Source organism: Scleropages formosus, chromosome 23 (assembly GCF_900964775.1).
Source record: "Scleropages formosus chromosome 23, fSclFor1.1, whole genome shotgun sequence".
NCBI lineage: Eukaryota > Metazoa > Chordata > Actinopteri > Osteoglossiformes > Osteoglossidae > Scleropages > Scleropages formosus.
Genome location: NC_041828.1, coordinates 5,885,868 through 6,142,631, shown reverse-complemented (window position 1 = coordinate 6,142,631; position 256,764 = coordinate 5,885,868). Strand labels below are relative to the sequence as shown.

General features: G+C 44.4%; 22 protein-coding genes and 2 long non-coding RNA genes across 38 annotated transcripts in view; 6 read left to right on the top strand and 18 right to left on the bottom strand.

The window, feature by feature from the left end:
- Positions 1-7,910: 7,910 nt before the first annotated feature.
- Positions 7,911-13,808, bottom strand: LOC108935578 (sperm acrosome membrane-associated protein 4-like). Its single transcript, XM_018754318.2, has 3 exons — positions 13,667-13,808; positions 9,470-9,580; positions 7,911-9,289 (listed from the first exon to the last, which is right to left on the bottom strand). Exons 1-3 carry the CDS (start codon positions 13,716-13,718, stop codon positions 9,069-9,071), a joined length of 384 nt encoding a protein of 127 aa, XP_018609834.1. The 5' UTR covers positions 13,719-13,808; the 3' UTR covers positions 7,911-9,068.
- A 2,160-nt stretch (positions 13,809-15,968) lies between these two features.
- On the top strand, positions 15,969-19,351 carry LOC108935622 (uncharacterized). Its single transcript, XR_001966222.2, has 3 exons — positions 15,969-16,438; positions 17,419-17,554; positions 19,090-19,351. It is a non-coding gene; the product is annotated as an uncharacterized LOC108935622 (long non-coding RNA).
- Positions 19,352-22,979: 3,628 nt separating this feature from the next.
- On the bottom strand, positions 22,980-27,623 carry csnk2b (casein kinase 2, beta polypeptide). The gene is made up of 7 exons (XM_018754364.2): positions 27,500-27,623; positions 26,832-26,925; positions 25,869-25,971; positions 25,440-25,555; positions 25,245-25,320; positions 24,596-24,785; positions 22,980-24,128 (listed from the first exon to the last, which is right to left on the bottom strand). Exons 2-7 carry the CDS (start codon positions 26,901-26,903, stop codon positions 24,038-24,040), a joined length of 648 nt encoding a protein of 215 aa, XP_018609880.1. The 5' UTR covers positions 26,904-26,925; positions 27,500-27,623; the 3' UTR covers positions 22,980-24,037.
- Positions 27,624-29,328: 1,705 nt separating this feature from the next.
- prrc2a (proline-rich coiled-coil 2A) lies at positions 29,329-45,941 on the bottom strand. Of its 2 annotated transcripts, XM_029248164.1 has the most exons (17): positions 45,579-45,941; positions 43,438-43,589; positions 42,556-42,733; positions 39,650-39,746; positions 39,392-39,467; positions 39,064-39,207; positions 38,281-38,540; positions 37,847-37,929; positions 37,510-37,664; positions 37,319-37,421; positions 37,030-37,231; positions 36,701-36,793; positions 36,034-36,550; positions 35,572-35,801; positions 35,081-35,375; positions 34,644-34,872; positions 29,329-34,544 (listed from the first exon to the last, which is right to left on the bottom strand). In XM_029248164.1, the coding sequence occupies exons 2-17, from the start codon at positions 43,550-43,552 to the stop codon at positions 31,508-31,510; spliced, it is 5,814 nt and encodes a 1,937-aa protein (XP_029103997.1). In that variant the 5' UTR covers positions 43,553-43,589; positions 45,579-45,941; the 3' UTR covers positions 29,329-31,507. The 2 variants fall into 2 exon arrangements, with proteins under 2 accessions (XP_029103997.1, XP_029103998.1); XM_029248165.1 differs by lacking the exon at positions 36,701-36,793 and having other exon boundaries at positions 31,508-34,544.
- A 2,353-nt stretch (positions 45,942-48,294) lies between these two features.
- Positions 48,295-54,577, bottom strand: neu1 (neuraminidase 1). The gene is made up of 6 exons (XM_018754340.2): positions 54,348-54,577; positions 53,201-53,390; positions 52,830-53,092; positions 51,966-52,148; positions 51,596-51,815; positions 48,295-50,535 (listed from the first exon to the last, which is right to left on the bottom strand). The coding sequence occupies exons 1-6, from the start codon at positions 54,492-54,494 to the stop codon at positions 50,315-50,317; spliced, it is 1,224 nt and encodes a 407-aa protein (XP_018609856.2). The 5' UTR covers positions 54,495-54,577; the 3' UTR covers positions 48,295-50,314.
- Positions 54,578-54,706: 129 nt separating this feature from the next.
- Positions 54,707-64,659, top strand: tmem268 (transmembrane protein 268). 3 transcript variants are annotated; one of them, XM_029248083.1, is made up of 9 exons: positions 54,707-54,902; positions 60,048-60,200; positions 60,744-60,838; positions 61,470-61,577; positions 61,791-61,943; positions 62,316-62,426; positions 62,767-62,859; positions 63,790-64,008; positions 64,139-64,659. In XM_029248083.1, the coding sequence occupies exons 2-9, from the start codon at positions 60,080-60,082 to the stop codon at positions 64,304-64,306; spliced, it is 1,068 nt and encodes a 355-aa protein (XP_029103916.1). In that variant the 5' UTR covers positions 54,707-54,902; positions 60,048-60,079; the 3' UTR covers positions 64,307-64,659. The 3 variants fall into 3 exon arrangements, with proteins under 3 accessions (XP_029103916.1, XP_029103915.1, XP_029103917.1); XM_029248082.1 differs by lacking the exon at positions 54,707-54,902 and adding an exon at positions 56,572-56,715; XM_029248084.1 differs by lacking the exon at positions 54,707-54,902 and adding an exon at positions 59,489-59,812.
- Positions 64,660-66,741: 2,082 nt separating this feature from the next.
- On the bottom strand, positions 66,742-71,754 carry prrt1 (proline-rich transmembrane protein 1). 2 transcript variants are annotated; one of them, XM_018754377.2, is made up of 5 exons: positions 71,268-71,754; positions 70,785-70,796; positions 69,281-69,642; positions 68,496-68,687; positions 66,742-68,350 (listed from the first exon to the last, which is right to left on the bottom strand). In XM_018754377.2, exons 1-5 carry the CDS (start codon positions 71,284-71,286, stop codon positions 68,174-68,176), a joined length of 762 nt encoding a protein of 253 aa, XP_018609893.1. In that variant the 5' UTR covers positions 71,287-71,754; the 3' UTR covers positions 66,742-68,173. The 2 variants fall into 2 exon arrangements, with proteins under 2 accessions (XP_018609893.1, XP_018609894.1); XM_018754378.2 differs by lacking the exon at positions 70,785-70,796.
- Positions 71,755-72,621: 867 nt separating this feature from the next.
- skic2 (SKI2 subunit of superkiller complex) lies at positions 72,622-87,233 on the bottom strand. Its single transcript, XM_018754487.2, has 30 exons — positions 87,205-87,233; positions 86,965-87,081; positions 85,798-85,919; positions 85,561-85,682; positions 85,358-85,475; positions 85,037-85,151; positions 84,476-84,550; positions 83,869-83,922; positions 83,591-83,754; positions 83,068-83,238; positions 82,482-82,627; positions 82,185-82,331; positions 82,008-82,092; positions 81,677-81,783; positions 81,060-81,206; positions 80,042-80,138; positions 79,706-79,918; positions 79,174-79,284; positions 78,970-79,081; positions 78,668-78,786; positions 78,156-78,287; positions 77,331-77,468; positions 77,004-77,108; positions 76,548-76,686; positions 76,012-76,138; positions 75,689-75,899; positions 75,074-75,184; positions 74,402-74,620; positions 73,990-74,130; positions 72,622-73,144 (listed from the first exon to the last, which is right to left on the bottom strand). Exons 2-30 carry the CDS (start codon positions 86,975-86,977, stop codon positions 72,944-72,946), a joined length of 3,762 nt encoding a protein of 1,253 aa, XP_018610003.1. The 5' UTR covers positions 86,978-87,081; positions 87,205-87,233; the 3' UTR covers positions 72,622-72,943.
- Positions 87,234-87,317: 84 nt separating this feature from the next.
- nelfe (negative elongation factor complex member E) lies at positions 87,318-91,977 on the top strand. The gene is made up of 11 exons (XM_018754370.2): positions 87,318-87,392; positions 88,285-88,369; positions 88,928-88,997; positions 89,588-89,733; positions 89,845-89,919; positions 90,111-90,148; positions 90,241-90,569; positions 90,686-90,830; positions 91,259-91,313; positions 91,402-91,504; positions 91,713-91,977. The coding sequence occupies exons 2-11, from the start codon at positions 88,295-88,297 to the stop codon at positions 91,784-91,786; spliced, it is 1,110 nt and encodes a 369-aa protein (XP_018609886.1). The 5' UTR covers positions 87,318-87,392; positions 88,285-88,294; the 3' UTR covers positions 91,787-91,977.
- Positions 91,978-94,529: 2,552 nt separating this feature from the next.
- LOC108935590 (zinc finger and BTB domain-containing protein 12) lies at positions 94,530-100,617 on the bottom strand. Of its 3 annotated transcripts, none has more exons than XM_018754341.2 (5): positions 99,694-100,617; positions 98,460-98,703; positions 96,740-96,934; positions 96,293-96,490; positions 94,530-96,165 (listed from the first exon to the last, which is right to left on the bottom strand). In XM_018754341.2, exons 2-5 carry the CDS (start codon positions 98,661-98,663, stop codon positions 95,059-95,061), a joined length of 1,704 nt encoding a protein of 567 aa, XP_018609857.1. In that variant the 5' UTR covers positions 98,664-98,703; positions 99,694-100,617; the 3' UTR covers positions 94,530-95,058. The 3 variants fall into 3 exon arrangements, with proteins under 3 accessions (XP_018609857.1, XP_018609859.1, XP_018609858.1); XM_018754343.2 differs by having other exon boundaries at positions 96,299-96,490; XM_018754342.2 differs by having other exon boundaries at positions 98,460-98,667.
- Positions 100,618-100,809: 192 nt separating this feature from the next.
- On the top strand, positions 100,810-113,104 carry ehmt2 (euchromatic histone-lysine N-methyltransferase 2). Of its 3 annotated transcripts, XM_018754330.2 has the most exons (28): positions 100,810-100,877; positions 101,884-101,974; positions 102,572-102,706; positions 102,845-103,029; positions 103,198-103,276; positions 103,545-103,630; positions 104,095-104,244; positions 104,914-104,985; positions 105,385-105,502; positions 105,650-105,772; positions 105,868-106,004; positions 106,258-106,401; positions 106,742-107,052; positions 107,249-107,470; positions 107,597-107,679; positions 107,846-107,952; positions 108,212-108,334; positions 108,480-108,581; positions 108,680-108,784; positions 109,081-109,235; positions 109,353-109,520; positions 110,144-110,288; positions 110,591-110,668; positions 110,774-110,889; positions 111,146-111,232; positions 111,767-111,845; positions 111,955-112,130; positions 112,470-113,104. In XM_018754330.2, the coding sequence occupies exons 1-28, from the start codon at positions 100,851-100,853 to the stop codon at positions 112,648-112,650; spliced, it is 3,585 nt and encodes a 1,194-aa protein (XP_018609846.1). In that variant the 5' UTR covers positions 100,810-100,850; the 3' UTR covers positions 112,651-113,104. The 3 variants fall into 3 exon arrangements, with proteins under 3 accessions (XP_018609846.1, XP_018609845.2, XP_018609843.2); XM_018754329.2 differs by lacking the exon at positions 100,810-100,877 and having other exon boundaries at positions 101,647-101,974; positions 103,198-103,267; XM_018754327.2 differs by lacking the exon at positions 100,810-100,877 and having other exon boundaries at positions 101,647-101,974.
- A 57-nt stretch (positions 113,105-113,161) lies between these two features.
- LOC108935656 (choline transporter-like protein 4) lies at positions 113,162-126,949 on the top strand. Its single transcript, XM_018754437.2, has 23 exons — positions 113,162-113,382; positions 114,234-114,325; positions 118,910-118,958; positions 119,087-119,160; positions 119,640-119,718; positions 120,147-120,246; positions 120,595-120,726; positions 121,206-121,266; positions 121,589-121,703; positions 122,607-122,690; positions 123,087-123,199; positions 123,361-123,480; positions 123,623-123,722; positions 124,058-124,150; positions 124,276-124,375; positions 124,665-124,924; positions 125,036-125,130; positions 125,256-125,359; positions 125,701-125,774; positions 126,011-126,081; positions 126,207-126,301; positions 126,447-126,531; positions 126,840-126,949. The coding sequence occupies exons 2-23, from the start codon at positions 114,289-114,291 to the stop codon at positions 126,947-126,949; spliced, it is 2,151 nt and encodes a 716-aa protein (XP_018609953.2). The 5' UTR covers positions 113,162-113,382; positions 114,234-114,288.
- Positions 126,950-128,331: 1,382 nt separating this feature from the next.
- Positions 128,332-145,198, top strand: slc44a4 (solute carrier family 44 member 4). Of its 2 annotated transcripts, none has more exons than XM_018754436.2 (22): positions 128,332-128,411; positions 132,840-132,888; positions 133,036-133,109; positions 133,634-133,712; positions 134,181-134,280; positions 134,375-134,506; positions 135,027-135,087; positions 135,605-135,719; positions 136,962-137,045; positions 137,440-137,552; positions 138,847-138,969; positions 139,103-139,202; positions 139,484-139,576; positions 139,727-139,829; positions 140,266-140,525; positions 140,961-141,055; positions 141,174-141,277; positions 141,621-141,694; positions 142,193-142,263; positions 142,996-143,090; positions 143,390-143,474; positions 144,222-145,198. In XM_018754436.2, the coding sequence occupies exons 3-22, from the start codon at positions 133,070-133,072 to the stop codon at positions 144,329-144,331; spliced, it is 2,037 nt and encodes a 678-aa protein (XP_018609952.2). In that variant the 5' UTR covers positions 128,332-128,411; positions 132,840-132,888; positions 133,036-133,069; the 3' UTR covers positions 144,332-145,198. The 2 variants fall into 2 exon arrangements, with proteins under 2 accessions (XP_018609952.2, XP_018609951.2); XM_018754435.2 differs by lacking the exon at positions 128,332-128,411 and adding an exon at positions 129,025-129,238.
- A 3,495-nt stretch (positions 145,199-148,693) lies between these two features.
- rnf5 (ring finger protein 5) lies at positions 148,694-153,556 on the bottom strand. Its single transcript, XM_029248135.1, has 6 exons — positions 153,261-153,556; positions 149,888-149,906; positions 149,635-149,747; positions 149,400-149,454; positions 149,030-149,141; positions 148,694-148,874 (listed from the first exon to the last, which is right to left on the bottom strand). Exons 1-6 carry the CDS (start codon positions 153,476-153,478, stop codon positions 148,756-148,758), a joined length of 636 nt encoding a protein of 211 aa, XP_029103968.1. The 5' UTR covers positions 153,479-153,556; the 3' UTR covers positions 148,694-148,755.
- A 4,304-nt stretch (positions 153,557-157,860) lies between these two features.
- Positions 157,861-165,847, bottom strand: LOC108935644 (class I histocompatibility antigen, F10 alpha chain-like). 2 transcript variants are annotated; one of them, XM_018754411.2, is made up of 12 exons: positions 165,664-165,847; positions 164,242-164,514; positions 163,795-164,085; positions 161,688-162,008; positions 161,016-161,135; positions 160,707-160,745; positions 160,424-160,486; positions 160,210-160,266; positions 159,735-159,773; positions 159,453-159,515; positions 159,240-159,296; positions 157,861-158,598 (listed from the first exon to the last, which is right to left on the bottom strand). In XM_018754411.2, the coding sequence occupies exons 1-12, from the start codon at positions 165,719-165,721 to the stop codon at positions 158,552-158,554; spliced, it is 1,428 nt and encodes a 475-aa protein (XP_018609927.1). In that variant the 5' UTR covers positions 165,722-165,847; the 3' UTR covers positions 157,861-158,551. The 2 variants fall into 2 exon arrangements, with proteins under 2 accessions (XP_018609927.1, XP_018609928.1); XM_018754412.2 differs by lacking the exons at positions 160,210-160,266; positions 160,424-160,486 and having other exon boundaries at positions 159,735-159,756; positions 160,729-160,745.
- A 3,559-nt stretch (positions 165,848-169,406) lies between these two features.
- LOC108935645 (major histocompatibility complex class I-related gene protein-like) lies at positions 169,407-171,275 on the bottom strand. Its single transcript, XM_018754413.2, has 3 exons — positions 170,896-171,275; positions 170,457-170,747; positions 169,407-169,721 (listed from the first exon to the last, which is right to left on the bottom strand). The coding sequence occupies exons 1-3, from the start codon at positions 171,089-171,091 to the stop codon at positions 169,711-169,713; spliced, it is 498 nt and encodes a 165-aa protein (XP_018609929.2). The 5' UTR covers positions 171,092-171,275; the 3' UTR covers positions 169,407-169,710.
- Positions 171,276-173,476: 2,201 nt separating this feature from the next.
- LOC108935647 (H-2 class I histocompatibility antigen, Q10 alpha chain-like) lies at positions 173,477-182,847 on the bottom strand. Its single transcript, XM_018754414.2, has 12 exons — positions 182,713-182,847; positions 180,664-180,936; positions 180,217-180,507; positions 179,569-179,889; positions 178,870-178,995; positions 178,679-178,705; positions 178,336-178,386; positions 177,840-177,890; positions 176,074-176,124; positions 175,162-175,200; positions 174,884-174,946; positions 173,477-174,732 (listed from the first exon to the last, which is right to left on the bottom strand). The coding sequence occupies exons 1-12, from the start codon at positions 182,765-182,767 to the stop codon at positions 174,680-174,682; spliced, it is 1,401 nt and encodes a 466-aa protein (XP_018609930.2). The 5' UTR covers positions 182,768-182,847; the 3' UTR covers positions 173,477-174,679.
- Positions 182,848-185,165: 2,318 nt separating this feature from the next.
- LOC114909402 (uncharacterized) lies at positions 185,166-187,761 on the bottom strand. Its single transcript, XR_003797286.1, has 3 exons — positions 187,663-187,761; positions 187,155-187,205; positions 185,166-186,619 (listed from the first exon to the last, which is right to left on the bottom strand). It is a non-coding gene; the product is annotated as an uncharacterized LOC114909402 (long non-coding RNA).
- Positions 187,762-187,765: 4 nt separating this feature from the next.
- Positions 187,766-191,489, bottom strand: LOC108935681 (class I histocompatibility antigen, F10 alpha chain-like; the record flags this gene model as incomplete). Its single annotated transcript, XM_029248493.1, has 5 exons — positions 191,334-191,489; positions 189,181-189,462; positions 188,734-189,024; positions 188,171-188,491; positions 187,766-187,812 (listed from the first exon to the last, which is right to left on the bottom strand). Coding segments are annotated over exons 1-5 (999 nt in total), but the record flags the coding sequence as incomplete, so codon positions are not given.
- A 2,076-nt stretch (positions 191,490-193,565) lies between these two features.
- On the bottom strand, positions 193,566-197,057 carry LOC108935601 (LIM/homeobox protein Lhx9-like). Its single transcript, XM_029248492.1, has 7 exons — positions 196,932-197,057; positions 196,272-196,310; positions 195,760-195,959; positions 195,249-195,357; positions 194,774-194,909; positions 194,407-194,621; positions 193,566-193,928 (listed from the first exon to the last, which is right to left on the bottom strand). The coding sequence occupies exons 1-7, from the start codon at positions 197,055-197,057 to the stop codon at positions 193,566-193,568; spliced, it is 1,188 nt and encodes a 395-aa protein (XP_029104325.1).
- Positions 197,058-198,442: 1,385 nt separating this feature from the next.
- Positions 198,443-201,188, bottom strand: cenpa (histone H3-like centromeric protein A). Of its 2 annotated transcripts, none has more exons than XM_029248444.1 (5): positions 201,067-201,188; positions 199,932-200,082; positions 199,534-199,649; positions 199,205-199,279; positions 198,443-198,754 (listed from the first exon to the last, which is right to left on the bottom strand). In XM_029248444.1, the coding sequence occupies exons 2-5, from the start codon at positions 200,044-200,046 to the stop codon at positions 198,626-198,628; spliced, it is 435 nt and encodes a 144-aa protein (XP_029104277.1). In that variant the 5' UTR covers positions 200,047-200,082; positions 201,067-201,188; the 3' UTR covers positions 198,443-198,625. The 2 variants fall into 2 exon arrangements, with proteins under 2 accessions (XP_029104277.1, XP_018609895.2); XM_018754379.2 differs by having other exon boundaries at positions 199,932-200,069; positions 201,067-201,154.
- Positions 201,189-201,558: 370 nt separating this feature from the next.
- Positions 201,559-206,550, bottom strand: psmb10 (proteasome 20S subunit beta 10). The gene is made up of 8 exons (XM_018754359.2): positions 206,255-206,550; positions 205,210-205,303; positions 204,586-204,683; positions 204,309-204,449; positions 203,907-204,022; positions 203,055-203,113; positions 202,763-202,914; positions 201,559-201,899 (listed from the first exon to the last, which is right to left on the bottom strand). The coding sequence occupies exons 1-8, from the start codon at positions 206,320-206,322 to the stop codon at positions 201,788-201,790; spliced, it is 840 nt and encodes a 279-aa protein (XP_018609875.1). The 5' UTR covers positions 206,323-206,550; the 3' UTR covers positions 201,559-201,787.
- Positions 206,551-206,783: 233 nt separating this feature from the next.
- tnxbb (tenascin XBb) lies at positions 206,784-229,211 on the bottom strand. Of its 2 annotated transcripts, none has more exons than XM_018754464.2 (18): positions 229,125-229,211; positions 225,980-226,736; positions 223,767-225,395; positions 223,313-223,428; positions 219,180-219,333; positions 218,679-218,951; positions 215,194-217,545; positions 212,675-212,797; positions 212,331-212,474; positions 211,750-211,869; positions 211,440-211,589; positions 211,194-211,339; positions 210,947-211,079; positions 210,503-210,654; positions 210,187-210,283; positions 209,251-209,412; positions 208,768-208,931; positions 206,784-208,628 (listed from the first exon to the last, which is right to left on the bottom strand). In XM_018754464.2, the coding sequence occupies exons 2-18, from the start codon at positions 226,440-226,442 to the stop codon at positions 208,530-208,532; spliced, it is 6,477 nt and encodes a 2,158-aa protein (XP_018609980.2). In that variant the 5' UTR covers positions 226,443-226,736; positions 229,125-229,211; the 3' UTR covers positions 206,784-208,529. The 2 variants fall into 2 exon arrangements, with proteins under 2 accessions (XP_018609980.2, XP_018609981.2); XM_018754465.2 differs by having other exon boundaries at positions 211,194-211,336.
- Positions 229,212-244,480: 15,269 nt separating this feature from the next.
- The window catches only part of atf6b (activating transcription factor 6 beta), a 12,539-nt gene continuing 255 nt past the window's right edge, over positions 244,481-256,764 (bottom strand). Inside the window, exons 1-17 of one of the 3 annotated variants that reach the window (XM_018754488.2) lie at positions 256,561-256,764; positions 254,558-254,637; positions 254,070-254,151; positions 253,564-253,623; positions 252,915-252,997; positions 252,639-252,801; positions 252,320-252,484; positions 251,640-251,803; positions 251,069-251,248; positions 250,072-250,154; positions 249,725-249,937; positions 249,251-249,358; positions 249,059-249,158; positions 248,875-248,942; positions 248,585-248,684; positions 247,429-247,513; positions 244,481-247,272 (exon numbers count right to left, since the gene is read on the bottom strand). The exon at positions 256,561-256,764 is cut by the window's right edge and continues 255 nt beyond it. In XM_018754488.2, the coding sequence (XP_018610004.1) occupies positions 246,998-247,272; positions 247,429-247,513; positions 248,585-248,684; positions 248,875-248,942; positions 249,059-249,158; positions 249,251-249,358; positions 249,725-249,937; positions 250,072-250,154; positions 251,069-251,248; positions 251,640-251,803; positions 252,320-252,484; positions 252,639-252,801; positions 252,915-252,997; positions 253,564-253,623; positions 254,070-254,151; positions 254,558-254,637; positions 256,561-256,633 (2,082 nt within the window). In that variant the 5' untranslated portion in view covers positions 256,634-256,764 and the 3' untranslated portion in view covers positions 244,481-246,997. The remainder of the gene's footprint in view (positions 247,273-247,428; positions 247,514-248,584; positions 248,685-248,874; positions 248,943-249,058; positions 249,159-249,250; positions 249,359-249,724; positions 249,938-250,071; positions 250,155-251,068; positions 251,249-251,639; positions 251,804-252,319; positions 252,485-252,638; positions 252,802-252,914; positions 252,998-253,563; positions 253,624-254,069; positions 254,152-254,557; positions 254,638-256,560) is intronic. The other 2 variants (XM_018754489.2, XM_018754490.2) reach the window with 2 other exon arrangements.

The following is a 256,764-nucleotide window of genomic DNA, read 5'->3' as shown; positions in this document are numbered from 1 at the left end:
ACCGTATACCATGTTCAGCCTTCACTTGGAACCACTTTTCTGATGACTTTTATTTATAAGCCATTCTATTATAGCCTCTTGTTTGCACTAATAACTGAGACAATGCAACATACATGCGGAGCGCCACACACACTGTCTGAAACTGCTTGCCCCAAGTGGGGTCGCGGCAAACCGGAGCCTAATTCAGCAACAGAGGGTGCAAGGCTGGAGGGGAGGGGACACACCCTGGACAGGACGCCAGTCCATCACAAGGCGCCCCAAGCCGGACTCGAACCCCAGACCCACCAGAGAGCAGGCACAGGCCAAACCCACTGCACTACCACACCCCCTCTGGAGGTGCTATAATAAAATGTAAAAAATCATACACAACACAACTGACTTCAACCAGTTAACATGTCGACGTTTCCTCGTGCTCAAGACTCGAATCCGGACTTTGAGTCCTCGTACAGCTGTCCATCACTTCACACGTCACTCCTTTTAAACTGTTATACATATATATAGTAACTGTTTTTTCACATTCCCTCATTTCGCACGCTGCGTTTCAAAACGTTGAGCTTATCGGGATCTCTGGCACTTCAGGTCCCAGGAATGAGATACGTTCTTCTCCAAAGTTGGTCAACTTACCAAAAGCGAGGAGCAGCCCGAGTGCAAACACGCCGCACAGGATCTTCTTCATTTTGGCTCTTGGCTGATGGTGGTTCTTTTCCAACCTGAGAAGAAGGTCTACAGGAGAACGTGCAACCGTCCTTGGAACGGACGCTGAGGATGATGAGTGACGGACACCTGAGCTTGAGTCCTGTTTTATGGAGAGAGGCTGAGAGGGTGTGGTGGTGGCAGTCATGTGGAAAGTCGTTTACGTGACCTTCTAAGCGAAAGCATGAAAAGAATGAAGACGAACGGCAACTCGAGGACTAGAGGACTTGGGCGGACCATAACTCAGGAAACTCATGTTAAGCACAAGGACACATGGTAGGAACATGGGGCAGGAACACAAGAATGGTAAAGGTAGGGTAGAGTTACTCTCACAGGCAGGGGCAATGATGATCCTCACTGCTCCCAAATTCTCCCTTTCAAAGCCCAGGGTGATCCATCTATCCATCCATCTATCCATCCATCTATCCATCCATCCAGAATTCCTACAATCCCCACATGATTCATCTCCAGGTACTTTTACATATAGTTTCATTGCACTTACACACACACACACATTTTCAGAACCGCTCATCCCATGTTCCCACCCTGTTCATAAATTTTGTATATGAACTTATTGGTTGTTTATAATAGTTATCTGTTCAAGAAACAACAAAAGGAAACAACTGAATGGTACTGAATACCAGCAGTTGTTTATTCCCAAATAAGGACAGAAAGGTGTCAAACCAACCCATACATTTGACACTGATACATACTGTGTGTTTCAGTACTGATTTCCAATCAACAGTATTGATTAGTATTATTCCGTGTGCAACAATTTCATAGCATATTATGAGGATTTCTAAAATAAATTTTTTTCGTAAAACTATGATGATTCGCGGGATACTGCCGATCTTTAGTATTTGCCCTACTGTCTTCTGACAGACTGGACGCGCTTCTCAGATTCCATCCTGAAGTACAAACAAAGATGAAAAATAACACTTTGTTTGGCGTCTTTTCCATTCTACAGAACTATGGGGTATTTGCATATGATTTACGACTTGGTATTAGACAGTTGTGCTCAGTGTTCAGATGTGGAACCAAGCAGTTGTTTAAATGGAGTTAAGAGGCTGATGTCGTCGACGTTGTTGTCGACCGTAACGTTTGACCGAAACTGCATTCCTGATACGAGATCTCAGAAGGAAGCTGCGTGATGCCGGAATGGTCCCTGCGCTCTGCCAGTTTCATGGGGGATCCACTGGGGTGCAGCATACCTGGAAGGGCGCAACGTTTTTCTTTTTTTTTTTGTCTAAAAGAGACAATCTTGTCCTGGACTTGGAGAAATTTAAATAGTTTTTACTCAGCGTTCAGTTAAACTGACACAAGCTTCTATTTTAGACATGATGTGCGAGACAATTTATTCTCTGTGTGTCTTTCACAGCAACTGGGCAAAGTTATTTTCCCTCTGTTTACTTCCCGTCTTAGTGGGTGAGACGACTATGGAATAATACACTGATATTTCACCTTTGTGTAACTGACTACAGAATGACTTTGAAACAGAGTAAGCTAGAAGAACTGGAAAAACGAGTTTGTGCTGGGAGTGGACGACCGGTGGGAGGACGACGCTCGCACGGGACGTCAAAAAACAGCATTGGAATGGACGCATCCAGAGGTCTTCACATTTATTGAAAATTTTGACATAGCAAATCAGTGACATTAAAATGTTCATCTTACCACTTCCATTAAAATGTGGACATTTTTCATAAGCAGGAGAGTATCATACAGAAGAAATCAGTCACGCCATGTGCCACTCACAGCAAACATCATGTTAAGTATAAAAAGTCCCTGAAGTCTCTTCTTGCACGAGTTAAATTCCCGAAGACCTGAACACAGCAACCCGCCCAGAACAAAACCTCAATCCAACTAGATACACGCATCAGCAATTGTCTCGAGACGACGTGTGAACCGAAAGATCTTCTGGAAGGAATTGGGCAGAAAGCACCGATCCATATGGGCTGAACCCGTTTAGTTTAAATGTGCAGAAAATAAAAGGAGCCCCATGAAACCCGAAGACCAAGTCGCCCACTAGAATCTTACTATAGGTGATCAGGTCTATCAGATGTAACCAGGGGATCACTTGGTGTTCTTGGATTTCCGATTTCAAACACTCCCACTCAGGTGACCCAACCGCGGTTGACCGTCCCCCCGTCCGAATCCAGGTATCGCTGCCTCGAACCCACGGTTTGACTCTCCTGGTCCACAAGCATCGAGTCATCTTTTCCACAGCCACAGAACCATTCTATTGTTTTAAGTTTATTGTCATAGGTGCAAGTACCGTGTACAAGTGCCACAAAATTCTTCTTGAATGCTTCTCCAGAGACTATGAACAAAAACAATAGAAATACTGCACAAAACAAATCGATAACAATGGCGGTGAGTAATGCTAACAAACGGTAACAATAAATAACGGTAACAGCAATAACAATAATACCAGCTGACAGCCAGAGAACTCAGAACGAGAGAATGAGAATGAGAATGCTTAAGTGAAAACGTAATTTACCGATGTGCTTGGGTGGAGCCGACCAACTCTAGTTACTAAAGGTGCCGCATTGGTTAGTGTTGGGGTGAAAGCTGTTCCTGTTCCTAGCGGTGCGGGTTCGACTAGACCTGAGCCGTTTTGCAGGTGGCAGAGGATTGAAAAGTGCCCGTGCGGGGCGACTGCGATCTCTCACGATGCGCATCGTCTTTCTGAGGCAGCGTGTGACGTAGGCGTCTTGGCCTGCTGGTAGCCGTGAGCTCATCTCCTGAGCCGTTTTGACCACCCTCTGTAGGGCCTTCTTGTCCCGTACGGAGCAGCTGCCGCCCCGGGATGTAATACACCCCGTGAGGACGGACTCCACAGCGCACCTGTAGAAAGTGGCGAGGGCCGTAGCGGACATCCGGGCTTTCTTCTGCCCTTCCTCCGGCCACCTCGGACACCCGTCACGCTCCGGGCCCCGCTCGGCGATTTCCCTCCGAAACACCTGCCGTCTGCTCCAGCGCCGCACACCTTTCCCCGCGGCACTTCGAGCTGCGCTGCTCCACCTCTTCTGCACGCTGGCCATTTTCCAGCGAATACGGAGCATTCGGTTCGTATGTTGAAATCCCAAATGCCAGCAGGCGTTACAGAAAATGAACAGCTGTACCGAGAGGCACGCGCCCAGCGCTACTCGTCAACGGTAGGAAGTACAAGGCAAGAAAGAATTTCCGAAAGGCCCTGCATACGGCATCACCGTAAGACATAACAGTATAGTACTGGTAAGTAGTGTATATAGCAGCGTAAATCACCGCGGGGAATGAGGTGTGTCGGCCGGTAACGCTACATAGAGTTCGTTGGAAGTCGCTTTGGAGAAAAGTGTCTGTTGAATAAATAAACGAATTTGTAGTATAAAAAGTCCTACATGCAGTAGTATTTTTACTTACTATAGCTGTATGTTGGGTTTTTACAGAGCCTTAACCAGAAATGGGCTGGAATGCAGGGCCCAGGAGCACCCTGTTTATTAGTATTATTATTATTATTATTATTATTATTATTATACTGCACAATGACAACGCACGCACGCGAGTCGGAAGCTACGAAATGAGATGGAATGCAAACAACGGCGTTTTTCCGCCTGCCGTCCTCCCGCTTTCAGCACTTCTTACTGCGCCTGTCCCATCGCAGGATTCTTCCGTCCCACGCACGTCATCGCCGCTTCTTTCTTTAGCCAGCTGCTCTGAATCATCTGATGTCTTCCGCCGAGTTAAAAAGTTATTGGTTTTTATTTGCACCGCCGTATGTATTTATACTGCGTTTTCCGTCCACGTCTATGTTTGATGTGAGCTGTTTTGTGGTACAGTGAAAGGCGATCACTTCCGCCACTTCTTTTTATATGCAGTAAGTAGGACATAGAGAGTGGGATATTTTTAAAAACATTTTTAAAACCCATTTCATATATATATTTTAAAATAGAGAGGTGTGTGGTGGCGCAGCGGGTTTGGCCAGGGCCTAGTCGCCAGTGGGTCCGGGGTTCAAGTCCTGCTTGGGGTTCCCTTTGGTGGACTGGCGTCCTGTCCTGGGTGTGTCCTTTACGCCTTATGTTGCCGGGTTAGGCTCTGGCTCACCATGACCGTCCTTGGGACAGGGGGTTTCAGACAGCGTGTATGTATATTTCATATAGAAAAATTTTTTTTAAAAATGTTCTCAAAAAATATCCTACTGTCATTTTTGTTTCTGGTTAAACTGAATGAAAAATATGAAACATCTTGAAACATTTTCCAGGTATTTCATGGCTCTGTCAGGTGCTCAGCACAGACCCCGCAAGTCCCTCAATAAACACACAAACACCCTGGGGGACAAGGGCGACTCCCCGGGTCCTCGGGTCCTTATATGACAATGGTGGCCGACCAGCCCTCGGGCTTTCTTTGTGACGCAGCCCAGCACTCCCCTCGTGACAGCCTCTGGTTTCCTCCCACACCCGGGAACCGATCTCACCGAACGGCCCACGGTCCCCCCCCCCGCCACCCCGCTCCCGTTATCGATCTGCTGTCACCCTGCAGCTAAACAGGGTCAGCGAACGAAAGCAGCAAAGAACAGCCCCGACGCAAATAAGCGGCACAGGATCTTGTTCGTCCCGATTGATCAACTGGCATTGATCTAATGGGTAAGAAATGCAGAGAAGAACGTGCTTCTGGCGTCAGAAAGGGCGCTGACGGAGGCGAGTTACACATGGTTGCGTGGCGATAGGGAGAGTGCGTGGCTGGAGGCCGTCATGTGGGAATCTCTTCAGGTGCCTTTCCGAATCAAAAGATGGTGAGGATGGGGAATAACGGAAAATGTGCACATTTGATTGACTGGTATTATTATGCACTGTGGGGGGTGCGGTGGCGCAGCGGGTTGGACCGGGTCCTGCTCTCCGGTGGGTCTGGGGTTCAAGCCCTTCTTGGGGTGTGTTGCAATGGACTGGCGTCCTGTCCAGGGTGTGTCTCTTTGGCCTTCTGCCCTCAGTTGCCGGGTTAGGCTCCGGTTCCCCACGACCCCGTATGGGACAAGCGGTTCAGAAAGTGTGTGTGTGTCTGTGTGTATATATTATGCACTGTAAATAAACATTTCTTTTGTTGAATTGTCCCAGTTCATTTGTTACTTATTGATGTGATCACTCGTGGAAGGCTGCTGATCTCATCTTAGGTATTTAGCAAAGCAGATCACTTATCTGGGTGACACACGGGACGTGCTTGTCATTTTTCACCGTGACGTTCAAACAATGAGACAAACCGAAAGAAAACGCTGCTGGTACAAAATGCGTAGCGTTTCTTGAGTATTCATCTATATGTGACATATATCTCTCCGTCGTCAACAACCGCTCACCCCAAGCCGGGTCGCGGCGAGCCAGGACCTTATCCAGAAACACAGGGCGCAAGGCCAAAGAGACACACCCTGGACGGGACGCCAGTCCATTGCAAGACACCCCAAGAAGGGCTTGAACCCCCGATGCACCACACCTGCCGCTCCACTAATCTGACATAGAAATACCTGGTATTTGTGTATCATGTTGCGGTACAAATTTCACAGCCACAAAGACAGAAGACCTCATGTAGTAAAACCCAAAGCTTTATTCCTTCCCAACGACGGTGGGGAGAGCAACGCGCACTCACAGTGTCGCACCGTCTCCCTGGACATTCTTTACACAGCCTTTAAATACATTTTAGTCCAGAGTGCAGCCTCTTCTCCTTGGTTTGAGGTACCTTCTAGCAGCAGCATAGCATCTCAGAATTTTCTACCCAAGAACAGTGGCACCACCCTGGTGTGTGTAGCAGTGAGCGACACATCATGTTCCAAGTTGCTATAAAGTAAAGGGGGGGAGGCTTTGTATCAGTAGATACCTGTAGCCCTTCTGGCCGAGGCAACTCACCTCACCCTTGTGGATCCTATTTTTTCACACCCGCTTTCACTCGCACTGCTGTGCACACATCAGTTATGTCAACACTTCACCTTCTGCATATCACTATTATTGCATGCACACATATCAGCTTAAAACTCGATTTTTAAAAGTACTCTCATTTATTTAGTAGATGCTTTTCACCAAAGCAACTTCCAATGAACTCTACGTGGTGTTACCAGCCCACACCCCTTATTCACCGTGGTGACTTACACTGCTAGATACACTACTTGCACTGGGTCACTCATCCATACATCAATGGAACACACTGTGTCACTCACACACTATGGGGGAACCTAAATAGCATGTCTTTGGAGTGTGGGAGGAAACCAGAGCACCCCAAGAACATGCAAACTCCACGCAGACCGAGCATGGATCAAACCCACAGCCTCTGGCACCACCCAGGCGCTGTGAGTCAGCAGCACTACTCACCATGCCGCCCGCAATATATAACCTGGTATTACACAACCTGGTATTAAAAACAAAGCTGCGCTCAAGTGTCGAGCTGTAGATACCAGCAGTTGCTCACGTGGAATCAGAATCCTGACGTCGATCATGTTGTTTGGCTAATTGCGTCCTGATAACGGAACTTGTAAGAAAACCGAGCTACGCCACAGCTCCAGGGAACATCCCTGGGGTGACTTCACCTAAAAGGTCTCAATTTCTGAAAATTCTGGGGTTTTTTTGGGAAAAAGAAGCTGTTAATGGGGTACCAAGTCCTGGGCAGCCAACCATCCAGTGAAGAACCGAATGAAAGGTTGGACTCTGGGAGGCTCTGGTGTTGAGAAATTTACTATACGCTTGTGCTCAGTTTTGTTCACTTATTAATTTGTCTCACCTTTTGAGTGTTTGGGTAAATGGGATAAAGATGGCAGCACACACACAGAGACACACGTCATTGTTGTCTTATTTAATGCACCATGGATCAATACATCAACCTGCTCTCATCGGGGAATAATCCTGTCCTGGATGAGCTAGAATTTAATTTTTTTTTTCTACATGTCAACCAAGTTGAAGCTTGTCACAAACCCAGTGTGTCTTACAAACTCGTGTCACTGTCCTAAGCAGCATGTGGGAAAATGTCCTCGCTCTTGCAATGCATCATTTTTGATAGACTCTACATAAAAAGACGAATAAAACAAATGACAGCTACGATACAATAAAATGTTTTCGTTCCGCCCTGTTAAACTTTTTGAAAAACACTTCTTTGAAACCAAGTTCGCTAGAACAACTGGAAAAACGAGTTTGTGCTGGGAGTGGACGACCGATGGGAAGACAGCGCTCACCCGGGACGTCAAAAAACAGCATTGGAATGGACGCATCCAGAGGTCTTCACATTTATTGAAAATTTTGACATAGCAAATCAGTGACATTAAAATGTTCATCTTACCACTTCCATTAAAATGTGGACATTTTTCATAAGCAGGAGAGTATCATACAGAAGAAATCAGTCACGCCATGTGCCACTCACAGCAAACATCATGTTAAGTATAAAAAGTCCCTGAAGTCTCTTCTTGCACGAGTTAAATTCCCGAAGACCTGAACACAGCAACCTGCCCAGAACAAAACCTCAATCCAACTAGATACATGCACCAGCAACTGTCTCGAGACGACACGTGCACTGTCCTCAGAGGTGTCGTCTTGTCATCCAGTCACATTATTCAAGAGATATTCCTCACAAGTCTGTGTGGAATAAAACAAATAGCTTTTCGCCTCATTATTTAAGAAAGAACGTGAAACTGAATGAATCCACGAGTTCGGTGCTCAGTGCCGATATTTCGCCATTGCGCCCGCCGTTTGGGTGCGATCCTGAAACGGTGAAACATCTTCTGGAAGGAATTGGGCAGAAAGCACCGATCCATGTGGACTAAACCCGTTTAGTTTAAATGTGCACAAAAGAAAAGGAGCCCCAAGAAACCCGAAGACCAAGTCGTCCACTAGAATTTTATTATAGGTGATCAGGTCCAGCTTCTCGGTCCTATCTGTCTACCGATGCTGCAAAAGGCCACAGCCGTTGTCCACAAGGGACTTGCTTGGGACCCGTGTTGCTTTGTCTTTTATCTGCTATTCCTGACAGGGCGACACAAGAAGCTCAGTAGCAACCAACACGTAAAAGGAAAAATATTTATTCAGAGGTCCGGACCATACAAGTGACCATTGTGTGGCCTTTTTATTGTGAGCGAGGTGTCTACACTCTTGAAAGGACTCGAGTATGCACGGGTCAACAGAAGGGCATCGCACTTCAGTCATTTTTTGGACTGTACAGGAGGCCATAAATTTTTTATCGCCTTTAAACTTTACATTAAAAATCTAATTAAGTTGCCAGGGGTAGAACTGTTGAGAGTGAGTGGTAGAATAAATGCCTGCCAGGAATGAAACCCATCATTGGTGGAGGAGAGAGGGTGGTGGTGGTGGAGGGGGCGCAGAGAGAGGGAGGAGGGTACGTTTGGCAAGGGCGCGTAGACGGAGCTCTGGATGAGCTCACAGCAAAGTGCCAGTGACAAGGACTCCGGTGAGAGTGGCCAGGGTGAGGGACAGGAGGGCCGCCCTGGTCTGTCCAGGGGCTGCGTTGCACAGGTCAGTGTTGCAGCAGGTCTTGTTCATGCTGTAGATCACGCTGCTCGAGCCGAAGGTCACGTTAGACACCTGGTTGCACTGGGCAACGGAGAGACACCCCTTCGTCTTGATGTCAATTACTTGTGCTGAGGAGACAAAGGGCAGGTTACCTTGCAGAAAGGGAAGTCATTCTGCTGAACAGACTTGAAAATTGAGCACACGGTAGGATAAGAAAGACACAGATCCTTCATAAATAATCTGTACCTCCAGGGGCCTGGACTCTTAAGGCTAAATTCAGCACGAATGGTTACGAGGTCTTTGCTCACCGGCCTTCCCAACGCCGCTGAAACACTGCTCCCCACTGGCGCAAGTCATCGTTGAGGTGATGCAGAGGTTCCAGAATCCCAAGTCACACTTGTAGCACTGCAGAGCCTGGGCTGAAAGAAATACGCCGCCGTTACCGCGTTCACCCATCATTGCTGCGTCCGCGCCTCACTCGCCCGGAAAGCGACCTGCTGCGCTACGGAGCAAAGTCATAATAATGCACGATGCGCTCAACTCCGCTGCTTTGCGACCAAATCAACAGGGCTGCATCTGGACACATCACCGGCGATGTAATCGGACGCCGCGGGATCTTTTCCGTCTTTCCACTTCAAACACCTCCACGCAGCTGGCCCAACCAGGGTTGACCATTCCCCGGTTCTGCACGCCGGAGGTTATCCAGCGGACCCGTACCATTACGCTCGTGTGTGGAAATCCCAACGGAAGCAGGTTTGAGACAAAATGAACAGCAGCCCCGAGAAGCACAGACCCAGGGGTCAGTGACATGTAGGAACTACGTGGAAACAACTCATTTACTTTGGGCAGAAAAGTTCAACTTCGCAATGGCTGGGTGAGCACGTAAAATTACACCGCTGAAAAAAGAAGCGCTGTGTCTCAGTGAGGAGTTTCGGTCACACCCTCTATTGTGTATTTGCCCCAGGTTCCAGTGAGCTCAGCGCTGCTAAATGAACGGTACAAAAACAGGATTTCAAAGGCCGGCTCAGTGTTATGAGCATCGATGCAGTTAAAAGCTTTAAGAGTCGTTATCGGAATTCTTAAATGTTTGCCTTTTCAGGTTAGTGGAATGGGTGCAAGCGTGATAGATCGATCACTTCAACACATGGTCCTACTTCTTAGTAGCGAAAAGCGGACAAGCCGTACAGAGCGGCGTTTATTCCCTCCGGTCGGCGTTCGTGCGGGACGTTCTGTCGCGGCACAGTCGGGGTTTAGCTTTGGGGACGCTCACAACTTGCACAATGTAAATTATACTCTAGGGCATCATAGGGAGTAGAGCAGAGAACAAAGCAATGACATCTGTTTCAAAGAAAAGTGCCGTCCAACCGGTCATTTTCCACGTGAGCCTGGTGCTCTGCCGTTAAAGCTCAAAACAAAGGCGTCTTGCTGACGTCATGGTTGCGAGAGGCACTGAAGTTCGGTGGAAGCCTGATCCGTGCGAGTGACAAAAAGTAGACGTCACATGACAAGTGGGACAGGTGTGCGTGTCTGGTCATGTTCCTGATGCTCAGGAAGCAGGTTCGATGTGTCCGTGATGACAGTAATCAAACTACTGGTGATCAGGTGGTAGGAATGTGCACGACTGGTGCTCTAGTGAGATGGCGCTCGAGTAAATCTAGGTAGTCACTGAGTGATCACCCACAGGGTGATTTTTGTTGTGCCACGGGCACACGTGGTACAAAAGCCGTCTGCAAACACCTTTCACTGGCAACACCTAAACAAACCTGTCCGTGTGCTGGATTGGGTAATGAACATGGTGAGCTACCGCTTGATGGTGCTCCACTCAACAGTTGAAAATTGGGGGTGTGGGGGGGGGGCATCCCCCACACAGCTGGTAGTGCACATTTACGTTTCTTTATTTAGCAGACAACTTTTCTCCAAAGCAACTTCCAATGAACTCTATGTAGTGTTATGAGCCCACACCCCTTATTCACCGCGGTGACTTACACTGCTAGATACACTACTTACACTGGGTCACTCATCCATACATCAGTGGAACACACACACTCTCTCTGTCACTCACACACTATGGGTGAACTTGAACAACATGTCTTTGGACTGTGGGAGGAAACCAGAGCACCCGGAGGAAACAGACACGGGGAGAACGTGCAAACGCTACACAAACTGAGCGGGGATCGAACCCACATCCCCTCGCACCACCCAGGTGCTGTGAAACAACGTAGTGGGCAGAAAGGTTGTAGGGTCAAATACCACCTGCAGCTGTCGTACCCTTGAGCCATGTACTTACCCTATAACTGCTCCAGTAAACGTTAACCAGCTGTGTGAATGGGTTAATAATTCTAAGTGCCTTAAATTGTAAATTACTCTGGAGAAACGTGTCAGCTTAATGAATAAATGTGAATGTTCCACCGAAACAAAGAATCCCACCATGCCGTAACTTTCATAGTGGTTAGAGCTGCTGCCTGAAGAATCTCACCTCCGGCTCTCGTATCCTTGAGCAAGGTACTTACCCTAAATTGCTCCAGTAAAACTACCCACCTGTGTAAATGGGTAAATAATTGTTAAGTAGCTAAACAGTGCCAGTTGCTTTGGAGAAAAGAGTAAATGTAAACCGCTGTGTCTTGGGTTCAGGTGCCCGCAGTGAGTCAGTATGCAGACCCGCCACCGGGTGGCGCTACACCCACATAGAGCGACGTAGCGGTTCGCTGGACAGTGACGAGTCACTCTGTAAAGTACTGGAATGAGCTGTTAGACGAAAACCTAACTTTGCTTAACAAACACAACTGTACATTTGCATATGAACGAAAAAATACCTTTTCAATCAAAAACGCCCCTTCTGTGTATGTGTGTGTGAGACGGAGTGGCATCCCGTCCAGGGTCCATCCTGTGCTTCCGGGATAGGCTCCGGAGCACCGCGACTCTACCGTCTACGTCGAACAGCGCTAGTCAACAGCAGTAGTCGTAATAATAATAATAATAATAATAATAATAATAATAATAGTTGGTTGGCATTGTTTTGTGTGCTCTTTGTCTTAAAGATCTATTTATGATCGCACTCGTGTTTCGCGGACCAACAGCAACTAGGAGCAGGTAAACAGTGTAAATTTGTTTGAAGTTCAATTGAACTTGGAAAGAAAAAAAAAAAAAAACAGTTAATTCCGTTTCTCAACTGACAGATTTGGTACCAGAAAGACCTGGTTGAACTCTTTCTCTCTTTTTTATTATTAAACTGGTGAGAGTTAATGTTTAAGGGAATATTTGCATCGTTGTAAAAGGGCTTTCCGCGCGCCGCTTCCCCGCGGCGAAATCCCTCGAACTGGCGGCACGGGGCGCGCGCGCGCGAACAAGGCGGCGGGAGCGCCCGCTCAGACACAACCCGCCCGAATCGCCCCCACTTTTTAAGCAAGCGCGTGCGCAACTCTATTTAGTATTTTATTTTACCTGTTAAGGTACATAATAATAACAGTAAGAGTAGAAGGAGAAGGAAGAGAAACTGCGTTAAAGTGGAGTCATGATTAACAACAAATTTTTTAAAATTGCGGTACCTAAATTCTCGGTGTTGTAGGATTTACCTCAGGATTTACACACAGTTCTGCTGACAAGGAGAGTCGCGTTGTTTAAGGACTCGATACAGAAAACATTTCCGTGTCCCTTTTTTATCGCATTTGTTGAAATATTTACATTTAAAAACCGAACTAATGTTTTATCGACGATTTCTTAACAAAAGACGCAATTCCTTCTCGGCGGAGTGGAGAACAAAGTTCGCTGCGGGTGCATAGAACATCGCTAAATAATTTTTTAAAAGTTTTTTTTGTGAGGAGGAGCAACAAAAGTAGTGGATTTTTGGATGTGTTCCTGTTCCGCTATACACAGCGGTTCACACTGGCAGGACAGGTTTCACTGCCACCACACCCGCCGCGCCTGACTGATTTAAACATTTAAGGCGAGCAACAATACTACTACTAATATTAATAATAATAGAAATAGTAACAATAGCTACAAGAGTGAAGTCATTAAATTTTTTTTTTTTTTTTTAAATGCGGGACATAACTCCTCATTGTTGGATTTACCTCAGGACTGCTAAGTAGGTAGGAAAGAACGAGTCGCGTTATTGAAGTTGTGAAATGACTCGATACAGAAGGCAGGTCTTTGTATTTTTTTTTAATTTTATTTTATCCACGTCTGCTCAAATAGTCATATCTAAAAGAGCGCACAGAACAAAAGTAGTGGGTTTTTAATGATCATGCGTTCCTAGACTTGTTCCTCTCACTGTGAACACCGGCAGAACAGGTTTTCACTGCCACCACACCCGCCGCGCCAATTCAAACATTTTAATGATGACTTTTAATTATAATTAATAATAATAATGAGAAAAATAACAACAACAATAATAATAATAAAAATAATAAAAAATGATAAAAATAACAACAATAATAATAATACATGAGGCCATTAAATTCAAAATATAAGTCAGAAAAATATAAGAAAAAAATGTGCTAACTTACCAGCTGCAAAGAAAAGGCCAACTGCCAAAACGCCAAGAACAATTCTGTTCATGTCTGAGGGGTTTTTAAAATCTCGCTGAAAAGATTCCCAAGCTCTAAAGGTCTTTGCGGACGTGGAACAGCTAGGAAATCCAGTAGAAAAACACCACGGTATTTATATCCACACCCAGGGCAGAGAGGCATCTCTAGCCAATGGAGAAGTCAGTGGAAACGCCCTCCTCCTCTGGAACACCTAACACAGCTGACAGAGGTGGGCCATGTCTGATAGGGGAGGGTCATGTTTGAAAGGGAGTTGGGGGACCATGTCCGACAGACTGTGTTGGAGCGGGGAGAAAAAAGTTTGAGACGGGGGACCATGTCGAAGAAGTGGGACCATCCATGCTAGAGGAGGACCATGTGGGACAGAGGGGGTCCTTATGTATGATAGCGGGGGACCATGCATGATGGAGACCATATGTAACAGAGGGGCACCATGTGATGTGGGATAGAGGGGTATCATATTTAATAGAGGACAATGTCACCGTGGGGGGCGGCATATATAATAGAGGAGATGCGGTTGCCAACCGTCCCGTATTAAAATCATACGGAACGCGGTTTGTCCCGTATTTTTAACCTTTCACACATTTAAAAGTATTTATTGCATATATTTACTGCATAAATGAACTTCGCAGTCGGGGGCGCGGTGGCACAGAGGGTTGGACCGGGTCCTGCTCTCTAGTGGGTCGGGGGTTCGAGTCCCGCTTGGAGTGCCTTGCGATGGACTGGCGTCCCGTCCTGGGTGTGTTCCCTCCCCCTCTAGCCCTACGCCCTGTTTTGCCGGGTTAGGCTCCGGCTCCCCGCGATCCCGTATGGGGCAAGCGGTACAGACAGCTGTGTTATGTGTGTGAGTCCGACTGTTATTTGGCGTTGCTACGTTACCTGGACTCTACATTTGACAGTGGGGAGAAGGGCAAGGGGAACCCTCCAGAGAGGGACAAGCCACAAGGCAGGTAGCTACTAACTAGATGACTAGATTTCATGGCTATTAGAATAGTCCAGCTCGTAAACGTTCCGTCCATGAATTTCCGTGGACGCATCCTGTTTTGCGTCGCATACTCCACCGTGGCTGAGAGAAAAAAAATCTCTCTTACAAAATTTAAATTACAGTTCGCCATAAACTCTTTCTCCTCCCTGACTTTGCTAAGCCATCGGTTCTGTCTCCCATTCTTTTTTATACTTTTTATACTTCTCTAATAGGGTTGTCAACCCCTGCAGAAGAAAATAAGGGACACTTTTGGATTCTTTATAGGAAAATAAGGGACACTCGGAATTTCCTTGTAGGTAATGTATGTGTAAAAAAGAAGTCTCTGCTTGACTGAATTAAATGCTAAAAAATGAATCTGATACATTCAATTTGCTGTTAGCTCACTCAAATCAAATGTAGTTTTATAAAATGTATTTTAACCAATGGATTATACATGATTTTGTGATTATTTTGAAAAGTAAAGGTAAATTGCTCCTCCTTGGGGGGGTCGTTCCGTCGATGAGGTTCCGTGGACGCATCTAGTTAGTGGCTACCTGCCTTGTCCCTCTCCGGCGGGGGGGTTCTCCTTGACCTTCTCCCCACTGTCAAATGTAGCGTCCAGGTAACGTAGCAACGCCCAAAAGCAGTCGGACTCACACACGCAACAGCTGTTTCACATCCATTTTTGCGATGTTTTCCTAATCTTCCTCAAACACTTTTATGCGAACTGCGAAGTTTATTTATGCATTAAATATATGTAATAAATACTTTTACATGTCTGGAAAGGTTAAAATACGCGACAACCCGCGGGCCGCGTTCCGTATAGTTTAAAATAGGCAACGCAGCTCTTATCCCTTAAATACGGAACAATTCCGAATTACGGGACGGGTGACAACCCTAGGAACGACCCCCCAAGGAGCAATTTCCAGTTTTTTGTTGCACCACTCAGCCCATGCTGATATATGGTAGCTATTGTTTTGTATATATGTATTACACAGACACATCTTTAAACTTACTTTTTCAAAATATATCACAAAATGTATAATCCATTGGTTAAAATACATTTCCAGTATAAAACTACATTTGATTTGAGTGAGCTAACAGCAAATTGAATGTCTCAGATTCATTTTAGCACTTAATTCAGTCAAGCAGAGACTTCTTTTTTACACATACATTAACTGCATGGAAATTCCGAGTGTCCTTTATTTTCCTATAAAGAACCCAAAAGCGTACCTTATTTTCTTCTGCAGGGGTTGGCAACCCTCAGAGGAGACCATATGCGACAGAGGGGGAGTAAGTGTGATAGAAGACCTTGTGGAACAGTGGGGACATGGAGGGACCATGCTGTCCACTTGGAATGTGTATAGCTAGACCTCTGTTCAATAAATGCCAAGTTTACAGGCTATTATCAGAGGAAGAATAAAAAGAACTGCATTCAGGCAATGTGGTACTTGGCACTTGGTTGTAATTCCATGGTTCACAGTTCCCGTTTTTCAAAATTTTCAGGAGGACACTGGGCATACTGTTTGAGTAGAAAAAAGTGTGATGTTTATCCATTTCCCTTCATAGGGTACAAAATAACAAAGTTACAATAAGAGACATTTCCTCTGTTTTCCAGTCTCCACAGCTTTAAGCAGAAACATTCTGGGTGTGGTTTGACTTCTGGAACCGGTGGCTCTTTGTGGGGCTTCACAAGGCCTACTGGGTGTGGCCAAGACATTTTCCCCTTAAAAACATATCAGAGTAAAAATTACCAACAGTTTCAGGAGGTAAGTGCTGTGGTACACAAATGTTAATATCAATTTTTTTTAGAAATCTATGAAAGCAAATAGCAATAGAAGCAGCAATTTCTTTCAAATAAACATATTTGGTGAGCAAAAAAAAAAAGTGTTTTTATTTTCATGAGCTACGTGTTTAAGTTTAATTACAATCCTTACTGCTAAAGGAATATTAAGGTGAAGAGGGATGAGAAATTCCATTTCAAAAGGATGGGGCACTACATGTTTGAACCTGTACAACCCTCCTTAGGCGACACAGCAATGGCTGTTTCTGCACAAGTGACACGTTTCATTCCAGTTAACTACTTCATTTTCTGCCATTTGATTTATTTTGCCGTCTTTTCTTAAGTGAGTGATGCTCGCAAATTGCACCAAAACAAATCTAATCTCACAACTTTTAGTAATACTACTCTGAAACTACATCTAATTTGTAGAAGTGTCAGAAGGTCTATTTCGGCCAAATGTAAATGAAGTTTTGCTAGGAAGTCAAAGCGTTTTCTTTGGAATAAATGCGGTGTCACCACAGTTAGAAACATTCAAAGACAGTGACACAATGTCACCCCTTGTTTAAAAAAACAGCTTCGAGAATAAGATTTGCATCTTATGGTTTAAAACGAGGCAATGGCACACGGTGGTGGAGGTTACGCTTCTGGGACATGAACAATCTTTTGAGGTCCACCTGTTGACAGCAGCCCGTGTGCAGCGTGGCTGAGCCGCTGAATCACCTCTCGCGTCATGTTTGTACACGTCTCTCCAAAACAGCAGCATATTTGTGGAGCCAGGCGCTCAGTATCTTGGGCAGAATGTGAGCGTGGGACTGTAGGGAATGTTCGTCGCCAGCTAATAAGTAACTAAATGGACTTGCTTGGAGTCATTGCACTAATGGGTGAAGGAAACAGAGTCATTTGGGTGCAGTTGCAGCAAAGTGTCCCCTGATTTGCACGCGCAAATGTGCTGTCTGTCCCACACAGATCCCTGGCCCAGCATTCAAGTGAGCAGGGTGCCGCTGTATCTATGTGGAAATCCAGGCAGCCGGGGAATGCGGGGGGAATCGAGTGCGGAGCCCGTGACTCAAGCCGGGACATGTGTGATCCTCTGAGCGGTGAGGTGAGTCCCGATGTGTGGGAGTGGTGCAAGACAGCCTTTGTGGAGAGAGTTACAGGAAAACAAGGGCTGGGGAGCCGAGGAGGGATGCAGAGTCGTGGCCAAGGCAGACAGACAGGGTGGAGGGAACACTTTGGGACAGAAGTGTGTTACATACATACATTTATTTAGCAGATGCTTTTCTCCAAAGTGACTTCCAATTGAAACTATGTAGCGTTACCAGCCCACACACCTTATTCACCATGGTGACTTACACTGCTAGATACACTCCTTACACTGGGTCACTCATCCATACATAAGTGGAACACACACACACACACACACACACACACACACACACACACACACACACACACACACACACAATGTGTGAATCAGATCAGCATGTCTTGGGACTGTGGGAGGAAACCAGAGCACCCCAAGACCATGCAAACTCCACACAGACTGAGCATGGATCAAACCCACAGCCTCTGGCACCACCCAGGCACTGTGAGACAGCAGCGCTACTCGCTGTGCCACCGTGCCACCCACACAGTCACACAGAGCTGGACAAGCTAGTATGCAAACTAGGAAAAGTCACAAACATACAGAAAGCAGTGAACCTGATTGCTCCTGGAAAAACACAAATGCAAAACTGTAATTAGTTCTGGACAGAAGCATCAGCTGAGTAACCTAATAAATGGGAACACTAACATAGTGTCACACGCAATTTGTCAATCACGCGTACACACACACTGCATTGGTTGGAATCAAAAATGTTTGCTTTATCAGCTTCCTTCTGAAAGGACTCGTGGAAACATTGAAAGTCAGTGAAGTTTTTCCGCAGAAGGGATTTTCCCGTGTTTGTACACGATACGCGACGCTGGAAAAAGTGCCGCGTATTTATTTACAGACTATTTTTATTGACATGCGTGTAATTAGGCTCATTAGCATGAATTTGGTTAATGTTTTAATGCTTATTTGCTTTAATGGGTGTGTTATTTTCCTCTTCCCTTCTCCGTGTGTGTGACGGTGAAGAACTTTGTTTTGTGAGATCCTTCTGTTTCGTGCTTTGCAGAAGCAAACACTGGGAAAGTTTTATAACATTATCCTTATGAGTGTTACTGTCTGCCGCACCCTGAGCGAAACACTGGACGGCACGGTGGCACAGCACCTGGGTGGTGTGAGAGAACATGGGTTCGATCTCCGCTCAGTCTATGTAGAGATTGCATGTTCTCCGTGTTTGCGTGGGTTTCCTCCCACAGTCCACGTGCATGCTGTTCAGGTTCCCCCGTAGTGTGTGAGTGACAGAGAGAGTGTGTTCCACTTATGTATGGATGAGTGACCCCTTGTAAGTAGTGTATCTAGCAGTGTAAGTCACCTTGGTGAATAAGGTGTGTGGGCTCATAACACTACATACATAGTATCCACTGGAAGTCACTTTGGAGAAAAACGTCTGCAAAATAAATGTAATGTGTGTTTCCCACATGGACAAAAGCTTGTGTGACTGGATTTTCCAGATGGGTCTGTGTAACATCTCCATTATGTGTGTTACTCAGAGGGTCATGTGAATCCCAGGCTGGACCGCCGCGCCCAGGGACACGGCACTCCTCCCTCCCGGCTGACGCTCAGCCCCTCCCTTCCTCAGTCCAGGCCTCGATCTTCAGGCTTTTTCTGGGGATACCCACTATTTATGTGGGCAGAGCGTTGCCATGGCTGCTAATAACAAACTTAACGTCTGCCGTTTCTGCAACCGCGGCCCGCGGCGGCCCGGCAGGACCAGGGACTCTGACTTCGGTTGTTGTCATCGTTTTTGCAGCTCTGCCCGTTCTAAAAAAGTGCATTTCACGGTCACATGCTGTTAACTTTGTTTATGAGTAAATTTGCCTGCTGACTCAGGGAACAATCCACATGTCATGGGAACAGATGACTGTGTTCTGACTCCGTCACATCTGTTCAAATGGATCCAGAACTTGACTCCCCTCAAAGTGTGGAGAAAAAATGTCCCTGTCATCAGACTAAAGTTCTACTGACATCAGTCGAACCAAAGCAGCTTGCATTTCAGGTACTGCACTAAAAACTGCTTTCTGCGAAAGACCAACTAAAAACACGGTGGAAAAAAGACGGCGTTCCCCGTCCCCTCGTAGGAACGTTGACGGTGGAGGATTGCCAGAATGCAGTATTTAATCACAGATAAGACTGCACTGTACCATGGTGACCAGGTAAAACTGACATTGCTGCACCTTGGTGGTTGATGAAGGGCATTCAAGCAGAAAGCTGGAACTGTTCATATTTACTCACAGTGATTGAAGTTGAAGGACCGGATGTGAAAAGAGGTCAAACTCAAAATACTCATTTAAAAAGCTTTAAATTATGGACAGTGGAAGGACGTCACACAGCCAAGATTTAATTGTACAGTAACTCTAGTTTTCATTCATATATATTTTTCTTTCTCATATATGGCTCGAAGGCTACTTTGGATACTGCATGTGGAAGAATGGCTTTGCCAGTGACTGAGGTGTGCAAAGTTGTGAAAATGCAATTATTGATGAAGATCATCGAGAATATTGGAGGTCTTCGTAGCTCGGCTCGATGGCTGAGGTGTTCGGTTGTTCGCCGAGCTTGGCATTTAAGTTACAAACGTTTCATCGCCAGTCGAGGTGACGTCATCAGTGCGCAAGTTCTGTGATTTGTGTTGGATGCTTCCTCCTTTATATGGACTTTGATGGGTGGGTTTGCCTGAAGCTTGGACGTGATTGGTTGGTTTCATGTGACCTTGAGCACGAGCGGTTCAATTATTGATCTCTAATTCCTAAAATGCATGAAAATGAATAAATTTAAATATTACATTTATCTGACGCTTTTCGCCAAAAGAGCCGACAACCTTAAGGTACTTACAATTATTTAAACATTTATGCAGGTGGGAAACCTTGACCGCAGTAATTTCAGGTAAATACCTTGTTCAAGGGTATTATAGTAGGAGGTAGGAATTGAACCTATGACATCGGGGGTCCAAGGCAACAGCTCTAGCCACTACACCCCTAGGTATGAAGTAGGAAATAACAAGGTAATAGAGAATAAGGATGCTGGATGGACTATGAAAAACATTTTAGAAGCTAATAAATGTAATTTGTGAGTATATGTGAGTTTTGAGTTCTGTTCTTTATTTATGACCTTCATGGGTCAGCTCAGGACATGGCGCAATGCGGTCTGCCTTGTCCGATGGTCGTCGATCCATTCGAAGGCCCCCGGGGTGAGCTGCGTGTCCCTTTCTCATGCGCCACGTTGCAGTCACAGGACCTAACGCAGCCAATAAACCGCATACAGGGATCTACCTGGCACTGCAAAATGAATAAACAAGGACACACCTGAACACAAACACACTGGCGATACGTGTGTGTTGACTCTACAGCCTTCTCCGTTCTGGATATTTCTTGCAAACTGACAATGGTACAGTATCTACTCCAGCTACACAAAACAAGCAGTGAGACACACAGGCCACTGGAACGAGCTCTTCAGCCCTTCCTGACTCTCCGTGGTGGATATACCATGGAAATAAAAACTTCCGTTTACAGGTGGTTCCGCACGTCCAAGTGGTGTTACGGGGGGGCGGAGACCCGGTCGAGCTGCTCCGCGCAGAAAGCTTCATCTAATCCTGGATCAGTTTGCCCTTCGATATTGCATATCTGCATGGTGTTCCTAGGGCTGCAGACCTGCAGAAACCGACAACAGTAAAACAGCTCTCTGCAGCCAGTGACGCCTGATCTCCTCAGAATAAAAAATGTCAACATCTTGGAGGACATCGCAGGAAAACAGAAATAGTGTGACAGGTCAGCAGGAATCGGTAAAAGCAGGGAATATACAGTATATTGCTACCATAATCCTCGTATATGTTGCTGCCGTATGACAAAACTATAGAACGAAAGGCTGGAGCAGAGCCTCAAAACCAGAGGTTTTAACATATGACACTTCTCATGTGACAAATGTGACAACTGAAAACTGAATATCTAAAAAAAAAATAATGAAATGACTTGTTCTATTATTAATTAAAATTCATTCTAACCTCAGCTCAAATTCATGTCTAATAAAAGGAAAAAAGCTGTGTAACACATTTAAGTAGAATAACAATTCTAACATAAAATAAATTAAAATATAATTTAAATTAGTTTATCGCGGTAGTGTGTGAAAACTAGCTTGAGGAAGACGAAGGAGCGGCATTTGGTGGGTGTCGGAGGAGGCTGATGGGGGGGTGACATTTTCAGTTCTTGCTTTGATTTAATCTCACAGAATAAATTGTTTGTGCTGTGCTTCCAGACAGACCTAATGCAAGAGAAATATGCCTTTCACCAAGAGTTAATACTTTCAACTTTTTCCCCAAACTGTGAGCCACTCACAGATGCCTTGCCTTCTCTGTCTCAGCAAACACATTAACTCCTTCTGCTGGGGCCGTTTTTCAGAAATAGAGGACTTCAATAAATAAATGAAGGATTCAGTAAAGAAACCACAATGGTACAACAGGAGATGTAAACACAAATAAGTGGATATGGTGGCAGACCATACAATGAAGACCAGACCACAACTGAGAGCATGGGTACCTTGTACCCAGAATGCAGTGCGTTTCACGGCATCTCTTCCTCGGCTGCTTGGCACAACTTTCAGATGCAGTCTTCATCACGTCGAGCTGAACGTTGAGACTCGGAGCACATGTTGTAAACTGGGCGAATGAAGACCTGGACCAATTAAAGGTAAGCGATAATAGCCGACCAGGAGAACAACTGTCTGGGAATGAGCGTATACACCTATTGCAGGGTATTCTCAGCACACCTCACAATGTCACCGTTTTCTCAGAATTCCAGTGTAATTTTCTACAGCTGTTGTCATACTGCCACCCACGTGAAGTTTTTCTCACTGCCTGGGAACCAGTAACACCTCATTTCCCTATGCTGCCAAGCCTACTCACATTCATTTGAAATATTAAGAGCCGGACCTACCCATTTCTGCGCCCTGTATTTAAACGTCATCGCCAGGGCGAAGGGTAGCATTGCTCAGGATCCTGTACAGCCATCCAGGCCACGGCTGGGCTGGGCTGCAGGGAATGTCACAGATGGGTGTCACAACTCAGAGCAACGGTCTGTAAGCCACTGCTTTTCCAAGCCGTAAACACTGAGCCAAGCCCGTGTACCTTTGAGAAAGGTATTCAGCCTGAATTGTTCCAGTGAAACACCCACCTAACAAAACATGGAAACTGATAGTTTCAGACTAAACAGGTATGCAGCAGAGAGTTTAGCTAGCAGACAATCAAATATGGTACTTGTCAAGGAGTAGAAATCTGAAGAATATCATAGACAGCTTGCCATGGAGTCCCAGCCCAAATCAAACTTGCCTTTGAGCAAAACAGGCACGCGAGAGGTGTGCCAAGTGGAAAATGTCATACAAAAGCAAACGGTCATATGAAAAGCAAGTTTATTGTGCATTCTGAATCCTGATCACTGCTGAACAACTGGAGAAGTTTTCTACCAATCATCCTCAGTACTGTACTAAAACCAAAGGTTGTCAAGCCATCTGTTCTAATTGAAAAACCAAAAAAAAATTGTATAGACACAGAATATAGTAGTTACACCAACAAACTTAAAATTCTATTTAACAGAAAGTGTCCTGAAAATCAGCTTCTCATAATATATATTCTTTACATAAATAATTTGACTACAAAATGCAGAACAGCACTGCTGTGCAAGGCTGCATTGTGGTGGAAAGGAATTGTGGTGAAGAGCCATGGAGCAGTAGAGTGTAGCTGAGGTCTATACTGTTCCAGTGGCAGGAAAACACACACAGACAGCATGGGGCTGGTTTCAACAGAATAAGACTTTTTTTTTCTTTTTTCTTTTTTAAAAAAAAAGAAAAAAAAAAGAACCTTTTGTGTCACTGAGTTAAAAGCAGAACAAGAGGACAAGTATCAGTTACACCTTGTAAACTTATTAGTCATATCAAAAACCTTATATAAACCAAAACATACAGCACTGTGCTTTTGAGTATTATGTGGTAAGGAGTAGTACTCTAGACGACATGAAATCTTAACTAGCTTATCCTTTGGCCCCTTTTTTACCCCCACCATAGATTTGACCACATACCCAAAATTAAGCACAGACAATACTTAAAGGCACAGGCTGAGCCCACATTTTGTGCCTTGGTTTAATTAAGGCTTGAGGATGATGAAAAAAGTGCTCTCAAAAGATGCAACCCTGCTGTCTCTGTGTGTTACAACCAGATACACACATTTTTGTGTGACCAGAGAGAGATGTGGAACAGAGACAGTAAGCAAAAGAAATATAAAGAACAAGAAGAAAGAGAAAACAGGTGCGGCATCTATGCGTTTATGCCCACCCGCACATGTCCATCATAAACATCCTTTTCAATAAACAGAACCTAAACCACATATAAACACTGTCTCTTCCACAATGCAGGCAATGGTGCAGAGCCTGGTTCTGATCCCTGCACCCTGCGACAGTCCTAACGAATGGCTTTCACAGGGCTCTTGAAGCTGGATGCTGCCTGCAGTTGGAGTTGGTAGGCCATCGGATGGATCTTGAAACCATAGAGCCTTGAAAGAGAGAACAAGAACTTGCCATGTGAACAGGAAGCAGGAAATCATGCAGGAACCAAACTTTAAAAATAGCATCCTGAAGAAGTTTCACTGATCAAATTAACACCCTCTACTCCTGGGGTAGCAGAAGATCAATACATTTACATTTATTTACTTACCTGATGCTTTTCCCAAGAACACATTGATTTAACTATTTACAAAGGTGTGTAATTTACACTGGCACAAGGCAGGTAAGTGGCTTACTCAAGGGCACTACAGCAGGAGGCAAGATCTGAATCTACCACATTTGGATCTGAAGATACTGCCTCTAATCATTATACTACCTGCTGCCCAAAATATTGCTACCTAACTCTTCACACGAGTTCACTTTTTTTTTATGCCATGCCATTTGCTTTCCACAGAAATTCAGTGCAAGATTCAGAAAATAATAGCTGCACATAAAGCTCAAAGAAAACAATACTGACCTGGGCACAAACTGGTTGGCTGGCCGCTTGGGCCTATACTCAGGGTGCACCATGAAGAGCATATGAGGGAAGCCAGTCCCAAAGTAGGCCCCGTCGGTGTGGTGGTGCCGTGACGACTTGGGGGTGTACACATCCATGCACTTGGGACAGTAGAGCTTTACCATAGCTTCTCCAGGAATATCAGACAAACCTGACAGGTGAAGTACACATGTTTTGACCTACTGGTGAATAAAACTCTGTTCTATACGAACAGATCATGACAAAGTAGACCATCCGATCAATAGCTCCACTTAATAGGTCAATACTGTGCATACCAAAGGTGAAGCATATGAATGTAAAAAAAGCAATACAACTGTGAAGTCGCAACATGTCACAGCAGAATCCGGTTTAGCTATAAAGTGATCATTGGGACAGCTATCAAAAGAACATTCCGGTAATTGAGCTCTGAGCCTCACCAAGAGTACAGACCAATTACTGGGGTGGGAACTCTCGGGAGAAATTATGACTCCTACCCTGGATCAGTTCCACCTTAGTTCCGGGTTGCTCCGGGTGGCAATTATAATAGCTTTGAAACATTGTGCAACTTAAACCGGATTTATGTATGATTTGTGTTATTCCTAAACACACCCACACACCCTTTCAGACTCACCAATAGGCAGCATGGGCTGGTTTTCACAGTAAACCCTGGGACAGTAGCCAAAATCTCCCTGCTGATATTTCTCCAACTGAAAGAGGGACAGTTGTTCTGCGTTAATGCAGAATCCATGAAAGATATTTATACCTTTGATAAAGCAAGAAACTGATGGCTTATATCAAAAAAGGCAAACAGTGAATGTGGCCATACCATCTGGGCAATGCCACGGTTGGTAAGGATGTACCGTGCGTGGATCAGACCATACAGCATCTCAGCCGCCTGCTCAATCAGGTCGCTCTGATTGGGGTTGTCCTCCAGCTCTTCATCTGTAGATAAGGGACAATGCAAGAGCATCAACAATGAACATCCCTTACAACTCAATTCACACACGCAGAGCACAGCCCCTGGTTCACTTCTTTAAAGTATTTTACAGATTACATGCAGTCCGTCATACACATTTTTCTTTCATACGAAAGCTACCTTGCATCAGCAACACCATTTCAAAAAGTGAGCATCACAGTGTTAACTGCACTAAAATGCCGGCAAACTCCAAAACACCATTTCTCTAAGTGGGAAAGAAAAAGGGTAGCACATAAACTAACACAACTTTATCTAGAAAGAGCGCATTACTGTGCCTACCTGGCTCGAGGTCCAGGATCATGTCAAGGGCTTGTCGATAGTGCGGGACCTGCTCATTGAGGCCTGTCAAGTTGAACTTGTCCTGGATGTAGTCCTCATCCACCTTACAGAGAAAGGGTGTACATCAGCAGAGGTGCTGTGGAAACACTGCTGCCTACACCACAGGATCAAACTGCATGCTTGTAACACGCTTCAAAAGTATAACCAAAACCACCGTCTCTGCTGCTAACCAGTACATTCACCAAAAAGGAGGGCAAACTCAAAGGGCAGCATCAAAATAACATGAAGGAATATTAGAGTAAAATACAAAACACTTTTATAAATACATTTCTTAAAATAACAGTTAAAACCCAGGCTATTTTATGGATTGTTTCCTAACACAAACCAGAGCCTACAGAGAATACCTTAGAGTTTAAAGCAGGGCTTCCAGGACTCATGAACCTCTTGTCCACGCAGTATAGAATTGCTTTGAAACTTCTACAGCGAGTACCACTTACATACAGCTTCCCTTTACATTAATTTGGTTACCTGACACTCTACTACGAAACAACTTAGTTTTAAGCTACTGTCAAGCCCAAAAATGCAGCTTTAACCACTATGCATTGCACTGCCCTGAAAATACTTGCTGCTTTAAAAATAACATTTTCTTACTCAATACAAGCTAAAAATTGAATAAAGATACTACTGTACTGTGCCTTTACACTTTCTAACAATTACATGTGAAGGTGATACATTTTCAGGGCAACACTAATATTTCTTCTGAATTTATTAGGGGGTCTGTGGCCTACAAAAACAACCCGTTTTAAACAGTTAGAAAGTTAACGGATAATTTCTTGAAATTTGCAGTGAGAGCACTAAGTGGTCACTCAGCATGACGTCAGAAAGCCAGGGACCGATAAGCGTTACCACAATTTAGAGACCACGAGACCGTGGTAGCAGGAGCAAGTGAGAAAGTGCACCGACCTCACAGAAGAACTCGTTTCCCCTGAGTCCACAGAACCAAGAGATCCAGGATACTTCCTCTGAACTGCTCATGCTGACGACCCCTAGAAACCACCTGTGTACACAGAAACACATAAAATATTTAATTTAAAAAATAATTTAAAAAAAAAAAAACCGCCCTCCATACAACGTTACCCACAATCCACCACGCCGGTACCCATAATTCATGAGTTATTTCAAAAGATGTGTGAAACTTTGAAGTGGGGGTTGCTTTATCATGAAATTAAACACAAGTGCTCTGGATAAATATAAGTAATACAGAGTTTTAGCCCCAAACTCCCAGCGAAAAGCCCGGGATGCCGAATGGTGTCAAATCAATACTGCACAACCAACGACACTTTGGAATTTCAGCTAACACATACAAACTAGGCTGTAGGGCTGTACACACGTTTTAAATAACCACACTGTACTTAATGACCTCAAATAGAGACAGTACAGCTTTTGAAGTCTCTAGGCTCATTCAATATTTCAAAAATGACAATAATATGGCAACGAGCCCCGGTCACTAGTAGCGAAGTCAACATGGCGCTTTCGAGCGTAGGCCGCACGAAACCTGACGGCCGTTTCAGGAGGAAATTCCTCCTCCACATCACGAATTAAACTAAAATATCACACGTCCAAAAACTTACCTCTATTACAGGTTAAATACACCGATGAATATGACAGTAGAGGCGTGTAAGGAGTATATACAGATACTCCTCTCGTACCGCCTAACACAATAGGCAGCAGCAGTATTGCAGCGCGAGCAGCTTCCCTGCCTCAGTGACCGAATGACGCATAAATTCCGGGACGAGGACGCGTTGAATTGTGGGACGTGTATTTTCTTAATGAAAAAAAATTATATTGAAACTAAATGTGCTTCTACCAGGTACCACTTCTATTTCTATATTCCCTACTTTATGTTGTAATTTAACTCAAGAAAATTTGGTTTCAATTTTCAATGAACTTGAACATTTGCCTTTTTTTCTGGATTTAAAACTAGAATTTGATTTAGTTCAGTGATATCTGAAATATATGTTTGTTTCAAATAAAATTTGGGCAATCCACAAACACACAGACTTTCTGAACCGCTTGTCCCACACAGGGTCGCGGGGAGCCGGAGCCTAACCCGGCAACTCAGGGCGTAAGGCTTGAGGGGGAGGGAAACACACCCAGGACGGGACACCAGTCCATCGCAAGACACCCCAAGCAGGACTTGAACCCCAGACCCACCGGAGAGCAGGACCCGGTCCAACTCACTGCCCCACCGCACCCCGCCTTGGGCAATCTAAATTGTCTAAATGAAAAATGTAATATTATAATAATTCCCCAAAGATGTTCCCAAAAAGCAAAGCCATGGATGGAGAGTAAGACTCTCTACCATATTGTGCTACCCGGGAAGTTCTTTTTTCTGCTAACACTGGATGTGTACATCTTTGTATTTGTGAAACTGTTTTAATAAAACACTGTCAAGCTTTTTTTCCCTCACCCCCTACTCTGTGTAGTTTGGGTTGTCTTCAGAGTTCAGCAGGAAAAGGGAATGTGTTAAGAGCCTTGTGCGGTTTTCCAGCAGTAAACCTCTATTTTCATAACCCTGGTGGTGTTTATTTCTTACTATTAGTCTGGTTATATTCATCAGAGCTAGCACAGTACCACAAGTTACAACTTCACAAAGCATTCAGTACATTTTAGAAGTAATACTAAGGGATCAGTACAATGTAATCAATTTGATAAATAACCAAAAGGCACAACTGTAAAGATTTTTTCTCCCTACTGTTCCCCCCGACATCAGAACTCTCTTAAGAACGAGAGAAACACACCAAGAAGTTGGTTATTAGCACTCTCAAGTCTCAGATGTTAACTGCCAAGGTAGCACATGTGCTGCGTGACCACTCAGTAAGACCGTCACCCCAAGAAACATTTGCACTCATGGCGGTAGATTTAAGAAATTTAGACAAAGCAAGTTCTTTTCCATTAAAACAAAAAATTTATTTTCCTCATCTGTATAATGTTTATTATAATAAGACACTTCTCTGCTTGTACATTGCTCCCTTGAACTTAAAAATGGCAACATTTGTTTATGGGAATGTAAGTTGGGGTAGCTGAACTTCGATACATACCAATATACAGACATATGTGTATATTATGGTTCAATTAATAAACCATGTTAAACAACTCCAGATACTTAAGTAATGCTGGAAATATGATACAATCTTTTGTGTATTTCAAAAGAGGAATCTACTTTTTATTATGGGTACATACAATATGAGCATGTCAAATTAAAGAGGTGCTGAGAAGTTGAGAGGATTAAAGGACTCTGCATGGAGCTGTTGCAGGGGAAGCTCTGGCTGTAGATCAGGGCTCGGCCTACAGCATCTGCACGAAGCATCAACAAGACGGCACAGGATGCACCCCATCATGCTTTGTTGAAAATCAATGGCGCAGAGGAACGCCCCACACTTCATCACTTTCTTCTGTGGTTTCTCGTTTGAAAATGTCATCTGATCTGTGTTCACGCCAGGCTCCTGGTGCAAACCAGTCATCTGCATATAACATGCACACACCTGAAGGTATATTAAATGAATGCATATAAAGAAAGATGGTAAAATTGTCCACATGTTCTCCTTACGCTTTCGAAAAGGATGTGTAGAAACACAGGTGAAAGTTAAATGCCCCTCCACCCAGCCCCCTCAAGAGATATTACAAAGACAACTGGAAACACGCACACACACAGACACACGCACACACACGCACGCGCATCCACATACAAATATGCTACTTCTCTTTGACCCTTTTCAGAACAAAAAAAACCCCAACCTACAGCCGTGGAACAAAGGTGCACATAAAAAATGGCCACACAATGATGATGTACTTCAGATTCCAAGAGCTACAAGTGTGTGCGCGCGCACGTGCAAGTCAGTAACATCTACTACAGCTTGTTTTGTAACTTTGCCTTTTTGTGGGTTGGATGGTTTTAAAGAGCCATATTTCGTTCCAGAGGTCTGTCTGGAAAATCTGTTGTAAATAAAGAATATGTAGAACTACAATTGCAATCTCTGCAGAGTAATTTTGAACAAGGACAACAGGCTGTTGCCATTAAACATCAGGAACACTGGTCTTATAAGCTTTGCAAAGTACTCATTCAAAGCAGAGCTCCTCATGCTATACCAGCTCAGTACATGAAGGTGCAAGAGCTGATGTACAAATGTCTGTTGCACAGTGCAGCTGCATTCTAGTGCACACCACTAAATTCACTATCACTTCTGCAGAGTACATATAGAAACAGTACAATATTAAGTCAAATGATTCATTTTGCCTTTAAAGGACCAGTGGGAGACATGGTGCACAAAGTAAGCTTGCTCAATATGTACAACAGACTTCCGGGCAGACAAAAAAAAAAAAAAAAAAAAAAAAAAAAAAAGAAAAAAAAATTTTCACTACAGGAGTGCTTACAGCAGAGTGGCCTACTCTACAAAGCAAAAAATTTCCTTCAAAGAAAAACATTCATTAGGATTATAGCTTTTCTTTCATGACTTTTTAAACATTTAAGAGAAAACATGACTCCCACTGTCACTCAAACAAAATTTTATGAAAAGTGGTAGCCAGATATTTCTAAAAAATAAGCAGTTAAAATTCAGCCCCAAGATTATTTTAATAAAGTCATGACACTTTTTCTTTTAAGAAAATTCTTATTTTGCAGCGCAGTCAAACTACTGCATATTCAATACAATACTCAAGAGCTGAGTCAAGAAATCAGATTAGTCTTGAATACACAACAAAGGGGAAAACAAGGCTTGAATAGAGCAGGTCAACACCTAACATTGGCCTACTTCTAGACAGGCACCAAAACACTGACGTTAGAGACCAAATCTACAAGTGTGGGTGGAATACAAATAAAAGTTTATAATCACAGCAACTTTAGGTTTCCTCCTCAGAGATCAGAAATGAAATGGGGGAGTAGTATAAAAGTTATTTTAATGACCTGTTTTAAGGGAAAAAAAAAAAAAAAAAAGGCTGCACACTGCTAATTTTGAGGGTGGTTGAAATGCAAATTAACAGAGGCAAAAATCAACACAAAAGATGAAACTTTTGTACAACTGTTTTCGTTAAAATATGCAACCCCCTCATAAAGGAAATACGCAGAACTTCCCATCTGAGTAACTCCCCACCCCTACTGTGGTATAAATATACAAGTACATAAATAGAAACATCGGCATTCTCTACAAGCGTCTGGATCAGACCCCTTATGCCAATACTTCCAACATGTGTCAATAGAACATGTCGCACTTCTACTGTTGGGTGTTAACGCGTTTGCATTTTTTGTATTGTGCTTGTATATAAAAAATTTCAGTCAAAGTTGCTTGCATTTAAAACAGGCAGGGAATCCATAAGAACCAATTACAAGGTTTATGAGGGGCAGATCAACAAGAGAGCCTAGATTGAGGGGAAGAAACAATTTACACAAATGCACGGAGACAGAAGCCAGGGAAATGGAGGTGCTTTTGAAAAGGGAGCCAAAGTGAGTAATGTATGTGTGCACATATTCTGTCTCCATATCATTGCAATATACAACAAATTATGGGAATGTAGGGGAATGAAGGACAGGACTAAACAAGGAGGGGGTAAGGGTGGATCTGAAATGTTTGAAATTTTAAATTTTACTTTCTATTTTTTGGAGAGGGAAAATTTCCACGCCTGTCACCTCTGTTACCACTTCCGTTACCGGGACCGCCGCCTCCACTTCCACCTGTTGGCCCCCGAGGGCCCCTTCCTCCTCCGCCTGCATTCACTCTTCGGTTCTGCCGCTCCATTCCGGGTCGTTGGCTGGAAAAGCTTCTCTTGTTTGCAGCAGACTCTTTCGCGCTCATCTCTCGCTCTGCACCTCCTCCTCCATTGCCTCCTCTTCCGGACGGGTGGTGGTGGTGATGGGAGGAATAGGATCTGCCACCCCCCCCAGCACCTCCTCCCTCTCTTTCCCGAAATTCGGCGAAGTCACTGCTCTCAGACGCAGTCTCCCATTCCTCATTGGCTTGGTCAGAATTCTGATTGGAAACATCAGGGGATTTGGCGCCACCTGCTGGATTATGGTTGTGGTGGTGCTGGGAAGCAGTGGCAGGGTTGTAGTGGTGGTGGTGGGGATGGTGGCTATTTAAATTTGAGTTGGTTCCCGCTTGGTGACTACTGCTGTTGCTACCAGCTGTTGAGTTGTGGTTTGCACTGGGAGCAGAGGTGGTTGTGATGGGAGCACCATCGACATCCTGTAAATTTATCTGGGAAGGTGAAATTGGTCTTTGCTGTGGTGCTCCTCCTCCAATTATGGCGGTGCTGCCATTGATTTGGGCTGCGTTCTCCCTTTCCTGCTTCAGCCGGCGAAATCTTGGAGGCTTGTCTTGCTGATGCTGTGAGCGGCCATGCCGGCGACGGCGGGGCGGACGCTCGAAGCCACGGGAAGAAAAGCCACGGCCCTCGGGGCCCGTGACAGAGGGCGGGAGTGTGGTGGAATCAGTGGAATTCTGAAGGGTGTTCGCTGACAAGACACCGGTTCCCGCATTTCCATTCTCAGAGGGGAGCTGGCTTGCTGAAGGTGCAGTGGGAGTTGAGGAAAGGATCACATTTGTGTTCTGATTTGGGGAGTGAACTGAATCTGCTACCTTATCCTTCTTCTCAGAACCACCTCCACGTCCCACATCTTTTGGAGGTAAGGACTGCAGAGTGACTTGTTTTCGCACAGAAGATTTGGAAGCCCATCCATGGGAGGTTGAGCTGGGTCCTGTTCGATGACTGTTGGATATTCCCCCACCACCACCGCCACCACTTCTGTAGACACTCCCACTGCCACCACCTCCACCTCGTCCTCGCCTTGATGGCACACCTCTAGGGGTGAAGACACGAGTCTGGGATGTTCGAGGTGGAATGGTGGAGTTTGTGCCACCACTGGTGGCAGTGGTGGGATTCTCTGCACCACCACTGCCATTCTTGGACTGCTGTTTCCTGTCTTCCTTGTCAGAATGGGCAAGGTCACTAGCAGCACTTTCGCTGCCCGTTTCAGACCCCCTCTGTCGTCTCCGCTTTGGGACCTCTTCATATTCAGACCCTTCACTCCTGGTCTCACTGCGGTTCCTCGCACGTCCAGGGTTCATCTGAGAACTTCCCTGCCTACCCCCGATCACAACCTCCCCCTTGAAAATGCTGGAATCCTGAGCAGAGGAGCCATGTGGATGAGCATGGTGGGAGGTGCTGCCTGCTGCTGACCGGTAGTCCCGACTGCTCCTTCCTCCTGCTCTACCACGACTGCTGCTGCCTCCGCCACCACCACCTCCTGAATAGGTGCCCCTGTAACCTCGACCCCTTCCATAAAACTCCCCACGACCTCGACCGGCTCTGCTCCCCCTTGGCGGAGCTCCGCCACCACTCCTTTCAAAGGAACGATCCATGTCCCGTCTGGAAGTAGGAATAGGGTAGCCTGAGGATGGATTTTGGGTGTCCCCTTCTTTGGGTCCTTTACCTACACCTCCTGTTCGCTCTTTTCCTCCATTTCTGGATTTGCTCATCTGTGCAGAATCGTCCTTCAAGGGTGCCGGTGATGCATGGGAGTTCATAGCTGCATCCTGCTTGGTTGTTGGTTGGTTACAGTCTTGTTCTTTGTCTTTTCCTGATCCACCAATTATCTTCTCTCCATCTCCTTCCACTCCTTCTCGCTTAATTTCTCGAAGCACAGGTCTCTTTATTGGCCCTGCCCTCTTGTTGGTGCCACTGCCCCCAGACTGATAAGAGGATTTTTCTGCCACAGAACTGACTGGCTCTTCTCCTGCATTACCACCCACTGTCGTGTTAGACTTCCGGTTGTGGGAAGAAATGTTACTGGCACTATTGCTTCCAGGACGTGGTCCCCACTGAGTCTCAGTCTTGTGCTCCCGCCCACGCTGATTAGATTTGGGATGGTGCTGCTGAAGAGAGTGATGAGAGGAAGGTGCAAGAGACGAATGTGTAGAATGAAGGTGGGCATTACTAACTTTTTCCTGCTTCCTGCCACTGCTAACCCCTATGTCATGTTCATGCTGGGGGGGCAGGGGCTGCTGAGAGAGCTTTCCGCTATTGTCATCACGAGCTGATGAAGATGAGGAAGAAGAGGAACAGGAGGAAGAAAGGCAGGGCTGGTGAAGTGGGGGCGAAGCATTGCTCTTCTTCGTCTCTGCTCCCCTTTCACGGTCTCTGCCATTTTCTGTCTTATGTGAGTGAAGGGGGAAATGGGAAGGGTGAGGGTGATGAGGATGATGGAGATGCAGGTGCGGGTTATTTTCCAGGGGGGACAGATCAGCACAGCCATTATGGTCATAGTGAGGGTGAGGGGCACCCCAAATCTGCCCCTGTTGGACCCCTCTGGAGCTCTCGTCCTGGTGGCTGAAGCTATGCATGGAACCTCCACTGTTACCCCTCTGCTGCTGGTGCGGAGGCCCCCTGGACCCATTGTCAGGGAAACTACTGTAGTTACCCCTCCCTCCAACAAAAGACTGGTGATGATGAGGAAGATGACTTCCACCTCCGCCAGCAACTCCTCCTGCAATGCCCCCCTGGGAGCCAAGAGATGGGGGTGGGGTTTGGTTTGAGGAGGCAGACGGAGAGCTGGGGGCAACATTGCCCTGTTGAATGGGACCTGTCCCTCCCTCTCTCAGTCGAGTTGGAGGGGTGTCACTCCTGGGTTAAGAGAAGAAATTCTGTTAAGTCCTGCTACACCCTGACTTGGCAATAAAGTCATCCTCAATTATTATTATTTATTTATTTATTTTTTTTTACCTCAGCCCTTTGCTGTTCTCATCATCCTCATGTTGCTGATTCTGCCTCAATGGGGAACCCAACCCTCTGGGCTCAGTGCCCCCAGGAAACACATCAGGTCCCCAGGCCAGCTTTGGGTCCATTGGGGGTGTGCCACGATGAGGGTGAGGAGGTCCTGGATGGGGCTGCTGTCGGTCAAAGGGGTCTGACCCAGAGCCACCCGAATCAGAACGCTCACGAGCCAAAAGTCCTGAAAGACAGCAGTTGGATCATAAAGCACAAAAGGTCGAATCTGTTTCCGGTGCCTTAAAATGCCATAAAATAACAATGACAATACAGAGAAATAAATTTTGTCCTAACGGTCAAACTACTGTCTGCTCAGTAGCTTATAACTAAAACATAATTGTTTCATAGTTACAGTACATATTGCAGCCACTTTAAAATGAATGGACAATTACCAGAAGGATGCATGCTGGGAGGATAATAGTCCATGGGTGGAGGACGACCCTGCATCATCCGTGGATCCATGTAGGGCATCATCATCCAACGAGGATCAAAGTTCATCGGCAGCGGAGGAGGTCGTCCCAGTGTGCCAGGGTACATGGGTGGCTGTTTGGGGGCTGGCTGAGGCGGCGCACCTGGGGCAGGACCCTGGGGTGGTGCAGGGGGAGGCTGGAGCTGGTTTTGGGCAGCCTGATTATGTTGCTGCTGCTGTTGCTGCTGCCACTGCTGCTGCTGCTTGAGTAGTTGCTCCTGAGAGAAAAATATGAAACTTAAACACGGAAGTACAGAAATAGTATGTTGCTGATGAAACTGATGGTGACAAAAATGTTATGGTTTAGTTAAACAGTGGACTGGAAAAAATCTGAAATAAACACTGGCCTTTAAAAGGTGTCAAGACACCATTATTAACACTGGAATGAACGTGAGACTGTTTGTCATTACTTGCCTGCTGCTGTCTCTGGAAGCGAGGCGGTAGAGACTTCTGGTACTTGGAATAGCCCTGACTGGGAAGGCTGCTTGGCTGGCGTCCAGACCCCCCTCCTAGACTTTCCACCTTTACCACATCTGAACCCCCACCACGGACACTGGGAGGGCCACTGGCTTCCTCCTTTCCTTCCCCAGCTGCTGTGGTGTCAAGAGTTTGGGGTGCTGGGGGTGGAGGGCATTGCTGTGGCTCTGGGGGAGAACATGAGGGAGGGAGAAATTGTAAGAACACATGCTGCAAAAAAAGGGGGTGAGGACAAAACTTCCATATCCAAAATACAGGATAATAGAAAATAAAAATCTAACAATGTAACAGTTCTTAAGTATACAACAAAGAGTAAGTTTCAAAGCACTGAAAATTACAATGGATGTAGCTTTGCATCACAAAAGGACCTCTTAAGACAGCCAATGGCTTTGCGCTCACCTGTGCTAGACTCATAGCTGCTGTTACTGCCAGCCCTCTGCCTGTTGCTTGTTCCAGCCCCAGCTGCAGCTGCAGTCCCTGCCTGGGGAACAGCAAGGGGAGGCTCCTCAGAGTCCACACAGGGGGAGGAGGGCTGGCTGGCCGTTGGGGAAGTGGCAGACAGAGTAGGCCCAGGGCTGCTGCCCTCCCTAGTGATGGCAGCAGGCTTTGCGCTTTGTTGCTGCTGCTTCTCATCAAGCTTCTTGAGCTTCTCGGCACAAGCTGCCCGTCGCTCCTCCTCCATCCTGCGCTCCTCCTCTTCACGACGCCTCCGGGCACGTTCCACTGCTGCGGAGATCTCCGAGTAGGACTGCTTCCGCCGCTGCCGCCACGTCTCGTCCTCATCCTCAGCTTGAGGTTGGGTGAGCAGGGATGGGGGGGCCGAGGGCTGCTGCTGGGACAGTGATGAGGGCTTCTGGGAGGATACGGGGCCAGAGCCTGAGGGACCAGCAGTGGAGCCAGGCTGTGCAGGACGGTCCTGGAAAGGGGAATAAGAAAAAAGGTCTTGCACAAAACCAAACTTAATACTAACTTCTTTGCATCACCTTTGTACCGGTTTCTAGCCTGATCACTGTGCTACTCGTCCGCTTCCTGCGGACAATCCCTAAGTTCAGCTCTCCATCAGTACCTGTCGATAGTAGGAGTAGGGCGCCTGGCCAAGGAGGGGGCCCGGTGGGGGCGAGGGCTGCTCCCTTGGACCACCCAGCCCAGACCTCCGCCCCTACAGATGAAGGGGAGCCAGTTACTACGCCAAAATCCACGCAGTACTGACTATACTTTCATAGATCCACTAAAGGACCATCATATACACTCAAGGGGGTAGAATGATGGTACTACAGTACTGCTTAATGTATAAACTGTGTACTTGCTTAAACGTCCGATGTCGCCATCGAACAATTCAAGAACAGATGACATTGATGGAAAACTACTCATCCTCCCCTCAACCATGTAAAGTACCTGATAAAGTGTTGCATGGCCCTGGGCTGCCCAGCTACCTGCCCCCTCCTCAGCCCAGCCTGACTTGGTAGAGGGGGGTTGGGATGCCTCTTCAGGGCCTGAGGGAGGGGTGCGACGATTCTCTCCTCCGCTATCAGGGCCTCGGGAGCGTGTAACAGAGGCTGGTCCTTCCTGGGTCCTTTGCTGCTGCTCTCTCTGCTCCCTGGGGAGAGAGATTACATCCATTAGAGCTTTTAAACTCAGTGTGGTCCTGTACTGCAAGCCACATTATGGGACAGATAATCCCTACCGATTGCAATTTTTGCCCTCAGTCCTCTCTTCCTCCCCTTCTTCCTCGCCTTCATCATCACTGAACTTCAGCTTGGCAGAATAGTCTATCTCCTCATGAGCTCCTGCAGATGGATACAAAGACAAGACATTGTCTCACGGGGAGGCTGAAGGTCATTCCACATCCTCCGTTGTTGCTCTGAATGCTCTTACCAGCCCAGCCTTCGTCCCCATCATGGTCCAGCTCATCCAGCTCCTTCAGGTCATCCTGCTTCAGGATGGAGGGACGCTTCACCACCTCCCCTCCTACAACCCTTGGGCCACCTGGGGGCCTCCCGTCACCTGCACCTCCCTGTGCACGAGCAAACCTGGGACAGGGTGGGGGAGAATTACAAAATTGTATACAGAAAAAAGAAGCCAGGTGAGGCAGGGTGACTGAGGTGATGAGCAAGGGGGAGAAGGAGAAAAAAAAAACCCACTATTGAGGACTAAACTCATCCCTGAAATAGATTTAAATTCCAAGCAACCCTTATACAATCTAGCACCTCACCTGGGAACATCGGCAGATGGCGGGTATCTGTATGGTGCCTGGGGGCCATAAGGTGGTGGGAAGGGGAGATATGGAGGGTACATCTGTTGGGAAGAAAATGAAAAAAGAAAAAAAAAAAAAAAAAAAAAAAAAACTTTGAATTCAACTAGCAACAATAAAAGTTGTCTGTAGTGGTTGTAACACCTGCTATGCCTATTGTACCAGCCTCTCCCATGACCTGAAAATTACAAAACATAAATGTTCTGCTATTTTGGCGAGTACACAAATATCCCTTCCTTCACGGACAGACTACCACCTCATATACTTCAGACATCCTAACAGCAGGTCAAAAACTGCTGACAGATTTATAGCCAGCAGTGAAGATGCTACACGTTATAGCAATTTAACAGTGCAGCCATTACCAACTTATTCACTTCCTACACACATGTACTTACAAAGGGCGGCATGATCCCGCGATAGGCAGGGAACTGGGGGCCAACAGGGGGCTGAGCCAAAGGGAGGCCAGGGCTGTTGGAAGGGGGGTTTCTAGGGGGTCCATGTGAAGGCAGGTTCTGCAGCTGGTGGGAAGCAGGTTGCCCAGCCCCAGATGCCCCCTCCATCATGGATGCTCCTCCAGCTCCACCCTCTGCAGCGCCCTCTCCAGGCAGCGCTGCATTCAGGGCACGGCCACCCCCATCCCGCCAACTTGTGACATCTGCATCGTGAAAGGGAAAGGGTAAAGAGAGAAGGCACAGAAAATGGCAGAACGTTATCGATGGGACAACGCCACTTAATGCCTTTACACATTCCATTCCGCACACAACAGTCTTGCAAAACCAAGTCAAAATGGTAAAGCTCAACATAGAGCATGTTTTCAACAGCAAGTTGTGGAGCTGTACGTCTTACTGACACTTAACACATTTCAGGAATAAACCTGTTACAGAAGTCTGTAGCAAGGCCGTCTGATTAGATTTGTAGCAAACTATTCAAATTCAAGGAATATAACAGAGAAGGCTACAATTACTAAAACCTACTACGACGGGAAGTAAGAGGAGGGAGAAAGAACAATATACACAATACTCCTATTTACAAGGAACGCTGCAGTATGCATTCATAGTCTAAAATGCAGAACAACAGTTAATGAATGCATGGGGTTCAAGCATTTCTTCCGCCACCAACAAAGAAGTTATTGACTGAGCGTCAGCTTCATGGGTGTTACCAACAGGCCTGGCACTCACTTTGGGGGCGGAGGCTTGGTCCGGGCCCATACCACTGATCTGCAGTGGCCGGTTCTCTGCCAGCTCTGTCCTGGTCTCCAGCCGCCTGCAGGGTGGGAAATTCCTCGCGAGAGAATGGCGACGGTTGGTTTAATCCCTTTCCACCTGTAGGCACACACCCATACAACTAAGATATCCTCAGTGTATCATGACAAGCAAGCATTTCTGGGATAAAGAAAACTTCCAGGAATGCGCTATCAAACAACATTCAAAATCCTGCCAAGGTAAGGACAACAATGTGACGAGCTGGATGGATACACAGAGAAAAATATCACGCAGACAGACGTACCATCCCCTTGCACTCCATGTGTAACACTGGCCTGTGCCCAGGACCTTACCCCTGCGGCCAGGGCTGAAGCTGGTGCCTGAAAAAAGAAAAGAGTCTATTTAGCCTAGCAGACATCCCTGGGAAGAGATACAGCATGGCAAGGTGCCAGTAAACTAGACATCTGTCATAATTCAGAAAGGGCATGCGCAAAAACAGGGCAGCGTCACTGGGAGCACGAGTAAAAGTATTCGTTAAGTGGAAGTGAATGGCTCAGTGTACCTCTGGTGCTGTCGGGGTTCTCGGCCGGGTCAACGCAGGCGTCTGTGAAGCCACAGGTGGCTGCGACTCCAGCTGCGGAGCTGACAATACATCGGTACTGCAAGGGAAGAGGAGCCAGCTAGTTTGAACGTGCCTTACAAATCACTGCGGAACAATCCACGTGGGATTAGGGCAAACGACACTTGTACTTTCTCCGAGTGACTGACATTCAAGAGCACAATAAACTGAATCTGCTTTTAAAATACAGGCTCCTGCCTTTTCAACAATTCTGAGCTAAAAACATGTAGTTTGTATCCAAAGATTTGGAGAATAGACCAAAATCTCAAAAAATCCCTTACAAGAGCAAAAATGTCCATTCAAAATATGGGCCTAGGTGAGGTGAACCACAAAATTAAAGAAGAAAAGGCCACCCACTCCCCACATGAGCCATCAACTGTATATGCACTAGTATTTCTCAAATCTTGTGACTACTTATGTATTATAATGAGCCACATAAAAAGGATTCAAATACCAAACAGTTTAAAATGCAAAGAAACACTTTACAATTAACTTTGATACATATGATACTTATTTAATTTAGCCACCGCACTGACTAATTCTTTGTTTACTAGTCTTAAAATTCACAATGTTCTCCAGATAAACAACTTTCAAATATGCTTGTTTTTCTCTCATTAAGAAATCTCCCTCCATTATGTTTTAACAATTGGTTTGTTTTGAATAGTAGTATTCATATATATTCCACCCAAACCTCATTCAACCTTAACGTTCCCTACTAGGGACAATTCTTCTAAGGATTCTAGGGCTGTCACAATTACTTGATTAATTTCGAGTACCCAGTTTAAAAAAATCCTCGAGTACAATTTGCTGTGTCGAGTACTCGGCAAAACGGCGGCGGTGCAGACGAGGGTCCGTGCAAAAAAATGGCAAAAAATGTCAACGGTGTGGGAACACTACACGTTAGAAGAAAAGAACAACATAGTTGTCCGCAGTCCGTACAAAAACCAACTTAAATGCAATAACAGCACATCTGCAATGCTACGGCACCTGAAAAGGCGACATCCAGGCGTAACAGATGCTCCGCCAGCACGGTAAGATCACTACTAGCTTTAATCATTTTGAACACTTTTAATTTGCACGCCGTTTTAAACACAAGACCGAACATGATATATGTATGATATATTTGCATTACAAAGAGTTTCACCACTTAAGCACCCGTCAGAGAGCACAATTTAGTGGAATGTAGACGATAATAAACTCTGACGAAATGTGAAGTTGAGGCGTGAATATATCCATGTTTCAAAATGTTCACATTACTTTTCATCGCGATTTCATAACAAACTCCTGCTTGGGTTAGCATGTTTGATGGTTACTAATCACACAAATCAACGAACTACAACCCTTACATAAATTAACCATGGCTTTATTTTCAATTTTGAAATGCAAAGCATGATGTTATTGTTCGCTTGATTCTATTTTTATTGTGAATAAAAAACAATTACTTGAGTACTTGTCAAAATTGTCTGATTACCAAAATAATCAATAGTGACAGCCCTAAAGGATTCCATGGTTCCCATGCATGGAACAATCAACCAGTCCATCTGAAATTCTCCATTTGTTATATTATTCAAGTAGGTAAATATGGAGCAGCACAATATCAAGGTTCACTTAGTATTGTGTTTAGTTCTTTTGATATTTATCATCCATTACTGTCATTCAGAGTCCTTCCACTTGCCTGTTTTCCAGAACTGACTGATGTAATTCCTTCTGATGAAATTCTCCTTTTGTGTAAATAAACTAAGTAAAATGGTTCTGCCTCTGTGGAACTATTTTCTGGTGTAGATGAAAGCCAACAAAGTTAACTGTCCTGTGTGAAAGTGGCTACGTTTTAGGTGTCATACACTAAGCTATCCCAATGTAAGAACCGTTGAGCAAATGCACATTTGTTAAAGAAATACCTCCGCATAATGAATAGAAAGTCAATTATACTGAGATAAAATATAGCAGAGGGCTGATGGAAAGTTTTCCATTTATTTAGCAGTCACTTTTCTCTAAAATTACTTGATGTACCTACTTACAGTGCTTTTCCATTTATACAGCTAGGTCATTTTTGCTGGAGCAATCTGATGTGAGCACGGTAGGAGGTCAGACTTGAACATGGGTCCTTTGAGTGCAAGGCAGTGTCCCTAACCACTAGGTTACTTGGTGCCTGGTTTTACAAGAAAGGAGCAACTGAGTTCAGGAGGGGGGACCCTAGAGGCCCTGATCATCTCAACCCTCATTTGATATGCATTGTACAGAACTGCTTCTTCCCACTATGAGTTGCAGGGCTTTAAAACATTCATGCTGTGCAATCAATCTGCACATTTCAATCATGTGCGACCAGCGTTACTACCACAAGTTAACCTGCACGGGGCAAGACTTGCCAACGTCAAGAACGTCCAAAGCTTCTCTTGGAGACTGGTGTCAGCCTTTAGCGAGTACTTCAAACCACAAAGACAAAATAAAGCAGTTCCTTATGGTAGAATACTAGCAATCATATTGTTGGCAAATGCAAACATCTCCCCATTTGTTTTCTTTTTTCAGGTCTTTTCCTAGGCCTGGAGAGTGAATGGTACAATTACCAGGAAATGTTGAAACCCTTTGTATTTTTTCCACAATGGTGAAAATGGAATTTTCCTATATCGACACGTAGACTCTTTTTGGAACTCTTAACAGGCAATTCAATTTGGAAATGAAAAAAAGATGCAATGAAAGTCAGACAATGGAATCTTCAAAATGCCACTTCTTCCCACAGAACTATTAGAATGTCAAGGGAGAAAACGTACAATAAATAGCTTCTATTGCCATCACAGCTGCCTATGAGGTTGCTGATTGAATTTCCTGTCTTAGCTGAGGCCTAATCTCACCTCTTTGGGTCTGCAGGTTCCTGTTTGCTTGCCCATCCTGTGCCGTCTTTGGGGACGAGCGAGATGTTGGGGTCGTTGCCTTTGTTTTCTGCCTTCAGACTGGGCAGGTTGGCTGGGGGGGGCATGCGCCGCGCTGAGGCAACTTTACCAAGAGACTGGAGGCCATGGCGGGGGGGGACTGATGGAGAGGCACACAGTGTAAATTGCATTCCCTTTAAAGTGCATTTCAACCATGCTAAGAAACAGGAATTTCTGCTATTTTGTGTTTTGAGAAAAAGTAATGACCTAAGGCCTTGGGGACAAAAAACAATGGCACTCACTTCTAAACTTCTAAGTCCATTTGACCATGTGTGGATTCTTAGTCTTAAGACTGCACATATAATTGTAGCAGATGGTTAATTTTAGTCATCCAATTCAAAATGCTTCACAAAACTAATGCTGTGACTTCATTTGGGTAAAATTAAGTTTTTGCAATAAGACAGCAACTTAACTGTAAAAACAACAAAGTGAAATTATAGGCATGTGAACCTCCCGTGTCCTCAATTACTGCTGAATTGCACTAAGACTACAGCAATCTACCACTTTCAAAAAAAAAAATGAATTACATGTTTTGGCAAACTGTTTGTACAAAGTTTATGCTGTGGCTAAGTGAGTTGAAGATATGAATGACTATCAATCTGGCCAAATGGAAGGTAGTTCATCCTGGTTTAATAACCCATTGAAACATAATGCCATGAATCAGGCTGAATAGAATGTTTCCAAGGAAACTATAAACAATGTTAAGTTAAAAATGCTTGAAAAAATGCTTTTGCCACATGCTCGGTTGTAATGATGGACCATCTGGCAACAAAAAACATGTGAAATACAAAGAAAGCCACTTACCAACAGGCTTCTGTGTTTCGAGGCTCTTTCCTTTGTAGGTATCAAACAGGTTGAGAGATGCATACTTGGTTTTGCCATCCTTCCCCTTTGCTGTTTGCCCAGAGCGCTCTGACATTGCGCTGTCCGCTCATTGAGTATGGTGAGACCTGAGACTGAAAAGAACACAGGCATACTTACAATGCGTCTCATCATACCAAGACAATGACTCTTTGCATCGCTTTACAAGTCTGATCCGAATCATAGAATATGATTGGTGAGGGCCACTATTTCAGGGAGGAGGATTACGAGGTGGTGACCACAGGAAAACTATACAGAGTAACAGGAAGAACTGGGGTTGCCATGGTGATGCATTATAAATGATGTCTCTCAGACTCTACCTTCAGAGGGGTTGCCTCCATGGCAACACCAATAGTGTTTCACAGATCACCAATAAACCCCAGTGCCTAACTGTTCTGATGCTCATCTCAATGGACATGCCTCCTTCTACGAGGTCAGGAAGTAGAAAAGCAAGTCCAAAAAGTACAGGAAAAGCTTCACTTTTGCATACACTGAAGATGAGCTACAAATGAATCTCATTACATATCCTGGAGCTGTAGTGTAAAAGCACCACAAGCCATAAACATGCAGATTTAACTCAAAACGCCAGGGATCAATATTGAGAGAGTTAGAAAGTAACCTGTCGGGAAAGTAATCAGCAAAGCACTGCTGAATAAAACCCATTACAGCACAAAACTTAACTGTCGCCACACTTAATAGGTGCAGCTCGGCGTCACGCGCTAAACGCTCAAATTAAACATCAACTGTATTGTAACAGTTACTGCGGTACCTTTCAACTGCATTTTCAACCAATCAAAGGGATCAACGCCCAGTTTTCCTACGTGGTCTATTCTCTGCTCCACATGCCGACTTGAGGGTGCAGTCTGGTGCACTTTGACTAACATCACTTTTGAGGCACATCATCTCTTCTCATTCTGCCCAAGTTCTGGTAGCGCACTGAGCCACGCGTGGGACCCAATCACGTTTCAACACTAACATTCCTCTCGCGTAACACTACTAGACTATCTTACTGTAGTGTTTTTTTTTTTTTTTTTTTTTTAAATAGTGTTTGTTTATATTAATAAAATATCCAGGCGTTGCGTCGTATTAGACCAACACGGCGCAGGGCAGCGATGCGACAGAGAGACACAGTAAGTTAGTTACGCATTTTCGGACTGACCGCGCAGCCCGTGGTCCGGAATCTCTTAGAGTCTCTCACACACACACGAGCCCGGAGGACGAACCGAACCACTCGAGCTCCTCCGTTAAGCTGTGGCAAAAGGCAGCAGAACAGAAGCGCCCCCCAACTCCACCACACACACACACAGTGGGAAAGTGGGTCGCTGGAAACGCGTTACGTAGCTGGCGAGCGATTAGCAACCGCGGCTAGTTAGCTGCGGCCGGGCGGAGGGAGCGCGAGGCCTTCGGACACCAAACCGCCGCCGTTCCTCCCCGTCTACCCGCAACCTGCCTCAGCCGCCTGCATTTCCGAGTCACACAAACGCGACTACAACGATTCATCCGGTAGTTCGGTGGCTTTTAGAAGGAACACACGGCGAGCGACCCCCACCCGCCACCCCGCACGAGCGCTACGGTGCACCAAAGGCAGCCAAAACGCGGCCTTTGGTTTCGTATTTCACTGCGCTTCTTATGTAGTTGCGGCGCAACAACACCGTGTTTCGGGAAACACAGCACACATTCGCGGGGTTCTGTGCGGTCAGCGCGCGGACACGCGACGGACCGGCTTTTTTTTCCGAAACCTCCGACATTTGTAAACGGTAAACCGAATTAGGGGAACAAAACAAAATGGCGGCAGCGGGGGTAGGCCGCGCTGCATGAACGACAACAACAAGCCGGCGGAGCCTCGCCGGAGCGTAACCGGGACGATAGACGGAAGAACATTTCGACACTACACAATTTCCTCACGATCAACCTCCACAAAGGCCGTTTTCCCCGCGCAGATTTTTCCCCACAAACCACACCGGAGAGCCCCGACTCCTCGGCTCGTCCTCCCAGCAGACTTAAATCACAAGCGGCGCCCAGAGTGTCAGACCGCGGCTCCGATCGGATCCATGTGAGGACTAAAAAGCCATATACATACTCACCTGGCCTTATCCCGACTCGTCTCGAGGTTGTTTCGCTAACGAATAAAACGAATAACTAAGGTTGCTAGCTAGCGGTAGCGCACGCTGGCCAGCTAGCTGAACCACCAATCCCGGTTAGGCTGTGCGGCTAGCAAATGTTAGCTTGCTAGCGATCCGAAAAGCCCGATTTAATTTTTAAAAAAAAAAAAAAAAAAAAAAAAAACTCTATATAAAATCGGACCGGGTGTATCGGAGACGGATGAGTGTAGTGCGGCTCGGCTGTGCACCTTTTTTTCACCCCACAAAACAAATGAAAAAAGAAAAAGAAAACAATCACAGACAGAGGTCGATCCGTCACTACTAGAGCCGTCAACGGCTACTGGCTACGGCAGCGCCGAATGAGGTGGGGAGGGAGCGCTCCGGGGGCGGAGCTTATTAGCATAATATTAGCGTGCCCCTCGTGGCCTATCGGCCGCACGCTCGACTTCGGTGCTAATTTGCATGCGTCTTCATCAAAGGTCCGCGTGCGTCTTCGCGAAGACTGTTTTATTTACGTAATACACGGTTTGTCCCACACCTGGTACATATCGTACAGTCTGCGTCTGGAGGATGTACGTAGTGAGCGCGAAGAAACTGAAAGCACAGCATCAGTAGGAATTTGGATTACTGATGTTCTAAATGAATTACAACTCACGCTTACTTTGAAGACATATATCATAGAGCTGGTTTATAATCAGGGCTACAAGGGGCGCAGGGAGCAGCGCTGCCGCCTCACAGTGGCGGAGTTGTTGGACGCAGGTCCAGGTTCGAATCCGGCTCAGTGTCTGGGGCGTGGCTTTCCTCTGGGTGCTCCGGTTTCCTCTCACAGTCCGAAGACGTTCAGGTATCTTGGCGACACTAAATTGCCCATAGTGTGCGTCGGGGAGAGGGGCGCTACCCTGCAATGGACTGGTATCCCATCCAGGGTGTCAACTCCCAGCCTTGTGCCCAGTGATTCCAGGATAGGCTCCGGACCCCCTCGATCCGGACCAGGACAAGCGGTAAATGAAGAGAGGTTTCTTTCTAGTGTATATAATACGGGACTATAATTTCCACAACAATGTTTGGAAAAGCAATAGAATTGCTAATATAAATAACCAGTCTTTTGAGAATATAGATTATGAAGATGGCTGTGAAGGTCAAAACTTGCAAAAGACTTAACTAAATGATAACTTTAGAGAAAAATAGTGCATTAACCTTATAAACATAAATGGAATCTCTCAATATCACATCTGTCTGATTAGTGAATTCCAGCATATCTCTGAAGTATATTTATGCATAAATAATAAAAAAAACCCAATGGTGAAGAATATGGGGTCACAATACACACACGGGGGCTCACAGTCCCTTGTCAGTAACAGCTGGTAGCATTTTTTATTAACATCAGAACCATTGACAAAGTGTCTCTGTGCTATTGATTAAAATGTTCCCAGCCGGACTGTTAAAAAACCTCTTATTAATCAATGAAACTGAGGACAACAGGGTTTAGGATCCTTTCATTTAGCATCACTAGATGGCAATGTTGTCTAAACCTCCAAACCGCAAAAGAAAGAAACCGCTTTTAGGCCTTTAAACAGCTACATTTCAAGCCCCTCTAGAATAATACACTTCAGCCATGGGAGCTTCCTGAAAAAGTCATTTTAGACATGCTGAAATAATTCTTGACATATATTTCACCAAAAATTTTTTTCTCCTGGCAAATTAAGGTGCGATGAGGAAAGAAGAGCTTTTAATGAAAAGTGCTGCACAAGCAGAAAGATTGCACCTAGAAACTGCTCTCCATTAGGGTTAGAGTTCATTTTCTGCCTAAAAAAAAAAAAAAAGTGTGTAATGTACAGATGTACTCTCTGCCCAGGCGTGAAGAGAACACGGGTGTGTATCTGTCTTTTACATCACTTCTCAACATGTTTGCCCAAGAAGTTGCGCAGCGCTCCGGCGCTGGGCTCCGAGCCGTTTCTCACTGACCCGCATTTGCTTTCAGTACAGTTTCCATGGTAACAGACTGACAGCATGGGCCCCTGCGTAGCTCTGGGATGTGCAGTGTGCATTATGGGAATACAGGGCACGCACACAAGCAGCTGATAAAAAGCAGACAGCCCCGGACCGAATTTTGCACAAGGTTCGCATGGTACAAAATACTATATAGTACCTTATAGTGTAGTACCTTTAGTGTCAGGCTTCACCTCTCTGTACTGCAGAATACAGTGATTTCATTATCTGGCATTGTTTATATTTCCAGTCACATTACATTACATGCATCTACGTTTATATTTATTCATTTAGCAGACACTTCTCCAAAGGGACTTATACTGTAAAGGGTACAGTTACTTACCCTTAGTACCTTATTAAATGCTTTATGAATAGTGGCTATAGAGGAACTGCACCACCGACATAATATGTTAATCTACTCATGGCTGTAAATTCAGTGGGACATTTAATGCTTTTTCCCCCCTAGCCATTTACAATTGTTTCATATCACAACTACAGTACGCTTCCTTCAGCTGTTCATGCAAACTGTTATTAGAACTAGATGAACATGCATATGAGATGATCCAAACATGTAAGAAACAAATTCTGGAACTGGGGGGGGAAAAAAAAAAAAAAAAAAAAAAAAAAAAAAAAAAAAAAAAAAAAAAAAAAAAAAAAAAAAAAAAAAGACAAAAATATAACTTATTACATCATTTTCAGTATGCAGATTTCTAAACTTCTTATTTACATGGAGTCTAAAATAATTATTGCAAAGTATGAAATTAACAGCTCATAATAGGGTATATCAATGTCCATTCTTCTGTAAGGGGAGGCCCCGTGACCACGGAGCATATATTTCCAAATGTTACTTTTATTGGAATTTTAGGATGTATAGTACTTCAGTTGTCAGTCAACTGGAACAACTGAAAGTTAAACCCCTCCACCTTCCCTTTGCTCAACCTGCAGAACCATTATGAGCAGAAGCTCACGTAAAACTCTGAAATATCTACAGTCAGATTCCATAATTTGTATAACTGCTTTGCAAGATTTTATTTTCTTCGTCTGTGGCTATGAAGATGCAGTCAAATGTAAAATCATAAATCAAGTTGGTCCATCAAAACAATCATTTACAGTAAAGGGAACAATGTTTCACAAATTATTCAAACCACATACTTTGAGGAAACAATCGCACAAAACTTGTATAAACATTATTGCTGTTATTGCTACATGTACCCCAAAATATCTTAATGGGGGAAAAAAAAAAAGGCAGTCTTTAAAAATTATTTCACACATGGCCAGCTATTTATAATATACAGTGGGTCCCATTCTTAAACGCAAGACCAACAGTTGGTTACTCAAAAAGTACATTATAATTTTGATGATCAGTGTATATATTTCTCTCCGCTTCCAAAATGCATTTTGGTTACCCAGCTGTACGTTGCTCGAGAAAAGTTTCTGCTAAATGAATCAATGTAATGTATGTGTCAGAAATATGACACCTCTCGTTCGGATGGGAACAGAGCAGCTCGCGGAGAGCAGCCTGGCAGGCTCCGGCACATTCCGGAGCATTCTGGCTCCCGGCACTGGGTAGCGATGACCTGTTGCAAATCGGAACATACAATAAAGAGAAGGCCAAGTAAGAGCAGAGTGTTGACAAACAAAGCAGTGTTTATGTGCTCAGCATCAGACAGCGAATCAGGTGTTTTGGCACATGATGCGAACACATGCGCAAGTTCTGTTTACTAAACATCTCTCAAAAAAGGTGAGAGTTTGCAAGTCCGCACGCAGTCACGTAGACTGTAAACCTGAGTGGAGATGGCAGCAGAACGGTAACCACCCTTGCCGTTTGCAACGAGCGAGGGCAAGAAGCTTTCCAACTCGATTCCAGAGCTCTGCTTTTCCTGAGAAACAACTGTGGGTTCAGTATGTTTGTTATCTATAATTATGCATGCCTCCAACAATTTCATTTAACAAACCCTCGCTGTATTAAAAAGAATCTGAGAAAACGGACCGGGTCCCAAGACAGGAACCCAGAAGAAACCGAAAGGCAACGGACCGCGGCTCCTCCACCCCCCCGATTTGCGCGGCCAAGCAGCATGACGCCACGCTCAAAGGTGAACTGCTTCCGCTACCCCCTCCACACCACCGCAGCCCGAAAGGCCACGGCCACATCCCTGTCCTTGTAAATTTGCAACACGGAGAGCGAAATCGTGTGTGTATTTCACATACATCCAAGGCTGCGTTTGGCCATCGATTCAAAAAAAAAAAAAAGGAAATTAGTTACGATTTATAAAAAAAAAAAAAAAAATGCTTTGCTACTGCCAACTTCAAGAATAAGTACAGCACACGTCCTCGAAAACAGAAGTGAGAACAAAGGCTGGAGGACTGCAAAAATAGACGGCTACAAGCAAATGGGTTAGAGTCGGGTGATCCGAGTGACGGACAGAACCGTATTCTCCCACCAGTTCTCCTCCATTCCAACCTCCTCACTTTGGCTGGGAATCCAAGGCTTCTTCCACCATCTCGCACTGAAAAAGTTCGAGTTTGTACTAATAACCAGCCAGAAACCCAACTAAGAGAATATTGCTCTTAATACTGGCAAAATATCCTGACGCAGCACTGCAGCTGCTGCTTAGATTTCAAGTCATTTTCATCCCAACGAGGGGCCACACGGACACCCCGCCCATCCTCGCGGCTGGGACCGCGGACACCCGGCCTCCTCTTTTCTCCTCAACGGCGCTGCTCGCAAACTAGATTCCTCCAAACAGGTGGATCTTCGCGAAGGAGATGGTCTCGTCGTAGTTCTTGTGGCCCTTTTCGTAGATGACGTAGATGTACTTCTTGTCCTCCGGGTGCTGTCCTTTCAGCGCAGTCATGGCGGAGTAGCCGCTGGGCCCGGCCCAGATCTGCACGGCCTCCTTTTCCCACGACGAGCCGTTGCTCAGAGACCAGCGCAGCGTCAGGTTGACCCCTGGAAAAGCAGGAGAGGTACAGAAATAAAACTCTCTGTGGACAGGTGCACCACAGCTGAACCGTTTACATCCATCATCACTGATGGATGTGCGGGTTGCGGTCACAGTGGTCCAGAGTCTATCCCGGAAAGCTGGCACACCAGGTAGACCATTAGACAACTTTTTATAACGTTAATTACAGTTCAGAACACAAGACTGCAGGTTAAAACACAACCACATGACTTTTACAACACCGATTGCTTCACTAAACATTAAGCTGTGTAAAAATTAACGTAAGAGGTAACTAAACTGTGGTGGTTGGGGCTGGTGGAGCAGTAAAGCGCGTTTTTATTTCACGGAGCCACCGCAGCACCCGATTCAAATACCCACAGTCGTCTCTAAACCTGATTTACTCCCCATCCAAAACGTCACAGTCGGCGTTTACAGGGAGGCTGAACGCATCAGCAGAGCAAACAACGCGCAGCGACACGTGAGGAGGTACCCTGTGTACCTGTGCGGTTTTTGGGCTTCCAGGAGGCACCGCCTGCATAAAGAAAGTTGTGGGAAAGAGGCGTAGCTGCCACGCCGCATCGAGCTCGATATTCACGGAGCACGCAGAAGCTGCACACACAGCTACATTGAAGGCACACCAGATGGAAAGGAGAAGACCGGACCAATCAAAGGGTTCAGTTATAGACATGGACACAGCCATCCACCCATTATTAAAAAAAAAAAACTTCATACACTATACAGGGTCATAATGGTCTGGAGCCAATGGCAAAAGCCCAGGGTGCAAGACCGGATACGCACTGGGTGGGATTCCGGTCCGTTAAAGGACAGAGAAATACCACTAGTGTGTGTGTGCTGTTATTTCAGCGATGGGCAAATTATGTTTTGTGCTGCAAAAGACACCCATGTAGAAAGCAAATATTTGCCAAGACTACTCATATTTAGAAAACTATGTTCAAGGGTTCAACAGGTGTCCTCGTGAAGTTTCCAGGATATTTACACAGCGACACACCCGTACCTCTCGACGTAGGACACCGAGTTCTCCTTTAACGCACCCCTCGGAGCGCTTACTGTGCTGCGTGTTTGCGGGGTTGGTGAAGTACATCACCCCCTCCTTCTGCAGGGCCCCCGCTGCCACGGCCGGGTCCACCAGCGTCTGGTCGAACACCAAGTTCTCCAAGGGCAGGGATTCGCCCCCGTCCGAGCTGCGCACCACCATGCGGCAGTGGCAGTGGTACTTGTTGTTGTTGCGCACGTTGATCACAATGCTGCCGTCCTCCATTTCCACTGGCTGGAAGCAGAAGGTGCGAAGAACGAGTCAATGCATACAAATGGAGGGATCTCAACAATCAGCGACAAGGGGTTTGAGCAATCGGACTCCGGAGAATAATTTTAAAAAACCATCCAATAACGATCCTGGTCACTCTTGTGAATCTCTTACCTGACACTCATCAGGATTGAAGTCCAGGTCCTGTTTGGGCTGGTTGTACGGGATGCTCTTCAGGGCCGCGCCGTATCGCCAGGTCTTCCCGTGATCGTCGCTCAGCACGCAGAACACGCCGTCCCCCTCCAGGGTGCCGTGGCCACAGACTACCAGCCTGCCCGCTGCCGGGGGGTAGCGCTTCTGTGGGGCGGCAGGAACACAGGTGTAGTACATGCAAACAGTGCAGATTATATCTATATACATCCCTTGAAGGAATATTTACATTCATTCATTTGATGAATTTCTCCAAAATGATTTACAATGTTAAGGTTATAATTGCTAACCCATTTATACAGCTGGGTAATTTTACTGCAGCAATTTAGGGTAAGTACCTTGCTGAAGGGTACTACAGATGGAGGCGGGAATCGAACCTACAGCCTTTGGTTCCAAAGGCAGTAGCTCTAGTCACTATACTACCAACTGTCCCTGATATGCAGCAATAATCATACCAACAATCCTGAACTTAGTCTCCTTTTATAGTGCTGTATAATAAAGATATGTGGGTTACAATTTAAAAGAAAAAAAAGTTTGATATCGTCATTTTAAAGATTAATAAAATGAAAGAAAACAGAGCGAAAACAATAAGATGGAAAGGGGACTAAAAAGAAGTCTGTAGACGTGTTGCATGTTAAGCAGTTTTGAACATGTGGCTTTAAGGCTGTATAAATACATAATGCATGACTTTTCCAACCACTTATTAATAAACTCCCTTCAGACACCCACATATGACGAATAGCTGGAGTTTATGAGTGTCTTGTATTAAAAGATAGAAGTAACACACACCGGGATGTGCAGGGTGCATTCCGTTCGAAGCACACGCACCTGAACTCCGTAGCCCGGCCCTGGGGCGAAGCTCTTGACGCCCAGCTGAACGGAGAGGTTGCGCGGTTTACTCCAGGAGAGCCCGTCATCCACGCTCTCCACCAGCATGGTGCTGGAGGGGCTGCAGCGGTAATGGTGGAAGCACAGCGAGTAGAGCAGGAGCAGAGAGCCCGTCTCCTCGTCCACCACCACCGAACCCAGGTTCAGGCCGTCCGCCAGGGAGCCGTCGTCCACGACGAAAGAGGTGGGGGACCAGGTGGCGCCTGCCCAAGGAGCGGGAGATCAGCGCTCTTCGGATAACGTTAACGGCAGCGATTCGGGAAGCACGTCCCTCGGCCTTCAGCCTGCGAATTTCATCGACGCACACACACCTCTGTCCGTGGAGCGCCGCACAGCGATGAACTTGGCCCCGACGTCGTTGGAGGAGCCCTTACGGGCCTCGGCGAAGGCCAGCAGGCTGCCCTTAGGCGTGAAGGTGAGGATGGGGATCCTGTAGGTGTTCACCTCCCCCGCGCTGCCTCCCACCCACAGCAGCTGCTCGTCGTACACCAACGGGCTAATCTGGAGGGAGAACGAGGAGGAAAGAGTCACACCTTCCGTTACGAGCGCTCCCGCGCTGCTGAAAAACGAACAGCCGAATGTTAAAGGCTGCATCGGGGGGGGTGTTGTTGAATCACACTTGTTCCGATTATGTTATTAGTTGCCCACAGATAAACATTATCGGTACAGTAAACAAAAAGGGGAGCAATGAAATGAGAAAAACACTAGGAGGCAGGGGGGGGGGGCAAAAAAAGGAGGGATATTAATCTCAGTGGACATTAACTCACTGCCCATGCTTCTGATACGGATTCACACACTTATTACTCTTTTTAACCCGGACCTGTGTCAGAAGCAGATTACGTTGCTTCTGGAACTACCTTCACCGTGATTTACAGAACAGGGATCGTCACTGCATTAATTTGGGGTACTACAGCCGGGCATGGGATTCGAACCAACAACCATCCGATCCCAAGTGGACAACCTTACCACTAGGCCACTAATATATAATATATAATTACATAGTATGTAAGACAGGACACAGAAAGTTAACTGAAAGTGCAACTGAACACTTGAGTGATACAATAGTTAATTCCTCCTTTAAAGAGCTGCCTGTGGGGGGGAAAATCAAACACTATATGGAAAACAGAGAGCATGACCACTTTGTGTTTAACACTCCGAGGGAGCGCAAAGACCAACTCATATCACACAGGCAGCTGGCCCTGCAGCATCAGTACAAACAGCGAGACTTAAAACCAAACATTTTCACCACCGGGAAAAAAAAACTTTTAATATTAAATTCATACAATATTTTTATCTGAGCTTCCGACAGCAGCACTTTCGCCGCGATCGCCAACGAGTCACAGCCACGTTTAATCGCATTTCCGAAGCACACATCAGTGCCCATGACAAGAATAATGCAGCATATTAAAATCATTAAGTACAGTTAATATAAGAAACGTTTCTGGAGAATTCCTCTACCTGGTCGTAGGGGAAACACAGACAGGGAACCAGCCACAGCGAAAACAACTTCAACCCGACACGGACAGTCCAAGAAACTGGAAGGTCGCAGATCTGGGTCGAAACGCTCATCTTCCCACCGCGCTTCATGAACTTAGGCTTATTCATCCAAACAAAAACCGAATGAGAAGAAAAGAAGAAAAAGGGAAGAAACAAGAACGACCGGTATAAATGTCTGCCACACCACCGAATGTGCGGTTTTAACACATGACTAGGGGGCCGATGATCACGTGACACGCGGAAGTCATGTGACGTCATGCCTGAAACTAGCGTCGCTCAGCACCGCGGGCCGCCATTTTGGCTCTAAACAGTAACGGATGTGCGTCCGAGCGGCTGTAGCGCTCCTTTAGCGCCACTGCGCATTTCCACTTGTTTGGCTTTTAAAAGAAATCAAGAACGAAATTTTTATCACTTCATTCATCTATGTGCTTCTGAAATTAAGTCTAACTGAAAGGGCGTTTACTGACAAGTAGGCCAAATCGACCAGTAGTCACAGGGATGATAATAAATATAAGTGTAAGTTTCCAATTTTTTTGTCCTTATATGCTTGTAAAAAAATTATCTATCTTCATCTTGGTAACGCAGGGAGTTCTTTAATTACTTTATAATAAAGTGGTTGTATAATAAAGTTTATTGTACAACCACTGTAACCATGTGAAGCTCTTCCAGTAAATGGGAGAAAATTGCAAGTTGGAGGCATTCAGTGACTGTGTTTTGTATTTCTTTAAAATTAAATTATCTGTTAACATATTTTATGCATAAAGTAACTCACTTTTAGTAAAACAACTTTTTTTTGCGGAATAGTGTTGGGGTTTTTACTCTGAGAGGGTCTTGACTCATGTAATGATATTAATCAGCTGTATTAAATGGGTAAATCATTGTGGGCAGATGAACAGTGTAATTCGCTTTGGAAAAAAAGCATCCGCTAAATAAATAAATGTAATTTTAATGTGCTGATATGATTGGGAGAATTTTCTCCTCTTTTTTGTAGACTTTGTAAGACATTTAAAAACAGGCCCCCCAAACTATTACTGTATTAACAGATGCTTTTCTCCAAAGCAACTTCCAATGAACTCTATGTAGTGTTATCCCCCACACACCTTATTCACCGCGGTGACTTACATTGCTAGATACACTGCTTACACTGGGTCACTCATCCATACATCAGTGGAACACACTCTCTCTGTCACTCACACTTTGGGTGAACCTGAACAGCATTTCTTTGGAGTGTGGGAGGAAACCAGAGCACCCGGAAGACTTACACTGCTAGATACACTTCTTACACTGGGTCACTCATCCATACATCAGTGGAACACACTCTCTCTATCACGCACTGTGGGTGAACCTGGACCTGCCTTTGGAGTGTGGGAGGAAACCAGAGCACCCAGAGGAAACCCACACAGACACAGGGTGAACATGCAATTTCTACGCAGACTGAGCAGGAATCAAACCCACATCCTCTCACACCACCCAGGCGCTGAGACAGCAGCGCTACTGGCTCTGCCACCATGCCTCCCCTTGCCTGCATGACACACCATTAAGAGGCCGTGTGATGCTGTTTCGCTGTATATTGCGGCCATAGTCCACTTTTATATGAGGTGCATAGTTTACAGATGAATATAAAGATAATTTCATCCTATCTGTGCTCTACCGTAATCCCGAGGATAACTTTACAAGTGTATGACAGGCAATAACAGGTCATAACAGGTACAACTGCATGCAATCTTCATACTGGTAGTGTTTTCAAATTTATGATGCTGAACTGAAACAACATCAGGATGCAGGTGTTCATGACTCAGGTGATATCGCCGTTTTACCGCGGTAAACGCAAACCTTCAACCCATTTAAGGCCAGGTTTTGAGTGCTTGGGACACTTTACTTTGTTTTCACTCCAGTTTGTGCCTCTTAACTGGTGGCTCATTTTTTCTTGGTGATGTGCCACATTTAGGCTGTGTTTTTATATTTTTTTAAATCTCATCCATAATGGCACGTGAAGTGATGTATTTCTCGGTCACGTTCTTTCCATTAAATGGATTTATGATTTATGATTTCTATTATCGTAAAAAAAAAATGGAATACTTTGGGGCGCAGCATAGCTGACCGAACTGAAAATGAAAAAGAGAGAGAGCTCCGCTCAGAGGTTTTGCACAGCTGAGACTCGTGTGTGTGTGTGTGTGTGTGTGTGTGTGTGTGTGTGTGCTCGCCTTATACTGGGGAGGTCTGTCTTCTTCTTTCTGCTGGAACGTTGGACCAGCCCCAGACCACGGCCAACACCGTTCAGAGCGCAGGGCCCACGGGAGCTCGCCGAGGATCCGTCTGCCCACAGCAGGTAAGTGTCAGGAGAGCTGCTGGGTAGTGTGTGTGTGTGTGTGTGTGTGTCTTTTTCAGGAATACACCCAGCGTTTAGGGTGTGTGATGTCTGATTGTGCAATTCTGCTTCTGCTACATCGCCACGGTTACCGCCCTAAGCAGAAAAAGTCGTGCACCGCCGCTCATTCCTTCACGTCGTGTGAGGATCTCGCTCTAGACTTCGGCGCTAGCAGAGACACGCGCTGTGGCAGAGATGGTCCCGAGAGACTCCGTCCGCGGTGGGACGAGCTCCCGCACGTTACGAGCTCTACGAGCCGCATTCCTTCGGTCATGCGGCCCCAGCTGATCCAAGTCACGAGCCTGGGAAAGAGAAAGAGGCGGCTGGAAATGGAATGCCAGTTTGATCAAAGTCTAACAGCCATAGATGTAGAGCTCCCGGGGGGGGGGGGGGGGGGGGGGGGGGTCATCGCGGACTTTTTCATGGCTTTCCAGCCGGACACTAAGAATTCTCTCTGGCTGATCATCTCCAGCATCTCAGATTTACCTCCAGTTTGCTTCCACACTCTCTCTCTCTGTCACTCACACACGATTGGGGAACCTGAACAGAATGTCTTTGGAGTGTGGGAGGAAACCAGAGCACTCAGAAGACTTACACTGCTAGATACACTAACTTAGACTGGGTCACTCATCCATACATCAGTGGAGCACACTCTCTCTGTCACTCACACACTATGGCGGAACCTGAACAGCATGTCTTTGGAGTGTGGGAGGAAACCAGAGCACCCCAAGAACACGCAAACTCCACACAGACCGATCGGGGATCGAACCCACGTCCTCTCGCACCACCCAGCCAATGTGAGACAGCAGCGCTACTCGCCCTTTAACCTCCTGCTTTTACGCCCCCTTAAGCGCAAACCTGTCACACTCACACCACATTGGACACGGTTAGTGAAATTTTTTGAAAATTATTTTTCATGACAGCAGAGCAGCGTCCGTTTCGTGCCCCCCCGCCCCACGTGCCGTACAACAACACAAATAGTCGCTGTCCTGCTGATGGGTAAACACACCCAAACGCATTCGCACCCAGCTAAACGGAGGTGTTAAACGGAGGTAGCATGTGACTCGGCAGCAGGATTTTCACACGTCTACAGTGTCACTGAGAGGCTGGGATAGAGACACCGTGTCCCTCTTGCTCGCGGAACACTTTTCCTACTGCGTTTAAAACAGAAAAGCAGCAAATCCTTTGGAAAATGAATACTGATGGAGTGTCGTCACTTTTTATTAGTTACTCTGTTATGTATGTTGGGCTTATTGGGGACGACTAGTAGTGTAGTGATTAGAGCTGCTGGCTTTGTTTGCAAAGGTTGTGAGTTCAAATCCCACCTCCAGCTGTATTACCCATAGGCAAGGTAGTCATCCTAAATTTTTCCGGTAAAATTACCCAGTTGTATAAACGGTTGTAAGTTGCTTTGGAGGAAACTATCAGCTACATGTAGATTTTCCTATTTTATTCGCTTCATTGCTTTTTATGGCCCTCTGTGGTTTTGCGTTTTGCGCATATCGCTGTTTTGTGCCATGTAGCACCACGCTGTACGGGACTGCAGAAAGTGCACGTTAACCATCCTTGTAACTTTCTGCTAGTGAACTGGTGAGAGAGCAGGGTTTACATGGTTTCACTGGGTTTCAGCAGGATGTTCCCGGAAAGTGACTTATAAGTAGAGCCAAGGGTGTTTGTCGGTGTAAGCTAGGAGCACATTTCTGTGCTGAAGAGGACCGAGCAGCTGCCTGACAGTAATGTGGTAGAATGATGGTACAGTGAGGAGTGCTGCTGACTCACAGCGCCTGGGTGGTGCAAGAGGACGTGGGTTCAATCCCCACTCAGTCTGTGTGGAGTTTGCATGTTCTTGGGGGTGCTCTGGTTTCCTCCCACAGTCCAAAGGCATGCTGCTCAGGTTCCCCCAGAGAGTGAGAGTGTGTTCTACTGATGTATGGATGAGTGACCCAGTGTTAGTGGTGTATCTAGTGGTGTAAGCCTTCTGGGCGCTCTGGTTTCCTCCCACACTACAAAGACATGCTGCTCAGGTTCCCCCGGAGAGTGGGAGCGTGTTCTACTGATCTATAGATGAGTGACCTAGTGTAAGTAGTGTATCTAGCAGTGTAAGTCACCATGGTGAATAAGGTGTGTGGGCTGATAACACTACATAGAGTTCATTAGACATTGCTTTGGAGAAAACCGTCTGCTAAGTAAATAAATGTAAATGTCTGGAGAGAAACTTTGCGCAAATGAAATATCTCAAAGCTGTGTGGGGCTTCAGCACTGAGTCTCCCCAGTATGAGGAAGCGCGTGGAACAGATTTGTGTGGGTTTCCTCCGGGTGCTCTGGTTGCCTCCCACACTCCAAAGACCTGTGTTCCAGGTGAACCGGTGACTCTAAATTACTGCGTGTGTGATTCCTCACGTACTGCGTTTGCAGTAGAGGCTCCAAACCACCCCGACCCCGCCCTGGACACTGATGACGGACAGCTCGTTTTACTTTTGAGAAGATCCCATTAATACAACGGAATATCCAGGTTACGGCTGCTGCTTGGTGTCAGTTCACACAGGCGAACGCAGTGACAGCTGGGGAGGCTGCCTCCCGTGCACAGGAAAGAAACGCAGTTGAAAAGAAGACCATCTAAGCCGCATGTAGGGCAGTAAATAGGCCACACGGCACTTCCTTCCTGTGTCAGTGACCCAGAGCAGCGCCGACATCCCGCTGAAACTCGGGTTTTCTGGGCGGTGGGTAGCAGAGAGGTTCCGTGTTCTCGGGCTCCGGCGTAAATGGACCGCGGCTTGCATGACACCGCCGCCCGTTACACTCTCCGAAAAACACACTTACACGGCCACGCAATGAGCGATTATGAGACTCCTGGACCTTTAAATTGTGCTGAGTCACAGTTTGGCTCCAGGGATGTTATTACTGCTGCCTCCTGAAGCCGTGTCTGGAAGGGATGAAAATAGCGAGCGGCCGATCAGACACGCGGCCGGTGGTTTGTCGCTCGTCCCTTACACCCCGGCTCTCGCACGCCTTCCGCGCCGGCTGAGACGGGCCTTCTGCCGCTGGAGCCGGTACCGCGGTAAAGCCGTTTCTGCTCTTCTCGCGTAAAGCGTAACGCGCAATGACACGATGCTTTGCACCGCTCGTACAACATGAATAATGTCTCCTTTTCCAGCGCGGCAGCCCGACATCGTTCCCTTCTTTCCCCGTTCCGCTTGCGTGAATAATGCAGGGCCGCGACGCGATGGGCCGTGCAGAGCTGTGCGACGGTACGGGAAATCCCACACGAAGAATCCTTTTCTTTTTTCATCCAGGATCTTTGTAAGAGTCCCAGACCTTCGGCGCGATGGAGGACGGGGGTGTGTATTCCGGCGGTGGAAATGAGTACGATATCATAGACATCGACGTCCATTCGGGGCAGTCAAGTATCCAGCTGGAAGGAAGTGGAATTTATCGACAGCCGAACGGTAATCGTTCCGCACACTGTGTGTGTGTGTGTGTGTGTGTCTTCTGTATTGGATGATGCGTAGGTTTTACCCCCCTGGAAAATCTCAAAGTAAATTAAAAAGAAAAGAAAGAAGCCGTCTGCAACGTCGCCTAAAGTGATGATGGTCACAGTGCCGCTCGAAAGTATGTGAACCCCTTGCGTCCCTTAGTTTTACCACGGAACGGTTATTGGATGAGGCACAGTGTTTCTCACGCGACACAGTAGGTGTGTAAGGACCAATCCCGTATGGTGCTTTAGAGGAAATCGCGCGTGTAGCAGAAACGCGGTAGAAGTGCAGGTGGGAAAATAAGTGAACCCATGTAGTACTGGTTCTCAACCAAGCGGGTAAGTAGAATCAGGTATGTAAATCACAGCCGTTTATTCATTTTAGAACTATTTTAATATTTTCTGCAAGGATAATGACCATCTCTAGGGTTCACATACTTTCAAGCACCACCGTACGTGCATCCCTCTCTCTCTTTGGGATGCGAGCTGATGCACTGACTTTCCACGCCTCTCGCAGGTCGGTGTGTGCTGGCACTGTCCAGTTCCTCCGTGTTCAGCCCGTCGTTTGACCTGGCGATCGGCCGGGCGCAGCTGGAGAGCCGTGGCTTCCAGGTGAGCCGGAGTTCCGCGTCGGCATCGGGTCCCCGTCCCACCTGCCCGCGCGACTCCGTTTCTCGCATCTGCATTTCACCGTCACCCGCTTGAGCGCCGCGGTCTTTCTTGTGACGCGGAATTTGCGGAACCGGATTTCCGGAATTTTCTGAAGTCTAAGCCAAGGTCGCAAACCGGTCTTTTTTTGCCTCCTTTTCATGTTAAAGTGAGGGGGGGTGCAGTGGCACAGCAGGTTTGACCAGGTCCTGCTCGCTGGTAGGTCTGGGGTTCGAGTCCCGCTTGGGATGCCTTGCGGCGGATTGGCGTCCCCTCCCGGAGGGATGTTGTTCAGGGACGGTCGCAGCAACGGATCTTTGGCGAGCAGACGCTGTCGCCCAGACAATAGCAGCGCACTTGAATATCCAGCTCCTTCTGCGCTTCCTGGTTTTTGTTCTCCTTCCCCCAGGTCTGCACTCGAATCGGTGGCCCTCGGGTTCACAGCCTGGCGCCCAAACCGAAACCAACCGGAGCCTCGTGACCATAGAGCAGTTTCACACATAACCACCTTCATGGGATTTGTTTGTTTGTTTGTTACCATGGTGACACTGGTGTTTGTGGTTTTTTTTTTTTTTCCGGTTCTATTTCATTGCAGATCCCAGTCTCAGACTTTGAAATCCCTCTGCAGGCGGCGCTTGGCCTCCCGTCCGTTCGCAGATACCTTTTATTCAGCTCCTCCCTGTCACATTTCATCATGGCCATGGTGAGAAAGGTCACACCTTCCCTGCCGCTCAGCCTCCCGTGTACCGTGTTCTTGCGCAATAGATAGGCCCAGGGTGGCAGGAAGAACAGGTACACGGCACAGATGCCGCTCTCCCAGCTGAGTGAGTGAGTGTGTGCGTGTGTGTGTATATACAGTAATATACGCTCAGCGATGGAAGGAGGCTCTAAGGTGGCATGTGCCGCTCCCCGACAGGCGGTGTACGTGGTGCTGTGGTGCGGCGTGTACTCCACGATCCACCTGTACCTCAGCCTCACGGACTTCTGGCTCCTCTGCTTCTCCGTGACCCTGGCGTCCGCGGCGCTGACGTCCGCCATCGCCCTCGTCCTCCGTCACAGCGGCAAGCAGGCAAAAATCCCGCCGTCCTCAAAAAGCGTCCCTTCGGTTCGCACGGCAGCCCTTTCGATGGGAAAGGGATTTGCAGCGTCTCCCACCGAAATTCACATGGGGTCAGCTGGTAGCGTACTGGTTAGCGCTGCTACCTTTGTGCCCAGAGGTTGCTGGTTTGAATCCCACCCCCAGCTGTAGTACCCTTGAGTGAGGTACTTACCCTAAATTACCCAGCTGTATAAATAGGTAAATAATTGTAACCTCAGCACTGTAAGTCACCTTGGAGAAAAGCATCACCTAAATGAATGGACGCAAATTTAAATACCTCGCTCAAGGTGGGGACAGCGGGGTCCGTGCCGGTAACGTCCCATCGGTGCGATCTCTCCGCAGATCAACGTCAGCACGGACATCAGGCTGGTCCAGGTCAACGAGAGGCTCATCAGGCACGAGGTGCTGGTCGGCGTGGCCGATTGCTCGCATCACTGCGTCGGCGTCCAGCAAGTATCCTGCGATGCGGCCCGGTCCTTTGGTCTCTGCAAACTGTCTGCTTCCACCCCGCTCTCCTCTCTCTCTGACCATCTGCATATTCCATGTGACGCCGTATAGATTTTCTCCCATCGCTTTAGTACATCTGTCGACTTCTCTCTCCCGGCTGCCGGGCCTCTGTGAATCATCATCCTGAGTGAGTGTGTGTGTGTGTGTGTGTGTGTGAGAGATCTTACTGTGGGCTGTAGGAGGCCACTCAAATCCTTCGGACTTGGGTGCGACCTCCTTGCTCACCCACCTGTTCGCGTGCGCTCCATGAGATGCGTGCCCTTAGCTGCCCTCACCCTGGACTCAGCTGTTCGCCGTTCACTGGGACCTGTCGCCCTGCCTCGGCTCCCTGACCGACGCCCTGGAGGAGATGAGCTCGCGCTGCCGAGATGAAGTGCGGGTACGCGGTGCGAGTCATCTCCCGCCGAGCCTTACCCGACCCGCTCCGAGCGTCAGCGATGACGCAGGATAAACGGCAGCGCGTAACGAGAGCAGGACCGAGAGTGATTTCGTTAATAAATAATAACAATTATGCATAGAGGGAGACCTGCGTCAGGAAGAGAGGGATGCGGTTCTTGTCGAGCTGCACTTTCAAGGAGTAAATGATTGTTTCGGACGAGATCGGACTGTTCCGTTTGGTTTCATTTACATTAATCCATCTAGCTCACACTTTTCTCCGCTAGTTAAGGTACTTACAGTTATTTACCCATGGTCCAACAGCTGGGCCATTTTTACTGGAGCAATTCAGGGTAAGTATAGCCAGAGGTGAGGGGGGCGTGGTGGCGCATTGGGTTGGACTGGGTCCTGCTTTCCGGTGGGTCTGGGGTTCGAGTCCTTCTTGGGGTGCCTTGTGATGGACTGGCGTCCTGTCCTGGGTGTGTCCCCTCCAGCCTTGTGCCCTGTGTTGTTGGGTTAGGCTCTGGCTCCCCGCAACCCTGTATGGGACAAGCGGTTCAGATGGTGTGTGTATGTGTGTATAGCCAGAGATGGGCCTTGAACCTGTGACCTTTGGGTGCAAAGGCAGTAGCACTGACCACTACTCGTGGTGGTTAGAGCTGCTGCTTTGGACCCAAAGGCTGCAAGCTTGAGTCTCACCTCTAGCTGCAGTACCCTCGAGTGAGGTACTTACCCTAAATTGCTCCAGCAAAATTACCCTGCTGTATAAATGGGTAAATAACTGTAACCTCAACACTGCAAGTCACTTTGGAGAAAAGCATCAGCTAAGCAAAGAAATGTAAATGTACTCTACCAGCTGTCCTACATTCAGGCCTCCAATGCGTCTTCAGTGTCCCTGTCTCCCCGCCATAAACACTCCCATAATCCTTTCCAGCGGAAGCTTCAGAAGAACATGTCTCATCTCCTCCTCATTGCTGAGGCCCCTGCCCCCGACCTCGAGGAGGGTCCTCACGGTGAGGACCCGGCCGAGGAAGAGCGCCCCCTGCTGGTGGACCGGGAGGCGAGGGCGCGCGCCACCCCAAGCAGCCGGAGGGACGAGACGAAAGTGACGAAGGACTACAGCCTGGTGCCGGACTGTCGGCTCCCAGCCCAGGTGTCCCGCCGTCGAGCTGCTCTCGCTTTGCTGCTATATGAAGAAGCTCTGTGTCTGTTTGTTTCTCTCTGCGACATCATATGCCGGAAGATGCAGAGGCTTTTTATTGATCCACGGCTGCTTTTTGCAGGCGATTGCCTACCGTCTCCTGCTCACCTACAGCGCGGCCTACGTGAAGCTGCTGGCGTCCAACAGGCTCCCCGGCTCGTCCCCGAGCCGCTCCGCCCCCGCGGGAGCTCACTGCATCGGGGCCTCCCAGTGTCTCTGTCAGCACGTCCGTGCCAAAGTCCTCACGTAGAGCGGAGCGGCGTCGGGGCACCGCAGCCGTACCCGTCGACACCAGCAAAGCGGGCAGGCGTGTGTTCTCAGTCGCCCGGTAGGAAATTATATGGGCGATGATGATAATTTCAATCAACGAGCAGAGCAGCGACAAGGGTAGCGCTGCTTTCGTCAGCACGTTTGGGAAGCGCCTGGAGGATGTCTGCCGCTGTGCCAAGAAGATGTTTGTCATATGCAGGAGAAAGTCTTTTGTTTGAATTTGCGCTGTCAGAATTAAAATGTAGCGAGGGTTATTATGTAATTATATGTATCGATAATTTATATTTACAGTGGAATCATATATACTGTATGTATTGTAACGACACCCCGTTACTGTTTTAGGAGGGAGTGTGTGCTTGATGTAAATAGTTGCATTATGGGAAATCTGTAAATAATGTTGGTAACCGCTGGGGGCACTTCGGGGGGAAATGGTGGGTTGACTGTGTCTGCCGATGTGTTAAAAGAGAACCTAGGAGTGCTAGGCAGACTGGCTGTAAGCACAGGTCCTGGAGGAAATGGGGTCCTTAGACCGAGAGCATCATTTCCCTTGTGCTGGTGTTTGAATAAATTGTTTGTTATGAACGCTGCCTCCATGTCCTTCTTTGCTCCATCCAAACCTACAGCACTGTGCACCACAATATGTATGGGGACAGCTGGCAGTGTAGCGGTTGCAGCTGCTGTCTTTGGACCCAAAGGCCACAGGTTTGGATCCCACCTCCAGCTGTTGTACTGTTGAGCGAGGTACTTACCCTAAATCACCCATACGCGCATTGTCCGAAGCCACTTGTCCCAAGTGGGGGGGTCGCGGTGGACCGGAGCCAACCCCGGCAACACAGGGCGCAAGGCCAGAGGGGGAGGGGACACATCCAGGACGGGACACCAGTCCATCGCAGGGCACCCCAAGTGGGACTCGAACCCCAGACCCACCGGAGAGCAGGACCCGGTCAAATCCGCTGTGCCGCCGCACCCCCCTACCCTAAATTACCTTACTGTATAAATGGGTAAATAACTGGAAGTTGCTTCGGAGAAAAGTGTCAGATAAATGTAAATATCAATATGTATTTAATAAAAGCCCTCATAAGAAGAAGTGAGAAATAGGCCTGTCACATACGAACGTATTGATATGAGTCCGGTAATGAGTTTAAAGCGCAGCGCTGATCACGCCCCGTTCGTAACGACGCCGCACGTGGTGGCCGAGCGCGGATGTGCGGCTGCTCTGGTTGACAAGTGGAACAAATCGACCCGCCCGGGAGAGCCTGCGCACGCAGAGACAGAGGGGCGAGACGGATGGGCGCAGAGGTGAGGACACGTGGCTGCAGATGGCGCCGCGCCGTGGGCGTCGAGAGTTAAACGATTAGAGGTGCTGAGTCTCTCTGGGAGACTAAATGACCATCTGGGATCCCAGCAGCACAGTCTGTTCCCTGTCCTCCGTCAACGGCACTCGCCGAACACTCGGTCAGAGCGCCGTTCCCGTCCTTGCGTTTCGCCGTCGACGCGCTCCAGCAACGACTTGATGCGCGCGCGGACGCTCTGCCCGCCGGCCTCTGGAGGCGGGCGCCCCAGTCGGCCGAGGGATGGGCTCGCGCGCTCTGCGGAAAAGGAAGCGCTGGCGAGAAACTGAAGTGGTGTCAATCGGAAGGCGACGATGATGAAGGGCAGGAGGAATTAGGAGGAATGAAGACAAGCAGATACGGACTGATGAACGGGGGAAAATGAGCTGGGAATGGAAGAGCACTGATTTGTGCAGTTAACTGTATGACATCATCTGTAAGACTGTTAATGTAACAGCGATGGAGGGAGGGAGGAAAGCGGGGCAACTATAAATAGCAGCGGGGAGGCAGGGGAATGGCCGAAGAGAGCAGCGAAGGCTCCTGCACAACCCACTTTTTTTTCTTTTTATTCAACTCGGACTGCTTGAATCCATTCACAGCAAATGCATCAGTTACATCAAGTAACATAATAAACGTAAAAAAAGAAGAAAAGGAAAGAAAAATGCACAGGCAAACTCGTGTCCCTAGGAGCCACGACGCGGGGGGCGTTCGATCGGAGAACGAGCCGCGTGCAACGAAGTCTCGCTGAGCGCCGTATGCAACGGTGGTGGTTTCGTCGGGCTCTTATTCTACCGACACCATCAAGGGCCACGTGTGTGTGTGTGTGTGTGTGTGTCTGCTCAAGAACGGCCCGACGCACACAGAGTTCATATCCTGATCGTATTCATTCAAACACATGGAAAATTAAAGCTGTCACCTGTCTCAATATCGCCCATTAAATCAGAGTGATTCCACTGAATAATAGTCATAAAAGCAATAATAACGGCAGTAATAACGATAACGTAAACAAAATGTCACGCAAGTCATGAAATTATCATACTGCAGTTATTCACATTTTTTCCCACACGCTTAAGCTTTTGCAGTAGATTCCTAATGTTTTTTTTTTTTTTTTTTTTTAAATAGCATCAATTAAAATCTTACCGTTTTGCGAGAGCCACTTGTAACAATAGAGATAAAAAGGAGGAGAGTGACAAACAACAGTAAAGAGTGGAGGACGAACGGAACGTGGAACCCAGGGCATCGGAGGGCTGGAAACACTAATGAAGGGAAGGATTTTTGTTTAACGTTTCCTTTGGTTGCTCCATCGTTCATCCGTTCGGAGTCGCTGCCCCGAAACAGGCCGCTCTTTGCCCCCGAGGACGACAGCAGTGAGCGGAGCCCAAACGGAACAGGAATGAATTTGACCCCGTTCATAAAGGGTTAAAAACGAACTCCCAGAAGGCCGTGCAACAAACGGACGGGCTGGAAATTATCGTTCGGCGCGAGTAACGACCCGCCGAGGCCGAAACCTTTCTCGATGCGAAAAATTGCGCAGTCGGAGCGAAAGCGCTTGTGGATTTATTCTTAGAGCGCCGTGGTCTAACCGGGGGGCCCGACGCTGACGCACGCGCATCTGGCGAGGTGTGTGTGAGCCAAAGTCAGCGTGTGTGCCGCGTGAATTTCGTGGTTGGTTGAGCAGCACTGACATGTGCCCGGTTGCTTGGTTCTCCCGCTAAACCACCCAGCTTCTACAACGAGGGCCGTAAGGGTTCGAGACCCCGAGGCCCAACGCCTCCAAGGCTGGCGGGCGCGAGCCGTTAATGCGGCGCTTCGCTAGACGCGCGCTGACACGGACGCGTTCCTCGTAGCGACTCGGCGGGGACGCGGATCCTGCGGGCGACGCGCCAGAGAGAGCGACCCGTCCGCCGGCCGCTTCTCGCACCCGCACGTCGACGCCACATCAGCTCTCTCGACATTTTTCTTCCCCCCATCTCTGCATCTACATGTGGTCCTCTCCCACTTCTGTCCATTTCACTTACCTACTATGTATTTCATGAAACGTCATTAGAGATCAATAAATACGTATTTATAGTCAAAATGTCATATGAGAACCATAATTACTCTAAGGTAACCCGAATATATGAAAAGGTACATGGCACGTATTTCCAAAGTAAATAAACACAAGTACGATCAATGACAGCAATACGGCTAATAAATTAACATTAACAGAAAAAACACATCGTACGGGTTTCTAGCTTGCAATAATTTCATATATAACATAAATATGATACTGCTCTGTAGGTAAGTTATGCATTATGATACATTTGGCAAACATGGAAATGCTTAGAGCGTAGACCTCGGATGGGGGGGTTAGGGAAGAGTGGTCCCACAGCTGAGGGAGGGGGTGAAACTCGGGGACAGAAAGGGTGTCCGCTAATGAGCGTGCGTCTTAATTAGCATCTCGGTACGTGATTGGCTGGTCCACTGCGCAGTATGTTTCACGGCTCCACCCACTCCGTCCGGCGCCCTCCTTGTGCTTAAGGCTCCCAGTCGTCGTCGTTGTGCTGGGAGGCGATGATGACCACCACGGTCAGGATGGTGCACAGGACCATGGAGGCGATGCCCACCGCGAGGCTGATGAAGGAAAAGTTTCTGGCCTCCCGCGAGGCGATCTCCGCCGACACCATGTCACCTCGGGCCACGGCCATGCGCACCTGAGGAGGCGGGAGCCGGGGATTGGGGTGAGAGAAATACACGGGCTCACACGGGACAGGCCAGACAAAGGGTCGCGGGTGATGGCCGGAAGGGGCCGGAAAGGTCCGGAAGGGGCGGGCAGGACCCGGGCGGGATCACACCCACCTGCACTGCTTTGATGATGGCAATGATCCCCGTGGGCCAGAAGCAGCAGACCGTGGTGAGGACGGCGATGGGCAGGTAGTCATGAGGGGGTCGGCGGGGCTCCATCAGGGCAACCCCTGGGGGCATCTGCATTGCCACCTGCCCTGGGGCAACACCTGGGGGAGCTGCATTCCCCTGCAGGTAGGTCTGCCCCTGTGGGTGGGACAGCATACGATGACTGGTGGCCTACCTGCGATCTCGGGGTGTATCGGGGGTCCCCCATCATGCACAAGAAAAGGAAAAAAGAATTCTCTCACACGCGCACACGCACACACACACGCACACACTGCACAGGCTGAAGAAAGCACGGTCGCTCCTCCTGGTCTGGTGTCTCCAGTCCTCTCAGTCCTCCTCGTGTCCCTCTTCATTCTGGCTAGCATTATTCAACCACGTGGAAAAATCGAGAACACATTTACATTTTCACGAATGCAAATAAATCGCTCCTGCAAACAGCACCGGAACGAAATGCGTTTAAGACAAACGCCGTCGCCGTAAACGCGAGAGCGTTTTGATGCAGGGGCTAAACAGAACAGTTTTCTGCTGGACAGAAGATCAGTTTGGCCTTTAAGAATAGGAGTGCATATTAACCCGAGACCCGATGCTATACATCACATAGAAATAAGAGGTCTCACAAGACTAGCGGCTACCTGTATCGGTATCCTAAATTAAGTTAAAAAAAAATCGTCTTGATGAAATAATGCTGTTTAAAAGTAGCGATAACAATGGAACGGGTCGATGCCACTCACTGATGCTCCAATGGGATACACCGGCAGATAGGCAGTGCAGGGCTGCAGCTGTAGCGGGTACCCAGGATGTAGGTACCCCGCTGGGGGTTGGGGTACTGTCCCTCCAGGCCCCTGTGTCTGCACCGTGTATCCCTGCGGGGCCCCTGGGGCCGGGGCTGGCAGGGTCCCGCAGTGGAACTGAGTCTCCTGCATGTAACCCTCTGAGCCAGGGGGCGGAGGTGGCGGCGGGTAGTTGGGCTGCGGGCCGCAGGCAGGTGGAGGGGGGTGGGGTGGCATCACGGGCTCTTGGGAAGGGTGATAGGGTGGGGGCAAGATCTGAGCCATGGGCTGAGCGATGGGCTGGCGCGCCGCCTCTTCCACACCTGGGAGGGTCGGGCAGAGGGAGAGGGTTATGCAAATCAGTGACGGGGGGGGGGTACCGCACAGGTACGGTACGCCGATGATCCACTACGGTCATGACACCTGCCCGAACACCGCGGTACATTAACGTTGCATGCAGAGAGAGAGAGTGAGAAAGACCAGTGCAATATGTACACACTTCGACTAAATACTACAGTAATCGTAGAAGATGCTGGTCGTAATGATAACAGGGTAAAACTGCAGGATCGAATGGGTTAATACTGCACGAACACGCCGTCTGCCGAGGGCATGATCACCCACAGATGATGAAGACGCGAGCAGAGATGAGCGGCGCTTGGGGACACGTTATATAACCTCTGACTCCACCAGGGCAGTACCATCGACACAGTAGTCGGGGAACGGTGCCGGAGGAGCGCGGTGCCGAGGTCGAAGGCCGCAGAGCCAGGGTGAAAGGTGCGAGGGAAAGGCTCCGTGACGTGTCACACAAGCGGGGGCGACCCTCCGCTCGAAGAAGGAGGCGGGATACGTGCTACAAGCAGCTGTCAACCCCTGAGGGGCAGCAGGTGATCAGGCTTTGCGCTAATTATTCTAACGATCTTCGCATTTTCATTTACTTTCCTCCCCCCTTTCGATCACGCAGATGAATCCGTGCGGCGAGACGTCCTGCGCCGGGACCCTTCGTCTCACATTTGCTTTTTTTGTTCACGCCGCAGGACAACGTTGAGTGTTGGCATCGTGGGCCATTAAGTGATGTAAAGCTGAACTCGGGGGAGGGACAGAGAGACAGACGGGAAACAGAGCAAATCTGGACGGTTTCTTTCCTACGCTTATTTTGTCTGGAGAGCATCCTGCACGTCAAGGGTGCTGCACCTGGGGTCGTGGTGCACAGCCCGGCGGTTAAGGAACTGCCCTGGCAGGTTCAGCCCCAGAAGAGGCCCTGCTGAATCCATACGATCGCCACAAAAAGGGATGAGCGTCGGATGGACGCGAGAGCCCGCATTTCCGCCTTGTTCACGCCGCTCTGCTATGTAGGTTATTAAAGCGTCTGCTGCTCCATTTATTCATGATCACATGAGCTGTGTGTGCAGTGTTCGATCACCATTGATGCTGGGGTTGTGGGGAATGCATCAGCGCGGCAGCTTACCTGGGTACCCTCCTTAGGAACAAGGGGTGCATGGGGGGAGGGGGGGGAGACAAGAATGACACATTGAAAATAACATTTGCCACTGAACTCCGACACTGTGCGCCCACACATGACAGACGTGTGTGTGTGTGTGTGGGTTGGGGGGGGTGATGGTGTTCGAACTGGGTTGGATGCTCAAGGGTGGGAGAAAGAGTGGTAGAGAGAGATATTAAAGAGCACAAGAAAGCGGACTGGACGCGGACACGCGCAGATGTGGGGAAACCGCAAAATGGGAGATGGGGGGGGTGCTGAGGGGGGATGATGCTGAGGAGGGATGATGCTGAGGAGGGATGCTGCGTCGCATTGGAGCAGCATCGGTGACGCTGCTTAACACTCTGGCGCGCGCGCGCGCGTACACAGGAGTGATGACCGAAAAGATTGCAAGAAAATGAAAGGGATCAACGGACAACGATGAATTAGCGAGGGAACCTAGAGAGACCTTACCGTGCTTCTCGGACGACATCGGCTCTCTTTGTTCAGCCTGCGCTGCCCGCTCGCGCGCTCACCGTCCCGATTCTGACCGCTGTTCCGCTTTGCGAGCCGCTTCCCTCGAGTCGTATCGCCGCGATGTCGTCGCTCCTCGCTCTGCGCTGCTCCGCCGCTCCTTCTCCTTATATTAGCATCTGCCGGCTCTTCCCCCCCACGACCTTTCAGATCATAACTCCACTGTTATTTATGTGTCATTGGAAACGAGTGCCGTTAAATGCCCGCTCGCGATCACGGCGTTATCTCCTCGCTGAAGGTGTCTCCATGTGCGCGAGAGCGGAGCGGAGAGGTGAGGAGCGCAGAAGCGGCGTCCACACAGAGCGCAGGAGGAGCGCAGATCGGTTTCACACGGGTTCGTCCGCACTGAGGGAGCAGTGAATTAGTCAGAGACACGGTGTCGGAGCCTTAAAGAGACAGCCGGATGGATGGGGGAGGAACACTGTGATTCCAGTGCATCCTCAGTTCTCCTGCATGTGAACACTGATCCAGTGCATCCTCAGTTCTCCTGCACACTGTGATTCCAGTGCATCCTCAGTTCTCCTGCACACTGTGATTCCAGTGCATCCTCAGTTCTCCTGCACGTGAACACTGATCCAGTGCATCCTCATTTCTTCTGCACGCTGTGATTCCAGTGCATCCTCAGTTCTCCTGCACACTGTGATTCCAATGCATCCTCAGTGCACCTGCCGAGTGAACACTGTTATTCCAGTGTTCATCATCAATGCTCCTGCAGGGTGAACTCTGTGATTCCAGCACACCCTCAGTTCTCCTGCAGAGTGATCATGTGATGCCACTGCATCCACAGTTCTCCTGCACACTGATTCCAGTGCATCCTCAGTGCTCCTGCTCCAGGTGAACACTGATTGCAGTGCATTCTAGGGAAGATTCTGCAACACAGGGCTGCAGATGTAGATTGACAAGTAAGTTTAAATGTGCCTATGTGTTGTGTTTTGGCATTTTAAAAACAAGCTTGACTCAACTATAACCTAAATATGGAAACAATGTGATTAATTTTCCTTTTGAAACCTTGGGTAACAAATTACTTGTTGTGGAAAAAATAAAAATGACCAAAATCTGCAAAACTTGTAAGATACACCATTGAACTGTGTTCAGCTGTGTGTGCAATCAAGCAATACACCGATTTACATCTCCTAAACACTCTGTAGGTTCCAGAAGATTCAACTGAAGTCCGTGAATGATGAAGAAGGTACTGGAGCGATGTCACCGTGGGAACAGAGTAGAGCCTTTCCTTCGGATCTGACACCCTTCGCCACAACATCTCCAGCAGCATAGCAGCTCATCAAACGCCTCCAACCTGCTCTGCTTTCACACTTCACAATCCCTGCTTATAGTGAATGAACACAAAATAAGAAAATACTTCTGAATCACAACATCTAATTCATTTGTTAAATAAACCAAGGGCCAAAACGGAGGTTAAATAAGAGCCTGATATCAGTGTTGCAATACGGTGGATTTTATTACAGCACAATAAATTACAGCCTTGCTGAACTGATCCGTTTCCAGCCGTCAAGGTACAGCCCTCAAGTTAGAGTCTGTCTGTGTCCTTGTCATGTGCAACTCTGTTCGTGCTGCTTCTCCATCCTCCGCCGTCCATCCCCCACGTCCCGTGTGTGTCAGTGAGTGTAGAGAGATGCCGTGAACACGATGTCCCGGCGGATGGCCAGCGAGGCCTTCTCCATCTTGCTTCCCAGGACGGAGTCACCCACGATGCGCGCAGCCTGCCTCACCTCTCGCAGCACTTCATCCAGCCGCTGGATACAGCGCACCACCGTGCCCTCCTGCACATCTGTCAGCTGGGCAATCTCACTGAAGGGCTGGGCACATACAAGGTAATAAAGTATATACACACAGAGGGGAATATATTGTACACCCATCCCTGATGTAACAGGTTAATATACAGCCTTTTTATGTAAGGGGCTTATTCGGTACAAAGGCATTTTTTTCCCCCGTTACCACTATTACTTTGACAACGGGTATTTTACTCTGTGACAACAGCATCAGTGCTTGTATCAGACTTTTTGGGGCAAAGATGCACACTTGGTATCTCAAACCCAAAAGGTTTTCTCCCTCAGTGGCATCAGTCTGGCTATTTTCTGACTAAATCCAGGGCAGTAATCTCTATGTTATCCTGGAAGCAAAGATCACTAGCGTAGAGAAAGCCTTGATATGCCATTAAATTAAGAATTTTGAATCAGTCATTTGTTGGTGCTACATGGCACCCATAAGGGCATAGCGTCTGTTATGTTTTGTAGCGTGAAAGACAGGCAGTGATTTTTGTGGCCTTTATTTCTTTATATCATAAACATTCATGAGCCAAATGCTATGAATAAAATGCCTCAAGTTGAAATGAAAAATGGCATTTTGAAAGGGTGGCAAGGCAGGAAATAAGTAAAATTAAAATCTAATAATTAAGAAAGAAATCATTTTTTCCTTTTGAAACTGATTACTTCCCCCCGCCATAAAAGATAATGGAAATCCAATCCCATCACAACAAGAACTTGCCTAATAGGGTGATGTTATGAATGAATTAAGCCCATTATGTGAGGGAGGAGAACATATACTCACTGACAACACGCTGCAACGAGCAGTGAGAAGAGTTAATACAGTATATGAATACACCTACACACACTCATATCATACTGGAACAAGCTGAACTCACCATCCCTCTGGCCCAGCAGTACACCACCTCTGTCAGGCCAAACTTGAACTGGGCCACAAAGTCTTCGGCCGACTGGGCCAGGCCACAGTCCCTCTGCAGCTCGCCTATTCGCTGGGCCACCGACAGCACTCGATCAATGGCCTTCCAGGAGAATAGGGAGAAAGGGAGCAGGTACTCCAGTGAGCCATTTGTAGATGGGGGGGCGAAATCATAACAGTGCCTGCTTTACAATCTTGAAAATATGCTGTCTCACATGCAGACACGTGGACACTCCACATGCATCCATCTGCCTGTGATCATCACTGTGCTCAGAGAGAAACTAAAAAAAAAAAAGCTCATAACGAAATAACCATTCAGTACTCCCACACAACTGCGCACACAGAAAGACCCAAACGCACAGCAGCATGTGTACCTCCTGCAGGGTGCTGGTGATGTGGGGGACGGTCTGTGTGTTCTGGGTGAACACCAGGCAGGACAGCAGGGCAGCACTCTCCTCGGGGGCTAGCGGACTCAGGGTGTTCTCAAACAGCAGCTCCGTGAGCAACAGCTCATGGCTGCTGATCTGACAGGCCACTCGACCCTTCAGCTGGACGGCGCCCTTGCAGTCCACATAATTTAGAGACTCCAGCACCTGGGTGGTGGGGCAGACAGGCACACAAGTGCTACTCTAAACCCCAAGAGAGGGTGGCAGCTGGACCCTGGAGGAAGGTGCTTAACCACATATGTTCCAGTAAACATCATATGGGAAAATGGATGAAACCTACAAAGCAGTTTGATATTTAAACTGCACTGGATAAAGTACAAATGACACATTACCATTTTTTTGCTGCTTATTATTTTTCCTACTTTAGAAAGCTAGGTAATTTACTGGAGCAATTAAGGGTCAGGAATCTGGATCAAGAGTACTAGAGCAGGGCTGTACGTCACCCAGTGCTCTGAGTGGAAAAATGTTCCACCTGTTCTCCACATGTGTGGTGCATTTTAGAATTATGCCATTTACTTAGAGCAAGGGGCAAAACTGCAGTGTTTGGGCACTGAGGGTGGCACATAGATAAGGTGGCTCAAAGGACCAAGAAACACACACCCGGATTCTCTGGTGGTATTCCGGCAAGAGCAAGAGCGACTGGTCTGAGACGAGGAAGAGCAGGGTGTCCAGCTCCTCCTGGATACTCATTCTCTCCTGCACCTGGGCAAACTAAAACAAGGAGGAGGGGGAGACAGGGGTGAAGGGCTTTAAATCAGCTGCATCTCACAGCAGTCACGTGGACAATGAACACAGCAGTAAAGCTTGTCACTGAGTAGCACACAATTTACTGTTATCTGTCATAAATATCTATAAATACACAATATGCACACAACCCATATGTAAACACATGTAGTGACTTGCAGAAAGAAAGAAAAAAAGTATGGCAAAGAGAAATAGTGCTTAGATTTCTAATCGAAATGGGTTACAGTTATGGCTGAATCCAGGATATGATCATATTTCCACCTCCATCTTGAATAGTACAGTAAGCAAATTTTAAACTTGATGGTAATGTGATACATGGCCTGAATTAAAGAGGCAGTGAAATTCATTGTGTTTACAAAGGCAGTGAGAGATGAATGACTCCTATAGACTTAAGAGGTAATACCATATTTCACATTGAACAAAAAGCCCATGGCTGGTAGTCAAATGTAACAGACCTGACTGGACCAGTACCTGTTCAGAGAAGGTTGGACAGTGGACGCAGTTAAACTCTCGCAGGCTCTCCTGCAGTGCTCGCATCCTAAGCGAGGCCTCGACCACCTCGATCCCCTTCAGCTGGAGGTCGTTCACAGGGTCAAGGGTGGCGATGCCTGTTGGGTTGGACTCCGCCAGACGCAGAAGCTCCTGTGTTGCTGTGGAAATGGCCTGACCAGGGGGATCCAGCCTGGAGTCCATGTAGGGGGAGTGATATCGTAAGAGGGAGGCCAGAGACAGTTAAGAATTATATGTATTATATATACACACACACACACACACACACACACACACACACACACCTGAAGCGTGGTTGTTGTCTCTTATTGTAATTGTCGATAATCCTCTCAGGAATCACTTTGAGGGTTTTTGTGGTGATGGCTGAGATGTCTTGGAGCTTCAGCTTCTGCACAGTGTGGCCACAGGGACCTGCCCCACACAAACACACCACACACTGGAGGGTCACTTGGGGTTAAATAATACAGAAAGAATACACTTAAAGGGACAGTTCCTACCTTGGAATTATCACAAAAGCCCATCTAAAAAAAGCTATGTATGGACTAGGATCAGTGTTACAGAGTTGGATTAATGGATCATGTCAGTGAAGATGTGTCTTGTTGTTTGTGCATCCCCCTGTCAGCCAGAGGGTTCCTTACTTTCAGGTATAAAAAGTGCAGTATTGCAAAGGAGTGTGAGGACAAAAGAGAATGGAAAAATAAGAGGGAAGAGAGAGAACGTTCCCAGTATCATGTACACAAAGCCCTGAGTTGCAGAGGCTTCTGTGTGCGCGCGCGTGTGGGTGTCTGCGTATGCGCGTGTGTGTGTGTCAGTTCCCCACCGTCCGGTATAAAAACAGCAGGGTTGTAGAGGTGCTGCAAGGTGGCAATGCTGCTCTGTGGCTCAGCCCCACCCTCCTCCTTGCCCTTTTCACACAGGATGAGTGCTGTGAAGGAGCGGTTTGTGGAGTCGTTGGACACCTGAGTGACCAAGAGGAACAGAGAGGCAGCATCACAGGAACATCAACACAGTGGCGATCAGCCCCAACACGACAAAAAAGCACAGAGTACAGGTATCCTAAACAGGACAACATTTGGACAAATAATGCATATGCACAACAAATAAAAATCTAATATAGGAAAGCAAAAAAAAAAAAAAAAAAAAACACACTTTAATCATGCAGTTTATACGACTCTTAATGGTACAGAGAACTCCACTCAAAAAATAACACAACAAAGGAAGTAGTAACCACACCGCATCAACAACAGATACCAATAATTGGTTCTCACACACAGACCTGCAGAATGACTCCCAGGGCGTTGCAATGCTGCGAGTTGTTGACCACCACCACACGGCCCACGGATAAGGCTTTCAGTCCATTGACGGACTCCATTACCGCCCTCTAACACCCACACAGAAGGGGAGGAGGTCAACAGCCTGTATAATCACTGTACACAAAGAAGGGTGAGCGGCTGCAGGCTCACTGAGGGACCAGCAGCTAGTGGGCCACCAGGGGCTGTTTTGGCTCGTGTGACAATCCCTACAGTGTGTGTGTGTGTGTGTGTGTGTGTGTGTGTGTGTGTGTGTGTGCGCGCGCTTGTTCTCATGGTAAGTGTGACAATACCTGCAGGTTCTCACTGGTGACTCGTAGCTCGGTTAATGTTTGGTAAAAAGGCACCAGGTCTGCCAGCTGGCCGTCCGTGTCCAGGGGAGGGAGGGAAGCCAGCTTCTTCCTGAGCTGTGCAATCCGCTTCTCCTGGCTCTGAAGCACACGTGAAACACACACACACAGTATGACGATGTGGAGAGAAACTGCTTTAAACTAAGTCTTTGTGGCAGACACAAGAATTTAACTCGAAGTAATATTGTGCAAGGAAGGGTACACTCTGGACCTGACACCAGTTCATCACAGGGAATTCTCTCACACACACACACACACACACACACACACACACACACACACACACACAAAATTTAGAGTCACCAGTCCACCTTAAACACATCTTTAGACTCAGAAAGCCTGGGATATCGGAGAACCTGGAGGAAACCCATCCAAATGCAGGCTGCAAGGCACCGATGCTACCTGGTATGCCATTATGCCGCCTCAACTGGAACTTTTATACAGCATGAAAATGCATAACATACTAAGACCAAAAATGACAATTGTAATTACAGAGCACCCTGAAGATTTAAAGGAAACTTTCTCCACCAGTGATAACCCTGCAGAATGACAATGATTCATCTGTCTAAAAGGAGTGAGGAAGGAATGAAGTTATGAAACAAGTAGGACAAAGGGAGCAGGAAGACTGTCTGTAGAAAACTGACATCCACACTAAAACTATCATCTTGAACCCCATATCCTGTACGGGTGTTACAGAGTGTGTGGACACTGAGCCTAGCTGGCCAAGCCTTGAAAGTAATTTCCAGCTCAATTGGTGTTGGCTGGTACCTGGGTGTCACGGTGGCTCTCGGAGAAGCTTCTCCTCATCATGTCGGTGACCTCCAGGGCTTCCACGCGCAGCAGGTTTAAGATCATAGTGTAGGTGAGCCGGAACTGGGACTGCAGAACCGTGGGCTTACCCTGGCATCGGCAGGTAAGAACACAGTGATAAATGTACTTTTGTCAGTTTTGGGGTTCTGTTTCTGCTGGATGTGTGGATTCACAACATCCACACACAAATGCATTTTCTCCACCTCAGGGCACGTAGCACTGCACTCAAGAATGTGGACCGATAAACAAGCAACTTCCTAGTTATGTTTCAGAAGGCTATACCTTTGATGAAAGTCCTTTACCTGAAATACTCCAGCAAAATATTTAACAGTATAAATGGATAAGGTGCGAAAATAGCTTTGGATTGAAGCATCGTGACACTATTGCAGAAGCTATTTTACGGAGCGTGGGCTAGCTAACCCGCCACTCACCCCGAGAGTGATGAGTGAGTGCGGAAGGCGTATACTGACCAGCATCATGGCATGCAGATCTCCCATGTCATGCACCCCAGCCTTGCACAGGATGATGACGGTTCCCGTGGCATCGAGACCCCGTCTGCCTGCCCTGCCTGCCATCTGAATGAACTCTCCTAAACAACAGGTGGACCATGTTAGACTCAGGCAACTTCCAATTTATAAACAATGCTGCATTTTGAACATATATAACAAAAATAACACATCTGTATCCTCTTATCACTGATTTCTGGCATTGTTTTTTTTTTTTTTTTTAACAAGTAAAGGCTCAGAGATGATACTGAGTGTGGAGTCTATACCAGGAAGCAGATTTCTGAAGCCGGTGCCGTCGTGTTTGCGGATGCTGTCGAACACCACTGTCCTGGCCGGCATGTTCACACCCATGGCAAATGTCTCGGTGGCGAACAGCACCTGGGACAAAGAGGCCCTGTGCGTTACTGCACAGCAGTGCCAGCACTATTACTGTGTGGTGTTGAGGATGTGGGCCAATCAATTATGCAAACCTTTACAAGTCCCCTGGAAAAGAGCATCTCAATGACCTCCTTCAGGATGGGCAGGATGCCGCTGTGATGCACGGCTATGCCTCTCTTCAACAGGTCCCTCATCAGAAGAATCTGGAAGATGGAGATAGAGAGAGGGAGGGAGTGAGAGGGTGAGCGAGGGAATTAAGTGGGTGGATTATTAAGACGCGCAACAGTGCAGTATCCATGTGCCGAGTCACAGAGAACTGAGGAACCCCTGGAGTACACGATGGACTGTTTATATGGGAGGAAGGTTTGAACAGAAAGTCATAACTACTCAAGACAGACTGTTCTCAAGCATTGTACTGCACCAGTTTTGAATCATCCACACTGAAAAGCAAAGGTACATGCTAAAAATAGACAGAGAAATCTGTTAAATGCGAACCAAACATGGTAGTCGTATCTCTGCAGTCCGTGTGCAGACTCTGCCTTTGATGATTTCAACACAGACAATCAATGAAGTGGTACAGAACCCATGACCCACAGCCCCCACACCCAATTCGGGATCCCCTACCTGCGGCAGCTGCCGATCGCCCCCCCGCAGGCGGCTGAGGCTCTTCTGGAAGAAGGAGTGGATCTCGCTCTTCTCCACAGAGCTGGTGAGGTCCATAGAGGAGAGTGCGCGGGCGTTGTCATCACAGCGTGTGCGGGAGAAAGTGAAGGCCACCACAGGGGTCAGCTGCTGCTGTGACAGGAAGTGGAGGAGGGCCAGCCACACAGCCCGGTCCTGGAGGTAGTGAAGAAGACAAGGAGAGGGACATAGAAAGCTATGGAAGAAACAGATGGGATGGTGAGAGAGCAACAGAGAGGCAGACAGATGGTAGCGGAACGTGAGTGTAGATGACAGTACCTGGGAGGCCGTGGTGTTCTGAGAAGAGCTCTTTGCCCCAAAGGACTGGGCATGTTTGCTGGTGCGCTCCTTCTTGGCCTCCACAGCAGCATAGTACCTGTGTAGGGGACATGATGGAGCCTGTGCTGTGACCACTACAATCCCACAGGCTCTTATTACACCAGTAAGATCTGAGGAAGGGGGCTCAAGGGCTGTGCTCAAAATGAGATGTTGAATCAGGAGGATCTAAAACCTGATTCAAGGACTGTGACCCAACAGAGCAAGAACTGAAAAGACCTGCATTACTGTCACTCTTGGTATCTATCATTATTACTGCAAAAGAGTCCATCCAAACCTTTGACTTCGGGTGGATCAAGAGGATCCCTGCTGACCCTCAGAACAAATTTACATTACTGTTAAAATAAGCCTGATCGGAGAAACAGGAAGAGTGAGTAAAATTATCAAATCGGATGCAGTCTTGTATTTCTCACTCTCTAAATAAAAGGTGCTTTTCACACTTCTCCGTTTTACATGCCGAACTTGCAGACACACTGAATTTAGCTTTGTTAATTAAGAAGACACATGATTAATTCAAGAAAGAAGTTTTTCAAATTGACATCACACCCACCAAGAGATGTTTATAAAAGAGACGAGACTAAGTTGCGCTTGATGCATCCATCTCACTTTCCCCAACTTCAAGTGTTCACATAGTCTGTAGTGCCTTCCCCAAAGTTAAACCTCTATTACATTTTCATGCCAGATTTGTATAGAGTTTATGTATTTATTTAGCTAACACATAAAAAATAAACTTGCAATGTCAAGCTAATTACAATTACCCATTTATATAGTAGGGTAACTACAGAAAAGATAAATACCTCGATCAAGGGTCCTGGAGCAGGAATGGGGATTCTAACTTAGCTTTCTGACTGTAAGGAAAAGGCTCTAACCACTGTGCCACATCCCTCTAAGTTTTTTGTGCAATTACAATTAATTAATAACTGGTCAAAACACTTGAAAAAAGATGTGTGAGGGGGGTTACCCTTTGGTGAGGAAGTTCCCAGCTGAATCCACCAAGAGGAAGAGCTCCTTCTGAGTCTTGGTGCTGTTGCCAGTGTAGAGGTAGTATTCCAGGGGAACAGGCCTTTTCAATGTGCTAATCACGTAGATCGATCGCTTCTTTATGCGCCTGTGACAGCCCAGAAGGATAGAGCCACGTGAGTTGTGATCAGCTGTGAACAACTGGACATCTTCAGCATGGCTGACAGTTTGAGTAAGAGCATGACTGTGACACGGGAGAGGCAAGATGCCTTAGTGGAGATGAAAAATGCACACTTCAGCAACCCTTTGCTGCTTGGCGGATGCATCTGCAGTCACGGCTCTTTAGGTAGGCTGCATTTATGCTGCTGCATCCCTTTACATCCTAAAGGAGCACAGGTTCAATGCCTCAGCTTCCAATGTTTCAGGACTAGCACCCCTCATTGGATCTCAATCAGCTGGCCACAAGTCCAGCTACTTTAAACATTCATCCACATGACATCATTTAAAATGCAGCATGGTAGAAAGGTTACAAAGGGTACAAAAGGGCACGATCCACAAGCATACAGGAATCTCTGCCACATACAAAGCAAGGGAATAGAGAGGGGGACTGGCACGCACCCGATCCACTCGCTGAACTCCACGGCATTGGGGACTGTGGCGCTCAGCAGGATGATGCTAACATGATCGGGCAGCATGATCAACACCTCCTCCCAGACGACCCCTCTCTGGTGGAGGGGGGGGAAGAGAGAACACAGCCACATGGATTCATGTACACGTGAGTCATATCCAACAGGATTGGCTTTCCCCTTCTCCCTTTCAACAATAGCAGCACTCACATCTGAAACTCTTAATGTCTGGATAAGAAATGTGTCTGGCAGAAGAAGTGTGGTCAAAAGTGGAAGAACAGCATATGCTGAAAGTAATAAATTATATGTCTGGTGCTCAGTACCTCTGCGTCATTAATGTAGTGCACTTCGTCAAAGATGACCCACTCGAGGTCTCGTATGACTTCAGAACCGTTATAAAGCATTGACCTGAAAATGGAGCGAGTCGGTGAACATTTAACATCTCTTATCTGAAAAAAGACAGGTTTAATGTGTCCAAGAATCGAGTGGTCTGTCTTTACCTCAATATTTCAGTGGTCATTATCAAACAAGAGGCCTCGGGGTTCAGCTGGACATCCCCAGTTAAAAGTCCCACATCTCCAAAAGTGTTCTTGAAGTCCCTGAACTTCTGATTGGACAGAGCCTTAATGGGGGAGGTGTAGATGGTCCTGCCAAAGAGACAACCAAAAACGGAGAGGATTAGGAAGCACAACTGATACCTGTATAACTGACGCTGTGATACTATGGAAGACGTGACAGGAATCATACCAAAATGAACATATGCAAACACACACATGTACAAGCACGCACATGTATACCTGGTCATGTGTTTCTGTGAGAGCGCAATGGCATACTCGGCTACCACAGTCTTGCCAGCAGATGTATGCGCGGCCACAAACACGGAGTCATGCACCTCTAGTCGGAGGATAGCTTGCTTCTGAAACACATCCAGCTCAAAAGGCCACTGTGGGGGGGGGGGAGACAAGAGTCAAAGCAGTCCAGGTTTTTGTTCTCACAGTCTACATGGGGTTTATTTTTAAGCATCACTGCACAACAATGTGCTGAATTTTTATTGACGTTTGAGAACTTGATTTTTTTTGAGCAGCTGTAGTATTTCAGCAGTTGAGAAGTTGCTTCAATCCATCTATCCATCAGGTGCTAGTATTATAACAACAGTACGCCTATTTTAACTGTCACCAGGGCAGGTACCAATTCTGAAGCTCACACTCTTCCACAGAGAGAACAATTCATTCGACTTTTATCTGAAGCCAAATCTGCCGTCGACCTTTCCTTACATTTTAGATTTTGTAGGGAGCAGAAGTCTACTGCAACCACGTGAAATGAGAAGATGACCCACATGAACGCCCACTCAGCCCACATGCATTACACATGTGCGGTCTGCACCTTGAAGGCTGGGTCAGGAATGCGCTTGTAGAAGTCTTCGCAAGGAGAGCTGATGTCCACTGGTATGGCCCACCTCTTCTTCTCTTCTACTGGTTCCCCCTCCTTCTCCACCCTTCCTTCTTTCTTGCCCTCAGAGGAGGTAGCGGACTGGGAAGGGGCAGACGTAGAGTCCTACAGAGAATTTTAAGAGCCATCCTACTGCATTATTTACTTATCAGACACAACCCAAAGCAATTTACTTCCATTTATTTATAGAGTAGAAGCAATTTAGGGCAGTACCCCACAGAAGGGTACAACATGAGTTCTCTTCATGAGATTTTCACAGTAACCTTTCAGTAACAAATTTCTAAACACCATCTGCTATGACATAAAATTATCAAATAAACTATTAAAACAAAAACAATATACTGCGTTTGTTATCTTAATACAATGAATTGGTCATTTTTTGGCAGTAAAATGCAGCATGCAAAGAATTAAATCCATTCGTGAAGCAGACTGACTGAAATATGTGACTCTTTCATACCTTGATCCCAAGGTCCTCAAGGCTGTTGGTCCTGGATATTTTAGGTGCTTCCCCTTCTCTTTGCTTCTCCTCGCCATCCTCTTCATTTAGCTGAGTGTCAATGATATCATTGAAGTTGGAAAGGAGTGACAGAAGGTTGACTTCTCCCCTTGAGGTTCTGGGCTCTGGAAAAGGCAAAGAAACAACCTAATGAAGGAGACAAATGCAGCTCTTCCTGTGGAGCAGCTGAAGACAGGCTGTGTGTGGAAACATGTGGAGATTATGAGATACCAGCAGACCTTTGGCAGCGAAGTCCATCCCGGCTTTAAGCCCTGGGGCTACGGTTAACAAACCTGGGGACACAGAACATGGATCATCACATGGATAGTATAAGGGGACAATTATCTACCTGATGTACTCTAGTACATTATGAAAGGACTGACCTTACAGTCATCATTTCTTCAAACTGCATACCTTTCACATTAGCAAATTGCTTTCTGTTTGTGTCTTTGGATTCATTTCACTGAGAGTTGTGTCAAGTAAACATACTTAATAGTTCACTTTGTTGAAGAGTTAAAAGCGTGTTAAATCAAATTCTATAAACAAGGACGTTATAAAAAAAAAAATAAAGAAGCAAACCATGATATAGATTCTTCCAAACTCTTTCATTAAGTATTGTTTCTGACAGGTTAATCATTGCATTTTAGTCACTTAGCAAAAAAGAACTGAGCACCCTTTAAAAAGTTTTGCCATTTATATTCAAAAATATAAATGACTGAATAAAATGGAAATATTCCTCAAGGTCACGTTACTTATTTGTGAAACTGTAGAACAAAAGTATGGATTAGGACTATAATCAAGTTTCTTATGTGTGATCACCCCTCTGGACCCAACACGTGAAAGCACCGTTTTCAAAATCAATTTCCTCTTCCTGCTCACTCTTCTTCTTAATCTGTTCCAGGGTGAGCTCCTCCATACCCCCTGAGAAAAAGAGAGCAGGGGAGGGGTGGTCAATGTCATGCATATAAGAAATACTTTTAGCTTTTATTTTATCTGAGACTGAGTTGTCCAACATGCCTCCAGAGGCCTTGCCCCATCAGATGCAGAGTGTGTGCTGGTCCAAGCTGACTGTTTCTTGCTGCTCTGGTAAACCCTCTGCCAGGCTGACTATGAAGCGTGCTCCAGGTCGAATGTACTGTTAGCATTGACTAAATGAGCCTGTGCGTCTGTCACTAGTGAATACTGGCAGCCAGTGGCAACTCACGGGTTTGCAGTGTGCATTCATGCACAAATTATGTGGCCTGCCAATTAAATGACTGCTCTGCAGCTCATTCTTGGAAAGCTGAGGAAGGATGTGTACCAATTACTGACCTCCATCTGCATTTCAATTTTAAAATTCTAAAATGATTCATAGAGGTTGTCCTTTGAATAGGTTGTTATCAGCAGTTATTATGTCAGCCATCTTACCGGGTAAAAAAGGGTAGTTGGTATTACTTCCACGTAGACTCTCAGAGGGGGGTCCAGGAGGCCGTAAGAGTGAAAGTGAGTTCTTTGAGGACAAGCCTGTGTCCTCTAGCAACACCTGGGAGACAGGAAGGAAACAAAGTTCAAAACCATTGGAAACCATTATGGAAATATTCAAGTTACAGTAGAAATTCAACATAATGTTATGGCTTGTCACTAAAAATAAAGGTTTATGAATTCACGCAAGGACATAAGTGCAAAAGGTTGCCTCTGTAGCTCAGAATCATTGAATAGCTCTCAAATACCAAAGACCAGGGCCGGTACCTCATTGAAGTCGAGGAGCATTCCGGTGGTTGGGTCTCGTACCACAGACAGGCCAGAGTGCATCGGGGAGACAGCGCAGTGGAGCAGAGACTCCACCTGCCGCTTCCTCTGAACCACTCTGAAGGCAGAAAGGCCAACAAGTGGTCACAGAATGTTCTATACAGTTAAAACGATGTCACATACAGATAGGCAGGTATTTGTACCGGAGGAACTTCTGGAAGGCAGAATCTGTGTCATGTATGGGAAGCCATTCTGGGTCACTCAAGAAGCGCGTTTCCACCTCCGCCCGCAGGTCAAGGCCAGTCGGGGGGAGGCCATGAGGCAACTGTGAGAGGCAGGAAGATTGTGGAACACAAAGAGAGAAGAAGGGAATGGAAAGAAATCTCCATGAGGGGCAGGGGAGCATGAAGAGGACTGATATACTGGCTCTAAGTACTCACAGTGCTAAGAGGATGTAAAGGCTGGTTGTCTGACAATCGTTGCGAGAGCAGCTCGAACCTCCCTGAGCAGCCTATCTCCAGCAGTGAAAGCTGGAGGTCCCCGGGGCCGAGGGAGGGAAGCGCTACAGGGAGAACACAGGTTTTACACCAGTCACATAACACACTGGCAGACAGAGACGAGAGTTCTGGAGAAAAGACAGACAACATCACCACACTCATATAAATGACTGAACACTGGTCATGGAGCAAGTAAGTACTGGAGTGCTCAGAGCAGCTGATTTCCACTGAAAGGACCCAGGTTTGAATCTCTGCTTCCACTGAAGTACTCCTGCATAAATATTTACCCTGAACTGCCCCTGTACAAAACACCCTCCTGTATAAATTGCTAAATTACAATATAAACCCAACATAGTAAACTTGGAGAAAGGTACTAGCTATTGTGTGTGTGTGTGTGTGTGTGTGTGTGTGTGTGTGAGTGCATGTATGGATGAGTCACCCATTGCAAGTAGTGTACCTAGCAGTGTAAGTCACCTTGCCGAATAAGGTGTGCGGGCTGATAACACTACATAGAGTTCATTGGGAGTCACTCTGTAGAAACCGTCATGCTAAATTAATAAATGTAAATTAATAATATATAATTTATAATTATTGTGATACTTCATCATACACTTGGAAAGTTGGCAGAAGTAATTTTGGGAACTCATCATAAAAACATAATCAAGATATGTATTTTTATATATATAAGAAATATCTATTCATCATGAACTGTAATCCTGGCCTGAACCTAGGTAGGTAGGTTCTGTCTTCTAACTGAGAAAAAGTGCCCAAGTGTCGGAGAGACCACTGGCTCACTACGCTGCTCGGCCAGTTAGTTAAATACTAACATGAAAAAGACGCAGTTGAGTTAGTGAAATAAGTCAGTGACATAATAAATAAGCATTTGTCACAACCTTTGCTTTGGCTCATCATGAACAGCACTAACTGACTGTCTGTCTGTCTGTCTGTCTGTCTGTCTGTCTGTCCACTGCTATGCTAATGTTAGCTGTATTCACCAACTTTGGACAACTTGCAGATGAAACCCATCGCGACTGTTCCGCTCTTTTACGAATTTCCATGATGTTTTGCGTAAAAGCAGCACATTGAACACCGCCTCAGAACACTCCTCACCTGTCTTGTCCATGACTGTCGGTGCTGTTGCTTTCTTCCTCACTGAGGCAAGTGAGGAGCCACAACTCGGCGCTGCCTCTGAGGGGCGGAAGTAGGGGGGCTGGACAGTTCGCGCAGCTGGTGAGGGGCGGAAGTCGCAGAAAAAAACCGTCAAGTCCGCGCTACCTCTTGTTGGCGGTTAGCCACGGAACAGTCAGCATCATCAAAAATGCATGTTCATAATATCAGGGCTTCGCTTACCTCGTTTTTTCTACAGATTCCTCCTTCTTTGAGAATAAAAACGAGAGGCAAAAAAGGAAGTGCCGCTGTTTCTCTATTCCGTCGCGAAGGGTTACGTCATATTCCTGCGTCAGTGTTGTGGAAGGAGGCAGAGCTACTGCTGCAGCGCCGTCCACAAAGAAAGAGGGGAAAAGTGTGATTTCCACTAGGTAATGCTTGCGGGGTGCAGGTAGTTTGAGCGCGATTTTCTGTTTTGAAATGATGCTCTCCGCAGATATGACAAGATCGCGACGGGATTGTGGTGTTTGAGAGGTGAAATGTGCGGCTTCCTGCCAGGACGTGACAGCTGCTGCTGGCGGGATGAGGGATGATGATGATGAGGCATAAACACAACAACACAGATTCAAAGGAAATGCAGTACTGGTTTACATCACTGCACCATGCAACAGGGCACACAGCATGGCATAGCACCCTGAAACAAACATCAAACAAACCAAGGAAGACAATGCTGGACTCATAAGTCATGTCATGGCTAGAACTTGCGTGACTAGATTGAATGAATGGTAGGCATCGTAAATGAATGGGTGCTGTGGTAAACATGGTACACTCCTACTGTACTCGTACTGTACTGCACTGCGAATAGAACTTGAGCTCGTGTTTCAGCCCGAATCAAATTGTCTTCATCAGAATTCAAAGTGAGCCATGTGTTTGGTCCAGTCTTGTTTATTATATTTTATTTTATATATATACACTTTATAGTTTATTTGCATTGTTGTATTTGGTTGGGGGTTAGGAAAAGGTACATAAATAAACACTATAGACTAGTTCATAAGATGAGTTTTATGCTATATTTTGTGGTTTTTTTTTTGTATTTGGAATTTTTTTCCATTTAATACACCATCATGTTGGTTCATGTAGTGGAAAGAAACAAAGTAACTACTTCATCTAAGTCTCTGTTTCTGCTAATGTAATGCACACATTGTGCTTTCTGTGAGCTGTATGTTGCTTTGGAGAAAAGTGTCTGCTAAATGAATAAATGTGAATGTTAAAAATGCACACAAATTTTCTTTTGATTTTTTTATTCCCCCCCCTATTTCACAGCCAGGCCAAGATGGTGGTGTTTCCCAGTTCTCTGACAGAAGAAGAAGAGTCTCTGCAAAAGAAATATGCAAAGCTGAAGAAAAAGGTCTGTCCAACACATATCCCTTCAGGTGGCCTCATACCTGGTTTACTTGCTGGCAGTGAAATTCTCTCTCTGCATTGAATGTATGCTTGAGATTCATGGTGAAATCTCTTCATTTTTCTATTCATGCTCTACCACACTGATACTTGTAAAATTCACTACACTGTAACTTGAAGAGAGAGAAAATAGAGTTCAGTGAGGATGTGTCGTGCATTACACACACACACACACACAATACAACTGCTTGTCCCAAGCGGGGTTTCGGTGAACTGGAGCCTAACCCGGCAACACAGGGCGCAAGACTGGAGGGGGAGGGGACACATCCAGGACGGGACGTCAGTCCGTCACAAGGCACCCCAAGCGGGACTCGAACCCCAGACCCGCCAGAGAGCAGGACCTGGCCAAACCCACTGCGTCACCGCGCCCCCTGCATTGTGCATTGCAATGATTTTCAAAAGAAGTCCTACAAATTCTCCTTATTTCTGTGTTCTTTAATAATTATAACACTGTTAGTAACAATAATCAACAACATGTCTTACTTCCTGGTCTCGTTCTTTAAAGAAAAAAGCTCTTCTGGCTTTGAAGAAGCAAAGTTCCACTAACCAGGCAAACCAAGGAGGACTCAAACGGAGTAAGAAACTGCTTTGCTTGTTTTTTTTTTCTGTTTCGGTGACTTACCTGTCTGCATTTTTCACTGTTGTCTTTGACATCCAGCCAGTATTTTAACTCTAACCCAAAACCCTAACACTGACCCTAACCTGTCTGTTACTTTCCGTAAATCTGATGTTAAACGAGTAAGAACATGAATAAGAGCAACTGTCATAGCTGGGACAGTCCATCTTGATTGGTTGTAGAACTCATACTGGGTGGCACAGTGGCACAGTGAGTAGCGCTCAGTCTGTGTGGAGTTTGCATGTTCTCCCCGTGTCTGCAAGGGTTTCCTCCTGCAGTCCAAAGACGTGCTGTTCAAGTTCACCTATAGTGTGTGAGTGACAGAGAGAGTGTGTTCCACTGATGTATGGATGAGTGACCCGTTGTGAATAGTGTATCTAGCAGTGTAAGTCACCTTGGGGAATAAGGTGTGTGGGCTCATAACACTACATAGTATCCACTGGAAGTTGCTTTGGAGAAAAGTGTCTGCTAAATAAATAAATGTTAATGATGGAAAGTGGTTATGGCTGCCATGTGGACCTCTGTGTCCTTTTTCTTCCTTTTCTTCAGCGCTGTCAGATCAGCCTGTACTGGACACAGCAACGGCCACAGAACAGGCCAAGATGCTCATTAAATCTGGAGCAATCAGTGCCATCAAGTCTGAGACAAAGAACTCTGGATTTAAACGGTCCCGTACACTGGAGGGAAAACTCAAGGTAACAAGCACCGCACATGGCACATTGACCCACTGAACACTGTGTAGATATACTGGGGAAATGTTGTCCAGAGTAGTACAGAGAGTCTGTCCCTCTCTCAATTGTCTCCAGGACCCAGAGAAAGGTCCTATCCCAGCCTTCCTGCCGTTCCAAAGGAGCATCTCCACTGACGAAGAACCTTCCGAGGTACACACTCGCAGGCAACAGTTACATCACTGCAGGGTGTGAGATGAGCGTCAACACCTCCTAGTGGAGTACAGCAGTGTTAGAAGTCAATCATGGAAGCAACTTTCTTCTTGTGATCATTCTAATCTAGTTATACGAAATTCGTTAAGGTTCAGTTCGCCCACCATTAACTGGTTCTGTTCTACTTCTAGTCTGGCAAAAGGACCCACAGAAAATCTCTCTATGAGAGGTGAGTGTCTGTTCGAAGCACATGATGACAGTGTGTGTGTTCGCTTTGTGTGCATGCGCTGTCCTGTACTGACCCGTCATTGTCTTTTACAGCTTTGTGAGCTCTGCTCATCGTTCGCGTGAAGATGAGGACGGAGGAAGTTCCTCTTTCTCCAGCCGTGACGCAGAGAGAGACCGTGACATGGACAGAGAGAAGGACAGGGACAAGGATCGTGAGCGCGACCATGACAGGAGCAGAGATAGGAGCCGGGAGAGGGGCAGAGACCGTGATCGAGACAGAGAGAGAGACAGAGACAGGGATAGGGATAGAGATAGAGATAGGGATAGAGACAGAGAAAGAGACCGAGACCGAGATAGGGACAGGGACAGAGACAGGGACAGGGACAGAGAACGGGATCGAGAACGAGACACCCCATTCCGACGTGAGTGCGCACTGCCTCCCACTTACTCCAGTCCATTCCTTCAAATGTGATTCTTGTGCTGAAATGTCAATTCTAGTTATGAAGAACACTCAGTAGTTATGCCTGTCCATGTACAGGGTCAGACTCGTACCCAGAGCGAAGGGGTGTAAGGAAGGGGAACACGGTGTATGTGTACGGCACCGGCCTGGTGGAGGACAGCCTACGTACTGCCTTCTCTAAGCACGGCACCATCATTGACCTGTCCATGGACTCTCCTCGCAAGTATGTCGGGAACCAGGAATTTATCTACAGGGCTGTGGTGCCAAAATCATATTACATTAATATCTAAACTTCTTTAATATTCCTTCTTATCAAAGTGTATTTTGCTGTAAACATATAGATTCATGTTTGTTTACCTTTAAAAATCTGAGATACTAATTGCTCACCCTGACTCTACCCAGGCCGACATTTTAAAACACTCTGCTCCGTTTCATTTCCTCATATGGTTTATCCACAGAAACCGAAGAACGTTTTTTTTTAAAGGAACTGTAGCAATGTCACACTGCCATGGAAATGGGATTCCAGTGCCCTGGCCCTCGGACAGGCACGTTGTGTGTCACGCAGAAGCCAGGAACATAGTAACACCAGGGTGTTTCTGTCTGCGCGATCCACTTTCTGCTGCTCCTCTTTCATTTCCCGTTTCTCTCCAGCTGTGCCTTCATTACCTTTGAGAAGATGGAGTCTGCAGACCAGGCTGTTGCTGAGGTGTGTATACCTGCCCACTTCCTCATGCTGCTTTAATAGCAACCCTAATGGGCTGAAAACATCTTCTCTCTCCTTTACTGTATCGCAGCTGAATGGCACTACAGTGGGTGACACCACGATCAAAGTGAGCATCGCCCGGAAACAACCCATGTTGGAGGCAGCCACAGGAAAGTCCCTCTGGGCCTCTTTGGGTATGTTGTCATTTTGATGGCGTTGTTTCAAGTTATGGCTGGTACTTGACGTAACTATGTTAAGTACTTAAGATACAACGGAGCCCCTGCACAGACTTCGACTACCAACCTTCATGTTGCATGCTCATGTCCTTCACTGCCATGCTTTCTACCATAATTTACAGATCAAGACTCTCCTTGTTTCTCACTTTCCTCCATCTTTTGACAGCTGTGCAGAACAGTGCAAAGGGCTCGTATCGTGATAAGAGAAACCAGGTGGTGTACAGCGAAGACTTCCTCTGAAACACGTGAGAAGGAAAAACTGCACCGCTAAATTAATATGTAAAAATAGTTAATGTAAATTAGGTTTAGTGTTGGCTTCAGCTTCAGTTTGAATACACTTTTCCATGCTGTTCAAGTTATTAATGTGTAGTAAAAAAAAAAGTGTATTAATCTTTTTGATATCAGCTTTGTGTATTTAAAACTTGAGGGAAACAAACTGTCATTAAATGAACTTTTTTTGTTTCTATGGATTTCATAAAAATAAATGTTTGTTCTGTTTTTGGATACAGTGTTTTAATTCATTCGACTTATGTTACACAAGCTTTGGTACATATATTTATTCCCAGAAGGAATCTGTGCAAATTGATTTAAAAAAAAAAAAAAAAAATTAAATTTGCTTTTCTTTTAATAATATAAATAGGGTATTTGAGGTTTCATGTTTTGTAGAGCAACATCAACATATGTGCACCCCCATAACTGACTTGACTTCAACTTGTAAGTTTATTTGAATGTAATTACTGTATTTATACACAGGCTTGAGTTTTTCCATTTGATTCTGATGTTAATCAGGATCTCCGAATAACTCCTTTTTCTTTTCCATAAATACGTATATCACAGATACAAATCTGACATCTTCTGTAAAGATGGTTTTGGTCCGCTCTTTATTAGTCATCCAGCTAATTACAAACTGTGGGCATTGAAATACAAATACATTTCCTGGACAGTTTCTGGCCTTGGTTTTCTGGTGCAGCCCAAATATAGGTTTGTTTCACACCACACTAACTCAACCATATTAGAGGTCATTTGCATAAGGTGTCTACATTATATCACTTTTGGACAAAAAAATTGGTCCATAAGAATATTTGTCTACTGTAAATATGACATTTAAGAGTAGAGGTGCAGAGGAGGTGTTCTTGGTTGTAGTGCACCTCTGCAGACACACGCCAGTTAGCGGACTTTGTCATTATGACCTCTATAACTAGAGTTATAAAACAAACACTACAGATTTAAGAACTTAAATCTAAAAAAATTTTATAAATATTTAAAATAATAGTCCCACTACCTCCCAAGTAGCTCAGCTTGTAGAAATGATCTTCTCAAGCTGGGTCCTCCAGGTCAGTTTGAGCCTGAGCACTTGGTCACCACTTCGTTTTGGCATCATTCAGGCCAGGAAAAGACTTGTATCAGCCAGGGACTAGTTTTGCATCATTGCTCCCACCAACACTTAAAAACCCTGCATTCAGCAGTAGTTTGGCAGAACTACAAGAACATCGCAATATCTTGTGGCAGTGTTGACAAGCAATTCTGGCAATGGATAGGTGGAATTGTGGCACGCAAGACAGTTGTGGTCAGCTGAGTTTCAGAATTAGAAATAACTAAAGTACAGGAGAAACTACTGTCGGTTAAAATCCTTTTTTCAATCACAGAAAAGACTTTATATAGGACAATATGCTAACTGGAACAATTCAGGCTAAATGCCTTGTTCATGGACACTGCAGTAGTTGCAAAGTGATATGTACACCAGACACTTTCATTTTATAAGTCCCTAAGCACTACACTACCCTCTGACCAATTTACACTTTTTATGGCTCAATGATATGCCAAAAACTAATACTAATGCAAAATGAATTTGCACAAAATTAATATTGCTAAGGCATGTGAGGCTGCAATGCTGACAGTTATGCGCTGCAAATTACTCTTTTTACCAGGTAGCTCAACTCTTATATGCACTCAGATACCATACCCAGATCATGTCAAAACACCACATCTTGTTTCTACCCTAATGCAAATTCCAGTTAAATGTTGAAATTACAGGTTATAAAGTTCTGGGCTCTACAAGGGGTCACATTCTACAATGCTGTTGACTATTGACATGGGGTGTTGAGCGAGAGACATAGCCGAGTCTTTTTACAAAAACCCAAAGTTAGAATCCCTGGTCTTTGTTGACCTGAAGGCATAAAAAGTTTGTTCCAACTGAGGTATCAATTACTTAAACTTCACAATGACACATTCTCATGGTGTGTAATCACACATAAAAGTCATGCATGATTTTCCTCGGAATCTAAACGAAGCAGTCAGTCAATTCAGAGCTCCAATACAAACTGCAGAAAAATTTGGATTTCAGTTGGGATTTATGTTACTTACAAATGGTCTACATTTTAAAAATGCTGAATTAAAAGTTATTTTATTTGGAAGAGTTATTAAAAGATTAAATCAAAGTTGGACCAACCTTGGACAGAAGACATTCCAGTTTACAACCCAACTGCCTCAGTTAGCTGTAGAGATGGTCTTGGTTATGCTCACAACCAATGAAATTAAAAAAAAAAAAGAAAAAAAAAGACAATACTGCAGAGAATTGTCACCCAGCTGTGAATGGTTCCACTGTTTTTGTATTGACTTGCAGACAATGGTAGAACATGCAATCATAATGGGTTGAAGCCAGACATGGTGAGACAAAATACAGCATGTACTCTGTCCCATATGGACCCAGCCCTGGGTTCACTTTTAAATAAGTTTTTACAGTTTAAGTTCTAAAAAAAGTTGAAAAAATTACTCTCCAGACCACTGTGACCCTGCAATGGGATGAGAAGTTATTAATAACAAATGAATGTATTAATATACCAAAATTCACACACACCACACAGTCTGAACCGCTTGTCCCATACGGGGTCGCGAGGAGGCGGAGCCTAACCCAGCAACATAGGGCACAAGGCTGGAGGGGGAGGGGACACACCCAGGACAGGATGTCAGTCCATCGTACGGCACCTCAAACGGGACTTGAACCCCAGACCCACCGGAGAGCAGGACCCGGTCCAACCCGCCGCGCGGTGATATTAAACTATGGGATATTATGCAAGGCTAATATGTAATGAAACTACTCATTCTCGGTAGTCTAACAAAATGTTAATTTTCAGAGTTCTTCTGTACTGTATTCATAGGCAACAAAAATTTTATTAAAAAGGTTTAGTAATTGATAAATATCACGCTATTAGGTGCAGTGCCTACAGCTCATGTCAGTCTTGAGAAAATATCCACCGGTTCACTTTCTGAAATTATAGTTAAGGTCACCTTGTGCAAATGAACTCAGCCATGAATTCTAGTCTGCACTTCTGTCCTTGTCTGGTTCCTGCGGCCTTCCCCTTCTGCTTTATTCCAGTTACCTTCAACGACGACGTCGCACTCTCTGCCGACGTCGTTGTTGAAGGTAACTGGCAACACAGCTATCATACGAGTTTGAGACAAGTCGGTCACAAAGTTTACAGCGAACGAGGGGGCAGACTGAAAACTAGCCATCACATCCCCCTCTCCTCCCGTTCCCTTTCCCTATCTTTTTCCCTCTGAGCCTCCATGCAATTCTGGGCAGTGGTCTTTCCATGCTGTTCCCTGAGGTGGCGCCGTAGGGCGGGCTTGTGGGCGAAGCGCACGTGGCAGTAGGAGCAGCGGTGTGGCCGCTCGCCGCTGTGAAGGTTCATGTGGTCTCGCAACGTAGACTTCTGCGTGAATGTTTTGTGACACAGGTGGCAGGCGTGGGATTTCGTGCCCCGGTGGATGCTCATGTGCCGGTTGAGGTTGCTGGCATGGTTAAACTGCTTGCCACAGCGAGGGCACACAAAGAGTGGGTGGGCAGAACGGGCATGCATGGTCAGGGACTCTGTTGAGGGGAACGTGAGGCCACAGGGGTCGCAGGAAATAGGACCCCCACTTGAGGAAGTGGACCCCACCACAGCCACTGACTCTAACTCAGATTCTTCACGGGTTGATGACATCCCCATGCCCTGGCTCCCACTATTGTCGAGTCCAAAATGAGCTTTTGAGTCATCTGACCCAAGTTCTTCCACTATATCCTCCCTCTGGGCTTCGCTTATTCCATAGCCACCCCGCGGAAGTCGGCCTCCTGTTTGCCCGAGGTCAGAGCTGGGGAAATAGCCTGAAGATGCAGACTTAGTTCCGCCGTGACTGAAGTCTGATTGGACCAGCCCGTAGCTCCCCATTATCTCCTCTGATATTGGGACATGCCAATCATCCTGAAAGTGTTCCCCAGGGAGCCTCCTTTCTCCGCACACTTGGCGTTTTCTGTGGCAAAGCCCTCTCGCTCTGCCACCTCCTCGATCCCCTTGCCGCCTCCTCAAGATTCTATACCCTTCTCTTTCTACCGCGCCACCCATGAGGTCACCAATTCGTTCCCCATCCTCATCGCAACCCTTTTCTCTGCCCGCTGCTGTTTCCTGGAAGTGGCTGTCCAGGACCACTCCTTCTCCTCCTCCAACTTCTCCTGTATCATCTTCCCCTTGCTTGTCCTCCATGCCTTCTTCATCCTCCTCTATGCACACCTGGAAAACCTCATAGTCTTCTCTTTCCTCCTCTTCCTGAAACTGTCGCGAGGGACCCGCAGGTTTTACCTAGAATGATGCACATGCTATTTGTTTACGAAATGCTGAGCCCACATCTCACCAGATTCACAATTTACAGCTCTACATTTGATAAAGCAGGTATGAAAAAAACCACTTTATTTATACACTGAAATACCTTTACCACCGAGATGTTCTCATCTACAGGGCTTTCCTTGTGCAGGTCGCTTTGGGTATGCACATCTACACAGGCCTGGGAGTTTTGACGGTTGGGAGGTGCGAGTGGAGCTAGCTGGCTTGCAGGTGGAGACCTGGCACGTGAAAGTTGGCGTCTGTCCTCACACAGCAAAGACTGGTTCTCCTCCAGTTTTATAGTCTTGATGGAAACAAAAAGATCAGGGGTGTCAAAGGAAAATTCAAGTTTGCTGAATGAGGCACAGGTTGACTGGTACATTGTTTGGCAGCACAGGACTAATCAGCACATTAGTACAGTTCACATAACTGCTGCATAGGAATGTGATTTTTCCACCATAATAAAGGCATTTTACAATACAGAATTCCTAAACCCAATATTACGTATGAAGATGTTCAGCAGAAAATGTACAACAAATGCGTGTAGACTAACCCCCGAGGGACTTGGCACTCTGGGCTGCAGATACTGACTGAGGGCCCCGCGGCACTTCTCCACCACATGCTCCATCTGCAGATAGCTTGCAGCTGTCAGGTAGTTGACTATCTCCTTGGGGTTGAACTGCAGTATGCCAGTGTAACATGACTGAAGCAGCTGACAAACAACACTTGAACTGTACAGCATGGACACCTGATGAACAAAGAATTACAAACACATTCATGTACTCAGTTACTAGACCCATCGAGAGAAGGTTAAAGGGCAGAAAAACTCCAATATCATGGCTATTTCAGGTTCCCCCCCGATATGGATTTGGGCTTCAACTTACTAACACGACTGGCACCAGAAGTTAGTTTGCAACTCGAATTTTTGGTAAATTCACCCACAACGTCACAGTCGGAGAAAGTTTAAAAACACAGCTTAATCCCTCAGTTTATTCGAGGTCAGTTAAAAATCTTAGATGAAGCTAAAATGAACTGAAAAATCACTATAAGGCTTTAGTCTGTTTTCATCAACAGCTCATACAATCCAAGGTCTCGGTGTTCCTCCGTACCAGAAACATTGGGCATGGAACAGGATACGACATGGAGTGGATGACAGTTTGTTACCTTTTATTATTATGAAGCAACATAAAAATCGTGTTTAAAATGACTGAAAATAAATGCATTATCTCCACAACTTCCTATTTGCTGCATTCTGCTTTGGTGTGAAGTTGCCCGCCCCCCCATCCCATAGTGTCAGTTGAGTTATTATAAGTGCATTTTTCTGCCATCTAATGGTGGACAGTAGAAAACTGGGGCACTTTTTACCGCGAGAAATGTTTGAAAAGAGAAGAAAAATAGAAAATTGAATTGAAAATAAGTAAATGGGAATTGTTTCATTCTTCAAAAATTCATAACAGCAGATGCATCCACATTATGCCACCTGTGTAACAGGTTTGAATTTTCACTTTAATAGTCTGCTGAATCCTTCCACTGTACTTTGTTTTGTATGTCTTGCCAAAGATGTGAAAAAATTCTTTTGTAATTTGTCCATTTGTACTTTTATGTATGTGTTGCATGGGGGGTGCAGTGGCGCAGCAAGTTTGGCCTGTGCCTGTTCTCTGGTGGGTCTGGGGTTCGAGTCCTGCTTGGGGTGCCTTGTGATGGACTGGCGTCCCGTCCTGGGTGTGTCTCCTCCAGCCTTACACCCTGTGTTGCTGGGTAAGGCTCCGCTTTGCCACGGCCCCACTTGGGACAAGCGGTTTCGGTGGGTGGGTGGGTGTGTCTGTCTGTGTGTGATGTCATCAGGCTGCCCAGCATGCTGTTCTCTTCAGTACGCTTGCAGATTGAGTAGACAGGCACAATGAACACAAAAGCTTTTTTTTTTAAAACCATGTTTAATTTCTTCTGTACTAATAAACCCAGTGGCCTCAACGATTCAACGGAGAAGTTCTCATTTTGGCCACAACACAGAAGCGAATCTAAATCACCCTTAGCGTGTGCGAGTGAAAGTGTGTGTGTGTGATGGACCTGTACAAGGTGTACCCTTAAACTCTACGCTTCCAAACCACCGCAATCCGTACCGGACAAGCAGTTATCGATAACAGACAAACGCAGCACGGTTCTTTACACGTGTAAAAGCATGTGGCCATAGGTAAGGCCTTCATCATCTTACGTGTCACTCATCGGCAACACGACACACAGAGGTCAGCGGTTCCGTTTGCCGGTCACCGTACCTGCAGCTCGGAGGAGGGGTTCAGTAAGAACTGGTCTCGCAGGAAGGGCGAACAGGCTGCCAGCACGACCTTGTGACCCCGGAAAGTCTGCTGGTCGCTGGCCACGATGGTGATGTCGCAGAAGTGCTGGCTGGAGCGCAGGGTGTTGAGGTTCTGCAGGGTGGCATCGCCATGACCCGGCAGTCGGAAACACAGCACCTCCATGCTTCTTCAGAGAGAACGGAGAGGAGATGCGCCGGAATTACTTAAAATGCAAAAAAAATCAAATCATAGTTACCGTACAAGAAGAGAGTTACGAGGAGTTTCACTTTAGATGCACACAGGAGCTGCGTTTGATAAAAATAGAGGTGATACGAGTAACGTTAGCTGGCCGAAACCTCGCCGCACGCAAAGTGGGAAATGATTCTGACGCGAGGACGCACACTTGCAGAAAGCGTAGCTGGGCGAGCAGCACGTTTCTCCAACAGGTACCGAGTGTGCGAGAACAGCAAACAGTCTTTTACCTCCTTCCTGCTCTTGAATATGTTATGTTTACATTATGCATTTAGTCAACAATTTTCTCCGAGCAACTTACAATACCAGCTACATAGACCAGTTATCCCTTTACAGCTGGGCCATTTCACTGGAGTAATTTTAGGGCAAGTACCGGCTTGCTCAGCCTCAGGTACTAGCTGGAGGTGGGATTCAAACCTGCAACCTTTGGGTTCAGGGAGCAGTTAACCACTACACTACCAGCTCTCACGGTTCCTGCGTGAGTATTGTGTCCAGTCTTAGCACGGTAAAGTTGAGGGAGAAAACTGCTATAATTGTTGAGCTGCACTTTCAAAAACGGGTCGAAGCTGGGTTGTGGAGGGACGCCCTGCTGGGAACCAAGTCAGAGTAAAACGAGGAGCCCCTGTTTGTTTGTTTATTTGTTTTTGTTTGTTGACTCGTTCGGTGCTGCTTGTCTGCAGTCTCCATCAACCACCCCGTCCTGCCCCTCCGCAGAGCCGAAACAGGAGACTCTCCCTCCACACGGACGCACCGCGCCGAGTCCAGTCGAGTCGAGTCGAGTCGAGTCGAGTCGGACTCGATCCCACCGCGCGGCCGGTCGCACAGGTGGCCGCCGTCGCGCGCCAGACACAAAGGCAGCCGGCAGCAGCCGCGCGCGCGCGCGCCGGATACAGAGTAACGAGCGAGCGTGTCCACATGATCCACACCACAGCAATTTACTGTGCCACACACAGACACCTACCTTTTGACGACGATCGGCGGCCGCCGCGTTATTCAGCACTCGAAAGAAATAAAAACAGTTGTGACCTGGTCGACAAAAACACAAAATCCAACACACACGTGTGTTTTCCGCTCTTTTTTCAGTCTATATCACACTGACACGTGTCGCTGATGACCATTATTTCTCCCTAAAAAGGCGACCCTGACCCCCGAACGGACCACGCCGGCCGAACACACGCACGCTCCGCGCAGACGGTACTTTTTGTGTCTCTGTGTCCCCGACTCACACCGATCACTGGTGTGGTTTTCAATCGGGCGAGTTATCGAAGGAGCTTCTCCGAGTACGGTTAGCGGGAAAGAGGTTGCAGATCTTCGCGCGCGCGAGCACAGGTCGGACCGGTTGTGTTTCTCACGGGTCCAGTTTCCACTGGTTCACACGCACACTTCCCCCGTGTGCGCGCGGCGCGAGCTGGGCACATCTTAAAGGGGAAGGCGGACATACGCAGCGCCACACGGCGCTCGCAGGCGCTCGTAGACACACGCGCATACGAAAATCCAGCTGGAGAGGGGCACTTTTTTTTTTTTTTTTGCATACACCGTGTTTTCCATAACGAGAATCCTTTTAATGTGCACCCATAGAAAAGCCGCCGCTTGGAGTAATATAAACATTTTGGCATCTCTTCATTCAAACCTCACGTCCCTTTGTGGTTTACTTTTAGGGGCTTTTGATGCGTATTCCTCTGCAGTATGGAAGCATGTGCGTATTAAAAATTGGCCTCGGCACGACTTGGAGAAAGATTTGAACTAATCAAAGTGCAAACACGACAGTAATTTCGGGAAACCCCCAGAAGACACATTTTCATTGTCAACACTTGGAAAATAAAACGACTGCCTCCGAAGCACGGGGCCGATTAGGATAAAAATACTGGAATTTCTTCTGTTGATAACTCGGGGGGACATTGCGCTCCAGAAGCGGGACACCTGACGTCACCGGCACGTTTCCGGGATTGATGGCCAGTCGGTAGGGCAAGGGGTTGAGAGCGCACGTCGACGCACTGACGTCACACGCACGTTCCCCGGACTTTGTGCCGGTGAATGGGGGAAGGGGCGGGGAAACGCACGGCCACGCACTCGACGTCACTCTGCAACAGCCGATTTTTTGGCTGTGTGTCGGGGATCATGTCGGCGGATGAACGGACTACCGAGGTAGGAGGATACAATGAATAACTGGCGCTGTAAACGCCAGTTTTAAGCGCCTCGCAGCGCTTAGTTGAAGGTACTGCCTTTCACTTTTCCAGGGAAGTGTGTGAAAGCCGCGCCACTGCACGTTCACTCTGCCCAGTGGGCTTTTTTTTCCCCCTCAGTAGTAGTACTACTACTACTAGCTACTCTCTGCCTCGCGAGGGGCTCGAGCTCGAGCAGCGCGGCAGGCAGCGCTTTTATGTCAGTGTGTCGGAGGAGCCCTGTTCCGTGTGCGCTCCGCTGGCCGTGGAAGGCGTGTGTGTTGCCTCCTGGTGTCAGTCAGGATGAAGATGAATAAGTAAATGCAAGATGTACTGATCACACTGGTCTCCATGACTGACTGGGTAGTGAGGCTGGGTTGCAAGTGTTTTTCTGTGCTCTAACTGCGGGTAATACACACACACGTGTTTGTCACCTGCAGCTTGTCACTCCGCACGTTGCAGTGTTAGAATAGGTACTGACACCCACCGAAGGTCCAAATGTGAATTTGCTCTCAGTTTTGCAGTCCTCAGTCACTCTGAGAAATCATGGCCACCATGATGCTGCTTGGGATCTTTAACCTGCTCTCTTGGTGTTTGTGTGTGGTTATATTTTCCCATATGGTACATCACTGTTTGATTTAGTGCTCGTGGTGCTTTAACAATGGAAATCTAAGATTCTAACAAACATAAAATAAAATTTCGTGTTATATTTTGACATGTGGTTGCTCCCTTATATGTATGAAGTGTTTTGAAATACCAGCCTGGCATCATTGCAGTTTGCTTTAAAATGTTACATGGTGGGGTATAACATTTATTGCTTACATCCACATAAAGATATTTTTGTAATTCAAATCTTGCTGCAAAGGATTTTAGGGATACAGACCTTACTTAATGGCAGTAAGCGACTAGTTTTTCTCCCTATTAGATGCAACAAGCGTCATGTCCTTTGTCCGTGTCCTACGTGTTGCTTGTCATCTTTTTTTTTTAAGGGTTCCCTTAAAGAAGAAGGAAAGTCTGAGGACAGTGTATCAAATCAACAATCAGATGTGAAGCACGCCACCCCACAGCCAACAGATCCAGGTGAGAGCACATAACATGTCATCACACCAGCCCAAAGCATGTAGGGATCTACAAAATCGTCTTCCATCAGAACAAATTACAGGTTGCAGCTTTTGGACAAAGGAATGTGATGAATAAGAGTTTGCATATTTCTCCCCGTGTATGCACCCCCCGGACATCCATGGATGAAGGCACTGGCAAACCACGAGAGTGCTTGCTATGAGTCGGGGTCGACTCGATGGCACATCCGTAGTCATTGTGCCTTGTGTTTGCTAAAATGATCAAACTTTATCTAGGCACTGTGAAACAATATCCTGGCACCAGGTAGTACTGGTGTATTACAGATTCAGAGCTGTGGCTTTGGGTCAGGGGTTTAAAACCAACTCTGCTTGTACAGAGTTTGTATGTTCTTAATTTACACAATCCAAAGACAGGCATGGAAGAAAGCAATGCTGAACCACTTCTGAACTGTCCCTTACTGTGAATACCACGTGAACAGTCACCATGAGTGAGATTGGATTCCTTTGATCCTGCATTGAACAGGTGATTACTGATGGATGAAGTGAATCAATTTAGCAAACATTCAGATTACTCCACTTCACACTGTGTATTTCTCAGGTGATCTTCATGGTACTACAACAGTTCCTGAGGAGGCAAGACCCATGGGGGGCCTGTTGTCATTGCCAAAGGAGGCTGAGAAAGAAGGAGTGAAGGGTGGTGAGACTGCTGACAAACCTGGAGCAGCAGTGAAAGGTCTCGCAGATAAATGAATGCTCCGGGTAGTGCTGTGGAATAGTCGTGGTGTACTGTGCACTCCTCCTTCAGTGGTTCTATAGGGAGTGCGTTCTCTACCATTTCTTTTAACCGATGATCCACCACTACCCCTTACAGGTCATGCGGCAAAGACTCTTCCCACCTCTTCATCCTCATCTCCTGGCCGAGCAAAGATGAGTATGTCAGGGCAGGCTGGTAAACCCACACCGCCCAGCTTTACCGCCTCATCTACCTCCTCTGCCACTCCACAGCCCAAAGTTCACCGTGCACGCAAGACCATGAACCGACCGCCCCCAACACAGGTGAATTTGTCAGAACCAACATGTCTGCCTCAGGTTGTTATATGGTGTGGTTGCCCACCACTTTTATTGTACTGCTACAAGAAAAGAAACCATGTTAGCCTGAAGAAATTTGTAGAATCTCAATGCCCCCAGTGGTCAGTAAAACACAAGACCCTCATTTCCCACCAGGTGAGGTGTATAGCATCACCCATTGTACCTGTTGATCCCATCGAACCCAACACCAGCTCCACCACCACAGGTGACTCAGGTTGGACAAAAATTGTGTGTCTTTGCATGAATGTATATGGGAAAAAGTTTTATTTCTAAAAGCAATAAATGTTATTCGGACATCTTGAAAGGTGATATTTTCCGATGGCTGTAGGTGAAATGTTTCTCAGGAGTCGGCTTGCTGCCTGGTATTGCCGCTACTCTGCTTTTCATGTTCACATTTTCTTTTTTTCTCCAAGTGTCTGTATGGCTTTGTACAAACTAGTTGCTCTTCACTTGGAGTGTTAACTTTATTACTTTGGTTGCAGCAAAAAGGCGGAAAGTGGCATCTGAATCCGACTCCACGGTGACTCTGGCTAAGGATGTTGAGAAAAGCACTGGGACAGAGAGAGAGGTGATAGCAGTGGGGCTTGCTAGGGGTTATTGGAGATGAAAATGTGCCTTTCAGAAAATTTGTGCAAGGGCCATACTGTTGCTGATCAGCTTCAGATCATAACGTTTCTGCTAAAGTTAAAATCCCGTAGTTTATTTGCTTTTATTGGGTATGTTATGTCATACCAAAGTTTACTACCTGTTAATACCAGTATTTACTTAATGTTAAAGCATCTAAACACATTGTCACAAATTACATACCTCATTGTCAAGACCTGAATCAAATAAACACAAGAAGATCTCATTTATTGGTGAGGGAAGGATTAAATTCTTGTATTTTTGTTTATTATCTCTTGTTAACGGATTAGTTGTTTTGCTTAATTTGGTATTGGGACCCTCAGTCAGTATCATCATAATCTTTGGGAAAAAGATACTGCAAATGAATCATGAATATGTTCATAACGTAATTTACTACTTTTGTTCCAGAAGGTTGACATGTCCCCGATGAAAAAAGAGTCAGGACCAGAGCAGGAGTCTAACTGGCTGGCAGACTGGAATGAGGATGCGGAGGATGAAGAGCTTCACTTGTTGTACAACAATTACACGTCACAAGATAGAGGCGACTCTGACAGCAAGGTGCTGCTTCTCTCAAACTTGCTGCAGCAAGGCAGTGTCAGGGGATTGAAACCACTTATTCTAGGCAGGATCCTGGTGGTCTGGAGCCTATCCTGGAAGCATAAGACATTAGATTCCCTGTCTGAATGAACTAGATTAATCAAGGCAAAATAAAACTCCTCTTTAATAATAAAATAATAAACTGGGATTGGTCACTTAAACTCCCACCGCAGAAAGATGTCTTAACGATGGTAAAAGTCTACTTATATGTTGTGTCAGTTAAACATGATATATGTTGATCGTGATGTGATGCTCTGTGGCTGTCAGACGTTTGGTGGTGTTTTTGGTGGTGTTATTGTACATAGAAACTTTAACTGTGTTCCTGTCCTAGCTGAGCTACTCTTGAAATGTGCATAGACTGAACTGTTCTAGTAAAAAATGCCTGAACTGAACTGCTTGGCAACTCCTCCGTGGTTCTCAGTCTAGGGGAAAGCTAGCTTGTTATGGCCAATGAAGTTCACAGTAGTCAGCTGTCAAGTGAGAAAAGTACAATTTTTTTTTTTCTTTTTTTTTTCCCTTGAAATATACCGAAGACCAAGTAATGGGATAAATGTAACTTATTACCCGCTTCTGCACTTCTTGTTGGTGTACTGGGTACATGTACCTACAACATACTGTTGTCCTCTGCAGTCTGGAGATGGTGGCATTGAAGTGCAGCTGAGTGAAGGAGATGGAGAAGAGTCTGGAAACCTGACTGACCGTGTGAGTAGGACCCTCCTAAAGATGCCGGAGCAGCACACCTTGACGTTGTTGGGAGAACCTTAAGATGCTTGTTTTTGCGTGTCTCGTGGAATATCCTGTTACATTGTGTACACTGCTTTGTCCTCTTATTCTGTGCAGTGCTGGCGACCGTGTTGCATAATTGTGAACAATATTTCAGGAATTTGTGCTCTCACCAGATGACCAAACTTGAGTTTGTGGAGCTGATTGTTTTGCTTTAGTAATGATGTCATTACTTGGGGATTTTTAACAGCAAAATACACCAGAGAAACCTGGTTTTCTGTGTGTGCTGGCAGTCCTCGTGCGGTGTTTACATTGTCTGTGGGTTTGTGTTGAATTGTGCTGTCTGCTCTCTCAGATGGGCATGTCTTTTGTCCACAGAGCTCAGGGTCTGCACAGAAAAAAAGAGTCGGTCCGTCTCCTTGGACAGGGCCCGGGCGGGTGAAGAAGCGTAGGGACCAGGCTGAGGTGGAACAAATGGAGGTGGAGCTTGACGAAGGTAACAAAGCAACAAGACTGTGTGCTCAGTCTTGTCTATGTTTTTCCCAATGTAAGGAAATGGCCAACAGTATAACAAACCTTTGCACTGGTTTAACCATTTACAGTTCTGTACATGTGATAGTGATGAATGAATTTCTACCTCCAGAAGTACCAGCATCCGCAGAAGGAGCAGAAACTGCTCCTGGACTCACCAGTGAATACACAGAGGTTCCTTTGGGATCGCTGGACATCTCAGCAGCAGACAGCCTCACACTTTCCCCACATCAGGGTGAGGACCCCCCCCCCCGTCCTTGTCTTGTAGTTTTTTTTTTTTTTTTTTTGTTTCTGATTTTGGACTGAGAGTGGTTCTCTCGTCCATAACAGAGGGCAGTGAAGGTGGTGAGACAGAGCGCCTGGAGGAACTCCCACTGTGCAGCTGCAGGATGGAGGCCCCACGAGTGGACAGCTTGAGTGGCCGGGGAGGCCGGCTGTGCATGGCCACTGAGAGCATCAATGGAGAGGTGTTGCCTGCTAGGGTTCTCTTTTTTGTTTGTTGGGGCAAGGTGAAAGGAAGGAGCCTTCTCACAGGGTTGGGGTGCTTTTCGTAGAGGTGCAGTAATGACGTGTAGGATGCGTTACAGTTCAATCTTTGGCATTTCTCCTTGCCCCGAATCATTGTGTACCTATCACACGACAGATCTTAGTGCTTTCATTTGAGAAATTTACTTTTAGCAATGATGTGAAAATCTGTCTTCTGTCCTCTTCCTGCCACAGCTGGTGGGCTGTACCAATATGATTGTAAAGGGGGAGACCATGCGGCCGTCCAGCAGAGTGTCCCTCATGGTCCTGTGTGAGAACCATCGCTCCCACATGGTCCAACACCACTGCTGCCCTGGCTGTGGGTACTTCTGCATTACGGTAGGGTCTGGCCTCTGGGGGGCGGGGGGCTCGTGTGTTTGTGCCTTGGAGTAGGAGAAAAAGGTGTTTATTATTTATTACGGTCAGTCACATATATCCTCTGTATTGTGACATGTTTCAAGAAGTACACCTTGGTTTTAAATACAAACTGAACGTCATATTTGCCGTTTATTTTCCCCCTCTTTCTCCTGTATGGCCAAAAAAAATTTATATTTGCATAAAACCAACGAAAGTTGTAAGACTAATTGAACTGTTGTTGCCTTTGATTGTGACCGTGAATGTGAAAAGGATGTAAATTTGAGTCCATTTTTAATTAATAAGCTTCTCTTTCTTGGTTCAGGGCACTTTTCTGGAGTGCTGTCCTGACATGCGCATCGCCCACCGCTTCCATCGCAGCTGTGTGTCTGTCCTGGGTGGTGGCCGAGACCGCGGTTTGGGATTAGGGGGGATGCTTTTTTGCCCACATTGTGGAGAGGATGCGTCTGAGGCCCAGGAGGTCACTATACCCGCAACCTCATCCACAGCAACTGTGGTTACGGCGTCTGCTTCCACTACCACGCCTTTTCTGCCCTCTCCGCTCTCATCATCCCTGTCCCTTGGTGTGGCGTCAGGAGTGCCTGGAGGAGGGAGGAGGCCTGAAGCACCAAGCAGGTAGGCTTTCAGGTGACATTGCAAGTGAGGTTATAATGGAGTAAGGAAATGATCTAATTTCTATATAGAGCACTGGTAAAATAACCAAACTATGAATTATTTTTAGCGGTATATATGTACAAGTCTATCTCACTGCTGCACATGTAGCAGTTCATTTAATTGCTATATTTGCTGTGTCTTGCTGTGCTGCTGCCAGTGCGCGAATGCGTGGCCGTGGGGAAGTGAGACGTGCCCCTGAGCAGCAGCAGTCTGGTTCAGGGGGGAGTTCAGACAGCACTCCTCCAGGAGAAGGTGGCGTGGACAGTGTGGGGCCCTCTCTCTGCCTACCAAATGGAAAACCTGTATGCCCCAGTGCACTGCCTCTGGGGGTCAGTAGGGCAGCGCTGCAGAAGGCTATACTCACTCAGGAGACTGAGAGGTGAGAGAGTAGTGATTGTAGTGACTGACTGCAGTGCCACTAGAAGCAGTTGGTCATCAGGTGGATTCAGTACATGTGATAGAGCTTATGTCTACAGCATGCTGACAGTTTTCTGTGATTGTTTAGGAGGAAGAAATTGAGGTTCCATCCTCGACAGCTCTACCCAGCTGCCAAGCAGGGGGAAGTGCAAAGAGTCCTGCTCATGCTCAGTAAGTTGCCATTGCATCAGTGGTTTATCTGTTTGTACAGGGTGGTGTGTCTGTGGGTATTTCCTTATTAGTCCTGTGTTAACGCTCAGCAGGTGAAGGTATAGAGGAAGAAAAATAATTTTAGGAATTGTTGTATAATATAAGTAACCTTTCCACACCGTTCCAGTGGAGGGTATTGACCCTGCCTATCAGTCGGACTGCCAGAACCGACGCTGCGCTCTTCATGCTGCTGCCCAGAGAGGCCTTCTCGAGATGTGCTACTTGCTTATACAGGTGATTCGGTGCTTTAGTCTGCACCAGTGGAACCACATTCCTTTAGAATGGTGTTTGATTTCAGGAAATCAGTCCAACTGCAGACTGGAAATATTAGACAATGCTTTTTTATTAACCTATATTATACAGAAATTCAAAAATATAATTTAGAGATTTAACTAACATAACATCTCAGTCACCTTTATGGATTATATGTTCTGTACTAGACTGCTGCATTCACAGTTGCATGTCCCAGCATTTTACCATTTTTGCTTTTTAGGCAGGAGCTAAAGTCGACGCCCAAGACAAGGCACAAAGGACGCCTCTGCTTGAAGCCATTGTTAACAACCATATAGACGTGGTGCGCTATTTGATCCAGAGTGGAGCCTGTGTTTACCATTCGGTAAGTGTGCACCCAGTTTCTGCTGCACATGTACGCCCCCATTGCTCCAGTTGTTCGAGGAAATAGCACTGAAGAGCTGAGTCTGTCTTATTACACTTGTAAGAAGATTGTGACTTAACTCTTGTTTGCTTACTCGCTTACTCAGGAGGATGATGGTTCCACTGGTCTGCACCATGCAGCCAAACTGGGCAATCTGGAGATTGTCAACCTCCTCCTGGGGACTGGACAGGTGGACATCAATGCACAGGTAAGAGAAAGTCAGTGTTTCCACTGCAGTCTGGCATTTTCACTAGCTAGTAATTTAGTTCTGAAATTAATCCCTGATGTCTCCATATCTTCACTCAGGACAGTGGGGGCTGGACTCCCATCATCTGGGCAGCAGAGCACAGACACATCAATGTCATCAGAGCCCTGTTAAACAGAGGTGCTGATGTGACCCTCAAAGACAAGGTCAGTTCAGAGAAGCTGCCTCCATGTTCATGACTGTAAGTAAGTAGAGTTCATTCTGATATGACTATACTAATGGGGAGGGTCCAGTCTTATAGTTGACTGGTCATTGCAGTGTATTGTATACACGATTTTTTTTAATACATCATTTTGAAATTATACTAATACAGTGAGTTTCTTCAGTGTTTACTGTAGGTGTTTTAAACTATGCTGTACCATGTAGCTTTGGATAACCACATCCTAAATGTCACCCATTTTTATATGTTCATGAGTGTGTAAGGATATCCTCTCACCCCCAGGAGATGAATGTGTGTCTGCACTGGGCATCCTTTGCGGGCAGTGTGGAGATTGCAGAACTGCTGCTGAATGCTGGATGCCCCTTGTCCTCAGTCAACGTACATGGTGACACTCCGCTCCACATCGCTTCTCGGGAGGGCTACCTGGACTGTGTCACGTGAGTCATACTCCAGCAAATCATATGGTAAAGTTGGCAACAGTAGAGGTGTTGGAGTTGGCTCTGTCTTTTACATTTCTCCACCATGGTCTTAAAAATGGATCCTTTTCCCCTCAGGCTTTTCCTTTCGCGGGGTGCAGATATTGACGTTATGAACAGAGAAGGAGACACTCCCATCTCCTTGGCACGAAGCGATTCACCTGTCTGGGTGTCGCTCCAGATTAACAGGAAGCTGCGGAGTGGGATAGCCAATCGGGTGTTGCGCACGGAAAGGATCATCTGCAGGTTGATTTTAATTTGTATTCAACCATAAGTTGGTTTCTTTAACAGCTTGCTCACAGTATAAGAATTAAGAGGAGGAGTGAAGGTAACTTGTCCAATTTGTACCCTAAAATTTGCATAATGAGACGTCTCGTCCTACTTATGAGAAACACCTTACGAGAACAGAAATTTCAATTCAAAGTATGATCCTTGGTGATGTTAAGACCACACAAAGCATGCAGCCTCTCCGCTTTGCATGTAGGACATGATTTCTCCTGCACATCTCAGAGCTCTGTGCTTCTTTTAAGCATGTCACAGAAATCTTTTCTTAATAATGATGTAAAACCAACGCCTGTCATAAAAAAGAGCTCCAAATAAAAAAAATGGTTTAAATCATGAAGTGATAGAAGGAATTACATTCTCTTGAAAGGTAATATCATTTCTATTGACTATAAAAACACTAGTTGTGTTGAATAGTTGTGTGTGCAGGATGCAGTTCTGTTTGATACTGTAATGTGTCCAGTGAGTCAGTAGATGGGTGGAGCTTTTTCTTTTTCAGCAACTCACTTGCTGCTTTGGACACAGATTTTGAAAGAATTTGTTCAGCACGCTCCAGTGATGTCTTTTCCACCATGCTTCTCTGACAGTGACGTAGCTCAGGGCTATGAGAATGTGCCCATCCCCTGTGTGAATGGGGTGGATGAGGAAGACTGTCCATCTGACTACAAATACATCTCTGAAAACTGTGAGACTTCAGCCATGAACATAGACCGCAACATTACGCACTTACAGGTAAACAGCATTTGCTGGAGTCTTGTGTGTTAAATTGTGCACTGGAAGGTACAGTATTGCACACCTGCAGGTTCCTACAGGTACTTCTACTTGCAGCACTTATTCCTATGCTGTCACAAAAACTGAATGACTGAATCGTTTCATAAAGGTGACAAACCTCGCCACCCAAACCTTTCTCTTAGTATTTACCTCACCGTTACCATAGAAAGATTACATTTAGCTGGCTGTGATCCTCGGTGTTACGTGAAATCAGATTTGCGTGCTAATCTTCCGTGTGCCCCCATCCTTCTTCCTCTTTTCAGCACTGCAGTTGCACAGATGACTGCTCCTCCAGCAACTGCCTTTGTGGACAGCTCAGTATCCGCTGCTGGTACGACAAGGTCAGCCCTCTCACCTTTCGTATGTGTGTATTGAGTTGCAGTTAAACAAATGTTCTTATGAAAAATATGTTTACAAATGGTCTTGTGGTCATTCTCTATGTCCAGGACCGACGGCTGCTCCAGGAATTTAATAAAATTGAACCTCCGCTCATCTTTGAGTGTAACCTAGCCTGCTCCTGCTATCGCACCTGCAAGAATAGAGTGGTCCAAGAAGGCATTAAGTAAGAGTAGTGTGTGTGTGTGTGTGTGTGTGTGTGGGGTCGAGTCCTAACTGCCTCTCCTGTGTGTGTCCATCAGTCTGTGGTCACCTGTTTGTCTTTTACTCTGTGGTATTACAATATTACCTACACACTTTTATCTGTCCTTCATTTGTTGATCTTCAGTTGTGTGTGCCACGTTGAATCAGTGTTTGTGCTTTCATGAATAAAGTGTGTAAATATTTATATTGTGTTAAGTGTTCCTTCCCTTCATCTACAGGGTGCGTCTCCAGCTGTATCGCACTGAGAAGATGGGATGGGGAGTGCGTGCACTGCAGGATATCCCCCAGGGAAGCTTCATCTGCGAGTCAGTAGTCAGTTACTGTTCTGCCCCCACCCCTATTCATGGCCCTGTCTTCTCCCTTTTCGCACCCTCAGCACTGTGTGCTTTTCAGTTAACCATAGTACATTCCTAAAAAGACCCTTTAGGCATATTCACACAAACAGAAGCACCTCTAAATCATCTTTGAAAACTTGACATGCACGACTGTCATGAATTTGAATAATTTATTGCGTAAAAAAAAATCAAATTTCCCTACACTATTAAATGACCGTATTACTTGCATGTCAGTGTTCTATGGACAGATAGACCAAGCAACCAGCCTGTCTGATTTTTTTGAAAAATTTCTTTGGCTTTTGTGTATTACATCTCCTTAGCTAATGTCTGTGAGGAAAAAAGTGACAAATCCATTATAAACCTAACAATGGTTTTCTATTTATGTATGTTTACTTGTAGAGTGTGTGTGTGTGTGTGTGTGTGTGTGTGTGTGAGTGTGTGAGAATAATCCAATTTTTTTTTTTTTTTCCCTCCCCTTTGGTTTCCTTGCCCCCCCATAACTAGATATGTAGGAGAGTTGATTTCTGATGCAGAGGCTGACGTGCGGGAGGATGATTCATACCTTTTTGACCTGGATAACAAAGTACGCATGATTTCTACAGACCATAACATTATCTACCTATTTCAAATTCTTACCTTCTCTCAGTTTACTGTTTTTTCATGTTCTTGCTTGCGTTAATGCATCCTTGCAGGATGGTGAAGTGTACTGCATTGATGCACGTTACTATGGCAACATCAGCCGCTTTATTAATCACCTGTGCGACCCCAACATCATCCCAGTCCGGGTTTTTATGCTGCATCAGGACCTGCGGTTTCCACGCATCGCCTTCTTCAGCTCAAGGGACATCTTGACCGGACAGGAGCTTGGGTGAGTGCTGAGAGGATCCAATGATTTCTAAATTAGACACTGAAATTGTGATGTGGATCCCTGAAGTAGTCTTTATTCATACTTATTCCAGCTTCCAAATGTTATATTTTTTGTTAAATCTCATCTGAGGATCCCTCTTGCAAGTGGATGTCGCTTAAGTTGAAGGTAGAATGTTAATAGAAATGAAGACAATTTTCTTCAGTACAGCTTTATTAGATGATGCTTAGTCCATTTCTTGGGCCTTTTTTTTTGTTTAAAGTACATTTCCCAGTGGTTGAACAATTTAAAAAATATAAAAATAAAAAAGTAGGGTTCAAGTATAAATACGCTCTTTTTCAGGTTTGACTATGGGGATCGTTTCTGGGACATTAAGAGCAAATACTTCACGTGCCAGTGTGGATCGGAGAAGTGTAAGCATTCTGCAGAGGCCATCGCCCTCGAGCAGAGCAGGCTGGCACGCCTGGAAGCCTGTCCAGACGCAGGGCCCGATGCTGGGCTGCCTCTCCTAGGGAACCCCTAGGATTCTCTTGCACTTGGTGTCATGTCCTACTCCACATCTGTCTCCTGTTTATTATGTTATTAGTGTCATTGATAATGCCCACATTGTTTGGAGCTTTGGTTATATGCACAAGTAGCTTTTTTTAAAAAACATTTTTATTCCAGATTAAACATTGGGGGCGAGGGGCGGGGCCTGGTGTAAGTTCATGGACTGTGTCTAGTCTACATAGAAGTATCTGTTCTGAGCTCGTTATTACTTTGGTTACTCTTTTCGTGTACACCACTGAACTTCAGAGGTCGGTGACCAAGACACACAACGCTGTGGTGGTACATGGCACTGAACATTTTGGGAACATTTCAGAATGGTGCCATACACCCCCTTGGTACAGTATTGTATGACTGTTCTCTTCTACACAATAATTGCCTGCTCTCTGTACAGTTGCCTTTTGAACTGAAGTGATGTTCATATGGTCACTATTTTGTTTCATGTGGTTTTTTTTTTTTTTTTTTTTTTTTTACATAGTAAACTTTTTTACTTTTTCCTCAGTGAATTACATATTGTATTTACAGCTAATGGGTTTATGGTTTATTATTTTTGTAAATCAGTGTCATGCCAGATGGAGTCTTTGTTATTGCAAGAATAATGCAACAGAACTGTAACTTAATGTCTAGTGCCCAACGTTCCTCGTTTGGTAATGGGAGGTGGAGGAGTGAAGGTACTGGGAGGAGCAGTGACTCAACCCACAGCACCTAGGTGAGCAGATGAAGAACTTTTGAGCGCAAATGCTTGGCTGACAAACACCCTGTTATAAGTCTTACTAGCCTAACTAAAATTTGCATTGCATTTATTAATGTAGCAGAGGGGTTTTCTCAAAAGTAACTTACAGCTGAGGGTATACAAAGTGTATTTCCATGGGTATGAAGAGTCAGAAGTGGTTGGCAGACAGGGAGAGTCCATAGTATGTTCCAGTCCAGAAAAAGGCAGAACAAAGCCATGCAAGTGGAGATTCACAACTCTGTGTAACCCGTATAAGGTTGCTCTCTTTTTCAGTCTCCCTGTATGTGCCAATCCCTTTTGGTTGTGAACTGAGGGTTTAAATAGGTGATCAGGAGGTTTGGTAACTAGGCACAGGTGTTTGTGTATGGAAACTATGCAGGTATGTTGTTAGGGAGGAATGGCAATTAGATGTATGTTTGTGTACAGTAACTGGGACGGTATGTTCCCTCCCTCTGGTGCTGCCACATGCTACAGCCATTTTCATTGGTCATTCACTGGTACTTGGACCAATCTTGTGCTGCTCCTCATCCTCTATACCCTCCCCTTCCTATAATATTTATTACATTTACCAACAAATATATGAAAATATGACAACTACAGTTAAAAGCTAGCTATGAAAAATCAATTCAGAAACCCACTGAAACTTTTTTTGGTAAAATCTAATGTGGGGATGTGAGAGGGTGTGGCCTAAAGAGTGGGTGTGGCCACTGAGCAGTGTGTCCCTCAGTGGCGTCATGGTAACATCACCACGGTAGTTTGGCTACTATACGTGAGAAGCGTAGAGTTTTGAGAGGAAGTTATTTTTGGGTTTTATTTTCCTCTGACAGTTTGTAAGGGTTCAGGCAAAGAGGAAGAGGAGAAAAGGGATTAAAAAGAGGAGAGATGGGCCGGAAGTCAGAGGACAGCTCCTCGCAGTATGGTGAGTTCAGAGCGACAACAGACATCACTTAGTAACACTTTGACTTGTATAAGGCTCACATTTATTCCAATAGTGCTGTGGTTAATAATGTGGACATAGTGTGCAATTGGAGCCCATACTGAGGAAAATTTAATTTGATTTTTACATTTATTGGGTGCTTTTCTCTAAAGATACCGAAACTTAATTTACCCATTTATACAGCTGGGTAATGTTTACTGGAGCATTTTTAGGGTGAGTATCTTACTCAAGGAAACTACAGCTGCAAATGAGAGGTTGGACCTGTGATCTCTGGCCCCAAAGGCATCGCTCTAATCACTATGGTATCAGTACCTCACTTGTCAGGATCCCTGTTGGGGTTCTGTTGGAAAATGTTACACACATCAACACATTAAATGGTTCACATTGCATGATTGAAAAATTATAATATCATATATAAACATGAATTGCAAAAATTATTTATGTAAGACATGTTTATATCTTTTAATTTAATATTTAATTATGCATTAGCTCTTCCTGTGGCTTAACTTCCTAGGGGCTATATATGGGTTACTTTATATACTGAAAACACACAGATTTATTACTATGGGTACAAGAAATGGAGTTGTCTTAATTGTACATGAGGATTTTGCAAACCCTGATTAGACATATTGTAATGTGTGACCGATTAGGGTTTGTAGACAGTCTTTAAAGATAAACCAATGAATTAAATCATATTAAATACATCCTTGGCAGAAGTAGAATAGTTTGGTTTCAGCTGCAAAGACATGGTGTAGAACTGACTGAAAACTACTGCTCTGCAAGATTTGAATAAAACAAAGCAGGAATAGCAAAGCAGAACACCTTCCGAAGTATGATCTGAAAATCATACCTAATTATTTCTGGGATCCTGAGTTTCACTGATGGAGAAGCAGCATAACTATGATTAAAATGAAAAAAATTAAAGGGATTTCAGTCCACAAGGCAAAAATCACACAGAAGAGAAGAGACAAAATCTGAAAAAAACGAGGGCTTTACGAAAGAACTGAAGTGAGAATTTTTGAAAAGACAGGTGCCCTTCTATCTGTTCAGAAACTGAAAAAAACAGATGTGGAAGAACATGGCAGGTGTCTAAAAAAATTCAAGAAATGAAAATGAAGTTTTGGCTTTGAATTACAAGACTTAGATGCAAATGAATAGAAAATACATGAAGTAGCAAAATCAAGCAGTAGTAAGAATACACCAGAGCAAGAAAGAATACACTGAATATACATGATCTCCTTGAAAATAGAGAAATAAGATGGGACACTGGCAGAGAGATTATTCCTCTAAAATTTTGTTAGAATTAGAGAAAGAATCAGTCAAGGTGCTGAGCAATTTATGCCAGAACATCTGTAATAATTATTAATAAATTAATAACAGAGGATGATGAAAACCCTAAAATGTTTAAAAATTGGAAACATTAACAGCGAACTCTTACAGAAGACAAGGACAAACGTAAGTGGTGTAACAGGGATTAAACAGGAAAAACACACCACATTTTTTGTGAAGTTTAAACAGTGAAGGCTGGAATGACCAAGAGAAGGACATAAACAGAATGATTGGTGAAAATGGGGGATTTATTATAAGGTCTCCGGTGCCTGTATAAGGTCTCCGGTGCCTGTCGCGGCGGCAATCCCCGAACACGGTGGTGGACACCGGAAGTAAGGGATGCCGTCAAGCTGAAGAAGGAGTTCTATCGGGCCTGGCTGGCTCATGGGACTCCTGAAGCAGCTGACAGGTACCGACGGGCCAAACGGAGCGCGGCTCTGGCAGTCGCCGCGGCAAAAACTCGGGCTTGGGAGGAGTTCGGTGAGGCCATGGAGGAAGACTTTCGGTCGGCCTCAAAGAGATTCTGGCAAACCGTCCGGCGACTCAGAGGGGGGAAGCGGTGTTCCACGAACACTGTTTACAGTGGAAGTGGTGCGCTGCTGACCTCAGCTGAGGATGTTCTCGGGCGGTGGAAGGAGTACTTTGAGGATCTCCTCAATCCCTCCGACACGCCTTCCGTAGAGGAAGCTGAGGCTGGGGACTCGGAGGGGGACTCGTCCATTACCCTGGCTGAAGTTGCTGAGGTAGTTAAAAAACTCCTCGGTGGCAAGGCTCCGGGGGTGGATGAGATCCGCCCCGAGTTTCTCAAGTCTCGATGTTGTGGGGCTGTCTTGGCTGACACGCCTCTGCAGCATCGCGTGGAGTTCGGGAACGGTGCCTCTGGACTGGCAGACCGGGGTGGTGGTCCCTCTTTTTAAGAAGGGGGACCGGAGATTGTGTTCCAACTACAGGGGGATCACACTCCTTAGCCTCCCTGGGAAAGTCTATGCCAGGGTACTGGAAAGGAGAATCCGACCGATAGTCGAACCTCGGATTCAGGAGGAGCAATGCGGTTTTCGCCCTGGCCGTGGAACACTGGACCAGCTCTATACCCTCACTAGGGTGCTGGAGGGTTCGTGGGAGTTTGCCCGACCAGTCCATATGTGTTTTGTGGACCTGGAGAAGGCATTCGACCGTGTCCCTCGTGGCATCCTGTGGGGGGTACTTCGGGATTATGGGGTTCGGGGCTCGTTGCTACGGGCTGTTCGTTCCCTGTATGACCGGAGCAGGAGCTTGGTTCGCATTGCCGGCAGTAAGTCAGACCTGTTCCCGGTGCATGTTGGACTCCGCCAGGGCTGCCCTTTGTCACCGATTCTGTTCATTATCTTTATGGACAGAATTTCTAGGCGCAGTCAGGGAACGGAGGGTGTCTGTTTTGGTGGCCGCGAGATCTCGTCTCTGCTTTTTGCGGACGATGTGGTCCTGCTGGCTTCATCAAGTCAAGACTTGCAGCGTGCACTGGGGAGGTTTGCAGCCGAGTGCGAAGCGGCGGGGATGAGAATCAGCACCTCCAAATCCGAGGCCATGGTTCTCAGTCGGAAAAAGGTGGATTGCTCCCTCCGGGTTAGGGGGGAGTTGCTCCCTCAAGTGGAGGAGTTTAAGTATCTTGGGGTCTTGTTCACGAGTGAGGGAAAAATGGAGCGGCAGGTTGACAGGCGGATCGGCACGGCGTCCGCAGTAATGCGGTCATTGTACCGGTCTGTTGTGGTGAAGAGGGAGCTGAGTCGTAAGGCGAAGCTCTCAATTTACCAGTCGATCTATGTTCCTACCCTCACCTATGGTCATGAACTCTGGATCATGACCGAAAGAATGAGATCGCGGATACAAGCGGCAGAAATGAGTTTCCTCCGCAGAGTGGCCGGGCGCACTCTTAGGGATAGGGTGAGGAGCTCAGTCACCCGGGAGGAGCTCGGAGTAGAGCCGCTGCTCCTCCGCATCGAGAGGAGCCAGTTGAGGTGGCTCGGGCATCTGTTCCGGATGCCTCCTGGACGCCTCCCTGGGGAGGTGCTCCGGGCTTGTCCCACTGGGAGGAGGCCTCGGGGCAGACCCAGGACACGTTGGAGAGACTATGTCTCCCGGCTGGCCTGGGAACGCCTTGGGGTTCCCCCAGAGGAACTGGAGGAGGTGTGCGGGGAGAGGGAAGTCTGGAGTACTCTGCTCGGACTGCTGCCCCCGCGACCCGGCCCCGGATAAAAGCGGAGGAAGATGGATGGATGGATGGATGGGGGATTTATTAACATTTATACACCTGTAAGGCAGTTATACTGTATGTTTCTCATGAGCCAGGATGTATATGGTAAGAGAAAGTCATAAAAAGGGATTAATTCTCTTCTTTTAACATGATTCATGCTGAGGTTTAAATTTTGTGTGCATAGACATTTAACTGCATGACACAAATATAATAGAAGCAGTTTATTATAAAAGAAACTAGCAAGAGCTAGTAGTATAGTGTAGTGGTTAGAGTTATGGCCTTTAGATCTAAAGGTTGTAGGGTCAATCCCCACTTCCATCTGTAGTTCCCTTGAGCAAGGTACCTACCCTAAATTGCTCTAGTAAAATTACCCCGCTGTATAAATGGGTAAATAACTAAGTTACTTTAGTGAAAAGCATCAGCCAAATGTATTATGTACATTCATTCATTCATGATGTTACACCTCATGCATATATTCCAATGGCTGTATACAAAAACCCAGACCAACTGACCTCATCATGAAGCCACAGAGAAAAACCTCCAGTATTGAAAGAAGTAGTTTATTACATTATGAAAAGTAATGTTTATTTTACAGCAGTATGTTTAATCAGGATACACCAGGGTACTGTGAGCAGCATGATCATTAGTAAACATTGTTATTGATTATTAGAGCTCATCCCTGTTGATCAAGCAATTATAGAATTGAGAATGAAGCACTACAGATATGGAAGGTGGCTGACTGCTCTCTGTTCTGCGGATATTTTCCGAGGGGTATGAACTTGGGGTAGCAGTAACGGTGTTGGTCAGAACATGAACTTTAAGGCTCCAAGGAGGGGCCGTTCTGCTGTACCCTCAACGAAAACGACTTCCTTCATCCCGCATTACGAAATCATCTGTTGTGTGAGCTGTCCAATTAATCGTGGTGGGGGTCCTCGGATGGGATGAGTCACCCAAGGGGTATTTTTGGCCTTCGAACTGTAATTCTTCTTGGGTTGCTTCTATTACAGGAGAGCCGGCCGAATATGACCCAACCTTTAATGGACCCATACACAACAGGTACGCTCATACGCTGCAGTTCTTCATTACCTCTGTGCTCTGCTGTTGACTATGTTTGTGTTGGTCCTTGGTGGGAATGTCAGCCTTTGATAACAGTAATGTAGATTCAGAACGCATCTCACTTCCAGGAGCTGCACTGATATGTTCTGCTGCTTCCTGTTCATGGCTATCATCGCAGGGTACATGATTGTGGGAGTTTTGGGTAAGACAGCTCTTTTTTTGTTGGTCCCACCTCCTCCATACTTCTGTTGCTACCTAGTTCCTTTTGGGTACCTTGTATCTGCTTCTCATACTAGATACTTCCTGGATCATGGAAGCAAGCTCCATTTGTGGTTCATTGAGAGGTCGAGTAGGTGCTCTTGGGGCCTCTTGTTTCCTGGAAATGTCCTTTAGTGACACTGAGCAGGATAGGTGGCCCTGTACACTGAAAGGGTGTGTCAAACAGTGTCTGTTTTAATTGTTTCCTCCTTCCTGGAGAAAAGACACCTTCCTCCTCTCACATCTAATGTGACTTTGAAGACCTCTGTTGTGATTTAGAATTCCTCTCAACCATCATGGGTTTTTCTCCAAAGCAGCACTTTGCCACACTCTCCGATTTCCAGAAACAATGAGTTCTACATGAGGCGCTAGTAAATATTTCAGTTCTAAGCTCTTCCTCCCTCTTACCCCTTGCCCATCTAGCTTGGTTATATGGAGACCCAAGACATGTTCTTTATCCCCGGAACTCTACTGGAATGTTCTGCGGGATTGGACAAAATAAGTAAGTTCCTTTCAGGTCTGTGTACTTTTTATGATCGTCTTGTAGCGGTGCAGTGGAACGTGTGTGTTTTGTGTCTGTCTCCGTGCTACAACATTCTGTATGTGTTAGTTCCTATAACTGGAAATGTTCCATCTGTTTAAATTTGCCACTGTGTTCCTGCACCTATCTAACATTTTGGCTTCCACAGGAGACATGTTTACAAAATGCTTTACCACAGTGGGTGTAAACCCAGCACCTCATGTCTTCCCCTGTCTCTGCTGGATTACCTTGTGTTGTGCCAGCCTTGGCAGTGTGTGTTTATGCAGCCTTTCCAGTTCCATGTGAATTTCATTTAGGTAGAGTTTGAACATTGTGTGAGAGCCATGTGGGCCCACCGGTGATGAGGGTCCTTGCTCTCCAGACTGTGTAATTGCCACCGTGTCCCACAGGGGAAAACCGAACGTCTTCTACTTCGACTTGCTCAAATGTGCCACAGCAACGAATGTCATGGCTGCTGCTCTCCATGGGCTGCAGTGTCCCACCACGCAGGTGAGTGTCTGTGTCTGGAGCATCCTGACCGTACCCCATGGCGCACCTAGGTTCTTACCAGCAAAAACTTTACTTTCAAGTAAAAGGTCAAGAATAATAGTCAATGAAATCAATGGAAGACAGCTGGTAGTAAGGAGGTGTCACTGTTGGCTTTGTGCTATGAAATGTAAACAATTCAAAGGTAAAGTGGGTATAATGGAGTGAAACTAATGTTTTTCTTTACAAGTATGTATGAGTAAAAGTAAAAAGTAGCAATGGCAAAAATTTCAATTTTTTTTCCAACTTCCATGGCTCATGACAGCTGTGCCCACATTGGGTATCTGATCACGACACTCTCTTTGCTTACAGGTCTGCGTTGAAAGTTGTCCCAGAGACTTTTGGGTTCTCCCTACAGCAGCAGAGGCTCCGGGTGCAAAAGCAAAAGATTTCTTTCAGCAAAAATACTGCGTGCCATCTTTCGACCTGTCCACCACCAATTTGGTTTGTTCCTTCGTGATCTTTTCAGTGTTTTTTTTTTTTTTTGCATCCCAGTACATTGAGCCAATCATACTGTATGTTCAAGTGAGCTTTTCTGAATTTGTACTGTCCCCGTGAGAGCAACCACTAAGTGGACAAATAATTGCTGAATATGGCTGTTATACTCGCAGAATGTTCTTGCAGAAATTCTCTGCATGTCAAAGCAATATAGTGCTAATCTAGATCCAGAGGAAGATTATGTGTGATACAGTCCTCGTCACACTTTCCCAAAACCTTTAGGTTGGAACTCTTCCCCAAAATTTCCCTTTAAGTGCAGACAGTGTCATGATGAACTGTACATAACAGTCTGTATTAGATCCTGGGATTAAGTATGAACAGAAGTGTAACCCTCATCTAAGGAGCTGAATGGTCTGTGACTGTGTGTGTGTGTGTGTGTGTGTGTGTGTGTGTGTGTGTGTGTGTGTGTTCGCTCATCCATGCAGACAGCCACAGAGATTGTACAAAAAGAGCTTTGCCCATCGTTCTACATCCCATCCTCCCCAGGTAAGGACTTGACATGTTAAGTGACTTATAAATACTTTAAAGAGCTGCCCTTAACTCCCACCTACATCTTATGTGATATATGTCATTTTACCAGAGGTTTGACGTTGGGACTCCTGCAGCCTAGTGTTCAAACACCCAGAATAGAGACTTTATTTCACTAGTCTAATAGCCCTCACAGTTTCTTCCCAGAATGCCTCAAACTGCTTCTTCTGATTTTGCCAAAGTTCTCCTTCCACCCCATTTCTCCTTCACCTGTTGGCGCTCACATTGGTGCCCCTCATTGATCTGCTGACGAATAACTCTGCGTCTTCTCTCTGCTGAGTGCTGGGGAGATGTCTGCCCAGTGTCAGTTCTTTGCAGAACATCCCCAGCACCTTCACTCTGCCTGGGATGACCTCCGTGAACAAAACTGCCAAAGCTCTCAAAAATGCCACAAGGTTTGTGTCCGCTGCCTGTGTCCTACACACACTTCACAAAACCTTCTTACAGCATGCAGAAACACACATATCTACGTGCACTGTAGGCAAACGGACCTTGTATTTTTACAAAATGTACATACCAACTTGTACTCTTATCGAACATGGTTTAAAGTAATGGGCTGGATCAGCTGCCAACTGGTAGATATGTCTTAAGCACAGAGTAGCTGATGATCTATGGATTCTTGTTCTTTTACTGCTGATTTTTATTTTGTTTTTTCATTCTGAATTTCTTGAACTCAGATTTGTCATCTACATATCTCTTTATTGCAAAGGGCTTTGAGAATGTTATATTAAAAATAAAGATGTTATGCGGATTATTATCAAATATTTAGAATTATTGTGGTTATTATTAAACACTTCCTAATAACACATTTGTAATTATGTAATTGTCAACACCCATAATGCTTGCAACCTGACTCTGCTGTGCTAAAAGTCTGATTTTCTATGAATCGGTGCATATTTGTTGTGTTATTTCTTTTCAAAAGAATCTTGTTTTATCACTGCACATTTAAAAGGGGTAAGCTAAGGCTTTACTTCGCCTTTTTGCCTTTTCAACATCTTTCAGTATTTCATTTACAACCATTTTTGCTTCAGGGCTCATTGTTATGATAGATGGTGGTTTCACACTGTGATAAAAAAATGAATGATTTCCGAGAGATGCTCGCGAGTGGTCACACGGCACAGGAGAAGCCACAGAATGCATGGTGGGGAAAGCTGCTTGCCTTATATTTGCTCAGCATAATACCTGTGCTCACTTTTACTCTCCTACTTCAGCAGTCCTGTGCTTTCTCTGTGGTCCATGAACTCCATCGTGGGCAGTACTGAGCATGCTCTTTATACCATTCTCTCCTTCTCGGTTAGTGATGTGCTGTCAGGGTTCAATGCCAAACATATAGAGGTGAAGATCTTTGAAGATTTTGCCTCCTCTTGGTACTGGATCCTCATGTGAGTAACTGAAGTGCTTCAGCAGACCGCCAACATTGAACAGCACCCCAGGTGGTCAGTAACTCCCACCTCAGCAGTAGTAGAGCAAGTGGAAACCTTTAAGTATTAAATGGAAATTAATTAAATTGTATGTGATTTGTGAATAATACTCTCTCTTAATTGTTCCTGAAATTTCTGGTACATTTTCCCTACATTAACTTTCAGTTAATATACAAAACAGGTTGACACTAGTTAACTCTTAAAGAAAAGTAAAGCAGATCATTGCAGGCAACATTGAAATGGAAGCCATTCTGCACGTAACTAGAAATGAAGTGTAACTTGTACACAAGCATTCACAAAGTAGTTTTTATGTCTTCCTGCTTTTCTGCTTCTCTTCCTTTCTCCACATACTCCCAGCGGTCTTCTGATAGCCATGTTGTTAAGCCTCATTTTCCTCCTTCTTCTGCGGTTCGTGGCACCTATCCTGGTTTGGCTTCTCATAGTGGGAGTTCTGGGGGTGGTTGCCTACGGTGAGTCCTGTGTACGGTACTAGACCATTTCATGTGATGCAGAAACAGTTTTCATGGTACCGATGTGGTCTTTCATTATTAACGGCTCTGTACACCTACACTGGTATCTGTGTTCCCAGTGCTTTTGTCCAATAAGGTGGTTGAGTTTGGTCCGTCCACAGGAATTTGGCACTGCTACCGGGAGCATAGCTACAGGGATATCACTATGACCATCGGCAACCTGACATTCAGCTCCCACTTTTCTGCCTTTCTGGATGTCAGGGAGACCTGGCTAGCATTCAGTAAGTCTGAACAGGTCCTTCAGCCCAAACACTGATTGACCTCTGCAGCTGGAGGTGTCTACATGCATTTAAAATATGCAAGAAACAACATGATTAGCTGTCTTACCCTCCATGCCTCCCTCTTGTGTCCACTCCATGTCAGTGATCATCCTTTGCATAGTGGAGGCCATCCTACTCTTGATCGTCATATTCCTGCGGAGCCGCATTGTCCTTGCCATTGCCCTGTTCCAAGAGTCCAGCAAGTATGAGCTCACCAGTCCGCATTATGGCCGACTCCATTTCCATATGCTTTGCATAGACAAATTTTTGCTGGTTGGTTGTAACTGAGGGGGTGCGGTGGCACAGTGGCGCAGTGGGTTGGACCGGGTCCTGCTCTCTGGTGGGTCTGGGGTTCGAGTCCCGCTTGGGGTGCCTTGCGGCGACTGGCGTCCCGTCCTGGGTGTGTCCCCTCCCCCTCTGGCTTTACGCCCTGTGTTGCTGGGTAGGCTCCGGTTCCCCGCGACCCCGTATGGGACAAGCGGTTCTGAAAATGTGTGTGTGTGTGGTTGCAGCTGTGCTTCCTCTTCCTTGTTTTCAGGGCATTGAGACACATGTTATCCACGCTTCTCTACCCAATCGTCACCTTCCTGCTGCTGGTCGTGTGCGTTGCCTACTGGGGAATCACCGCTCTGTATCCTCTCCCACTGCATTTCACCTGGCCCTACATTCAAGAGCACTCTTACAAGCCTTTTCGCTGTCAGTATGTACGTTCAGCCCTCTGTGTCCGTGTTTATTCTTCTTGACTTACCGCCATAGATACCTGGCCACGTCTGGAGCCCCCATTTACAAAGTGGTGGCTCTCAGCTACTCAAGCAACTGTCAGGCTATTAAAGGAACTGAGACCTGTGACCCGCTGGTAATTCCACTCCTTCATTCTGTATGAATTCCCTAAATCTCAGTGTTCTCATTCATACTGTATCATGTACTGCACCAGTAAGACTTTTGAATTTAACTGCAACTGATAAAATAATTATGGAGATTTCAGCAATTTAATTGACAGCCTGTTATAGACCTTGTTATGTCCCCTAAGACTTGTACACAATATCTATGCAATATCTAGCTCTTTTTGTGTCTGCCTTAACAGCACAGTAATTTTCAGTAATTTTATGTTCCTCCCATTATTCTGACTTCCTCAACCCCCACAGTCCTTTAACTCCTCAGCCTATGCACCCTGTACCTCTGCCCGGTGCATCTTCATCCGATATAATGAAGAAGGCCTTTTCCAGCAGAACCTGTTCAATCTTCAGATTTATAATGTGCTGGCCTTCCTTTGGTGTGTAAACTTTGTAATCGCGCTGGGCCAGTGCACGCTGGCCGGTGCCTTCGCCTCGTACTACTGGGCATTCAGCAAGCCGTCCGACATCCCCACATTCCCGCTGTCCCAGGCCTTCATCCGCTCACTACGGTAAGAGCAGAGTCCCACAGCCCATCTTCCTGTGGCCTTTTCTGTTCCTGGCTTCTGAGGATTCTAAACATTATCTCTGGGATTAAAAACCCCAACTCCACCACACATCAGGTACCATGTGGGCTCCCTGGCCTTTGGAGCTCTAATCCTCACCATTGGCCAGGTTTGCAGAATTTTGCTGGAGTATCTGAACAGTAAATTTGGAGGTAAGATTAGCTTTCTGGACCCCCACCATCTACCATTAACCAACCATTCCTTCATCTCATTTTATTATATCTCTGCTGCACTGAGAATCCATTTCATAACATGTCATCCATCTGTGGCTCCCCAGCTCCACAGAACCCCTTTACGCGGTTCATTGGGTGCTGCCTCAAATGCTGCTTCTGGACTCTGGATAAATTCATCAAGTTTTTGAACAGGAATGCCTACATTATGGTGAGCACCCTCACCGTCATGCCCCCAATTTAGTTTCTCAGCTCCCCAGGCAAACAAATTGTCGCTGTATGATTTACCATAAAATACATGTCAATGGACTCGTTAAGGGCTGTGGTGGCATGAGCAGGCAGAGCTGCTTGCTGGCAGCACCAGGAGTTGTGTGTACCTGATTTACTCTGCTGGTTATCTAATCTTTTCTGACTGCCACTCAGTGAGAAAGTGAGCAAATTGCTTTATTAGTCAAACTCTTATCTCTGTGTCCAGCGGTGCTCCAGGTTCAGCTGTTGGTTGTCTTGGTTTGCTTCTCTGCACCATCGTCATTGCTCCTCTTTCATTAACAGATTGCCATATATGGAAAAAATTTCTGTGTTTCTGCCAAAAATGCTTTCAGACTGTTGATGAGGAACATAATCAGGTGGGTGTGTTGTTATCTAATATTTCTACAATGGTCTCTTACAGCTAGTAGTAAAAGTAGAACTGTACAGTTGTTTTCTACAATTGAATAGCATTCTGTACTCAACAGTAATTTCTTGAATGTCTGACTTTGCAATTGTCCACTTTGTCGGTTGGTCTGTAAATGTTTATGCTTTTCAGTTTCTCTTAAAGCTCTACTATTTCTGTCAATGTCAGAATTCTGTTTTTCCTCTTTAGGGTGGTGGTTCTGGATAAGGTAACTGATCTGCTGCTGTTGTTCTGCAAAATTTTGGTGGTTGCAGGAGTTGGTAAGAAATCACTGCTTATTAATTTTTCTAATTTTTAAAACTATCTTTAATGTGAGTCGATTTGTGCTTATGAAGAGTGCACAGATAAGTTCTGTGAATGTGATTATGATCGAACTCTGTTACAGGTGTTCTGGCCTTTTTCTTCTTCTCTGGGCGAATCCCCCTGCCTGGCAACACCTTCCAGAATGAAGCACTCAACTTCTATTGGGTGCCCATCATCGTAAGTGTGCTCAATGTCTAGCCTCGAATTATCTGTTGTTAACACTCATCAGGCTGTTTCCCTTGTTCAGGATGAAGGGTGAGTTTTTTTTTTTCTCCAGTGTGTAAAATGCGAATAATCTGTACTGGACACTGCTGTGTTACAGACTGTGATAGTGGGAGCGTACCTCATCGCCCAAGGGTTCTTCAGCGTGTACAGCATGTGTGTGGACACCCTCTTCCTCTGCTTTTGTGAGTACAGCCTCTGCTGGCCAACATGCATGTGAAGACAAGTGTGTGAACAAACAGTCCATAAGATGTGAGTCCATCAGCAGGAAAACAGATGAGGAGCAGATCTTCGAAGGAGACATCATTGACACATATCCAGGAGGCTAGCCATAACTAACAATACATTATTGTCAACAATATTTTTTTTTCAAATAGCAAGTTATATGTTAATTATATGTTAAAAATACATCCATTGGATTCATTGTTATGCTAAAACAATAAAGCTTGTACATATTGTTGCAAATTTTAACACCGAACTTCTCCCTCCACAGTGGAAGACCTGGAACGGAATGATGGCACAATCCAGAAACCATATTACATGTCTAAGAATTTATTGCGTATCCTCCTTAAGATGAACGATGACCCAAAAAGGGGCAAATGAGAAGAGAGATGAAGAAATAACTCTACCTTTTCATATTAAATCTTTTGCAAATGTGCAAACATTTTAATCTGCTTCTCCTTTTCCTGTTTTACTTTGTATCTCCTACTCATTTAGTGTAGGTTTACACATGAATATCTGTCTGCACTTCAAACCAGTAATTTCTGTTTTCGGAAAATATGCCGGGAAGATGCATAGAAATGACTCTGCTTTTACTTCTTTATTTTCACAACAGAACTGGGTCACAGCAATTGCAAAAGTCTGCAAACTGTACACTGAGGGGAAAAGACGAGACAATTGAAACCTGATCCCATATAAAAGTGATGACATTCAATCAAAAGAACACATGGAAATAGGAAACAATGAGAGAACAAAAGAATGAATGGCTGAGAACACTAGGGCAGAAAGTCACAATATTTAACTAAAGTGGTGATGCAGCAATGTTTCAGAAATTCTAACTAACAGTGACTAAGAAATTATTCATTTTTGGTAACATGAGTTGTTAGAAATGGAAATTAAGCATGTAGCATTTGTCAAGATGAGCACAGTCGAACAAATTTTCATTCATAATACAATAGTTGATCATGCCTGAAGTCCAGCTGCACTCTCCCAACAAATCATAATCATATATTAAAAAAGACCTCAACCCACTGACAGATTAAAACCTATAAATTTCAATCAATGAATTACATCTTGGATAGTCAAGGAAGTGTAGTGGGTAGAGCTGCTGCCTTTCAACCTTTCAACAAAAAAAGGTTGCAGGTTCAAATCCCACCTCCAGCTGTAGTACCCTTGAGCAAGGTACTTACCCTAAACTGCTTCCCAGGTGTATAAATAAATAATAGCATGTTGCTTTGGAGAAAGGTGCATAAATAAAAGACCCAATAATGATGACATCATTACTGGACTTTTAAAACATACAACTGGCTTTCTGCTCTTCGCACGTGATTTGCAAGGACACCGTCTATGGTGTCACAACGAGCCGCTAATGCGGTGCGGTTCGACCCGTTAGATCCGCTCCGACTGTAAAACGGGGATTTGTTTTACACCGCCTGGCCACTAGATGTCACTGTGATGCGACGTTTGGAAACGGCTTGGGAGATCGAATATTTTCCCGAACCGGTTCCAGTTGTTTCGGTCCCCGAAAAGGACAATTTATGGCATCTTTACTGTAACTGTCTCAAAGACAGGTTTGAGAGTCTGGTTAATTTTTGTTATAAGTTTTTTCCTTCTAGTTTGGTCAGTTTTTCAAATCATTAAAATGTAATAATACCGTGTGATATTAAGAATGTAACTCTTTGGCTTGTTAAATGCGGAGTTTAATGGGTCACGTGATCTGAGTTTAATTGAGAGAGGGAATGTTGAATTGTGGGTAAGGTGTTATGGATGCAGAGGAAGGACGTGCAGCAGCGAAGCACAACTTCTGAGGCGACATTTTCTGCATAAGGTTCAAAGGGCACACACGGTAATTGTCACTTTAATTTAGCTTATATTGTGTTAATGTCTGTTGATTTGCTTATGTGAACAAATGTGATTGTTTTGTGCGTATTTATCGTGTTAATTATACTTCTGTTGTAAAAACGTGGTCGTGCTGGTGTGTTACCGAACACTATATGAGAGAATTTAAACTGTGTGAAAGATGTATGCTTGAATATTTTTATGTCTTTGTTTTTGTAGTTTTCACGGTGTCTGAATAAATGGTAGAAGACATCAGTATGAGGCGTGGCTATCCCTTTCATTGAACCAGTGCCGCTACATTTACACTTAATTTTAGGGAAAGTGAGCAGCAGCTGGAATTCAAACCTGGGTGTTCTGGTTCCAAACTGGACTAAAGGCAGCAGCTTTAACCACTACGCCACCTACTACCCCAACGTACTTCATCTTAATGTATAGTGCACTTTATTATAGTAAGGTGTATCATAAATGAATAAACTGTCTTGTTACTAAAATAGCGCTTGGGATACGGAATGTCGGAGACATCGGTGGAGGGGCGGGGCGGGGCGGGGCGGGGCGTGGCCTGTAGAGGGCGTGGCCGCCGGGCAGGTGAGTGTCTCGGGCAGGTTCTGTGGTGACGTCACCGCCCTGTTACAGCCACCGAACGGGAGAAGGGTAGAGATTGTAGCGGGAGCACTCTCTGGGGTTTTTGTTTCCACACTGATTGTGACGGCGTGGGCTACTCGCCACGATGGACTAGAGAGACGAGTTGCCCTCCGTGTGTAAAGAGCCACGAGAAAGACGCGCGCGGAGAGATGGGCGGGAAGTCGGAGGAGGAGAGCAGCGCCTCGGAGTACGGTGAGCTGTGGCGCGCGACGTGTAGCTCCAGCTCCGTCGCGTGCTCCGCAACTGGTGGAGGCGTTTCTCACGGAAAGTGCTCGTGTAAAAGTTGTGTAAAGTCGTGTAAAAGTCGTGTAAAGACATGAAGTCGACTTTCTGTGTGCAGTTCAAGCCCACCATGACATGTTACAGAATCTGTCCTTCGCAACAACAACACACCTGTCAGAATGACCGTTCGCCTCAGATGTTGTCAACGACGGCCAACGGAACTAGTGGAAAATAATTTAATGCATAAATAAATATTATAAATCACGTCCCAACCGAGGAGAATACAGTACTTTGTACAACAATTCATTACATTTTCACCTATTTGACCTGCCTGTCGATTTACTTTACGTAAGGAAGAACGTTATTTGTAATTTTTCGAATACAACTACATATATATATGTAATTTCTTATTATAAATGGTGACTGGTTAATATTTATACTCTACAAGAATAGTTGTATTGCAGTTAAGATCAAGTGAGAAGTGATTTCTGATGATAGTGGTCCATAAAACGGAAGGACAAAGTTGGAGAAAGTGGCTGTTTCTCCTGTCAGGATTCATTGTTGGGTACGTGACATTTACTTTGAATATATACAAATATTACGGCAACACAAATAGAAGGAAATGGTGCCTTACTCTGTGTTGACCGATAATTTAACATTACAGAAAAATACAAGTATATAAGTTGAGTATTTTTTTATTATTCTTTTTTTTTTTCTTTTTTCGTTAGTGTGGTGTATCAGTATTATTTTTACCAGTATTATAGACTGTGAGCAGTTGGATTATTAGTAAAGGTTAAAATGGACAGTTTGGCCTCATTCTTCCTGGTTGTGGAAATGAAGCTACAGTCGTCCTTCACCTCAATTTTCCCAATTCACTTTATTTTTATGGAGCACTCTTCTCACACTGGGACACAAAGCGATAAGACAAATAAACAAATAAGATGGTTGACTGTACTACAGTGATACATAATCCATGCAGTTATTAAAGCTGGAAGTAAACCTACTGGCCGCCGAGGAAAGGAGCGAAAAACTCCCAACTGAAAGTCGAGGGAGAAAAAATAAACCTCTGGGGGTCCAACCCCTCCTGGCCATTCCAGATTTAAAAAAAAAAAAAAAAAAAAAAGACTTTAAAGTCATTTTCAGCATTTTCAAGTTCAAAGAGGAGCAGTTCTGCTCTGAAGACACTTTCCTGACTTGTTCCCCTGAAAATGTGGCAGAACTGATGAGTATAATGGGTGTGTTGTAGTAAAGACCATGCAGGGTTAATGAACACGGTAATAATGGTGATTCCTTGGTGTGTCTCTGCAGTCTCGCTGCACTCAGCGGATGCTGTTTACGTGGCCTCGCCGTGCGGGGCGCTCCTTCTGTTGTACTTGAGTCCTTTAGTTTGGCCTGTTTCTATGACAACCTGGCATTGACCGCAAACTCGGCATTCACAGTTTGACTGGTGGGGGGTCCCGGGAAGGGGTCACGTGGATTTGAAAAGTGTTTAACCGCAACAAAATTGACACTCATTTAGTGGCTGGTTGGTTTGCCTTTACAACCAGATATTCTGGTTTCCACTTGCATGCAGGGCACAGGAACAGGTGCTTCAGGTTGATAAATATTTCTCCTCCCCATTTGCCATTTCACATCGCTGAGTCACCCACCCAGTAGGTTTAATGAGGACATGATCCTTCAAAACACAACTGGAAACCATATTAAACCCGGGACAAGGAGCGAGAATCTGGCTTTACAGCAGTATTCTTTCCTGTTTTATTCCTCTGTAGGATGCCAGGCCCGGTATTACTACCATTCCGCCGTTGTTTTATTGTACTGAGGAATATTTCCTCTAAGGATGTTAGTCAGAAATTTATCAGTAAACCGCTTCACGTTCCTTGACCTTGTTGAAATGCAGATAACTTCCTGATGATGCAAAATGTACTCAGGACAACTTCCTGATCACACAAATATCACGTTTATCTGGCACTTTTTTTCCAAAGCGACTTTGTGTTAAGGTACCTACAGTTATTTACCCCTTTACAGTATGCAGCAGGGTTTTTTTCCCTAGAGCAATTTGAAGTACGTATCTTGTTCAAGGGAACTACAGCTGGAGGTGAGATTCAAACCTGCGACCTTTCCGCGCCGCACCGCCTCTGACCGCTACGCTATCAGCTGTCCCACACATCCACATATGTACACATAGCAGCCGTGCAGTGTTTTTATTGTTTTTAATATGTATGTGCCGCCTCCCTTTCGCAGTTCAGAATTTCACATGCGGTGACGTTTTTCGCGTTTGTCATTTTCAGTAATTCACAATTCCAGCTATAAACTTTTGTCATCGGGTTTACGGTGCCATCGTTGTCGAGCTGTAAAAACATGTCTTCACCACCAGGATTTAGTGCATGTGTTTGTGTTAAAATTTGTTCAGGTTATGAGACCAAAGGCCAGTGCTGGGTGCAGTGATCCTGACACTGCCCTTCCGCATCAGGCCCTAGCAGTTAATGTAATGTTTTTCTGTAACCAGAAACTCAGCGCATGTGACACATGGGCAGAAGAACAGGTTCCCGGTGTGAACCTCTCAGCGATTTTGAGTGTCTTCCAAGTGGGCTGTGAGCCTTTGTCGTTTGCTGAAGTCTCCGTTCCTGCTTTCACCTGCTTTAACATCCTTTTCCTCAAATAATCATTCACATGTGTGCCAGTAATTAACAAATAATGTCATTTAAATCAATGTGGTTAAATGGAAATGATAGAAAGTACACAATAGTAATAATAATGTAATAATAATTTACAGAATATTTTTAATGTGCCTTAAGTAATTCACAAGTACTTATTAGATTATTTTTTTGTTTTGTTTACAAGATTGGCCTTTCACTCAGTTGTCTGGGTGTTTGCCCTAGGAATAAGAAAGGTTTATATCTTAATCTCACTACAGTGGAGAGGAAATTATGGGGAAATTGGCATTAAGTGCTTTAGTAGGTAAAATGCGATTCTTTTCATTCCCGAGAACTTTGCAGCATTTCAGACCTTCATGCTGAAATTCGTGACGTGAAATCCCGTGGCGGTGAACACTAGCCCAGTGTATGGAGTGTTCCCCAGCAACCGTTTCCCCTCACAGCAGCCCATCCTGTCTTGCTTCCACCCCCTGTGAATGCAAAGCTCATACAAATAGGCTTCACTCGCTCTCCCCTGCATGGCTGCCTTCCTCTCTCTCCCTCTCCAACACACTCTGAACCAACTGCTTGCTCCCGTCCTTCTCCCACACTGTATAGGGGTTTGTTTGTTCCGAGGTTGTCTCTCCATGGCACTGAGCTTCACTCCTTTTCTCTCCCCCCTTTGCAACAAAGACATAGTTATGAATCCGGGAAAGGTAATTGATTAAGGTACTGCTAGACAGTAAAGCTGGGGAAATTCTCACATTGTTCGCTTTGTGTTCGGGGTTAGATGGGCTTCAATTTGTGTGGCACTGCAGTGTATTTGTGCATAATACCCATTCCACGCAGAGGCCAGTTGTTTACCTGGAGAGGGAGGTCAGTTGCGGTGTGTGTTGGTGGTCCAGCTGACACCCTTTTTTGTGATGTCTCAATGACAGGTGAGCCAGGCAAATATGATCCCAGCTTCAATGGACCTATACACAAGAGGTACTGTCACTCTCATTTTTCACAGTTCTTCACTCTCTCTGTGCACTGCTGTTGACTGGATGTGTGTGTGTGTGTGTCGGTGCATGAGGAGAATATCAGTCTTCACAGATTAGTGATTTAGCTTCAGAACGCATGTCTTACTTCCAGGAGCTGCACTGATATCATCTGCTGTATCCTGTTCATGGCTGCCATCGCAGGGTACATGATTGTGGGAATTTTGGGTAAGACAGTTCTTATTTTGTTGGTCCCACCTCCTCCAGACTTCTGTTGCTACCTGGTTCCTTTTGGGTGCTTTGTATCTGCTTTTCTTACCAGATACTTCCTGGATCATGGAAGCAGGCTCAATTTGCGGTTCAATGGGAGGTGGAGTAGGTGCTCCTGGGGCCTCTTGTTCCCTGGAAATGTCCTTTGACATTGAGCAGAATAGGTGGCCGTGTACACTGAAAGGGTGTGTCAGACAGCGTATGTTTTATTTCCTCCTTCCTGGAGAAAAGCCATGTTCCTCCTCTCACATCTGATGTTAGTTTGAAGATCTGTTGTGATTTAGAATTCCTCTCAACTATCATGGGTTTTTCTCCAAAGCAGCACTTTGCCACACTCTCCGATTTCCAGAAACAATGAATTGTACATGAGGCGCTTGGCCTCTGTTCTCAACAGAAAAGATAAGAATAATCAGTATATCAGCAGGAAAGATAAGTAAATAACATTTAATTGCTCGCAACTCTCTTATCCCTCTCCCATTTAGCCTGGCTGTATGGAGACCCCCGACATGTTCTTTATCCCCGAAACTCTACTGGAATGTTCTGTGGGATTGGACTGAATAAGTAAGTTCTTCTTACATTTGCATGCTTTGTAGTGCTGTTCACCTGAGTGGCAGCACTTCTCATACTGCACTTTACATGACGCAGTGTGTGTGATGTACGTGTTGGTCACGGTACTGCAATATTGGTATCTGCATTAGTTCCTGCTGCTGAAAATGTGCCCTCTATCTGAATGAGTGATGTTCATTTGCTGATCAGACCAGTTATGGAGGTGATTATAGTCTCAATTTAAACACCCTGTTCATACAAATGCTTCTTTTGGGATGTAAACCCAGCACCTCATGTCTTCCCCTGTCTCTGCTGGATTGCCTTGTGTTGTGCCAGCCTTGGCAGTGTGTGTTTATGCAGCCTTTCCAGTTCCATGTGAATTTCATTTAGGTAGAGTTTGAACATTGTGTGAGAGCCATGTGGGCCCACCGGTGATGAGGGTCCTTGCTCTCCAGACTGTGTAATTCCCACCGTGTCCCACAGGGGAAAACCGAGTGTCTTCTACTTCGACTTGCTCAAATGTGCCACAGCAACGAATGTCATGGCTGCTGCTCTCAATGGGCTGCAGTGTCCCACCACGCAGGTGAGTGTCTGTGTCTGCAGCCTCCTGACCGTACCCCAAGGTGCACCTGGGTTATCCACAATGAGTGTTTGACCACAACTCTTCCTTATTACAGGTGTGTGTTGATCAGTGTCCCGGTGACTTCTGGATTCTCTCTCCAGGAGCTTATTTGCCGACTGCTAAAGCAAAAGATTTCTTCCAGCAACAATACTGCGTGCCATCTTTCAACCTGTCCACCACCGATCTGGTCTGTTCACTTGTGGGCTTTCCTGTGTTTTCTTTTGCATCTGTATACATTGGACCATGATTTTTGTGTGCTTGAGTGAACTTTTCCATGTATTTTACTATGCATATAGCAGTTAGTACAATATTCTTGAAAGAAATTCCCTGCATGTATTAAGAATAATGGTCTTGGATCTGAATCCATTAGAAGATTACAGTAAAAGCAACAGGACATCTTGTGACATAAGATGATCAAAAATTTTAATGTGCACATCAAACAGCACAATAGCATGTGCAGCCAATGACCTCTTGTGTGTGAATCAGTCCTCGTCACACCTTCCCAAGAGCTTTGGTTGGAACTCTTCACCAAAATGCCCTTTAAGGACAGACAGTGTCATTATGAACTGTACATGACAGTCTGTAATAGGTCTTGGGATTAGCTAGGAACAGAAGTGTAACCCTCACCTGAAGAGCTGAGGAAAGTGTGCACTAGGTATTCTGTGTGGTCTGTGACTCCGTGTGTGTGTGTTCTCTCCTTCATGCAGACAGCCAAAGAGATTGTGGACAAAGAGCTTTGCCCATCTTTCTACATCCCGACCTCCTCGGGTGAGGATTTCATATATTCAGTGACTTAAAAACACATTAATATTTAGCAAGCCACTTTCCCTAAACCCCTACATACGCCTTCCAGAGTGTGTGTAGTATTTTGACAGAGAATTGGCTTTGGGAGGCCAGCAACCTAGTATCCAAATAGCCGGAATAATCTGAGTTTGTGTTTCTCTGTAATCCGATATGCATAGGCAGAGAAACAGGTTTTTCCCTTGCTGCCTTTGTCAACGTTTTCTCAGAATGCCTTTTTAAACATTGTAGTGAGATTAGTCATTAATATTAAACTGCTTCTTTTGACGTTATCCTGCCCTCTCCTCTGCGCTTCTCTGCTTCTCCTCCCCTCCTTTTGAAACCTTCAGAGCTCTAAGGCTTGTCCACTCTCACTACTTTTTTGTCTCAAAAGCGTGTCTATCTTCACTGTGTCCATTGGCAACCATGAATATCACTGTAGTGTTGATCTGCCCTCTTTCTCCATCGTTACTGGTGATGAACACTTTGTTTCCTCTCTGCACAGTGTTGGGAAGGTGTTTGCCCAGTCTTGGTCTTCTGAACAACATCCCCAGCAACTTCACTCTGCCCGGGATGGCCTCTGTCAATGACACCGCTAACGCTCTGAAAAATGCAACAAGGTGTGTGTTCACTGTTTAGGTCCTCCACAATTGTACCTCAAGTATCGACAAACAGACCTTGTATTTTTACATGGTTTACTTACCCAACTTATACTCTTGTCTGACATGGTTGAAAATGAGTTGCATACAGGTGGATATACCTTTAGCATGGTGTGTAACCTGCTACTCAGAGTACAGTGTACTCTGCTGTGCCTGCCGACATGCTGACGCACCCACTATGGCACTAACTATCTCTCTCTTCCCTACTCTCAGTCAAGGGGCCCTGAATAAGTGAGTTTCTGTGATGTGACAAGTCTGCCACCTGCACTGGGGACCGCAAGCTCCTTTGCAGGCCTTTAACTTGTAGTCCTTATGTCTTCCTCCTCTTCCTCTCCGAATCTTTGGTCTACCTTTAGCGCCATCCATCCCACTCTTTGTAGCACACGTGTGGTCTGTTGGTCTGCCTGGTGTTTATGCCTTAGAGGAGCTTCTACCCAGTAGTTTAGTTTTGTGTAGTTCCAGTGTACCAAACCACAATGTTTGTTTAGTGGGTGTTGCGCAGCTGTTCTGAGAGCTGTGTCAGTGCATACCTTGGGTTGTTGCTGAAGTTTGTCAATATGTAACCATATTCTTGATCGTGGGATTTCTTTATCAATCATTTTTCAAAAGATCTTTTAAAACCCTAGCTCCAAAAATTCTGTCATTAGCTTAAGATGTGATTTCTGAGAATCTTGGCATTAATTGTAGATATGGATTTACTTCCCAGTCTGTATCTGATATCCTTGATTTAAGATCTGCAAGCTGGATGGTAAATAGGGGGCTAGAGTGGGAGTGACCATGTTTGAGAAGGAGTGTTAGGAACCACTTCTGTACTAACAGAATAATTTTTGCATAATTTTAACAGTTGTGCCAGTATTGGATTTTGGTGCCTAGAAAATTAAATATTCCAGCACTTGATAGATGTGTCATAACCAAATGGCTGTCCTGATTTCTGCACATGATGTGTTTGAGGCTCATCAACAGAGCAACCTGGTGTGCAGTGGTACACTCCAGTGGGCTGTTGCCCACGGTGTTGATGTCCTTCCATGCTTGGTGCAGTAATTTTGTCCCAGGTGCTCAGCTGGGTACTTTACATATATAAAACTAACACCTATCACTCCTGCTCTCTTACATCAGCATTCCTGTGTTTTCTCTGTGGTCCATGAACTCCATTGTGTGCAGTACTGAAAATGCTATTTATACCACTTTCTCCTTCTTGGTTAGTGATGTGCTGTCAGGGTTCAATCTCAGGCAAGTTGGGGTGAGGATCTTTGAAGATTTCGCCTCCTCGTGGTACTGGATCCTCATGTGAGTAACTGAAGTGCTTCAGCAGACCACCAACATTGAACACCACCCCTGGTGGTCAGTAACTCCCAGTTCAACAGTAGTAGATCAAATGGAAACCTTTAAGTATTAAATGGAAATTAAATTGTATGTGATTTGTGAATAATACTCTCTAAGTGTTCGAGAAATTTCTGGTACATTTTCCCTACATTAACTTTCAGTTAATATAAAAAACAAGTTGACACTGCTTAACCATTAAGGAAAGGAAAACGGATCACTTCAGGCAACATTGAAAAGGAAGCCATTCTGCACATAACTAGAAATGAACTGTAAGTTGTGCACAGGCATACACAGAGTAGTTTTTATGTCTTCCTGCTTTTCTAACTGTGTTTCTCTTCCTTCCTCCACATACTCCCAGTGGTCTTCTGATAGCCATGTTGTTAAGCCTTATTTTCCTCCTCCTGTTGCGGTTCATGGCACCTGTCCTGGTTTGGCTTCTCATAGTGGGAGTTCTGGGGGTGGTTGCCTATGGTGAGTTTTGTGTACTGTACTAGACCACTACATGTGATGCGGCTACAATTTCCGTGGTACTGATTCAATTTCAGTTCAGTTCAGTTCATTTTTATACATTTATTCATATAGCTGACACTTTTCTCCAAAGTAACTTACAACGTTAAGGTCACAATTATTAAATGCTTACAATCATTTACCCATTTATACAGCTGGGTAATTTTACTGGAGCAATTTAAGGTAAGTACCTTGCTCAAGGGTACTACAGCTGGAGGTGGGGATTGAGCCTGTGACCTTTGGGTCCAAAGGCGGTAGCTCTAACCACTACGGTACCAGCTGTCCCTACAAGAGCACTTATAGAGCGCTGTTCTCACGCAGTGACACAGAGCGCTGAACAAAGGGATGACAAATAAGATAGTTGACTATATAATAATAGTGTAATACATTATCTATGCAGTTCTTAAAGCTAGAAGTAACCTACTGGCCACGGAGGAAAGGAACAAAAATCTCCCAACTGAAAGTCAAAGGGGGGAAAAAAAAAATCTTAGGTACCAATGCGTGACCAGCCCTCCTGGCCATTCTGGCTTAAAGACTTTTAAGTCAATTTACAACTAATAATGAAATTGTAGCTGAGTGTTAACTTGACGGCCCAGTTCACATAGGCACATCTTGTCCATCATGGCAGGCAGTCATCGGCCTCAGGTAGGATGGGTTGCTGGTATGACGGCCGGCCTCCCAGCCCTTATCGTAGAGAAACGATGTTCAGCAAGAAAGAAATTGTTAGTAAATGATGACTTAAAGACATTGGGTTAATACGAAGGGGGTAAAAAGCACAGCCAACTGGAATTACACTGCTTAGTGATTTGACTGAGTAAACATGTAAGTCTTTAGCCGGGATTTAAAGGCTGTGACAGATGGGGCATTTCTGACAGTAACTGGTTCCAAACCATTGCAGAGTTTAAGTACTCTATAGCTAAAAGCATGCCCGCCTACTGAGGTTTTATTGATCACAGGTACTTTAAGGTAACCTGCATCCAATCAACGAAGACACCGTCTTGCAATATAAGAATCAATAATCTCATAAAGGTAAACCAGAGCAATGCTATTTACTGCCTTATAGATCAGAAGTAGGGTTTTATAATTAGCTCTAAGTGTAAGTGGGAGCCAATGCAGCCACCAATATGGTGTCTCTTCCCCCACCTTATTAACTGGTCTGTATACGTACACTGGTGTGTGTGTGTGTGTGTGTGTGTGTGTTTTTTCCCAGTGGTTTTGTTCAGAGAAGGTGAAGTGATTGAGCTTGCTCCATTCACAGGAATTTGGCACTGCTACTGGGAGTATGACAACTACAAGAACTCCAGCACAACCATCTCTAACCTGGGCTTTACCACCAACTTTTCTGCCTATCTGCAAGTCAAGGAGACCTGGCTAGCATTCTGTAAGTTAAACAGATCTTCCAAACAGTGATTTGTTTCTGTAGCTGGAAGTGTCTGTAAGCATCTAAAATGTGGAAGAAACTACATAAGTTCACCTGCCCTCCATCACTTCTTCTCATGTGTACTCCATGTCAGTGATCATCCTATGCATATTAGAGGCCATCCTGCTCCTGGTCCTGCTCTTTCTGCGGACCCGGATCCTCATTGCCATTGCCCTCATCCAAGAGTCCAGCAAGTATGAGCTCACTGTCACACCATGTTAATGGTCATTGCCATTTCTGTACACATGCACTGATTCCCCCCCCCCCCCCCAATGGTCACCACCATGCCATGATTTCTCGTCTTCTATCAGTACTCACGGATAATTTATACCCCTGCAAGCATTTTTTTTAACTATATGACAGATTTCTAAGAATGTATACGGAGTGTGTAGGATAGAATAATTTAAATTAGAAACTTGCCATTGAGACTGTCAGCTGACATGTTCTGACTGTTGTTGTTCTCTCTTGTTGTCAGGGCGGTGGGTCACATGATGTCCACATTGCTCTACCCACTTGTCACTTTTGCGCTGTTGATTGTGTGCATTGCCTACTGGGGAATCACTGCTCTGTATCCTCTCACTACATATGGTCCCTGTAGCGTCACCTAGCTGTACATCCAGGAGTTCTGCAACAAAAAAAAAAAAAGAGTCTCTGTGTGTGTCCATCCCCTTCCCCCCAAGTGTCAGTGTCTATTTCCCTTGACTCACTACTTGCACAGATATCTGGCCACATCTGGAGCTCCCATTTACAAAGTGGTGGCTCTCAACTCCTCCACAAATAGCTGCTTGGCCATTAATGGAACTGAGACCTGCGACCCACTGGTAATTTCACTTTTCATTTGTGCACTGGTTCCCTGTATCCCATAATTCTTTGCTTAATGTTATAGTTACTTACTCAGCCTTCTCACCAGGATTCCAAACTGAATCCTTAACTTGCTATGTGTCCACTTGCTTTCATTCCAGTGCACTGGGGTGGCTAAACTAGTCCGGGCAGTAGTCTGTCATACTCTTCATACAGGGGAGCTTCTCCCATACTGTTAATATGTTTAATTTAAGTCAGAAATGTTGAAATGATATGCGTTTAAAAAATATATATATATCAAGAGTTAGGTTTGCAAAAAAACTGTATTTGGACTTCTACCAGAAATGTAGGTTTTTTTTTTTTTAAAAAACAGACTCAGAACCGACCAGTATCTGCCTTAAGTGCCTATTTCTCTCCCTTCACCACAATGTTTCGATGTTTCTTGCTTCCCCACAGTCCTTCAATTCCTCAGCCTATATGTCCTGCCCCTCCGCCCAGTGCATCTTCATCAAATACAACACGGAAGGCCTTTTCCAGCAGAACCTGTTCAATCTTCAGATTTATAATGTGCTGGCCTTCCTTTGGTGTGTAAACTTTGTAATCGCGCTGGGCCAGTGCACGCTGGCCGGCGCCTTCGCCTCGTACTACTGGGCATTCAGCAAGCCGTCCGACATCCCCACATTCCCGCTGTCCCAGGCCTTCATCCGCTCACTACGGTAAGAGCAGAGTCCCACAGCCCATCTTCCCGTGGCCTTTTCTGTTCCTGGCTTCTGAGGAGTTAAACTCACTCTCTACCTCCTCAATACATGAAAGATTTTTTTAAAAAATCATGAAATATGTTTTAGACTTCATAACTTAATTTGAAATCCATTCATTTTTATAGCGAATTGTTCTAATGCCATTGCATTGTCTTTGTAAAGATATATATTTGAGCTCTCTCCTTCCTTGACTCATTAAAGGAATACTTTGTAGAGGTTTTTTAGGTTATATGTTAGTTATTAGAGAATATTATTACACTGTCAGTAGTGTGTTTATAGTGGGGCTGTTATTCATAGTCATTTGTAATTGATCTCTGATACTGACTGCCTAAGAGACTGGCTCTTATGATATGATGATTGGTTCTAAAGATGATCCCTGGTACCACACACCAGGTACCATGTGGGCTCCCTGGCCTTTGGGGCTCTAATCCTCACCATTGTCCAGTTCATCAGAATTGTGCTGGAGTACCTGGACCATAAGTTCAGAGGTAAGAGCCTTCTGAATCCCCCCAAACACACACACTGACAGAAGCATCTTATATTTTTAAATCTCTGCTGCACTGAGTATTCATTTCAAAACATGTCACCCCATCTGTGGTTCCCCAGCTGCACAGAACCCCTGTGCACGATTCATCATGTGCTGCCTGAAATGCTGCTTCTGGTGCCTGGAGAAATTCATCAAGTTCATCAACCGCAATGCCTACATCATGGTCAGTGCACAGGGAGTCTGGCAGGAGGAATTCGGTTTCCGAGCTCCCCAGGCAAACGAGTCGTCACTGTGTGATTTACCATAAAATACATGTCAATGGACTCGTTAAGGGCTGTGGTGGCATGAGCAGGCAGAGCTGCTGGCTGGCAGCACCAGGAGTTGTGTGTACCTGATTTACTCTGCTGGTTATCTAATCTTTTCTGACTGCCACTCAATGAGAAAGTGAGCAAATTGCTTTATTAGTCAAACTCTTATCTCTGTGTCCAGTGGTGCTCCAGGTTCAGCTGTTGGTTGTCTTGGTTTGCTTCTCTGCACCATCATCATTGCTTTTCTTTCATTAACAGATTGCCATATATGGAAAAAATTTCTGTGTTTCTGCCAAAAATGCTTTCAGCCTGCTGATGAGGAACATATTGAGGTGAGTCCACTGTTGAGCTTCACTTTCTCTGTTTAAATTTCCTTTTTGCCTTGTGGCTCTTTTGCAGTTTATACAATATTTGTCCTGCTTCAGTTTTTGACAACTGGCTATTATAGCAGCGCAGTAATAACAGGTGGCGTAGCAGTAAGAGCTGACACCATGCACTGAAAGGACACAGGTTCGAACCCCAACTCACGCTGTTAGTAGCCTTGATCAATGTACTTACCCTAAACTGCGCCAATAAAACGCTGTAGAAATAGATAAATCATTTTAAATTGCATAACATTGTGTTTCTTTGGAGAAAAGCATCTCATACATGTTAGAATGTGTTGAATTTAGTACTTGAATTGAGTACTCTGTCATAGCTTGAATGTCATATTTGTCAAGTGTTTGAGCTAAAGCACTGTCTGGGTAGGGATGTGTAAATGTATGTGCTTTTCAGTTTACTGCAATGCACTCTAGTGTCAGTGTCAGTTCTTTCTGTTGGTTCCTCCTCAGGGTGGTGGTTCTGGACAAGGTGACTGATCTGCTGCTGCTGTTTGGAAAGCTTTTGGTGGTCGGAGGAGTTGGTAAGAGCTGCATGTTTTTCCATCTTTTTCAGGTTAATTTTCTTTTAAAACATCACTGTGAAATAAGGTTTAATCTTTTAGAAGTCAGAAGTGAGGAGATGGGGCTGCGGTACATTTACATTTTCATTCATTTAGCAGACGCTTTTGTCCAAAGCGACATACATCACAGCAAAAGTACAATTTATGCATTACGTTAAGAGGAGACAGCTGCAGACATGAAAGTCTCAAGCAAACCTGGTTTGTTCCCTACCACTTGCTGCACTGAGGTTCATCATTCAAGTAGATGCATAAGACACAGGATAGACAATTCCTGATACCCTCTCACCAATTTTTATTACAAGATACACAAATGAGCGAATGAGTGGTAGCACAGTGGGTTTAGCTAGTGTCCCCTGTGTGGTGGGTCTGGGGTTCGAGCCCTGCTTGGGGTACCTGGTGACAGACTGACATCCCGTCCTGGGTGTGTTCTCTAACCCCTTTGGCCTTGCACCCCGTGTTGCTGCGAAGGCTTCGGCTCACCATGACCCCACTCAGGACAAGTGGCTGTAGACGGTTGGTTGGTTGGAAGGGAGGAGACAATTATGGTGGTGATTGGATTATTTAAAATTTGACAACCCATTCATTTATGAAGAGTGCACTAAAAAAGGTTATTGAGTGTGATTATGATGCAGCTGTTTATGAGCAAAGCTGGTTTCTCAGAACTTTTCACCAAATGGAACTCTTCTCTCACAGGTGTTCTGGCCTTTTTCTTCTTCTCTGGGCGAATCCAGCTGCCTGGCAACGCCTTCAACTCTCAAACACTCAACTACTATTGGGTCCCTATCATAGTAAGTGTGCTCAACATCTAGCCTCGAATTATCGTGGAAATATCACCTTGAGGTGCAGCGATAGATAAACTGTGAATGGAAATAAGTTTGCCAGGCTAGTTTCAGTGTAGACTTTAGTCCCTGGTGTTCCTCTGCCTGTGTGAACTACTACACTTATAGTGAGCTAAGAAACTCGCTACTCAAGGGAAAAGTTTGATCTAAGTCGAACATCCATGCTGGTGATGCTGCTGTTCTTGTTCAACATGAAGGATGACTTTTTCCCCAATGAATGATCCATACTGGACACTGCTGTGTTACAGACTGTGATAGTGGGAGCGTACCTTATCGCCCATGGGTTCTTCAGTGTGTACAACATGTGTGTGGACACCCTCTTCCTCTGCTTCTGTGAGTACAGTCTCTGCTGGCCAACATATGTGTGAACACGTGTAATGAGACAAACCCTTGTATGTTACGAGTGTATTGGTGGAAAGACAACAGTCTTCATTGTACTCTGACTGTATAGCTCAACTAGAAAGAGATGGCCTTTCCTCCTTTACATACAGAGCAGATAGAAAGGTCTTCCAGAAACAGTTAAAAATATGATTACAAGATGTCTCAAAACTGGAAATGTGTAGTAAGTCTAGTTGGCACACAAAATTTTATGGCCTGTGATACAGTATTTACAAGGTTTGCGATGAAGGGGAAGCTGGTGGAATAGTAGATGGAGCTACTGCTTTCATATCCCTCCTGCTGCTATAGTAGCCTTGAGCACTTTCCCAGAATTGTTCCAGTAAAAATGATCCAGCTGTATAAATGGGCAAATAATTGTAAGAACAGGTTGCTTTGAAGAAAAGCAAACAAATATTAATCAATTGGAAATTCATCTGAAGAATTCTTTCCACAGACATCTTCCTACAATTAGTGTTTTACACATATTTAGCATTAGCAGCATCCTGTTTTTCAGTTCTTTTCAACAACTCTTACAACTACTTATGTGCACATGTCCATTTCCATGTCATTTGCTGAGGTTTTTTCTACACCACCAAGTACTAAATTATAAGTCAAAATACACAGAATAACATGAGCAGTTTGAAATTATGAAGATCATACTACATATCCCTGTATTTGAACACTGCATTTATCCTTGCTTAGTGGAAGACTTGGAACGAAATGATGGCACAGTGGAGAAACCATACTACATGTCTAAGAATTTAATGAAGATCCTCAATAAGAAGAACAAAGTCCCAAAAGGGGGTAAATGAGGAGACAAACTACTCCACCTTTTAATGTTGAATCTTTTGTCAATTTGCATTCATGATAGTGATCTGTTTATGCCTTTTCCTGTTTTCCTTCCTGTCTCTCTTATTGAGTCTAGGTTTACACAGTATGAATGTCTCTTTTTGCACTTTAAACCAATCATTTTGAGTGTCAAAATGTGGCCTTAGCAGTGACTCAGGAATCGGAACCAGCGCTTTGGTCAGCTAGTCCTTGTGTAAAGGTAGTGAAAGTCTCATTGTCAATGTCCGCCGTTATAGCAACACTGTCCTGGCTCTGAGTTCATGCTGTAGAGGACAAATTAAGGGCACTTTTTTGTAAAGCAAAAGTCTTTAAGGTTGTATGGCTTTAACTGAAGGTACTTATTTTTAAACTGTTTTTCAGTGTGTACTCAGTTACATTTTAAAGCCACTTTCATCATGTCATAGAAGCTTAAATTGTGAAGTAATGGAAAAATTTGTGGACATTATCTTTCAATACCAACTACAAAATGTAACATAATGCAGACCCCTCTAGTGGGTTTCAACTACAGTTGTGTTCAGACCTGAAATGCAGTCTCAGGTTGTATAGTACTATAATCTGTATTTAATCTTATTTTCTTTGATTTTATTAAAATCTTATACTTTGCACCATTAGTTGCAAGACTGGTGTAATGCAGAAACTTTTAATAAAATATTTAACTCACAAGCAGTTCAGTAAAACTGAATGCCATTCTTATGTGCCCTTGAAATATTTTCTACCCAATGTTTGAGAAAACAGTGCATCTCATCTCCAACCTCCCACAACATGACCAAATAAAATTCAGCCCTCAAACAATAGGAGGGAAGACAAAGCCAAAAATGTGGTGCCTTGGCAACAAAATGTAATGATATGGTAGAAAGATCAAATCGATGAATAGGCACCATCAAAAGTGACACTATAAGCTGAGTGTTTGATAGCTGACACCACAAGACAGAAATCATAGTTCATACGGTTCCTCTACCAGCTATGAAATACCGAGAAACTGCTCAATAGAATGTAGAAAAAAAATATTGGTATTAAGCACTTTTGACACTTAAGCATTCCTTCTTGGTTATCATACACACACACAGAAAAAACTAAGGGCAGGTGGGAGTCACCAGTCAACCTGAATTTTTTTTTTTTTTTTTTTAAACCCTGTGGAAGGACCAGAGCACACACCCTTTCGTCAAATCAGTACTTCGGTCACATAGTTCTTGCCTAAGGTAGAGGTGCTGAAACAAGAGCACTCCCTCACTCCCAGTTCACAATCTAGAAAAACACACTGGCTTTTTGAAATGAGGTTATATTACTAACAAAACATGCTTATTTTGTTTTGAAGTATTTTAAATATAGCCTTAATAGAATTAACAGAAAAATGCACCTTGTAGGTAATTTTATCTTTGAATGCTAGTAAAATGTGTTGTATTGCACAGTTCTTTGACTGGAGCAGAGCTACTGTTGCGTTCAGAACTGAAATACAATCTCAAATGCCAGTCATTTTCTGAAAAAAATCCTTTTCACATGAACAGTTAAGACTGGTGTGATGTAGAAACCTTGAAAAGAATATCTTAAATTACAAGAAGTTCAATAAAATTTTATAATACTTTTCAACACTGGGTGGCGCGAGAGGATGTGGGTTCAATCTCCCTGTGTCTGGGTGGGTTTCCTCCCACAGTCCAAAGACATGCTATTCAGGTTCACCCATAGAGGTAAAGTATGAGAGAGAGAGTGTGTGTGTGTGTGTTCCACTGATGTATGGATGAGTGACCCATTATAAGTAGTGTATCTAGCAGTGTAAGTCACCGCAGTGAATAAGGTGTGTAGGCTGATAACACTACATAGTATCAATTGGAAGTCGCTTTGGAGAAAAGCATTTGCTAAATAAATGTAAATGAAATTTCTTGTAAAATTAAAATATCTTGGGATGTTACTGTATTTACTCTGAATAGATATGGTAAAAATGACCCAGTTGTATAAATGGATACATTTCTGAAATAAGCTTAGTATACAAGCCTCCCATTGTAAGCTGCTTTGGAGAAAAGCATATGCTAAATAAATACACGTAAATGTACACGACAACTTCAATCAATCTCCAACCTTCCAAGACCACATGAGCAAAAACTCACCCCCAAACTCCAGCTGAGAAGAACAGAACCCCTCTTCTTTTGCAGCGCTCAGGTATCAAAAAACACAGCATCTCAGGAACCGGCATTAATGAAACAGTAGAATAAAGCAACAAAAATTAACAGGGTTAATAAACATTGATACCATAATCAAGTTCAGTGTTTCCTGAAATGACAATAGAACATTAACATTGCTATGGTTCATATTCATCATTGTTGGCAGCTATGGACTCTTGGTAAACTAAGTGAAATTTTTAAAAATTTTGGGGGGGAAAAAAAAGTCAAAATTGTAGTATTAAAGACATTTAATTAGCTGGAAAGCATTGTTCCTTTTTAACACACTTTTTAGGACACGTCATTTTCTTCAGTGTCACAAAAGTCTTGTTACAAATTAAACATTTCTTATTTTAGTGTCACAGTTATAATACAAATATTGAGGAAGGACAGTGGTATGCAAAAAGGAAAGGAGAAAACAGTCACAAATTTAGAAATTTCCCATTACAATGCAGTGCTACCAACTGTTTTCTGCAAAACTGCTTATGACCTTTCACTGTTTCCTTGCACGGAGCCTAAGTGATACTGCGTTCAGGTAATTAACGTGCCTTTGCTCGGCTTTCTTTTTATGCTCATTTACTTTTAAGAGCACACTTCACTTCTTGCACAACAAACACTTTTCCGTTACCAGCCGAAACGCATCATGAGTAGTCAAACATCAAGAGGCCGCAAATGAGACTTGGCCTTTTCCCTCAGCTGTTTGTGCTTCTTCCTATTCCTGCACCACTCTGTCTAGTAGAACAAAGCACTGCTTGAAAATGTGTACAATCGTTACCCATTTTACCTCATGCCACCACTATGTATCCAGTCATTTTACAAGGCTGTTTGTTTAAAGTCACGTAAAAACAGCATTTTACAATATTCATATATACATGTATGTACACACACACACACACACACACACACACCACTTATCAGAATACTCATCATTGCAATAGAAATACATCTGTATTAAGAAATGTGTACTACTGATTTTCAGATTTCTTTGTTTTAATTGTTACTCATACTGATTGCGTCCACCTAGGCATCACCTAAGTAAAAGCTCTGGTACCTTGTTTTCTCCATCTTATTACTGTCCCCGACATTACGATGGAAACCGTAGAGCAGGGTACACACTCTGTTCCACTATTGAAATACGACACTGTAATTCAGTGATACTCAAGTACAAAGTATTGTCCTATAGTACCCATTATGCACCTCATCGTGATATTACGAGAATATGTGTATCTGCTGACACTATAGCATGGATACAATTCCCTGGTCAACATCTGTACCGATTTCTGCAGACAACGAGGAGAACCTTTTGAATTCATTTGTACTCTAACAAAAACCCTTTCCTTTACAGAAAATTTTCTTGTGAAGGGATGCACTTCTTTGGCCACAGACGATGACGCCAACAGTCGTATTCTACAACCCATTTCTTGACCAAATGTCGAATGTCGCAAACAAAAAAACTCATTTCCAGAAATAAACAATTGCTCAAAAATGCAGGAAGGAAGTGAATGAAGATGACTGAAAAGTGCAGTGTTGTGGTTCATGGTTCAAACAGCTGGTGACATCTACCTTCTTCACACTCTGCCCTGCACAGCTGTTCACACACTACACTTAGTCATGAGATGTAAGCCACTTGTACCGGGCCAGATGTGCAGGTCTGCAGGCAGCATCCCACATGCCAGATCAGCTATCAAAACAGATCATCCTCTAAATCTCCCTGACTCTGTGGTGCAAATTAAGAAATGACTGGTTTTAATACTGTTTCTATTCACTATACAATACCATTAACTCCCAAGCACAATTACATTCTTGAGCCCCAGCTCCCAATACTACTGCATGAGTGTGTGTGTGTATATGTACAAATGGGCACAGAGCAGGAGAGGTTAGTGGGACTGCAAAAAAAAGGCCAAAATCAAAGGAGGCCGAGTTTCCTCAACTTCTGGTATTAGCGCAAGACACCTCCACACCCTCCCCATGTCCCCATCATGGAGCCAGTGAACAGGCGGTTTGAAAGACCCACTGGCTGAACTCTTCAGCAACTCCTCTTAGTATCTGATAATGAAAAACATTGTTCTGTCCAGTCTAGTTACACCAGTTAGTCACCCCCCTCCACCAAGCCCCAAACCCTTGATTGTTTTCCATGCAGTGCCAGCGGACTGCGGTGTCCCTGTCGCCCAGTCTGTCCACGTGTGTGCAATACGAACATTCCCCAAACCCCGCTGATTGCTGGCTCATCCTCCTCACACACTCAGCAGCCAGAAGAAGAAAAATATGGCCACAAACAAGAAGAGAGAGTCCTGCCAATTGTTGCCATTGTTGGGGTTACCGTTGCCATGGTTATCTGCAGTAAAATGGGGATCTGTGGGAAGAGAAACAACTTTATTAAGCATACTACATATTTGCATATATAATCATTCCTGTGTGAAAGCCACTCTCAGAATATGAGGAGGCACAGACTTCCTGCTACCTGCAGGAACATGGGTGCTGGTGGAACAGGACCTAGCCAGCGCTCACCTCCTCTTTGGAAAAGGTCATTAGTGTTGAAGATTGTTGTGAAGAAGCCGAAGGGAAAAGCACCGATGCCAAAGGACATATGGAAGCCAGTGTCCCCGAACCCTTGGAAGGCCTGAATGGACGACACAGTCAAAGTTAGGAATGATGCATATGAACCACACTGTCAAAGGCATGGTAATGCTATGTGTATTTGCAGGCAACACACAGATGCAACATTTTCAGGACTGCCAAAACACACCATGCACAATTCATACAAATCACAACCATTACAGTCAAATACTGTGCCGGTTTAGCTTTGGTCTTGTACATTGTGAAGAAAGGTGACACCGAAGGCATAAGAAGACAGAGTCACCCCTGGGAGAGGACTCACCCCTCTGTTTTCTGGTTCTGTTCTCTGGCCCTGAGGTCGAGGTGGTGTTTTCAACCTGCAAGCAAACAACCTCCAAACAGTGAGAAGCGGTTTCCACTGATGGAAAAACACACAGAAATTATCCAAAGATGGGTACAAGAGGGGAAAAAGGTATACACAGCAGTAAACTGACACAGGTAAAAGTGTGCACGTACAGAAGAAAGTAAACACAGCAGCAAATAGAGACAGACAGTACCTGGGGTCCTCTTGGCTGGTGCTTCCCCTGCCATACAGTGGAATGACTTTCTCTCTGCTGATTCCTGCTTTGCACACGGGACACTGCTGTCTGCTGGGCCGAGTCTCGAGCCACTGAGAAAGGATCAGTAGAAACCACACTGAGAGGGACGTCCAATAACAGTGCTGAACACTTCGCTGCACCAGGACAGAACACACACACCGTGCAGTATAAGACAAAATACTCATTTCATATCATTTCAAAAAGAACTCACCTGGTGAAGACATGGCCAGCTATGAGAAAAAAAAAAAAAAACAGAAGAGAATATCTTAGTAAATGTAATTTAAATAGAAGTTTACATCACTGCTTTGTGTAAAATTGTTTGGTGTGTTCTTGTGTACATCATTAATATTTTCTATGAAGGCAACATACACAGCATAAGTAATACATAGGCTCCCCATATCACAAACTGTCGAGAATTTTCAAACATACAAATATTTTACAGTTAACTTATTCATACTGCATTTCTTGTCAATTTTGTAAAATTTCTATTACCGGTGAAAACGGCATAATCTATGGTGGAATCTATGGTATCTATGTGTTTCCATCTTTCAGATGATTGGATGCAAATTACTGCGATCTAAAAGAACAGGAGTAGGGTAGGGAGGTGCAGTGGGTTTGGCCGGGTCCTGCTTACTGGTGGGTCTGGGATTCGAGTCTTGCTTGGGGTGCCTTGTGACAGACTGGTGTGCCACCCTGGGTGTGTCCCCTCCCCCTCCAGCCTTGCACCCTGTGTTCCGGGTTAGGCTCCAGCTCACCACGACCCCAGTTGGGACAAGCGGTTTCAGCCTGTGTGTGTGTGTGTGTGTGTGTGTGTGTGTGTGTGTGTGTGTGTGTGTAATGGAATAGGACCATGTGATCATCTAAATGCAACTCACACTGACAGTGTTTACAGCTTGCATCTGATGCTCCTGAATGTACATGATCAATAAAATGATCAACTTTATACACATTTATGGTCAAAAGTTATAAGTTATGGGCACACTATTTTACTTTCAAAGTTGTTAAAATGTTTCACCATTTAAATTTACTTAATTTACTCTGGTTGTACTCTTTCTGCAAAACAGCATACAATGTTTGGATTGTACTACAGACTACCTATAAACTCAGTTTTACTGGAGAAATTCAAGGCAACTACCCTGCCCAAGGGTGTTAGTAGTTACTTAGTGGTAAATGTTACTTTGGAGTTACAAACAAATCAAACTACAGACCTCCATCCCCTACTGTGTTCATAAAATAATAAATCAGTATTTAGGTTCTCCTGTTCATTAACTGCTTTACTGCAAAACAGACCACCCTGCAAGCTCATTTAATTGCCAAGCTCTTGATTCATTAAATCAGGCTGATTCTCTGCTGTCAGCGCTAATTAGCTCTGAAAGTGACCCCCTCTTCAGATACCACACAACTTCCTAAAGGGCACTCACTGAAGAGGCAGCGTGCCTCGGCAATCCCTAGAAAACATCCAATTCATGACCAGTTCACCCAGCAGTGCAATGACAGAACTAGAGATCACGTTAACTGATGAGTCTGCTAATAATGTTACAGCAGTGGTGGAATATGTAAAAGATTTAAAACACAGATTTGAACTTTTAACAGGGTGGAACATATCTGGTAAAAGCTGGTGCAGCCTTATGAATCTGGGCTGGTTGTGTTTCCACCAAAAGATCAGAGCTTCAAAGTCACATTACTGTTAGTAAACTGAGGGCAACATTCATTGAAAATTACATAAGGAGACTGACAGCAGACAGAAACGTAAGCAATTCAAAGATGTGCACGCAATTCCAGTGTTTCTGTGTTGTGTTTGACCTTTGGAGACGAGGAACATTAAGTTGAAGGTGTACAATTAAACAGCCTCTTAACGGGCACATCACCCAAAAGGGGGAAACGTTTTGTGATGTGCTGAAAAACAGAAAAAGCATCACTTTATATATTAGCCATCACTGATGCCTGTAAAAGCTAGAGATGGCAGGAATAAGACATTGTTTCAAATTTGGATGAATGCTGAAGTGTCAGTTTGTCCGTTTCCCCCATGGCACGGCTCTTCATGGAACAACCATGAGCTTCACGACATCCACAGCACCATAAGGAGAAACTGAAGCTACAGATCCTTGCAAACTGGGAACCTGACAGGACTGGAAAAGACCTAGCCACATGCTGCTGTAAAGAGGATCAAGGCCGATAAGCCAATCTGTAGCCCAGACACATTTATTGCTGCCAATATTCCAGTGTACCGAGTGTCTCCAACTAACTGCTGATGTTACATAACCATGAACAAGTACAATGGCTACACACAATTACATTCTCAGCTGTCAGTATCAACATGTCCTTGCTAATGGAGCCAACATTAGCCGAATCAAAGGTTCTATTTACATGAGGACTCCTCCAAACGTTGAACGACTTTGGCTCTATTTATTGTCATTACATGAAAATGTCCCCGTTACCCTACAGAAACACCATCCACCTGTCACATCTACATTTCCTTCACTGTTCTTCAACTATATGTGCTCTTGACCTCAATCGCCTTGCCGCTAATCTCACATTAACCTGTTGCATTAACAGAGTATGACACACTGTTCTGTTGCACAAACACAAAGTCCTAAACAAAGACCAGCGTTACAGACGTAGTGGCATGGCCCGGCATGGGGGGCTTGAGACAGAGGGAAAGGTCAAGTGTGTGCTCAACAACCTACATGAGACCCATGTGGATTGTTGCTCAACTTCTTGGGAGATCCTAATATTATTCCAATGGCTCAGCAGTGGGTTCAGCGTGATGGGAACGCGTCTCAACACCGCCCTGACACAGGCCGCAGCGGGGGTGACCGTGTGGCACTGGACCTTGTCCTTTAGTACTAAAACATATGTACCCTCATGGCAGTAAACAGCAGTACAGCACACACTGCTAGGGCTACAGCTGAGTAACAGCGAGTCACTCAGCCTGGAGTCACGTGACCAGAGACTCACCTTTACACTCATTTACTACATAGTGCCCACATCCCCATTTCAAGCTCAACCCAAATGTCCCTCTTCTCACACAAAAGTCCCTTCTGTGGGAACTGATACTTGTACTAACCTTCTGTAATAACTCTTACAAAACTACCTGTTCGACGTTAGACTGAGTCACCAGAAGAGCAACACAAACTGGACAGAACTGGTTCTGAAGCGACAGCGTTTTAGCTGAAGTAACCTTCAGACCTCGTCGTAACTGGGGGGGCGGGGAACTATCATCATGTATATAAATAAGATTAATAAGGTATTTCTCACAAAAAAAACTTTTTTTAAAAAGAGGTAGTTATGGAGAATGAGCTAGTGACACAGCTGGAACTCCGGGCCAATACATACTAGGAAACTCACCCGTGAAAAACAGATTTTTTTTAGCTCAAACAAAAATTCATGACGAGACAACACATGCGAATACGAATTAATACTGTACAGTGACAGTGCTACAGTACTGTACTGCGTTATACCCGCGTATATTACTGTAGTAGAGCAGCGCTGCAGCGTCGGGCTCCCTTCCCGGGACCCGCCGACAGAGCGGCTCGAGCCGGGGGTCTCCACGTCGACACTGAGTTCCCGCGCGCGCGCCCTACCAGAACAGGTGTCCGCACAGGCTGATGACGGCGTCGCGCGCCGTGTCCAGGCAGATGTTGCACTCGAACGTGGCCCGCTCGCGCTCGCGTTCCCGCTCCGCGCCTCCTCCTCCGCCTCCTGCGGCACCACCGCGCTCGTCGCTGCTCTCACCGGCCGGGAAGCCTCCTCTGCTGGCGGGGCCGCCGTCACTCGAGGACCGTGGATCCGCGGCCGCCATATTTGTTTACGGAAAAGTGTCAATCGAGCGGCAGGACTCACACCGTGCAGCCCACTTGACTGATTCAGAGTCCCGAGTTCGTAGCTTCCGTTTCCGGGAGGAGGTGCGGAGGGGGGAGTGAGGGACGTTTTGAGGTGTGGGACCACCGTCGCTGTGTTGAGGCAGAATACAGTAGCAGGAATTACAGCTTTTGAACTATAATATGTAGATTTTTTTATGTCGCTGCTATTATTTACATGCCAGTTACTTGAACTGCGGAAGTGTAAATAAATAAAATATCACACTTTCTTTTAAGATCACATTCTACTGGTCTCATCACTTTCTCCCAAACCACTGTATTTCAGCCTGGAAGTGCCTTTTTAACGAGAAAAACGCAAGTTATAGTTATTTTGACATTGTCTTTCTGCACTGTATTATGTCCATATATGAGTGTAGATGCTGTGTGTGCAAATAGTCATTTATTGATAACCGCTGGACCAGTGAGTGGCAGGTTGATGATAGTCCAGAACCCGGAGAGCACGATATGTGAGGGAGGATATACACCGAATGGGTACCAATCCAAAGGGCCTTATCTGACAATTAACAGCTCACCTAGTGTGTGTGTACATACAGGTTCAAATATTTAAAATTTATTGAAGTGCTCTCTCTCTCTCTGTAGTTTCACTTACCTTCCCTGAAAATACAATAAATTCATTCGGATATGTCACTCTAGACTTAAGATCTCATCTAATGAAGAAGAGGGTTACATAAATAAAAACGTGATTATGACACACACAGTTCTAACGTCGCCAACGTTATTTTTTCAATATATACACACTTGTCTGTACTCCTGTTGATTAATTGCTAAAACTTCTAGATAAACTTTTCAAAACTGACAATTCTTTTGCACTTCCACCAGGGGGAAGGATCGGTCTGTCAGCTCGCGACTCGTGTCTCGTGCCTCGTGCTTCATGCTTCGTGCGACGTGCGTCTTGCGTCATCAACATGGGCAGGGCTTACGAACCCGGAAGAGACAAAAAGACAAAAAAAGATAAATGAATGTAGAGTTGTATGTTTTTTTTTAAGTGTTGTTTGGTATTGATGTAATTATAAGTATAAATTATAGTTGTAATTGTTTTTGTATTGAAATGTAAACAAAAACTACAGTACCATCACACGCTGCAAAGTGAGAGTTGCACAAATACACGATAATTAACTATAATTTATTATTGTAAAGTAGAATAAAGTAGGAACGACTCTGCAGCAACTACATTTTTCATGTATTTATTTAGCAGAGATTTCCTCCAAAGTCACTTATCTGTTTCTGTTTGTGTGTCAGTTGAGTTGACAACGCCCAAATGACATGCTTGTTGATTCCTACTTTCACTTCACACAAAACTCCTGAAAACAGTATAAGATGGTGAAGTCTGTGTCAAAGTCACATTTAAGATGACCTATGTTCTAGAATACAAAAGAGAACATGTTAAATGGAATGCATCAATTGTGGAACTGGGAATCTATGACTGACAGAAAGGTTTTGGGGGTGTCAAGTACCAATAGTTAATCTGACATGTAAGTAGATGAACAAATTATGAAAAGAAACTGCATTTGTATCCATTATATTGATTTGAAAAGACTTGAAAGGCAGGAAAGAACAAGAAAAGCCAGAAAGAACTGGACTGTGGCTCCAACAAAGATCTCGATATCACTTTAAAATGATGGAAAGTACTTGTTTAGGCTCTGCTGTGTCCCTGTTCAACAATGTTGACTAGAATGCGGGCTGTTTTTTTTTTTATGCTCTCAAAAACAAGGTAAGGAATCAGATGAAAAACTGGCTCCTCGAGTTAGTAAGTAAATTTGCAGTAAAACAAGTTTCAGCACGAGAGCAAATCAATTTCACTTAAATATCCTTTTCATTCTTGTGTGCAACTTAGTCAAAATAAAGTGTCAGGCTATGACATTAAAAACCAACATTAAGAAGTGGGGGAAGTTTTAGGATTTTCTTATTATTTTCAGGTACTTTTCTTCTCTCCCAGCAGCTGCCTGTGTCACTGAAACTTTTGCCTGCAGTGTTTCTTTTGTCCATGAAGTCATTATTGTCTTATCCATTTAACTTCTCCAGGTTGATACTCGTAACTCATGTATCACATGATCCTTTTATACAGCACTAAATAACTGAAGCATCATATAATTTCACCGCGTGTTCAACTGAAAGTGTAACATTTTTGCTTTAGTTACTGCTGACACTAAATATAAGCGAGCTTTCTTTCTGGAAGTCATTTACTCAAAACTGAGGTTTTAAATGTAAATGATTCAAATTTACATTTTCATATGTATATATAAATGTTTTTGTAATTCCACAGTTGGCATAGAAATTGAACTGATATTTCTCATTTAGTTGGTTCCACTTCTATTTACATTTATTCATTTAGCAGATGCTTTTGTCCAAAGCGACATACATCTCAGCAAAAGTACAATTTATGCATTACATTAAGAGAAAGAGACACAGCTGTAGACATGTGACTCAAGTAAACCTAATTTGTTGCCTACCACTTGCTGCACCGATGTTCATCGTTTAAGTAGGTGCGTAAAACACAGGATCGACAAATCCTGATACTCTCATACCATTTTTTTTTTTTTAAAATAACATTTATAAGATACACAAGCAAACAAAAACAATGCAGGAGTAGTGGCTGAATAAAGGCTTGATGTGGTAATGCTCATGAAGTTACGGTGCATGAACATTTACACCGTACGTGAGCTGGAGAGATCTTGGGTGAAATGGGTCAGGAAAAGGTGAGTTTTCAGACCTTTTTTGAATGTAGACAGAGTTTCCACAGTTCTGAGTGAGAGGGGGAGGTCATTCCACCACAATGAAGCCAGAACTGTGAACCTCTGTGCTTTACCTTTCATGCGCAGGACCATCAAGCAAGCAGAAGTAGATGAGTGAAGGGGTCTGGCTGGGGTATAGCGGTTGATCAAGACCTGTAAATAGCTGGGAGCGGTTCTATTGATGCATTTGTAGACAATAACCAGGGTCTTGAATTTGAGTTGGGCAGCTATAGGAAATCAGTGCAGAGAAATGAGAAGAGGAGATACGTGGGAACGCTTAGGCAAATCAAACACAACGCGTGCAGCAGCATTTTGTAGAAGCTGCAGAGGTTTGATGGCAGTAGCAGGGAGGCCACACAGGAGAGAGTTGCAGTAGTCCAGATGGGAAGTCACCATGGCCTGGACAAGTAGTTGGATGGAGTCAGTTGTGAGGTAGGGACAGATCCTACGAATATTATGCAGGATGTATCTGTAGGATGGGTTGTGGTTTTGATGTGCTGAGAGAAAGAGAGACTTGAGTCAATTATTACTCCCAGACTCTTAGCCAAGGAGGTAGGCAAGATGAGTGAGTTGTCCAGTTTGATTGATACATCGTGACAGGAGGATGGGCTGGCTGGGGGGTAAAGAATCTCTGTTTTGGAGAGGTTGAGTTGGAGGTGGTGATCAGACATCCACGAAGAGATGACCGACAGGCAAGCAGCTATGCCTGCGGAGATGTCTGACGCACCAGGTGGAAAGGAGTGTAATGAATTGCCAGCAATTCACAGACTCTAAAATTAGCATTTTAATTAAAAGATGCAATGTAATTACATGACTTTACAGCAAGTCCAGAATAAATTGGTATGTATGGAGCAAAGCTGGGCCCCACGATGGTTAGTTGTAGCCACTGGTCACAGATACCAAAAAATTTGTTGATATGTAATTACATTTATCTTAGAACACCAAAAAAAATCAAAACACCAGATAAATACATTACACAAATCAAACAATAAAAAGGCAATATTCATTTCATGTAAACAGAAGCTGAAAGTATTTAGGCTGAAACTATAATACATCAGAGCTTTGAATGTAAGGGAAATAATACCAATTATCAAAAAGATGAAAAAGATGAACAAATTGTATAGCTAGGGTTCCCTAAATTATTCAGAATGTATTAATTAATATGTGGAACTAAGAAAAAATGCAAATACATTCTTATCAATAAACAGGAATTCTTCCACATAACCTCCAGTAAGACTTGCGTTGATACCCCCCAGGTATAAGATCAATAGATACACAAGTACATTGTTCAAGATCAACACACACACACACACACACACACACACACACACACACACACACACTTTCTGAACCGCTTGTCCCATACGGGGTTGCGTGGAACCGGAGCCTACCCAGCAACACAGGGCGTAAGGCCGGAAGGGGAGGGGACACACCCAGGACGGGACGCCAGTCCGTCACAAGGCACCCCAAGTGGGATTTGAACCCCAGACCCACCCGAGAGCAGGACCCGGTCCAACCCACCACGCCCCCCTTACCTCACAAACATTAATAAAAATAATAATAATAATAAAAAAAAAAAAAAAAAAAAAAAAAAAAAAAAAACTCAGGATGCTTCCATTTATATCAGTAGTTGCCACATCCAATCAAAGTTGCAGAGGTCATCCTTCAGCTGCAAGGGTAGTCATACTCACACAAAGAGCAACTTAAGAGTTGACAATTTAGTATTTACCAACCCATACCAGTCAACTTACATGTCTAAAAATTAGTGCAGATAAATTCTTATGTAATGCAAGTATACAAGTACCACAAAAATAAGCTTTTGAAGAGTTGAGGTAATGAGCAATACCTTCATGAATGTGACTCAATGATTTGTCAGCGTAATATGAAAAAGTAGAAATAAAATAGAAAAAAAAAAGACTTCTGCCTCTTACCACAGACCAGAGAGTACAGTACAGAGAGAGTGTGAGGATGTCATGTAGTGTGTCTCTCTGGCTCTGTGTCTATGACCCATTACTATCATAGCCTAAACCTAACCCTTGGAATATACACAGGATCATTTATTATTTAAAATCTGTTTCTAAATTGCAATTTTCATTCACATAAATTCAGCGGGCACCAGTAGAGGAAAAGAGCCACAATGACAGTTCACATCTTCTCTTCTGTTCCTCTCCTGACAGTTTTAGAGTTCAGTTACAGGATATACTGTATTTGAGGGCTGATGTATTAAGCCTTTGTACCACTGTCCAGCAACTGGATATTCACTTAACACTTCTCATTCTGGACTGAGCTCTTTCCTGAGTCTGTGGAACCTGTAAAATGAACAGACACCAATATTAAAACAGAACTGTGAAGTGCCTCAAGTGAAGGGTATTGACTGTGTAATCTTTTAATTTTGTTGCATAATAAAAACAGAATGACATTTGATTATGACAAAATAGTACAAAAAACGATATTTCCAGAACTTTTCCTCTATCCCAGCAGGTTCCTCAGAACCCCTTTTATCTGCATATTTTATTGCAAAAAAGAATGGTGAAAGGAAAAAGTTATTAATTACAACTGTGAAAAATAATACCATAATTACAATTCTGGATTAGGTTATCAATACCTGCCTCATTATCTGCATGTATCTAATAAATACCAATTTCATTCTATAGTAACAGACAAGTTTGTGTACGCAGCATAATGATTCAAACATTAAGATGACAATCATGACAAAAAACCTGTTTAAAACTGTGGGAATGACAAAGAAGGGGGGGATTTTCCTTGGTGTACTAGATACCGATGTCTAGATCATCAAAATCTGTTCTGGAACGAGTTCTCGTTATCATGAAATCACTGCACTGAGACCGATGAAGATAGCTGGATGAACACACATCCTCACCTGTCTTATACTGTTATGTTTGACACAAATGAAAGTGGCAGGTTTGAGATTTAGAGAATTATGATTTACCTTTTACATTCATCAGCGGGTTTTCCTCCTCAAAGTTGTTGCTGGAGCTGTCACTGCCTGGAGCAGAAGTACAGAGTCATTGTCAATATTGTCTTTCTGTAGTTATGACAGTAATAGTCACAGAGATCCTTTGGGATTCATTATTTTATTTTGTACTTTGGTAAATCACTGCTCTGAGTTTGATTTATGAAACATTAGGGCTCATCACAGTACCATTCAGAGATTGTCTCCCTCCATTCAGGTTCTCACTACTGCTGCTGTCTGATGAGCCATGTCCTGAATTCACAAAAACAACATGAGCATTAACACAGAACCACTAAAACCACTTTAAGTACAGTGTCTGGGCTGTTTTTAACCTCCTGTGTGCTGCTTGGTAAAAACACTCCAGTAGCTTCACATTGTAAGATGCTTTGGAAAAAACATCAGCTAAATGATTAAATGTAAACGTAAATGTGAACACTGAATTAAAGTAACAATGATCACAAAAAGTCTTACCAGAGTCACTGTCTTTGGAGCCCTGGGTTCCATTTGTCACTGTCAAAGGAGAAGAAGGATGAAAACTGAGTCATTCACTACAACTGGGAAAAATGTAGTAAGCTGCTACATGAACAGTGTTAATGATCAGCAACTGTCATCCAGTGGTGGTAAGATCAGAATGTCTTGTCTCTTCTCTTCTCCCATGTACAGTATCTACAAAAAGTTTTCACCCCCCTGGACTTTTTAGTCTTTTATTTTATGTTTATCTAAATCCTGTTAAAAACTGTGGGAATGACACAAAAAAAAAAAAAAACTTGGATACCGACACCTACATCATTAAAATTCTTTCTGGAACAAGTTCTCGTTATCATGAAATCACTGCACTGAGACCGATGAAGATAGCTGGATCAACACACATCCTCACCTGTCTTATACTGTTATGTTTGACACAAATGAAAGTGGCAGGTTTGAGATTTAGAGAATAATGATTTACCTTTTACATCCGTCAGCAGGTTTTCCTCCTCAGAGTTCTTGCTAGAGCTGTCATTGCCTGGAGCAGAAGTACAGAGTCATTGTCAGTATTGTCTCTGTGTAGTAATGACAGTAATAGTTGCACAGATCCTTTGGGATTTCATTCTTTTATTTTATACTTTGTTGAATCACTGCTCTGAGTTTGAATTATGAAACATTAGGGCTCATCACAGTACCATTCGGAGATTGTTTCCCTCCATTCAGGTTCTCATTGCTGTTGCTGTTTGATGAGCCATGTCCTGAATTCACAAAAACAACATGAGCATTAATACAGAACCACTAAAACCACTTTAAGTACAGTGTCTGGGCTGTTTTTAACCTCTTATGTGCTGCTTGGTAAAAACACTCCAGTAGCTTAACATTGTAAGTTGCTTTGGAAAAAAGCATCAGCTAACTGAATAAATGTAAATGTAAATGTGAACACTGAGTTAAAGTAACAATGATCACAAAAAGTCTTACCAGAGTCATTGTCTTTGGAGCCCTGTGCTTTGTTTTTCACTGTCAGAAGGAGAAGAAGAATGATAAATTCAATTTTTTCTAGATAGAAACTCTTTTCGTGTGTGAAAATGTGAAGGTCTGACTGGCTGTTACATTCGCCAAGAGTCTTACAGGATATGTCAGTTATGTCAAATATGTCAGTTTGCCACATGTGTGATGTCTAAAAATGGCACCAAGAAGTGCAATAAATCCTGGTCAAGCTGAAGATTTAAAGTAAACACTGCCTACAAAATGTCCCAAACACAGAGATTTCCATGCAACATATCCTACCTATTATTCCCTGCTTGTAGAGGAAGAACACAATCCCACCAACAGCAGCCAAGAGTATGACAAGCAGCACCCCGACGATGATCCCAATTTTGTTGTCTTTACAGTCACAGCAGGTACGATCTACAAATCAAACACATAGCTGAATGTTCTAAAAGATGTAATAAAAACACCATGCACTTCAGTAGAAATATGAAGTAGCACAAGAAATAATGAATGTCCCCAAGTTAAAATTACAAAGTATGACTCTCACAGCAAGACTTTCAGCTGAGCTTCTAAAAACAGTATTCAGTGCATCAATGTTTGTGACAGTGAGTGAAAAAACTGAATTTAACTACTGCTACCAAACAGTCTTTTCAATGACTTCTTATGCCTATGAAGGTAAATCTGAAAGTTTTGTGCATATATATTATGATGATACCACATCAGTAAATGTAGGAATGGGGTAATCACCACAATACCTAGTGGGATGAATATTAAAAAAAGGCATTTCATGTTATTACTTTCTACCATTTTGTTTATTGCCCACTTAAAATATGTAATTAATGAAACATGCAGCTGTTTAAATGCAGAGTAGCAGTTAAAGAGATTGACTTGTAGTTGGAAGGCTTTACTATGCACCCCCATCCTATCCAATATACATTCAAGACCTTAATTTAGTAAAACAAGCAGTACCCCAAGTTTTGTGAACAGGTTCCTTCAAGGCCCTGTGATTGATTTTGCAGCTGTACTCTCTGTCATCATTCTCTGGGATCTCCAGAGACTTCTTCAGCTGAAATGTTTCCTCTGGTCTCTCATCGGGATTTTCTCTATCAGGTCTGACACCAGTGGGTCTGACACCAGTGGACAGAACCCCATCCCTCTCAGTCAAGGCAATGCCATTCCTATATATTTCTACTACAACATCTTTTGGATAGAATTCAGTAGCCAGGCAGTGAAGAACCATATTTCCAGGGTTTTTAGACTTCTTTGCAAAGACAAAAACCTTTGGAGGAGCTGAAAAATAGGAACAAAATGTTAGTATGCTACTAATTTTTTTTTAAGAAATGTGTTCAATTGTTTATAATAAATATCTATGTATATTATACACTGAAATAGACTCTGAATCTAGAAGAATGATTTGAAAATTAAGAGAAATATGAGGCATTATTAGTTGTAATACAACATAGCATTCATGCATATTACTTGTTTATACAATGTTACGGTTCATATAATATAGTAATATAAGGGTCGTCAGAAAAAAACCCCCCATCATAAGTGAGGGACTACCTGTATGTAAATTTACTAATTCAGATAATGATGCATATACATGGGGGGGTGCGGTGGCGCAGTGGGTTGGACCACAGTCCTGCTCTCCGGTGGGTCTGGGGTTCAAGTCCTGCTGGGGGTGCCTTGCGATGGACTGGCGTCCCGTCCTGGGTGTGTCCCCTCCCCTTCACACCCTGTGTTACTGGGTAGACTCCGGTTCCTCGCGACCCCGTATGGGACAAACAGGTGTGTGTGTGTGTGTGTGTGTGTGTGTGTGTGTGTGTGTGTGTGTGTGTGTGTGTGTGTGTGTGTGTGTGTGTGTGTGTGTGTGTGTGTGTGTGTGTGTGTGTGTGTGTGTGTGTGTGTGTGAAAAAAAAAAAAACACATATAGGGTGGCACTGTCTCACAGCGCCTGGGTGGTGCGAGAGAACGTGGGTTCGATCCCCGCTCAGTCTGTGTGGAGTTTGCATGTTTTCCCATGTCTGTGTGGGTTTCCTCCAGGTGCTCCAGTTTCCTCCCACAGTCCAAAGATATGCTGTTCAGGTTCCCCCATAGGGTGCGAGTGTCATGGAGTGTGTTTCACTAATGCATGGATGAGTAACCCCTTGTAAGTAGTGTATCTAGCAGTGTAGGTCACCTGGTGAATAAGGTGTGTGGGCTAGTAACACTACATAGTATCTGGTTGTAAGTTGCTTTGGACAAAAGCATCTGCTAAGTGAAAAAATGTAATGTACATAAATTACATATACACAGTACTGTGCAAAAGTCTTGGGCACTTACATGTTTATTTAATGTCTTGTGCATTAGTGTCAATGGGAAAGAGCATAATTTAGATTTCCAAGCATTCCTTTGCAAAAAGTTACAGTATTACAGTAAGGGTTTTGTATGTCATTAAAGAAAGAAAGTACACACACACACACACACACACACACAGACAGTCTGAGACTGTTTGTCCTGAGCTGGGTCACGGCAAACCAGAGCCTAACCGAGCAACACAGGGCACAAGGCTGGGGGGAGGGGACACACCCAGGATAGGACGCTAGTCCATCACAAGGCACCCCAAGCAGAACTCGAACTCCTTGGGACAAATGGTTGTTGATGATGGATGGTTACTTTGCTTTGCAAAAAGTTTAAGAGAATTATTTCTGGAAGCATTCTCACATTTTCTACACCTCCCCCCCCCCCAAGTACCTAAAACTTTTGCACACTACTGTACATAGGCAAATATACACACACACACACACACACACACACACACACACTTTCTGAACCGCTTGTCCCATACGGGGTCACGGGAAACCGGAGCCTACCAGACAACACAGGGCGTAAGGCCAGAGGGGGGAGGGGACACACCCAGGACAGGACGCCAGTCTGTCGCAAGGCACCGCAAGCGGGACTTGAACCCCAGACCCGCCAGAGAGGAGGACCTGGTCCAACCCACTGCGCCACCGCACCCCCAGCAAATACATACACATATATTTGAATACACATAGGCAAACACACACTCATATGGTGAAGGCAGAGTATTACTCACAGTGTTTCCTCAGATCTACTTCCCCATAATACATGAACTTTGATAACCAGTCCATACACTCCTTCTGCAGATAGCCTTTAGTGTACTGGTTCAGGGTCTGAGAGTCATCCCATTTTTTTTTTGTGGGCTGGGCTGCTGGAACTGGAGCAATCCATCGTGAGTTGGATTCATCAAAGGACAGAAAGTCCTCACCATCATAGCTATACTGGTCAAAGCCTTCTTTAAATTTTAGAGATCCATCAGGCTGTTGGACACCCTTACAACCATGTCTCCACTGGAGCACATGGATATCTGAGAAGAACAAGCAAAACAGGCGAATCAGTCACAGGACAGTGTCCTACAGCAAAGGAGTGACACTCAGTCTTAATACACTTACAATAAGTGCTTTTGCACTTTCTAGCAACAGGGTCAGAAATTGCCTGGTTTGAGAGAACAAATGTATCTCACCAGAGCTGTTGTGTCTCATGCGATCCATCAGAATGTTGACGTTGACTTTGAACCACTGCTCTTTGCTCCTGCGGGACTGTGTTCCTTTACCCCAGTAATTCTCATCCAGGCGCTCTTTCATCCACTCCTGTCTTGGAATCTTAAGCTTCTCCTGGCTGTTGTAATAGTCAATCTCTTTATCATTCAGGATTCCCATGGCTGTGAACTCGTAGATACCAGGGAGACCAATTGGCTTGGACAGTGCGGTGTAGATGTACTCAAGGGAGTGAATTTCTAAAAATGATAAAAGAAATATGTGGGTTATCAATACTGCTTGAAAATAAACTTTTCAAGTATTTACTGAGTGAAGGATGGGAAAATAGACAAGAAACACATTGAATTTGAGTCCGCTGTATGATAAGACACGTGCATACTTTCTATCATACTAAATTTGTTAAAACTAAGAAAATACATCAGTTTTTATTAAAATGTACCAAACGATGGCAAAAGCAGGTACCTGTACAAACATTTTACAACAATGATTGTATAAGCTGATGAACTGGAAGTAAAGGATAATTACTGTCATAAACACATTAGGTGTATCTCATCTGGTCAAAGTACAAGTGAACACTTATACCAGGAAGAAGCAGAGCGTCAAACTGGAGAATGCAACTGAACCTGTTACTCCTTCAGATGTGAGGACAACAGGAAGAGTGGAGCCTGAAATGTTTTTTGTACATATTTAAGCCCAGTTCCCTTTTAAAGTTAAAAATATCAATGATATGCCTGAAACAAAGATGGTTCAATGCTGACATCAAGGGCCCTTTACCCTGGTGAATGTGGTAACTGAAGTGCAACAGTTTCTAAAACTTGTTACCTAAAGGGTAAGAGCAAAAGAGGTAATAAAATGTTCACCACATTGTGTAAAGTAGAAGAAAAAGAAGTGTTGTGACTCGGGTATGGCTTGTTTCACTGGATTAATACTAGAATTTCTATATACTAGTTTACCCAAAAAGAAAAGTTAGGACATTTATCATCATGGAGAAAATAAAAACTGGCTGTCATTTTCTCTTCTTTACACACAGCACATCTGGGTTCTTTCTGTTATTACGTTATTATTTACTACTAAGCTGTAAATATTTATTACTGGTGAATAATAATATTATTAACACGGCCTTAGTTTGTATAAAAGGGTAACAAAAACCCTAAACCGTGGTTTCAGTTTTTATTTGCTGGGGTAACTTTTAGTTAAACAGGTGAAATAAATAAGTAAAATATTGGTATGTAAGAGAAATATAAACCATTAACTCATGATAAAGTAAGAAAATTAGGGGGGAAAAAAAATCTTACAAACATTATTATAACAACTTGGTTATACTTTCGCTTTTAGTTAGTATTACGACGTACTACATGATCATGTTGTAATTATAAAATACAACTTACCGTCACTCCCCTCTGTCCATAGAGGAAGTAAGAGTAGAGACAGCAATTGAAACCACATATTTTCACATTCAGGGTCCTTTTGGAATTATTATAAATTGGTAAGTATTTCTTTCTTTAATAATTATCCTAAGCTTAAGCTTCCATCCATCACAGTCTGGTTTTCCCAGAATCTGTGGCGTTTCGTTTCTCTGGAAAAGTGCGATATGTCTTTTGCTAACCAATCAGAATCCAAACAGGGATACCTCTGTAAACCAATCAAAATCTAATGCACCTTCTGTTATCCAGTCAGAGTGCGAGTAAGACTCTTTCTGGAACGCCAAATTTCTCCGTTAACCAGTCAGAGTTCAGCTGAGATTATTAACCAATCGGAAGTCCGATTCATGGAACGTAAAGAGTAGCGCAGGAAAAGCAGCTGCGGCAGGTTTGTAGCTCTGATGGTCGTAGTACGTAAAACTAACATGGGTGGAGGTGATATGTTTCACAACTTTACACATTTAAATTTCAAATGAAACTTATCAAAATCCCTTATGTGTTTTTATTACTTTTTGTTATTTTTTTTAATATCCCCCACTTGAACCTGCTTACTCTGCGACATTTGTCGCTCAGACAGTTATACGGGACTGACTCAGTCTGTTTTTGTGTTTCGCTGTTCCTGCTACGCAGCATTCTGTTGTTACTGTCCGTTCCGAGTTCGTCGAACATACGTTGAGATCCAGCCACACACACACACGTTTTCACATTCTTCTGTTGCTGTGGGTTTCCCAGCAGTTAGTAAACAATTAAAACACTCCCAATACAAGAACATAAATTTAGAGCCTAGTGCTGCGGGTTGCCTGCCACAGTCCCCAATGTGTTCCGTGCTGATAAAAAGTCACCTGACCGCTGGAGTAACGATATCTTTATTACTACAGTACTACACATGCGCACTTGCATTCTGACGTCACGTGACAGAAGGCATGTCAGGTGAAATGGTGACTAAATGCGCGCGCGAGCGCTTGCCCGGCGATGGATTGGTGTACTGTCCTGGGTGTACGCTGCCTTCTATTTCTATTATTGATTATGGATCACTGGGGTACTACATTGGACAAGCGCTTCTTGATTATTTATCTTTTAATACCGAGTTTTATCAGTTCTGCAAAAAAAAATAATGTAAAAGACATCTGGAATATCTTTAGCAAGACAAAAACTTTTGTAGTGTATCTTTAACTTTAAGTAAATAAAAAGATGCTTATTGGCTAGGATGGGATAATACTTTATTAATCCCTGCACGTAAATTCACACAGCAATTCAACATGAAACATAAAGCACCATAATACCACTACAAATAGTAATTAAATAATAAACAAAACAAAACCCACCTTAAGAGAAATATGCAGCATTATGACCTTTACATTAGAACAGTTAGGTTACACTAAAACAGTAAGAGTATACCATTGTGCTGACTAAGGTAGTAGAAATTCCCACATCATTGTATTGAGAAACTAACAGGTCCATGACTGACATTATGGAGACAGACAACTGTTAAGAAAGATTCCCAGAAGCACTTTTTTCTACAGCATAGCTGAATGATCTGGGGGCCAAAGGAGCTCATGATAATCACATCATGGAGGAGATGTGAGCCAGTTTCCATAACAGACTCCTCATCCTGGCCTCTGCCACTGCCACCACTGAGTCAGGGTCAAAACCCATCTCAGAACCCATTTTCTTCACAAGCTTGTTGAGTGTGCAGATCTTGCCAGCAGAGATGTTTGCATCATTCATAAGCATTCTGACTTAAAGATTAAAAATGGCAGTCAATACCCCATGTTTTGAAAATAGACTCATGGGTTGACATTACACTTGTATTCAACCCTACCAATAATGTCACTCCTTGGCATCTCCAGAGACTTTGGCTGAAACATCTTCTCCAGCTTTTCACTGGGATTGACTTGACAAGTCTGACCCCATTGTGCAAATGAATGGATCAACATGTAACAGGTAAAAATAATTTTAATTACAATAAAAATTGCCATAAAAACAAAGATTCACACCACCGATTTCTCTGAAGATCTAAAAACACAAAAATTAAGAAAGCCGAGAAAAAAGAAAGGGTAATGTAGAAAATTGTATGTTATTGCACACAGAACTATTAGAACCATCCACCTAGCCAATTTCATTAACTGCTTGTCCTGATCAGGGTCAACGCAGTGCAGAGCCTATCCCAGAATCACTCGGCACATTGCTGAAGGGGGCTACACCCTGGACAGGACACCAGTCCATTGCAGCAGTCACAAAATGAGAACACAAAACACATTAAAACATGAAGTAATTCATGTACTGGGGAGTCAGCTAGTTAGTTATTTTTTTGTTTCACCTAGTAAAGAAAAGTAATATTCTGTGGAATGAAGGAATATGCTTATTCTTCCCTGAGCTGCCAATATACATGAGCTTTGTCCCATTATCTTTGTAATTTCATTCAGGGGAGTTGCTCTAGCATTCAGATGTTAGGCAGAAATCATATGTTTAACATAACGTTTAATTTTCACATACCGAATTATGGGGAAAAACAGCATGGGGGAAGTGAAATTTACAATAAAATGCTGGATTTTGGGGAAATAATTGTGAAGATGAGCTCTTACCTTCCCACCACTTCACACCCTTTTTGCAGTCTTTGTCTCCATTTTCCTTTTTCCTGAGAAATAGTTAAAGGAAGTCATTCCGGATGTTAGAAACTGGAGATTGTTAAAACTGGGCTCAAAATATAGGGAAGTTTATTTACTATGTACAAATTTAAGGTATGTGAAGCAAAAGCATGTTGTGGGAGCAGAGTAGTGGGATCCTTCCTATCATCTCTTGCTGCATATTATAAATCTGTTTTAATTATATTTCAGTTAGTGTTGGGTGTATTAAATTAATTCTGTTTTGTATTACAGTTTAGTTAATGGGCTGGGACATTATGCATATATTTTAAATGTTTGGTGACTCACCACCAGTGTGTCTTACATAGCATTTCAGGTTGTAACTGGGTCTGAATTTTTTTTTTATAAGAATTAATGATTTTCCCTGTGCTTCACTTCAAGGTACATGAATATAACTGAAAAAAGCACAACCTTTGGGTCTGTAAGTTGTCTGTTTTAACAACACATCATATATAAATTTTCTTTTCAGGGTAAAATGTGTAAAATGCGCCAACAAGGATGACTACAGGGTTAAGTTCACCAGGACCGTCAAGACTTGTGTCATCTGTGAACGTCAAAAGTTCAATTCATGGGATAAATTAATTCCAAGAAACATGGAAGAAAATTAGACCATTAAAGCCCAGATAAATCATTCTGACAGGGCCAAATAAGTTTGTTTAAATCTAATAAACTAGATACTGCTTTACAAAATAAGTGTGAAACATAAAATCTACATTAAAAGGCCTTTATGACTAAACAAAATCCTCAAATGTTCGACTTTTTCCCTTCTTTTAAACTTTTCATTTGCCTTTCAAATTATAACACGAAAAATTCTACTGAACAGCTAGTCTGTGCTTATATAAGACTATCCCATATGGAATATATTTAGATAGTTAAAATTCGATGTACACTGAATAATAAAGTAATTCTGAAAGCTCATCAACTGAGAAAATGTTTATACAATTTAAAACCACTCTATGTACATATCTGATATGGTTATGGCCAATATGGTTAGAAACTGAATCAATTTGTATTACAATATGTATCAATCTGGCTTTAAGACAAAAATGAGAATAATACCCAGTACTATGATAATAGGCTCTTTCAATATCCTGTGGTCCACTTCACACTTGTAGACACTGTTGTCAGACAGAGACACTTCTATGGACTTCCTCAGCTGATATGTTTCCTCTGGTCTTTCACTGGGATTGACCTGATCAGGATTCAGTCCATTGGGTCTGATTCCGGTGCTCATCAGCCCATCGCTCTCAGTCATAACGACTCCGTTCCTATAAAGATCAAGCTTAACATCTTTCAGATGAAGTCCAGTGGCCAGACAGTGAAGAAACACTTTTCCAGAGATTTTAGACTTCCTTGCATATAAAAAAACCTATGGAGGAGCTGGAAAAATTAGAAACAAAATTTTTGCATTACGGTTTGGCTCAACATCACAAGGCAATATTCTAAATGAGAATTTGTAACAGTGCTGTGCAAAATCATAACCTAAATGTTGACAAGTGTTGAATGTTACATATACATTTATTTATTTAGCAGTTTTTCTCCAAAGTGACATAACATCCATCCATCCATCCATCTTCCTCCGCTTTAAAAGTGACATAACATCTCAGAAAAAAAATACGAGTGCAATACATCAACAGAATATTACAGGACCAATCATGTATATACTGTACATATAAATATATAACTATAGAGATGGAGTAAACATCTTTATGCATGTCCAGTTAGAAAATCAATAACCAATTAAGAAAAAAATACACACAGAAGGAATGTGTGGCTATCATTAACTTTTTACCATACATTTACATTCATTCATTTAGGAGACGCTTTTCTCCAAAGCGATGTACATCTGGCAGGAAAAATACGAGTGCATTACATCAACAGAAAGAGAGACTTGGATGCAGACATGTGATTGTAAAGCATAGTTAATTTATTACATTCCACCACATAAACCAATGTACATCATACGAGTAGCTGCATAAAGATTTGTCCATTATTCGAAATCTTCTGATCACAAAAGTAGAAACATTTACATCATTTACATACAGTAGATACTTATAGACCCACTCTTATATATCCATTCAAACACACGTACAAGGGGGGAAGAATATTACTCACAGTGTTTCCTCAGATCTGCTTCCCCATAATACATGAACTTTGATAAGCAGTCCATACACTCCTTCTGCAGATAGCCTTTAGTGTACTGGTTCAGGATCTGAAATTTGTCCCGTTTTCTTTTGCTGGGCAGGGCTGCTGGAACTGAGGCAATCCATTGTGAGTTGGAGTCATCAAAGGACAGAAAGTCCTCACCATCGTACCCATAGCTATAAGTGCTGCCAAGAAATCTCAGACTGCCGTCAGGCTGATGGACACCTCTACAGCCAATCCTGCACTGGAGCGCATGGACATCTGAAAGCAAGAGACAAGACAGACATCCTATTCACAGGACAGCATCCTATAGGCAAGGAGTTCCACTCAGTCCCAGTAACTTCAAGCATGGCTTTTAAAGTTAGTAGTAACAGAAACTGCCTGCTTCTACATGACAAGTGTGTCTCACCAGAGTTGTTATGTCTCATGCGATCCATCAGAATGTTGATGCTGACTTTGAACCACTGCTCTTTGCTCCTGCGGGACTGTGTTCCTCTATTCCAGTAATTCCTATTCAGGCGCTCTTTCATCCAGTTCTGTCTTGGAATCTTAAGCTTCTCCTGGCTGTTGTAATAGTCAATCTCTTTGTCATCCAGGATTCCCATGGCCGTGAACTCGTAGATACCAGGAAGACCAATTGGCTTGGACAGTGCGGTGTAGATGTACTCCAGGGAGTGAATTTCTACAAAGGAGCAAAGGACATGTGGGAAATTTCTAGTGCTTCAAAATAAACAGTCTTATAAGTACTTGCTGAGTGAGAAAAGATATGAAGTTGTTTTTGTGATACATGTCTATAATTCGTCCCCTCCCCCTTCAGCCTTGCACCGTGTTGCCAGGTAAGGCTCCGGCTCGCCGCAGCCCCGCTTGGCACGTGCGATTCTTGACAATGGATGGATGGATGTGTATAATTCTTGCTATTGTAACATTTAATAACAAATACAAATATTTACAAATTCAAAATGTTTATACCCAGATGCAACATTGATGTAAAAGCGAGGAAATTTAAGAAAATAATAACCACTTGTCATTTCTGGGTGTTAAAGCTAGTTCTGGGTGCCATTTCTTATAAGTTAATTAGTTATCTTTTGATGGCAACTATTAATATTTAATTAGAAAAACAGCAAATATTATTAGCAATTCTTTTTAGTAAAAAAGACATCTGTGGTGACACTAGAATTTTTGTTCATGGAATCACAGCAGCCTGTGTATGTTTTACATAAAAATATTCATAGCTCATAAATAAATATAAATACACACACACAGAATAAAGCAAAATATGACAGTAAATAAAAGAGAACAGAACCAATTATGAACTGATTATATCAGCAGTTAAAATCAAGTTTGTTTTACTTTTGTTTTTGTTCTTTTTAACTCCCATTAAAAAAATGCACAACTTACCCCTTGCCTCTGTCCAGAAGCAAAGAGAGAGTAAAGAAAGAACATTAAACCACATTAATGCCCTTCTCCCTTCTCCGAAAAATAAGAAACAAATGTTTATTGGGAAGCAGTCGGCGCTTCCACAGCCGGAACGTGGAGCTCCAGTTTACACGGGACCTACAAACTGAAACAAGTTGGAACTGGAACAAGCAGCGCCCCAGGGGGTTGCTCAGGTGTGTTGTGCCTAAACCTCTTCGTCCTTTGCTTTCACACTCATCACTAATATAAAGGTCCATGGGAAGTGCATTTATTTAAAAAGCCGCCAATACCGAGGGACTCCGCACTTAAAGGTCACAGCTTTGAATCCCACCTCTAGCTGTAGTACCCTTGAGCAAAGTACTTACCCTAAATTGCTCCAGTAAATTACCCAGCTGTGTGAATGGATAAATAATTGTAAGTAGCTGAACATTGTAAGGGGGGTGCGGTGGTGCAGTGGGTTGGACCGGGTCCTGCTCTCTGTTGGGTCTAGGGTTCAAGTCCTGCTTGGGGTGCGAAATGGTGAGAGAAATACTATGTGTGTAAAATATAGCTTTTATAATACATCACGTTTGAGAAATATAGACAGGTACTTCAGTATGTATTTCTTATTCACAAACACATGTTAATTTTCATGTGGGTTAAAATACCTTCAGATGGTAATTGTCAGATAGGACACAGTTTGTAAGACATAGTCTAAACAGGAAAATTAAGAAGTGGAGAAATCTTTGGTGTTGAACTCAAGTGTACTTTACAAGATTTAGTTGCATTTTGGACAATGAAGTGTTTTCCAAACTTTTCCTGGGATATCAATGTAGAGAAGTAGTGGTAGAAAAACATTGGCAAAACAGGATTTATTGATCCAATAACTAATTTTGCTCTAAAGTCATTCGTGGGAGAAATTTTAAAATAACTTTACTTAATTTTACCTAGTTTATTACTTTAAGCTTTTTCCACATCTAATTTAATCTTTCTGCACTGGTTTTCACCCTTCTCAACCCACTACAGTAAAACTGTTGATCCCAGTTGGGACAATCAGTAAACACCAACCATAAGGAGGAGGGATGCTTCTGCGTTGGGCAACAAAGATGCCAAGTCCTTTTAGTCCATCCATCCCTCAGTGGATCATGGCAGTTTTTAGTAAAAATATTGAGAATGTGAAAATTAAAGTTAAATCAAAATGATGCCATGGTCAGTTTTTTTTCTTTGTTAATCAGAAGCTAAATAACCAGTGTGATATTAACTACACTGCAAGAACAAAAAACTAATCTCTCTAATAAAAATGTATTGTGGATAAGGAAAATATGGAAAACTTAATTGCCTATTTCATGAAATACAGATACTGTACCATGAAAACAATGAATTTTCACTGCATATTTCTCTGACAATTTAAAGTCATAAAAAGTGGAAAGGCCAGATAAAAATCAAAAACTGCAAAAAAGGGAAAAAAAAAAGAAAATGGTGGTAAACACCGGAAGTCTACTTTCAGCAGACATTCAGGAATAATCTTATGAATAGCATGATGGTGCATATTGAAGTTTCAGAAACAATAAAATGAGAAATAATGACAATTTTAGCACATTTAAAAATGTTTATTCCGCATATTACCACTTACGGCTTTGTGATTTTCCCCACTCATCCCGATCAACAGTTCTCAACAGTGAAAAGCACCCAGCAGAGGTCCTCCAGGACTAGGGGTTAAATATCCACAGCTGGTCTTCTTTGAAACGGAACAAGACACTAGAACAGGCTTTATAGGTCCACACATTTTTTTATCTTAACACTCAAGACCTGCTTCCATGGAGAAATGAAGATTACAAAAGCTTTGCTACTTCGTAATATAACCTCTACAGTTCTGGATGAAATAAACATTTGAAATGCATTGTAAATACAAGCAAAGTATTATAAAAGCAAATATTCCGATATCACAAATTCTACATTTTAAATCCCAGCCGAACAAAAATGGCAGTAACTAGTAATATAAGTAACAGCAATAGCTACATCAAAAATATGTTAAGCTGAAATGTAGACAAGTGAAATTTTACGATGAAAAAATGACCTTGTTAGTTTGGTAACATTCAGTGTGAACATGGTAATTTTGCATTACCTCAACCCTTGTCGCGGCGCACGCACACACACACACACACACACACACACACACACACTTTCTGAACCGCTTGTCCCAAACGGGGTCGCGGGGAGCTGGAGCCTACCCGGCAACACAGGGCGTAAGGCTGGAGGTGATATTTCTAACAGTTGATTTAGCACTCCCTGAGCACAGCGCATCTGAACAATTTTACAAAAATGCTGAGCAAAAATACAAGAAATGTAACTTTACTTGGCGGAAAATAAATTTTCCAGAGTTATATTGTTGTCTAGAACCCTTATATGGTATGACTGTAGAACAGATCAATGAAATCTTAATAATCTTAACTCCTAGCACTGAAATGAAAAGGAACTGTCTAAAAATGACATTAAAATATAAATGTAACGCAGCAATTAATGTAAAGAACTGTCAAATGTTATCATTGATCTAACTGTTCCTGACTTACCTCACAGTTAAAAACCGTGAGGATGAAGGAATCTGCTTATTGCCCAGTGTACTAGATACAGATGCCTGGATTATTAAAATCCTTTCTTGAATGGTTTCTTGTTATCATGAAATCACTGCACTCAGCCTGAAGAAGATAGCATCACATTGGTAACTGTCTTATACTGTTACGTTTGAGACACAGATGAAAGCGGAAGGCTTGAAATTTGGAGAATTAAGATGTGCCACTTTAGACCATCAGCGGGTTTTCCTCCTCAGGGTTGTTTCTGGAGTTGTCACTGCCTGGAGCAGAAGTATAGAGTCATTGTCAATATTGTCTCTCTGTAGTTATGACAGTAATAGTCACACAGATCCTTTGGGATTCATTATTTTATACTTTGTTAAATCACTGCTCTGGGTTTGATTTATGAAACATTAAGGCTCATCACAGTACCATTCGGAGATTGTTTCCCTCCATTCAGGTTCTCACTGCTGCTGCTGTTTGATGAGCCGTGTCCTGAATTCACAAAAACAACATGAGCATTAACACAGAACCACTAAAACCACTTTAAGTACAGTGTCTGGGCTGTTTTTAACCTCCTGTGTGCTGCTTGGTAAAAACACTCCAGTAGCTTCACATTGTAAGTTGCTTTGGAAAAAAGGCATCAGCTAAATGAAAAAAGGTGATTATGAACACAGAGTTAAAGAAACAATGATCGCAAAAAGTCTTACCAGAGTCACTTTCTCTGGAGCTCTGGGTTTCATTTGTAACTGTCAAAAGGAGAAGAAAGACAAAAACTGAGTCATTCACTACAACTGGGGAAAAATGTAGTAAGCTGTGTAATGAACGGCTGGTTTTGTTATATGAACAGTGTTAATGATCAGCAACTGTCATCCAGTGGCGGTAAGCTCAGGAATGTCTTCTCGGATAGCATCACAGTGGTACAGGAGTTTCTATCATGGCGCACTAGCTCAGCCCAGAAACCCCTGGTACATAGCTGAAGTAATTTTTACCACTTTCCAGTTAATGAAGTGAGGGAAAAAAAAAAAAAAAGAAAAAAAAAAAACACATTTAAATTCTTATTTTTATTCATGTTCAGCTACATTAAAAATAACAGGTGCAGCTGGTAGCACCGGTGTATCAAACTAGTCGTTCTCCCCGTGTTTGTGTGGTTTTCTGCCCAGAAAGAGACACAGAGAGAAGGCGGGAGCGGGTAACCACATTCGTGAACTCCACTACCTAGAAAGCCACAAGTGGTCACCAAGTCGACTTGAATGGCACTTTTCCTACCATGACATTAGAATTAAAACGACATAAAAACTACTGAAAACAACAAGGAAATGCAATTAAAAAGCAATAAATAAACCAGTTACATGTGCTTCTCTGAACATTTGTAACTCAACCGTTCAAAAGAAAAAAGCACCATGTATACTTCCTATTTTGTTATTAATACTCTACCACGACACTAAGAGAGCAGTGATAAAAACGTGCGAGCGACAGATGATCACGTTAATTGTTGCTAATCTCTAATATATAATTAGTTCATTACTCTCCAAAACTGACCATGACAATTGTATTTTCTTGATGTTCTTGCAGGTGTGCAAATAAAACAGATACATCAAGTAACAGAGTAAACTGCTCACCAGTTGGTTGGTCAGTCATCTTTTGAGCTGGGCTGGTAAGAGCCCCATTTCCTGAAATGAAAATAATGCATTATTATATATAGTGAGGAGCTGAAGTATTGGGACAATAAAGTGAAACTTTATATTTTTGTAATACGCTCATGAAATTCATATTTCAGATCAAAAAATGAAAATGAGGTCAAAGGACAGAATGTCAGCATTTATTTTTGGATAATGTTAAAAAATTAAAGAAACCATGTATATTTCTTATTTTGTTGTTAATACTGAACCATATTTTGACACTAGGAGGTCACTGATAAAATTGTGTGATTGACAAATGGTCACATAAATTGTGGGTAACAATCAATCAAATAATTAGAGCACTGCTATTGAAAACTGACACAGCAATCACATATTCTTGGTGTTCTTGCAGGTGTGCAGATACGACAGATATAGGGCGTTCAGAATGTATTCAGACCCTTCACCTTTTGCACATTTTTTTATGTTGCAGCCTTACGCTAAAATCATTTAAATTCATTTTTCCCCTCATCAGTCTACACTAAATACCTCATAATAACAAAATGAAAACAAGATTTCAGAAATGTTTGCAAACTTATTCATAGTAAAAAAGCTGAAATATTACATTGACAGAAGTATTCACACCCTTTACTTAGTATTTAGTTGAAGCACCTTTTGCAGTGATTACAACCTCAAGCCTTTTCGGGTATGACTCGACAAGCTTTGCACACCTGGATTTGGGGATTTTCTATCATTCTTCTCTGCAGATCCTCTCCAACTCCATCAGGTTGTATGGGGACAATTGGTGGAAAGGGGTTTTCAGCTCTCTCCGGAGATGTTCAGTGAGGTTCAAGTCTGGGCTCTTACAGGGCCATTTACAGACGTTCCCAGAGTTGTCTCTAAACCACTTCTCTGTTGTCTTTGTTTTGTGCTTAGGGTTATTTTTCTGTTGGAAAGTGAACCTTCAGCCCAGAGCACTCTGGAGCAGGTGTTCATTAAGGATATAGTTTGCTCCATTAAGCTTTCCCTTGACTGACTTGTCTACCAGTCCCTGAAAAACAGCCCTACAGCATAATGCTGCCACGACCATGGTTCACCGTTGGGATGGTATTTCGCAGGAGATGAGCAATGAGTAATTTCCTCCAGATATGACAGAGTTGAGGCCAAATAGCTCAGTCTTGGTTTCATCAGACCAGAGAATCTTGTTTCCTGCAGTCTGGGAGTCCGTCTAGCCACTCTACCATAAAGCCCAGATCGGTACAGTGTTGCAGAGATGATTATTCTTCTGTAAGTTTTTTCCATCTCCACAAAGGAGAGATGGAGCCCAGCCAGAGTGACCAACAGGTTCTTAGTCTACTCTTTAACCAAGGCCCTTCTCCCATGATTGCTCAGTTTGGCCAGGCAGCCAGCTCTAGGAACAGATGTAGTTGCTCCAAACTTCTTCCATTTAAGAATTATGGAGACCACTGAGCTCTCAGGAACCTTAAATACTTTTTCTTTGTAGCCTTCCCCAGATCTGTGTCTCGACACAATCATATCTCTAAGCTCTGCAGGCAATTCCTTTGACTTCATGCCTTGGCTTTTGCTCCGGCACACAATATAATATAGACAGGTGTGTGCCTTTCCAAATCATGTCCAATCAATTGAATTTACCACAAGTGGACTCCAAACAAGGTATAGAAAACTGACCACAGCAATCACATATTCTTGGTGCACTTACAGGTGTGCAGATAAGACAGATACATCAAGTAACAGAGTAAACTGCTCACCGTTTGGTTGATTAGTCATATTTTGAACTGGAATGGGAACAGTCCCATTTCCTGAAATGAAAACAATGCATTATTATAATATACCCGCACACACAAACATAGAATAGTGATGAGCATGAGTGTTGGGGAAATGAAGTGAAACTTGTTATTCTTGTAATATGCTCCTCAAATCTGTATTTCAGATCAAAACATGAGTATGAGGCTAAAGTACACAATGTCAATTTTAATTTTTTTCATAAATTTTCTTTTTTTACGCAGGTTAAACAAGTTTTGCTTCCTATTTATGAGCATGCAACCAAAATAACCAATTTTACTTCACTGCTCCAATACTTATGCTTCTCACTTTACACACATACACAGCCCTATGCTTCAAATTTGTTCTGAGAGAGAGAAATCAACTATTATGAATTTAAAAGTAATATCTGAAGTTATTATACATTCTCACTATTTTAAAGAACTGTAAATGGTAAGAGTCATAAAAAGGTGAACCACTCACCACTGAGCAGAGGCTGAGCCCCTCCCTGGGGTGCAGGAGTTTGATTGCGACCTAATACAGAAATAATTTCATTTGCTCCTGAACCAGAGTTTGAAGTGAAAACAAGTGAGCATTTTCACTGAATTTGAATGATGCTAAAATTTCTTAAGAAACTACAAAAAATGTTTATAATCTTTGGAATTTCATTTTGCATAGAAAAATGTAAATGGTTAATTTGAAATAGCAACTGTTAAGAATGTGATAAATTCAGACTCATTTTAGCTTATTGCCCTGACACTGAACAACAGGATTTAGAAAAAGATAACATTACAGGGCAACAAAGTAGAGACTTCGCAGAACTTACCCTGCTGAGAAGGCAGAAAAGGAATCACTGTAACAGCAAAAAGAAAGAAAATTTCTAAAGGACCTCAATTATTGACCAAATGTTGAATGACAGAAATTGTGTACCATCAAAGAAGTCAAACTGAACATTCCTCTGTGCAGTAAGTGAACAGAATGTGCTGAATGTGGAAATCGCATAACATGACATCCTACCTATTGCCCCACACATGTGGAGAAAGAGCACAGCACAAACGACAGCGATAATGAGGAGGATGACACAGACAGCACCAATAATGATCCCAAGGCTGCCACCCTCAGGGCAGTTAAAACATGAGCCATCTGTGAATGGAAAGAGGACACTGTAAGCACAGTGTACACACAAACATATAGAGGAACCGGAAGGCTCCAAATATAAGAATGAAACATCACCTACTGCTTACAGACACACAAGAACAAGAAAAAAAAAATCCATGGTTATCAATTCACTCAGTACCAGTATTTCTCAACATGACCTCTCCGACATCTGAAATCCTTAATGTAAGATGCAATAACAAATATTTGTGATTTTCTATGTATGCAAGTATGTATTTTATACTGGAAATTAGTTTTTTGCACACCTGTACCAAACTGACCTGACTAGGAAAGTGCTTTGAAAACGGCAGTTGATTACGTTCACAGTACGGTTCTCAGTTTAACCCATTTTTTATCCTGGAATCATCAATTTCATTAGGAAATGGAAGAGACAGATTACAAACTTAATTATAATATACATTTCAACTGCTGGAAACACCTAAGACAAAAAAAATTAATTTCTTTCTTGCTGACAGGAAATTTGTTGCAGTCTGATGCAGACAATTTCGTCATGTTCATTGCATTCAAAACACAATTTCAAGGTAAAAATGTAAGCAGTACCCCATTTGATGATAATAGGTGCTTCTAGGGTTCTGTGTTTCACTTCACAGCTGTATTCACTGTTGTCAGACTTGGAAACTTCTATGAACTTCCTGAGCTGGAACGTTTCCCCCGGTCTCTCATCGGGATTCACTCGCTCAGGTCTGACTCCATTGGGTCTGACGCCTGTAGATACCACCCCATCTGTCTCACTCAGGGGGACTCCTTTCCTGTAGATAACTAGCTCAACATCCTTAGGGTAGAATCCAGTGGCCAGGCAGTGAAGGACAACATTTTCAGGGTTTTTACCCTTCTTTGCAAAGGCAAAAACCTCGGGAGGAGCTGAAAATGAGAATTCATATTTTTCATGTTTCAGTCTAAGTACATTTCAGTTTGAATTTATTTTTTTTTCCCAAACCAACCAACCAATGTCAACAACTGTTTGCCCCGAGCAGGGTCGCGGCAAGATGGAGCCTACCCGGCAACACAGGCTGCATAAAACTTTCAAGCTCATATGTTACATTCCTGAATGCACTGATGAATATGGAAAAAATTTACGAGTTGTTAATTAAGTGGTTGATGCATTTGTCCAGGGCTACTTACAAGCCAAGGTTTGTACAATACACACCAACATAAGAGTGTGAAACACAGACATCACAGTGTACTCACAGTGCTTTCTCAGCTCTGCTTCTCCATAGTTCATGAACTTTGATAACCAGTCCATACACTCCTTCTGCAGATAGCCTTTAGTGTACTGGTTCAGGGTCTGAGATTCGTCCCATTTTTTCTTCGTTTGCACAGCTGCTTGAACTGGGGCAATCCATTGAGACTCGGGTTCATTAAAGGACAGAAAGTCCTCACCATCATAGCTGTACAGGTCAAAGCCCATCAGAAATTTCAGAGAGCCATCAGGCTGAAGGACACCCTTACAACCATGTCTCCACTGGAGCACATGGAGGTCTGAGAAGAACAAGCGAAACAGGCGAATCAGTCACAGGACAGTGTCCTACAGCAAAGGAGTGACACTCAGTCTTAATACACTTACAATCAGTGCTTTTGAAGTTTCTAGCAACAGGGTCAGAAATTGCCTGGTTTTATAGAACAAACGTATCTCACCAGAGCTGTTGTGTTTCATGCGATCCATCAGAATATTGACGTTGACTTTGAACCACTGCTCTTTGCTCTTGCGGGACTGTGTTCCTTTATCCCAGTAATTCCTATCCAGGCGCTCTTTCATCCAGTCCTGTCTTGGAATCTTAAGCTTCTCCTGGCTGTTGTAATAGTCAATCTCTTTGTCATCCAGGATTCCCATGGCCGTGAACTCGTAGATACCAGGGAGACCAACTGGCTTGGACAACGCGGTATAGATGTACTCGAGGTAGTGAATTTCTGGGTGCAATCAAAACACAACAACACATTTGCTACAGCTGTTGCCTTATGATACAAACAACACCTGATCTTTAGACCGTTGAAGATCTGTAATTTCATTCCTTTATTTCCCAGTCTCAGACTAAGTTTTTTAACTAAAATTCAAATATGAATTAGAAATTAAACATGACAATGAGGAGGAAACTGACTGGCAGACTGACTGATTAAGAATCACTGGCTGGATCATTATCCAAGCGAAGAAATGTTATTAAAAAGTAATTTTAACATTGTCAAAATGTTAAAAGCTCACCAATACAGACATCTAAAACAAAACATTTATCTTCCAGGGTGGTGGACCACACACTTAACAGTAGTACTAGAATCCAGAGGGCTGACTTCTTTTTTGTGTTTTATAGAGTCACATGTATCTCCCAACAAGATACATTCCTTCCTTTCTTGTGTGTGTTGTCAGTCTTTGCCGGTCACCTTGAATAAAGTCAACTTCTATGTAAATACTGTATAGAATAAGTGCAGCACAAATTTCAGTTATTGAAAGGTTACATTTGTCATATAAAAATGGTTCTAATACTGAAAACTGTACTCCACTTCAGTTATTTTATCCCTGTTTGTGTTTCAGAGTACAAGTGAAACTATTAAAATGTAGGGAGTAAAACTGATTTTCATCACAGCAACATATATAATGTTATACACACACACACACACGTCACTAAAAAAATAGGTTCTTGAGGGAACAATTAAAATGAGAAGATTCCCCAATAAGTGCAGTAAAACAGCAGGTGGTGTAGTAGTTATAACTGCTGCCTTTGACTTTGGAGGTTGCAGGTTTGAATCCCACCTCCTGTTGTAGTACCTTTCAGCAAAATTACTTGCACTTAAATCATTCCAGTAGAATTTATCTGCAGTATAAATGAGTAAATAACTGCAAGTAACATAACACTGAATGCCTTTGGAGAAAAGCATCAGCAAAACAAATAAATGTAAATGAGTGAATTGTAAGATCGCACAACACGATATTACTGTCATAACCATTAGGCCACATGTTGCCCCTATACTGAGCTGCCTGAAAATATGTGAACCTCTACTGTCCCTTAGTTTTACCAAACATAGGTATTTAATGAGAATCAGAGTTTCTCATGCGACACAATATGTGTATAATGACCAATTCCATATGTTGCTTTAGAAAATCATGTGTGTAATAGAAACATGGTAGTAGTTCAGATGTAAAAATAAGTAAACCCAAGTAGCATTGGTTAAACCAAGTAGGTAAGTAGGATCAACTTCATCAAGTGTGTAAATCATAGTATTTTTTTCATTTCATAACTTTATCTTAAGATTTTATGCAAGAATAATGACCATCTGTACAGGGTTCACATATTTTCAAATAGGACTATGTGGAAAAGACACACAACACGACTACAAGTGTTCCTTATTCCTTTTCCCTTTCCTTTTTTCACACCTAAGGTCACTACTGTTAGTTACAGACACATTTATACATTTTTATGTATATTTTAACAATGAAACGACTGTGAGTGTCAACAATATAAAAAAACAGTTTCACTTTCACTTGTATGTTCGCGTATGGTATGTTCAAGTAAAAAACCCAATAAGAACTTACAAAAACGAGGTAAATGTGAATACCTTCTAAAAATAGTGTGAAAAGAACGGAATGCGGCGATACAACATTATTAAATAACGACGTGACAATAAAGCTGAAAACAAGAATTTTCACTTTCGTTTTTGTTAAGTGCGCAACTAACACACAGACAGCGCCCTTACCGCTCTGCCCCCTCCCGAAGGCCAGGAAAAGAAGAGAAAACGTATAAAACCGCATATTGTGCTGTTTTGAACCGTGCAGAGGTGAGAAATTCCTGTATATTTAACACGAATTTTTCGATTTTGGTGGCGTCAAAGTCACAATCGCGTTCCTTAGTACAGCTTCCTGCTCTGTACTGAAGGATCCCCGTTTAACCAATCAGATTGGAGCTCTCGAATTTTCACCCAATCGGGTTCGACATGCTCAGATTTCGCCGTTTGCGCTGTACGTTGCGCGTGAACTCCAGTAGCGCGCGACTAGTGATCGCAACACGTCTACTTTTACTGTCATTTGAGCCGCCGCTCTTCTCCAAAGCGGTTTTAACGCTACAGCGACAGGTGGGAGTTGAACCTGCGTGTGTCCTTTGCGCGGAGGATTGCCGGTGTAAACGGTGCGTTTATTCTTACTGACGAATTATTTACACTGATCATGGACTGATTGATGAGGGATTAAAATGATAGACGACGTCGCGGAGAGAGCATTCAGTCTAAACACGGTGGTCAACATCCCGTTAAGGTGCACCGGAGTGTCACATCGCACCGGTACTGTAGGACTGAGAAAGAGCAAAAAAAGAAAAAAAACCTCCCAACGTGATCCCGGTATTGACACTACTGTATAGCAGTACACCGATTGATTATCAATCTTTATTATATTGTGGCGGGCAGCGCCGTGGGGTTGGACGGGGCGAAGGAGGACACAGAGACAGCGTTCATTACGAACGAGTCATTGGAAGACCAGCACCAGAGATATAATGCTCTCGGTCAGAAGACCCCGCTTCCTTCAGAACCTGCACCTACAGCCAATCTCCTCAGCCTGCTTAGCGCCTCTAAATTCTCTCTCCAAACACGCTTAGGCACAGTCACCCCATCATTCCCCCCCACCAGTGGCCCCACTGGTTACACACGCTATTTACAAGTTACCCACAATGCAACTATTTACACAAAACATCTTCCCACCTAAACACAGTAACAGGGGCCCTTACACTATTGTTATTCCTATTCGCTCTGCAGAGGGAACATGAATATGCATGCCATCTAGTGGCCCTATGTGGAACTGCAAAGAACAAATAAAACCCCAAATTCAGTTTACTGTAAAGGGGAAGTTTTTTTTTTTTTTTTTTTTTTTTAAAAGAGGTCGATCCTGTTTCACAAGTAAGTTTCTTAAATGTCCACAAATGAAATACTCCATATTTAAGTAAAACCAAAGATTTTTCATTTTAAAAACATTTTAAATGTGTTTTGCGAGTTACTGAACTAGGCTGCAGTATCTTATACTGAGCAGTTTACCATTTTAAGACCATCTTTACCTGTTATTAGTGCCAAGGGATCACAAAAACTGGGCAATGACAAATTGTAAGAACTCTATAGTTACTCTTTTATTATCAATGTCATGACACAAACAACCAATGACAAAACATCCATGAATGCATTAGACATAACTGTACAATATTTGCACAAACATTGCCTACACTATGAAGTTAACTGACTATTTGACCCTTTGTTCTGAAGAGCTCAAAAAGAATGTCAGAAACTAAGTACAGTATATATTTGGTACCTGTGACACTTTCCATTGCATATTTATGAACACCCATTAATTAAAAATATTGATCAAGCTCTTACTAGTATAGTGGAATATAAACCTTCAAGGCATTTTGTTAGTCTAGCAGAAAAGAGTACATTATATATGCAACATATTTTCCAATTTGCTTTATTATATTAAAACAGTATAGCAAGAAAGTAAAATACCAATGTGCCTGAACTATGAGCTCAATACAAACTTACTACAATCTCATTAGTGCAACAACTTGACAATAGTACCACTTCACAAACATCATTTCGAACTGGTTGTTAATATTTTTCCCCAGGGCACCGTGCTCCTTAACCACAAAAGGAGTGATACAGATACACCTCACAGTACAGGATTAATTGGAGCCACGAAATCACCATGTCATGTCACTTCGGGTTGTAAGGCTATCGAGTTACAATTTATTTCCCCGTTCACCTTCCTTCGTCCATTCAGCCTTTCACAAAATGCTTCCCGCTTTCTTTTCAGGACACATTTTGATAATTTGGCTCACATGTTTATGATGAAACAAGTTCACAAGATCACTGCCTGGACTGTGAAGCGTTACCAACAACTGTAACATACGATTTTCATTTTGAGAATAAGGCTTTATTTACACTAGTGATCACTGTTTCCAAGGTAATGTAATTTATGTTGTCATCACACCCACGACCACATGCCCTACTCCCGCACTTGCAAGTGATCAAGAAGGCACGGGCTAAATGAGTGGTTCGGACAGTCCCAAGTGCGGAACCTCCACGAGAACTGCAGCGCCTCGCCCCAGTTCTTTACCCGTGCGTTATCCTCCTGCTCGGCTCCTGGACCCTTTGCTCCCGTATTCCCGATTCCGACTCCTGACTGCCCCTCTGAACGACGTTGGCTCATCAACCATCCAGAAGAGGATGACAAAGAACCAGTGCAGGAGGCCAGTCCCAGCTGCACCAGGGCAAGTACCGTATGAGGGCCCATGTCTCCCTTTCTCTCCCAAGGGGGCTACTGGCGAGAAACAGCAGTTCCCATTGGTCCAGATGCCAGACCCAAAGGGCCCAGATTCGGAGGGATTCTGTCGGTATGCGATGGTGCAAAGAAACTGGGACGTACAAGAGCCGATTGACGTGGCCCAGAGCTTTCCGGACCCGAGACAGGTGGGCGGTGACCGCTTCTGGAAAGAGGTCCTAGACCTTGACAACATTTATCCGCCAAGCGGGGTGGAATGGACACAGGCACGGTGGCAGGGGACACGTGTGTGGGACATGGCAGGGTCACAACAGAAACCATGCAAATTTTGGCACTAGGTAGGAACTAGAATAAAGGCGAAATATAAGAAACAGCCCGACTGGTCGAAGATAGCAGGAAAGAAGCCCGACGAAAGCGTCATGGAACGGGAACACCGTCTCGATGCCCTCATGAAGAATTATTCAGGTATAGAGAGAGATGCGGAGCAAGCATGTGCTATGGTGTGTTTGTGGCAGGGTTGCTCTCTCCGCTACACAAGTCTGAAATCAACGTGCGTCGAGTGGGGACAGGCGACTATGGACACGATTCGACGTCATGCCCTTCGTCTTCCTTGGCTGTATTCTCAGCATGAAGAGAAAAAGGCACGTAAGCTGATGGCCACTGAGACGTTGTTCCGTCAAGGTGGGGGTTTTCCTTTGCAAAGCAGAGGTGGTCGAAGACCAGGGGAACTCCCAGAGTCACCAGCTGACTTTTTCCATTTATCCAAACAGGAGTTCTCCAGCCTTATTAATTTAGCACCATCAGCTGCTTTGATGGTCTCTATTTTTCAGAGAAGTGGAAGTTGTAGGTTTAGGCATCCAAGACTTCTTGACTTGAAGTTTTAAAACCAACCCCTACTGTCCTTGAAAGGTTCACTCGTAGAATCTCAGCTCGTTCCAGAGGCGCCTTTAACGAGGTCAGCATACAGAAATCTTGCTTTTTTACATGTTATTGCCTGTGATGTGTCACCAGCTAACCGTTTTTTCCATTTATACAGATTAAGAGGAGTTTTTCAACATTGTCAATTACCTGGGGTCTTTGCTTGGTAATAGATTTCACCCCTTTAGCAACATCAGATGCTTTAATGGTCCATTTTTCAGTAGAGTGCAAATCATAGATTTAGGCATTCTACTGCGCAGTCAGAACTACACCAACACCTCTATTGTACTTTTCAATCATTTCCTTTTTAACCTCTCTTGTGGCTCTATTTTCCTTTTTGGCTGATTGCTTTCACTAGTAACCTTAGGACCCTGCAGCAGTATTCCTCTGTACTCTCACATTATTCCTTCAGCTCACATTAATTACTTGTACCTGTTGGGAAAAGAATCAGAATATAAATAAATATTCTGCATGGTGAAAAATAGTAAGATGCCAGTTTTGTTGAGACCAAGGATTTGGAAATTTTATGCAATTAACCTTTATTTGGCCAATACCTTGGTAAAGGGTGTTTTTTTTTTTTTTTATAAAGACTGGCACCTTTACAGTTACTCCAAAATTTATAAGATACTGTAATTGTTGATTTGGGGTTAGTACTCGACTCCGTGACACTACAAGAGTGGGATTTGAACTAGGAACCTAGTAAATACAAGTCCCAACCACTGCACTACTTGGTGCTAAAAACATTAAAGATCAGTTAGTGAGGTACAAAAAAAAGTGTCCTGAGAAGACACCACTGGTTTAGTTTATATAAAGGCAAAAATGTAAAATATAAATGAACACACTGCCCATAACATGATGTAAACCCTGAATATTAAACCAGAAATAACAGCCTTTTAAGGCATTTGTAACTCCTCAACTGATTCAAGAGTAGTTACTGCAAATGTGATGTACATAGTGAACTACTCACCACTGAGCAGAGCAATATTTCCACCTGGAGGTGCCAGTACTTCGGCGTTACCTGAAACAACAAGATCATCTTTGCTGGACCACAGTTCAAACTCCTTTCTGCTGCTCAGGTTTTGCTGTCAAAGCACCTCCACGGAGAGCTATGAGAATGAGTATGGCACCACTACATCAAAGGAAAATTGCCCAGTTTTATGGGCAAACATACACCCTTAATGTGTACTCATTTAACACACTTCTCTAAAGCAACTTACATCTCATAGAAGACAGGTGTTCATGACATTAGCAGAAATAAACTTAGATGCAGATGACCCAATGGCCAATTTTCCAATAGTACAAATACATAGTAAGGTAACATTTTTCTTTAATTACCTGAAAGACTTTTGAAAGGACCTAAATTATATGTTGTCATGCGTAACATGAGAAATGAAACAGCATCACTTTGGTCAAACTGAAGACTACAATACAGTAGGTCAACAGAATGTGTTTAATGGAATTGCTTAATGTCTTACCGATTGTCCCACGCCTTGTACGACCCTGTGCTCTACGTCTGCGGAGAACAAAGATGATGATCGCAATGCCACAAATGAAAGGGATGACACACAAGATAGCAAAGATGCTCCTGTTGCTGCCACTATCAGAAGAGTCGATGAATGAACCATCTGTGAACAGAAAGGACTGTTACAGGCACATTCAGCACACACAAGGCTCTAAATTTAAAAATGAAACCTGCTGCTTAGAGATACGTGTAAACTAATATTAAAAGCGCAAAATCTGTTGCTTCAATATGCTGTACATGTAGGAATGCCAACATCAATGCAGCTGTATAAAGAGGGCTACAATTCAGCTTCTAGTGAACCATGGGGTGTCATTTCTTACTGGTTTAAGAGGAGGAACAGCTTATTTGGTACCTAAATGCCTTATGGGCAGTTTTCAGTAACAAATTAGGTGCAGATATTGGTGTATAATACAGTACTGCCCCTTACACAGAAAAAATAAAGATAAAAATGTAAGCAGTACCCCATTTGATGATAATAGGTGCTTCTAGGGTTCTGTGTTTCACTTCACAGCTGTATTCACTGTTGTCAGACTTGGAAACTTCTATGAACTTCCTGAGCTGGAACGTTTCCCCCGGTCTCTCATCGGGATTCATTCGCTCAGGTCTGACTCCATTGGGTCTGACGCCTGTAGATACCACCCCATCTGTCTCACTCAGGGGGACTCCTTTCCTGTAGATAACTAGCTCAACATCCTTAGGGTAGAATCCAGTGGCCAGGCAGTGAAGGACAACATTTTCAGGGTTTTTAGACCCCTTTGCAAAGACAAAAACCTCGGGAGGAGCTGAAAATGAGATCGAATTTTTAAAGTTCAGTATAAGCTTTTTATTTTGAATTAAAATATTCTCATTTTATTTAAAAACTTTCACACTTATGTTGCATTCAGGAATACACTGATGAATATGAAAAAAATGTACATTAATTGTTAAATGGTTGATGCATTTGTCCAGGGCTACTTACAAGCCAAGGTTTGTACAATATATACCAACATATGTGTGTGAAACACAGACATCACAGTGTACTCACAGTGCTTTCTCAGCTCTGCTTCTCCATAGTTCATGAACTTTGATAACCAGTCCATACACTCCTTCTGCAGATAGCCTTTAGTGTACTGGTTCAGGGTCTGAGATTCATCCCATTTTTTCTTCGTTTGCACAGCTGCTTGAACTGGGGCAATCCATTGAGACTCGGATTCATTAAAGGACAGAAAGTCCTCACCATCATAGCTGTACAGGTCAAAGCCCATCAGAAATTTCAGAGCGCCATCAGGCTGAAGGACACCCTTACAACCATGTCTCCACTGGAGCACATGGAGGTCTGAGAAGAACAAGCGAAACAGGCGAATCAGTCACAGGACAGTGTCCTACAGCAAAGGAGTGACACTCAGTCTTAATACACTTACAATCAGTGCTTTTGAAGTTTCTAGCAACAGGGTCAGAAATTGCCTGGTTTTATAGAACAAACATATCTCACCAGAGTTGTTGTGTTTCATGCGATCCATCAGAATGTTGACGTTGACTTTGAACCACTGCTCTTTGCTCTTGCGGGACTGTGTTCCTTTATCCCAGTAATTCCTATCCAGGCGCTCTTTCATCCAGTCCTGTCTTGGAATCTTAAGCTTCTCCTGGCTGTTGTAATAGTCAATCTCTTTGTCATCCAGGATTCCCATGGCCGTGAACTCGTAGATGCCAGGGAGACCAACTGGCTTGGACAGTGCGGTGTAGATGTACTCAAGGGAGTGAATTTCTGGAGCAGCTAAAAACAGAAACATGTTTGCCACAACTACTACCTTCTGATACACACACCTGACCTTTTGCAGCAAGTTTGTAGTCAAGCCCTTCACTACAGCTCAAGACAGTAAAACTCAAAAGCTTGAAATGTAGATAGTCAAAACTTCGATACAGCTTCACTTTCAAGAACATGAAAGCGGGAATGCTGTTCAATCTTGCTACACAGCACTTTTAAGGCAAAGCTGGAGGTATAAGTTACTGAAATGTAATGTTGCACTGTTACCTGCGATAGTTTATTATAGGAATTGTTTCTAAACTGACATGAAAATGAAACACCAAACCTAAAATAAAAAACGCACACCATTCAAGATACACAGGAAAAAATGTTATACCCCATGTGTATTTTTTCCCCCAACGGCTGTACACAAGGACCCAGTCCAACCACCAACCTGAAGCCACAGAGAACAGCCAGCATAGCCAACATACATCTTCATGCCCTGAGACCAAGCTTAACTGACCCAACCCACCCAGAGTTAAACTAATCATACCAAACCAAGCCAAACCTAACCTAACCCACCAACACAAAACACACCCAAAGCCAAACCTAGACCAAGTCTCAACCACCAACAGAAACCAACCAAACCTACTCCTACAAACACAAAAACCAACCATCAAATCAAACAGACCAAATCTAAAACATCAATCCATACCACCAACAAAAAGCAGCCAAACAAATCAAACCACACCCACCAAATCCAAACCAACAAACCAAGTCTAACTCACCAACAAAAACCAACCCTTCAAACCAAGTCTGATCCACCAAAGAACCAAGCCAAGGCTAACCACAAAAAAAAAAACCCACCCCATCAACCAAACCCAACAAAGCCAAATCAACAGCCCAAGCCTAACTCATCAACATGAGCATTTCATCGAGGTTATCAAGTGGACGCCTCCCTTCGTCAGCGTTTCGGCGAATTAGGCCCACGACGCTTCCGGAAGGTTCAACAGTGCAGCCCGGCATCCCACCCCCACACGACACTTTCGATACCCTTCGCCCTCAACAAATACCGCAACCCCACTAACTCAACCAGTCAAACCACAGCTCCACCCAAACCTTCTACCAAACCAACTGTAAACGCACCACTCCACAAGTGTAAACCGTCCTACGTAACAACAAGGCCGCACCAACTTAAGAATTATCACCAGCTACCTCCCATTCATTCACCTGCCACCAATTTTCCACCATCATCATCACACACCTCCCTCCAGCAGTCTGTAACCCCAACTACCCTGCTCTCTTTCCACCCACAACCACTGACTTACCTTCAGCTGCAGCTCCGAGTCCTTCACCACTTCCTCGAACTCCCCCAACATTTGCTATCGCTCATTTTAGTCACAAACCAAACACGTACGTCCTCTACCGGCCACACACGACGAGCCCACATCCGCTCACTCACTCACTTCTGCTCATGCCTCCCCCACAGCATCCTCCAACGGCACTGTTAACTTAAGTCTACAAAGTACACAACACGCTCACCCTCCCAATATTATAACACGTAGCACGTGCCGGTCCGGCCGCAGCGAAGCAACAGCAGCACTGCGGAACCTGAGCTGCTCGCCCACATCAGCAACAGTCGGCAACAACAGCTTCAGTCCCGGGCGTTACCCCAACAAGTGGCACAACAACAAGCACGCCCCCCTGCCCCGATAACCTTACACACTGACAAATGTGCCTCAGCATCGCCACAATACACACTTCTCCACCTCCCGATAGAAAATTCATCATACCGAGGTACCGTATTATCAGTGTCAGTCGGTGTGTACACTCATCATCATATTTCCTATTAGGACTAGTCTACGCGACCGGAAAAAAAATAGATCAAAATCAGAACTAACCGTTTTGCGCCACTCCGAAAGCCAAATAAAAGAGATATAATCCAAGAGAGAACCGCATTTTTCTAGTGTCGGAATTCTTTCAAAGACATCAATCTCCGGTGAGAATCTGGTCTTTACGGCCTTCATTCATTCGCACTGATCTCAACACGTGGCCCCTTATGCTAGTTGTAGCCGTGCACCTTTTTTTCCTGCACCAATCAAATTGCGCCGCTCTGTTGACGAACCTAGAGTTGGTCCAATGGGAGAAGCGGATACAACCGCCAGACGACGTGTGATTGGTTGTGCGTGGAGGTTTTCTCTCGGTTTTCCCCGCCGTAACTTCCTCGAGCAGCAGTGGGAACGTCCCTGAGTCGAGGATCTTGTTTTTATATTTTTTTTCCCCCTGAATTTTTCTGAGCTCTTCATCCTTCCTCAGCACTGTATCATCTATTGGCCCATTTAAAAAATATTCAAAAACTTATCACTTAATATTTTAAATATTTTTATGACACGTAACGGAAAGACGGAAAAGACAAGGTAACTTTATTATATTAATGAAGGAATCAAACTGCTGCAGGTGACTTTGAGGGAAAAATAATCCAAAATGTCAATAGGTATTAAAAAAAGTTTCTCTTCATTAAGCAAGAAGCAATACCTCAGAAGAAACTGGTTTGTAGGAGCAGGAGGTTCAAACTTATGAACATCAATAAATTATATGATCTGTGATGATTTCAGTTATGCTTCAACAAGCTTCCAGTCTTTAGTTTAACACCATTTCAAAAAACTAATTTATATTATGAATGATTGTTATGTTTATGACCCATGAATACAATGAAAATCTTTACCAAGTGCTGATCTATAGGGAAAATGTATAATTAACATAACCATCCGCCAAATTTCAAAGGTATAGAAACTGTTTAAGATGCTTCATTTGTGAAATTGTTTTACTGGGTCTCTCAAGGTTCCCTTTCTCAGAGGTGTGGGGTACAATTTTTTTGAAAATCATAAACACTAATACATTTTAGAAGTTAGGTATAAATTGCTTTATTGTTCACATTAAGTAAAATGTATGGGTAAATACACTGTTACAGTGATGATGCCTATAAGAAGCAGCAGATAAAGGATGTGTTATAGTCTAATAGTGGCAGACAGAGACAGTAGGAAAATCTCAACATGTTAATGAAAACAGGAAAAGTCAGGTAGGTATTTACTGCACAGCCACACAGATAGGTTGACACTGAGTGAAACTACAGACACACACAGTACACACATACAGCCTCAGAAGTACATCTTTACTCTTTTGGTTCTACAGCTCAGCCTATAGTCACTTGTCTACTCTTACATCAGTCAGCAGAGGCTAAAGCTATTCATTCAACATTACCTTTCCTCAACTAGTATGTAGTTACATATTTTGCCATAAACTGGGAATGTTTTCTCTTTCCTGACTGCTTGCTTGTTTGAACTTTCATGCTCCCTCCACCAGCCTTTATGTCTAAAATCTAAAATACCACTGATTTAACAAAGCTAACACAGTGAGTCAACCGGAACACTTGCCAATGCGAGTCTAAGTCACTTACTTCCTTCATCTATAGCAATTTCTACTTTATAGAAACACACACACATTTTCAGAACCGCTTGTCCCATACAGGGTTGCGGGGAACCGGAGCCTACCCGGTAACACAGGGCGTAAGGCCGGAGGGGGACACACCCAGGACGGGACGCCAGTACGCCGCAAGGCACCCCAAGCGGGACTCGAACCCCAGACCCACCAGAGAGCAGGACTGCAGCCCAACCCACTGCGCCACCGTGCCCCCTTTATAGAAACAGACGTGTCAAAAAGTCTTGAAACTTTATCCTGGAAAATGTGTCTCTGGTGTGATTGGACTTGCCTCCTGCTACCTCCTTCAAAACAAACAGTCAGTGCTTCAGGTCTCATATCTCACAAGTGCTATAATGATTTTTACAGTCAGTTAGCCTGAAGAGCACTAACGCTTGACTGCTAAACCGTTATTCTTCCGCAAAATTGTTCCATTCAGGAAGAAAAAAATCTAAATCATTCTTTAATCACTATTCATAAGATTCAAATGGGATAATACTGTCTATTTGATGCCCCCAACTGATTTATTAATTGATTGTTGTAACTGTTCAGCTATTTGTAACATTGGCCATTTCAGAACAGAACTTGTTCTGCAGTCAATAATAATTGCAGGAAAAAAAAACTACAATAAATGTTATTTTATACCACTGTTGCCGCTAGTAATATTGTTCAAGTGATTTGTTAGCTTCTTCCCCACTTTTGATGACAGATTCCCCAAAGTTAAAGGTCATCACGAGGTTGTGTGAAGCCTGGATGTTGCAGTCCAGGTAAAAAGAATCTTTGCATCCCTGTGGCTGCTGAGTGGGACTTTGTGGTGTGTCCTCCAGGGGTGCGGTTATCAGGGACAGCTCCAGTTCGTCAATGGTGCTGGTCGAAAACGTCTTTGACAGCCGAGAGGTTGCTATGGATGCAGGGGATGTTGCAGTGACATCGGTGGGTGGCACAGTCAGGGAGGCACTTTGTGATTCGTCTGTGGAGAGGGTGCGCCTGAGTTTGGCCCGGGCGTTCTGAAACCACACCTTCAACAGGACAAGACACCAAGGCAGTTTAAAAAAAATAAAAAAAAGATGGTCCTATCTAACGCTTTATATATTAGAGTTCACCAGCTTTCCAATATTTATCATGCAATAGAAGTGTTTCCATGGAATGAAATCTAGAGGCAATAAAATGATGAATTTGTGTATTTTGCCAAGGTGTGAAAATGAAACATTTAGGTTCCTTGAGCATTTCAACACTGCTAGGGATAATGTTGGTCTAAGTCTGTAATGTCATAAAATTATCATACTTCTTACAGTCATACAATTTGTCAAAAGGGCTGCATTTGTTTGACGTGCGCTGGCGTTTTAGCATCCGGTTAAGGAGTTGTGCCACCCAAACAGGACATCAGTCCACCTGCAGCCCACAAGCTGTCAATCAGAAATGCGGTGAATGTGGCCCAGCTGAATGCCACGGCGTACGCAGCAAACACTGACAAAGTGATGAGTGCAGCACACCAACCTGCAGGACCCTCTTAGGGAGACCCGTCCTGTGTGACAGGCAGCTCCAGTCCTTCCCATCGGGGTTGTGCTTAAGTGCAAAGTAGGACTCCATGGCTCTTAGTTGCTCACTGCGGAAACATGTGCGAATCCGCTTTGCTCTCCCCTTGGACCCACCCCCTGCAGCCCCTTCCTCTAACCGCGGCTCAGGGCTGCTGGCCGTCTCCTCTCCCTCTCCTGTGTCAGCTGCCGAAAAAGTAGCGTTACCACTGGGGTCTTGATATTACTCAGACTTTATTTTGCACAACATTGTTACAGTGACTTTGTCATATATATATTGAATGTGTAAATGACAGTATTTATACACTGAAACCAGAGGAACTAGTCACCCTCTCTCTTGGTGTGCGGGAAGCGCTGTGGATGAAGGGTGTGTGTCCTGGTGCTGGCATGGGAATGAGCCTGGCAGTACAGAGTGTTACCCTGCATGCAGTACAGGTTTCCTGGCATCAAAGCAACATTGCATTCCTGAGAAAAATAAACACAACTGGAAAATAATGACCAGCGTACACAAAAACACCACCACTGAACTCCTAGTATAGTGTGGCCATGGATGTTTTATCTTTACATTGGTAAAACTGTGTTTTCCAGCACCATATGTTACAAGAAAGGCAGTGGAGAACAGTAATTCCATAGTTCAGCATGATTAATGGTATGCGTCATTAATAGAATGTGACACTTCTGCAGTATATGTAACATATCCATCCAGTCATATACATAATATGTGGATGTTTATGTATGTATGTATATTCTCAATATCTGCCTTTCAGTGGTAAGGAGACGCGTGACATACGAACACAGACTAACCTGGCAGGTGAAACAACGGGGGTGAAAGGCCAGAGGTCCAGACCTCATGACTAAAGCAGAGGAGGGGATTGGCTGGGAGCAGCGAGCACATCTTCCCACACTGAATAACCTGGAATAACAGCAACAGTGAATCAAAGCAAAGGAGGAAACTATTTAAAAGGGAACAAGGAAAAAGGTGTAAAGCTTTAATGCTTCAATCTGATGACAGTTATATTACAGCAAAATACAATGTTCAAATATACTGAACTGCTAGAATATTCTTATCCACAAAAATTTGTATACAGATCCGGCAGCATAACGGTTAAGAGCAGTATTACTATTGTACCTTTTAGTTATGCACTTAGCCTGAATTAACTGTAAATTAAGTGAATGAAACATGGTTTTGTTTAAAAGCACTGGTTCAGTAGCAGAACAGTAATACAATAATATGAGTGTTAGCAGTACTTGACATTAGGGCTTAACCACGTAACTCATTTCGCAGCTGAGTTAAAAAAAAAAAAAAGTGTGAAACCTGCAGTAGTCCTGCTGGCAGTAGATCCTGCCGTCTCGGCAGTAGAGAGAGGGATGCGCCTGTAGCTCACACTGGCAAAGGCTGCAGCGCAAACAAGCCTCGTGCCACATGTGTCCCGCAGCGAACAGGACAAAGCGGTCGCAGACACGCCTCCCACAGCCACCGCAAAGCATGGGTCCTGATGTCGGCGCAGCGCTGGACTGCACGGGGAAGGCCAAAGATGGAGATCATAGGATGGAACATCTCAGATGAGGCAGAGGAACCTCTAGCAGATCAAAGCGATTCAGGGACATGCTCATAAGCAGCATGGAATGGGACAGATGTCAAAAAGATCCGGAAGCCCAGCTGGTTTTGAAACTGCAAATGTAGATTCCTGTAAACTTTTTTGAGAATGCTCACACATAGTCTTTAACCTTGAAGGTTAATATGGGGTTCATTTCACAATTTTGAATTATTTATTTAATGAAAACAGTCTACGTAACACCTGGAACTCAGTCGCTTTGCTGAATTACCCAGTGCTGCTGCTGAGAACAAGGGTGGTAAGCTTTGGTCTGTGGGCAAACAAAAAGGACAAAAACAAAAAGAGCTTTTCTTCTGTCAGAAGATCCTAACACTAAATGGAATACCAAAAACCACAGACACAAAAGAAAGGTTCAGTTGCAGGAGTTGTCTGTAAACCTACAACACACCAATGTAACACACACCAAGGGCCATTTAGAGTAATCGATTTACATTTACATTCAGTCCAGTTGAAAGGCGTCTTTAGGAGGAAGCCCACGTAAACAATGGAGAGAACAGGAAAACTCCACACAGACTCAGCAGGGATTGAAATGTTGTAAATTTTAATACTCTTTAATTGCTAGAAAATGTAACCATTAGGAGTATGATATATAGGCTTTAAATCCCAACTATACAAAAGCAGTATTTCTGAATGACATGCAACTGATTTTCATCGTGGAGTACAGCCATCAGTGCTGATCTATTACAAGTGCTTTAAGGGTCAATTTAGTGATCATTTATCAGACCAAACCAAGATTTAAAATATCTGATACCTTGATATCAAAATGAATCACATTTTTATATCACGTGACATCAAAATCAAGTATAAATTACCGTGTCCTTTCCCCCCTTTGGACTCAAGGTCAGTGTACAGCGCACCGCGGACCCCTTACCGTTAACGCTGTGTTTTCATCTCCTTCAGTGGGATTCTTCCCTTTGCTGGAAAACTCCACACCCTGAACACCATCACCATGGAGGCTACCAATCAGCAGCTCCTCAAAGGTGCCGTCCTCAGACATCACTGGGATCAGGGCCAATGGAGTAAAGAAAACTGTCTAAAAGGCATTGTCATGAAGAACTTCCATTATCATACTGCCAAAAAATTATTTCCTTTAACTCCAAATTTTTTAATATCACACCTTCTTTGATGTACATGAATGAGCAAATATTCCACACAATGCAATTAGTCATTTTAACATAGTGAGCATTAATGTTCATTAAGCTTACCTTTTTGTTGATGTATGCAGATATTTTGTGCTGTGATTGCTGTAGAATTCTCTTCTTAAATATGTCAAAAATAAAAACACTGGACCCAGCGCGGGCTCTTCATTTACCACATGATGTACATTATTAGCGTAATAGAAGTATTTTGATGACTTCTTCCTCTTACTTCTCTTTATGAACACCGTTTGCTCATTGTTCCTCCATCGGTCTGCCGATGACTTTAGGTACGTCCTCCAACCTTACTAGCTCTTTCCTCTCATTTTTATTCCCAAGTGACACCACACTGCACCTGTAAACACAACTATCAGGGGGATGGTCAGACAGGTGAGGGAAGCTGCGATTGGCTGCTTGGGGAAAAGGGGCTGTTTAGAGGCCCAAAGCACCTTTGGTTTTCCCAGGAGACCAATTAAAGGCAGAGTTTGGATTGTTTGGAGGACATACTGCAGACTGGAAATACTCAGGATGTGGAGAAATAAAAGGCACAGATGAAAGGACGCTGGCACGCACAAAGAAGAAAAATATACATCCAGCATTGTATGCTGTTACTCCAAGCAATCCATTTATTAGAAGACCGTGTCCAAAAATTTTGGCGAGGAAATACATATTTAGCAGAGGAAGTGAAATATCAAAATATTTTATTAAAATAAGATTTTTATTACAATACGAAAACAAACATGAATAACATTAAGGATTTAACAATTCAATTTGTAAATGTTAAAATATTTAAGCATATATGCTCACAGTCTGTTCATTTTGGTGGTATGAATATAGCTACACATTTTCAATGATCAGCATAAATTTATTAAAAAAAAAAAAAAACTTTAAAACATCCACAACTTCATTTCAACTGTAACAGGGTAAAAACCTAATTTGAACAAATGACACCTTTAAAATATCACATATAAAAAGTGCCCAATGTCCAATTAAATTTGATTTTAGGTACAGTTTCAAGAGTTTCCTTGGAACAAAAAGCTTCTTAGCTGTAATTCCTACAATAAATCCTTTAAAATAATAACAGCACTAATGCACCAGAAAACTTTCAGAAAGTTAGAGAACCTATTTACACATACAGACCTAATATCCATCAGAGTCAAATATGAACACTGAATAAACAAGTTTGGACATTAAAAAAAAAAACATTAAGGCAAATTTCCATAAGACTACATTATTCAGGCAACAATTAAAGCAGACTAATATAATTAAAAACCTTGCATACTCTATACACATCAGTGAACACACTTTGCGGGCTGTACGCAACATTGTCACAATAACAAGTAATGTTGCTTTATCTTAGTCCGGCACGTTTCTACTCACTCCTTCCAAGAGTAGCAGCCATCCCTGAGCGTGGTATAAACCCTGCCCTTCAGAGATTTTCCACACCTCGGATTCGTCGTGCTAGCTGTATGTCACGGGGGAACAGAGTCACACGCTTGGCATGGATGGCACACAGGTTAGCATCGGAAAACAGACGCACCAAGAAGGCCTCTGAAGCCTGGAAAAAAGGAGAAATATACTTGGTATGTCAGCCATACCACACATGGCTAGCAGACACTTCTGGACTAGTCAGTTTTTATCTTACACACCCTCAGATTTCTAATTCTATGTTCAATATATGTTAGCACTGTGATACAGCATAACTCTGGATGTAGGTTCGATTCTGAGTCAATCTGTGCAGATGGTTTGGTTTCCCCCCCCGCCACAGTGCCAAGACGTGTTTCACATGAACCGTTTACTCTAAATCACCTGTATCACGTGAACTTGTGAGTGAATCAGCGTTTGTGACATGGTATACTGTCTAGGATGCATTCTGAATCACACCCTACACTTCCGAAATTGGCAGCGGCTGATGCGACCCCGCATTCTACAAGTGGTTACTGATAATGGCTGGATGTTCAAGACAAAGGAACCAATGGTGGTCATAAGATCGAGGTAAAGGTTGTACCTCTTGTAAGGCGAGAAGGGCCATGGCCTGCCACCTCAGATGAAGCTTGGAGAACATCTGACACACCTCTCGCACCTGGGAACAAGAGGCAGAGCACAGCAATGCAAACAATCTGAAACAGCATGCCACACTGAAGGCAAAAAAGCCCCTAGCACAGAGTTCCGACATGTTCCTACAACACTGAAGGAGACTCCTATTTGCACCCTAGGGAACTGATGCCAGCAGTTTGTCTCTTAGAGTTTTATTTTATTACATAGCAGCTTTCTCCACTGATCTGGCACCACAGGACATTCAGCAAGAGTGCAGCATGTACAGTATGCAGTTCATACCACTCTGGAGAACGGCCCCTTGCGCAGAAGCAGATCTGTGGACTTCTGATACTTGCGGATCTCCATTAAAGCTCGTGTACCGGGGCGAAATCTCCTCTTCCTTTCAGGAGAGCGACCTGAAAAGGCAGAGGTGTTATTTCCACACATTGAGGTAATACAAAATATAACACAGATAATTCAGAGCATACAGTACACATCCTTGAACAACCAAAAAACACCCATTCATGCAATATCTTTATTAAAATACCAACCTGCTCCATCTTAACCCTCTGAATATTAATACAACTCAAGGACATTCACTAAATGGTATCAGGTGAATGTAAGATACTGCGCTACGGAAACACAAGGTGTGCAGCACAGCACCCCATGGTGCCTAGCACTTGTCCCTTCGGCTTCACCTGGCTGCACGCCACGGCGCCTTGGAGTTCTGACAGGAGCTGGGGCTGGCGGTGGGGCTGGCGGTGGGGCCCTCCGCTTGGGACTCGAAGGTTTCCGTCTGTGTCCACGCCGCATGCTTCGGCCGTCCCAACAGCAGACTAGTGAGAGAGACTAGTGTCGAGTGACATGACACAAGACTAACTTCAACAGTGAGGCCAGCATCGTCTTTCCCAGCATTCACTTGAAAATATTTGAAAGTGAGGTGCTTCAAAACAGTCCTGGTGGGCTATTTCTCAGAAGGCCTGTAAAAATGGATGGAAACAGTCCAGCGTCCAGTATGGCAGTCGAACACAAATAACGTCTGTAGGAACACGTAGGGGATGATGCATATTTTAAAATATACAACCAGAATTCTTACCGGGTGCTTCAAAAAAGTCACTATTTATTACAATAGAAGAGTGACATTTGAGGTGGTTTTAAAAAAAAAAAAAGTCACTAGGGAGGGACCAGCAGCATACAAAAAATGTCACAGATGTCACTTCAGAAAAGGCCTCGCTGATGGGCATTAGGACGAGTTTAATAATTTGATGATGAATAGTTGATGATGCTCCTGTGTGTGTGGGTGTGTCTGTACTGTAAGCCCCCACCTGCGCTGGGGCTCGCACGCAACAACACACAGCCAAGAAGTCTGCACCATGGTAACCTCTCAGGAGCGTCTCAATTATTGCCTGATCAAGTAAATAAATACCCATGTGAATCACGCGGTGAATAGCTCAGCTGCAAGAGTGGCGCAGGCGCAGAACTGCTGCTGCGCGAGGCGTTTTCTTCAGTCATATTTTTCGTTGCTGGAGCATAGAAACTTGAAGGCTCCTGAATATAATACAGTGGAACTGCAGTTATACACCCAACACAGACTCTAATTGAAGTTAAAGCAAACTGTATCCTTCTATTTTCCTCGTCATATTTATGTATACAACGTCGTCGCTAAGTTCTCCTCAGTCAGAACACGTCGAGTACCTACCGGCGGCGGCGCGGAAAAAGTTCTGTTTTGTGACCGCCTCTGCAACTAGTAAATAATTATTAACGATTACGTCTGCATACAAGACGACGCGCTTTCTTCACATACTGTTTTAGTAAAGAAAAGCGCACATTTACCTGATAACTGAGACACAAACGAAATTCCTCCTCCCAAACGTTAAATTAAATAGCTCCGCGCACGGTCTCCCCACACACACATTCAAACAATGCGCCCTGTCCAGGATTTCAACTGCCACCAGTCACGGCCAATCAGAGCCGTTGGTAGTCAAGTAGGCAGGGTTCAATCCTCAACCAGCCAATTATATGAAAGGAATGACAGTTCCTCACCAAATCTCATACTCCGTGTGTGATGCGCCTCTGTTACGCATGAATACGAAATTGTGAACGGAAGTGTGTTATAATTGGACAATCTAAGTGTCAATCTACAAATTGGGCATTTTTATTGGAGTAATGTTGTTCCGCCCTCCTTTTTTGCTTTTCACTTTCTGACATCGTCAGAATATTTGCAATGATAATTATAAGTATGTAAATTTATTAGAGTACAATACTTCAAAATAGCAGAAAAACAGAATGTCCAAATTTCATGATTTAAAAAGATTTATTCGCTGCTTGATCCACACAAAACACAGCTGATGTAAATGATAGCTCCATATTTTATTTTTCATTATTAATGAAAGGAAGTATTGAACAATTAGTATTACATTCTTTTGATGAATCGTATTAAAACTAATACAGACATCATTAAGTATTTTCCACCAGTCTCCCCCGGTATGTTTGTCATTTTTGCATTGATGGCCTTTATGTCACTGTTTCTCCTGTATGGTTGTCATGGTTACGCTCACTTGGTGTCCATCAGATGGACCGCTTCCTCCACCAGGTCCAGGGAGAGTGGTGTCACTGTCTTTGTGAGCACTGCTGTGGTCCCAGGCTTGTACTTGTATTCCCCCTGTCTGTGAGGAAGAACATGGGAATAAGGCATGCAGAATTGGTGGTTAATGGTGATAAGCACCTAGATTGCCAAACACGTTTTGGAAATATAAACAGTGACTCAGTAAAGTGCATAATTTTAGCAGTTATAACTGTGTATAATTGTAGCTGGCACAGAACTGATACAGACAACATCGTAATGACTGACTGCACAATACAACCCCAGTATCTGTTGTTAATACACTGTATTCATACTAGGGCTGGTTGTTATAAAAGCTGTTCAATGCATGATTGTATTTTCTGCCATTGTCAAGAAGTTATCACACTGCAATAAGGACCTTCCAGAAGAACTATACTCCTTGTCTAGAGATAGTCAGTTTAAAAAGATAAAATATGGCATGACGTGACTGAATTTTACTGAGTGAAATTTACTACCAGATTTCTCTGAAATTTGTTTAGCATCACAGCTACTGTACGTATCAAAGACAATGACATATCAATGGCAAAAACACAAAGATATAGGGAAAAAGAAAAAAAACTTTTTCTTTGAATAATAATAATAAGAATAAGAATAAGAATAAAAATAAGCACATTACACTGGCTAGAATATTGCACACAGGATACTGAACAATTATTACACCTGTATCTGTATCACGCACATTGGATATGGCACTTAGGACTATAACTGCACTTATCTGCATGGCCCACTCACCAGGTTCAGAAGCACAATTTATTAGGGAATAAAAGAATTATTAAATGTGTTGAGCCTTGGAATTGCAAACTGAATCATCAACTGCATTGAACAGCGCAATCACATATGACCTGCTCTTTCACAGCGCTCTCTTGTGTTTTATTAGGATGTCCAAGAGGCTAAAGTGTGACTCACTTGCGGCCCTTCTGTGCTGGCTGGTCGTAGCCTCTGAGATACTCCACCCCAGCCTTGGTAATGACACACAGGTCCACGTTGCTGCCAGAGCCAAGGTCACAGAAGATTCCGGCAGCAATGGCATCCCGGACCAGCGTCTTGGCCTCCTTGAGCTGCACGAGAGACGGAGAGGAGAAAGGCAGAAAGAAAACAGGAAATACCAAGAGAAAGGGACTGAGATGCCAGTAATGTTTCCAATGACAGCTGCAAATGCTGAAAAAGGTATGAATACCAACAAGTTTTAGTGACTCACCTCCATGTTTGGTTTGTATCGATCCTCAAACACCGACATAGCAGCTGCTGCTCCTGACCCTGAAATTTAACAAATAAAGACAATAAGATAAACTGCTGGACTGCTGGGGACCGATAAGCTTTGCGACTCTATTCTTCCAAAAACTCCTCAACTGGCACACGCGGAGGTTCAGTCCGCGAGGCTGTCATTTGTCATACTTTAATGTGACATTCTGAATGGAGATGGCTTCTTTAAACCACAAAAATACTAAAAGCTTTCCGTCATGTGAAATTCATGAAGAAAAAATACAATCCCCTAGGGTATGTGTGAGTTATTGAGTCAGGGCTGGAAAATAAATAAAGCCTTTTCTTTCATTTTTTGGGAATGATATAATGCATCAAGGAAAAGAACTACAGCAGTTCAGGGATAAGTACTGATACTGAGGTGGTGGGTGAGTAAACAGTAGAAATACCATACCCTCTATGAATGAGAGGTTTTGGATATATTAAAACATTTACTAAAAACAAAGATCATATTTCATGAAATATGTGGCTCCTCGTCCATTTCCATTTTTTTCCTCATTAGTTCATCAGCATTACAGAAATTTAATTATTTCCCAATTCAAGTTATTATTTTTAGCATTAATGTACCGAAGAAGTCTTCATTTGCTTTATGTATTCAGTGATACTGTTTTCTGGCGAGATCCAAGAATTAAATATGTGACAAGGCCTTGTCTTGTCTGAGGTCATTGACTTCAATGAAAGCCAGATGTGTCTGAGACAAACATCAACGTAAACAGAGTGCAGTGCTACAGAGACCCAGAATCACGATCTGTGGACAGAGAGAGAGAAAACACTGAATGCAGGGCCGCACCCATGGTCAGATAGGGCAGCTTGTCAGTAGAGCCGTGTGGGTAGATGCTGTAGAGGTGGGTCCCTGTTGCATCCACACCTCCCACTATCAGAGAGGAGCCAATGTGGCCCTGGTACCTAGAGGCAGAAAATTTAGAATTTAGGGCATTTAGTGGTAGAAGGAGAACTGTAAGAGCTGAAGGACTGAGCTCTGCAGAAGGCGACTACCTGTGGACAGGCCATAGCATGCCTCGCTGCAGTTCCAATAGCTTGCATACTAACCGTAACCTAGGAAACCTGTGCTGACGGTCCTAAATGCTTCGGAGATAAACTTTCAAAATGCTGGAATAATAAAGTCTGTAATAAGAAACACTACCCTTGTTCGGTTCAGCCCCTCTCCTTAGTGTGTCGTAGCTCACCTCACCTGAAAAGCAACTGTTTCAACTGTCTTGTCACTGTGACCACCATAGGAGGACGGCCTGTACTTAGTGAGTGTAGCTCCACGTTGGATGCCATCATCTGGGTGGTGATTTCTGCGTCCGCGGCCACTCCTGCTCCACAGCAACTGCACAGCAACACAGTCGTCATAAGCTTAGGAGTGTGGGTCACACAGAGTCGCTGCTGCACTCCAAATGTCCTCCGTACACCGTCCCACGTGGTTTAAGGTCATGGCTTTAATTCATTGTCACCCCACCACTCACTAGATGTTGGGTGCGATGTAGTGGATCTTCATGCAATTCTTGTCAGCCACCACCATGTCATCTGTTGCCCTTGTGTCTGCCCCCAGTATGACTCCATCCTGAAAGAGAAAGTGCCAGATGGAAGGAGAGAAGCAAGAGGGAGAAAGGGACAGAGGGAAATGGAGAGTGAAAGATATATATTAGGTAACCCTATAAAGTAAGATGTAGTATATTAGTTAACCCTATAAAAGAAAGACGATGAAAAACTACTCTTTACACTTTCGGCACATTAACAGATTTTATAGAAACATAGATTATTAGTTTCATAGGTGCATTTATACTTTCTAGTACTCAAACCTAGATCGTTTCAGATCTGTTCTTGAAATGCTGTCAGTATGTCATCACCAGCCACTTAACCGGGGACCAGATGTGCTGCAATATGAGTCTGATATCACAGCTGCTTGGGCCAGAATTCCAGAGCGTTTGATTAATAACAGTTTTATAGAGGAAACATCCAAGTGTTTTCCTACCAAACATATTACTGTAAGAGTAAAAGTAAGAGAGGAGGAACTATAGTGTATGAGTTCCACAGTCAAGCACACACACACACACACACTGTACTGTATTTATCAGTTCCAGCATCACCTTGTACATTATTCCAGCGATTGTGGTCCCAGTCTTCCTGGCCTTGGGGGCACTGTACCCTAATTTTGACAGGTTCTCCTCTAACATTGCATTCCTGTAACACACACAGTCACAAATCACAGTTACGCTACTACAGAATGTGTTTACGCTTTACAGTACAATGTACACCTTTTTTCACCATGGCAGAGCACTAAATGTGCTGATGTATGGTTGAGTGACCTATTGTAACTAGTGCATATAGCAGTGTAAGTTACCTTGGTGAATAAGGTGTGTGGGCTGATAACACTGCATAGAGCTCATTGGAAGTCGCTTTGGAGAAAAGTATCCGCTAAATAAATACATGGAAATGTAATGTAAATGTAAATGATATTAGACTATGCCACAGCAGTGAGCTGTATGGCAGTATGTACCAGTCTACTGTAAAATGTAGTTAATTAAGTTTCACTTCTTAGCTTTAAATTGTGTACTTTAGGATTATAGCTCTGTGAACTAGGTTCTACAGCAAAAGTATAGCATAAACTTTTAAATTTGGTCCACTGCACTGAGATGCAGGTAGTGTGATACAGCCATTACAGAGTACAGTATACCATAGTATTCCTGTAGTATTAGTGGTTGTCCTTCCTAGTTACTGTTTTAACGACTAGTGTGAAAAACAGGTAGTGTAGTCGAAGTGATGAAGAACATGACACTGACTGTCCTACTCTTGCAGTGTTTTCTTTGTTCTTGTGTGTGGACACCAGGCCAAAGGAGGTGTGGAGATGTCTGGTGCGAACGAGTTGAGGAGATGTATGACATGTAAGAAAAGCAGAGGTCTAGGAGATACTCAGTGGAGATACAGGAGATGTATATTATGTAGGAAACAAAATATGAAATTGTTGTAGGAGATGTGCAGCTGTTGGAAAATATAGGATATACAGGAGACACGAAGATCCAGGAATGTAATTTATAGATGAGGTGTAGACCTCATATTTAGGGATAGAACACGTGGAGATGTCGGAGATGTAGGAATGAGTATGAGATGTAGGAGAAGTGTAGGAGTTCTCACCTGCGGGAGTTCTCGAAGGAGAAGCCGCCTCTCTGGGACTCACAGGGCCGCTGGTCGATGTTCATCATGATGATGATGATCTTCGGACAAAGTGTTCAGGGCGATCACTCAACGGCGCGGTGTTCGGAAACGACAAGAAGAAGCGCGGAGAGATCCGGCGATGCCCAGCAGCTGAGGGTCTCGGTCCCCGTTCGGTGCGGTGCGGTACGGTACGGTACCGTGCCCCCGTGTGTCAGCAATTCACCGACCAGCGCGTCGCTCCGCTTTCACTTTCACTTCTAGACTAACGTGCACGAGTTGCGCGCGAGGAGGAAGCAACCACGCCACGGGCTCGCGCCGGGGCTCGAGAAATCAAATACGGCAAAATCAGAGTATCTGGAACAGAAAACACACATTGATTTCTACCTATGTGAGAAGCAGGCGCATGTAAAAAAATATGGGGAAAAATATCATATGATATGTGCATGAACAATTTCGAATTCGGAATAATGGGAGGCGACTTCGCGCTTATTCCACCAAGTGAGGAGAGACTCACAGTAACTAGGAAGCAGGACACAGGAGAAGAAGAGAGAAAGGGAATGGTAATAATAAAGAGTTTATTGTATCATTGATGGCAGAGGTCACACTTGTATCAGAAGCGCTACAGGTAGTCTGCGGATTTCTTTCTGAAGTTGCTGCTTCCGGTGATGATGATGGTGATGATGATGGATATTCCGCTTCTGAAACATATTCTCTAAAAGACTGATCCTGGCGAGAACTGTGTCCTCAGTTTAGTGGTGAAACAAAGAGCTGAAATGAGAACTTATACACTCCAGTTCTTAAGAACAGAAATGTTTCCATCAAAAATACTTTAAATTACACTGTAAATGACAAATTTTAACATGTGTACAGCTTAAATCTACCATATAACATGTCAACTTGTTATACAATTCAAAAACATTATACATATTTAAATTCTCCTCTATAATTTGCATATTCATAAAGAAACTTTTGCATTACAAGCCCCGCCTGCAACTCTTCAATAAAGCAACTGAACGAGAAGCATCTGGCCACTTATATGTAGCCACACCCCTTCATCTTAACTTTTTCCCTGTGTGTGGCCTAGGAGAACCTTCAGTGCCCTTTCTGATGATTGCCCATCTTTTGACCACACCTGTTTTTCTTTTTCTATGGTATCCTGTCTGGCCACCTTGCTGCAGTCCAGTCTAGCCCAAAAAAGCCTGGCTGTGTTCTGTCCAGGGGAGACAGAAATAAATATATATCTTGCCTACTATAAAACAACATACTGTAGGTATGGGTGGTTAGTTATAAATTCTATTACCAGTGCAGTCACATCAACAAAAGTCACAGCCCAGTCTACCATAAGCCAGTTTAATATACATGACAGGTTGAGAAATGTATTTAAGAAAAAGTAACACTGTATACAACACTGTCTCATTCAATCTACTCCTGCTTGTTTTAATTTGAGCTGGACAGACATAATTGTAGTGGTAAAATAAAGTTCTGCACCTGTCAATTACAAACAGAGTAATACAGAACAAAAACAGGATAATTAAACATGGTATTGTGAACCTGTTCAAACTACAGCACATTACAGAGAAATGATTTAACGTTACAAATTTGGTACATTTCTCAATGCAGCTTTAGTTCTAAAATGGCACATAAAGTCATTCAATACATTTCTTATAATCCGTGGTGGACAATTTTATACAAAGCCCTATAGTACGACCTGCAAACATGAACAGCAAGACCAGTACCTTCTTAATGTGGACTAGAATGGATATCTTCAATTAGTACGTTCACAGTTTTTATAGTAACCTGATTCTGTGGAAGTGACAATGAAAGAAGCATACAGTGTGTTTTAAACATTATTTCGTATACCTGCTTCCGCCATAACTTTATTGGACTGCAGCAATGCTGGGTGACATTAAAATAGCACAGAAACTGCAAAATTCAAACACTCTCGCTGTTAAAGTTCAGAATGTACAGAAATTTGTACAGTTTTTCAGATATATGAAAAACTGTACAAAATAATATATTGATTACTGGTTTGGTACGTCATGTTGACATATATTGCTGTTTGGGCTAGACTGTGTATATATTTATTGCCTTTAGCTGAAGAATTTGAGTTACATTGTACGTGTGTGTGTTTACAGGCACTGATCTAAGTGTGAATTGTACAGTGGATAGTGGTGTGAGGTGATGAATTGTGTGAAGGTGGCGTGCATTTTCCATCTCTCAGTCTCTCTTTCGAACTGTACATCTTATGCTTTCTCTAGCCCTGAGTTGAGGGGGTGAAGGAGGATGGTCGGATCTTCATTTCAGTGAACGGGATTGAGAAGTCCTTGCCTTTCCACTCTGTCCATATTATGCCCTAGAACACAAAGAGAGCTTTGTGGAGGTTTGTTGTTTTCTCGAAAACTGTAAAACAATTCAAGTAAAGCTACTCTCCATGGATCCAGAACTGGATGTTTGTGACTAGATTTAATGTGAACAGAGCAAAAGGCCCATACCTGGTGGTTGGTGTGGGTGTCATACAGGCCATTAAGGTTGGCCTCATGGCAATTCTTGTACCACCAGCCCCCACGGTATGACACGGCACAGCGGGTGATGAAGGGGTTGGGATCTCTGTCTCGGGTGGAGAATGGACGCCCATTGTGGTACTTCATGGAGTCCCCTGGAGAAGAATGGCGAAAAGTGTGGGAAGCATGAGGATGGATCCAGAAAGATCAGAGAGGATTCAGAAAAATGTGGGCCTCTAACGCTTCTACATGAGAGATATGTGGCATAGCATTTAAGACAGATAGATAAAGTGCTTGACTAAAATATCCAGCTGTATAAATGGAGAAAATAAGAAGCAACTTTGGGTGAATGAGACAATGAAAATGCGTTTAATTTTTGACACTTCCGCATGTACCCAGTTTCACCCTGTGTTGTGTTTTTAACTAGAACCCTTATGAAGTTTATTTCCTCCTGCCGAACTTTATGTTTCTTACCAGCAGTGCCCGAGTAGCCAGACACCTGGATGGCATAGTGATTCTTCTGCGTGTCAACGGAGAAGGAGGAGTAGTGGGCAAAGACAGACTCGGACCCTGAGCGAAGGTCTATGCGCAGGGCCATGGGGGTCATTCGGGTCAGGTTGTGAAGCAACTCGTTGCCTGGAGTGTTATATATTAACGGGGGGATACTGTTAAAACAACTAGAAGCAACACTGTGTGACTCGTCTATTGTCTAAGTACAATTAATAAAACCCCTGGGAATTTACGCCACATTCTCATTTCCACTGACTACTAACTACTTCAGCTGGGGGTTCTAATGCATTTCTGTTTTGACATGAATATTCAATATGTATTACTGAAAATTCCTTTCATGTTAATTAGATATTCAGAAAGGTTCAAAAAGTGAACATTTGTATTGAGTGAATACATAGCACTTAAAGTCAGAGAAATTGAAAAGAAAGCTGAGGTTTGATGCGTGCAAGTACAGAGGTGTGAGACTGCTGAATACACAGGTGGGCAAAACAGACCTGTGGAACCCTAGAGTTAATCCTTAAGGGGGCGCTCGGAGCCTCTGTTTAAGCTGACTTTTCAGTTATTTTTCAGTGGATGCACTAGATATTTGATATAATATCAAATAGAGATGCGTCTTATTAATTTTCCCAACTGTAATATTTAAGGAAAGTTCATTTAATGTTTTGCTTCCTGAAAAACAATCATCAAGGGTTTCTGTGATGAATCAGTGCTGAATGTTACCAAAAAACTGTTAGCAGCCAAAATTGAGGTATGTTCATCAGGAAGGACTGTGCTGCACTGTGCTAAATATTGTCAGATGGAGAATGATGTCATTCCTATTAAAAACGCATCAAAGTGCCGTAAGTCTACTAATCATGAACAACACAACCCCAGTGCAATAGCTGCACTAACGCATCTCACCTATCCAAAACTCTCCGCTGATGTTGCCAAAGCCGGCGCTATACTCCCGCCAGCCTCTGAAGAAATTAGTTTTCCCATCCATTCTCCTTTGGATAACCTGGACAATAACCGTATGCAGACACACAGATGCATATAAAACAGATGGAGAATTCTTCACTAAGCAGACCATAAAATGCCAGCTCCTCAAGTTAAAACTGACTTATTAAGCTTGCCAATTAGGTGGCACATTATGTAAAGAAGTGAAATGAATGAACTGTTACTGTAGCTCTGCTGTTTATCTTTTAGTGTAAGTGTCACTACTCCACGATGCTCTCACCGTCCAGCCCCCTCCATCGGTCTCCATGTCACAGTAGACCAAGGCCGACTGCCCCTGTGGCCCATTGGGGAAGACCTCCACCTCGTAAGAGTCATGGACCCCATTCATCAGCTCCTGGGAGCAGTCGGTGGGGAAAGGGAAGGCGAGCGTACCTAGGAGGAAGGCAGAGGAACAGGAGCAGACCCATTGGGTACAGAAACTGACAGTGGCGAGCGATGGGGGTAAACAGTTAATGGTGGACTTTCAGCTGAATGAACAAGATGCGTGGAAAGCAAGCCTTCGACAGAGTACGGCCTTTTGTTTATGATACAATTGGAGTTTTTCACTTGCATGATTTACAAGTCTTCTTAACTCTCTGCTGAAGTGGAGCGCGTCTTGTGTTCAGTGACGTTGGTAGTGAAAGCGCGAGTCATCTTCCACAGAAGACTGTGGAGATACACAAACCCGTGGTGAAGTCAGTGGAGATGGCCACACTGTACTCCCCCTGCCGCTCTCCCTGCAGCCTCACGGTGTACTTCGACTTGGGTTGGAGTCTCTTCAGCTTGTGCTGGGTGGCGGAGCCATCGAGGGTCACTTCCTGTGCACAAGGGAGAGAAAAGTTCAGTAGCACCTCCAGCACAATGAAAATAATCCAGAATTTGTCAAACCCTTCAAGGGCATATATGTTCTTGAAGCTTAACAACAACCTCACCGTCATCTCCTGGCCAGCTGTCTGATAGGTCAGCTTGTAGCTCGCCAGTGTGTGCGTAGGAGGCTTCCATGTCAACACAGCAGACCGTGGTGTCACCTGGCTGGCAATCAGGTCCCTCGGACCCTCTACCCTGTCAACAGAGCCTGCTGGAAAGATCATGTAGGGCCATGGAGTATTAAAATAGATTAGTCATGGATCAGTACGGAATAGCAGGTTTTATTTGTGCTGTGTGTGAAAGGAACAAACCGCTGGTAGTGGTGAACCGTGTGGTGGACCCTCTGCTCCGCTGATTACCCAACTGGCTAGAGACTGTGACCGTGTACAGCGTGGAACCCTGGAGATCCTTTAGTTGCTGCTCAGCTGCATTTCCCGACATGGTGATCATCACATCTGACCCTAAAGGGGAGAAGGAGTGGGAGATGGAGGGAAAAAGTGCAGGGAAACAGAAGAAAGATGAAGAGAGGCGATAAATGGATAATAAAATAAATGTCTTTGGGTAAGAGAACTGGCAAATGAAAAACGTTGGTGGAATGTCCTCCATAGTGAAGACACTCACCTTTCTCAGAGCCGTAAACAATGATGTACTGATCAACGGCTGCCAACGCAGGCCTCCATAGCAGTAGAGCATTGGAGTCAGTGATATTGATAACTCGGAGATCAGTGGGTGGGTCGGGGGCTGACAGAAGGAGCAAGAGAGTGAGCAAGAAAGAGAGTGAGAGAGAGACACACACACACACAAACACACTGAGTTGATGAAATTAGGTACTGTAGGCTGTTGAGGAACCTCTGAACTGAGAGAAAGTTGATCAGGGAACCATGAAGCTCATATATTGGCAAATATTGTTTCCTGCCAGGAATAATAATTATGGGCAGTATTTAAATTTATATGTATTTTTCTCCCACGTTAAAGAATGATCTAGTTATATCTGAAATACAACTGACAAGATGCAGAAACTGCAGCGGTGACACAAGCCCCAATTTAGGTTGCCAGAGGAAATTATCTGGAAAGGCCCCAAAGCACACAAGAGCCGCTTTTCCGTGGGAGCTTATGTAAAGAATCCTTCAGACAGACGGCCAAAGGAAGGTGAGTTGGAGGAAGACAAACAGGAGAGCTGCGGAGTGGCAGCCAGCTGTTACCTGTGACAACGACTCCTTTCACTGGGTCGCTCTCGTCCATTCCTTGTGTGGAAATCACGCTGACCTCGTAGGATGACCCAGGAGAGAGGGCGGACAGAGGGACGCTGGACTGATGGGAGTTCAGTGACAGCGAGATAGGCTCCCCTGAGGAAGAGAGACACTCACATGACTTCTGCCGAGCCTTTAAAAAATAAGAATATTGCAGTAGGCTCAAGTCTGCTTTGTCAGAACCAACTCATGAACATTTTAGATGAAAGGAGATGGAACCGCTGTTCTGATACTTCACATTCCACTCTTCGGCAGTACAGCACGTGTGTATAAACAGCTGCAAGCGCTGCTCGTACCATCTTTCATGTGCGCGAAGGTGACCTTGAACCCCGTCACAGGCCTCCTGGGTTTGATCCAGGACACATAGAAGGAGGAATCTGTCACATTGCTGAACTTGAGGTCAGATGGAGGCTCTGGACCTGGGTATGGAAATTGAGATAGAATTAATTAGAGAACGAGGGAATATACTGTAGGGGGAAAGTACAGAGAACTGCAGGAGGAAGGGAATTTTATAGAGTTTGGAAAAGAAAAGAAGTAGAGATGAGAAGTAAAGACACAACCAGTGTGAGAATGGGTCTGGCAGATGGCAGCACTGACATACAGTTAGAAAAACCTCTGTACCAAAAGACATAGTACTTGTAAATATCACAATAAACATGAGTAAATATACAATCGGTACAAACTCGCAAACGAGGCAAAGGCAAACCTTACAAATTGGGGAAATGTGAAGAAAAGTATCGTTTGTCACTGTAAACATACGGCAATGATACTGGTTTTCCCACACAAACATACAAATGCCGTTATTATTAGTACCCATGTGGCGGCATGCATACAGTATATATGTGCAGACATATATACAGTACATACAGTAATTTACAGCATAAATTGAGGACATAGACATGTTGGTGCTGTTAATGGGAAAGGTCTGATCCTGTGCTTTATAAACAGAGGGGCAACAAGGGAAAGTGAATGTGTAGCCTATGTTTTGGGCTCAGATGCTCTTTCGGTCCTGTAGGGAAGCAAAACGTAGTAAAGGGAATTGAGGAGACATTAAATAAACATGGGAAACAAGGCTGGGGAAGAAAAAGTAAACATATGGGATTCATATAATTGAAAAGGAACAGTGCAGAAAAAAAAACAAAAGGTAATAAATAAAAAAACTGGAAAATGATGCAGTAAGCATGACCAGCAGCAGATTGTAAATGTCAGGAGACCAAAATATTGCTGAAATAATTACGAAAGGATTTGGAAGAAGTGAGTCGTGAACTTCTGAAAAAAATAAAATATGTATCAGTGCAGTGATTAATTTGTCAGTTTTCCCATATTCAAAAAGTACCGTGGGGCCAACCATGGTCTTACCCTGGATTTTTTGTGAATGGTGAGGTGAGTCAGAGAAGGTGGCTGACTTTAAGCTTACCCTGAGTGAGAGAAGATCAGACCAGTAGTGAATGAGAGCGAAAGTGTGTGACATCACAAAAGCCTTCATGAATATTGAAATATTCATGTTCATTTATATCCATGACACTTTTCTGGCACATGGGTGCATCTGGGTTGATAAACAGCACATTGTAAAAACACAAATACAATCCATTTCATGAAATTAATGCTTCTGAATTCAATTTCCCCAGGAGCTGAACTTGGTGCCTAGATTTGCTGTTATATATCTCTAATACAGTGCTTGTACTGTCTAAGTGAGACTGTTGCAAACTGATCTACATGTGCATAAAAATGCCAGATGTAATATAATAATAGGGGCTCTGCCTCTTATAATTATTCCAGGCATTATTTTTATAAATATAATAATTTTATAATTATATTTATAATATTATAAAATTATATTTATAATAATTTTATAATTTTAAATACTTTTAATAATTTCCCTTGTGGGATCAATAAAGTATATCTATCTATCTATCTATCTATCTATCTATCTATCTATCTATCTATCTATCTAATAAGCAATACTAATTCGTTGTTTACAATGTACCCAGTTCTTTAAAACGCAACAGAAGACAGTGTTACCACAAAAAACATCAAAGACAAAAACATGGTGACCATTAACCAGTTGCATCCCATGATTAACGCATGAATGTGACATAATTAAAGCATCACACACATTTAATGTGGCATTGCTTTAATTAAAGGCCACGGAGCACTAGAATGACAAAAATCTTAAGCAACATACAATGTAAACAAGCAACAGTGTTAACAGTCCAAACACAGACACACATGACTGTCCTAATAATGTATCGTATTTTTTAGGAAGATAATATCTTCACATCTTCAGAACCGCTTGTCCCATACGGTGTTGCGGGGAACCGGAGCCTAACCCGGCAACACAGGGCGTAAGGCCGGAGGGGACACACCCAGGACAGGACGCCAGTCCGTCGCAAGGCCCCCCAAGTGGGACTTGAACCCCAGACCCACCGGAGAGCAGGACTGTGGTCCAACCCACTGCGCCACTGCGCCACCGCACCCCCCTGATAATATCTTTTCTGGAATATAATAATGGTTAAGTACAGCATTTCTCCAGTGTCAAAATCTATTTTTTATGTGTTGGATTCACTGCCTGTTTTTCCAGTGTTAATCTCTCTCGAAGGATTAAGCATATGCTAAAACTCAACCGAACCATATTTTCTGTGAAAGTAATCAAAGGTATAAATGAAAATTAGGCTCAGTCAGTGCTTTATGCTGTAAAGACGATCTGAGCATCAGTTACTTGTGAGAGATTTTACACTGATTTGAAGCTGCTGAAGGCAGTTGGAGGGGAGAAGGGACATAAAGAAACAAAGAGAAGACCGGTGGTGAAGGGTACCTGTCTCAATCTTGAGCTGATGCATTTTTGATCTGATCCGAGGACCCATCCCAAACAGTGACACAGAGTAGCGGGTCTGAGGACGAAGGTTCTGGAACTGAAGGGAACGAGCGGTGCCGGGAATGACCTGTGAAAACTTCTGGGGACCTCGAACCTTCAGTCTGGGACCATGGTTTGGTTCTGAGGGAGAAGCAGTGTCATTCCTGCTGCCACCACTGATACTTTTCCTGTAACTGTCTGGTTTGCTTTTGTTTTTGATTACAGTGGCCGGGTCTCCAGCTTCTTCATCAGGGGTCTGGCTGAGTCCCGGTTTTGGCATCTGTTCATCTTCTTTGTTCGTTTCATTCCTGTTCTCTGTGGCAAATTCATACCTGCTTACAATGAAGTTTTTGAACATTCCTTCTGGTGCATCCCAAATCAGCACAAATCCCCTGGAGGTTATGTTCTGCACACTCACCGAGCTAAGGCCAGGACTTGGTTGTTTCGTAGCACTGGTGGATCTGTTGGATTGCCCACTTGCACTAACTTTGGAGTACGTGGGCACCTTGCTTGCTTGAGTTCCACCACTAGTTACATCTTGGCTGGAGTCATAACCTGATGGAACTGTTTTTGGTTTCAGACCTGTTTCCCTCAATGTCCCATTTAGATCTGTTTTCACAGAACCATATGTCATTTTCCTCTCAGTGATATTGTTTCTTTTGGACAGATAATTTGCAATTATTTTGATGCTGTCATTTGTTTGGCCATTTGTGTAGTTGCCCTGCCATCCTTGAGTGCTTAAAATAATTTTGCCACCAAAGGTATTATTTCCTTGTTTTACTGTAGGTTTTATCGGTCTACGGGGGGGCCCTCTGGAGGAGTGGTATGGCATCCTAAGAACTGGTCGGGTCCTGTTGCGTAACTGTCCCCCATGAATGCGGCGGACGGGAAAATTCTTGGCATTTTGGTGCTGAGAAGTTGGCATTTTGCCCTCTGTCTTTCCAGCTTCTGTTTTATCTACTTCTAAGGTTACGTCCTCTCGCTTTTCATTCTTCTGATCTCCATTATGATATAAAACTTCTGGGTCTAATTCTGTAATGGTAGAGAAAGGTTGTGAAGGACCTGCTTTGTTCTCTACTTTAAGGCTGCTGTAGGTTGAGTGTTGGGTGGGTGCAACTGTGCGGAATTGGATATAGGGAAAAGCTACACGATGAGAGGAAGTATCAGAATCAGTACGATGAATCACTCTAGGGTTCTCGCCTCTTATTTTTTGGTTGTCTTCCATAGTCTTCTGTCCTACAAATGGAGAGGCAGAGGGAGGAGGAAGAGAAGGCTGAGGGAAAGAAGTGGGTGAATATGTTGGACTTTGGGAATGATAGACTTTGTGTTGATCTGTATCCATCTGGGTTTTTGTTAAATGTTCTGCTGGAGATGGTTGTTTGACAGTGTACACTTTTGTTGGATCAGTGTCCAAATCAGCCGCTGGCATCTTACTTTGAATTAAGCCATTATTTGTATCTAATGTTTGGATTTTGGTGGTATTTCTTCTAATTATCTCTTTATTAGCTCCGTAATTTGTGTCATCTTGAGATGGTGTCAGGCAGGTTGATGATCCCAAAGCTATGCCTGCTGTGGGTCCATTTCCATTAGCTTTTTTAACGCATTTCTTCTCGTGTCTTTCTTTGCCATTTATGTCATCCATGGTGTGCTGCTCCATGAGTTCCAGATTTGTGTTTGTTCTGTTTTCCCAAACATTTGGACTTTTGGATAAATGGTTGAGATTCTCTAAGTCCTGTTTACCAGAAGTATAATTATGGGTTATATTTGCAAGATAAGTTTTGCCTTCCTCTTTCATGGTATGTGGTTCTTTAGTCTCTTGACTTGGACTTCTTCCCAAGATTATCTGTCTCACTGTTAATGACTGTGTCTTGTTAACAAAACTTGGTGGCTTGGATGGACTCATTTGTGTCTTCTTTTCTGTTTGCTTTTTGTTTCCAGGTTGTTTTGGCAAAGTCTGACCTTCTATCTTCACACCTGCAAGGCCAGTCCTGGTGCCATTGTACCAGGCCTGGCCTGGGACTTTGGGCTTTTTGGGAGGAATTACTTTGTCACTTGGTTTAGACAAAACTTTCTTGTCCTTAACTTGTGGTCTTTTGAGCCCAGGTTTTACTGATGATTCAGTTTGAGTTTCACTGTTGTATCCCTCTTTTATTGAATCCAGTCCTTCCCTTTTGCCTTCCTCTTTCTTATAGAATATTGTTCCATCTGGCTTCTTCTTCCCCGTTGGCTTTACTTCAGTTTTGTCCATCTCCGGTGCCTTCTCTCTTGAAACCTTTTTCGGGATTTTCTTGGTGATTGCTTTTGTCATGTTCCCTATTCACATGACAGGAAAGTTGTGATCAAAGATTTTAGGCTCTTGTCTCTGTTATTTAACCAGGGAAGGAAATAATGTTAGTCATAGCAATAACAGATAATGAGTCTGAATTCCATACATTTCTGCTATGCATACTAATGAATTGGATCAGAATGATTAAGCACGGTTTCTTGTCTGCTTGTCTTGCTCAAGATTCACAAGCTGCAAATGCAACAATGAAACACAAAACATCAAGTGGTTTCACTCCCAATAGGATCTAAAGCTCAGAAAAAGGCAGATGTGAATGAGTTAATCAGGATGTTTGCTCACGTCTAGGGTGTTTCCAAGCATCTTGGCTGAAAAGTTGAATGAAAATGATTAAAATCTCTGGAAAAGAAATTATCTCATATGGTTACCAGCACAAAAACACTAAAAAGGAAATGTTAGTAACTTTACAGGAGGCCAGTTGTGGTCTTGGGACATTTCTTTTGTTCTTTCAAATTGTTCATTAATAAACACCTTGGATACGTTGAAACTTCATTTTAACTTAGATAATAGTGACTGATTTTATTTAATAATTAAGTGTTTTGGAGAATCTCTAGTCATTTCTTGCTAGGACCACAGCTCACCACCTCTGTAAATTCACATTGCCAGGGTCTGGTGCAATGTTTGAGTCTTGCCTGTTTACTGGACATTCTCCGGTAACTCATAAAAGCCACTTCTTCTTCTTTTTGTCTGATTTGTTCATCCTTCATCATCTCAACATTTGTCTCCATTACTTGTACCCCTTCCTATACCAGTTCTAAAATCCATGCTGCAAGGAAATCCTAAAATTCCGAGAACATAGTAAAACCTGCTTTGGAACAGCATTTCCTTGAACTGTTAACTAAATGTTAATGAAATTTTGAACCTTTGACCCTTCAATTTAGATATATGATGGCCAGTTCTCCTCTTCACTGTGTACACAATTTCCAGCTTTAGATTTAGGGAAGAAATTCAGTCGGGCTCTTGAGTGCTCAGCCACAATGAATACCTGAAAATTTTCAGTACTTCCTGGACAAAACCTCTAACTGACATTATTTATAGAATAGCCACACATTCAGTGGTAAATTATACCATTATAGTCTTGCACATATTTCCTTTGCAGACTCACCTGGTATGATTTGTACTGTGATAGGCTGGCTCTGGCTCCTCCCCCTCTGGGCCACCAATGAGATGTTGTACAGCCGCCCTGCTTCGAGTCCTTTGACATGGGCCGAGTCTCTTCCTGGCGGCAGCGTCAGTGTCCTGGACACTGTTCCATTAGTCTGACCGGGGGAGATGAAAAGACGGTACCTGTCAATGTCCCCCAGTGGAGGTTCCCACTGGACAACAGCAGTGGTGGTGGTTGTTTTGACAACACGAAGGTCTTTGGGTCCCGAAATCACTGAAAGGAAGAAAGAAACAACAGAGAAACATTTTAAATGAGCAAATGTATGTATGTTATTGGCATCTTAAAAACTAATATAAAGCAGGTGGAAAGAGAGTGGTAAAGAGAGCAGGTTAAAATGGGTAAGACAGGTTGCTTCCCTTGACCAACTTCAATATCATAAATCAAAGAAACTGTACACTGTAAATTTTAGAAAAACACGGCTTGTAGGGCAGCCAGACTCACGGGTTCTGAACACGATGGTGGTTTCCTGACCCATGACCCCATCTTTCTCTCCCTGGATTGTCACTGTATACTCCTGGCCTGCAGCCAGTCCAGTCTGGGTGTAAGTGGAGAGCCAGCCCTCCACTGTCGACGTGACCCTTTGATCGCCCTCTTTCTGCGTGTCAGAGAGTAACAAACACGGGACAAATCAGGATAATCCTGCACCTCAAAGTCATTTTAAATATTATGCCATTTGCTTGCAGACATTGGAAAATCTAATAAAATTGAGAAGTTGCAGTTTCTACAATTATAACTGAACCTCAACCTATTAGACAGGGAAAAAACTTATTTGTACTAAATTGCTGAAATCATGGAGTAACAGCACAAAAACAGTACATAAAATATATACATTATTAAGTTATTTTTTTTTAAATAATAAATTATTGTACTTGTGCAATCAGCACTTCTGTGAAAATGATAGGATGATGGTGATTAATTGTAAGACTTGAAGATCATGGACTGCGTAACATGTGTGGACAATCGCCTGAAACTACCTTGATTTGCAAGCTTCAAGAACCATGTATTAGGGTGCACACAGCGGAAACATTCCTCTTTAAGTGTAATAGCGCTTAGCGGAGCAATATTTAGCTCTCCGGCCAGAGGCTTGTATAGGTCACCCTGGACACAGTTGCTGTTTGACAGACAATTGTGTCTTTGTTGCTCCCTCCTCATTAATTCATTCTTGAATATGTCAAATTATAGTTTGTATGTCTCTCTCTACATCTCCCTGTTTCCCTCTTTTCCTCTCTGTGTCCCAGCTGCAACCCAGTGATGTCATCTCTCTGGGCAAAGCCATGTTTTCAAGAGTGTTTACACCAGCCCTAGCAACAAGCATCCCACATCTGTATTCCCTGCTTTGCTCTCCCTCTTTCCTCCCTCCTTTCTCTCTTGCTGTCCTTCCTTCTCTTTTTTCACTCTGAAACCCATTATCTTCTCGGCCCCCCATGCTCACTAGCCTCGCCCTTTAATTCATGCACGCTCCAGTCTCTCCATCTCTCTCACGCCCACCCTGTTTTGCACTCAGGATGGAAAATATGCACTTGTCTTTTTTTCTCTTTTTCCCTCTTTTCTTTCATTTTTGACTGAGCATGCTGTTTTTTTTTTTTTTTTCCTCCTTTATTTCTATTTGTTTGAAAGGACTCTGGATGGTGAGAAAGTGTCCCAGCTGAACCGTGCTTTAACTCAGAGGAACTTTTCCCTCGGCCTGCTCTCTCGCAAGGACCGCGGGTGGTGTAGGTGGTGCTGGCCTGCTCCCCCACCAACCGAAATGTTTCGGGCTCATGTGTTGATCCTCTCAGTCTCAATCTCTAATACTCCCACATCCTCTCTGGATAACTGCTGGCCCTTGAATTACATGAGAAGCGGCGCTCGTACAAGTCGGATGCGAGGAAAACACATTAGCGAGATTCTAAATCTGAAGCTAAAGAGCAGCAAACAAATTTGTATCATGCGCATGTGACATCATTCTTTCCAGCAGATAGAAAACACATGTCTGTTAATAGATAATACATTTAAAAAAAATTTCTGTATTCAGTTCACGAAATTATTAATGAAAAGTTCTTAGTTTGCAGCATTATAGTACTTAACCTTTATTAACTTTTCCTAAATGGCTTATTTTTAGATAGATTTTTGTTATGTGCTGTAACCCCCCCCAACGCCCTATTACATCTCTTTGCTTAAGTGCAATTTTTAGAACAGACCAAATGCAATGTTATCTTTATGAAGTATTATTACTGATGATTTTTCCCAAATGGATTTAGGGAGATGTTTAGATAGACGTGTGATTATGGTTCTCAGTTCTCCTATTAAACTTACACTCTCCCTTTCCTTGTGAAGAACTGGCGTTCGCTGAGGTGTCAGGTTTGTTAGCACCAGAACCACTATTAAACAGAATTTATTAAAAATCCCAATTCAGTTTTCACTGGCAACAGTTCAGGATTCCTCACACATTTACCAGACCCAGAAAGACTGTAATATTCGGCAAAGCATTGCTAAAGGGTTTCATTCAGTCCAAGCCGTATTTTGTTATTTATTTTTTGCGGTCTGGGGTTCTAAGTGTTGACTAAATTTAACAAAGGATCTGAACTCTGAGTCGTCTGTTTTCAGGGTCTCTGGGCAAAGTAACTTCTATCACAAACCAGCCAGCTCTGGATTTGAAAAGGAGGGGTTTTGTATTGTGAGAACTTTACCAGCACCGTTACTGATGAGATGATCAGCTCTCTCCTTCCCTCGACGATGCCAAAGATACAGCAGTCCCTTAAATATCTCATGCGCTCATCTATGTTTCAGATATTTGAGTGCTGTGACCTTTGGCTCCCCCAGACATATGTATTAAAAAACTTTTGATGACACACTTGGTCAGAAATTCTCCCAGAAATGAGACTTTGAAGTGGAGTTGCTAGAATGGAGTTGTGACAGTGAAATATAATGCTTTACTGGATTAAACGGTAAATAAACATCTCTCTATTTCCCTTCCAGAGTTATTCAGTTGTTCCAAAATACACATGAGTGTTGGGATGGTGAGCTTGGCTTATGGTTTGAATTCTCACCACTTAATCATATCTGTACACGAATAACATAATTTGCATTTATGCTTCTAATGACATATCTAAAGGGCTTGTTATCAGATTTGTGTTGTACGTTTACATTCCATGAACTTGTTCCTTGTTAATTTGTTATGTTCCAGGTTTAAATGTGTGGATACCTGGATATTTGAAAAGAAAGTGTACTTTTGCTTTGTTACATGACCATCACTCTATTCTTGTTACATTTAATTTTTTGCATTTAATGTTTCGATGTCCTCTTTTTAAAAACCTACCTAGCCACTCTTACTTTAAAATATTAGTGACATGTATACGCTGTCAGCTGATGTTTTCAATCAGTTTTAATGGCCATAATCAGCTGTCAGCCACAATCACTTTCATTGTGAACCATTAGCAACTGCATATCATTCAATCGTCACATATCATGCACAGCCGACATAACATTTGACGTGTGTTAGAACTGCAGAAGGTTAACATTCCTCAGTGCAACGAGACCAATCGTTTTAGTGTCAGCCAATCAGAGTTTAGTGCTGACCAATCAGAAATTAGTGTTGAATTTTGTCTTCCCTTGATTAACAGCCTACTTCCTTCACATGCAGGGGAAAGTTTTTTTGAAATCTGTTAATAAAGATTAGTTTCTAATAACAATAATAATAATAATAATAATAATAATAATAATAATAAGTGGGTTTGACCGAGTCCTGCTCTCTGGTGGGTCTGGTGTTTGAGTCCTGCTTGGGGTGCCTTGTGACGGACTGGCATCCCATCCTGGGTGTGTCCCCTCCCTCTCCAGCCTTACGCCCTGTGCTGCCGGGTTAGGCTCCGGCTCCCCGCGACCTCGTATGGGACAAGCGGTTTCAGATGATGATAATAATAATAATCAAATAAGTTCAGATGAGATTTAAATATTATAATAGCTTAACAGGTCTTCAGCGTTATGACAATGTTCCACAAAAAGCTTATCATAAATGTTTGAGTACTAATTATCTGGACTATTTGTCATTTACTGTGATTTAATTTTGAATATAACTTTTGAACACAGTGAACATTTTCCTAATTTTACAGTAAAGCTGGCTAGTTTATTTTAAGTGGTCTGGTCATGTGTGTGTTATCCAGCCTATACTGGCAAAACATCCACCATGTCCTCAGGGATATACTCGTTAATTAGTTGTTAATTATTGTGTTATTTGATAATGTTATTTTTTCTGTATTCATTTCATTAGTGTAATTGACAATATCAAATTTTATTAATCCAAAAGATTTAATTTATTGCAAAGAGATAGAGAAATACATATTTTTTTTCAAATAGTTAAAACTGTATATTGAAGCTGTTAATGTTGGAAGTGGTTTAAAACATTAAAATATGTAACTTGATACTTGAATTTTTTTTAGCCTGTTACTTTTTTACTTATACTTACTGAAGAAGTTTTTTTTAAGATGGGTGCTGAATTTTTTTAAGTAACAGTACTTTAGTACTTCAGCATTTTTTCTGACTCTTCCACTTATCTGTTTGTAGTGTGATTAGGAATAATTTTGTATCACTGGAGTTACCTTGCTGGTGAAGGTGATGTGGTAAATGTCGTACTGCATGGATGGTTGGGTCCAGAAAATTGTTACAGATGAATCAGTGAGGTCTCTGGTGCTGAGCTGGGTCACACCGGGAAGAGCTGGAGAAAGAGAGGAGGGCGACGAGGGTGGGGGTGGGGGGGCTGCTTGCTCATACTGACATAGCTGTGATTCCTTAACAACCATTGAGAAAGTTATCTTACATACTGTATGTACATGTAAGCTGCAATGATGAAGTTAATAAAACAAGATTAACCCTTATGTAACACATCGTGTTTCTGGTGTTTGTTTCCAAACTTTCCAATATTTGTAACAATCTTTCTGAGGGTTATGACACAACGGCCCCAGTCGGCACCTGCCACCTCCTAGTTCTTTAACCACTACACCTCCTGCCGTCCAGTGAGTGGGATAGCAGGGAGAAGAACCCAGAGCAACTCACCAGTGCTGCAGTCAGGTCCAGTGAAACCGGCTTCACATTGGCCGCAGTCGGACCCGGTGAATCCAGCATGACACACACACTTGGCCTTTACGCAGCGCCCTCTGTTGTTGCAGTTAGCAGGACAGGATTTCAGGGAGCAATCCTGTCCCATGAAGCCCACGTTGCACACACACTTCCCGTTCACACACCTGCCCCTGTCGCTGCAGTCATTGGGGCAGGACTTTGTGGAGCAGTCGGGTCCTGTGAAACCGGTGTCACACTCGCACTTCCCATTCACACACCGTCCTCTGTCTCTGCAGTTATTTGGACAAGACTTTTCGGAGCAATCAAGACCCATGAAACCGGAGTCACACACACACTTCCCATTTACACACCGTCCTCTGTCTCTGCAGTTATTTGGACAAGACTTTTCGGAGCAATCAAGACCCATGAAACCGGTGTCACACTCGCACTTCCCATTCACACACCGTCCTCTGTCTCTGCAGTTATTTGGACAAGACTTTTCGGAGCAATCAAGACCCATGAAACCGGAGTCACACACACACTTCCCGTTTACACACCGTCCTCTGTCTCTGCAGTTATTTGGACAGGACTTTTCGGAGCAGTCAAGACCCATGAAACCGGAGTCACACACACACTTCCCGTTTACACACTCTCCTCTGTCTCTGCAGTTATTTGGACAAGACTTTTCGGAGCAGTCAAGACCCATGAAACCGGAGTCACACACACACTTCCCGTTTACACACTCTCCTCTGTCTCTGCAGTTATTTGGACAGGACTTTTCGGAGCAGTCAAGACCCATGAAACCGGAGTCACACACACACTTCCCGTTTACACACTCTCCTCTGTCTCTGCAGTTATTTGGACAGGACTTTTCGGAGCAATCAAGTCCCATGAAACCGGAGTCACACACACACTTCCCGTTTACACACCGTCCTCTGTCTCTGCAGTTATTTGGACAAGACTTTTCGGAGCAGTCAAGACCCATGAAACCGGAGTCACACACACACTTCCCATTTACACACCTGCCCCTCTTATTGCATTCATTAAGACAGTCCTTTTCAGAACAATCAAGGCCTGAGAAACCGGAGTCACACACACACTTCCCGTTTACACACCGTCCTCTGTCTCTGCAGTTATTTGGACAAGACTTTTCGGAGCAATCAAGACCCATGAAACCGGAGTCACACACACACTTCCCATTTACACACCGTCCTCTGTTTCTGCAGTTATTTGGACAGGCCTTTTCGGAGCAGTCAAGTCCCATGAAACCGGAGTCACACACACACTTCCCGTTTACACACCTGCCTTTGTTGTTGCAGTTATTAGGACAGGCTTTTCCAGCGCAGTCAGGTCCTGTAAAACCCGAGGCACACACACACTTCCCGTTTACACACTCTCCTCTGTTCCTACAATTATTAGGACAAGCTTTTTCGGAGCAGTCAGATCCTGTGAAACCTGAGTGACACACACACTTCCCATTTACACACTTTCCCTTGTTGTTGCAGTTGGAAGGACATGTGAGTCTGCTGCAGTCAGGGCCCGCGAACCCCGGAAAACAGACACACTTTCCATCCACGCAGCGGCCCTGGTCACTGCACTCATTGGGGCACTTAGAGCAGCCGGCACCTGGGTGCAAGAAAGCAAAAATTCTTCTCATATGTACAATACATAGTACCTGAGATGACATTTTGACACTCAAGTGGTACATACACACATCCACTGACTAGACACTTCAAGAAGTCATTGACAGTGACAAAATGTCATGTACATCCAATCTTTGGTTTGACCATCTAGCGATAGCTTGAAATGAGCCCAAACTGCTATTTTCGTCACAAGTGTTTTTGTCTATTTCTGTCTCTAATAGGAGCTGCAAATTGTTCCAGCCCTATAGGGTCCAGTAAACAGGAACTGCCTGAAACTCCAGGTGGGGTGAGGTGTTCAGCACTTTTCCAGTTTCTCAAGGACTGGAGCTGCTGACACCTGGTCTACAGATTTCTAGAATCGAGATGAGGAGTTTTCCTCTCCTTTGGCTTTTAGTTTCCTAACCAAAATCAGCACCGATCTAACCTAGTGTTCCAGGTGTAAATCTGTGCGAAACCTGCCAAAACAGTTGCCTTTGAGGACCGGAGCTCCCTCGTCCAGTCAGTGGAGAGTGTGTGAAACTGAAGAGAGTGTGTTGAAGAGTGTGTAGATGTGACAACTGAAGGTACCTGAGCCCTGCTGGCCACAGCAGCCCCCTTCCACAGCCCTGCATTTCTCCTTCAGGGTGGACACCTCTTTCTCCAGCCTTAGCAGTCGTTCCCGAAGGGCTGCAAACTCCGGCTCGCACCCTTCGGTGCAGGAGCTGGGGACCAAGTTGATCCGGTGAGTCAGAACCAGAGGCATGCCTGGCTCCAGGTCCAACTCCTGTCCTTGGTCATGGTTGGGGGTACCGCTGTCCCTCTGAGTGTCCTTCTGGATGCAGGTATCTGAAATCAGAACTTTGATGGGCTTCTGTGCTGGGGGGGCATTTGAGTCTCTCGGGATTCTCTGACTGGTCCCTTGCAAGGGTTCGGCTAAGAGAGAGGCAGGTGTCTCCTGTGTGCCATCGTTTTGTGGCTCTTTGGCATTAGTCATGGTCAAGAGTGCAGAGAAGGGGAGGGCAAGGAGGAGGACATGAGGAATGAGAAGCATTTTTTAAGAGGGAAGAGCAGAGGAATGTCAGCGAAGAAAAGAGGGCCGAGATATTTTAATGAACAAAGAACTGAAAAGAAGGAAGAAGCTCGAAAAGGCGAGAAGCGACGGTGGGAAAGTGTCTCCTTGGCGGAACAAAGTGAAAGGTCACGTTAATTTCTCATCAGGACCAATTTTCTTTCCCCTTTCTGAAGTGAGGAAAAGCCAGACGATGTTCTTCAGAAGCGAGCGCGAATGGACGTGACTCGCGAACAAAATACTTCTTCTTGTCAAATGAACCCGAAAGGTGTTTCCCTTAAAAGAAAGAAAGGAGAGAAATGAAATTAGAGTCAGCTGTGGTCCATCCCTTGCCTTAAGGGACGTGCTCTCTTGTTGAGCTCTGTTAATTTATGCAACTCTTGATATTCTCCAGTGACCATCTGTAAAGCGCATTTCAAACGTAGTGTGGAATCTTCACCATCTGCGGTACATCAATCTGAACGCCACTGTTGAGTGCAGCAGAAACCCGTTCCAGCCGTGACACACTCGGGCCACATTTGTACCACGCTGGTGAGCACAACAAGGGCGCGAACCCTGACCTGAGGGAGCAAACAGCGACAGGAAATACGCTAAATCTGTTAAATGGGGCGCTAAGTAATTTACAGTGTTTCCCAGTATTTTTCAAATACCTTTAGCCACCTACTTTCTCATTTTTCAGGAATATCAGCAAAACTGCCAGTCCCATTCTGGGCGGTCTAGTCCCTCTGAACCTGCAACTGGGCAAAAGCACTAGACATGTGACTCAAAAGCCAAATTTGACATCAAGAGTCTGATCATACAGCCCAAGGAAAGTCATACAAATTTTTGAATTTTTTCATAAACCAGACTTCAGAGCACCCTCAAATCCTTCATAATCCACAAATGGGAAAAAGACCACCCTGCTTAGCTCTCAGCTGCCATTGATCCTTTGGTACCATGAGAAGATAAGTCACTTACAAGCCAACGGTGTCAGCTTAAAGATATGATGTGAAGATACCATTAATACACCTGCCACACGAAGGTTCTTTCTGCGGCCTGTACCGAGGGACGACTCAAGGTACACACTGTTTACTGACACAAACAGTCCATTAACACATCTGAAGAGAGCAAACCAGAGCCACTTCTGCCTCTTAGAATCTGGGGGTATGGTGTGGTTTGAACTAGAGCCCAGCACATGAAGTGCTTCAGTCATGAGCACAGCAGCCTGGCGGTGTCGATACCACCAAGGAATAGAACCCACAATCCCATGAGCCAATGCCAGAGTGAGTAGTTGACCACCAGAGCTGGTCACCTTCAGACCAATGCTGTCCTCTCTTCTCTTCTGATGCTTCAATATGATAAAGTCTTTGATGCATGCAGTGGATCATTGGGTCCAACCTCACATCTACCAGGTCATGGACCTGCAATAAGGACCCCAAAGGAGCCCTAACTGCAGAACTGCTTTTTTCATGTACCACACTCTTGAATTACAAAGCATGTGAACTAGTCTCCAGCTCACGTACACTACTCTTTCACATTGACATTTCAGACTAGTTCTCAATGACTTACACCAAGTTCTGTCAAAAAAAAAAAAAAAAAGAAATTTAACAAATATTAAGTAAAGATGTATTTTAAGGGAAAACTGCAAGGGAAAAAACTCTCTGAGAAAGAAAAGGAAGGAAGTAGTAGGAGGAGGATGATGGGCAAGGCTGCGTCCCCAGGATTGGACCAACTGGCCTACGTGAGGCCCCAGGGAAACCTGTGTGACAACAGTGACAACAGCACAGCGCTGACACAAGGGAGCCCCTGTGCCCCTCAGCATGCGTCCACCGTATCACGCCCCTGAAGGAGCACAGGGAACCCCTAAACACACCTGTTGTACCACGGAAACAACAGCTCCTCTGACTGTTACCTCGCAAAGGCTCATGAAAAGCACAGGGAGTAATTCAACAAGATGTTTTCAATTTCCAGTGCTATGCCTGTGCACTTAAATAGAAATGATCGCGCTCATGTATTATACAGAACCATGGCGCATTATGTACTGTACAGTCCTGACTTTTTATTCTATAATACAGAGTAATACAGTAATAACAGATTGGAACATCCCTGCATTACCTTAACTCTCCTTATTGAAACACAGGGAATTCTCAACGCTTTGCCTGTTTGCCAGTCAATACTGGGATGCTGTTGCAATGCCATCTCCCCACCACAAACTAACTAATACTAAAAAACTCATTGGTGGTCTGCAGAGTTCCCCCGCAGAGCGATTACTGTGTAAATTTCTTTTACTCTGGTCCTAGCATGCAGGAATACTCATTCAAGGCACAGCTCTCCTCTCGATCATCATCCCCGTACCTCCACTGCTGATCAGTCCTACTCCCCCTTTGGAAGTGGGACTGCGATGTGATGGTCCAGCACCACCCTGCTTTCCCACATGATTACAGACACGGTTTGATGACAGTGTCTTCCATATACTATATGGACCACGATCAGTCAAACAGGGAATTTATCTGCTGAAACTCCAGTGCAGAGCAGCTTAGAAGAGAGCACTTCATATGAACCAGCTCAGGCAATGAAAATCCAGCACACACACACACTCAGGGTCACAAACAGTGGATGACTGTCACTACTGCTACTGCTCCCGAGCACCGACAGGACTGCGGCTCGCTGGACCGTGCATCTTACCTGGGTGAACCTGGTGGGTCTCCCTTGGTGTCCGTCGGTCAGTCTGCGTCTCCCACCTCTCCGCATGGGGAAGCTCTGATTGACTGACTGAATGAGAGGGAGGGGGGGCGAAGGAGAAGGACCGAAAAAGACAGGGAAGGAGGAGGGGTGCTATAAAATTTTCTCATACTTCAAGAATTTCTTCCTCCCTCTCTCTCTCTCCCCCTCTCTCTCTCACTCTCCTTTTCCCTCCGTCCGTCTGTCTCTCTGTCTCTCGTTCTTTCTCTCTCTGATGTATTTCTGTTTTTCTTTCCTCCACAGGCAATGAACTTCTGCACAAAACATCCGAATACTGGGATGTTTTCAACAAATCAGCTTCATCTTTGATTTCTTTTGAATTATGTCGTTTGTGTGAAAGTTTATGATGTCAGTCAGACATTCCTTTTTTTATCTTTTTCCGTGCTGGTGTACATGAGAAATGTGTCCTGTAGAATCCAGGGTTGCTTTTTAAAAATACTTACATGCAGTGACAATTTTTATCATTTGACATAATTCTGATGTCCACTGCAATGCAAAAAAACAACTGCCATGAGTGAAATAAGTGGATGAAAACTTTTAATCTGCACTGCATAAAAATTTTGACCATCTGACTTTTCTAGCTCAAAAAATTAACTTTTCCTCACCTAAATATTATGAGCATCGCAAGGACAAAGTGAATTGAAGCCAAAGAATGACATAAACAGGTGGACTAAACACAAAATCCCACTTCTGGATTTCAGTTATTAAATCCTTCCTCGTCATTTATGTTCTGTATGTATTTCCCATATAAACATCATTGCAGGTGCTCCATAGAAATAAACCTCAGGCTGAAATCCTCTAAGGATCATCACCCTTACAGGATTCATATTGCTGCATCTCTGAATTTTTCTGGTGTGTTTTCAGTTTTGAATGTCAACATATGTGTGTAATAAAATTATAGGTCTTCTTGGGAGATCACTTGGACTTGGTCAGTCATCATCTACTTGCATGCCAAGACTTCCACCTGCATGAATCTTTTGCAACTGAGCAGAGATTTACTCTTGCATAGATGCATTAAGCAGGAATCAAGTACATTTACATGCAACTAATAGATATGACATGAATATGTTGATGTATCATCCAGGGCGTGCCAAACCACAATGGCTATTTTGACGGGACAGTCCAATTAGCAAGATTATCCGCTCGGTTTTAGAACTGCAGCTTAACTTACAAGGCTACTGAGAGGATTTATTTCTCAATGACACCATCTGGCTCTGGCTCATCTTACTTGGAGAGCAGGCTATATTAGTAGAGTGTAACTAGAATTTAATAGATGAATATTGCAATATGGCACAGAATTTAGCATTGCCTCACTGATACATTCATCATGTTGCTTTGCCAAAGCACAGGCCTCTCCTAAACACCCAGAGCCTCACGGAAACACAGGCTTAGGACAACAGTATGACAACACGTGCTACAAGGGCCAGGATGAGCCATGTTTTCATTCCCACAGGCTCCTTATATGAGATTTCGATTCGGAAGCGGAGACAAGTGGAAGAGACAACGTAATTACTGGCCTTCTCTTCATGGGGAGTCCAGTTCTACCTATGAAAGCAACTAACACATAAAAACCATTACTGATGTAATTGATAACTTGAGGGTGATTGTGGTCCAGCTGCAAAAGACCTGTGGAAACTCCTCAAAAACTTCAAGTCTCAGGTTAGGGTTTCTTCAGTGGATTTAAGTCCGCAATTTCCATCCCATCCAAACCCTTTGATTACATAGGAGAGCCGTCTACGTTTAATAAGTGTTTACTCAGGAAGGGTCATTGAGGTTCTGAACCAGTCCAGGGAAACATGACGGAGGACACAGTTATATGGATGCTCGTCCAGTACACACTAATGGTAAAGTTACCTTTTCGCCATATCAGCCTGTCTTTGTATAACGAAAGGAAACCTGCAATCATATAAGGAGTGAATGTAAACTTTATGGAGATTCTGCTTGGGCCAGACTGGAACACAACGTGCAACTGGGAGAGAACAGCACGGCTCACTGAATCACTGTGCCACCTTGCCAGCCGCTGGCAAAACATCTTGTGTTCAGTTCAAGGGACCATTGGTCCGGTGTGCTTTCTTTCTTACTTAATAGCATTCTGACTGCATCCATGAATCTCCGTCTTTCTCGGACTCTGAAGACAACAAGCGCGCCAAAATCGAGAGCCAGATCATGATGGAAACAAACAGCCATTTACTTACAATGCTGTTTCAACGTGTTACGTTTCATTGAAGGAGCAGTAATTTAGTTAAAAGGGTGAGAAATCACCAAGGTACCGTATTTCTTCTTGAAAACACTGTGCAAAAGCCATGGTGAAATCACTTGTATCGCAGTATATCCACCGGGCAGCTGTTAATTTGCTGTTTTACCATATGGTATCTGATCAGTCAACTGCTGCTTCCTTGTTTTTGAGCTGACTGTTGAGTGAGTTGTTTTTCATGTGTGTTGTGCTGTTCTGCAATAATTTTAAGGCCGTTTCTTTCACAGATATGTTTGTAGCATTCATTTATCTGCATGTTTTTCATTTAGTCGGCCTGAGTCTTTAATCCTTTGCGAGAATCGTTCTGCAAGATGCTCAGCCATTCTGGAACGTTCGGTCTGCAAGAGCCTTGGCTGGAAGTGTCCGCAAATCCCCACCGAATGATCCCACGGAGCGAGCAGCCGTTTCCCTTTGTCCGTGGACCACGAAGAACCATGAAACTGGAAAACCTTTGACAGGCTGCCTGGAAAACAGGCAGATTCTGACACTGAGAGCGACTTTACACACAAGCTGCCACACCGCTGCAGATTTCCAGATGACCCCGGCCGACACACTCACTACCGCTGCGCTGAGGGTAGGCCTATATTTCGAGCACAGCTCACTTATTCCTTGTTGAAAAGTTGGTCACGCCCACTGGCAGGACAGAGCTGACGCCCCAGCTGATGGACACGTTACTTTATTTATTGTTACTTTGCTTTAGTTGCTTAGCAGATGCTTCAAGGGAAAGGAATTTTCACATCACTCAATTTTATCCATTTTTACAGTTGGGAAGCAATTCTGGTCGAGTTCTTTTCTCAAGGGTACAACAGCAGCGCTCATCCTAGGGCTTGAACCTGCAAATGTACTTACAAGTCCACTGTGCTACGTACCTCAGTGTTCGACACAGGACAAGTTAATGTATTGGCTTGAACAGTTTCCATGGTAACCTCAACTATTGAAAAGGATATTTGCAGGAAGCCACTGCGAGAATCCAGCCGTATTCCAGTGTTTGCAGAACCTCTGTTACCATCCACAAGTTTTGAAGAGGAGAGTTTTTGAAAGTGTGTGTGATTCGCCTAGCGTACAGTGGTGTCGGAAGTGGGACTCATCCGTCATGTGAACAACTCAAACAGAAGTTCCAACATGAGTCTGACATGAAATTAGCATAACAGGCCTTTTTCACCACTCTGTGACAAAGTGAAAACGAGTGATGTAATTCCATCCATGATGACTCCATGGGGAGAGGCCTGGGGCCAAGCATGTTTTCAAAATTTGAAGAAATGGACTCTGGTGCTGGTGGGGAAAAAAAAATCAAATAAAGGGAAACATTGGTTGTGGAAACACTTACTGGGACCCTGTAGAGATTTGTGCATTCAGTGATGTGTTCATTGAGAAAAGGAAAAAAAAAAACCTTCTTGTAGCAGAGCTTTTCTGTTATTTCTGGAGAAAATCAATCACACTTCAGTCTACTGAACATTTACAGTTGCAGACAGACCTTGAAATTTACTCTGACGTATCTGTTAAAACACATATTTTCTATAACTTTCGAAACGAACGCTAACATTTACAGCCTCCACTGACCGAGCCCCTGACATACTTTTGACTGGCTTCGTTCATGAGGAGTTTTGGAGACGTTTTTGTTTTACCCAACGACTTGATACATCAAACCTTATGGCTTTTCCAGCAGTAAAAGTATATTAAACAACCAAACATCATTCATTTCACCCTGCATCCTTCTACCTACTGTCATGCTCTCAGCACAGACAGGGATGTACCTGGTTGATGTAAGAGACAGCAAATGTTGTCAGTAGCGGAAAGCGGTAAGGACGACCTGGCGGACATAGTAATTTTTGAATGAACTTAGAGCCATTGTCTTTTACAGCTCATTTAAATATGCCATAACCTATATCAAGTGGTAGGGTGGTGCCTCACAGCTCCTGAGTTGGGGGTTTGGACATGGTTTCGAATCCAGATCAGCCTGCATGGTATTTACGTGCTTTCCTTGTGTCTGCATTGGTTTCTACCAGGTGCTCTGGTTTCCCCCCCCACACCGCAAACATATGTTTCAGGTGGATTCATGACTCTAAATTGTTCATAATTGTGTGTTAATGGGTGTGTGTGATTGCTTTGTAATAGCCTGGTGTCCTGTCCACGGTGTACCCTGCCTTGTGCCCTATGCGTCCAGGATAGGTTCCAGACCATCACAACCCTACATAGGACCAGAATTTCAGTAAAAGTGGAAAAGCAGCAGTTGAGGATGCAGTGCTCAAAAGAAAGGGATCTCCTCTACATTGATGATGCATTCTGACAGGAGACGCTTCAGGGTAAATGCTGGAATTTGAAGTTTTTCCGTTGTTGTCCCAACCATTTAAGACACGGCTGGTTAAATGAAAGCCAGCGATGCTCACAGCTCTCCAATGCATAAAAAGATTTCAGAATTCCTGTTGACCTATAGACAAAAGCGCAATCTACGACATAAAAACAGAAAGGTGACCTGTAACAAAAACTGATGGATCAAAACAACTGGAACTGGAAGAGTGCTGAAGAAATGTTAAAGCCCAGTGATCCTTGTCGAAAACGTCACCTTGAAGTGAAGTATGAACTGATGTTAATTTCCCTGCTGTAGAATGTCTTCGATCCAAAAAATAGATGAAGTATAGATAATAGAAAGACATCAAAGCACAACCTAGGTCCTGATTCATTATACATGCTGAACTTGCACCGAAGGGGCTCACTGTGCTATTTGAAGGGTCTTGGTGTGTGGAGGAAGACCAATCTTCTTGAGATGGTAATCAGGCTCCTCCAGGGACATCCAGTGTGCTGAAGCAATGGTCCATGATTCCACCTGTTACCTTGCTCCAGCGGGGGCATTGGGTCTAAAGTGGGTGGCGTCTACTGATGATAGCTCCTGGAACATAGCCTCCAGCTCCCTGACAGCAGTACCCCCAGCCCCTGACCAAGACTTGGCCTCCACGAGCAGTCAAAGCCAGGTACGAGGTCGTCATGCCTACGAAGGCCCACCTCCGACCACACAGGGAGATATAACTGTGAATCAGACTTTATGCTGCTCCTGTGCCCTGGGGCTCCACCTCATCCTGGGGAGTAAAGAACACCGCTGTGTGACCCTGAGACGTGCTGCTGAACACACTGATGCATTTTTATGTAAGCTATCAGTCACTCTTGGTGTTTTCAGTTAGCGGTCTTGCCACAGTGGATGATATACACAGGAATTTGCTCGGTTTTTGCATTCAAAACACATTCATATTATGAATGCAATTGATCCATTTACTTCACATTGATTTAGTGGAAATTAAAACAATGTGGGTGAGCTGCTGTCATTAAATACGGTCAGAACCGTTCCTTAGGGGTGGATGAAGTACAAAGTGCAGATTACAGTGTTTAATGGCGCAAAAGCGGTGCTGCGTGAGGGATAACGGACACATGATTCACCTGATGTGTCCGTTCATCAACGTGCACACTTCTATAATGTTGAATATAGTTCATATAATTTGTACATAATGTGGACTTGGGGATGCCGTGAATGCAAAATGCCGCCAAAGACACAGACGGAGGATGGGGACAGGCATGGCACTCGGTGCTTATGGTGGCTGCATGTAGGGACTTTTCTGTTTTGTCCATTTTCAGGCAAGAGCGGAGACCGGAAGGACATCAAGAAACAACCCTACGAGGTACGGATCACTCCTCAGAGACAAGGGGAGAGGAGTGCAGTGAAGCACACGGAGAGACAAAGGCCGAGATGATGGACGGATAAGGAGAGCTGAGATCATTCGAAATGACAGGACCGCCACACTACATACACACACACACACACGCACACACACACGTGCACGGTAGCCACGTCCAGAGACCTGGAAACAGGCTCAGGGCATTGATCTCAGGACGGGCTGAGGGGGAAAACATATGTCAGGACACGGATTCTGTGCAAATCTCTCTACGCCAAGGTCCGATGGGTTCAGACACCTGAAACCGTTTTAGGGGTTTTTCCAGAGATCTCTTTGAACAAGGTGACGACACGAGAAACTCGAATGAATGAGGGATTTTTTTTCTTCTTTTTTTTATATCCTGGCAGCATAACCTGTTTGGGAACCCACAAAAATATGCGAATCAGTGCAACGCATGTGGCTTTTCTACACAGAGGGAGCGGATGTTTAGGGAACTCTGGGACAGGGGGCAAGTGGGCTGCGTTTTAGCACACAGAGGGCATTGAGAAGGAGGGAAGTGAAAGCCTTTCATTGTGGCACGGAGGAGAGCACCGGGAAGGAGCCAACTGTTGAGGAAAAATGGAGGTGAAGAATGCGAGCGATGCAGAACATGAAGGTGACGAAGAGCTGAAAAAAAACGATAAAAAAAGGGAACACCAAACAGCACGATGAATAAAGAGGGTATGAAACATCACTGGTGAAAGCGGGCGAAATTCCTCAGGACTCCCCCAGTCGTCGTGCTCCCGTCGGTCCAAAGTAGACGGGAGGTTTGGACGGCGACGCCGAGAACAGCGGAGGTATTGAATGCGATGCGACAGCGACGGGGGGCCGCGGCTCCTGCGCTGCTTGCCTTGGAACTTCTCACGGGCTAAAATAATACCTGAGCACAGGCAGCGCTCTGTTCTCCATGGCTAGAGCCCGTGGACCACGCCCCCATCCCTCACACAAAACCCCCAAACACACTCCTCTCTTGCTGTATCCTTCCTTTGCTCAGCCTCAGCTTAAAACCCAGCGGTGCCTGTTTAGCCTGTGTGTGTGTCCCCTAGTCCACCGCACCCTTCCATGGGGGGGAGGGGTTGTGAGCAGTATAGCTGGTAGTATAGTAGTTAGTGCTGCCGCCCTTAGATCCCAAGGTCGTAGGTTCAAATCTCATGTCTGGCTACAGAACCCCTAAGCACAGTACTCACCCTATATTACTCTAGTAAAATTACCCACCTGTACAAATGAGTAAATAACCCTAGGGAGAATAATACTATAAGTTCCTTTAGAGAAAAGTATCAGCGAAACAAACAAGTGTAAACCACCGGCTTCAAAATCAGTTTTTCATATAATTATTCCTTATTCATCAGATGTCTGTGCCTGAGATGACAATATAAGGATTGTTACAATATATCACGGTTTTCAAGATTATGGGGGGAATCCATATGAAAAATGAATGTGATGAAGTGTGATGAAGCACATTATAATTGTGACAGATGAAATACGGTGCTGTAATTAACACAAGATCAGCCTATTAGACAAGGAAAAGCACAACAGCGGACGCAGTCGGATATAAGAATGTACATGTTAAACAGGCTGTCCAATGACACCTCTGCATTCTCCTCTACTCATTCATTCTCCGCTCCCCTTGTCTCTTTCGTGTGTTTTCGGTTCCGAGCGCAGAGTGGTCCCTGAGGAAAAACCCAAACAAGCCAGATTAAAGCGTAAGTGCAAATACCGCGTGAGACCGAATCAAAACTGCCAAGCCGAGCGCTCCTCGGCGGCCGGCTGCACTCCGGATGGTGGGGCGAGCGTGTGTGTCAATGTGCGTGCGCGTGCCCTCGGCTGCCCCGACCATCAGACGGCAGAATCGGTGACGTGTGTGTTCGGGGGGGGTTTGCGCGCTTCCACGTCGGCCGTGAGAAACAACGGCCGAACGCACACAAAGCCGTGAGCGAGAGCAGAGTGAACGATTTCCCTGGTCTTTCAGGAAAGGAACGGAAGGGAACAGAACATGCACCACATGGGAGCACAACTGAGATTTGTGGCTCCCAGAGAGCGCAGCTATAAGTAGGAACGACGCAGAATCCCGGCAATATTTTCGCGCTGAATTTCATTAGTGGAAAAACATTTATCCGTTGAGATTTATAGGAATGTGCGCTGAGAGAGCGGTGGAGATTTGTGAAGTTCAAATGGCTCACGCTGCTCCATCCAAAGCTGCCTGGGTCCTCTCCTCCAATAGCCTACTTCGGGCTACCTGTGAGAGATTCTTTACGACCGTGCGCTCGTTCGGATGGCGTGTGCCACTTTCTCCCCAAGCGTGTGTATGCGTGCGTATGCCTGTCTCAAATTAGAGATGCATTTCTCACAACAGATTTAAAACCCATCACTGCAAAACATCTGGCTGTGGGGTGGGGTGGGGTGGTGGGGGGCCCTTATATCGAGGACACGTGACTGTCAGCATCTCCCACCAAACCTTGCTCCCCCACCCAAGGAAACAGATGTCAGTTTAATGCTTTCCAGTTGAATGTCTCCCCCCCTCCTCACGGGCTGAATTCATAATGTACGATCGGAGCTTCTGAGGAACGTGCGACAACCTCTGTTCTGTCTGTCTGGGGTGCGATCCCCACGGTGCAGCCACCCCAGCCCATCGCTTTATGAGCTTCTACTGATGATTGCAGCATCATAAACAGCTGCACTGTACTGTTTTTCTCTGCTCGCTGTTACTGCTCTCACCTTTATTCTATCTAGAATGCCCAGGATGGGTGGGCAGCCGGTGGTGTTCGGAACCCCGGAGCCTTTGTTTTATTCCCTTGCTTTTCTCTTGGGAGCTTTTCTTTTCCTTTCCTCCATGCCCAGTTGGGTTACTTTATAGTTTTACTAGGTCCTGTAGTTAGTATAGTCTTCTAATGTATAACTAAGCTTTTATTTCTGTTATTGTGTCTCTTGATATTTTGTTCAGCGCTCCGTGTCCCTGTGTGAGAAGAGCACTCTATAAAAATACATTTTTTGTATTATGTCTGTTGTCGAGGGTCCCCCGTGTACCCGAAATTCACACTCACATGTTGATATCAGCATGTGCCATTCTGGTGATGGGCTTCAGACCACCCCTTGCCTTCCCGCCCTCCTATGATGCACGATCAGTGCCATGAGACATGGACTGACGTATAATCTGCCACTGAGGTGAGTCTTTTCCATAGACCAGGTCCAGGAGGTCAAATAAATCCCCCCAAGTCATTTGGCGCCAAACTCACACCCAGAGCAGAAAGCTGGAACACCACATTCCCGATAAAATTGTTTTCTAACTATTTACTGACGGTCATTCCCGTTTTCTGCTACATTCCTGAAACATGTTTGTTTTCCACCTTGTGCACCTCATTCCACACAAACATTGCTGTTACAGTGTCCATAATGATTCCACATTATTAATACGTCTTCACACGGCAGAAATTTAGGCTGGGAGACCAAGAGTGAGGGTCTCGTTTGGTATCGTATGGGATGCAAAAACTGAGGCATCGAATCTCAGGAGCCACTGCCATTTACACGGCACATCATGGACTGTGTAAGTGAGGTCAGAGAACATTCTAGCACAGGACAATAAAGGCATGTTCTGACAACCTGGTGAATATGCCGTGTATGTTCCCCTCGTGAGACTGGTGGTAAACTTCTTAGAATCCCAGTCGATAAGAAAAGTCTCACACACGCACACACACGCACACACCAGCACAGGAACAAACAGAAGCAGACTGTGAATTCGCCAGCGGGGAGCGAATTGGACTGAAATCCACTGAATAGACTTTACACCCTGAGCTCCATGACATGATGACTGACTGTGAGGTTTTCTGGTCCCTCCACTTCCAGAACCGTAGCATATGCCATGATGGTGGATGGCACCATGGGGGACCATACCCTGGCAGACAGAGCTGTGGATGAAGAGCTTCATTCCCACTGCTGCCCTCCTCTCTAACAGTGAAGTCAATCTTTCCAAAGGAGTCACTTCTTGCCGTTTCCTTCTGCACATCAGATTTACTGTCTCCCTCCGTGCCCTCCTTCCACACCGTGTGACCCCCCCCTTCCTGCCCCTCCGCCCCCCGCTCCCGCTCTGAACTTCAGCAGGACTTTATGGCCATGACAGCAGCATTCTCCTTTTGCCAGAGTACTTAAAGGACATAAATCAATGGAGACGCATGGACACGGAGTTCTAAAACGTGGACAGGACACTGTCGTCACTGTCTTGGTCTGTTGTTGCCATTCGGTCCTTCAGTCTCTCCTGTTATTCCCCCTCCTCTATCTCACACACCCATAAACCTCCTGAACTTTTCATTCATCCATGGCTCCCAGCTCCCATATTCAAGGAACCTCTCCTTGAAGGTCAAGTTGCTTTCAGACAAATACATCTTTATGACCTCCCTGTGTTTCTGATTTCACACAGCCGATGTTGGCCGCTGCCTCTCCCCGCACCTCCTATGTCCCCTATGCCGTGCTCTCCAGCTGTAGGAAAACACATAAACACTTGGACACTGAGCAAAGATGGACAGCTGCCCTGTGCCATGGTCCCCACGCAGCGTTGGGGAGTTGGCGCCAGCATAGTCCCACAACCCCACTTTCGGCATCCAGGTTCCAGCTTTCCACACACTTGTGCAGCCTCCCCTCTCTCTCTCGCTTTCTTAGTCTCGCTCCAGAAAACGGTTATAACCTTGGAGCCAAAATAGTGGCACGCACCGTGTTTACATCTCAGGAAACCAAGAGAGACAAAAGAGTCAAAAGAGAACGTGGAAGACAGAAACAGACAAGAGAGAAGATAAATCTCCTACCAGATTTATCCATCATATCAGGGAAATTGTTTTCATCAACACTACATTATATATGAGTAGTTGTGGTGATATATGGGCATGTATTTGCATTTAAATTTACAGGCATCCCTTCATCTCCTAAATTAATCTGTTCCTGAAAATGGTGCAGATATCAAAAGCCTAGTTCCCACTATTTTATATGGGGGAAAATAATAATTGGTTCCCAGCCCATTCAAAAACTACAAATAAATTTTACAGATTATCACTAGAACTCTAAAACACCTATATAACTATCAAAAGATGATTTCAGCACCATATAAAACACTCACGCAGGATAAGCAATGAAACACGTAGGAATCCACTGAGCAGTTCACGTTTATTGTGAACAACTTTCTAAAACTGCGCACTGCTGCTAAAATGGACATACATATCCAAAACACCATCAGTTAAAAGTTTCCTGCTAATTCCTCTGCTGTCTCCGCGATCAGTCACTTAAATAACACGTTCAATATGGCCAACAGACAGTCTTTTGGAATATCTTACACTTCCCATAATATTCCACTCTCTTAAAGCAACATACTCATATACTGAAATTCCATTATATCAAAATTCCAGATGAAGACAGTTCATAAATCAAGGGATGCCTGTATTTACTTTGCTGGCACTTTTCTTCAAAACAGCATACAATGAATATCATTTACATATACAATGATACACTGTATTCAGCCGATACCTTTATCCAAGGCGACTCACAAACTCCACACAGACTTGGTAAGGATCAAGATCATTTTTACAGCTTCGATATAAGCATGCACAGTATGCGCTGCTGGGGAAGAAACCGAAAGTATACCTAGTATTATTTCAAACGTTTGGTTCTGAGACCTTGCAGCAAAAGATGGGAAGAAGACAAACAGGAAAGAGGGTCATACAATGCCCAGATTCGTCTGGGGTTGATAGATATTGCTAAGTGTTTTTTTCAGCTGAGATATGAATGAGGAGATCCAGCAGGAATGTACACAGAAACACGAAAAAAAAGCTTTCATATGCAGGTGCGCAAAAACATACACAAGAACGCAAACACACATCCAGGCTGGTCTCAGTTGATATGAAAAGCAGCATCACGTATGAAGTGGGAGGCAGGGGAGAGCCACCGGTAGGTGCCGAACAGCCTGGAAGCGCATTGGAAACACGCACCTTGGCCAGACCCTCGGCCACCCGGCCTCCCATGGGGCCCCAGTAAAGCCGAGAGCCAAGAGCTGGAGCAGTAAACATGGAGAAGCCACAAGAAACCCAGACGTCCCCCTCTGAAGGCTATAGCAGAACCCTGCGTGGCAGGAGTGCGAACCACACTTGGGTTCGATGAAACCCAGAGCGTCCACGGCCCGTGCTGCACCACAGCAGGAAAAACTGGGCTGAGCCCATAACGGCCCTGAAAGGTCGCACGTTCTAGTCCCGGTAGGGGAAATGAAACCGGGTCCTTCGAGCCAAACGCTTAACCTTAATTGCTGCAGTTAATATCCAGCTGTACAAATTGGAAAAGCTGTAAATTTGTAAGCTTGTGTAATTTTCTTTGTAGGAAAGTGTCCATGATGTCAGAGTTACTGTTAAATGGCTGTGGGGTCAGACCTTTCGTGGACTTTTGTGGAATTTGGCACCAGGCAGTAAATACATGTACGGACCTGTCAAGACAAACGTGTCCTTTAGCAAAGACCCCCTGCGGTTGTGAGAACGTCACATTCCCTGCTGCCATTTATTTCTAGTCTTTCATACTGATCTCAGATATAATAATTGTTATTTAAACAACAGCAATGTAACTGTCCCTGGATGGGGGGGATGAGGCTTCGGCCTGGAATGTCTGACTTCACAGCACTGGAAACTTGACCTTTCGGTTCACGACTTGTTATCTGGGTGTCTGGCATCGCGGCCCGTTGCCGTGGGTCGTCTAATAACAACGCGCATTGTTTACGGGTTCCGATGCCGTGTTTTTCTTAGCAAAATGTCCCGAAATGCATATTTGGAGTGAAAAGCTCAGCCTGCGATTTCTGCGTTTGCAGCAACACGTGGAGACGTTTAAGCAACAGCCTTTGTTCATAAATTGCTCTTAATTACTGTATGTTTGAGAGAGAGCAAATGGAAGATAAATAACGTGATCCGATGGCGATTATGAGAGTCGTGCAGGAAAATGCCTTCTGACGAATGGATCAGGTGCGACCAGAATGCAGATCGACGTGGCCTTTTTGGGCTGACAGTTTTATGGCGCAGACACACAGCACAGAGCCTTTATTCCGCACGACAGTGCGGATAGACATGGTCCAGGCCAAGGCTCCGAGTGCGGCAGAGACACGTACGCAGATGCATCCGTCGCTGGTAAACGGTGTCCACATGTACCGCTGGCAGTGCACTTACTACACTCGTGCACGAAAAGCCCCCCGCGCACACGCGTTTCTGGACGAACGCACTCAGACCGGGTGGTTCGCTTACGGTCGACGGGCCTTTAAATCAAACGCATGCGAAGCTGGACGTATTTTGCACAGCAAATATGCAACCTTTTAGCCTTTGTACTATATTCGCTTTCCATTCCTTACATTTGCACGAACGCACACATGCGCGCACACATCTGCCGGTACCCCAATGCACACATGGCGAATAAAAAAAAAAAAAAAAAAAAAAAAAAAAGTTGTCGAGCCGCTAGCTGTAAATCAATAAGCCGGTTTTGTGGAAGGACTGGTTTCCGCAGCACCAGGGCCAAGCCAACCAGATCCAATAGAGCGGAAGTGAAATGAAGCTCGATTGGGAAAAATATGCCCAGGATGAGGGGGATGGGAGGCTACTCCGAGCTGGACGGGTGAAACGCATAGGCAGCCTGCGTGTAAAACCTGTGCACGGGCAAAAATCCACAGTACTAAGAGTGGGCACCGGCAGCGTGTGTGAGCGAAGCAGAAAAAAGTGCGAAACGCAAAGAAACGGGAAGGGTGAGACACGCGATATTTGTGCGCTATGATCTGTACGCGCAGCAGACGCCAAGCAATGGTGTAATGATGAACGCGGATGTCATATCCTCACATCCACATGTGGTGTGTGTCCTCAGCAGAGGGTGTGTTCAAACAGAGAGGTGTGGTGAAGGGAGGTCGGAGAGACGCAGCGCTGAAACACACTCAGAAATATTTATAATAATATCATTATTATTACATACTATATTTTCCTGATGCCTTTGTGCAAGGTACTTTACGATGTCAGGTACAATTCCTTAAGCTCCTATTAATTATTCTGAGCACTATGCAGCTGGATAGCAGGCGCTGATTGAGGGTCCACACAGGCAGAGGTCTTTCACGAGGCTAGAAACACACCTTCCGCTCACTTTCCGTCACCCCGCTGTCCTTGTTCCGTCGGCCTGCCACGGACCAGCCGTCCATAGGAACATTGGCCCCGTTCTATTGGCCAGATTAGGTACTCAAGTGCAGCGTGAAGGGCCTCTACTAACACACTCAACCTTCACGAGGAAAAAGGACGGCTCCATTTACTTTGATCAACCTTCTCCGCTTTCCTCTTGCATGCTTAGTGTGCGCTGCTCTGACACCATCTCACACACACACACACACACACCAACAGTCTGTAACTGGGCACTGACTCACTGAGTGTGAGATGGGGAATAACTAACTGTGTACATGTATGGGGACCAGAGCTGTTTGAATGGTCCACTGAGATTTATTCTGCAAATATGAATGAAGAGTGGAAACTGCAGCGAAAGAACAGGACAGAGTCGATGTGCACGCACACGCACAAATTTTGATTTCAGACTTCTGCTTCATGCCAGAAAGCATAATAAAAAAAAGAACATATTAGTCTTTTGAAATTCCAGGGACTGTAATAAATTTGCAATGACATCATCAGACAAAAACCACACAATAAGGAAATGATGTCATTGGTGTTTTTAAAATCTCGTTAAGGGGACTCACTAATGAGTTTTCAGCCGCTGCCGTTGTCCGTGGCAACCGCTCATTTATCATATCCGTATTTCCTCAGGTTGCTTTCTGTAACTCAGGTTCCAGTAGCAGGGAAATACTCACTCTGATTTTACAGTTACACTGCTTTTGACACTGGCAGAGGAGTTTTAATGCACTGTGAAATTATTTTTCAAAATGTGATTTTTAATAGAATAAAAATATCTGTACTGATCCACATCTTTACAAATCATTTTCACCATGATTTCTGTTCTAACCATCAGTCACATTTCCAAAGTCCAGCATTTTAAACCCCCCCACCCCCTCCCCATACAGAACTCCAGCTCCATCTAGCGGAGGAAGCCCAGTGGGTGAAGCACGGCATGGAAAGATGCTGCACCCACAGGACCTCAGCTTTGCCATGTGGTGCCTTGTCCCTCACCTTCCTGTTGTTGACTGGCTCATGTTGTCATAGAATCCTCCTGGACAAGGGAGTCATTTCCATCAGTCCACATTCTGGAAGAGAACGGAGGCCCAGGGGCTGATGGGTATCACGCCAATCTACAATGACAGTGGCCCTGAGATCTCAACCCAAGAGCAAACTGGTCTTTTTTCAAATCATCTTTTTTATTTATCAAATCCATCATTGTCATCTACAAACAGAAAAGTGGGAATTCAAATATCATCATCTTTAAACAGGGAACAGGTACATTTTTTTTAAAAAAAAGGATTTGAAAAAATTTAAATTAAAAAAATTAAATATGAAGACTGAAAAGGAAGGCAGACAGTATTTACATTGATACCCTTGTAACCAATCATTGCTAAGGACATGCTTTGTGTGTCTAATGTGCATTTTGACCGTGTCTGTGTTGGAAAACACAGCTGGTCAGCAGTATGTGTGCCTCTCTACTGCCAATCGCTTAACCAGTGCCAAAGGTTGGTGTGAGAAAGGTGAACAGGAATGTCAAGGTGTAAAATCCTCGCCGAGACCCACTGCAGTGAAAAAAGGGCCCAATGTCTTCAAAACAGAAAACACACTACTTGATCCATGGAAACAAGACAATTCCCTCTGTGGTTGACAAAAATTCATTTTCTTTGTCATAATTGATGTAAAACAGCTTAAAAACACAACTCAGTGGTTAAACCTAAAAAAAAAAAAATTAAAAAAGATACAAAGAACACAGCTTCTGCATGTGACCAGGACCGCAAACGACAGAAAAGAAACGTGATGTTCATTTGTCCCCCATTACTCACTGAAGAAAAGATAGCAACAACTGAGTTTGGTCAACATAATCATGGATTTTCATGCATTTCTTTAAAAATTACTTAAATTCACATTTTACATTTACAATAAAAATCAGGTTTTGTTTAAACAATGCTTTTGCTCAACGAATTCTAGAACAATGACCGATCATGTTTTTTGTTTACATGCCACTCCCCCCAACCAATCAGAATGGCCCAACTGCTCTTAGCTCCACCCCTAACAGACCACACCCACCAGCTTTCACAGCACTCAGCCCCGCCCCTTCATGCACTGTAACTATGAACAGAACCTTACCTCTGTACCATCTCAGCAATGACGGGTTTACATGCTTCGGGTAACAACAGAGGCTGAGAGAAGGAAAAATTACCACAGTAAACACACTTGTTCTGCTTTCTGCACAGACGAACTGGGGTTCGAGGCCAGTGCCTACAGGACCACCTGAGAGAAAGGTCCTCCCCCTTTCCTCATCACCACAGGCGGCATCCCAGTCTCCATCACACAACTTTGGGAGCTCGGGGACATCTTTCAGCATCGCTCCAGCTTTAGGGTCAAAGGGCAGCGCCACACAGAGAATGCTTCACACACACACACACACACACACACACACAAAAGTAAGAAAACATCAACAGAACTACTGTATTTACAAGTGTGACAAGCATGGACTTTCTTTAAATAAGGCTTCAAACATCTTGACTGTATAATAATTGGAGCTACAACAATCATACAACAGGCAATACAGGGAACTGTATTAAAAATAACACACACATACATGATGTGAAAACGGACAACTTCCTCCGTATGAAAACAAGCAAATTTCTGCAGGGTCTCACTGGTCAGGAACATAAAAAATAAGGCCGAACACAAAACACAGACAACCCTTACAGGACATCGCAGTCCCAGTGACCCGTGTGCGGTCGCCTCCGCTAAGCGTTGCACAGTGTACTCTGATCCTCCGTACATGTGCCCAAGTGCAAAGGTCTGTATCGTTGGTTCTGTCTGTTTGTCTTGGGTTTGAAAGTGTGTCCCCTCTCCACTCTGGTCATTCCCACGTAGGATTTAAAAATAAAAAAAAAAATTTAAAAAAAAAGCTTACCAGGTAGACAGTACCTGACAAGGAACACAAACTGTTTGCACATTACAGCAATGATATATTAAGTCATTTATTCTACACACAAGAGCAATTAACTGCTCCCCTTTCGCTCTCTTCTTCTGCCTCATTCGCTCTCTCTCTCTCTCACTCACACACACACACACACACACACACACATTGTGTGGCAAAATATTAACATGCGTACACTGAAGGAGTCCTAAGTTTCTGGTAACACACAGTACTCTGAAGAGGGTTCAACACCGCGTGGTGCTGAGGATGCAACAGGAAGGAGCACTGGAGTGGAACAGGAAGCCAAATGAGCCCGATCAGACGAGCGGCGTCACAAGCCGTGACTGTGCGTTTATTCAAACTGAGAATGACAGGACCCAGCTGGCGAAAATGACCGGGGTGTGACCCGGGACAGTCGGCCCAGGTGGACCGACCAGGCAGGACAGCGCCGGCTTACTAGTGTCTTTTGTGCTGTTTGTCTTCATTTTTAATGCCTCCATTTTTGACTGACACTGAGGGTTGGACCTGTTTTCTCTTTGGCTTCGAGTGCATCCTCCTTCCCCCTCAGTGCCACCACACACAGACACACAGGGAACAGGGTAAGAGTACTGTATGTTACTCAGGCTAGTTCAGTAGTCTCACTCCCTTATTGCTCTCCATCCTCTATCTACTGTGCTCTCCCAGATTGGAATACAATCCAAAGTATCATTTCTTTTCATCGACATTCATCCAGCTCCTGTCATTCCTTCCTCTCAAAACCCCGCCCTCTGGCCACTGCCCCACTCTTAAACCCCTCCTTCTTGGCTGATGTAGAATGCCGCTTCCCTCCTACTGCCATGCAATGGTTGTCGCGGAGAATCTGCCGCCGCCCCGGTGCTGTGGGTGGGGCGTCCACGAATGGATGTGTTGCCATGGTGATGCTGGGGCGGAGGAGGGCGAGGTGGGTCCCTCAGGGAAGGAGGCACGGAGGAAGACTTTATGGGCACGATGCGGGTGTCCATGACTTCACAGTCCACCTGCATCATCATTTCGTAGCCTTTGGCGGAACCATACATGCTCTCTATGGGGGAGGAGTCAGACACGGGGGAGTCAGAGGTGCTAACTGAACACGCTTGCGTGCAGAACACACTCACAGACATGACCCCGCAGACATTTTCCCTTAGAAAAGCAAACATTCCCCAGACAAAACAAGCTTCAGAGACAGAACGGGAGATACCGTTGATGGACATGGCTGGCATCACCAGGGACATTTTGGGCCGTGTGGTTTTGTTGTGGCTGATGGCGGGCAGCAGCAGGTGGTCCTGTGGTGGGCAGAGCACATGGCAAGCACTCAGTCCCAGGAATTTACAATTATGTACAATTAATAATTATGAACAATTATTTACTCATTTGTACAGCTGGGTTATTTTACTAGAGTAATTTAGGGTAACTACCTTGCTCAAGGGTACTAGAGCCAAAGGTGGGGATCAAACCTGCAACCTTTGGGTGCAAAGGCAGTAGCTCTAACCACTACGCTACCAGATATACATTTCACAGGCCTGATATTACAACAAAAAAAGCATTCATACATACACCGGCTCCAAGTGTTATGACTGTTCAAGATATGAATCATCAGAAACACAATCTTTTTTTTCCCTTTAAAAAAAAAATAGTTACTTTTTTCTCTCTCTGTGATGGACACTATGCGCACTAAGATGACAAACTTGCTGCAAAGTGCAATCAAACAACACCGGAGTGTAAGATCACCTCAATTCACTGAACTCAGCTCACTTTCACAGTGTTTACAGGTAAAATAAGGTGTATGTGAGACTTGGTGATTCTAAAAGCAATAGTAAAAACGAGATGTGCTATAGCAGTGGACTCCAGAGTGGAGTCTGAAAGTGCCAAGATGGGATGATTCCACTTATGGGATGAATCTGTCAGCAATCAGTTTTGAACAGTACTTTGTGAAGATAATGTGTTTTATTTTCTCAAATGTTAGTATTAGTATTCGTTTTAAGGTATAGCTTGAAGTTAACCAAAATACGTCTTTTATTATAGCTGTATCCAATATTTTCACAGAACATAACCAGCTTATGAATCATGACTTGTCTCCATCATAATAATAATCATCATCTCTTTTGATTTAGGGATTAAAGTGACTAAGTTATAAACAAAATTACTCAAAAAAAGACTTCCAGTTTCAGTTCTGATCATAAACTGAGGGCACAGCGTATTTAATATAAGTATTAAAACACAACATTTTCAAAGACACCAGACTGAGATATGCGGACAGGTCAAAGCCCAGCCGCACGGCCACTGGGGGAACAAGTAACCACTGCAATGAAGGTCATCGCACTACACTCTCCCTGCTGATCCTACTAGAATCTCACCCGTCTGAAAGACACCACGTAGAATGTATCTTCTCTGCGGTCAATGGCATCAAAGAAGTCACTGTAGATGACTTCAGGTCCAGGAAATACCTGCAACTGACTGTGAGAGGGAGACATAATGGAATACACTCAGTTTTTTTCATTTTAAATTCCTTCTAATCTCAGACTGGTCAGAAGAGACACTATATAAGAGACAGCAGCGTAAACAAACATTAAATAGGGAGTGGATCCATAATCAGGCGTAAAAGGAATGAGGAGGGACTCCAAGGTTTCCTGGGCACCCGACTCACCTTTCCACAGAGCTGTGGGTCTGAACAGGAAGGTACCTGGAGAAGTTGGTCTTTCTGTGTTGGGCTTTCTGCGGAGACACAAAGTAGACAGATCTAAGTCTCGGTGGTAATGGGTAGCAACGAAAACGCACAGGATTACAGGCGTCACCCACAAACCGACAGGTGTCACCTGTCCTCTTCACACCTGAGCCACTCTGGCTTTCTTCGCCATCTTCGGCTTCCCGCCGGACTTCTTCCTGTCGATCTGGTGCCTGTGGGCCCATCCTCTCAGCTCGTCCGCGAGCCTGGGGGGAACGAGCAGGCTGCCGTGTCAGTCCAACAGAAACAAGCAGAACCACGAACCCTGGGAAACATGGTCACAGACCCCAGAGCTCACCTCAGGGACTCGGAGCGGTTGAACTGCCGGCAGTCTGAGGAGGTAAAGTAACGGTCGAGGTCCGGCAGGACCAAGTCCTTCACATCACTGAACACCCCGCTTAGGTTCCTGGAGCAAACGAGGACAAGGGGAGTGTGAGGAGCCACAGATTCATTAACAATATCATCACGTTCGTCATTTTTCTTAATCTATCCAAAATCCTGCCTTCACCAAGAACCACAAAGTGCATAATCACAGCAAGTAATGAATATTTCATGCAACCATCCTGTGTGTGGGCTCTCCTGAAGGGCAACTCATTGAACTCTCTGACTTCATTATGTTCCATGAATCTCATGAGCTTGCCTCAAAGTACAAACTGTGGAATAAATTATTATAGATGCGGGGAGCGCAAATTAAGTATCCGCACTGGGAGAGGAATCGAGAAGAGAACATTAAGGGCGTAACACCGCAGGTGGTTCAACCTCCACAGCTCACCTGAGCTGAAAGGAGTCGGAGGATTCTCTGTCCACGTCGCCTCTCCTCCACCTCTCCTCGCCGTCCTCCTCGCTCTCCAGCCTTTCTTCCCTGGCCCTTTCACTCCCCCGCGTCTTGCTCCTGTCCTCCGCCTCACCGATCTCCAAGAGGTGTCGCCCGGTGAGAGGGGCCGCCCCTTCCCGTAGGCCAGTTTCCAGCTTCCTCTCTGTGATGCTGGGGGGAAGCCAATTACACTTTGACAGGGAAAGTTGTCCCCCCCAAACGCTGACATACCCTTCAGGTGTGACGTGTCTTAAGAACACAAGGCAAACTAAAAAGTCGCATTTTGTCCCCCAAGTGCTTCTCACCTGACAGGTCTGAAACTGAAGGTGATGAAGAGCAGCAGCACCATGATGCACACGGCTCTCTTATTGTTTCCCGATTCACTGCCCTATCAGGGACCAGTAGAGAGGGGGGGTCTTTATACGTCACACAGGCCACACAAAACCCAACATCGCTTTGCAATCACAGGCTTCCCTTATAAGGTGACCTTCTAGACATTACACAACTTCCTTCGCGTTCACATCTAATAAGGCCAGCAGTTCATTTTCACAGATATGAAGCAGTTTCACAGCCACGGAGCTAAAAGTAACACGTCAACTGGTCAAAACGATGCGCTTGACTGATCTGATCTCTATCGCAGTTTCTTCAGTGCGTTTGTAAGCAGCGCATAAACATGCATGTCATCCAAAAAAACAAGACGAGGTGCTAAAAACGACAGTCTTCTCATTGTTGAGTAAATAACGTTTTGTTAAAGGGAGGGTGGGAGGCACGGTGGCGCAGCGGGTTTGGCCAGGTCCTGCTCTCTGGCGGGTCCGGGGTTCGAGTCCCGCTTGGGGTGCCTTGTGATGGACCGGCGTCCCGTCCTGGGTGTGTCCCTTCCCCCTCCAGCCTTATGCCCTGTATTGCTGGGTTAGGCTCCGGCTCACCGTGACCCCGCTCGGGACAAGCGGTTTCAGACAGTGTGTGTGTGTGTGTGTGTGTGTGTGTATTTAGTTCTACTGTGTGTCAGAGCACCAGGTGCTGCCTCCTCTGTGTACTCCAATTAACCACACCAGTCAAGCAGAGACACGTTCAAGGACAACGAGACGAGAGCACCACAGGAGACCCAAGGGATGTTTCTGAGAAGAACGGTTCTTCACCCTCACCCTGAACATTTTAAACAGTGTTACTCGTGTGGAAGGAAAAAGCGGATGGACGCTTAGTCCAAGCATACCAATCGGGATTCCGATCATAAGAACGAAAGCAACGGACTCCCTCCCTCAGCCCAAGCAGAGTGAAGTACAGTACAGTGCAGTACAGTACCTCTTTCCCAGCCAGCCTCTCACGCAGCGCCTGGTTCTCCCTGCGGAGACGCTCGTTCTCCCTCTGTGCCTCCCTCAGCTGGGCCTCCAGGCTCTGCAGGTACTCCTTCTTTTTCTTGCGGGACTGACAGGCCGACTCGCGGTTCTTAATCATCCGCTGCTGCCGCTTCAGGACTTTCATCTGGGGCCACAGAGTAATTATTCAACGGTAATTATTAAGACAGTTATACATTAACACCCAGGAAAATGTAGGCGACTACAGTGCAGACACCCACCCACACCCACAGACAGACTCTCTCTGTCACCTACACTGGCAAAACAAGATCACATTTTAATGCATAATACACACAAACAGAAAACACTAACATGCCTGGTCACAGCAACAGTTCAGGGGTTAACACAGTATTTATATAGACGGTATGCACGCACACACACACACACACACACACACACACACACACCCCTTGGAGTCAGCATCAACAGCATCCTATACACTCGGTATGCAGAGAGACCGACACACATCAGGAGGGAGTGACTGAAAGGACACGCAGTGCCCCACGGCACCCACTTACATCAATGTCATTGCTGTTGGTCCCTGGCAGTGACGTTGCAGGGATGATGGGCTTTGCGGTGGCTGGAGCGGCCGGGGCGGCGCAGTGAGACAGGCTAGGAGACACGGGTTCCACCTTGACGATGGCCGGGGCCGACCCCAGGCAGACCGGCGGGGAGAGGACTACTATTGGGGGGAGGGGGTCCAAAGCCATACAGCAGAGATTAGAATTCGGGAGTGAAGTCAAGATCAGCGCATTGACACGATTCCTTATTAATTACAGATGACAACAACAACATGGCACCAAGAGGTACATGCATGCAGCCTTTCAAGTGAGCGGTGGGCAACCCTAAACCATGAGGTCCAGACTCCCACAGGTGTAAAAGCAAATCAGTGGGCGCTTCGGGCGAGATACCACATCAGGTGACGCTTTAATACAATAAAGACTGGATCGAAACAATTATCAATAAAGCATTAATGAGAAATTAAGTTATAAAGAACACAAATGAATTTATTAATTAAAAAATTAATTTGAATTAATTTAACAAGCACGACTGGGGGCTGCGGGAACTCCTTCTGATAACTCCAGTCATGCACTCTGCATGCAAAAACGCTCAACGGGATCGCGTACTGACAATTGAAGCATATGTAAAGCACCGAGCCGACTTCCTCCATCACCCCTCATCGAGGCGCGGAACTCACCAGGCCGGTTCTGGTCCATGCTAGGCAGGCTCTGCAGGATGAGCGCCTTGGCGGGACTGGGGCTCTGCGAGACGGGCAGCGTGGCCACGCACACGGGCCGCGGCTGGATGGGCGGCTTACTGCTCAGGATGGTGCTGGCTTTGAGGGCAGCGGGAGACGGTGCAACTGGAGGACGGCGGAGTAGGGTGGCCAGAGGGAGGGAGGGAACAGCAGAAAATTAAACGTGCAACAAATGTGAACAGTGAGAGGAAACAGGAGCTGGTTGATACAGGTGAGAGCAACGCAAACACGTTCCATTTAGGGTCAGCGGCTTCCCTACCGACAGCCTGGGCCTGCGGTTCACTGCCAGAGTGGGTCTGTGTCTGGGGCTGCTGAGGTTGGCTGGACGGGGTCAGGGTCACCTGCACCGTTCCCACAGGGGGCGACAGAATGTCTCCAAACATGTAAGGGGGCGTCGGAGGGTTCTCGCCCTTCACGATAACCTGTGGTTGAGGTCGAGAGAGCGTACGCGGGACAGTTACGCGGGAACCACGGCACAGCACCTCTGCCTCCAAAGAATGGTGTGTGAATGGATGGAGCGTGATGGGTGGCTCACCTGCGTTTCGGGGGCCGAGGACAAGGAGCAGTCTGAGGTCAGCGAGGAAGCAGGAGACAGAGGCTCCGCCTTCACCTGAAACACTGAGACAAACACACACACACAACCGCATCAAGAATGAAAGCAAAGCAACGTCAGTGGCTTCAGAAAGCACTTTAAACACGGGCTCAGGCATTTGGTGATGGATTCGAACATTTGCTAGACAGAATAAAACTGCTTCTTTTTACCGAAATGTAAATATCTTTTCGGTGTTACAGAATGTGGCCAGAAAGCGTAAACGGGCTGAGCCTTTTCACAGGTACTCTGGTACTTATATCCATGGGATTTAAACCAACAAGCCACAAATTACATGTCTCTTGAAACATCATCTGCCAAATATGCTGCTTCAGGATTGCATTTTGAATTATTCTCCTATTTCACACTTTACAAGATGCTGAAAGTATTTGGATCAGGATGTGTTTCTAGAGGATCTAATAAAGCAAGAGAGCCCCATGAGAAAGGAGCCCTTGAACGCCCCCGTTGGACATCCTCGACGTTCGGCTTACGTGATCCAGCAAAGTGAGGAAAGCCGCTTCGCTAAACACCCTCGGATCTCCCATTACGGTGAGAAACACGGTGCAAGCACAGCCACAGTGAAAGCGACACTTACACATATCCACAGGCAGGGGCTGTGCCATGGTCGTGTCGTCGTGGAACACGGGGCTTTCTCCTTGAAAGAGGACAATTCAACGGGTGGAATCGGAAACGAGAACAGAAATGTACTGTATTATAAATAAAATATAAATAAAACATGCCTCCACGTCCATCTGGGCTCCAGAATTACGTGCGGATCTTTTTGCTCGTTTTTCCATACCGAGGATGCAAATTATCTGTATGTCTATGTAAACAGCTGAATTCCTCAACGCAAGAGACGCCGCGATCGCAGCGACCTGTCCGGCTGGTTTTAATTGGAACGCGCCGTCTTACAGGAAACTTTTGTCAAAATAACTCCTCGGTCACGACTCCCTTCAATCCTTTATCGACACAACACTGTTTCCGTGTGAAACAGAAGCACATCCAGACACAAATATTTAAAGCAAAGCACAAGACTGATTTCACTCTCTTCACATAGCTGTTAGAGTTTATATACAGATTTCACTTTCAGACAGTCCTCACCTGGGAGAAGGTTGTCACTAAAGTGTTTCCACGGCGACGTGGGGTTGTCAGGATCGAGGGTCAGGATGAGATCGTTATCGACCTTGAAGGGGAGAATCAGGCGCTAAAGGTGTGACAGCACTAAAGATGATACCTCATTCGGAAATACGTGTTTAAGACTTTATATTAGTGTGTTTAATATTGTTATTTTTTGGCAGACTTTTATTACTAATATACTGTTCCCTGCACCTTTCTTCCTAAAGTCAAGTGTTGTGAAAAGCATCTTTTGAACTTGGCATATAAAACTATTTATAACATAATTAACTACATTTTATACGAATGTATAATTGAGTCCACCACTGGATGGGCCACACACTCATGATCAATACGGGTCATTGTATCGAGCGGTACTGTATTGTACCCCGAAATGGACCATGTTAGAAAGACAGCAGGCCTGCACAGCTCCTATTCATGGATTTTACCAGGGAATTCTATTTCTGCACTCTTACCATGGCGTCGTACTTCAGCCCTCTGGCGAAGTCTCCGTCCTCTCCCTCCTCCATGCTCTCGCACTGGTACAGACAGGCATCTGACAGAGACGAGGAGGAGAGGCAATGAGAGCGGCCTTCACGCCAACATTAACTCGCCGAGCCCTTTTTTTTTTTTTTTTTTTTTTAAACACCTCGCTCGGGTGTCTCACAGCAGTTCACCGTTTTATTCCGTTTAATGAGATGCCCACACCTCTGCTGAAGTGTCTACATCTGGTGCACATTCATACTGGTACAGCTATAAGAAGCTTTAAGTTGATTTTATTTTTTCCCCCCCTCATGCAGGCTTCTTGAGTCGGAGCAGCTGGTACACGAGCGCGTGAGGAACTGGATCTGGGACGTTAAGTGTTGCCAGTTCAGGTCCCTGGAGGTGACCTGCTGCTGTGGCAGGAATCTCAAGAAAACACCCGGTGGTATAAATCAGCAAACTGTCACACACCTGCTCATGTTTACAATGGATACAAGCAGCTGCAACCAAAATGCGAAACAGAATTATGACGAACGAGGCTCCGAGTCCCCGCGCTCCTGTTCACAGCCGCACACCGCAGGTAACTGCTGGTAAACATTACTGTCAACGCCACGAAACAGGTAACGTTCACCGACAGCACTGCCTGCTATGTGCAAACGTATAATTGCGCTTAAAACGTCACTGAAATAAAGGTCTGTCGAAACACCATACAGTCTATTTCACAATAAAATACATCACCTTAAAAAAGCATAAATGACAGGTGAGCAAATGGAGTACAGATCAGTGAACGTCAACATAACTACAATCAATTGTTAATTATTGTTATTATTATTAATAATAACCTTTATTGCAGTGACACCTTTGTCTCTATATAACTGCCTACAGATGATCAGCTTTACAGTGATCCACCCATGTATTTAGTACAGTATTCTTACCACAGCGCTGCACAAGTATCTCGTGCAAGGGCACTACGGCAAGTGGGGGATTGGAACCGAGAGCCTTCCGATTCCAGGCTGAGAGCTCGATCCAGGACAGCACCGGACACTCATGGGGTTTTTTCGGACAAGTACGTGTGTAGACAGAGCGTTCGGTGCCGCCGCTCGTCGTCATCTGAAGCACGACAGCACTCAGCGTACTGGTTGGAGCTGTTGCCTTCAGCTCCGAAGAACCCAGGTTCAAAACCCACTTCCTGTGCAGAACCCTTGAGCAACGTTCTCGCGCCAAAACACTCGAGGAAATATTACCCTTTTGTAAAAATAGCATAAACTGCAAGCAACTTTAGTTAGGGGGGCACGGTGGCAAGATGGGCTTGGCCAGGTCCTGCTCTCCAGTGGGTCAGGGGTTCGAGTCCCGCTTGGGGTGCCTTGCAATGGACTGGTGTCCCGTCCTGGGTGCGCCCCCTCCTCCTCCAGCCTTGCGCCCTGTGTTGCCGGGTTAGGCTCCGGCTCCCCGCGACCCCGTATGGGTCAAGCGGTTCAGACAGTGTGTGTGTGCCCCTGCGAGCAGCTTAACATTGTAAATCACTTTGGAGAAAAGTGTCAGATAATTAATAAATGTGACGAAGGGGTGGTAGTGAGATGTTTGCATCAGTACAGGGATGACATGGGATCATGTGTACAGACAGGATGATCACACACACACAGAGAACAAACAGACCCACTGTAAGTAAACACGCACATACACAAAGTCAATAGGATCGGATCCTGTTCAATCTACTTCTCTTTCCTTTTCATCTTTTGTGTACACAACAGGTACCCGCGTGGGCGCGCGCGCGAGCAACACTCTCTCTGTCACGGGCCATCCGGCTTTCTGCCGCCTCCACTCCACAGCATCTCAGGCCAGAGTCAGGGCCAGCTTTCGCAGTGTTGAGCGGTAACACTCCGCACACTCGCAGCGCTCCTCCATTTCTCTCTCTCTCTCTCTCTCTCACACACACACACACACACACACACACGTACAAACACGACACGCGGGCGCGCGCGCAGCACTTACTCACCCCAGTCCTCGCTGGTCAGCAGGTTGTCAGCAAAAAAGCGGCTGTCTAAGTCAGACAGGAGATCCGCGGTCATCGCCCACCCGGTCTCTGTGTGCCCCCGAGTGAGTATATATAATAATAATTATGCGTGTCCTCGGTGTGTATGATCCTCCGCAGGAAGCCCCGGCCGGGCGGCTACGGCTAGCTAGCAGCGGCCGAACCACA

Coding starts and splice junctions, on each gene's coding strand:
- LOC108935578 (XM_018754318.2), bottom strand. CDS start 13,718: ATGAACAGAATTGTTCTTGGCGTTTTGGCAGTTGGCCTTTTCTTTGCA. Junction 9,581..13,666: donor TGGCCTTTTCTTTGCAGCTG/GTAAGTTAGCAC, acceptor TATTTCTTTCAG/CCCAGGCTCTGCAGTGCTAC. Junction 9,290..9,469: donor CAGCGGCGTTGGGAAGGCCG/GTGAGCAAAGAC, acceptor TTGTCTCCTCAG/CACAAGTAATTGACATCAAG.
- csnk2b (XM_018754364.2), bottom strand. CDS start 26,903: ATGAGCAGTTCAGAGGAAGTATCCTGGATCTCTTGGTTCTGTGGACTC. Junction 25,972..26,831: donor GAAACGAGTTCTTCTGTGAG/GTCGGTGCACTT, acceptor TTTCTCTGTAAG/GTGGATGAGGACTACATCCA. Junction 24,786..25,244: donor CCAGCCCATGCTGCCTATTG/GTGAGTCTGAAA, acceptor TTCACCTGTCAG/GTTTGTCTGATATTCCTGGA.
- prrc2a (XM_029248164.1), bottom strand. CDS start 43,552: ATGTCAGAGCGCTCTGGGCAAACAGCAAAGGGGAAGGATGGCAAAACC. Junction 36,551..36,700: donor CCTACTCCTACTATCGACAG/GTACTGATGGAG, acceptor TCCCCTTTCCAG/GACCGTCCTGCACAGCCTGG. Junction 34,545..34,643: donor GAGAACAGCAAAGGGCTGAG/GTAAAAAAAAAT, acceptor CTCTTAACCCAG/GAGTGACACCCCTCCAACTC.
- neu1 (XM_018754340.2), bottom strand. CDS start 54,494: ATGAATAAGCCTAAGTTCATGAAGCGCGGTGGGAAGATGAGCGTTTCG. Junction 53,093..53,200: donor GCGGCGCTCCACGGACAGAG/GTGTGTGTGCGT, acceptor CTCCTTGGGCAG/GCGCCACCTGGTCCCCCACC. Junction 52,149..52,829: donor GGCCGGGCTACGGAGTTCAG/GTGCGTGTGCTT, acceptor GCCGCCCCACAG/AAGCGCTACCCCCCGGCAGC.
- tmem268 (XM_029248083.1), top strand. CDS start 60,080: ATGGAGGACGGGGGTGTGTATTCCGGCGGTGGAAATGAGTACGATATC. Junction 60,839..61,469: donor TGGAGAGCCGTGGCTTCCAG/GTGAGCCGGAGT, acceptor ATTTCATTGCAG/ATCCCAGTCTCAGACTTTGA. Junction 61,944..62,315: donor TCCGTCACAGCGGCAAGCAG/GCAAAAATCCCG, acceptor ATCTCTCCGCAG/ATCAACGTCAGCACGGACAT.
- prrt1 (XM_018754377.2), bottom strand. Junction 68,688..69,280: donor TGTATCCCATTGGAGCATCA/GTGAGTGGCATC, acceptor TCCCACCCACAG/GGGCAGACCTACCTGCAGGG. Junction 68,351..68,495: donor CCATCATCAAAGCAGTGCAG/GTGGGTGTGATC, acceptor CCGCCTCCTCAG/GTGCGCATGGCCGTGGCCCG.
- skic2 (XM_018754487.2), bottom strand. Junction 83,239..83,590: donor TTGAGGACCTTGGGATCAAG/GTATGAAAGAGT, acceptor AATTCTCTGTAG/GACTCTACGTCTGCCCCTTC. Junction 81,784..82,007: donor ACTACATTAATGACGCAGAG/GTACTGAGCACC, acceptor CCCCTCCACCAG/AGAGGGGTCGTCTGGGAGGA.
- nelfe (XM_018754370.2), top strand. CDS start 88,295: ATGGTGGTGTTTCCCAGTTCTCTGACAGAAGAAGAAGAGTCTCTGCAA. Junction 89,734..89,844: donor CACTGGAGGGAAAACTCAAG/GTAACAAGCACC, acceptor AATTGTCTCCAG/GACCCAGAGAAAGGTCCTAT. Junction 89,920..90,110: donor CTGACGAAGAACCTTCCGAG/GTACACACTCGC, acceptor TTCTACTTCTAG/TCTGGCAAAAGGACCCACAG.
- LOC108935590 (XM_018754341.2), bottom strand. CDS start 98,663: ATGGAGGTGCTGTGTTTCCGACTGCCGGGTCATGGCGATGCCACCCTG. Junction 96,935..98,459: donor ACCCCTCCTCCGAGCTGCAG/GTACGGTGACCG, acceptor TTTGTTCATCAG/GTGTCCATGCTGTACAGTTC. Junction 96,491..96,739: donor GAGTGCCAAGTCCCTCGGGG/GTTAGTCTACAC, acceptor GTTTCCATCAAG/ACTATAAAACTGGAGGAGAA.
- ehmt2 (XM_018754327.2), top strand. CDS start 101,689: ATGGTGGGGTATAACATTTATTGCTTACATCCACATAAAGATATTTTT. Junction 101,975..102,571: donor CCCACAGCCAACAGATCCAG/GTGAGAGCACAT, acceptor TGTATTTCTCAG/GTGATCTTCATGGTACTACA. Junction 108,785..109,080: donor ATGTGACCCTCAAAGACAAG/GTCAGTTCAGAG, acceptor TCTCACCCCCAG/GAGATGAATGTGTGTCTGCA.
- LOC108935656 (XM_018754437.2), top strand. CDS start 114,289: ATGGGCCGGAAGTCAGAGGACAGCTCCTCGCAGTATG. Junction 118,959..119,086: donor AATGGACCCATACACAACAG/GTACGCTCATAC, acceptor TCTCACTTCCAG/GAGCTGCACTGATATGTTCT. Junction 119,719..120,146: donor TGCGGGATTGGACAAAATAA/GTAAGTTCCTTT, acceptor CGTGTCCCACAG/GGGAAAACCGAACGTCTTCT.
- slc44a4 (XM_018754435.2), top strand. CDS start 129,196: ATGGGCGGGAAGTCGGAGGAGGAGAGCAGCGCCTCGGAGTACG. Junction 135,088..135,604: donor CTACATCCCGACCTCCTCGG/GTGAGGATTTCA, acceptor CTCTCTGCACAG/TGTTGGGAAGGTGTTTGCCC. Junction 139,830..140,265: donor CTGAGACCTGCGACCCACTG/GTAATTTCACTT, acceptor GCTTCCCCACAG/TCCTTCAATTCCTCAGCCTA.
- rnf5 (XM_029248135.1), bottom strand. CDS start 153,478: ATGGCGGCCGCGGATCCACGGTCCTCGAGTGACGGCGGCCCCGCCAGC. Junction 149,142..149,399: donor CAGAACCAGAAAACAGAGGG/GTGAGTCCTCTC, acceptor TCGTCCATTCAG/GCCTTCCAAGGGTTCGGGGA. Junction 148,875..149,029: donor TGACCTTTTCCAAAGAGGAG/GTGAGCGCTGGC, acceptor CTCTTCCCACAG/ATCCCCATTTTACTGCAGAT.
- LOC108935644 (XM_018754411.2), bottom strand. CDS start 165,721: ATGTGGTTTCAATTGCTGTCTCTACTCTTACTTCCTCTATGGACAGAG. Junction 164,086..164,241: donor CATGAGACACAACAGCTCTG/GTGAGATACATT, acceptor TGTTCTTCTCAG/ATATCCATGTGCTCCAGTGG. Junction 159,516..159,734: donor CTCCAAAGACAGTGACTCTG/GTAAGACTTTTT, acceptor TTGTGAATTCAG/GACATGGCTCATCAGACAGC.
- LOC108935645 (XM_018754413.2), bottom strand. CDS start 171,091: ATGGGAATCCTGGATGACAAAGAGATTGACTATTACAACAGCCAGGAG. Junction 170,748..170,895: donor CATGAGACATAACAACTCTG/GTGAGACACACT, acceptor TCTTGCTTTCAG/ATGTCCATGCGCTCCAGTGC.
- LOC108935647 (XM_018754414.2), bottom strand. CDS start 182,767: ATGCGGTTTTATACGTTTTCTCTTCTTTTCCTGGCCTTCGGGAGGGGG. Junction 178,996..179,568: donor ACCTATTATCATCAAATGGG/GTACTGCTTACA, acceptor TTCCATTCACAG/ATGGCTCATGTTTTAACTGC. Junction 177,891..178,335: donor GGCTCAGCCTCTGCTCAGTG/GTGAGTGGTTCA, acceptor TTTTCATTTCAG/GAAATGGGACTGTTCCCATT.
- LOC108935601 (XM_029248492.1), bottom strand. CDS start 197,057: ATGTCTGAGGACGGCACCTTTGAGGAGCTGCTGATTGGTAGCCTCCAT. Junction 196,311..196,931: donor ATGAAAACACAGCGTTAACG/GTAAGGGGTCCG, acceptor GTTTGCCCACAG/ACCAAAGCTTACCACCCTTG. Junction 195,960..196,271: donor GTTCTCAGCAGCAGCACTGG/GTAATTCAGCAA, acceptor TTCCCCGTGCAG/TCCAGCGCTGCGCCGACATC.
- cenpa (XM_029248444.1), bottom strand. CDS start 200,046: ATGCGGCGTGGACACAGACGGAAACCTTCGAGTCCCAAGCGGAGGGCC. Junction 199,650..199,931: donor GCGCCGTGGCGTGCAGCCAG/GTGAAGCCGAAG, acceptor CTGCCTTTTCAG/GTCGCTCTCCTGAAAGGAAG. Junction 199,280..199,533: donor AGGGGCCGTTCTCCAGAGTG/GTATGAACTGCA, acceptor TCTTGTTCCCAG/GTGCGAGAGGTGTGTCAGAT.
- psmb10 (XM_018754359.2), bottom strand. CDS start 206,322: ATGATGAACATCGACCAGCGGCCCTGTGAGTCCCAGAGAGGCGGCTTC. Junction 204,450..204,585: donor TACATCGCACCCAACATCTA/GTGAGTGGTGGG, acceptor GTTGCTGTGCAG/TTGCTGTGGAGCAGGAGTGG. Junction 201,900..202,762: donor CCAGCACAGAAGGGCCGCAA/GTGAGTCACACT, acceptor TCTTCCTCACAG/ACAGGGGGAATACAAGTACA.
- tnxbb (XM_018754464.2), bottom strand. CDS start 226,442: ATGCTTCTCATTCCTCATGTCCTCCTCCTTGCCCTCCCCTTCTCTGCA. Junction 225,396..225,979: donor CTGTGGCCAGCAGGGCTCAG/GTACCTTCAGTT, acceptor TCTTGCACCCAG/GTGCCGGCTGCTCTAAGTGC. Junction 211,340..211,439: donor ACGGTTCACCACTACCAGCG/GTTTGTTCCTTT, acceptor TGATCTTTCCAG/CAGGCTCTGTTGACAGGGTA.